This window comes from Balaenoptera ricei, chromosome 3 (genome assembly GCF_028023285.1).
Source record: "Balaenoptera ricei isolate mBalRic1 chromosome 3, mBalRic1.hap2, whole genome shotgun sequence".
Taxonomy (NCBI): Eukaryota; Metazoa; Chordata; class Mammalia; order Artiodactyla; family Balaenopteridae; genus Balaenoptera; species Balaenoptera ricei.
In genome coordinates, this window is record NC_082641.1 from 139437603 (window position 1) to 139725960 (window position 288358).

Sequence of the window (288358 nt, forward strand, 5' to 3'; positions counted from 1 at the left end):
GATTTCTCTATCGAATCTGAATGAGATCCTTGCCAGGTAGAGTAGTCTTGGTTGTAGGTTCTTCCCTTTCATCACTTTAAATATATTGTGCCACTCCCTTGTAGCTTGTAGAGTTTCTGCTGAGAAATCAGCTGTTAACCTTATGGGAGTTCCCTTGTGTGTTATTTGTCATTTTTCCCTTGTTGCTTTCAATAATTTTTCTGTCTTTAATTTTTGTCAGTTTGACTACTATGTGTCTCAGCCTGTTTCTCCTTGGGTTTATCCTGCCTAGGACTCTATACGCTTCCTGGACTTGGGTGGCCATTTCCTTTCCCATGTTAGGGAAGTTTTCAACCATAATCTCTTCAAATATTTTCTCGGGTCCTTTCTCTCTCTCTTCTCCTTCTGGGACCCCTATAATGTGAATGTTGTTGCATTTAATGTTCTCCCAGAGGTCTCTTAGGCTGTCTTCATTTCTTTTCATTCTTTTTTCTTTATTCTGTTCTGTGGCAGTGAATTACACCATTCTGTCTTCCAGGGCACTTACTCGTTCTTCTGCCTCAGTTATTCTGCTATTGATTCCTTCTAGTGTATTTTTCATTTCAGGTATTGTATTGTTCATCTCTGTTTGTTTGTTCTTTGAGTCTTCTAAGTGTTTGTTCTTTAATTCTTCTAGGTCTTTGTTAAATATTTCTTGCATCTTCTCGATCTTTTACTCCATTCTTTTTCCAAGTTCCTGGATCATCTTCACTATCATTATTCTGAATTCTTTTTCTGGAAGGTTGCCTATCTCCACTTCATTTAGTTGTTTTTCTGGGGTTTTATCTTGTTCCTTCATCTGGTACAAAGTCCTCTGCCTTTTCATTTTGTCTGTCTTTCTGTGAATGTGGTTTTCCTTCCACAGGCTGCAGAATTGTAGTTGTTTTTGCTTCTGCTCTCTGCCCTCTGGTGATGAGGCTATCTAAGAGGCTTGTGCAAGCTTCCTGATGGAAGGGACTGGTGGTGGGTAGAGCTAGGTGTTGCTCTGTTGGGCAGAGCTCAGTAAAACTTTAATCTGTTTGTCTGCTGATGGTTGGGGCTGGGTTCCCTCCCTGTTGGTTGTTTGGCCTGAGGCGACCCAGCACTGGAGCCTACCTGGCTCTTTGGTGGGGCTAATGGCGGACTCTGGGAGGGCTCATGCCAAGGAGTACTTCCCAAAACTTCTGCTGCCAGTGTCCTTGTCCTTGCGGTGAGCCACAGCCATCCCCTGCCTCTGCAGGAGCCCCTCCAACACTAGCAGGTAGGTCTGGTTCAGTCTCCTGTGGGGTCACTGCCTCTTCCCCTGGGTCCCGATGCACACACCACTTTGTGCACGCCCTCCAAGAGTGGAGTCTTTGTTTCCCCCAGTCCTGTCGAAGTCCTGCAGTCGAATCCTGCTAGCCTTCAAAGTCTGATTCTCTAGGAATTCCTCCTCCTGTTGCCGGACCCTCTGGTTGGGAAGCCTGACGTGGCACTCAGAACCTTCAATCCTGTGGGTAGACTTCTGTGGTATAAGTGTTCTCCAGTTTGTGAGTCACCCACACAGCAGTTTTGGGATTTGATTTTATTGTGATTGCGCCCCTCCTACAGTCTCACTGCAGCTTCTCCTTTGTCTTTGGATGCGGAGTATCCTTTTTGGTGAGTTCTAGTGTCCTCCTGTCGATAATTGTTCAGCAGTTTGTTGTGATTCCGGTGCTCTCGCAAGAGGGAGTGAGCACACATCCTTCTACTCTGCTATCTTAAACCAATCTTTTAAGCAGAGTGATTTTTTAAAATTTCTCTGCCTCCAAAAATATTTCCTCTAATGATCTTCCAAGGCTCCTGAAATCCTTGCCCACTTCTCTTCAAGGTCAAGTGCCAACAGGCAACGGTCCACAAAGTTGTCCCATCTAGGTCTTCAAAAGAACCTAGGCCTGTCCCTGTTGATGAACATTTGAATCAAGATTTTCCTTCTGGACTCCCTTTGCCTTCGTCTTATAAAATAAATCCTCTGGGTCACATGATCTTCAAAGTCCCCTCCTTCTGGGACCTTCTCTGTCACTCTGATCTACGTGGATATCCAAGGAGTTTGGCCACCTCTTCCTTGTGCACTTATAGAAGTCCCAGTAACAGGATAAGGACAAGGAGCACTGACGCCTGAAAAAATAAGCATGGCTGAGAGCCCAGGGGCTGGCACAGCTCCAATCGTAATGGCATTAAGCTAATAACACTCATCACCCCTCCCTGCTCCCTCTCTCACCCTCCCTCTCTCCTCCCTCTGCCTGGCCAGGATGACAAACCACAGTGAGAGAAGTCCTGGGCATGGCTGTTCTGTGGTATCTCCGCTGGTTCTGCCTATGATTCCATTTAAAGTAACCAGTTGTGCTGGTTCCAAATTGGAAGGGGAGAAGTAAAACTGTCACTATTTGCAGATGACATGATACTATGTATAGAACACCCTAAAATCTCCACCAAAAAACTATTAGAACTAATAAACTGTCTGAAAGAGAAATTAAAAAGTAACCCCTTTACAATTGCATCAAAAAGAATAAAATACCTAGAAAGACCCATACTCTGAAAACTATAAAACATTGATGAAGGAAATTGCAAATGACGTAAAGAAATGAAAAGATATCCCATGCTCTTGGATTGGAAGAATTAGTATTGTTAAAATGGCCATATTACCTAAAGCAATCTACAGATTTAATGCAATCCCTATCAAAATACCCATCACATTTTTTACAGAACTAGAACTAATAACCCTAACATTTATATAGAACCACAAAAGACCTTGAATTGCCAAAGAAATCTTGAGAAAAAAGAACAAAGTTGGAGGTATCACGCTCCCTGACTTCAGACTATACTGCAAAGCTACAGCAATCAAAACATCATGGAACTGATACAAAAACAGACACATAGATCAATAGAACAAAATAGAGATCCCAGAAGTAAACCCATGCAGTTATGGTCATTTAATCTACAACAAGGGAGGCAAGAATATACAATGGAGAAAATACAGTCTATTCAATAAGTGGTGCTGGGAAAACTGGACAGCTACATGTAAAAGAATGAAATTAGAACATTTTCTCACACCATATACAAAAAAAAAAGCAAAAATAAAACAAAACAAAAAACCTCTCAGTATGGGTAAAAGATCTAAATGTAAGTCCTGAAATCATAAAACTCCTAGAAGAGAACATAGGCAGAACACTCTTTGACATAAATCATAACAATATTTTTTTGGATTAGTCTCCTAAGGCAAAAGAAAGAAAAGCAAAAATAAACAAATGGGATCTAATTAAACTTAAAAGCTTTTTTACAGTGAAGGAAACCATTGACAAAACAAAAAGAAAACCTATTGAATGGGAGAAAATGCTTGCAAATTATATGACCAGTAAAGGGTTAATACCCAAAAAACATATATATATAAATAGCTCACACAACTCAATATCAAAAAATCAAACAACCCAATTTTTTAAAATGGGCAGAAGACCTTAATAGACATTTTTCCAAAGAAGACATACAGACGGCCAACAGGCACATGAAAAAATGCTCAGCATCGTTAATTATCAGAGAAATGCAAATCAAAACCACAATGCACCTCACACCTGTCAAAATGGCTATCATCAGAAAATCTAATAACAAATGTTGGCAAGGATGTGGAAAAAAGGGGAACTCTTGTACACTGTTGGTGGGAATGTAAATTATAAATTAGTGCAGCCACTATGGAAAATGGTATGGCATTTCCCCAAAAAAACTAAAAATAGAGCTACCATATGACCCAGCAGTTCCATTCCTGGGTATATATCCAAAGAAAATGAAAACACTGATTTGAAAAGATACATGCATCTCAATGTTCATAGCAGCGTTATTTACAGTAATCAAGATATGGAAGCAACCTAAGTGTCTATCAACAGATGAATAGATAAAGAAAATGAGATATATACAGATATAGATTAGATAGATAGATAGATAGATATACACATATACAATGAAATATTACTCAGACAGAAAAAAGAATGAAATTCTGTCATTTGCAACAATTTGGATGGATCTAGAGGGTATTATGCTTAGTGAAATAAGACAAAGACAAATACTATGTTTGGTATATGTTATCACTTATATGTGAAATCTAAAAAATAAAACGAATGAATATAACAAAACAGAAACCGACTCACAGATACAGAGAACAAACTAGTGGTTCCAGTGGGGAGAGGGAGGGGAAGGGGCAAGATAGGGGTAGGGGATTAAGAGACATAAACTACTATGTATAAACTAAATAAACAACAAGGATATATTATACAGCACAGGGAAATAGTCATAATTTCATAATAACTTTAAATGGAGTATAATCTATTAAAATACTGAATCACTATGTTGTATACCTGAAATATTGTAAATCAACTATATTTTTTTAATTTTTTTTTAAAGAAAGAAACATATAATTCAAAAAGAGTCATGTACCACAATGTTCATTGCAGCACTATTTACGATAGCCAGGACATGGAAGCAATCTAAGTATCCATCGACAGATGAATGGATAAAGAAAATGTGGTACATATATACAATGGAATATTACTCAGCCATAAAAAGAAACGAAATTGAGTTGTTTGTAGTGAGGTGGATGGACCTAGAGTCTGTCATACAGAGTGAAGTAAGTCAGAAAGAGAAAAACAAATACTGTGTGCTAACACCTATATATGGAATCTAAAAAAAAAAAATGGTTCTAATGAACCTAGGGGCAGGACAGGAATAAAGATGCAGATGTAGAGAATGGACTTGAGGACACGGGGAGGGGGAAGGGTAAGCTGCGACAAGTGAGAGTGTAGCATTTACATATATACACCACCAAATGTAAAACAGATAGCTAGTGGGAAGCAGCTGCATAGCACAGGGAGATCAGCTCGGTGCTTTGTGACCACCTAGAGGGGTGGGATTGGGAAGGTGGGATGGAGACACAAGAGGGAGGGGATATGGGGATATATGTATACATATAGCTGATTACTTTGTTATACAGCAGAAACTAACACAACATTGTAAAGCAATTATATGCCAATAAAGATGTAAAAAGAAAAGAAGGAAGGAAGGAAGAAAGAAAGGAAAGAAGGAAGGAAGGAAGAAAGAAAAGGAAAGAGAAAGGAAGGAAGGAAGAAAGAAAGAAAAAAGAAAGAAGGAAGGAAAGGAAGGAAGGAAGGAAAGGAAGGAAGAAAAATGAAGGAAGGAAGGAAGAAAGAAGTTATGCTGATGTCTGTGGTCCTACCAAGTGTGTTTGGCTGCTTTTGCATCACCCATAAGAACCACTGAAGGATGGCCCCTCTCGACCCCTGTCACCACCACAACCCCACAAGTTCACTGGTTTCCTGCGAACACAGAAAGCAAGGGAAGAGAGAGAGAGAGGAGACTGACTCCTGAGATAGTCATAAGGCATAAGAACAGAAAGAATTATGCCCCCTAGATTTCTAGATTTTAGAAGCCACTGGATCACAGAACCTGATCCCCAGAAGGAGTGTGTGTGTGTGTGTGTGTGTGTGTGAGACAACTGAAACTCTGATAAGCATCTAATTCTCAATCATACTCAGCAAATTATACCTCTGACTTATGTTTGTAACCTAGAGGCTAAATCAAGAATACAGACATGAGGGGCTGTAAGCACATTAAACATATGTTTATAGATTCCAACAAGGTGATTTTTAAATATTTTATTATAATTTTGAATTACTAATTATTGATCTTTGCAAGAGGCTAGTCACTGTCTAAGGACTTTACTTGTATTATCTCATTTAATCCTTAAAACATTCTATGAAGTTATCCTGACAGTATTGACTGCTTCTTTTGCTTGGGAGTTTTCTCACTATCTGATGCTAGTATCAATGAATAGAAGCTAAGGTAGAGACTTGGGAGGGGAGTCATTCAGAGGACAGATGTGAGCTACTCACTTTAGTACAGGAAGGCAAATAGATTTTAGCTCAAGTGTCAGCTACAGTTGAACACTGGTGGTAACGAAGAGGGTTGGGTTGAGAAAGATTCTGAGATTAAACCTGAGTTTAGTGGGAAGGAGTAACATGATTGACAGGTAGTGCCTGTCATGAGTACTACAAGGAGAAGTGTCACTACATGTGATAAGTATTTGCCATCCCTACTGAAGGACTCCTACTATGCCCATACACATGCTCTTCACAACTCTAATGAGTGTCATTCATATAGATTTTGATATAAATGGAACCCCCTGGAATTGTGCAGTCCATAACCTGCACTAATGTACTCAGCAGCCCTGCTGCTATGATCCCTCATGGAAATGAGAACTGAGGTAGAAGATGATGACCTGAGCTGTAGAGATGGGTCCTTAAAGAGTAGGTGCTTTAGTGCGAAGAGCTCCAAATGGGAAGTAAAGAGCCCTTGGCCCTGCTTTTAATTTGTTGTGTGTCCTGGGGCAATCTCTGACTTTTCTGGGCATCAGTTTTATAACTTATGAAATAAGCTGTTAGACCACAGGATCTCCAAAATCCCTACCAACTGTGTATGTGGTAAACTTTGTTGTTCACCTTTGTTGGTCTCCTCCCCCTCTGTGATGTCATAGCCCAATTTGGGGGTAAGGGGAGCTGCCTTCCCCACTCTTAGCTTTTAAGCTTTATGCTAGTCATGAGCATATAACTAAGCTAAACCAAGCAAGGCATCTCATCCACCTTCTAACCCCCAGCCACAGTGACTGGTTCAGAGTTCAATCCAAACAGAGCCAATGAGACTCAAGTCCAGGGATTTGAAGTGGGCTTTATCTTTCCTATTAGATATGAATAGAAGGATGTAGCCTCAGGAAGTGTTGGCAGTAAGTTGGTTGAGCATGAAGGGAAATGCTGTCTTAAAACAGCGTTACCTTACCAAACCACAAAATCAAAAAATAGAGAAATTGTATTCTGGTTGGACTGTATGAGCCCTGTACCAAGCTTCTCCTGAAGCCAGACATTCTCTGACATGAACCAACAAATTCCTTTTGCTTAAGCAGTCATGGAACTTTTAAAGTATCCTAACTAAAAATGTATGAATTCATGAATGTAAAGAGTGAATTTTACACCCTCTAACTCTGGCCAATACTGGTCTTGGTATCACTGACAAGAGCCCAACAGCAATGGGAGGTCTTCATGATGCTCTGAGATGCTCATGTCATGATGAGCATTCCAGATTCCATTCGAGCGCTTCTCCCATACACATCATACATGCACAGTGGGCCTGGGAAAATGCAACAAGTGTATTACTATGCTTACTAAGACGTCCACTTCCAAATGAGTGCTGTCAGCCAAGCAGTCACCTAGGGAGTCAGGCGATGGCTTTTTTTTTATATCACAAATACATCCAGTCCTCTTTTCTGAAGGTCTACAGATCCAGTTTGCAAAACCCCCAGTAAGAACACCCTAGATCAAAATTACAACAATCCTTTACTGCCCACTCATTAGGTGGAAGGGGATATAACAAACACTGAGAGATGGCAACAACAACAACAGCAAAGTCCAGAACCTCAAAGCATTTATAATTTAGAAGGAAAAAATAAGGCAGGTGTCCAATCTATCCAAACATTACACTCTGACTGGCTCATAAAAATAATTTTCAAATGTTAAGTGGTTTTCTAGGCAAACCCTCAGGCTCTTCTTTCCTCCATCCCATTCTGGATCTTTATGTGCTCTGAAGTGAGTACCTATGAGGCACCTTCTTGCTAAGAACTGTCCCTCTCTCATCGGTATGGTCACCATGGATACCATCCCAGAAGAATGTGACCCCCCTTCCCTGGCCAGTGTTGATGGTCCGGGGCTAGTCACCTACCAAAGCCAATGATAGAAGCCATTGCCTAGTGACAGCCTATTGGTCCAGCTGTAAGACCCTGATCCTCAGATTTACCTGAGCCCTTTTGTGGGAGTTTTGGAGGAAGACTGATATAAAGGAGCCAGGCTTTTTGTGGCTGCCCACATGCTGAGATGTAAAAATTAGAGCTTTTTGTGGGCTTTTTTCTCATCTTGTGGATCACAGAAAGAGGGTTTCATCCTGTGGAAAGAAACAAAGGTGAAATATGGTATGTGAGGAGTTATCCAAAGGGTCTTGAACACGTGGGTCCAGTTGCTACTGAAGCCCAGATACATGCCAGGTTTTGAATTGCTTATTATACCCCACTAACACAATAAAGTCCTGTTTTTGCTTAAGTTACTTGGAGCTAGTTTTCTAGAACCAAGTGTCCTTACCAGCACATGGTCATCTGATAGGTCTCACGTCTCTGGTTCCAATTTAAGTCCACCCAGCCAGGTTTGGTCACGCTCTCATTCCTGAATTTGGACCTTCATGGTTGTGAGCATTGAGCTCCCTTTCAACTTGATGTCTTTTGTTCTCTGTTGGGGCTTCCCCACCCTCATCCCAGCCTGCAAAACTGCATCTTGATTCTCCTGTGAAGGGAGGGGAATAGGACAATCCCCAGAAACCGTGACATCTGGGGGCAGGTGTGGACCGTGCCGGAGCCGTGTCCACAGTGCTGTGGAAGCGCTGAGGAAGGAGCAAGCAGATCCAGCTGCAATAGGGCCGGGGAGGTCCACAGGGACTTAGCTAACCCTCAGAGGCTGGTAGGACTCTCATAGGTGGAAAGGGCTGGGAGTATTAGGAGGAAGGCAGCTTGAAAAGACTATTTCTAGCGGAAGGAACAAAATGGGTCAAAATGTTTGTGGGAAAATGGGTAAGTACAGCTTTAGTGGATCTCTAAGGAAAAAAGCCTTCCATCTTGATTCCTACATTCTTTAACATATTTGGCTCCAATTGACTTTGCCCTTTCAAAATAATTTTTGGGGGGAGAGGGAGACAGTTGATTACATGTCTATTATTTAAAAAAGAAAAGAATACCTTCAGAAAATATGGAAAATTATGAAATCATCTATAATCTCTCCACCTACTCAGATATAATCTCAGCTAATGTATTTGTCTATATGCTTATTACCTCTTTTTTAAAGCATTTATATATTATAAAAGTAGATTTGAGCTATTTATATAGTTTGGCATCCTGGTTGTTTTCACTTTCAATGTTTTATGAGAAGAATGTCTTTAAATATATACAACATCATGATTTTACATCGTCATTAAATGGCTGCGTGGCATTCTCTGTGTGGATGTACAGTAATGTCGTAACCAGTTCCCTTGTGGCAAACATTTAGGCTGCTTCCAATCAGGTTACAAGCGTGTGTGTGTGTGTGTGTGTGTGTGTGTGACTTTGCTTTTATATCAAAACTGTGATGACAGATCTTTATGCATTTGTTTGCTTGTTTTATTAAGGTAAATTCCAACACGTAGGATTGCTATGTTAAAGAACTTTCATATTTTCAAGTCCTTTGACATATTGTCAAATGCCCTTTAGCAATGTGCCAATTTGTATACCCACCGTCGCTGTATGAAACAATCAATTTTTCCTCACCCTTTTCAGACTTTTTAGACTCAGTTTTATTCTGTTCTATCTGCCCAGTAGGTAAAAACCAGATATCATTGTTATGCAATTTGCCTTTCTTTTATTAACATACAAGTTTGTATATGATTATTGATCATCCATGTATTTTATTTAAGATTTGTCCATTCATGTCCTTTTCACATTTTTATTTGGATGTTATTCAACTTTTTGTGATTGATCAAAAGGATTTCTTAAATATCTAATACTAGTTATCTATTATTCAAATAAGTTGAATGTGTGTTTTGAATATATCCTTTGTGGTGTGGTTTTTGTTTTGTTTTGTTTTTTTGTGGCTGCATCACGTGGTATGCAGGATGTGGGATCTTAGTTACCCGACCAGGGATCGAACCCGCACCCCCTGCAGTGGAAGCACAGAGTCTTAACCGCTGGACTGCCAGGGAAGTCCCTATCCTTTGTGTTTTAACTTCATCATGTGGGAGATTTTGCCACATAAGTTTTACATTTTCCTTTATAGTCATACTCTTTCTTTTTTTTTTAAACATCTTTATTGGAATATAATTGCTTTACAATGGTGTGTTTATACTCTTTCTTTTATGGTTTCTGATGTTAAATGCCATTGCTAAAAAGAATTCTCTAACCCTAAGAAGCTAAAACTATGCACCTATGCTTTCTTTTAGTGTTTTTATGATTTAGATGGTCACATTTAAATCTCTAACTTGTGTGGAATTTGTATTTTATGTAAGGTGAGAAGTAAGGCTCTAACTTTATTTTATTCCAAATATCCAAAATTGACACCATTTGTGAAGAACAGAAATGTCACCTTTATCACATTTTAAATTTCATGCATAGTTGGATCTTTTTTCAGATGATCTTTTCTATTCCAGTGGTCTGCCAGCCTACCCTCTGCCAGTGTCATTATCCAGCATTTTAATCTAGTAGGGAAATTCCCTCCACATAGCTCTCCTTTTTTGAAAAATATTTTGGCTATTCTTAAGCATTTATTCTTCCAGAAGTACTTTGGAGTCATTTTGTTAAGTTCCTTCCAAATCCCACTGATATTTTGGATGAAATTACCTTAAGTAACTAGATTAAACTGTGGGGCATTGACATCTTTACAATACTTCCAGAAGCACAGTACATCTTTCCATTTGTTCACGTCCTCTTTCATGCTCCTCACTAAAGTTTTGTCATTTTCTCCATTTGGGTCTTGTACATTTGTTGCTAAAGTTATTCCTGAGTATTACATATTTGTTTGCTATTGTGAGTGCGTGAAATATCTTTTGTATTATATTTTATAGAAAGTTCATGCTGGTATATAGCAAGCCATTGAGATATATATAGGTATAGATAGAGATGGAGGTAGAGGTAGAGGTAGAGACTGAGATAGATATTATTGAACCTGTCTGGTGGAGGAGGAGTCATGGAACAACTCTTGAGAAAGAAGAAGAGAGAGAAATGTCCTGACTTCTCTTGTTTCTCTCCTTCCCACCATGCCCACCACTGACCAAACCCAGCTAGAAGCCAGATGACAAGGGAGCCTGGGAACTACAGCCTGGAGTGGGGGCTTAGCCCCCAGACATATAGAACAGCACAGGGGAAGTCGTGAAAGGAATCTAGGACAGAGAGGCCACGGACCAGTGCTAGATGCCTTCATAAGACTATCGGTTGCTTCTAAAAATCTGCTCTCAAATAATGAATGTTTAACTCCACCATGATGATCACAAGATGTGCACTGGTTTGAAAACCATATTGAAAGAGGAGAAAAATTAGTTTTAATTGGATTATTGAAACAAACTTATTGCCTCCTGAAGTGACCGCTTTGAAGGGGAACACCTACATATGGAAGTATTGGTATTATTTTTAAATATGCACATTAATGTAGAAATATTCACTATGTAAAATACATGTGTTACTTCAACAAGCTCCCAAGGAGCGGAGAACAAAAATAGTTCACTCTCTGCAAGGACCCAGCAAGATCTTATTTTTCTCCCTCTGTCTCAGAGCAGCGTGCTCACCTTCCTCAGGGGGAAAAGTGAGGGGACTTATCAGCAGGTGCATCCCCTCCTGCCTCAAGCACCAGCCAAATAGGCCAAATAGAATCCCAGTAAGAACAATACTTTACAAATAAATAAAACTTGCTAAATACCAGCATGAGCTAATGGACCTGCTGTAAAATGTAATTTCAATTCTGTATCATTTAACTTTCTTAAAATCAACCAGATGTTATCTTGAGGAAAATCCCAACACTTTTCTAAAAGTTTCTTGAGGGGTTTCTTGTTCATCTCCGCTGTCCTCAGCACCTAGTAGATGCTAAAAGAATGAAGTAAAGTGAAGTGAAGTTGAACCTACTTAAGTACAAATGATTGACAGCTAACTCTCAGAGCCCTCCCACACTTTAACGTCCCTCCCTGGTGATGGTTCCCTATTCCATGTCTTATCCCCTTGCTTAGTCAATAGCACTGTTGATGGCAGAGTCTGTGTTTTTCCATGTTTGTGTTCCCCACGTGATCTAACCCAGCCTGGCACAAAGCTCAACAAATGTTCATGTCATCCATGAAGGAGCAGATGGAATAGGGCCTCAGTGTCCCCATCTATATAAAATGGGAGCCTTGACATCTGCCTTTTTAACAGTCTGTGTGATGGAGCAATTCTCTTGGTGTTCTTGCTTTGGGGATGTAAGAAGTGGGTTTTCGTTCCTTCTGTGCCACCCACTTGTGTCTGTTCTCCTCCTGATGAGTCATCTGGGAGCCAGACACCATCACTCTCAGACAGAACGTGTAAGGTACTTGCTCAGGAGCAGCGGGGCCATAAATCTGTGCCGCGTCCCTGTGGTTACCTAGGGAACACTGGGGCCCAGCCAGGGAGGGGGCACTGCAGACAGAGAGGACTCTGGCCAGTGCCCCAGCCTCCAGGTGACAGCCCAGCAAGCACTTCCCACTCTCTAGTTTGGAACCAGTGTCCTGGCCCCTGTAGAAGGCAAGGGTGGCCCCCAGTCAAGAGGCTCTGAAATACACCGTGATCCTCCTACCAGACACTCAGAGAGACAGAAGGGATCAGTTAGCAAAATGACTGTGACAGGAACCAGAGCAGCTAGAATCTGGTCCTGCACTTCATTCCTTCACCATTTACACAAGCAATCATAAGCAGATCCCCCTTCCACTCTCTGTGGATGTGAAAAGTAAATGAAACAATATATTAAACTGCTTGGCTTAAGTCCTGATCCCACCAAACAATTAACAGAGGCAGTTGTAAATTTAATTATTATTATCGGTACTGATAGCAGTAGTAGTAGATTATTCTCACGATAATCTCCCAAGTATTATCCCACTTTAGAGATGAGGAAACTGGGTCAGAGAGGTAAAGTGACTTGCTCAAAGTCCTTTAAGAATCGAATACACTGGTAACAGCCAGCTAGCTACTCTAATGCACAAAGATTATTCTAGTAAGTACTATGGGAGAGTGTGGGAAGGACAGACAGTATCACTCAGCTCCATTCAGCTCCAGACCCAGACAGGTAGGCCCTCCCTGGAATACTCCCAGACCTTGCTCCAAACCTTATGTAGTCTCATCCTCAAATCCCATGAAGAAAGAGTCCCTGGGCCCTCACTGGCTCTGATTGGGTCGGATTGTCCACCCCTAGAGCCACAGGGGAGGGTCAGCCTGGGTCTGAGCAGTGGGGAGCTCAGCAGACAGCTGTGGGTGCAGAGGGATGTAGAATGGAGGCTAGGGGCCCAAGCACAGCATGGTGTGTGTGTGTGTGTGTGTGTGTGTGTGTGTGTGTGTGTGTGAAGTCTGAAAAACATTTGCCAAAAATGTTTATAGAGATGCTGTCTCTGGATAGTGGAATAAAAAGTTGATTTCCCTTTTGTTTTGTTTTTTTTTTACATATAGAGAATACTTTTTTTTAAAGTTTTATTGGAGTATAGTTGATTTATAATGTTTCCCTTTTGTTTTCTATACCTTTCCATAGCTTTACCATAAGCACATACTTTGATAATTTTTTAAAAGCTATTTTCATTTGCTTAGTGGTTGAATAATGCAAATAATATACAGTTATGTTAAGTATATTTATTTTTTATTTTTAAGAGTTTGGGGCTGGATATTTGAGGGCTCAGTCCTGGTTCTGGCTCTGAGTGACCACAATCATGTCACTTGTCTGGCCTCAGTTCCAGCATCTGTGAGATGAGGGAAGAGCCATACAACCTCTGTAGTCCCTTCCAGCTCTGATTCTCTCTCTTCTGTGTACACACATCAAGTAAAAAGGTGTGGATCAGCCGGGTCCTAGGAGACCTGCTTGAATGTGAAGAGAACACAGTTGACCCTGAAAAACATGGCTTTGAACTGTGTGGGTCCACTTACATGCAGATTTTTTTCAATAAATCTGTACTATGTACAGAACTACACAACTTCCAGTTGGAACCACAGATACAGAGGGCCAGGGCTGACTGTAAACCCTCCCCTCTCAACCCCTAAACCCCTCCTTTGCCCCCTCTCCCCACTCCCATTGTTTAAGGGTCAACTGTAATTCCTTTTTTTTTAACTGAAGTATAGTTGATTTACAATGTTGTGTTAGTTTCAGGTATACAGCAAAGTGATTCAGTTATACATATATATGTATGTATATGTATATATATATATATTCTTTTTCTGTAATTGTTGCTTTTTTTTTTTTTTAAAGTGACTCAGCCCTTGCAGTGTTGTTTTGGGAGGTCACCACTCTTTTTTTTTTTTTTGTTTAATTTTTGGCTGCGTTGGGTCTTCGTTGCTGCGCGCAGGTTTTCTCTAGTTGCTGCGCGAGCGGGGGCTACTCTTCTTTGCGGTGTGCGGGCTTCTCATTGCGGTGGCTTCTCTTGTTGCCGAGCATGGGCTCTAGGAGCGCGGACTTCAGTAGTTGTGGCACGTGGGCTCAGTAGTTGTGGCTCACGGGCTCTAGAGCGCAAGCTCAGTAGTTGTGGCACACGGGCTTAGTTGCTCCACGGCATATGGGATCTTCCCGGGCCGGGGCTCGAACCTGTGTCACCTGCATTGGCAGGCAGATTCTTAACCACTGCGCCACCAGGGAAGCCCCTGTAATTGTTTCTTAATAGGAATCAGTTCTGAATAAAAATGGGTACATTTATGGAGTTGAAAAAGTTTCTTCACAAGTTGAATGTGTTCCCAGAGCTGCTAAGAGAACACCCCTCCTAAGTGGAGGCCAGCTAACCTACTCCAGCCCTGAAAAATCTCCCCTCCCTAAGAGGGAAGAAGAATTAACATTACTGACTGGGCCTACTATGTGTCAGGCCTAATACAAAGTGTATTATACACACAGTCTAATTTAAACTCATAATGTGGTTACCATCGTTTGTTTGACAAACAACTAGATACTAGACTCCTGCACTGTTATTGAATGCTTGTCTTCCCATAAAGATCCTTGAGAAGAAGAAATGCTCTTTATTCGTCTTTGTATGTCCCTCAGACCCTAACACAGGGCTCAATAAATATTTGCTGATCATTAGAAACCTCCTCCTATCATCACTGCTTCTTGGGCTCCATAGAGGATGATTCCTAATATCAAAGTTTTGACCACCTCCTTGGTTAAGAGAATGATGATCAAATTAAAAGGGAGGAGAAGGAGCAACAGATTAGGTCATTATCCACTGTTGGCCAGAAGCCGTCACTTTACAGAGTTGTCCTGGTATGCACAGGGCCTTCAGGACATAGGATGTTGGACAGGTAGACTTTGACCAGGAACAGGTTAGAAAGGTCAGGATTAGGGGTGACTGGAAGCAATATGAGAGCACTGGGAGCTTTATTTTTATTGAAATACAGTTGCTGTACAATATTACATTAGTTTCAAGTATGCTACATAATGATTTGACATTTGCATACATTATGAAATGATCACTGCAATAAGGCTAGTAACCATCTGTCCGCATACAGAGTTATTACAATATTATTGACCATATTCCTTATGCTGTATATTACATCCCTGTGACTTGTTTATTTTATAACTGGAGATTTGTACCTCTTAATCCCCTTTGCCTATTTTGTCCACCCCATCACCCCTCCCCACTCTGTTTGTTCTCTGTACCTATGAGTCTGTTTTCCTTTTGCTTTGTTTGTTTTTTAGATTCCACATATAAATGAGATCACACGGTATATTTCTCTATCTGACATTTCACTTAGCATAATACTCTCTAGATCCATCCATGTTGTCACAAATGACAAGATTTCATTTTTTTTTATAGTTGAGCAATATTCCTGTGTGGGTGGGTGGGTGGGTGAGTGGTGTGCTGTGTGTGTGTGTATACATACATCACATCTTTATCCATTCATCTACTTATGGGCACTTAGTTGCTTCCATATCTTGGCTATTGTAAATAATGCTGCAATGAACATTGGAGCGCATGTATCTTTTCTAATTAGTATTTTTGTTTCCATCGGGAAAACACCCAGAAGTGCAATTGCTGGATTATATGGCAGTTCTATTTTTAATTTTTGAGGAAGCCCCATACTGTTTTCTGTGATCGCTGCACCAATTTACATTTCCACCAACAGTGCAAAAGGGTTCCCTTTTCTCCACATCCTTGCCAACACTTGCTATTTGTTGTCTTTTTGATGGGAAACAAAAGCAAAAATAAACACATGGGACTATATCAAACTAAAAAGCTTTTGCACATCAAAGAAAACTATCAGTGAAACAAAAAGGCAGCCTACTGAATGGGAAAAGACATTTGCAAACAATCTATCCAGTAAGAGGTTAATATACAAAATATACAAAGAACTAATACAACTCAATATCAAAAAGACAAACAACCCAATTTAAAAATGGGCAGAGGGAGAGACCTTCAACATGGCAGAGGAGTAAGACGTGGAGATCACCATCCTCCCCACAAATACATCAGAAATACATCTGCATGTGGAACAATTCCTACAGAACACCTACTGAACACTGGCAGAAGACCTCAGACTTCCCAAAAGACATATATATTTTTTCCTTTTTCTCTTCTTGTGAGTGTTTATGTGTATGCTTCTTTGTGTGATTTTGTCTGCATAGCTTTGCTTTTACCATTTGTCCTAGGGTTCTGTCTGTCCTTTTTTTTGTTTGTTTGTTTGTTCTTAGTATAGTTTTTACAGCTTATTATCATTGGTGGATTTGTTTTTTGGTTTGGTTGCTCTCTTCTTTCTTCCCTTCTTTCTTTAATTTTTAATTTTTTTATCTTATTTTTAATAATTTATTTTACTTTTTATTTTAATAATTTTATTCTTTCTTCCTTCCTCCCTTTCTTTCTTTCTTTCTTTCTCCTCCCTTTTCATCTGAGCTGTGTGGCTGACAGGGTCTTGGTGCTCTGGGCGGGTGTTAGGCATGTGCCTCTGAGGTGGGAGAGCCGAGTTCAGGACACTGGTCCACCAGACACCTCCCGGCTCCACACAATATCAAACAGCGAAAGCTCTCCCAGAGATCTCCATCTCAACACTAAGACCCAGCTCCACTCCACAACCAGCTAGCTACAGTGCTGGACACCCTATGCCAAACAACTAGCAGGACAGGAACACAACCCCACCCATTAGCAGAGAGGCTGCCTAAAATCATAATGAGGTCACAGACACCCCAAAACACACCACTGGATGTGGCCCTGCCCACCAGAAAGACAAGATCCAGACTCATCCACCAGAACACAGGCACCAGTCCCCTCCACCAGGAAGCCTACACAACCCACTGAACCAACCTTAGCCATTGGGGGCAGACACCAAAAACAATGGGAACTATAAACCTGCAGCCTGTGAAAAGGAGACCCCAAACACAGTAAGTTAAGCAAAATGAGAAGATAGAGAAACACACAGCAGATGAAGGAGTAAGGCAAAAACCCACCAGACCAAACAAATGAAGAGGAAATAGTCAGTCTACCTGAAAAAGAATTCAGAGTAATGATAGTAAAGATGATCCACAATCTTGGAAATAGAATGGAGAAATACAAGAAATGTTTAACAAGGACCTAGAAGAACTAAAGAGCAAACAAACAATGAACAATGAACAACACAATAAATGAAATTTAAAATTCTCTAGAAGGAATCAATAGCAGAATAACTGAAGCAGAAGAACGGATAAGTGACCTGGAAGATAATATAGTGGAAATAACTACCACAGAGCAGAATAAAGAAAAAAGAATGAAAAGAATTGAGGACAGTCTCAGACACATCTGGGACAACGTTAAACGCACCAACATTCAAATTATAAGGGTCCCAGAAGAAGAAGAGAAAAAGAAAGGGACTGAGAAAATATTTGAAGAGAATATAGTTGAAAACTTCCCTAATATGGGAAAGAAAATAGTCAATCAAGTCCAGGAAGCACAAAGAGTCCCATAGAGGATGAATCCAAGGAGAAACATGGCAAGACACATATTAAGCAAACTATCAAAAATTAAATACAAAGAAAAAATATTAAAAGCAGCAAGGAGAAACAACAAATAACATACAAGGGGATCCCCATAAGGTTAACAGCTGATCTTTCAGCAGAAACTCTGCAAGCCAGAAGAGAGTGGCAGAACATATTTAAAGTGATGAAAGGGAAAAACCTACAACCAAGATTACTCTACCCAGCAAGGATCTCATTCAGATTCGACAGAGAAATTAAAACCTTTTCAGATAAGCAAAAGCTAAGACAATTCAGCACCACCAAACCAGCTTTACAAAAAATGATAAAAGGAACTTCTCTAGGCAGGAAACACAAGAGAAGGAAAAGGCCTACAATAACAAACCCAAAACAATTAAGAAAATGGTAATAGGAACATACAGATCGATAACTACCTTAAAGGTACATGGATTAAATGCTCCAACCAAAAGACGTAGACTGGCGGAATGGATAAAAAAAACAAGACCCGTATATAGGCTGTCTACAAGAGACCCACTTCAGACCTAGGGACATATAGAGACTGAAAGTGAGGGGATGGAAAAAGATATTCCATGCAAATGGAAATCAGAAGAAAGCTGGAGTAGCAATTCTCATATCAGACAAAATAGATTTTAAAATAAAGACTGTTACAAGAGACAAAGAAGGACACTACATAATGATCAAGGGATCAATACAAGAAGAAGATATAACAATTGTAAATATTTATGCACCCAACATAGGAACACCTCAATACATAAGGCACATGCTAACAGCCATAAAAGGGGAAATCGACAGTAACACAATCATAGTAGGGGACTTTAACACCCCATTTTCACCAATGGACACATCAACCAAAATGCAAATAAATAAGGAAACACAAGCTTTAAATGACACATTAAACAAAATGGACTTAATTGATATTTATAGGACATTCCATCCAAAAACAACAGAATACACTTTCTTCTCAAGTGCTCATGGAACATTCTCCAGGAGACATCATATCTTGGGTCACAAATCAAGCCTTGGTAAATTTAAGAAAATGGAAATCGTATCAAATAACTTTTCCTCCCATAACGCTATGAGACTAGATATCAATTACAGGAAAAAACCTGTAAAAAATACAAACACATGGAGGCTAAACAGTACACTACAAATAACCAACAGATCACTGAGGAAATCAAAAAATACTTAGAAACAAATGAAAATGAAAACACGACAACCCAAAACCTATGTGATGCAGCAAAAGCAGTTCTAAGATGGAAGTTTATAGCTATACAAGCCTACCTCAAGAAACAAGAAACGTCTCAAATAAACAACCGAACCTTATACCTAAAGCAATTAGAGAAAGAAGAACAAAAAACCCCAAAGTTAGCAGAAGGAAAGAAATCATAAAGATCAGATCAGAAATAAATGAAAAAGAAATGAAGGAAACAATAGCAAAGATCAATAAAACTAAAAGCTGATTCTTTGAGAAGATAAACAAAATTGATAAACCTTTAGCCAGACTCATCAAGAAAAAGAGGGAGAGGACTCAAATCAATAAAATTAGAAATGAAAAAGGAGAAGTAACAACTGACACTGCAGAAATACAAAGGATCGTGAGAGATTACAACAAGCAACTATATTCCAATAAAATGGACAACCTGGAAGAAATGGACAAATTCTGAGAAAAGCACAACCTTCCAAGATGGAACCAGGAGGAAACAAAATATAAACAGACCAATCACAAACACTGAAATTGAGACTGGGATTAAAAATCTTCCAACAAACAAAAGCCCAGGACCAGATGACTTCACAGGCAAATTCTATCAAACATTTAGAGAGGAGCTAACACCTATCCTTCTCAAACTCTTCCAAAATATAGCAGAGGGAGGAACACTCCCAAACTCATTCTACGAGGCCACCATCACCCTGATACCAAAATCAGACAAATGTCACACAAAAAAGAAAACTACAGGCCAATATCACTAATGAACATAGATGCAAAAATCCTCAACAAAATACTAGCAAACAGAATCCAACAACACATTAAAAGGATCATACACCATGATCACGTGGGGTTCATGCCACGAATGCAAGGATTCTTCAATATACACATATCAATCAGTGTGATAAACCGTATTAACAAATTGAAGGAGAAAAACCATATGATCATCTTAATCGATGCAGAAAAAGCTTTCGACAAAATTCAACACCCATTCATGATAAAAACCCTCCAGAAAGTAGGCATAGAGGGAACTTACCTCAATATAATAAAGACCATATATGACAAATCCACAGCCAACATCGTTCTCAGTGGTGGAAAAAGGAAACCATTTCCACTAAGATCAGGAACAAGACAAGGTTGCCCACTCTCACCACTATTATTCAGCATAGTTTTGGAAGTTTTATCCACAGCAATCGGAGAAGAAAAAGAAATAAAAGGAATCCAAATTGGAAAAGAAGAAGTAAACCATCACTGTTTGCCGATAACATGATACTATACATAGAGAATCCTAAAGATGCCACTAGAAAACTACTAGAGCTAATCAATGAATTTGGTAAAGTAGCAGGATACAAAATTAATGCACAGAAATATCTTGCATTCCTATACACTAATGATGAAAAATCTGAAAGAGAAATTAAGGAAACACTCCCATTTACCATCTCAACAAAAAAGGAAAAAATACCTAGGAATAAACCTACCTAAGGAAACAAAAGACCTGTACTCAGAAAACTATAAGACACTGATGAAAGAAATCAAAAATGACACAAAAAGAGAGATATACTATGTTCTTGGATTGGAAGAATCAACATTGTGGAAATGACTATACCACCCAAAGCAATCTACAGATTCAATGCAATCCCTATCAAACTACCAATGGCAATTTTCACAGAACTAGAACAAAAAATTTCACAATCTATATGGAAACACAAAAGCCCCCAAATAGCCAAAGCAATCTTGAGAAAGAAAAACGGAGCTGGAGGAATCAGGCTCCCTGACTTCTGACTCTACTACAAAGCTACAGTAATCAAGACAGTTTGGTACTGGCACAATACAGAAATATAGATCAATGGAACAGGATAGAAAGCCCAGAGATAAACCCACGCACATATGGTCACGTTATTTTTGATAAAGGAGACAAAAATATACGATGGAGAAGAGACAGCCTCTTCAGTAAGTGGTGATGGTAAAACTGGGCAGCTATATGTAAAAGAATGAAATTAGAACACTCCCTAAGACCATACACAAAAATAAACTCAAAATGGATTAAAGACCTAAATGTAAGGCCAGACGGTATAAAACTCTTAGAGGAAAACATAGGCAGAACACTCTATGACATAAATCACAGCAAGATTCTTTTTGACCCACCTCCTAGAGAAATGGAAATAAAAACAAAAATAAACAAATGGGACCCAATGAAACTTAAAAAGCTTTTGCACAGGGGCTTCCCTGGTGGCGCAGTGGTTGAGAATCTGCCTGCCAATGCAGGGGACACGGGTTCGAGCCCTGGTCTGGGAAGATCCCACATGCGGCGTAGCAACTAGGCCCGGGAGCCACAACTACTGAGCCTGCGCGTCTGGAACCTTTGCTCCGCAACAAGAGAGGCCACTATAGTGAGAAGCCCGCGCACCGCGATGAAGAGTGGCCCCCGCTTGCCACAACTAGAGAAAGCCCTCACACAGAAACAAAGACGCAACACAGCCAAAAGTAAATTAATTAATTAATTAATAAAACTACAATGAGGTATCACCTCACACCTGTCAGAATGGCCATCATCAAAAAATCTACAAACGATAAATGCTGGAGAGGGTGTGGAGAAAAGGGAACCCTCTTGCACTGTTGGTGGGAATGTAAATTGATACAGCCACTATGGAGAACAGTATGGAGGTTCCTAAAAAAACTAAAAATAGAACTACCGTATGACCCAGCAATCCCACTACTGGGCATATACCCTGAGAAAACCATAATTCAAAAGGAGTCATGTACCACAATGTTCATTGCAGCTCTATTTACAGTAGCCAGGACATGGAAGCAACCTAAGTGTCCAGCCACAGATGAATGGATAAAGAAAATGTGGTACGTATATACAATGGAATATTACTCAGCCATAAAAAGAAACGAAATTGAGTTATTTGTAGTGAGGTGGATGGACCTAGAGTCTGTCATACAGAGTGAAGTAAGTCAGAAAGAGAAAAACAAATACAGTATGCTAACACATATATATGGAATCTAAGAAAAAAAAAAAAAGGCCATGAAGAACCTACTGGCAAGACGGGAATAAAGACACAGACCTACTAGAGAATGGACTTGAGGATATGGGGAGGGGGAGGGGTGAGATGTGAAAGGGTGAGAGAGTGTCATGGACATATATACACTACCAAATGTAAAATAGATAGCTAGTGGGAAGCAGCCGCAGAGCACAGGGAGATCAGCTCGGTGCTTTGTGACCACCTAGAGGGATGGGATAGGGAGGGTCGGAGGGAGACGCGAGAGGGAGGAGATACGGGGATATACGTTTATGTATAGCTGATTCACTGTGTTATACAGCAGAAACTAACACACCATTATACAGCAATTATACTCCAAAAAAGATGTTAAAAAAATAAAATAAAATAAATAAAATAAAAATAGGCAGAGGACCTGAATAGATATTTTTCCAAAGAAGATCTACAAATGGCCAACAGACACATGAAAAGATGCTCAGCATCACTCATCATCAGGGAAATGAAAATCAGAACCACAGTAAGATACCACCTCACACCTGTCAGAGAGCATTGGGATCTTAGGCAAGGGTTAGAATTGAAAGTAAGGGAGGGTTGCATAGAGGAGAATGGATTTCCAACACAGAATTCACTGGAAAGATAGAAAGATTAAAGAAATAAACAGACAGATGATGAAAGAAAGCAAACCTCCTTCTACACAATTTTGCCTGCAAGAAGCTCTGGTTTTAGGGATGGGATTAGATGTTGGGATCAAAAAGGTGGGTCAAAAAGAAGAACCAAAAAAAAAAAGTCTAAACAGAGAAAGCCCATCGAAGGACAAAAGTTTCACAAATTTTTCTTTATTTTGACGTTCAGTTAAGGCTGAAATCAACCTGTCCTTTTCATTCACTCATTCATTCTATTGCTCATCTAATAAATATTTATTGAGCACATACAATCCATCAGACCGTGTGCTAGCTCCTCGGATGAGCAAAAAGAAACACTGTGCCTGCTCTCATTGAGTATGAAGTCTAGGAAGAGAGGCATATATTGATCCAATAATCATGTGGAGGAGTGAGTAAACAGAAACCAGGGGGAATGCCATGAAGGAGAGGGATGTGGTTTTCTGAGAGCAGAGAAGAAAGGAACCTCACCTAGACTGGGGTGAGGAGGGGCAAAACAGTCTCCCTGAGGAATTGACCCCTGACTTGAGATGTGAAGAACCATAGGCCCCTGGCAAGGAATAAGCCACAGCAAATGGAGGTCAAAGTCACTTTTAATGGGTCCAGCCGAGGTAAGACTAGCAATACTGGTAATCAGAAAATCTAAGTTTAAGACGTAGACCCTCCAAGAACCCTCTCTGTGAGACATTTAACTAAGTCATTTGTACTTTCTGGGCCTCCATTTGATGATCTGTAAAATGGGGATGATAGACTAAAGTGATGTTTCTCAAAATATGATCTGCTGGTCTTCTGCAGTAGAATCAGTTGGGTTGCTTGTGAAAAATATTAATTCCTGGACCTCACTTCAGACCTACTGGATCAAAATATCTGGGGCTAGGACCCAAGAATCTCCATTTTTAAGGCTCACTCTAGGTGACTGTTATGCTCAGTAAAGTTTGAGCATCACAGGCTGTGTAGGCAAACTTTTGCCCGCTAAATGGCTCCCTATTTCTTTCTAAATTTCTAGGTTCCCAAAGGAGCAGCACCAAGAAGCGGTGAGGTGGGCAGTCCTCCAGACTGAGCAAAGAAACATTCTAAAGTTTTCAGGTGACAACAAAGGTCTGAGCTGTTATACCTGGAGCTGGTCCAACTGTTTTAGGGACAGCTTGGCTTGAGAGAAAATAGCTCCAGGCTGAATTTTTTTTTTCCCTTCACTTTCCACTCCACCCCTGGGATTTACTTGAAAATATATAATATATATTCAATGAAGTCTGTTCCCTGCCCTTTTCCCTCCTTTTCTTCTTTCCCTCCTCATGGATCTGGTTCTCTGCAGTATTGGGGGCCAGTGGAGGTTCACATGGGTCCCCCTTCCTTCCGTGCCTTTCTAGGGCACAAATGGTCAGCCTCTGATATGATGGTTTATAGTCTGTGAGCCTCTTTGTCTTGCTACACAGGGAAAATTCCTGTTGACACTAATTGTACCAGGGACCAAGAATTACAGGCTGAGATCCGGCTGCCTTGCCTGCTGGACCAAGCCATTTCCCTTTCCCTCTGCACAGCAAACTCACAGGGCCTACTGCCCAAGGCTACCAGTAGCCATACTGGCTTGGTCTCCAACCTCACTTTGAGTTCTCCGTGTGAAGAAATATTTCCAGCAAGTCCTGGGGTCTCTAGGTGTGCTAGAGCCAATCTCACAGGTTGCTTCTCAAAGGCCAGGTATGTTATTTCTGCCTACCTGATAGAATTCTTGTATTAAAATGAGGTAGTGCATGTAAAGCACATAACACCAGCCTAGCACACAGTAAGCTCTCAACAAATGTTAGTTAGTGTTCTTTATATTTTTGTTATTTTTCTAGCCACTGTTTGTTCAGTGGTATTTATAAGGAAAAAAAAAAAAGAAAGAAAGAAATCAGTTATATCAACTGGCAAGTAAAGGGTTGAAAGTATCATTGAGAGATCAACTAGGAAGATCTGTACCTGAATACTCCAGTTACTGAGAAATATGTTGTATGTTAAGACTATGCAAAACATCAACAATAACTAATACTTACTGAGAGCTTTCTAGGTGCCAGGCAAAGTTTCATTTAATCCTCATAATAACTTGATGGAGAAAATACTAAATCCCCATTTTACAAATAAACAGACAGAAGCTTAAATAAATGAAGTAAAGTCACAAACTCACAAAGCTAGGAAGTAGCAGCAACTAGAATTTGATCTGATGCTTAATAAGCTATTTCCTTAGGTCTAACTGATACCTCTCATGCTGTATTTGGAGGCTATATCTGCTCTCTCTCTCTGAGATAGACAACAGTTGATTGCCATCATGCGGTCAATAACCTTTGCAGTCCTTAAAGGCAATTGTTAGATCAGGTCTCTTCCCCTTCTTCTTGGAAGAATTAAGGCTCAAGCCTGATACAAGCCCTTGATCTCATTTGAGGTTCCCAGGGAGGGGTTAGGAGGAGAGATGCAATCCTCAGATCCAGCCCAGAGACAGGCCCGTGTTTGCATTGTGCGATTAGTACACAGACCAAATCAACTTCTGCCTTTCTGACCCATGTCTCTGGCCTGCTGAGGTGCCCAGAAATTTCTGTCATTTTATCAGTGAGGTCAGCCTGCAGCCAAACTTGGGTTATCTGAGAGGTGAAAAGTATCAACTTTGAGTCAAACCACTTCTGTTCTAATCCCATCTCTGAATAATCTTGAGCAAGTTAATTAATCACTCTTATCCTGTTTCCTCACCTGTAAATTGGAGCCAATAGTGTCTTCCACAAAAGTGCTGTTTGGAGGGTTAAATGAGATGATGCCTGTGAATTAGCTTGACACATGCTTGCTGCATAACTGCACTCATAGTTAATTAACATAGGTGATTCGGAAGAGGGCAAGGCTTACATCTAAATGGATAGCACTCCAAAGGATTGGGGAGATACTTGGAAGCCCTTCCAAGAATTTGTAATTCACACCATGCGTCTAACTGCGATTATCCCAGGTGCTCCTATCTAGAAGTTTCCACAAAATCTTCCACATACCTTACCCCCAAGCACTTACCAGGGCAGTCCCACAGAGGTAGAAAACAAAGGCTCCTCCTCCTTCTCCCTTCATCTTTTCACAACTCCCAAGGCAACTTTCCAAATTCGTCAGTCTGGCGTCCAGTAAACAGTAGAGAAACGCTGGGCATTTCCTGTCCCAGCATCCCTCAGAACACAATAGAGATGGGCAAAGAAAACTGCCTCTTTCTCACACTCCTCCCTCCTTTGCCATGCCCCGGGGCCTGAAGTGATGTCACACACATTTCCCAAGCATGCCCACCCCCATCCCAGGGTCCTACCCTGTCACGCCTGCCAGAGAAGGCAGACATCACTCTATGACATCATTCCTTGCCTTGCTCCCCAGGGGCCCAGTCTGTCCTCTCCAAAGCTGGACTCTAACACTTTGTCCAGATACAATTTTTAGATGCCCCCAAGGAAAAAGGTTCCCACCACTTCCTTTAGACCTTTCTGAACTTGGTGGCCACCACAAGTAATTAGTTCAAAGAACCCAAAAGAGGAAGAGGAAGATTGGAGAAACATGAGACCTATGTCATGTATTTATGTGTTTCCTTATTTAACTCACATCACTGTTCAGTGTCAGGCACAATTCTCTCTGCATCCTCAGACGCACATTCCCGTTATTCATCTTAGACCTTGAACTCTGGGAGGACAAGAAAGGCCAGCATCCATTTACTTCATTCAGTGCAAGTTCTGCTCCATGATGAATGGTAAAACACTAGATTAGTTCTGTTGCCCAAGAGTGGAAGAGGTTACACCAAGATAGAGTTAGCAGGAGAGAGGCTCAGCAAACAAAAATAAGAAGTAACAGGGTGGAGATCAATTGATCAAGGGGCCCTGCCAAGAACTTGGCACTGAAGAAGCCCTTATAAGGAATTCAGAAAACGTGTGGAGTAAAGCAAAATTTCCACAGCTTTCAGTAGATTCTTAATAAGGTCTAGGACCCAAAAAGTTAAAGAACCACTGGGAAGGGATATCACTTTTTCTTATGAAATTTGGAGGGGAAGGGAATAAGATTAATACATATAAAATTACAGAAAACATCAGTATAATAATAGTGCTACTTTTGGCTGAGTGTTGTTTATGAGCCAGGTCCCAGCCTAAGCATTATAGACTACAGTTCCTTTAATTCTTGCAACCGCCTATGTTGTTGTACATTATCTCAAGAAATAGAAAGCATTATGTCCAGGTCTCAGATGAAAAAATGGAGGCTGAAAGAGTTACGTAGCTTGCCCAAGGTCACACATCTGGTCAGCCAAAGCTAGGATTCAAACTCAGACTCCATGCCAGGCTGCAGAAATTGATACCAGCAGTGGCAAAAAAAAAAAGAGCCATGGGAGCAGAGTCAAATCTCCAGGCTATGGACCCTGGTTCTGCCTTAGGTAAATCCCTTCCCCTTTCTGGGCCTTTGTGTCCCTACATGTAAAATAAGAGAGTTAGACTAGATAAACATTTGATGCAACAATGTTTATAGAACATGCAACAAACATATTCTGTAAAGGTTCAGAGAACAAATATTTTAGGCTTTACAAGACTGTCTCTGTTGCAGCTCCACAACTCTGCCGTGGTACCATGAAAGTACCTGAAGACAATACCCAAGCGAATGGGCGTGGCTGTGTTCCAATAAAACTTTAATTACAAAACAGGCACAAGGCTGGATTTGTTCCATGGGATTATAGTTTGCTGACCCTGGACCAGATGATCTGCAGGGTCCTTCTGAGTCTGATATTTCAGAAGTCCGGGTCCTGATTGTAGCAGTGGAGCCCAGAGGGGCCAGTGCCTTGAAAAGTCAGCTGTACGGAGCCTATTGCCATAACTTTTGTTTTGTTATGTTTTGCTTTAACCTTTGACAGTTTCAACAAGTGTGTTTAGAAAGTAAATCCTGGCATTGGCAATACAAAGGCAGCTTGGAAGAGCTTTAGCCCCAGCAAAATCTCCATCAGCAACATGAACAACTACCTCTGTCTTTTGAAGAGCATGGTACAAACACAGCTGCGTGCCCACCTTCAAACCATATTGCAACCCAAAGACCATTTCTTGAGAAATTTGGGGCCCACGACAGATTTCTGGACAAAGTGATGGGCAAAGCCCATGGATGGTAAAGGGATAGCCAGAGTCTTTCAAGAAAACGGCATACGCTCCCCTTTGCCCTCAACTCTGCAGCACTGCATGTTGGTGTTGGTGACCTGTTTACCTTGTCCCACAGGAGAAGCTGCTAGGGCATAAGGAAGCAGGGACCCATTCTTGGTTCCAGACTCAGTAGGCTTTTCACACTCCACGCTTTGGTGCCCTCACACCCCAGCCCCCAATTCAGGGCTCCCAGGCTCTCCCCGAACATGTGATGTGATGTCAGCCCCTGGATGACTTGGCAGTTAATCTTCACAAGTCTACTGCACGTGGTTGCTCCAAGCTCTCTCTCACTTACCGAGACCTGCAGTGCATCTAGAATTTCGGGGCTGGGGGAATCCTTGCTCACCAAAGACTGACAAATTATAATTACCAGAGAGAAAAGCAAGTTTGCCCAGAGGGACCTGAAATCCCTCCCTCCTGGGAGCTTCTGACCTGCTGCCTTTAGAGGAAATGCCTCTAGTGCAGCCAGTGTCCTCCGCTCAGAGGAAAGGGTACTTCTCCTCTCTCCCATCTGGGCTGCGGCAGGGGCAAAAATCCTCCTTCAGGTCCCAGGAGACCCTAGTGTACCTCATGAAGCAGACGCCTCATACCTCCAATTCTTTTTCCATTTTTAGTCTCATTTGCTGGGTACTCTGTGTTCCGGCTGTGCCACCTGCCAGCCCTGTGGCCTTGGGCAACCACTCTGAGACTCAGTTTGCTCATCTATACAATGTCAGTAGTGATAGCATCCGCCTCATAATATTATTAACAGTATTAAGTCAGAAAATGTACATAAGGCATTTGGGGCACAATGCTTGCATTGTGGTAAGCACTTAATAACTCACATTATTAAGTGCTGATATTTTCACTATTACTCTGTGCTAGGCACTTTATACACATTATCACATGTAATCGTCACCTCAGCCCTCTGAGGTAGGCACTGTTATGGTCTTCATTTCACAGATGAGGAAACCATAGCTCAGAGTGGTTAAGTGACTTGCCCAAGGACACACAGCTAATAAATTAGTGGAGGTGGGACATAAACCCAGGTCTGTTTGATGCCAGTGTTCAGACTCTTAGTCACTTTACTATCCTGCCCAAGTTCACATTAGCAGCTATTAAATAAGGGAAGCAGGATTAGACTCCAAATTGGCTCTCAAATCTTCAGCAGACTGAGTGCTGGCCTGGGAGGCAAGAAAGCCTGACCCAAGGAGCTCCTCTGCAGAACCTTCTCACCCAGACAGCTCTGCCGTGCCGTCCCTTCCCTGACCTCTGCCTCGCTCGGGAACCTGATCACATTCTGTCTTCTACTGTGATTTCCTTCTACTGTAATTTCAGGGCTAACATTGAACCTTCTGCTGCCTTTTTTTTTTTTTTTTTAATCTCAGTCTGGTGCAGAGAGAAGGATGCAAGCTTTGGAGCCAGACAATAATGCTTTGAATACCAGTGCTGCTTACTCATTGAATGGGCTTGGCCATGTCAAAGAACCTCTCTGAACCTCAGTTTCCTCATATGTAAAATGGGGATAATTCCTACCTTGCATTGTTGTAAAGGTTTAAGTAAGTGCACATAGAGTACCTAAAACAGTGCCTGCCACATAGTAGGTACTCTCTGAAGGGCACTTTACCATCATCATCATCTCCCATGGCACCTAGCTCAGTGCTAGGTTATTGTTTGCTTGATTTAATTCACCTTTGATTCGCCCGCAGTACCTAGCATGGTCCCTTACACAGAGTAGATGCTCCTGTATGCCACTGGTTGAATTGAAAACTGGAGAGAGCTAGAGAGGGAATACCATGCAAAACTGCATGATCACAGATGACAGGTCTCCTCCCACAGGTCCTCTAAACAGATCTCTGAATCTCCCACAGCCTTGGTCTCCCCACAGGTCAAACTCAGTGGCAGCTTCTCCTAGAGGGCTCACAGAAATGGGAGTTTGCAACATCAGAGGTTTCTAATGTAATCAGATGGATAATGAAAAGGTTCTTCTTCCCTGAGCCTCGAGTGAGTCAGAGCTCTGTGCTTGGCTTTGCCCCAGGGAGTACCAAGAAAATGAAATATCATCTGTATCCTCATGACACCTAAACAAATGGTCATTTCTCTGGGTCAAATATCAGCCAGAGGGGTTAAAAGGCATCTCCAGTGAAGGGACGAAAGGAGCATCAGGGAAAGGACCATGAGCAAGGTGCTTGGTGGGGTCCTGGTACGTGGCTCCTGTTAAGGCTGATACCTGTTTGCCTTATGATGGGATGTTTGTTTTGCTTTCGTGAAAGATGCTGCTAAATGACAACATGTCTGAAATCTACAAGCATTTTGAACCCCTCGATCTGGCTCAATAATCCCTTCCACATCCTGACACCTGAATCAAGACATAAGTTCTCATTTAGGTAACAAACTGTCCTCTTTTGTAACAAATATAAACCACATCTGTATCTCAGACTTGCTCTTTTTTTTCCTGGCCTTTTGCCACTATAGAAAAATGTCAGATAGGCTAAGTTTTCACACTGCAGCTGGTTACTGTGATTATGTAGACACAGCCTCTGTAAATTCAATGGTGTGTTGCTGGCTGTTCAAGAGCTGGTGAAATTAATGCCCCGGGAAGTGGGAAATGGGCCACCACAATCAAAATGTGGACTCAAAACTTGCTCTTCATTCTGCCCCACTCTTTCCCTCCTACATCCCTGTCTTTGTACTAATCACCACCTTTCTGCCAACCTGCTGGCATTCTGTTCCTCCTCCCACTCCCCCTTGGGAGTAAACCAGTTCAAGAGAAGCACCATCATCCTAGACTTAAAGATACATGAGGATGGTGGGAGCTGAGTGTATGAAACCCCACTCCCACCACCGCTGTGGACAGTGCATCGGAGAAGGGGCAGCGTGGTTGCCTTCAGAGGCCTCTTCATCCAGCAAAGGAAGCTGACCACCTGGAACTAGAAGACCTCGAAAGATCATCTGGCCCAGGCCCTATCTCCAGACAGATCAGTACATGAGCCACCCACGACCAAGGACAATCTCTCCTCTTCATAAGGACCCCTGGCAGAGGCCTGCCCAAGTCGTCCCTGTCTCACACTCTGCTGTATATGTCATGAGTAGCCGCTGTGTGTGGCTTCTGTCCGGGGCAGAGGAAGGTGCACCGCTCGGTGGGGCAGGGAAATGGAGTTTGAGAACCAGCTCTGCACCTGACTAGCTGTGGGAGTTTACCAACTTTCTCTGCCTCCTAGACCACCTCCAAAATGGGAAGATGGGCAAGCAAGAGTTCTGCTAGCTCTTGAAGAGCTAAATCAGTGAATCTCTTATTTTAAAATCTTCATGTACAACTTAAGCCAGTTTAATTGAAATAGAAAAAGTCTGTTTTCAGGGCTATCTCTATCACAGATTCCTTAATCTCAGGGAACTCCTTGAAATTGTGTATTTTGTGCATTTGAGGGTCTGTAAATTTTGATGGGAGAGATTAAATCCCTAGATAGGTGTATGATATCCTACCACCTCCAAATATATATATATATATATATATAGTTAGGGACCTACCTTTAGGATGGAGAACTTAAATGTAAATCACCCTGAATGGCTTCCTGGTTCCCCACCCCTGAATACCAGGCTACAGTGATTATCAAGGGCGGGAAGTAGGAAGCCCTAGTTGCAGGATTCTGGATGAGACTAAAAGAAGGCATCAGGCTTTACTTTCTTTTTTTTTTTTTTTTTTTTTTTTGCTGTGTAGCATCTGGGATCTTAGTTCCCGGACCAGGGATTGAACCCGCGCCCCCTGCATAGGGAGCACAGAGTCTTAACCCCTGGATTGCCAGGGAAGTCCCCAGGCTTTACTTTTCAGTCTCCAGCTGTCGCTACCCATTGCTCTGCCGCATGTCTACTAGCCATACAACCTGAGGAATATACTAACTCCCTCTGAACCATGGTTTTCTCAACTGTCAATGGAGAATGGTATGCTTCTGTTAAAGGTTGTTGTGAAGAATAAAAGAAAATGAGTAAATGCTTGGCTATCAGTGGAAACTCAATAAATGTGAGTTTCCTCCCAGCACTAGTAGCTCAGGTCCCAAAACTGACCACTTGGAAGACAGCTCCATCTATAACAATCAATCCACCCCTACCTCAAATGTAAATTGGCACAGTCACTATGGAAAACAGTAAGGAGGTTCCCCAAAAAATTAAAAATAGAACTACCATATGATCTAGCAATCCCACTTCTGGGTATATATCCAAAGCAAATGAAAATAGGGTTTCATTTGCACTCCCATGTTCTCTGCAGCATTATTCACAAGAGCCAAGACATGGAAACAACTTAAATGTCCATCAGCTGATGGATGGATAAAGAAGATGTGGCATATATATATACACACACACACACACACACACACACACACACATATACTTATACACACACACACAATGGAGTATTATTCAGCCAAGACAAAGAAAGAAATCCCACCATTTGCAGCAACATAGATAAGACTTGAGGGCATTATGCTAAGTGAAATAAGTCAGACAGAGAAAGACAAATACTCCATGATATCACCTATATGTGAATCTAAAAGAAAAAAAAAAAAAAGCCTCATAGAAACAGAGTTAGTTAAGTGGTGGTTACCAGGGGTTGGGTGGGGAGGGGCTGGAGTGGGGAAATGTTGGTCAAATGGTGAAAACTTCCAGTTATAAGATGAATAAGTTCTGGGGATCTAATGTGCAGCATGGTGTTCGTAGTTAATAAAACTATATCATATACTTGAAAGTTGCCAAGAGAGTAGATCTTAAATGTTTTCACCACAAAAAAAGAAATGGTAATTACGTGACATGTTGGCAGTATTAGCTAACACTATGATGCTAATCATTTTGCAATATGTAAGTGTCTCAAATCAACTTACATAATGTTATATGTCAATTATATCTCAATAAAGCTGGGGGTGAGAATTCACCCCCTTCTTTGCTTCTGGGGGGAAAGTGTGACATAACAGCTAAGTCCTCAACTTTGGATAGACCCACAGTTGGGTTCAACTCTCAAATTCTCTCCTTGATGGCCATGTGGATTTACGCAGAGTTAAATTTCACTGCACCTTGGTGTCCCATCCACTAAATGAAAATGATTATGAGAATAGTCCTTCTTTGCTAGGGTCGTGAGAAGATGCGACAAGTACTTAGCACGCTGTCTGGGACTGGGACATATGGATAAATGTTAACTAACATAAGGCTCTCCCTCGGCATCCTTGGCCATACCCTCTTTCCTAAGTACCATTCACCCACCTTGGGGAGTGTGTCCCTATAGCTGAATGTCCAACATGGATACCAGGCGGAAAGGGGAAAAAAATTCAACAAATAATCTGGATTCCCCAAGTCCGCTCCCCATTTGCCTGGAGGTCTCTTACCCCATTCCCACCCCCAGATAGCCCACAGTTTGTTCCTCATTTCTTTCAGGTCTTGGCTCAAATATCACTTCAGGAAAATCCCGAGCACCCCTATAAAATTCCACATGCGCCCCACAGCGTTCCATTTCCCCAATCTTGCTTTATTTTCTCTGCTACACTTGTCAGCATAGGGTGCACCTCAGAATTTGCCTACTTATTTGTTTGTCTCCTCCCACTAGAATGGAAGTTCCCCAAGGACAGGGGTCTTTGTCTGCTTGCTTCAGTTACTCTACCCACAGAGCCTAGAACAGAACCCAGGGCCGACGGGGTTCCCAGTTAACAATCTGTTGAATGAATGAGTGAGTGAGTGAATGAATGAATCACAAGAAGCTTCCGAGTTTTCTTATGAGACCAGAGAGGTTTCACAGGGAGGGAAGGATGGGAGTTGGTCTCAGTCTGACTCAAGTCCCTCCCATTTGACTAACTTTGGAATTCTTCCTCTTTTAGGTGCCATGCAAGTTGCAGAGCCCCCTATATCTGAGTGCTGACTCCAGACCCCCCTCACTAAAGGCAAGCACCCCCAGCCCACTTTTTAAACTGCGGAGTGAATAGGGGGGAAAAGAATCCCAGTGGGCTACCTGGGGGTGGGGGACAGGGGGATCCCCACGCTCAGGTCGCTCTATCCCCACCCCCGCCCCCGCTCCCCCCACCTTTTCCCCTCCCCCTACTGGCCTGCCCTGGGGGAGACGGGGGCGCGGCCCGCCTCCGGGCTGAGCAGGGTGGCGGCGTCGGGGCTGCGGGCGCCTTCGCTGGACCCGCATTGCCCCCTAGTGCCGCGCGGAGTCAGGGCGCCGGGCTCCCCCGCCTGATGTCACCGCCGTGCAGTCAGCCCAGAGGCGGCTCATTGAAAGCAGACCCTCCTCGGCGCTAGCTGGGCGGAGGCGCCGCTGTCCGCAGACCCGCCGCGGGCCGGGCAGAGCCGGGCGCCCCCTGCCCCGCTGCCCGCTCCTCCCCGCCGCTCCCCGCGAGCCCGGCCCGGCGCGCCTGACGTGGACCGTTAAACTTGGAGCTGCCGCGTCGTCCCCTCTCTCCTCCTCCTCCCTCTGACAGGCGAGCGAGCGGCTCGGTGCAGGCAGGAGACGTGCTGCCGGGCTGGGCTGCCCGGGGGAGATGACTTCTCGCCAGGAGGGCGCCTCTGGGAAGAAGACCACGGGGGAAGCAAAGTTTCAGGGCAGCTGAGGTGCCTTCGCCAGCCCTTCCCAGCCCTGTCACCCCTCTGGCTATGGAGGGCGGACTCTAAAATGAATCCCGATCTGGACACCGGCCACAACACATCAGCACCTGCCCACTGGGGAGAGTTGAAAAATGCCAACTTCACTGGCCCCAACCAGACCTCGAGCAACTCCACACTGCCCCAGCTGGACATCACCAGGGCCATCTCCGTGGGCCTGGTGCTGGGCGCCTTCATCCTCTTTGCCATCGTGGGCAACATCCTAGTCATCTTGTCTGTGGCCTGCAACCGTCACCTGAGGACGCCCACCAACTACTTCATCGTCAACCTGGCCATTGCCGACCTGCTGCTAAGCTTCACCGTGCTGCCCTTCTCCGCGGCCCTGGAGGTGCTCGGCTATTGGGTGCTGGGCCGTATCTTCTGTGACATCTGGGCCGCCGTGGATGTCCTGTGCTGCACAGCCTCCATTTTGAGCCTGTGCGCCATCTCCATCGACCGCTACATCGGGGTGCGCTACTCTCTGCAGTACCCCTCGCTGGTCACCAGGAGGAAGGCCATCTTGGCGCTCCTCAGCGTCTGGGTCTTGTCCACGGTCATCTCCATTGGGCCTCTTCTTGGGTGGAAGGAACCGGCGCCCAATGATGACAAGGAATGTGGGGTCACTGAAGAACCCTTCTATGCCCTCTTCTCCTCCCTGGGCTCCTTCTACATCCCTCTGGCGGTCATCCTGGTCATGTACTGCCGGGTCTACATCGTTGCCAAGAGGACCACCAAGAACCTGGAGGCTGGAGTCATGAAGGAGATGTCCAACTCCAAGGAGCTGACCTTGAGGATCCACTCCAAGAACTTTCACGAGGACACCCTCAGCAGTACCAAGGCCAAGGGCCACAACCCCAGGAGTTCCATAGCTGTCAAACTTTTTAAGTTCTCCCGGGAAAAGAAAGCAGCCAAGACCTTGGGCATTGTAGTCGGTATGTTCATCTTGTGTTGGCTACCCTTCTTCATCGCTCTACCACTTGGTAAGTTGGGGACTGGCGGAGGGGAACGGGGCATTTTCAGATCTTGGGTTTACTGATGAGCTTACTATAAAGTTTTTTGTGGGTTTTAGTTTTTTATGCAGTCTGTGTGTGTTTGGAGGTTGGAGAATATTGTTTGTTCTGCAAAGGCTTTGCAGATGGGGTAGGTGGCTAAGAACCAACTCAGGTGTTAGTGGAACACGCTAAGGTACGAGTCACTTGAAACAGAACCTCGGGAGGCAAATCTGCTATGTGCAATGACTCATTCAGCAGCCTTGGTTTAATAATTAAAAAGGACACTGGACTTGAACATCACACCAGCGTTATTTCAGTAGTAATCATGTGCCCACTAAGGCGGCGTCACTAATGCAGCATACAAAATAGTTTGTAGTTACCGCGGACACGGCATTTGGGAAGCAAGGAAGCAGCTCGTACACAGAAAGGCAGTTTTCATTCAGCATTTCCAGGGCTCCTGCAGAGATCCACGCTCCTCAAGAGCTTTGCAGAGTCTGCCTTCTCCCTCTCCTCCTTTCACCACTTGCTATCACCTCCACGCACTCCATTACGAGTTAATAAGAGCATTTTACAGCCTCACAGCCCCAACCATCCTTTATCTAAAGCTTGAGATTTGAAAGAGAAGGAAGATGGCCAGAGGGTCACACATTCTCAGTTTTCACCCCAAAATATCCCTAACTCTGGTGATTTATGGAATGTCCAGAATTAAATTATAGTTGCCCCCCACCTTCAGCTACCAGACACCAAGTCCTGCTAGTATGAAACTGAGCACATTCTCTCCTATGAAAACGTGCCCATCTTATTTTGTTTGGGAGTCCTACTAAGTGAGTTGTTCAAAAGGCTACCTGACTTCCTCTAAGGATGAAGCCAAGGTCTGGGTAGGAGGTAAACCTAGAGGAGGGTACTGTGACATGCTGTCCACACGGCTCAGGAAACACTTGTCCCTTCTCTGAGGCAGTGATCTGCTTTGATTTCTTTTTCTATCCCTGGGGGACACTCCAGAAAATGAATGGAGGGAGGTAATTATGACAGAGTCATGTGCTGTGATATCAGAAGAGACAACGGCTGCTACTTGCTATGGACCACTAATGCCTACAGTCACACCAGGGGCTCACTTGGAACCGAACATAAATCCCCGAAGTAACAAAAATCCTAAAGACACACTGCTTCCAAGAGAAAGAGCCAAATGGAAAGAGGGTAAACTGATGTCGGGAGTTTCCATTTAAAAATGATAAAGAAAAACTGTTTAACCTACTCTCCATATTGTCATTTCTAAGGCTAGCTTTCGAGCTAATGCCTTTCAGAATATTTTCAGCATGTTAAGTGGAGAGGTTTTGAAGCTCTACCCCAAGTAGTGATCACATCCCGCTGCCCAGCTTTCTTTTTTTTTTTTTTTCTTTTTTAATTAATTAATTTATTTTTCGTTGTGCTGGGTTTTCGTTTCTGTGCGAGGGCTTTCTCTAGTTGCGGCGAGCGGGGGCCACTCTTCATCGCGGTGCGCGGGCCTCTCACCGTCGCAGCCTCTCCCGTTGCGGAGCACAGGCTCCAGACGCGCAGGCTCAGCAGCCGTGGCTCACGGGCCCAGCCGCTCCGCGGCATGTGGGATCCTCCCAGGCCAGGGCTCGAACCCGCGTCCCCTGCATTGGCAGGCAGACTCTCAACCACTGCGCCACCAGGGAAGCCCCCAGCTTTCTTTTCTTTCCCAAGGTCTCAGGGTCCTTTTGCAGGCTTGTCCAGTTAAAGTGGAAGACAGTTCACACTGCACTGGACCATACAAATATCGTGGTTGCACGTGGAGTGATTTGGCCAATAATTAGCCATGTGACCTTGGGCAAATGACTTCTCTGTGAGCCTCAGTTTCTTCATCTGCAAAATAGGGCTAATTGCTATTTGCTCCATGGGGTTTGCACTAGTGCATGGAAAGGACTTAATACAGTGTCTGGTACACAGCAAATACTCAATGTAAGCTAGCTCTTAGTACTACAAACCAAACCCCAATAACCCTGCAGCTAAAACTGTGTTTTCTTCTCCATTCAGTTGCCAATACCTGTTATTAAAGGCTCAGAAGGGAACTAGATCTTTTTCCTTTCTTCCTTCTTCCCCCGATCCTCAGCCGGCAGAGGCTGTGACCAGAGCATCCTCAGGAAAGACAAAGCCCCTGCAGGATGCAGGAGTGGATCAAAGGTGCAGGCTTTCACTTTAGGTGGCAGGGGAAACAAGTGAAGAGGCTGCCAGCATGGTGAAATGGAAAGAGTACTGCTCTGAGGGTCAGGAGCAATAGAGTTATGTATGTGAGCTTTGCCATAAATTAGCTCTGTGAACTTAGGTGTGTTGCTTTACCAGCTGGGCTTCAGGTCTCACTTCCAGCGAACAAGAGGGTTGGACTAGATCAAGGCCTCTCAAACTTCAATAAGGATCAGAATCATTTGTGGAACTAGATAAAAATTCAGCTTCTAAGACCTAACGCATAGAGAATCCGAGTCAGTAAATCAGAGGAATCCCAGGAATCACGTTTAACCAGCCCACCGGGTGATTCTGAAGAGGAGATCCGCAGACCAGGCTTTGAGAAGCACCAGCCAGGGGATCTCTCAGCTCCTTTCAGGCTCCAGCCTCCTGGTCACCAAGGTTTATAAACGCTGCGAAGGTTAGCACTTCACCACCCACGCGGTGGTGCAGGACGATGTGGCTTCCCTCTGGGTCCTGCTCTTCACACACACCCTCAGTTTCTTCTCACTTATACTATTTCTGTTTCCCCCCTCTTTCTGTCCATGCCTTTCTGAGACCTTATCTTCCTAACATCTCAGGTCCTTGGCTTCCATGCCACAGAAAGTGAGATGTTCTTGCCACCCTGATGCTATCAGAGCTTGTTTCTCTTCTTGACTTGAAGACTTCTGACCATCTGTTATCTCCCGGAGCTCTCCCCGTGTGCTGTCCCTGAGCTGAGTCCATCCACATGCTTCTCCCCTGGAAACCCAACCCTTGGCGGGTAAGGAGTGTGGACCCCAGGCCTTGAATATGGGATGGACTTCGAAAGTTACTCAAGAGTTTCAAACAGAGAAGGTGCTTAATTAACATGTTCTTAGTAATTTATCAATAGAAAGAGCATCTGAGCAAAATGGAGATGTGGGCTTCTACTTCGTCTGAGTTCAAATAACACCCAAATAAAAGTAGCATGATGTAGAACAATAACTCCTTTGGAATCTGCTGCAGGTTCCAAATTCTAAATTTTCCATGAAAGGCTTTTCACTCAGAAGGGGAGAAAGCAGATCTGGGGGAAGACAGTGGTTGGCAAACAGAGAAGCCCAGGTAGGAGTAAACTTCCAGTTGGCGATAGACTTCCAGGTGCCTGGATGGCGAGATTTCTATCGCTGTGTTTGTCTTCTCCGTGGAAGAGAAGGGTTGGGATTCCTCCTGGGAAGGAAGGAAAATAGCCTTGCCCCCTACAGGGTCCTGGTCAGGGGCCCCATTTGTTTTCCTTCCTCCCTTGTTTTTATTGTTGGGAGCGAGGTTGGGCTGCCTACAGAGACAGGCCTGCCATCTCCTGTGGAGCCCTCCCCACCTGTAACACCCTCCCTATCTCCTCCCCACCCTTTTTCCCTGTGGCCTCAGACCAAGTTGGGCCAGGGACCAGCTCTCACTTACTCAGGAGCAGGGATGGATCCACCAAACAAGGACCTCTTTATTCAGCCCCTGGAATCAGGCCATGGAGGGACAGGAAATAATTGGAATATAATATAGTAGCATTTCTACTTGATGGGCGATGTGCAAGGTGTCCAAGGAATCTTCAGCTGCCTGACATTACAGTGAAGGCCAACTCCCACCCGCCTGGTCAGGGTTCAAGAAGTGGCTGGGCTATTGAGGGATGTGCGTTGCACTGGGGTGCATGGGGGTGTGTGGTAGATGGGGGTGCGGGTGGGTAGCAGGAAGCGCTGGGCAGCCAACTGGTAGCTGGGCTTGGTGTGTTATTTCGAAAACCCTGGAACCTTGCCTCGCTCCAAATCCTTCTTCCGTCTTTTAAAATGCTGAAAGGCACCAGGAAGCCATTATTGAACTAACTGCTTTCCCCTCCACATAAATGAAGGTCAGTTTCAAAGAAACAGTTGTAATCTCTGTAGTACTGGAACCAAATCGGAATCCCTCTCTCCATTGATTTGTTTCTCCAGTCCTCTCATTCAGATTAGGGCTGATGAATTTCCAGCTCCCACAAGAGCATAAGGGAGGGTGGGGGTCTCAGAGATGACTCAGGACAGAGCCACCCCCGAAGACACACACGCTAATCCTCCAGTTCTGAGGTTTCAGAACACAGGGATTTGAGTTGCTCACAGGGAAATCAATTGGTTTGAGTGAGGGAAAATTTTACACACAGGGAATCCTTCCTAGAAGAGGGAAATCTTACTGCAGGAAAATACATTCAGTCATTTATAAAATCATTAATGAAGACTTCCTAAAGCACCTACTATGTGCTAGGCATTGTACTAATCGCTGGGTTGTTGAACCAAAGCAAACATGGCCCCTGCCTGCAGGAGGCTCACAGCCTAGTGAGATCCTATTATCATGGAGCACATACTATGTACCAGACATTCTGCTAGGCCCTCTACAGACATTATCTCACTAATCCTCACAGCTACCCTGACAGGGGAAAGTAATTGCTCCCTCTCGACAGTTAAATATACTGAAGCTAAGAGAGGTTAGACTTCTTGCCCAAGGTCACACAGCAAGTAAATGGTAGAGACAAGAATTGAATCCGTGTCTGTCAGAACAGGCACTTACCTGGTCCAGTGCACAAAGATGTCTGACCTTTTTGCTTTCTGGTCCCAACCTGCTCTCATAGCAAATGTTCTCCAGGAACCCCAGAGCCACCTTGTCAAAAGCTGATTATTCTACTTCTGTTACAAAACCCTGTCTTTCTTCCATTCCCCACTCACCCCTGAAAAAAGTTCACTCATGAACTATCAGGGAAGGTCATCCACATTCTAGCTCAGGGCTCGGCTTTCTCTATATCTCCCGCACTGTGTATGATATGGGTCTCTCAACATTGGGCATTTAGTCACCCCAACCAGGAAGAAAAAGTGGGATCTTGCCCTTCATACAGGGACTTGTTTGCACATCTTTAATCATTCATTCATTCATTCATTCACTGAATAAGTATGTATTTATTGGAAGCCTACTAGGTCCAGGCGTCATGCTGGAGATTGTGGAGCAAAGCAGCTGTGTTTCACGTTCTAATAGAATTTAGTTCTAGTGAGGAACACAGGTAATTTGAAAAATATACACATGCAAATAAACATAAATGCAAATCGTGAAAAAAGATTTGAAGAAAAGGGGTATGCTGCTATTAGAAGTATACAACAGGGATAGGTATATCACAGGGGTCCCTGAGTGGCATTTAGGCAGAACCCTGAACAGTTTGGAGGAGTTAATTCAGTTAAAGGGGCATGTAGAAGAAGAGAGCTCCAGGCAGAAGGAATGGCACACCTGAGAGTCCTGAGGGAGGAGCTCGTAGGGAACTACCAGAGCCTGGAGAACAGAGGGGAGGCAGGTGCAAGTCGAGGCTGGAGGTGCAGGCACAGGTTGGGCCATGCAGGGGCTTTTGTGCCACATTAAGGATTTTAGATTTTATGATAAATTGCCGTGGCCAGTACCGAAGGGTTTGAAGCCGACAAGAGATACAATCTGATTATGTGTTTAAAAGATGACTCAGGCAGCTATATGGAGCACAGAACAGAGATGGGGCAGTTAGGAGGATGTAATCCCAGTGAGTGCTGGTGGTAATTTAGACCACGCTGGTAGCAGTGGAGGTGGAGAGAAGTAGACAGATTCAAGGACTTGGGGATGGGTTGGTTATGATACAGGAGAATAAGAGATGTATCTGGAATAGCCCTGAGGTTACTGGGTGAAACACAACCAAGAGGATTCCTCCCAGGATCTCCTCAGACCCCATTCATCAGGGGTCACAAGATACCATGCTAGGAATGATACGCCAGACACTCTTATGAGGTGAGTGGACAAAATGTCCCAACCCAAAACCCAGGAGCCGTGACCATCAGCAAACCCAGATGCTCATTAGAAACATCTGGCAGGGGACTGCTTTCAAAAGCACAGATTCTTGAGCTCCACCACAGACCTTTGTATCAGAGTCTTTCATGATTGGGCCATGAATCTCAATTTTTAACCAGTTCTCACAGGCAATTATGCCACCAGCATAGCAGTAGTCCTCCCCATGCCTGGGAACCTGGAATGAACACCCCTTGGAGAACCAAAGTTTGGTTAAACTTCCCCCAGTGCAGCCAGAAACATCCCCAGTCCTGCCCAGTCCCTCGGGCCAGTCCATACAGAGGAAGGCAGAAGAATTGTTAGGAGGGAAGGTGAACTCTTCAAACTAGAGCCTCCCTGGAGAAGGGAAGGAGAATGAGCACTGTGGAAGCAGGTCTTCAATGTAGCAGGTAACTGCTCAGCACTAAATGTTCTGTATAGCTTGTAATTCTCACAGCCCCTCTGCAGAGCAAGGATCATCACCCTGTGTCTAGAGTTCAGAGAGGTTCGGTAAATTGCCCAAGGTCACGCAGCTAGTAAATGATAGAATCTATTAGACTCCATATTTGGCACTCAATAAACATACGTTATATTATTCTTGTTGTTACTACAGTGCTTCCAGACATTTGTCTGAGGTCTGGTGCCCATGGGTGATAAAATTTTTACTGGCTCATGACAAAATGAAAGAAGAGTTAGGAAAGTTCTGTGTTTTTCCAAATGTACTCAGTATAAATGACTGTTCTTTTATTCTAAAGACTATGTCCTGTCTATTTTGGGAAACTGAAATAACATTTCTTTAATGGAATGATGGTAATAAGTGATGGTGATAGTCATTTTGTGTGTGTGTGTGTGTGTGTGTGTGTGTGTGTGTGCAGTATTCTACTTGGCAAAGTGAAAAGTTGGTAACCCTATGTCTGTCCCCACCAAAAATTTTTCTTGAAATTTTACTGTGAGTCTCCTAAAGTCTTAGAATCATGGGAGGCACCATGATAGTTAGGCATGATAAATATTTGTGGGCGAAAGCAGGAAGAAAGGGGGAGGGTGATTTATCCTCTCAGTGATGGATAAACAAATTAGCCTCAGCTTTGCCATAAGAGTCAAAGGCGTAGGGCGAGGGGCAGGGGGGCAGTGAGGGGGAAGGATGATGTGTGTGGAGTCATGCTTGTCAGGTATGATAGGATGGGGGCCATTTGTGGAAGCACCCAGTCCTTCTGGGGTGAAACAGACCACAGAAATGCCAGTGGGTGTGTGTGTAGCTGCAGTGCCATCACAGATGGGCCTATTAAGATCTCTAATGCAGGAGATGCCTTTACCTGAGTATGTGTGGCTCATAAAAATAACTGATGGCCACCAGACCACAATGGGAAATTGCTTTCTCCCACATCTGCAGGATGTTTCCGCAGTCACTGTGCTCCCTAACCACATCTGATAATAGTAATACTAATAACTCCATTTATTAGGTCTTGCCGTATGCCTGGCTTACACCAGGCTAAGGGTGCTTTCTATGCATGCTCTCATTCACTCCTTCCCAGAGGCTTACCAAATGGACACTATTGTTGTCTCCATTTTACAGATGAGGAAACTGAAGTTCAGAGAGATTGGGTGATTTGCCTCAGGCCACCCAGCTGATTAGTGACAGAACCTGGATTCACATCTAGGCAATCAGATAAAGCTAAAGGGTTCATTACTGGGGGTATACTAGGTGTGGGGTTCTGAGCCCTGATTTATGGAAGCCCAAAGAGGCCCTAGGGAAAGCAGAGTCTATTCTGAGAAGATGGAAAGGAAGGGCAAGTGGCTGCCTGTTATTCAGCAACCAAAAGGCACCATATCCTGGTGAGAACATAAAGAATATAAAAATAATTGGGTCTTTCCCCTAGCAAGCTAAGTCAAAATTTCTCTTTCTTTTATTACGGGTGCTTTAGATTTTTTTCAGCTTCACAACATATTACGGGTAGTGCCATATACCTTTAAGGCTTTTATCAAATTTGGGCTTTGGGGTTAAACACATAAAATTTACAACAGTTTTTCACAGCCTAATTTCTGGCTGCATACATTTCAGAACTTGATTCACCTCTCCACCACATATGTGTGATCTCAGCACCATAGGACTCTCTCCTACCTTGGATCAGCCTCTGGTCCTACCTCTTGATGTCACAAAGGCTGGCATCGTGGACAAGAGAGTATTTCTAGAAGCTGTTTTTCCACTTTGCAGTAACCCTGACTAGTGATAACCTAGCTATACAGAAAGAAAATGCACATATATGTATATAAGAATATACATATGTGCACACCATATATGTATATTCAAGAGAACCCAAATGAAATGTATCTTAGCTAGTTGCCAAAAATGCCCACAGCCCCTATACTAACACCCACATGAAGGGAAATATGACAGAGGGAAGTTGGAGTGGAATTAGATAGTGGTCCTAACCAGTTGCAAGTAATAGATCTTACTCATGAAAACTTTGCAAAATAGCGCTACCCAGAGGAGACACGCTGGGGTCCCTCCCAGGGCTTTGGAGGGTCCCATGAAGAGAGGAGCCCTGAGGTTAAGGAAGTGCCCATGGTCCACCCCTAACACTGCAGGGGTGGCTCTCTCTAGCAGCCTCGTGACTGATGGACTTATGTGTGAACTTCTTGTAAGCAGTGACCGCGTCTTTCCTCTTTGCCTAACACGGGTGCTGGGAGCGCGCCTTAACTCAAATTGTTTGCTGTTTCCCCAAATACACCTTACATTTTCCTTACCCTGTGTGTTTTTCATACTGTTCCCTCTGGCAGGAATGCTCTTCCCGTACCCTCTGAACGTCCAAATCCTGTCCACCTGTAGACCCCCAGTTTTGTGGACAGCTCTCTTAGGAAGTCTTTCCTGGTCCCCACCCCTTTCCCTGGCGGTGATGGCTGCCTTTACACCTTGTGTATGGTGCTTGTCACATTTGTTCACGGGAATCAGGACTGATTGGCACATCTTTAGCAGTGTTACCGGGCTGCAAACCTCTGGAGGAAATGGTCCAGGTTTCACTCATCTTCCTGTCCTCCATGCCCAGAAACATGTACCTACTAGACTCCCAATAAAAATAGCAATTGCAGCTATGATTCACACAGTATGTGCCAGACTTCATCTACCATTTGAACCTCCCAATAGCCCATTAGATAGGTACTAATGTTCTGCTCACCTTATAAATGAGGAAACAGGCCTAGAGGTTAGGTGACTTGTCCCATTCCTTGAAAATACCACAAGCACGTTGAAAGTGTCTTGACTGCTCTTGTGAAACCAAAAGGCCAATATGGGTCTGGTTATGGGGCCAGTGAAGAAGGATTAGATAGATGAAGACCGGAGTGGACCCAAGTTATGAGCTTGAAAATTGGACAGCATCTTCATTCTTCATAAAAGGTTGCCATTCCACCGCCTCTGGGGGAGACCTGTCTATTGCCAGTCAGTCCCCATTTTCCCTCACCTTCTCAGCCCTTGTCACCTGCCTCTCACCTCTGGGAGGGATATGGTCAGAGTTGGTCCCCACAGAAGTAGGAGAGGAGGACACAATTCTGGTGACTTTATAGCAGGGCCTGATTAAGACCTTCAGAAAGGCCCAAGGTATTGAGAAGTGAATGCTGCCGCCACCTCCAAATGTAATTCTAAATTCTTGCTCTCTCTCTCTCACATACACACACACACACACACACACACACACACACACACACACGACATACACACACACACGGCCCTAAAATGAATGGAAGGAAGGCCAGCATTCTAATTTATCCCATGAAGTCTACCTTTGATTTCTTTAATATCAAAGTGTTTCCCCAAAAAAGTGAAGGTGCCCAACTTTGCTAATGCACCAAAGATACACTGGGTCTGTTTGTAGGTGATATAGCATTGCTCTATAATGGGGTGACCAGACATCCCACTTTGCCTGAGCCAGTCTCCACTTATGTCTGTTACCAAGGGCACTATGATGATTATTGTAACCCTCTCATATTCTCAAAATGTCTCAATTTGAATGGTAAAAGTACCTCGATATTTTAACTCCCGGAGTAAGAGTGTTTACAGTGGAACGTCCAGTGGTGCCTTGGTTTCACTGAGAAGCCTGAGATGGGGGAGGAGAGAGTCTGGCACCCATGGCCTCAGCAGTACAGAGAAAGATTAATAATGAGAGAATGAAGTGAACATTAATTGAAGGAGGAAAGACACAACTTCACGTATGTGTTTTTTGTGGGAAAAGGGAATTAATGTAAAGGTTGGTTGGAAAGTTTTAAGTCTTCATTCAGTTAATTTACCCTACTTGCACAAGTGAGTCACTGAGCTGGGATCTGAATCCATGGCTGGCTGACCCTAAATACTTAAATGAGTGAGTCAATGAAGGAGTGGATCCATTTCAGCACAAGGCAGATGGTATGACCTGAATGATGAGTGTCTCCAGAATGAAGAGGAGACGGAAAGAAAGGTGAACCAAAATAATATTGGGGGGAGGAGAAGAAAAGCGAGCTATGTCTTAGGGACTTGTCAGGCTGGAATGATGGCAGGGGAGGGGCATCTTCACCCATTCATCATCCCCCTCCTGACATGACAGAGCGTAGGTCAGCCCAGTGTACCATCCTCACTGGCAGGCTTGTGTTCTTAGATTGTGTCAACAGCACACTCGTGACCACACCCAGGGGCAGCACACGTGAGTCCCCTTTGAGCACTCAAGTGCCCCTCTCTGGTGTGAGCACACAAAGTCCGCTGTAAAAGTCGCACCAATGAACAGTTCATGCCGAAATGTTCAGAAATAGAATGTCCTAGCACATGCAAGTGGACCATTTCTTTCAGAGCCCCATTTAACTTTTTCCAGGGGTATCTGCCCACAGTGTCTTGCTCCCCTGAAGCTGGGATGCATTTGGGGCTTGGCTTCGCACGCTTTTTAAAATTCTTTAAGATAGAGTTTCCTGCCAAGCTAGCATGCATCGCTTCTAGGCTGAGCTCAGCACCCTGGCCATGGCCCAGAAGGAGGTTAAAATAGGACCAAGGGCAAGCCGGGCTCACTGTCATTCACAGGCATGGGCCCCAGGGCTCACGCCACCAGTACAGGGCCGGGCAGAGATCCAGAGAGGCAGCTGGTGGGGGAGGAGGGGGTGCTACCAACTGGAACAAACAAAAAAAATTACATCTCTGATTTATATATTCAGGCCATCAATCACCCCCTGGCATCAAGAGAAAGTGGTACCTGCTTCCAGGTATACCCTCGTAGTGTCATTTGTGACTCCTTGTCCCCAGCTCCACAGACTTTATCTTAAGCAAGAGTTCTTGGGCTTTTCTGTTGCACGGGCCCCTTTGGCAATCTGGTGAAGCCCCTTCTTACAATAGATACATAAAATAAGATACACAGGATATCAAAGAAAATCAGTTATGTTGAAATAGCTATTATAATGTTGAAAAAACAAATTTATTGTAGAGTAAAACAATGTTCTTCATTATTAACATATTAAACAAGCTCTAGCAGCAAGTCAAATAAATAACTACTATAATTTGAAGTAGTGGCAAGTGGAAATATTTCAAGATACCTGCAACAAACGTAATAAAATATCGTAAATCTGATTTCTGTGGGCGACAAATCCTGCTAATTCTACTGTGGCTTGTTGCCTGCATTCCTGTGGAAGAAAATGCTAACTTTCAGCCAAAGGTTAATTCTTTAAAAAAAAATTAAAAAAAAAAAAATAATTTTTCCCATCCAAGTTCAGGGACTCCCTAACCCCAGAATAAGAACCCTATCTTATGACATTATAAAGATGTACTTCAGGACATGAGGTTTTCTATACTTTTTTCTTTCAAATTAGTCTTAGGACCACAGGGAACTTGGACTATGCCATTGTGCTTTGTAACTGTCTTGCATGATTACTTGTAGCAATTTTTAAATCTACTTTCTTTAAAAATAGTGCATAGGCTTTTATTTAAATCAAGAAGAATAAAAAAAAAAAAGAAAAATCATTCTACCCACACCAGACCCCAGGTCCACCTCTATCCAGCACTCTCAGTCTTTTTTCCCAGGAGCAAACACTGTTACCAGATTGTGTATAGTTCCAGAAATATTCTATTTATCTGTAAGCATCCATATACATATGTATGTAGGTGTAAATATTTGAGTGTGTATGTGTGTGGAATGTATGTTTACATCCTGTTTATTTTTACAAATGGTATCATTTTATAAACACTATAGTGGAGGTTATGTTTTACACTCAACAGCATATCTTGGGCATAGTTCTCTGTCAGAATGTATAGTTACTGCTTTCCTTTTCATGGCTGTATAGTAATCCATCTATGGAATATCCTATTTTATTTAACAATTTCCCAGCTCATTGACATTAGGTTATTTTTGGTTTTTCCATACTAAAAACAGTGCTGCAGTGAGTACTCTTGTTTATGTGTCTGTGCCCACATATTCAGGATAAATTCCTAGAAACAGAATCACTGGAGCAAGAAATATTTGATATTTTAGGTTTAACCTGATTATGTTCAATTTTACTAAATAAGGAATTTTAAATATATTAAAATGTAAAGTTGTTAAAATAAATAGGTTAGATCTATCATGTAGGAGGGTTGTCATGATATTTATGTGAAAAAGACAAGTCATAGGGTTTTATGGAATCTTATTTTTAAAAGCTATAGTCACCTCCAGGGGTAGAGAGAAGTGAGGAGGAGTAGATTATTAACTTTTTTATACACCTCTGTATTTCATATTTCACATTATTTCACGTGTGTGTGTGTGTATGTATACACAAATTATATCACCTAGTGCTTTTATCACTAAGTATCAAGTGTGGACTTCTTGCCATTTCAATAAAACTGAATCATTTCAGTTTTTAATTTGTATTTCACATCTTTTAAATGATGTATTGCAATCCATAATAGAAGGTACCATAATATATTATATATAACCAATCTACTTATGACAATAGTGGTCATATTTATGTAAATAGATAAGACACACACAAGGTATCACATTCACAAGGCCCAAGTGTAGAATGAAAAGAATGTCCCTCTCAGTTCCTTGGTCCCCACCTATCGAATTCCCCTCCCTGGAGGCAACTATTAATACCAGTTTCTTGCACATCCTTTCAGAGATATTCTATGCATATAAAAATATATTTATATGTTCTTTTTAATAGAAATAACACGCTATTCTGCACTTTGCTTTTTTCACTGAACAGTGCATCTTGGAAATTTTCCACTTCATTATAAATAGAGCAACCTCATTCTTTTTGATACTGTATAGTATTCCTTTTTCTTCAAAAAAGACTTCTATAGAAGGACATTTAGATTGTTTCAAATCTTTTATTATTACAAACAACACTGTAGTGAATATTCCTGTACATACTTCAGTATTTCCCACATTATACGATTAAAATCCTGAAAGTGGACTATTCTGAGTAAATTTTTTTTAAATTTTTATAAATACTGCCAAATCATCCTGCATAGAGAGTGTACCAATTTTCATTTCCTTAAGTGACATTTGAGAGTGACCACTCATTCCCTAACAGTTTGTTATCAATCTTTTTGATCTTTGCCAACTTGATACGTGAAATATCTGTGAATGAGGTTAAGCATCTTTTTGTATGTTTGATAATCCATCCCCTCTTGATGTACAATTGTTTTGAGTTTTTAGCTGTGACAAATTTTCTTATACATGCATTTTTTTCTTTAATATCTTTTGTACACTTGCCCTTTAGGATTGCCTTAGGATAAAATCCACTTTGAATGGTTAGGATCAAAAGGTAGACTCATGTGAAAGGCCTCAGACCAAATTATCAAATTACCCTCTGGGAAGGATGTAGCAATTTACACTCCCACTAAGCGTGTTTCAGCATAGCTGAAGAAACTACTTTTTATGCTGATAGTTCCTCACTGCCGGGGGAAGTTTCAGACATCTGCGTGACAAGTCAGCTTCCCCTCAGAGGTGATAAGATGGCTTGAAAGCTTCAAATCCTTCCAACTAATTCGGTGTCAGCCTTCCAGACTTCAGGGCTAGCAAGCTGCCCTCTTGGAATGCAACACCCCATCCATCAGGGGAGCCAGAGCAAGCAGCAGCCTTGGAATGTGTGTATGTTACCCAGGATCTGAGAACAAAAAGCAGTCACCCACAGTGTGTAAACGGATTTGATCTTTCACATGGCTGCCAGGGCCACCACGATCCACGTCAGTGGTTCGAGGCTCTGGGGCTGATGTACTGATTAAAAACCATAACAAAATAAGATACTCACCCCCACCCCAGGAAAACAATCAACTTTCAGGCACTCAAGGATGAGTTAATAAGGAAGGATTCCTTTGGGCATCCAAGCTTGCCGCACCCGACCATGGGGGCCTGTGCTGATCCAGGGAACTCAGTGGACAGTCTATATTTAGACAAGGGCATGGCAAATGCACCACATTTTAGTTGCAAAATTCAAATTGGCTCGGAAGATGCCAGCCTCACGAATGGAAAATTTAATCGAGCACTGCTTAAGAAGCAAGGAGATGGCGTGTTGAGCAGATTCTTCTGGGGAAGGAGGCTTTTTTGAGAGGCAGGCAATGAGCCCTGGTCAGTCAGGGTGGTAATTTAATCCCGACCTTGAACTGCTAGTCAAGATGGAGAGGCAGAGTTATTTTCAGACTGTACTAAATCTAGAGGTGTTGGAACCAGCATCCAGGACAGGGCAGGGAAGAGATGAACTCTGACCCACTGCCACCAAGTTGGGAGATCAAGAAGATCCTAAGCCAGGAACTGACACCAGCCAGGGAGTCTCAGAACCTCAGGAAAGCCTTTCCTGCCGCCTGTCTCTGTCACTGCCATCCCACCCCCCCTCATCCAGTAAAGAGGGCTGGTACCTTCCCTTTTCCTTTCCTTTCCTTTCCTTTCCTTTCCTTTCCTTTCCTTTCCTTTCCTTTCCTTCCTTCCAACATCCTTGTTAGCCCTTCACAGGTTCTGTTTGGCTGGCAGCTTGGAGTACTAGAAAGAACAGGGACATTGAAATCAGGCAAATCCAGGTCTGAAGTGCTAGCTCTGCAGCTCATCTCGCTAAGCCTCAGTTAACACATCTGTAAAACGAGACTGAAATCATCTGCTCATAGGATTGGAGTGAGGAATAAATAGGAAAATGGATGAAAAGGACTCAGCTGGGTGCCAGACATGAGTAAATAATTCAAAATCCTCAGCTATTAATGTATGTGAAGCCTCTAATATAATATCACCTTTGGAGGATACATTTAATAAGGATCTGTTGATAAATAGGGATTATGAGTAATTCTATAAATGGGCTATGTCTTTGGGGGAAATAAAAATGGGACCAGTTCCTTCTCATTAAAAGGTTGGGGGATTAAAAATAATTTGAGACACCCATGACTTGTCCACCCAGATTTAACCAATGTTAACATGTTGCTGAGTTTGCTACCTATCTTCTTTCTCCTCTTAAATAAAATGTTGCACATACACCTAAAAGGCCCCACTCCTCATCCCATTCATCTCTCTCCTTCTCAGAGGCAATCACCAGGATGCATATGATTAAGCAGACGCTCTTCTCTACATCTTCCTAGATGTGTCCTCTTAGAAAGGAGGAGGGGAGTGGTCCAAAATGAGGCCTTGGATTATGTCAGTCCTGAGTTCCAGTTCTGCACCTGCTCCTTTACTAGCTGGTGGTCTTTGGCAAATTGCTCAACCTCTCTTTTCCTCCTCTCCCTCATTCTTCTCTAAAATGGGACAAATAACACCTACTTCACTGGGTTTTGTGAGAATGAAATAAAATTATTCATGTAAAGCAGTGGTTCACAATCAAGGATGATTTTGCCCCGCAGGGGACATTTGACATTGTCAGGAGACATTTTTGGTTGTCACAACTGGGGTGTGCCACTGGCATCTAGTGGGAGAGGCCAAGGATACAGCCGAACATCCTACAATGCACAGGAAAGCCCCCCACAGCAAAGAATAATCAGTCCCAAGATCTCAATAGTGCCAAAGTAGAGAAAGCCTAATATAAAGCACACTATCACAAGGGCTTAAAAATACTTATTCAATAAACAATAATGATTTTTTTATTTGTTAAGATATTATGTTAGACCCTTCCATGTGCATTATCTCACTAGTATTCCATGAGTTGCCCCTTCTTGGGAAAAAGAATGATGGAAAGCAAACACTGTTGCTTCTGCTTGTCTGAGACTATCTGTCCTGCTTGTTAAAGTGGTAAGCTTATTGAAAATATAAAATTTCAGGCTAATAGGTTAATTGGAAGTTGTTACTCAGGGCCTAACCCCTCCTTGTCTCTGTAAACCACAAATATCCCTTCAACTTAAGCAGGCCCAAGGACTGGCATGGCAAAAAATTAAGGCATCATAATTAAGCCTTTTTGACCCCTGTTCACAAGGACTGGATCCCAAAACCTCAAGAAACTACAGAAGCGGGGTAGAATATGGGGAAGAGGAGAGAGGCCAGAGCTCTGCTTCTCTGATTCACCCCAGGCTCGGATGGACTCCAAATGTTCTGCCCAGGGATTAGAGCCACTGTTACGCACAGAGAGTACCCACTATGAAAGGCCTTTGCACTGAATCTCTAACTGTGGTCCCCAGCCCAGCAGTATCCACATCACCCAGGAACTTGGTAGAGATGACACCCCAGACCTACTGAGTCAGAAACTGGGGGTGCAGCCAGGCAATCTGGGTTCTCAAATTCTCCAGGTGATTCAGATGCACACTCAAGATTAAGAAGCAATAACGTAATAAGATCAGATCTCACTTTCCCTGTGGGTCCATTTCCTGTTGCCCACGGCCCTCCCTGCTGTAACCACACAGCTCACCAATACCTATTCCGAAGTGGAGGAGCCACTCCTTACTGGCATTTCCCCTGGGCTGGAAGCTTCACACATATTCTTTAACTTTCGCAAAAATATAAGGAAGATACCATTATTCCTTTTTCCAGATGAGAAAATCCCAGCTGAGAAACCTTAAACAGCTTGCCCAGGGTCATACCTACAGAAAAGGGCTGGAATCAGGATCTGAATCTAGGTCAGCCTGCCACCAAATCCTGTCCTCTTAATGATGACATTGCACTGCCCATGGATGATGAAGAGAGACAGAACATGAATAGATCAAACCTGCTGGGGCCAAATTGTAAGCCTTGCCAAGTTAGTCTTTAGTGCCCCTCAATCCTCTGTCCTGGGGTTCGCCTGCCCATAGGTGATCCCCTGGGATGCTTAACCCCCAGTGACCTGATACTGCCCCCTAGAAGCCAAGGCTGCCCACATTTCAGTGCTCTTCTAGCCTTTGTCTGATGTCCTGGGACTTCAAATCCCCACTCTTCCTCTTACTAGCTGTGTGACTTTGAAGCTGACTCAACCTCTCTGTGCTCCTGTTTCTCATCTGTAAATCAGTTATAATAACACATTCATATCAAGATTGTTAAAAGGATTAAATGGGATAATAAATATGAAAATATCTAGCCCAGTGCCTCATGCATAGTAAAAACTAACTCTTCTTTTGGTTTTTTTTTCCCCCATGCTTTACACACTAACAAATATCAAAACTACTCAGTCCAGGGTTGATTCTACTGCAGTCTCATTTATTGGCCAATTAGCTAATATGAGGAGCTAATCTTCACTAAGGTATTAATTCATAATAATGGTTTTCTGTGTTTGCCTCCAACATACCATTTGCACTTCAACCAGGGGCCCTAAGTCCTTGAAATTGTACAGCTTGGGAGGGATTAATGATGGAAGTATTAAGGAATATGGAAGGCCAGTGGGAAGCCTCTCCCCATCCTTCATATTGTTCCAATTCAACTCTAATAGACAGGGAATCCCAGAGAAATGGGAAATGGGATAAGAAAGGGAAGTATGCCTTCAAGGTTGCAACTGGCTTTGAAGAGAAAAATGAGCTCCTGGCATCTGAATATCAGGATAGGTGGGAACAATGCAAAAAAGGAAGTGAAATCAAACACTAATGAGCCATTTGCCAACATTTAACACAATTGCTTGGTGTCTGCATAGTTGAATGTAATAAAGCTTCATTAAAAAGTAGTTATAACAACTAATAAGACTCTAATTAAATTACCTTTCACTGGGCAAGCTGCTTGTGAAGTCCTAATTAGGTTATTTGCTGCCATTGGCCTAGCCTGGGAACAAAAGAAGATTCTCTTATGTCTTCAGGGATGCCTAGAAAGCCAGATCTCTAGACTCATGCAAGAAATGCTAAGAGGCTCTAAATCTGGGGGCAGCTGGTCTGAGACTATCTTAGCTCTCCAAAAACCATGATGTGTGGCCAGAGTGAAATCCCTTAATAGGTCCCACTGCTCTTAGGAGCCAGACAGTTTAAAAGATGCAAAAGATATTTAAAGATGGAAATTCTAAGAATTTCATTTTACAGAAGAGGGCCTGAGAAGTGATTTATTCAAGGTCTTCCAGCGAGGAGCAATGTGCTCTTCCCCCAACCTCCTCCCACTATGGTCTGGAAAAGACACAGAACTTGGGCTGCTAGCATGGATTTTCATTTGGGAAGAGAGAGAGAAACAAAAGCACTGGATTCTCAGAGGCTCCTATCTTTGAAGCCGTGTGTGTGTGTGTGTGTGTCTGTGTGTCTGTGTGTCTGTGTCTGTGTCTGTGTGTGTGTGTCTGTGTGTTGAGAGTGGTTCAGTCCCAGGTAAACTGAAGACCTACTTACAGTGTGGGTTGAGCTCTCTCCAACACTGTCTTTGCATTGGTGCCACAATGTCTTCCTAAAACACAGATCCGGTCACGCCAGCATCCTGCTGAACTACCCAGCGGGTAACTTCTGAGTCCCTGAGTGTGGCAGAAAAGTCTCCTCACAATTGGGTGCCATCCTCCCTCATCACTCAAGACTGAGCTTTGTGCTCAACAAACAGGAATCCCAGCTCCGCCCTCACTAGCTAGGCAGCCTTGAGCAAATTATTTCATCTCTCTCAGCTTCCACTTTCTGCCTATAAAATGGGGATGACATTTTACTTATCAGGGGAATAGGAGAATTAAATGACAATAAAGCAGATAAGCTACCGTGACCTGTACTATTACCTCTCCAGCCACACAGGAGCACTCTCCCTTCCCTGAACACACCTGGCTCCCTCATGTCTGAAACCTTTGCACATGCTCTTCCCTCTGCCTGCAACGCCCCTCACCCTCTTCTCTGCGTCATGAATTCTTCCAATTCAGATGTCCAGCTCAAATGTCATTTCACCTTTGCAGTCTTCCACAGCTCCCCATGCAGTGGCTACTCCTGTCCTGTGCTTTCCCTGGCCTCGCTTCACCCCTATCAGAACCTTGTCACACTGGGCTGAATGGGTTTTTGATGTCCTTCTCCCCCAGGAGTCTGGGTCTCACCCAGCACAGGCCTGGCACACAGTGAGAACACAGTAAGTGAATAAAATCTTATCACAGGTACTATGAGACGGGACTGTGAACAAGGAACAAGATTGGTTCCACTGTCACTTTTGCTCCTGTCCCCAAAGCTGAAATATAAATAAATTCCGTGTATGTGCACAAACACACACACACACCCCTCAAGATATTAGCAGTAACTACCTGTAGTTGTTTTTGTTTTCTTCTCATGCTTCTCTATGCTGAATATGTATTGCTCTTGTAATAAGAAACTAAACACTTCTTGAAATCGAGTGAGCTGAAAGCATAAAGGAGATACACAAAGGGCTGATTTTCCAAACACATCTCTGAAAAAGTTGGGAATTTCCTGAATTTCTGTGTGGTGCGGTTCTGATTTAAGGCCTTGTGGTCTCTGAATTTCTTCTGTGTGATGTCTGTGACAGGAGCTAGTTTGGAGCTGTGAGGTGCAGACCAGAAAGCAAGTCACTTTCTCAGTATCTTTAAGGTGACCTTTTGGGGAACCATGAGATTTTACAGACAGGAAAGAGTAAGTACTCTGCTGTCCAATATAGTAGCCATGGGCCACAGAAGACAAATCCAACTTATTATTCATTAAAATAAAATAAAATTAAAGATTCAGTTCCTAAGTCACAGGAGTCACATTTCAAGTGTTCAGTAGCCATATGTGGCTGGTGGCTACCATACTGGACAGCACATCATTGCAGAAGGTTCTGCCAGACAGCACTAAATTATTGTGTTTCTCAGCTTGCTCCAAACATGGTTGGTGATGCCTCAAGAGAATAAACACATCAGTTTGCCCTATGAATATGTTATTTCTTGCTTAAATATACATAGATATAGATATAGATATTCGTGGCAGTGTAAAATGATGCAGTGACTTTGGAAAACAGTTTGGCAGGTCCTCAAAAAGTTAAACATAGAGTAGCCTTAGGACCCAGCAATCCCACTTCTGGTATCTACCCAAAAGAATTGAAAACATATGCTCACACAAAAATCTGTGTGTGAACGTTCACGGCAGCGTTATTCATAATAGACAAAAATTGGAAATAACTCAAATGTCCATCAGCTGAAAAATGGATAAACAAATTTGATATATACGTACAATAGAGTATTATTTAGACAAAAAAAAGAATGAAGTACTGATATATGCTACATGGATGGACCTTGAAAAGCATATGCTAAGGGAAAGAAACCAAACAGGTCACATATTTTGTGATTCCATTATACGAAATGTCCAGAGTAGGCAAATCCACAGAGAGAGAAAGTAAATTAGTGTTTGCCAGAGGCTGAGGAGAGGGGGAGATGGGAGTCACTGCCAATGGGTACTGCCAATGGGTACTAGGTATTTTTTGAGGGTGATGAAAATGTTCTGGAATTAGCTGGTGGTGATAGTTGTACAACTCTGTGCATACACTAGAAACCACTAATTGTACACTTTAAAAGGATGAATTTTATGGTGTGTGATAAGTCTCAGTGAAGCTGTAATTTAAAAAAAAAATACTCTTCTAATTGGGAAACAACCTAAATGTCCATTTATATAGGCAAGTGAGGAAAAACCCCTGACACATCCATACAGTGAACTTCAATGCAGCAGTTAGAAAGAATGAATTAGATGTAGGTCAAAAAGATCTTCAAGACAAATTGTTGCAGGGGGAAACAAGTTTCAGAGAGTTGCGTATAGTATAAAATGTAACATTAAAAAAAATCCCAAATATTCTATTTCCTATGAGTGTATGTATGAAAATACAGGCATCTTGTTGCATTTCTCTTCATTGCACTTCACAGATACTGTGTTTTCTACAAACTGAAGGTTTGTGGCCACCCTATGGCAAGTGTATGGGCACCATGTTTCCAACAGCACTTGCTCGCTTCGTGTCTTCTTGTCACATTTTGGTAATTCTCACAATATTTCAAACTTTTTCATTATTATTATATCCGTGATGATGATCTGTGATCAATGATCTTTGATGTTACTCTAGTAATTCAGTGGCGGCAGGGGGGAGGACACAAACCGTGCCTGTGTAATTAAGACTTAATCAATAAATATTGTATGTGTTCTGACTGCTCCACCCACCGGCCATTCCCCCGTCTCTTTCCTTCTCCTCGGGCCTCCCTATTCCCTGAGACACAAGAATATTGAAATTAGGACAATTAATAGCCCTACAGTAGCCTCTTAAGTGTTCAAGAGAAAGGAAGAGTCACACATCTCTCACTTTAAATCAAAATCTAGAAATGATTAAGCTTAGTGAAGAAGGCATGTGGAAACCCAAGATAGGCCAAAAGCTAGGCGTCTTATACCAAACAGTTAGCCAAGTTGTGACTGTAAAGGAAAAGTTCTTGAAGAAAATTAAAAGTGCTACTCCAGTTAACACAAGAAAGATAAGAAAGTGAAACAGTCTTACTGCTGATGTGGAGAAAGTTTTAGTGTTCTGGTAGAAGATCAAACCAGCCACAACACTGCCTTAAACCAAAGCCTAATCCAGAGCAAGGCCCTCTCTTCAATTCCATGAAGGCTGAGAGAGGTGAGGAAGCTGCCCAAGAAAAGTTTGAAGCTAGCAGAGGTTGGTTCATGAGGTTTAAGGAAAGAAGCCGTCTCCACAACATAAAAGTACACAGTGAAGCAGCAAGTACTGATGTAGAAGCTGCAGCAAATTATCCAGAAGATCTAGCTAAGATCATTAATGAAGGTGGCTATACTAAACAACAAATTTTCAATGTAGATAAAGCAATCTTATGTTGGAAGAAGATTTCACCTAGGACTTTCATAGCTAGAGAGTCAATGCCTGGCTTCAAAGTTTTGAAGGACAGACTGACTCTCTTGATAGGGGCTAACGCAGCTGGTGACTTAAAGTTGAAATCAATGTTCATTTCTCATTCCACAAATCCTAGGGCCCTTAAGAATTATGCTAAAATCTACTCTGCCTGTGCTCTATAAATGGAACAACAAAGCCTGGATAACAGCACATCTGTTTACAGCATGGTTTACTGAATATTTTAAGCCCACTGTTGAGACCTACTGCTGAGGAAAAAGATTCCTTTCAAAATATTACTGCTCATCAACAATGCAGCTGGTCACCCAAGAGTTCTGATGGAGATGTACAATGAGATTAATGTTGTTTTCATGCCTGCTAACACGACATCCGTTCTGCAGCCCATGGATCAAGGAGGAATTTCTATTTCAACTCTTACTATTTAAGAAATACATTTCATAAGGCTATAACCAGCATAGATAGTAATTCCTCTGATGGATCTGGACACAATCAATTGAAAACTTTATGGAAAGGATTCACCATTCTAGATGCCACTGAGAACATTAATGATTCATGGGAATAGGTCAAAATATCAACATTAACAGAAGTTTGGTACAGTGTGGTATTGGCGCAAAAACAGACATATGAATCAATGGAACAGAATAGAGAGCTCAGAGATAAACCCACACACCTATAGCCAATTAATCTTTGACAAAGGAGGCAAGATTATACAATGGAGAAAAGACAGTCTTTTCAGCAGGTGGTGTTGGGAAAGCTGGACAGCCACATGTAAATCAATGAAGTTAGAACACACCCTCTCACCATACACAAAAATAAACTCAAAATGGCTTAAAGACTTAAATATAAGGCATGACACCATAAAACTCCTAGAAGAGAACATAGGCAAAACATTCTCTGATATAAATCATACCAATGTTTTCTTAGGTCACTCTCCCAAGGCAATAGAAATAAAACCGAAAATAAACGAATGGGATCTAATCAAACATAAGCTTTTGCACAGCAGAGGAAACCATAAGCAAATGAAAGAAAGGACAACCTACAGACTGGGAGAAAATATTTGCAAATGATGTGACCAACAGGGCTTAATTTCCAAAATATACAAACAGCTCATACAACTCGACAACAAAAAAACAAACAACCCAATCCAAAAATGGGCAGAAGACCTAAATAGACGTTTCTCCAAAGACATATAGATGGTCAATAGGCACATGAAAAGATGCTCAACATTGCTAATTATTAGAGAAATGCAAATCAAAACTACAGTGAGGTATCACCTCACACCAGTCAGAATGGCCATCATCGAAAAATCTACAAACAATAAATGCTGGAGGGCTTCCCTGGTGGCGCAGTGGTTGAGAATCTGACTGCTAATGCAGGGGACACGGGTTCGAGCCCTGGTCTGGGAAGATCCCACATGCCACGGAGCAACTGGGCCCGTGAGCCACAACTACTGAGCCTGCTCGTCTGGAGCCTGTGCCCCGCAACGGGAGGGGCCGCGATAGTGAAAGGCCCGCGCACCGCGATGAAGAGCGGCCTCCGCACCGCGATGAAGAGTGGCCCCCACTTGCCGCAACTAGAGAAAGCCCTCACACGAAAACTAAGAGACCCAACACAGCCATAAATAAATAAATAAATAAATAAATAAAGTATTAAAAAAAATAAATAAATAAATGCTGGAGAGGGTGTGGAGAGAAGGGAACCCTCTTGCACTGTTGGTGAGAATGTAAATTGGTGCCACCACTATGGAAAAGAGTATGGAGATTCCTTTAGAAACTAAAGATAGAGCTGCTATATGATCCAGCAATGCCACTCCTGGGCATATATCCAGACAAAACTATAATTCGAAAAGATATATGTACCCCAATGTTCACAACAGCACTATTTGTAATAGCCAAGACATGGAAGCAACCTAAATGTCCATCGACAGATGAATGGATAAAGAAGATGTGGTACATATACATAATGGAATACTATTCAGCCATTAAAAAGAGAATGAAATAATGCCATTTGCAGCAACATGCATGGACCTAGAGATGATCATAGTAAGTGAAATAAGTCAGAAAGAGAAAGACAAATACCATATGGTATCACTTATATGTGGAATCTAAAGTATGACACAGAGTTATTTGTAGAGACGTGGATGGGCCTAGAGTCTGTCATACAGAGTGAAGTAAGTCAGAAAGAGAAAAACAAATACTGTATGCTAACACATATATATGGAATTTTTAAAAAATGGTTATGTAGAACCTTGGGGCAGGACAGGAATAAAGACACAGACGTAGAGAATGGACTTGAGGACACGGAGAGGGGGAAGGGTAAGCTGGGGCGAAGTGAGAGAGTGGCATGAACTTTTATATACTACCAAATGTAAAATAGCTAGTGGGAAGCAGCCACATAGCACAAGGAGATCAGCTCGGTGCTTTGTGACCACCTAGAGGGGTGGGATAGGGAGGGTGGGAGACAGACGCAAGACGGAGGAGATATGGGGATATATGTATATGTATAGCTGATTCACTTTGTTATAAAGCAGAAACTAACACATCATTGTAAAGCAATTATACTCCAATAAAGATGTAAATAAATAAATAAATAAATAAAATATGGCACAAATGAACTTATCTATGAAAGAGAAACAGACTCACAGACATAGATGGTTACCAAAGGGGAAAGGGGGTGAGGGAGGGATAAATTAGGCGTTTGGGATTAGCAGATACAAACTACTATATATAAAATAAACAACAAGGCCCTACTGTATCACACAGGGAACCGTATTCAATATCCTGTTATAAATCATAATGGAAAAGAATATGAAAATATGTATATGTATAACCAAATCACTTTGCTGTACATCAGAAACTAACGCAACATTGTAAATCAACTATACTTCAATTTGAAAATTTTTTTAAAAACCCAGAAGTTTGGAAGAAGTTGATTCCAGCCCTCATGGATGACTTTGAGGGGTTCAAGACTTCAGTGGAGGGAGTCACTGCAGATGTGGTGGAAATGGCAAGAGAATTAGAAGTGGAGCCTGAAGAAGTAACTGAATTGCTGCAATCTCATGATAAAACTTTAATGGATGAGGAGTTGCTTATGGAAGAGCAAAGAGAGTGGTTTCTTGAGATGGGATCTGCTCCTGGTGAAGATGCTGTGAAGATGGTTGAAATGACACCAAAGGATTTAGAATATTATGTAAACTTAGTTCATAAAGCAGCAGCAGGGTTTGAGAGGACTGACTTCAGTTTTTAAAGAAGTTCTACTGTGGGTAAAATGCTATCAAACAGCATTGCAGGCTACAGAAAATCCTTCATGAAAGGAAGAGTCCATCGATGTGGCACACTTCACTGTTGTCTTATTTTAAGAAATCGCCTCAGCCACCCCAGCCTTAGCAACCACCACCCAGATCAGTCAGCAGCCATGGACATCGAGGCAAGACCCTCCCCCAGGAAAAAGATTATGACTCACTGAAGGCTCAGATGATGGTTAGCATTTTTTAGCAATGAAGTATTTTTAATTAAGGTACTGTATGTACATTGTTTTTTTAGACATAACGCTATTGCACACTTAATAGAGTACATAATGTAAGCATAACTTTTATATGCACTGGGAAACCAAAAACTTCGGGTGATTCGCTTTACTGCATGTGATACTCGCTTTATCACTGTGGTCTAGAACCAAACCTGCAATATCTCCGAATGCCTGTACGAAGAAAAAAAACCAAAACTGTAAGGTTATTCACCAAAAAGATAACAGTAGCTACCTGTGAAGGAAGGGCCTGGAATTAGGGGCAGTGTTCAAAAGATAGGTTCTGAATTTTTATGAAGAAAAAGTATTCATTTATGTGTGTAATTAACAATTGTTAAAGCTCTCTTTATTAAAAATAAAAGCATAAATTAGATCATCCCTGTGGGAATAAAGAAAAATATAACAAAGAGCATGCTTCAAAGAAATAAGCTACCTAAGTATAATCAGATACTTTGTTAATTGACCTCTTATATTCTCCCAGGAATACAAACTTACTCTTAAACTTTGCCTATCCCTGAACCCTCTAGAGCTGAAAATACTCCCGTGGGGCTACTTCCTCTGGTTTCCCTGCTGGGAGAGCCCCAGACCTGAAGGGCCTGAGCTCCAACCTGATTAAATTTGTTAGTTGGATGATTTCCTCTCTGTGTCACCTGTCATCACCTCTCACTAACCAGCTCTATCTAGGTAAAACCTTGAAATTCTTTTATACTTCCTGTAGCCTATGCCTCTGCCTATGGTTAAGACATTGCATGTGACCTATTTAGCAGATTTTTTTTTTCAGGGTTTGTAGAGAAGAAGAGATTTGCTTTTCATTTGATTTTTCCCAAATTTTTTCAATCTTCTCTTCACCAGATCACAAGAAAAAAGATAAAATGAAAAAGAGCGCAAAGGAATACTTTCTCATTTTGTAGCTAAAATTCTGTGATGGTTTTCTTCCAATCAGTATATTATTACTAGGTGACTGACTTACGACCATGATTGGCTCTCATTCTCATTCATTCTCTCTCTCTTTCCCTGACTCTCACTCCCCAGTTTTATTTTTCTGGGTTTTCTGTTCCTTTCAAATCAGTAGCTGTATATCATTCAATGAGGGTCTTTACCCAAGATTTGCCCATTTATTTACATCACCGTCTTATAGAGACCACTTTTACCTTTGGGAACTTCTTAAAACAGATAGGTCCTATTCCCTCTGAACCTTTCTTTTTTTTTTTTTTTCCACACACACACACTGTATTTTATTTTTACAAGAGATAAATAGACTGACACCAAGCATTGTACATGGATGACCACAACAAAAGCAACAATGATTGCAATTACCAAACATGAAACACACTCATACTATGTCATAATATTGACATTCAGTCCAGTAATCCTCCACTGTAACAGCTCCTTTACTTTGCAGTGAAAATTGATTTGTATATTCTTTGCCTCTGAGTCCTTGTGGGATTTTTTTTTTAATTCAAACAGAAAATCACAAAAATTATACTCATCCTCATCAGTTCACTCAGTCCCATGTAATTAATTTTTTTTTCATCTTGATCTTTTGTTAGCACTTTTATAAGTTCATCAGTTTTTCATTAGAGTTCTGAAAATGCTTATTCATTCAGTTCAGCAGTACAGTCAGTTACCAGAAACCTGTACTTGTCAGAGTCTTTTCCATGAATTTCTTGAAGATGAAACCCTTTTATAGGAACATATTTGCAAAAGCATCAGAGTACACCCAGAACTGTCTGTAAATGACAAAAGACTTAAAAATGACCACAGTTAAAGATATGATGAAAGTTCATAACCCTCTGAACCTTTCAAGCAGGCTTTTTTTTTTTTTTTTAACAAAACACTTCTAAAGATACCAATGTACTCGGGATGCCCCAGGAACAAATGATCCCATTTTTTACAGCGGAGAGCCTTGGCAATCTGCTTTCTCACCAGCCAACATCTCCTGGCCTGAGTGTCCTGCTCCTGTGTTTCCATTTCTTATATGTCTGACCCTGGCGCAGTGTCCCACAGGCTGCTCATTCTTCTAGATAGAAATTTCATCTGCCCTGTCTTTTGAAGAACGATCGGTAGCACAAGATCTCTGTTAATCAGTCAGTAATTGATTAACATGCAGAGAATGGCTAACAGCCAAAGAAACATCAGAATGATGTTGGGAAATCTGGTCTCTTGACATGCCACGTTACAATTTTGTCAAAGTGTCCCTAACAAAAGATGATTGCTTGCTCATGATAAATGAATCAGAGGCTTCTAGTAGGTGTAAGATTAACAAGGCCCTGCAATTAGCACCCAGCGAGGACAGCCACCGTTTGTACAATGTGCTGGGTGCTGTGCTAAGTTCCTCACGTACATTATCTCCTGCAATCTCCACAACAGCCCTAGAGATGAGAGACTTATTATTAACCCTATTTTACAGACATAGGCTTTGAAGTTCAGAGGTTGAGAGGCTTACAAAGATCCCATAGATCACATGTTAAGTACCTACTACATGTCATGGTCTCTTCTAGGCACTACGGCTCCAAGAGTGAATGAGACAGGCAAAGCCTCCACTTTCATGAAGCTGACATTCTTGGGGGGAGGGTATGGATACAAATATTCGATATGTAAGTGAAAATAATATATAATTGTATGTACTAAAGAGGTGGTGTACTAGAGGGGACAAGAAAGTGGCAGCCAGAGTGCTGGAGTGAAGAGAAAGAGGAGAGAGATGACAAAGGATGTCAGGTAGAAAGATAGCATGGACATTTTGTATGGCCTGCTGGGTCATGATAGTTTACAGTTTTCTCTGAGTGCAGTAGAAAGTCATTGGAAGGTTTTACAGGAAATAATATAATCTGATTTATGTTTTTTAAAGACCTCTGTGGGTAAGTGGAGAATGGATTGTAGAGGCTCAAGAGTGGGGGCAGGGAGGGCGCTTGGGAGGCTATAGAAGTGGTCCAGGAGAGAGGTGATGGAGGTTTGGGATTGTGCTCTGTCCTTACTTATAAAAAGCGAAACCGTCCAGGAAAAAACATGATCTAGGCTTTACAGAGAACCCAACCTTCCTTACTAAGCTGACGTGAGATATCTTCAGGCCTTGTCCCATCTCATGCTGAATGTGTGCGAATTATGTGCCACTTGTTTTTCTTTAAACTTTTTATTGAAGTGTGACATACATACAGAAAAGTGCACCAATCATAAGGGCAGAGCCCTCTCAGTTTTCACAAAGTGAACACATCCCTGTAAGCAGCACCCAAAACAAGAAAGAAAAGATTATCCACACCCTGAAGCTCCCCTCATACCCCCTTCCTGTCAATCTCTGGCATTCCAAGTATGTTTTTCCAGAATGACATTCTGTAAATCACTTTTCTCCATCTTGCTTAACCCATGACCCCTTTTTCCAAACTGAAAGTTGCATGCCCTCTGCAATCAGAGATTCTCTTATACAACCAGCCAAGAGATTTGAGCTTTGTATTCTGTGATGGGTAGTATGAGAACAACAAGTATTTTCATATAAAAAAAAATCTAATATAATGTTGAATGTGCTTTTTTCAAACTTGATATAAATTCCCACTCCCAGATTCTGTTAGGTCCCCCTCTTAAAAATCACGTATGCAAATTCTGGAAAGACTGCAAGTTGCTGTTGTCCAGAAGAACAGTCTGGAAATCTAACAGCACAGACAGTAGGACTGGGATACACGAGTCTGTAATAGAACAAAGCCATGATTTCCGGGCTTTGTTCAGGAGACAAGACACTGGCAGAGAACTAATATTTACTGAGCACTTATTATGTCTCTGGCACTGAGCTAAGGTGTTTCAGTATGTGATCTTATTTAACCTTCACAACCCTTTGAGGATACCATTCTCTTCATTGTATAACTAAGAAAACCAAGGCTAGGAAAGGTGAGATAATTGGCCCAAGTTCTCAGGGCTCATAGTGACCAGACTTGGAAACAGCTCTATCTGTCTTCTTATCCCAAGCTCATTTCACTCAACCAAAGCAACCTCTCTCATGTTTTTCTTCCTCTGATCAGTACTTAAGAAATTGAAAATGTTGGTCTCAACATTTGGTTCCTGCAATAAGCCGCATTTCTTCTAGTGGTTTCCCATTTACATTTTTTTTTTAATGCATGGACTTTCAAATTAATGGTAAAGCTATTCATAAATGAAATGGGGAACCTGGCTATAACTTTGCTTCCTTCCAGAAAGCAAAGGCTCTTTAAGCCTGATGAAGTTTAATGCTTGCTGTAAATGCAGGGAAAAAATAAACAAGCACCATTTAAATCACCCAACCCAGAGCCTGGCCACGTGAGGGACACGGGAGCCACACTGTGTCACCACATTATCCATTATTGAGAAGGGAGCCAACAATTAACAAAGCAATCTAGATTAACCACATTAACATCTCTGGCAGAGTAGTTCACGATCTCTGGCTTTCTGGAAGCTCTTCCCAGCTCAAGCTGTCCCTGGGTTCTTTGGCTTTGCGTCATGAAGGGAATTGATTTGATTAATTACATTGCTGCTGCCTAATTAGTAAGCATGGCCACACTTGCCCATCGGTTTTGCAGAGATGAAACTTGGGATCCTGACTGCAGACCAATTTTCGTAGCTGAAAGTCGCTGTGCCTTTCATCCTCGATCCATACCAAGTTCCCCAGAGTTGATCATAGCAGGACTTCAGTCCAGAGCCAGGGGCAGGTTTTCAAAGTCCAGACAGCTGGGTCTCTGGGGCCCTCCTGCATTTCAACACAGATTATTTTGTGAAAGCTTCTCAGGTTAAGGACCCCTGCCTTTCTGCACATGCCAGGTCTCACCTTACACAAAGCACATCCACCCTCACCCTTTTATTTGGGTTTCCCGGTTTCTCAAGAAGAAAGACGTACAGCTCTCATTTTAGACACGAAGAAAGGAACCTTTGCAGAAATGATTACTCAAGGCCACAAAGCATTTCTCAACTAAGATTAGTCATCCTTTTTTTTTTTAATTTAATTAATTTTTTTATACAGCAGGTTCTTATTAGTCATCCATTTTATACACATCAGTGTATACATGTCAATCCCAATCGCCCAATTAATCCCACCACCACTCCCACCCACCGCCGCTTTCCCCCCTTAGTGTCCATACGTTTGTTCTCTACATCTGTGTCTCAATTTCTGCCCTGCGAACCGGTTCATCTGTACCATTTTTCTAGGTTCCACATATATGCGTTAATATACGATATTTGGTTTTCTCTTTCTGACTTACTTCACTCTGTATGACAGTCTCTAGATCCATCCACGTCTCTACAAATGACCCAGTTTCGTTCCTTTTTATGGCTGAGTAATATTCCATTGTATATATGTGCCACATCTTCTTGATCCATTCGTCTGTCGATGGGCATTTAGGTTGCGTCCATGTCCTAGCTATTGTAAATAGTGCTGCAATGAACATTGGGATGCATGTGTCTTTTTGAATTATGGTTTTCTCTGGGTATATGCCCAGTAGTGGGATTGCTGGGTCATATGGTAATTCTATTTTTAGTTTTTTAAGGAACCTCCATACTGTTCTCCATAGTGGCTGTATCAATTTACCTTCCCACCAACAGTGCAAGAGGGTTCCCTTTTCTCCACACCCTCTCCAGCATTTGTTGTTTGTAGATTTTCTGATGATGCCCATTCTAACTGGTGTGAGGTGATACCTCATGGTAGTTTTGATTTGCATTTCTCTAATAATTAGTGATGTTGAGCAGCTTTTCATGTGCTTCTTAGCCATCTGTGTGTCTTCTTTGGAGAAATGTCTATTTAGGTCTTCTGCCCATTTTTGGATTGGGTTGTTTGTTTCTTTAATATTGAGCTACATGAGCTGTTTATATATTTTGGAGATTAATCCTTTGTCCCTTGATTCGTTTGCAAATATTTTCTCCCATTTTGAGGGTTGTCTTTTCATCTTGTTTATGGTTTCCTCTGCTGTGCAAAAGCTTTTAAGTTTCATTAGGTCCCATTTGTTTATTTTTGTTTTTATTTCCATTACTCTAGGAGGTGGATCAAGAAAGACCTTGCTGTGATTTATGTCAAAGAGTGTTCTGCCTATGTTTTCCTCTAAGAGTTTTATAGTGTCCAGTCTTACATTTAGGTCTCGAATCCATTTTGAGTTTATTTTTGTGTATGGTGTTAGGGAGTGTTCTAATTTCATTCTTTTACATGTAGCTGTCCAGTTTTCCCAGCACCACTTATTAAAGAGACTGTCTTTTCTCCATTGTATATCCTTGCCTCCTTTGTCATAGATTAGTTGACCATAGGTGCATGGGTTTATCTCTGGGCTTTCTATCTTGTTGCATTGATCTATGTTTTTGTTTTTGTGCCAGTACCATATTGTCTTGATTACTGTAGCTTTGTAGTATAGTCTGAAGTCAGGGAGTCTGATTCCTCCAACTCCGTTTTTTTCCCTCAAGACTGCTTTGGCTCTTCGGGGTCTTTTGTGTCTCCCTACAAATTTTAAGATTTTTTTGTTCTAGTTCCATAAAAAATGCCATTGGTAATTTGATAGGGATTGCACTGAATCTGTAGATTGCTTTGGGTAGTATAGTCATTTTCACAATGTTGATTCTTCCAATCCAAGAACATGGTATATCTCTCCATCTGTTTGTACCATCTCTAATTTCTTTCATCAGTGTCTTATAGTTTTCTGCATACAGGTCTTTTGTCTCCCTAGGTAGGTTTATTCCTAGGTATTTTACTCTTTTTGTTGCAATGGTAAATGGGAGTGTTTCCTTAATTTCTCTTTCAGATTTTTCATCATTAGTGTATAGGAACGCGAGAGATTTCTGTGCCTTAATTTTGTATCCTGCAAGTTTACCAAATTCATTGATTAACTCTAGTAGTTTTCTGGTGGCATGTTTAGGATTCTCTATGTATAGTATCATGTCATCTGCAAACAGTGACAGTTTTACTTCTTCTTTTCCAATTTGTATTCCTTTTATTTCTTTTTCTTCTCTGATTGCCGTGGCTAGGACTTCCAAAACTATGTTGAATAATAGTGGTGAGAGTGGACATCCTTGTCTTGTTCCTGATCTTAGAGGAAATGCTTTCAGTTTTTCACCCTTGAGAATGATGTTTGCTGTGGGTTTGTCATATATGGCCTTTATTATGTTGAGGTAGGTTCTCTCTATGCCCACTTTCTGGAGAGTTTTTATCAAAAATGGGTGTTGAATTTTTTCAAAAGCTTTTTCTGCATCTATTGAGATGATCATATGGTTTTTATTCTTCAATTTGTTAATATGGTGTATCACATTGATTGATTTGCGTATATTGAAGAATCCTTGCATCCCTAGGATAAATCCAACTTGTTCATGGTGTATGATCCTTTTAATGTGTTGTTGGATTCTGTTTGCTAGTATTTTGTTGAGGAGTTTTGCATCTATATTCATCAGTGACATTGGTCTGTAATTTTCTTTTTTTGTAGTATCTTTGTCTGGTTTTGGTATCAGGGTGATGGTGGCCTCATAGAATGAGTTTTGGAGCGTTCCTTCCTCTGCAATTTTTTGGAAGAGTTTGAGAAGGATGTGTGTTAGCTCTTCTCTAAATGTTTGATAGAATTCACCTGTGAAGCCATCTGGTCTTGGACTTTTGTATGTTGGAAGATTTTTAATCACAATTTCCATTTCATTGCTTGTGATTGGTCTGTTCATATTTTCTATTTCTTCTTGGTTCAGTCTTGGGAAGTTATACCTCTCTGAGAATTTGTCTATTCCTTCCAGGTTGTCCATTTTATTGTCATAGAGTTGCTTGTAGTAGTCTCTTAGGATGCTTTGTATTTCTGCGGTGTCTGTTGTAACTTCTCCTTTTTCATTTCTAATTTTATTGATTTGAGTCCTCTCCCTCTTTTTCTTGATGAGTCTGGCTAATGGTTTATCAATTTTGTTTATCTTCTCAAAGAACCAGCTTTTAGTTTTATTGATCTTTGCTATTGTTTTCTTTGTTTCTATTTCATTTATTTCTGCTCTGATCTTTACAATTTCTTTCCTCCTACTAACTTTGGGTTTTGTTTGTTCTTCTTTCTCTAGTTCCTTTAGGTCTAAGGTTAGGTTGTTTATTTGAGATTTTTCTTGTTTCTTGAGGTAGGCTTGTATAGCTATAAACTTGCCTCTGAGAACTTCTTTTGCTGCATTCAATAGGTTTTGGATCGTCGTGTTTTCATTGTCATTTGTCTCTAGGTATTTTTTGATTTCCTCTTTGATTTCTTCAGTGATCTCTTGGTTATTTAGGAACATATTGTTTAGCCTCCATGTGTTTGTCTTTTTTACGTTTTTTTCCCTGTATTTGATTTCTAATCTCATAGCGTTGTGGTCAGAAAAGATGCTTGATATGACTTCAATTTCCTTAAATTTACTGAGGCTTGATTTGTGACCCAAGATGTGATCTGTCCTGGAAAATGTTCCATGCGCACTTGAGAAGAAAGTGTAATCTGCTGTTTTTGGATGGAATGTACTATAAATATCAATTAAATCTATCTGTTCTATTGTGTCATTTAAAACTTGTGTTTCCTTATTAATTTTCTATTTGGATGATCTATCCATTGGTGTAAGTGAGGTGTTAAATTCCCCCTCTATTATTGTGTTACTGTCGATTTCTTCTTTTATAGCTGTTAGCAGTTGCCTTATGTATTGAGGTGCTCCTATGTTGGGTGCATATATATTTATAATTGTTATATCTTCTTCTTGGATTGACCCCTTGATCATTATGTAGTGTCCTTCCTTGTCTCTTGTAACATTCTTTATTTTAAAGTCTATTTTATCTGATATGAGTATTGCTACTCCGGCTTTCTTTTGATTTCCATTTGCATGGAATATCTTTTTCCATCCCCTCACTTTCAGTCTGTATGTGTCCCTAGGTCTGAAGTGGGTCTCTTGTAGACAGCATATATATGGGTCTTGTTTTTGTATCCACTCAGCAAGCCTGTGTCTTTTGGCTGGAGCATTTAATCCATTCATGTTTAAGGTAATTATCGATATGTATGTTCCTATTACCATTTCCTTAATTTTGGGGGGTTTGTTTTTGTAGGTCCTTTTCTTCTCTTGTGTTTCCCACTTACAGAAGTTCCTTTAGCCTTTGTTGTAGAGCTGGTTTGGTGGTGCTGAATTCTCTTAGCTTTTGCTTGTCTGTAAAGCTTTTGATTTCTCCATCGAATCTGAATGAGATCCGTGACGGGTAGAGTAATCTTGGTTGTAGGTTCTGCCCTTTCATTACTTTAAGTATATCATGCCACTCCCTTTTGGCTTGTAGAGTTTCTGCTGAGAAATCAGCTGTTAACCTTATGGGAGTTCCCTTGTATGTTATTTGTCGTTTCTCCCTTGCTGCTTTCAGTAATTTTTCTTTGTCTTTAATTTTTGCCAATTTCATTACTATGTGTCTTGGCGTGTTTCTCTTTGGGTTTATCCTGTATGGGAGTCTCTGCACTTCCTGGACCTGGGTGGCTATTTCCTTTCCCATGTTAGGGAAGTTTTCGGTTATAATCTCTTCAGATATTTTCTCTGGTCCTTTCTCTCTCTCTTCTCCTTCTGGGACCCCTATAATGCGAATGTTGTTCTGTTTAATGTTGTCCCAGTGGTCTCTTAGGCTGTCTTCACTTCTTTTCATTCTTTTTTCTTTATTCTGTTCCGCAGCAGTGAATTCCACCATTCTGTCTTCCAGGTCACTTATCCGTTCTTCTGCCTCAGTTATTCTGCTATTGATTCCTTCTAGTGTATTTTTCATTTCAATTATTGTATTGTTCTTCTCTGTTTGTTCTTTAATTCTTCTAGGTCTTTGTTAAACATTTCTTGCATCTTCTCGATTTTTGCCTCCATTCTTTTTCTGAGGTCCTGGATCATCTTCACTATCATTCTGAATTCTTTTTCTGGAAGGTTGCCTATCTCCACACCATTTAGTTGTTTTTCTAGGGTTTTATCTTGTTCCTTCATCTGGTACATAGCCTTCTGCCTTTTCATCTTGTATATCTTTCTGTGAATGTGGTTTTTGTTCCATAGGCTGCAGGATTGTAGTTCTTCTTGCTTCTGCTGTCTGCCCTCTGGTGGATGAGGCTATCTAAGAGGCTTGTGGAAGTTTCCCAATGGGAGGGACTGGTGGTGGGTAGAGCTGGCTGTTGCTCTGGTGGGCAGAGCTCAGTAAAACTTTAATCTGCTTGCCTGCTGGTGGTTGGGGCTGGGTCCCCTCCCTGTTGGTTGTTTGGCCTGAGGCGACCCAGCACTGCAGCCTACCCGGGCTCTTTGGTGGGGCTAACGGCGGACTCTGGGAGGGCTCACGCCAAGGAATACTTCCCAGAACTTCTGCTGCCAGTGTCCTTGTCCTCACGGTGAGACAGAGCCATCCCCCGCCTCTTAGGAGACCCCCCAACACTAGCAGGTAGGTCTGGTTCAGTCTCTATGGGGTCACTGCTCCTTCCCCTGGGTCCCGATGCACACACTACTTTGTGTGTGCCCTCCAAGAGTGGAGTCTTTGTTTCCCCCAGTCCTGTCGAAGTCCTGCAATCGAATCCTGCTAGACTTCAAAGTCTGATTCTCTAGGAATTCCTCCTCCCGTTGCCGGACCCCCAGGTTCAGAAGCCTGACATGTGGCTCAGAACCTTCACTCCAGTGGGTGGACTTCTGTGGTGTAAGTGTTCTCTAGTTGGTGGGTCACCCACCAGCAGTTACGGGATTTGACTTTTTTGTGATTGAACCCCTCCTACCATGTCATTGTGGCTTCTCCTTTGTCTTTGGATGTGGGATATCTTTTTTGGTGAGTTCCAGTGTCTTCCTGTCGATGACTGTTCAGCAGTTACTTGTGATTCCAGTGTTCTCGCAAGAGGGAGTGAGAGCACATCCTTCTACTCCGCCATCTTGAACCATTCTCCAGTCATCCTTTTTTTTATTCAAGTAACTTTTACTGGGTTTGTTTTGTCTTATTGCAAGAAGTTATATATGCTCATTATAGAAAAGTTTAGAAGATACAGAAAAACAAAAAGAAGGTATTAAAAAGCCGTCCTTCACACATAACTACTGAAATATTTGATGCATATTTATTCAGCCATTTTTCTATGGGATGATATCATACATACTATTTTGTAACCTACTCTTTGTCTTTTGATATATTATTAACACTTTTCGAATCATATTCACTAATTTAATCTTTAATGGTTGAGATATATGGATCATTAAACCAATCAGTTATGTTGGATATTTGGGATTGTTTCAAAATTTTAGTTATGATAAATAATGTGGCAATAAAATCCTTGTATCTAAATCATAATAACTAACATTTATTGAGTATTTATTACTCAGGCACTGCACTGTTTTACATGTATTATCTTTTTTATTTATTTTTTTTAATTGAAATATAGTGGATTTACAGTGTTGCACCACTCTCTGCTGTACAGCAAAGCGACTCAGTTATATATATATATACATTCTTTATTTTATAATCTTTTCCATTATGGTGTGTCCCAGGAGACTGGATATAGTTCCCTGTGCTATACAGTAGGACCTTGTTGTTTATCCATTCTATACGTAATAGTTTGCATTTACCAACCCCAAACTCCCAGTCCATCCCTCTCTCCCTTCCCCTCCCCCTTGGCAACCACAAGTCTGATCTATATGTCTGTGAGTCTGTTTCTGTTTTGTAGATAGGCTCATTTGTGCCATGTTTTAGATTCCATATGTAAGTGATATCATATGGTATTTGTCTTTCTCTTTCTGACTTACTTCACTTAGTGTGATAATCTCTAGTTGCATCCATGTTGCTGCAAATGGCATTATTTCATTCTTTTTTATGGCTGAGTAGTATTCCATTGTATATATATATGCCACATCTTCTTTATCCATTTATCGGTCAATGGACATTTTGGTTGTTTCCATGTTTTGGCTATTGTGAATAGTGCTGTTATGAACATAGGGGTGCATGTATCTTTTTGAATTAGAGTTTTGTCCAGGTATATACCCAGGAGTGGGTATATGCCTATGGTAATTTTATTTTTGGTTTTCTGAGGAACCTCCATACTGTTTTACATAGTGGCTGGACCAACTTACATTCCCACCAACAGTGTAGGAGGGTTCCCTTTTCTCCACACCCTCTCCAGCATTTGTTACTTGTAGACTTTTTAATGATGGCCATTCTGACCGGTGTGAGGTGGTACCTCATTTGTATTATCTAATTTAACCCTCCCAGGAGTCCTATGAATAAGTAATATTACCTCCATTTTACAGGTGAGGAAACTGAGGCCTAGAGAGGTTGAGTAATTTGCCCACAGTGACATAGATAATGACTGCAGAGGCAGCACCCTTAATCACTAAGATAAATTCTTAGAATTATAATTTCAGGATAACTAAATACATAAAATTGTAAGGTCTCTGAGTCATATCACCCAGTTGCCCTCCAGAAAGCATGTCCCAATCAATATTCCCACCGTCAGGATATGAATGCCCACTCACTTGCATCATTGCCAACACAGGACACTATTAATTTGTATTGTCATTAGAGAAATGAAGCTCAGACTTCTGATAGCTTATTCATGCTCTTTAGAGCATGCGTGCAACCCAGTTCCCAACTGAAACATTGATTTTCTTTAAACCAATTGTTGTTATCCTTTTTTTGGTACATGGACCCCTTTGAGAATCTGATGGAAGCTATGAAGCAGCTACACAGAAAATGCACACGTGCACATCAAATAACCCCATATTTCTCAGGAGTTCACAGACACCATTAAGAACTCCTATGCTTGCTAGAGGATCGATATATCAACAATACTGAAACTCAAACTAAAAACAGGGCTAATGAACCCAGTCAAATGCTGGTTTGACCAGACTGTTCTTTTTTAACAATCCTGCAGTGTAAGGAACCAGATCAGAAGAGGCTGGAATAAAATGCCCAGGCACTATAATGGTCCATTTGCCCTGTGGAGTGGAGGTACCCCGGGCAAAACTCTCTCCTGAGGTCGTGCTGTCCTCCACCAAACCAGTAAGACCTCCGAGCAGATGGACAGGCCGTCACTGGCCTGCCCCCATTGGTGCGCTTCAGCAGCCTCCAAAGAACAAGGCTCCTTCTGCCAAATGCTCTTCTTCACACACTAGTGTCTTTCACGATCTCCCCTCGCACCCTGCTCCGTTATGGTCTGGAAAGCCTCATCCCAGATCAGTCAAGCCTCCGCCAACCCTACCCACCCCTCTCCTATCACAAGCATCGGATGAAGACAAGACGTGGGGGGAGCATGAGGGCCAGAACCTTGCCCATCCATCTGCTGTGATGCTGCTTTGCCAGGAAGATTTTTCTGGGAACTTTCCTTGGCCTGAGCATGTGCTTTTGGGGCCGTGTTTAGTAATGATCCTTTGAGGCTCAGTGGCATTTTCAGAATTGGGAGTGGAACAAGTGGTCCCAGCCTGCAAGGAAGGAGGTGGACAGAGGAATTAGCACTCTGGAGTGAATTGCCCTTTTGGGTGACCCAGTGGAGAATTCAGCTCCATCTGGATAGACAGGCTAGGGCTGCCAGACCACCATGAGACACACACAGAGGATGCAGGCAGCTTCTCAGCCTGGAACCTGAGCTGCCCTGTCCTTGCTGCCCATCCATGGCCACCTTGGGGTCTCATTTTGCACAAGACCACCATATCCTTGTCAGAAATATGAGGAGGAGTGGTGATGGGAAAGGGGGCTGTTCTGCCCTTTTACTGTCTGGCTTAACTCTATCTTTTGATCTCTATTTATTAATTTTTCTCCATCCTATGCCCTGTCCTCTCGCTTATGTTCTTGGCATTGCCCATCTACAGATGATGGAAGGATTTGTGAGTTAAACATCCATTCTCCTCCCACCTTCTTGGGTCCCTGGGACTTACATTCACAAGGCCAGGAGATGGCAGACAATGACTTTTCAATTCTAAATAATTACAGTTCCTCCTGGATTTGGCTGGGAACATGAGTCATCTGAAAACTAGTATATTCACACCCAAACATGGCTCTTCTGTTTCCCCCTGCACCCTGTACTGCCTTGTGGAATCTGCTCAATTTTTTTACATGTCCTTTTAGTCTTTGGAGTTTTGATGGCCTTCCTCACCAGGTCCAAATAGCAGAAGATGGGAGAGCAGAAACTCTACTACTTAATATCTCTGTGACTCTGAGCAAATTACTCCTCTTCTAAGCCTCAATTTCAACATCTGTAAAATGGGGACAGTAACTGTGCCTCCCACGTTGAAATGTTTTGAGTACAGAGTTAGATAATATATGTTAGGAGTTTGATACAGCGCTTGCCTCCTATAAGCTCCCAATAGACGGTAACTGCTGTTCTTATTGTTGTTGTTATTAAATTCAGATCACCACCATCTTCTGTATTTTCTTGGGCACCATCATAAGGTTGAGTCCATTTCTAACTATCACGAGAGTCAGCACGACTTCTCCACCTTCCTTGTGATCAGGACACTGCACAGGAAGTCAGGCCTCCTCTCTCAGGCTCTAAACAGCCTGAGGTCACCAGCTCTCTGAGACACATTGCCCCACTGCCGTTGCACCCTCTTGCACAAAGGGCATGCAATTCCCTGCCTTTCCAGCTCCTGTCTCCTCAAAATGTGCAAAGATGAAATCGTTTTTGCAGGAAAGTTCTCTGAAAGTAGCAAAGTCAAGTAACTCCTCCTTCCCAAACTATCACCCACACTTATCTCTCCATCCCAACATGTAACCAGCACCTCCTGGTTTTCTTCTAGGTGCCTTCACACAGAACGTTCCAGGGATATAACAAGTCTCCAGTCTGTGGGAATCAGCACTGAGGTGCAGAAAGATCAGTTGCTCCAGGGTCAGACCTGGAACTGAATCCTATCTCCACCACTATGTAATCTTGAGCAATTTGTTTAATTGCACTAAGGCACAGTTTTTTTCATCCATAAAATGGGCATAATAATTGTATTCACCTCACCGGCTTATAGGTACTGAATAAAATAATTGTTGAAATCTCCTTGCTTCCCCAGTCAACCTTAATCTCCTGGATTAAATTCTCAACCAGTTCCAGGTACCTAAGGGATGTTCGATAAAGACTCTCTGTAAAGTGGAACAAAGCTTGGGACCTCCCGCTGCAAGCAATAATCTAAAAACCTGCATCAAACTGAGAATATATTTCATGTATATTTACAAGAAAGAGGTGAAGAAATTGTATTTTCTGAAAATCTAGTAATTTGAGGAAAGGAACTGTCTTTAGGAAAAATCTTAAATAGAGCTGAAGGTAGAAAGTGAAACCCATTTCCCCCGATCACAACGTACATCCCCCTCTTCCTTGCTGCCCTCAACAAGGCTGATGCCAAAGCTACCAGAAGAGAAAACAGAAATTATTGCCTAAAAAAGCAATAAGAATTTGGAACTCTTGGAGCAATCTGCGAGGGGAGGAGCTGAGGTGAGAGAGGGCAAGGAGGGGGCCAGGGAGCCCAGCACTGAGTAGTACGTTAAACGCTTGGTGCGGGTAATTTTCATCTTGTGGAATCACTGCTTCCAGGTGGTATAAGCAGAGCAGGCGTCAAGGGAAATGGAGCCCAAGAAGCAGAGTGGCGGGAATGAAGTTATTCCCCCTGCCCCACTCCAGGAATCCAGAGACTTTGAGGGAGGGCTTTGGACATCCCAGGGTTATGGAAAAGGGACACTCACGATCATCTCGCCTAGCTTTCAAGGGGTGGAAAGGCCCCCAGCTGATGTCTGGGCTACACATATAAACAGCATAGGCAGTAAATACTGAATTACATCTTGTCCCTTCATGGAAACTCTCAGAAAACATTCTCCCATGGCTGCAGCAAGCCCAGCCAGCTCTCTGTCCTACAGGCCATCTCTGAGTTGAGCAATAAATTGTCCCTCGGGCACTTGCATCTGCAAATTTCCTAGCAATGAGGAGCCTTCGAGCTATGAGAAAGGGCAGAAATTTCAGGGTCATTTTATGGAATGTCTGTGGACCTGGACTGAGAAGCAGGAGAAGGCCCTGCTTTGCTAAAATCTGGACAGTGGCACGTATGCAGTAGCAAAGACTAATCATTTCATCATACAATATTCATGACACCAGCGATGTGCCTGGCCCTCGGGATACAGAAAGGCAGGCGAGGGCTCTGGTGAGAAGACAAGACGCCCTAGAGACAGCGGGTTGGCATCATTCACTCTAAGGGCTGCGGGTGACAGGGCAGCCATGACGCCCAGGTGTGGCCCCCAGAGGAGGAGTGCATCCCAGACCAGGCCTGACAAGTGGAGAGGAGATGCAGAGCTGTCCGGGGGTCCCAACCTGAACCTGGCAAGCCAGTGGATATAGGAAAAAGTTTGGATTACCACCAGCCAAAGGACAGATCAGAGGGATGAGTCAGAAAGAGGAAGGCAGGGGAGTCAGTGGACAGCTGCTGAGACAAGGGATGAAAGGCATTGCACGGTGCCTAATGGCTAAGTGGTCCAGTCTCAGCGTTTTACCACCTGATTCCCCAAAGCCAGTAATTGTCCCTGTTTTCTCTCTGGAGCCTTTCATCCGAAGGTGCCGAGCCTCTCAGCCAAGCAGCAGGTTCATCTGCTCACTCTAAGGGCAGCATCCAGTATTGCACAGCCTTTTTGTTATAGGCTCAAAGACACTCTGGCCACAGGTATATCTGTAACTTTTCCCCTAGTCTCTGTTCCACCTCTGCAATGGAGTGAACACAGCTGACAATCCAAGAAGCAGGGAGCCCCGGTAGCTAATGCAGCCCCCCCGTTTCATACATGAGGAAACGAGGCCCAGAACTGTGATGACCCTGAATAAAGGTCAGCCAGCTTCTAGCCCTAGGCTGGGTCTTTGCCCCTATATTCTCAACCACTCTCTCTATCTCTTTCTCTCTGTCTCTCATTTTCCCCCCGCCTCTCTCCCTGTTTCCCTCTAATTACAAAAGCAATGATTGTTCATTGCAAAAAGAATTTTAAATAAAAAGTGAAAATCTTCCCATAAAGCCATCCTCCAGAGATAACCATTATGAACAGTTTTTTTTCACATTCACCCAGATTTTTTTCTATGAACGCACACATGCGCACACACACACAAAATGTTTTTCATAAAAATCAGATATTAGACATTCTCTCCTGAAATTTGATTTTTCCTACTTAACTCTGGCATGGGCCTCATTCCATGTAGACCTAGCTTGCCATTTTAATAGACGTGTGGTTTTTCAATGCGTGAATGCTACATGGTTTAGTTCATAATCCCCTATTGCTGGAATTTAGGTTATTTCCCATTTGGGGGGAACATTACTGCAGTTTCCTGTACTTTTATCTTTGCTCCCTTTTAAGAGTACTTCTGTAGGATAAATTCCTGGATTGAGTACTTACATCAAAAGCTAAAGTTATGCTCATTCCAATTGTATCAGATAACACCAGTTTTCCACCCAAAATCTGTACCCACACACAGAATGGGTGCAAATGTCTGTTTTCTCATACCTTTGCCGAACTAATAGACCTGAAATATTTTGCTGCTTTTTAATTTCATTATTTGCTTTGTAAAGGATTCCATGAGGTTTTCATTAATTCACTGGCTGTCCATTGTAATTATTCTTGTTATTTCCTTATCCATATGATTTGCTTTGTTTTCTATTGAGTTGCTTTGTCTTCTTGATTTGAAAGAGAGTTTTGTGTATTAGAAATATTCCTTTTACTGTCCTTTAAATTACAAATGTTTCTCTCAATTCTGATAACTTTGTTTTCAAAGTTTATGACCTTATAGAAGTGTCTAGGCAAACTCAACAATACTTTTCTTTACAGATCCTGAACTTCTGTCATGCTTACAAAGGTCTTTCCTATTTCAAAATCATAAAAAATATTCACTTCCATCTTCTTATATCTTAATAATCTTTTAATATTTAAAATCTTAGATCCATCTGGGTTTATTTTAATGTAAGAAAGTAGAGATCCAGCTTTATTTGTTTCTAAATAGCTAGAGACTGTTGTCCTAACACCACTTATAGAATAATCTGTTTTTTCCCCACAAGCATTGCAATGGCATATAAAATTCTCATGGATATTTGGTTCTGTTTATAAACTGTATAATTTCGTTGATCTATCTGCATTTTCTTGCACCTCCTGCCCTGGTATTTTTTAATTACTCTTATGGTATGATATGATTTTATGGTAGGTTTTACTCTCTGTATGGGTAAGTTTCCCCGTCTTCCCCACACCACTCCCACCATTCCTCTTTATTTATTTTAATTGACCTGGCTATTTTTTCATGGTTTTTCTTCTATAATCTATATTCTTCCATATATTTAGTTTGGGATCATTTAGGTTCCCCTCTCTACCACCCCCCCCCAAAAAAACCTGGTGGTATTTTAATGAGATTATCTTGAATTTACAGATGCATTTGGGGAGAACTGAAGTTTTCTTGGATAGAGACTTTCTATACTAAAGCAAGCTATGTCTCTCCATTTGTACATGTCTTCTTTGTATGCCCCTTCATAAAGTGGTATCACTTCCTTCACATAGGTTCCCCCCAACACTCAGTTTTAAAAGGGTTCTATGTGGAAATTGCTATTGAGGTCAAAGCATGGAACACACTCAGTTTGGCATCAAAGATAAACCCTTAAGTGCTGCAGAAACTCCTCCATCCCATCTGCTCCCAACTCTGGGCCTAAGCCAAGAGGTCGCTTCCCTCTTTGAAGTTGGAATGGGTCCATCAAGTAACCAGCAGGCAATTGATGGCACGGACCCCATGCCCAGTCCTGTGCTAGAAGTATAGAGCACAGACTCCATCTTCACAGAGCTTTGATGCTGCCTAAAGAGACAAGTGGCACATCTCTCAAGAATGACATTCCATATGAATCCATGTGGTATGGCCTTTGTTTTGATGGGAAATATAGGAGAAGAAGCCTGGAGCAGTCAGGAAAGATTTCAGGAAGAAGATGAAAACTGAACTGGGCATTGGCCTGTGGTTACTATTTAAATAAAGAAGAGGAAGGAAGCACATTATAAGCAAGAGAATCACTCCACAACAATTTACCTAGCGCCTACCATGAACCAGATACTGGGCTATGCACATGAAGAGCAGGTTATGTGCTCAACAAATAGTTTTACACATTCACTATAACCCAAGCTCTGTGTTTGGTGCTAGAGAAACAGGACAAGTAAGATTGACCCTGGCCTTGAGGAGCTTGTAAACAAGGGAGACAGACTCTTAAATAAGTTCAACAGCTGTTGTGATAGAATTCTGTGGAGGGAATAGCAGAAGACTCTTAATCTGGTGACTGTGCACCTCCTGGGTACCCATGGATGGGATTCAGTGAGTCTGTGAGCCCCTGAAATTATATGATGCTAAATTATTTGCATAACCAGCATTTTCAGGTTAAGAACCGTCGAGGTAGAGTGCCACAAAATTCTTGGCTTCTGTGTTTCAATGACCATATAAAATATATAGAAAGACACCATTACAAATAAGAAGTAAATAATTCTAGCCTTCCCCCAACCAGAACTATTCTAAGAGTTTAGAGGCTGTATCATCTGTTGTGGAAACTGCCCAGCTTTGAGACCAGGCAGATTTGGGTTTGAATACCAGCTCTACCGTTTAATAGCTGTGTAACATTGGGTGAGTTCCATACACTTGAAGACTTTATTTCCTCATCTGTAAATTGAAAATTGAGAATTACAGAACCCAGTCCTCCCTCATGCCTTACTGTGGGAGTGAAATTAGCTAAGGTATGTCGGTTACCTGGATCTGAGCAGGTCTTCACAGCCTGCTCATTCCTTCCTTCTGCTTTCACGCTTCACGGGAAGCTCTGCATCATGGGCTATGGTTATGACAAGGAGGAATTTGAGCCAGGCGAGAGGAGGAGGAGAAAGGAGTGGGCATCTCAGACCAGTGGACAGAGTAGATACAGGGAAATGAGCCAGAAAACTCAACTCGTGTTGTGAAGAATCAGTACGTTGCAGCCAAGTTGAGCGGGTCTTAAATTCCAGCCTAAGCAGTTTGAACTTTATCCTATAAACTGTAGGAACCGCTGGAGGGTTTGGGACAAGGAAGTCAATCCCATAGTGAGGTGGTTCTCAACCCAGCCTTTGCCCATCATGAATCCCAAGATACCCAGGAAAACAATTTTTAAAATAAAATTATAATGTGGAGGGCAATGCTTCTCACCTCAGGATCTTGTTAAAAAGCAGACAGATTCTGATTCCCTGGATCACTGAGATTCTGCATTTCTAACAGGCACTGCGGTGATTTTGATGCTGTTTACCCATGAACCTCACTTTGAGTAGCCAGAGGCTAACATATTTTTGGTTTTGTCATTTTTATTACTAATATTATTCTTGTAACACACGTTGGCTGAGTGCCTGTCCTATATCAGGCACTGTGCTAGGCCCTGAGTAGAAAGAGAAGAATCAGACATGAGCTCTCTTTTCTAGAAGCTCACAGTCTAACCTGAGGAGATGTGGCATAGCCCTAAGCAACTGTAATTCAATATAGAAAGTAATAAATGCCGTATTTTAGCCTCAGATAAAATACTGTGACAATTTGGTGAAGAGAAAGATTGTTCCCAGTTGAGGGAGAAATTGCCTGGTGTTTAAGGAAATGAATAGTAGCTTCTTTTTCTTATTATTAAACAATGAGTAAGAACCAGTGAGTAGACTTCAGAGTTAGATTTTAATCCTAACTCTACCACTTACTAGACATGTGACTTCATTAATCTCTTAAACCTCAGTTTCCTCATCCATAAAATGAGATATATTAATAGCAAGGCTTCTGGAAGGATTGTATGAGAGAATGTTTATAAACATAGTACCTAATAACTGGTTCCTGGTTCATTATAAATGGTAGCTCTGGTGATTATTATTGTTTTCAGTATTTGCTGTAAATCTTAACATGTGTCTCTTTGGCCCCAAGGATATTGTATTTGTTGGACAATTTTGTGATCACATTCCAGGGTTAAGCAGCAAATGAAAATGGAAAAACCTCGAAGGGAATTTCCAAATCCAAGGAAACTTCCTTCACAAAGCCAGTGCTGAAAGAATTAGCAACTAGTATTTTCAATTTTTGAATATTTATTGGGCCAGACTGTTTCCACTGGGGAGACTTGGCTTGGCTAAAGGTGTAGCCAAGTGCTCCTAATAACAGGCACAGTGAAAGGGAGCTCCACTCTATTTACAAGCTGATCAAAATGGTTTCACCACCCACTGGCTCCCTTGAGATGTCTGCTTGTGTGATGCTGACTGTGAAATAAGTCAAATCAAATTTATAATCCTACAGACACAGAATGTCAGAGCTCAGAGGGATGTTAAAAAGCACCCAGCCCTGGGGGGACCAGATAAATGATGCTTTACATCCCTCTATGCCTTGCTGCAGTCTCCAAGCCCACCCACTGGTCATTCCTTCAACCAGTATTTAATGAAGGAATATTAAAGGGCCCTATAGTAAGAGGATAAGGCACATCAGGGAACCTACAAGCACATCAGGAACTAACAGAGGAGGCTGCTGAGCTTAACAACAAAAAATCTCATTTCCAACCTTCCTCTCTCTCTCTCTCTCTCTCTCTCTCTCTCTCTTACCTGTGGAGGACCTTGCGCAAGTGCTGCCTTCTAGCTGCAGCTCCATTTCTTCATCTGTAAAGTAGGGATAATCCCACTTTGCTCATAGAACTGTCAGGGGGATTAAATGAAATAGAACATAAGATAGTTGACTGACATATAACTAGGACCCCATAAACACAGTATCTTTTGATTCATTTTTCATTTTTTAAAATAATATTCATTGGATTTTTCCCAATTACAAAAGTAATTCGTGTTTATGGAGAAAATGTTGGAAAACACCAGAAAGCCCAGAGAGGGAAAATTCATGCATAATTTCACCACCCAAAGATAAACATGGTTGATGTCTCCTTTCATGTATATTTTTCCAGTCCTTTATACACACCAACATGTGTATTTTGTTTCCCCATGAACTGTATTGGAAGTGATTGACAGCTTCTGTTAGGATTCTGTTCCTGGATTCATATTCAAACTCTATCCCCCACTAGCTCTGTGACCTGGAGCAACTTGCCTTCCATTCCCCCATGTGTAATAGTTGTGGCCTGCCGCGGGCGCGGCAGGTTGGACCCAGTCACCAGGAACGCTATAGACTGCAGTGCGGAATGGCGCCCCCTAGAGCCGTGCCAGGCGCAGTCATGCTGGGCTGCCTTGGGAACAGAGAGGTTTTGGTTGAAGGAGTAATGGGCGTAAAGATGTTTAGGCATTTGGCCAGTGGCTGACACAGGACATGAGCTTGTTAAATAGTAGCTACTACTCCACAAACAAACCCTGTGGTTTTGAAGAGTGGAGGGAGGTTCACTGTTCAGATTTGTTAAATAGCACCTTAAGGATGACCCATTGGGACCATGGTCCAGCCAAGAAGTCCCTCTCCTTGTGCTGATCCTGCTCTGCTTTAGCTTTTTTTCAAAAATTTATTTATTTTATTTATTTGTTTTTGGCTGCGTTGGGTCTTCATTGCTGTGCGCGGGCTTTCTCTAGTTGCGGTGAGCGGGGGCTACTCTTCATTGCGATGCGCGGGCTTCTCATTGCGGTGGCTTCTCGTTGCAGAGCACGGGCTTCAGTAGTTGTGGCTCGTGGGCTCTAGGGCTCAGGCTCAGTAGTTGTGGCACACGGGCTCAGTTGCTCCGCGGCTTGTGGGATCTTCCGGGACCAGGGCTGGAACCCGTGTCCCCTGCATTGGCAGGCGGATTCTTCACCACTGCACCACCAGGGAAGTCCCCGCTTTAGCTTTTGATCCTTGCACTTCACCATGCCTCTAAGTCACCCTCAGGCATGCAAAGCCCAAGTGATGTGAGTGGGCTCACTGCACCATCTGCTTGCTGCTTCATCCCTTTGCTCTCAAGTTCTGCCTCCTGCTTGCCCCATCCAGATGTGCAGCTTTCAACCCTTCCAAGCCCTTTCAGAGGTGTTGTCTCATTTGACCTGTTTAAAAAACCTCAGTAAGAGGCTAGCAAGAGGCAACCGAGTGGAGCCATGTGGCCTCCCACAAGTGGTTTCCCAGGGCTGCACCCATAATGCTACTCAAAATGACTACAGATCTGCGTGATGTGCAAGATAGCTTGAAGTGACAGCTAGAGATGGCACAAAAAACTCTGAGTCACGTATTCAATCAGTCAGTCGGTGAACAAATATTTATTTAGCGCTACTATGTGCCAGGGGCTGGGTTCTCCAATGAGAAAATATTCCCTGTTCACTTCTCTTTCCAATTCTTCAGGTCCTCAAAGAGGAATGAATTCCTCTCAGTTTAGGGCCAGCAAGTCTTCAACACCCCTCAACCCCGGCTAATCTCCCTTTCTGAAAAAGGGAGCAGGCTCAGACCCACATCCAGAGGTAGTAATATTGTTTAGTTTTCATCTTATTTTTCTCTACCACTGCATTCTGTTTATAGCAAATGATGCAGGTTTTTAAATGGTGATAGAAAGCTTCCTTTTTTTAAAAAAATTTAGCTTAGATACCAAAAGTGAGTCGATTTAAAGAAAAGCATTAAGTAACGGGTGGTCCGGGTGGTAGAATGACTGATGCTTAGGAAGCCCTAAACTTGAGATGGGTGAGGCTTAACCCTTTCAGGTTTGCTGACCCAAGCCCATGATGACAGCTGTGGATTCTCCCCCAGAAAAATGCATGAACATCACATACAATTTCATCAAGTTCCAGAACTACCTGGAGTCCCATTCCTGGGCCTGTATTGGAAAGAGCAGCAGGGTAAGAGTCCCGAGGCCTGGTCTGCACGGGAGATCTAATCCTCTTCGCCACCTTCATCTTCTGGCAGTAGTACTGGCAGTAATAGCAGTGTTGGCAATAGTAACAGTAGTTGTGTTTGAAGCAGTCAAACTGTACTTTGAGTACAGCTTTGAGTGCTTTCAACATGCCAGGCACTTACCAAGCCTAAGCTCAACTCATCCATGCAGAAAAGAATTATCACCATCCCCACTTTCTGGGAAACAGAGCTCAAGTAGTTTCCCCAAGTTCACTCATCTGGGAAGTCAGGGTCAGCACTTGAACCCAGCTGTACCTGCCTGTGATGTCTGAAGAGGTCCTTAACCACTGAACTCCATTGTCTTGATAAATCTCTGTTGGATCAATTGAAGGACATTTGAACAGGTTCTGGCCGTCATTCTGCCATTCACCAGCTGAGTGACCTTGAGCAAGTTACTCACCCTGCCTGACCTTCTGTTAAGGAAGAAGGTTTCGGAGTCCTGCCAAGCCATGATGCTAAGACGCAGGGCAAGGAGCGTGGGACCGTTTCATGAGCAGGAGAAGTGGAGCCAAGCTCAGGGACATGCACTGCGAGTTAGTGGCCCTGGCAAAGAGCAGGCATAGCCCTGACTTCCAGCAGAGAGAGCAGGCTTCCAGGAGCCCACATTTCCCATTGATATTTGCTCCCTCTCCTGGCAGCTTCATTGGCCCCCAAAGGTCTGTTTGGGTGCCCAGAGAAAAAGATCCCTGTCACCAATCCGCTTTCATGCCCCAAGGGCCTCAGCACCTTCCCTAATTAACGAGGGCTTCTTGGCTCCCCCCAGGGCAGGCTGGCGTAGTAAACAGGGCCACTAATCCAGGTGGCTCCTGTGCTACTGGCAGGTGAGGGAGGAGGGAAGGGTCCGACATATGTGTGGAATCCAAGGCAGCTGGCAGTCCCGTTCCTGACCCGCATTGCCCCTCTGTGGTGGGTCTGGAGATGGGCAGGGCTTCTAGCTCTGGCCTCGTGGAGACTCTGAATGTTAAGGCTGGACAGGACTCAGATCAAACCACTCAACTAAAGGAGGGAAACCATGTCAAATTATTATGTAGTGCACCTGAAACTAACATAATGTTGTCCGTCAACTCTAGTTCAGTAAAATAAATAAATACATTTTTTTAAAGGAGGGAAACTGAGGCCCGGAAAGGGAAAGCAACTTACCCAAAATGATACATCAAGTTATCAAACAGAGGTTTCCTATAATTAGATTTCCAGCCCAATGAGTGGTTTACAGGAATAATTATTATTTGGTTAATAAGCATTAATGCAGAGTTGATTTAGGTGGCAGGAACCTGGTACCCAACAAGCTTGTAAGAACTTTACATGTTTTACCATGTTTAATCCTCACAACAACCCAGGGAAGGTGGTATTCTTATTAGCTCCATTTTACTGCTGAGGAAACTGAAGCTTAGGTTTAGTATGAAACTTGCCCAAGGTCATGTGTCTGGTGAGAGAACCAGGATTCTATCCCAGGAATCGGAATCTAATGAGAAAAGGGCAGTCCTTGTCAGAAGTCACTGAGGGCTTGCTCAGGGTGCGAGAGTCATGCTGCGGTCTGCAGGAGGACAAAGCAAAGTAGAATGCAAATGAAACAAGAGGGTAGGTGAGGTCATTATTCAGCTTCCAAACACATGAGGATTAAAAACTGACCACACCCAGAGTTGTGGAGGTGTAGAGAAAATATCACATTCATACACAGTCGATGGGAGGAGGGTAAATTGGTACGACCGTTTCAGAAGGCAATTTGGCTAGCTGTCAGGACTTAAATGTGGAATTGACCCAGTGATTGCTCGTGAAGGAAGTTAGCCTGCAGAAACACTCAAAGGTGCAAAAAGCGAAATGCATGAGGCTTGTCATTACTGCAGTTTGTAATAGCCAAAAATTGGAAATCACCTACTTGACTATCATCAAGAAAGAGTTTAGTGAACTACTGTATATCCAGAGGGCAGGATGTAATGCTCTGACATGGGGAAATATCTTTTATATATTCTAAGTGAAGATAGAAATTTGGGGAAAGGTATGTGTATGACCCCATTAAAAAAAATCCGTCTGAAAGGATAAAAACAAAACTGTTGGGCTTCCCTGGTGGTGCAGTGGTTGAGAATCTGCCTGCTAATGCAGGGGACACGGGTTCGAGCCCTGGTCTGGGAGGATCCCACATGTCGCAGAGCAACTGGGCCCGTGAGCCACAACTGCTGAGCCTGTGCGTCTGGAGCCTGTGCTCCGCAACAAGAGAGGCTGCGAAAGTGAGAGGCCAGCGCACCGCGATGAAGAGTGGCCCCCGCTTGCTGCAACTAGAGAAAGCCCTCACACAGAAAGGAAGACCTAACACAGCCATAAATAAATAAATAAATAAATTTGGAAAAAAAAAAAAAAAAGAATATATAGGCAACTAGATGTTCATATACCAAAAATAAATTAAAAAAAAAACAAAAAAAAAAAACAAAACTGTTAACTCTGGTCCTGTCTTCTTGAATGAAGAAAGAATTTTCACTCTATATTATATAGATTTTTTTGTAATGTGCAATTTTTTAATTTAGCAGGTGTCACTTTTGTAAGTGAGGGGTTTTTTAGTTGAAGTATAGTTGATTTACAATATTGTGTTAGTTTCAGGTGTACAACAAAGTGATTCGGATAATATATATATATATATATATATATATATATATATATATATATTCTTTTTTTCAATTCTATTCCATTATAGTTTATTACAAGATATTGAATATACTTCCCTGTGCTATGTAGTAAATCCTTATTGTTTATATATTTTATATATGGTGGTAAGCATCTGTTAATCCCCTACTCCCAATTTATCCCTCCCCCACTTCCCCTTTGGTAACCGTTTGTTTTCTATGTCTGTGAGTCTGTTTTTGTTTTGTAAATAAGTTCATTTGCGTCACATTTTAGATTCCACATATAAGTGATACCACATGGTATTTGTCTTTCTCTTTCTAACTTACTTCACTTAGTATGATAATCTCTAGGTCCATCCATGTTGCTGCAAATGGCGTTATTTCATTCTTTTTTATGGCTGAGTAATATTCCAGTGTGTGTGTGTGTGTGTGTGTGTGTGTGTGTGTATACACACACACATCACATTTTCTTTATCCATTCATCTGTTGATGGACACTTAGTTGCTTCCATGTCTTGGCTATTATAAATAGTGCCACTATGAACATTGGAGTACATGTATCTTTTTGAATTATAGTTTTCATATTTTCTGGATATATGCCCAGGAGTGGGATTGCTGGATCATAAGGTAACTCTATTTTTAGTTTTTTAAGGGTCAGTGAGGTTTTTTTTTTTAATAGACTTTATTTTTTAGAGCAGTTTTAGGTTCACATTCAAATTGACAGGAAGGTACTGTGATGAACCCATATTGACATATAATCACCCAAAGTCCACAGTTTACATAAGGGATCACTCTTGGTATTGTACATTTTATGGGTTTTGACAAAGGTATAATGACATATATCCACCAATACAGCATCATACCGAGTAGTTTCACTCCCCTAAACATTCTCTGTGCTCCCCCTTTTCATTCTCCATTGTGTCACTTTTGTAATAAAAATATACAAATCTGGAAAGGAAAAGAAAAGAAATAAAGATATGGTTTCTGCCCAGAAGGAATTTACTGCCCAGTGGTAAACAAGGACTCAGCCAGCCCTGGAATGGCTTAATTAACAGACAAACAATAAAATAACAGAATAAGATCTGATTGTATATGTTCTGTGGGGTACAGAATGAAGAATTCAGTCTGAGTCGGGTAGGGTTAATCAGAGCAGAGTTCCTGGAAGAGGGCAATGAATGGGCCAGGATATAAAGTATATTTGGAAAATGGCCACCATTTATGAATTTTCAAGGTGCCAGACCCTGTGTCAAGTATGTTTACATGGATATTTTCATGTATTCAGAATAACCCTATGAAGCAGATGTTAGCCCCAATTTATGGATAAGAAAATTTAGCCTGAGAGAGCCAATTAACTTTTCAAAAGTCAAACAGCCAATACACCAAAAAAGGGATGCAAAACCAGGCCTCTGTGACCCCAAACTCTGAGCTCAAGTCACCAGGCCACATTGCCTAAAGTGGCTGAAGGCAAAGAATGACCTTCTTCTCAGAGGAACAAGTAACTCAGGGAGCCCAAACTCAAATTGTGGCTGTAAATAAATGCCATGAGAAAAGTCAGCATCACCCCCTTCCCTTTGGCTGAGCACATCTTAGCCCCATGGTCCTTGGAGAGTGCTTTGTAAGAAAATAAAGACAAAGATCCAGCCTGTCTTTATCCCTGACAAGGTGCTTCCGTTGTGATGGAGGTGAAGAAGGACCTAGAAAGAAATGCCACGTGGCACAGGGGTACAGAATGATATGCCCCTATCTTAAAGCCATGTGTGTTCTGTGGCAATGAACTGTGAATGCATCAGCCTTCCCACAAGCCTGTGGACTGCCACAGGGCAGAGACCACACCCCTGTTTGTCTGTATCCCCACAGGTTGTCCTCATGCCTGGCACTTAGCAGAGCTCCGTATTTGTGGAATGAATGAATGAACAAATGAATGAATGAATGTATAAAAATGTAAAAAGCTACCACTCTTACATGCTGGTGTCCTGATCCATAAAATAGGACCAACTATAGTCCCTTCATCTAGGGATTACTGTGATCATTAAATGGGCAAATGGTGTAAAGGATTTAGTGTAAGATGTGTACAAGAGCACACACAATGTGATTGACGGTTCTGATATTAGCTATTAGCACTACTGTTATTTGTGTATCCTTTAAAAGCTGGTCCCTCAGGATACACCCCCTTTACGCCATTTATTGACCATTTTACTAACATCTTCAACAGGATTGGCAAGCAGAGTTACAAGTTTGTCTTCAGCAAGTATGCTTTCCTGCTCTGGATCCTCCCCACCTTTGCCACAGCTGTCTGTGCCTCCCCAGCCTCTATCCCAGGCCTTAACATGTCCTCATGGGTGGTGTGCCTACCTGTGTACATGCTCACCAGCATTTACCGTCCAGGGTAATTCACAAGGTTTCCAGGTGTTACCTCCCTCTCTCCACTTCCCCAAATTTATTCTCCAGTTTCCCATTTTTGTCAAGACCAGTTTAACTATGCCCTTTAGACTCAGTGACAGAAACAAGACCATCCCCCTGGGCAGAAACAACTCACCCCATCATGGGTACTAGGTGTTCACACGTCATATTTGCATTTCCACTGGGGCCTTCTGTCCAGTGTCTTATTCCAAAGGAGAATCTGGGACAGTGGGACAAAAACCTCATGGTGCAAGCCTTGTCACAAATCAGACCACAAGGTGGCGCCCTCATTGGCCCCCACCTAGAGCTAACCCACAGTTGAGAAGAGTCAGCGTACTTATATATATAGTTACCACTTACCCGGAGTATGGATAACCTGCTTTCCAAGTTAACCCCTCTCTGGTTTAACTCCGCACCAGGAACTCTGGCCATCTCCCCCCAGCCACCACCCCTGCATTGCCAAGCAGAGAAGTCGGAGGCTCCCTGTAACAACAAGCCGAAGCTCAAATAATCAAGAAGGGCAAGTGCTACAGGGGGGAAACTCAAGTGCAATCCAAAATAGGGATTCTTGTGGCATCTATGCCACAACTGTGGGATCTTCAGCCACTTTCTGGGTCTCGGTGTCTCCATCTGCCAAGCGAGGAGGTTGGACTTCGTGATTTGCTAAGATTTCTCCCATTCAGATGCTCTTCCTTCAACAAATGGATTCAAAGGTGATCCCAAAGACCAGGCCCTCAGGAAGCTCACAGTGTAACAGAGGAGATAAGACAGGAATACAAAAGTCACTGTACTGCAGGTGGAGTGGCTGGCTTAGGGACGTGGTTTGAAGTTACGAAACGTTCTGTAAAGTATATTTGCATTTTTTGAAGCATTTACATACGTATATACAACAGGAAAAAAATCTGAAAGTTTATGTACCAAAATGTGATGTCTCTGCATTATGGGTATGTGTGCTTTTAAAATATTTTTTCTTTTCTTTTTGCTTTTTAATAGTTTCTCATTTTCCCACAAAGGATATGATTAATAGCATTAAAAACAAAAAAAAAAACACGTTTCATATTCAAACAGAACTGAGTTTAAATCCCAGCTATATTACAAACATGCTGCGTGGCCTGGGGCAAGTCATTCAACCTCTCCAAGTCTCAACTGCCTTGCATTTAAAATGGAATTGTTTTTAACTTAATATTGCCATTAAATGCTTTGGGACCTCAAATTCACAGGGATGAGTTAATCATGTTTCCCAATTCATAGCACCTCATTGTCATCGATCTAAGCCAGGCCTCTCTCTTACTTTATTGATTTATTTCCTTTTATTCCCATCCCTTATTCCCCTTTCCCTCTGCCTCACCCTTAGGCACCCATTTTGTATTTGATATGTATAATATTTTTTAACTTGAAAGTGTTTTTGAAAATGTGTGTGGTTGTTTGTACCTTATAACAAAAGATACTATGTTATAAATCTCATTGTTTCTACTTTTTTCACAAAGAACAATGTATTTAAGATCTTTCCATATTGCTTTTTGGACATGTCATCCAGGACTTCTAAGTGCTGCATAATTGCTGTGCTATGCATGTACTCCACTCTACCTTTCCATAACTCCCAGTGAGGGGCACCCAGGTGTTTTCCAACTCTCTGTCACCATAAACACCACCCTGAGCATAGTCCTACATGGCCCCCGATGGACCTGTGTGAAAATTCTTTGAGAGCTCTGCCCTGGAGCAGAATTGCTGGGTCAGGAGGTATCTGTATACTTAATGGGATCAGAAGGTCTTCACAGCCTGTGCCCCCACCAGCAGGAGACTTCCCATGTCTCCACACCCTTGTCTGCACTTGGCACTATCGAGTTTTCTAATTTTTGCCAACCTAACAGATATTCTATTACTCTGTGGTTTTCACTTTATTTGACTGCCTAATATTTTGAGCATCTTGGTATATGCTCATTAGCCCTCGGGTTTCCTATTTTGTAAATTGCCTGTTCCTTTTCTTTGCCCACTATCTACTAGGAATGCTGTCCTTTTCTTGTTGACTTTCAGGAGTCCTTATATATTCCAAATATCAATCCCTTGACTGTCTTAGACATTGTAAATAATCTTCTCCCATTCTTGCCCCATAGTTTATCTTTTTGAAGTGTTAAGTCGTTTTTCTTCACCTCTCCATCAATAAGATCATCCTTTACCTTGTCTTCTTTTACCTTATAAAGGTTTACCTTTCACCTTTAGGTCTTTAATACATCTCATATTTGCCATGGAAATACTTCATGGCATTTTGTGAAGGATAAAATAATACAGGTAAAGCGCCAATACAGTGCCTCAGACCCAAGAGCTGTACAATTGTGGGTGATTATTATTATCATTTGAGTAGAAAGTGGTAAGCACTGCCCTAGGAAATCTAGAGATACGGGAGTTTGAATGCCGTTTAGCTAGATCAGAAAAGATTTTATGGGCGAAGGTTAAGTGATGGAGATTGGCCTAAAAAAAGAATGTAGGAGTCATTTATTTTGAGATGTAAAGGGCAGTATTCCAGGTAGAGGAACTGGCCTGGGCAAAGGCCGGGAGGCAGGAATGCCACAGGTTGACAATGTTTGGGCCGATCACATCGAAGAGAGGGGTCTGACTACTCACCAACTGCTGTCTGTCTTTCTGCCCGTGCCCACCCCACCCCTTCCCCATGCAGGCTCCCTGTTCTCCACCCTGAAGCCCCCCGACGCCGTGTTCAAGGTGGTGTTCTGGCTGGGCTACTTCAACAGCTGCCTCAACCCCATCATCTACCCGTGCTCCAGCAAGGAGTTCAAGCGCGCCTTCGTGCGCATCCTCGGGTGCCAGTGCCGCGGCCGCCGCCGCCGCCGCCGTCGCCGCCGCTTGGGCGGCTGCGCCTACACCTACCGGCCGTGGACGCGCGGCGGCTCGCTGGAGCGGTCGCAGTCGCGCAAGGACTCGCTGGATGACAGCGGCAGCTGCCTGAGCGGCAGCCAGCGGACCCTGCCCTCGGCCTCGCCGAGCCCCGGCTACCTGGGCCGCGGCGCGCCGCCGCCCGTCGAGCTGTGCGCCTTCCCGGAGTGGAAGGCGCCCGGCGCCCTGCTGAGCCTGCCCGCGCCCGAGCCCCCGGGCCGCCGCGGCCGCCACGACTCGGGCCCGCTCTTCACCTTCAAGCTGCTGGCCGAGCCCGAGAGCCCCGGGACCGACGGAGACGCCAGCCACGGGGGCCACGAGGCCGCAGCCGACGTGGCCAACGGGCAGCCCGGCTTCAAAAGCAACATGCCCCTGGCGCCTGGGCAGTTTTAGGGCCCCGCGCACCGCTTCCTTTCCCTGGGGAGCCAATCATCGTGGGGGGCGGGCGGAGGGGGGGAGGGGAGTGTCGGCGCCCGGTAGACACGGGCCCCACGGGGAAGCGGGGGGAGGGGGGCGGGGAGAGGGGCAGCTGCTTTTCTGGCAGGGGCATGGGTGCCAGGTACAGCGCGGAGAGCTGGGCCGAGCATGCTGAGAGCCTGGGGGACCCGACGCCAGCCGGGATTTCCGTCTCTCTCTCTGTGTATATATCTAAACGAGTCCTCTGTACATGTATTTAACCGTGGGTGCACGTGCGTGTGTCTGTGCGGTGTACGTGTGGTCTGCGTGTGTGCGTGTGTGGGGCCGCCTGCGCGGGGGCAGAGCGAGTGGGTGCCCAGGAGGCAGCCAGGGCGTTGTTTGTCTCGTGACTTCGTACCTCGCAAGCCCCTCCTGTACTTCACTGAACGGTGGCACTTTGGCGGGGTTGGAAGCAAAGTCGGACATTAAAGGTCATTTCTCCTGTGCGGCTTTGAGTAGTTTGTGAACGGGGTGGCAGGCAGATCTTGAGTTGCCTTTTCGTTCACATTCAGGTGTGCCCCTGTCTCTCCCGCCGGCCCTGTGGGCAATGGTTGTGCCGTGCCCCCTTGACCCCGTTTCTGCCTTTGCCATTCCTGCCCTTCAGGGCTAAACAAATCTGACCCTGTGGCCGAAAGTGACGCCTTGGACTTGTCCCATAAATCCTGCTTGCCCGCTTTTGACCGTTACCAGTATCTAAATCCTCCTGCTGTGGGCAACACTGGGCAATGTCTGGCCTGGCCCTGATCCCCAGGACCCCGATCCTAGCTGGAGCTACCAGGCCAGCACCCTAGGTGGGCCTGTCACCTGTGAGGGGACTGGTCCCTTACCTCCTCCAGTATCTTTTGACCAAACACTGCATTATTTGCCTGTGCCCATGGAACCTGAAAAAGAGAGCCAGACTGCAGAATTTTCTGGACAAGATAAGGATACATGTGTCAATGCAACACATATGGGCACAAGAACCCTCCTAAGCTCGGCTAACTGGCGAGCCTGCCTGGGAAAGAAGCACCGAGGAAAGTCACGCAGAGAGGAGGAGCATACCTTGAAGAAGGTAACTTCCGTTCTAGTCTCAGCGCTGCTACCGATTTACTCTATGACCTTGAGAAAGTCACATCTCCTCTGGATCTTGGTTTCCCATCTATGTAATGACAAGATTGATTCTAAGGTCTTTTGTGCCTCTAAAAGCCACTGGTTTGCTAAAAGAATAAAGGATAGGGAACAAAACAGGGAGCGTTTTTCTTCCCTGAAATTAAAAAAAAGAAGCTTAAGAGGAAAACCCCCACCCCAGTCCCTTTCTCTTCCTGCTTTGCGTTTTCTAAGTTGAGATTCATTAATTTTTCAAATGGTAAGAGCTTCTTCCAGTAATATTAGCACATCAATCATTTATTCTATAGGCGATTGAAATAGAAAATCCCTTAATGGAGGAGGAGCAGTCATTCATTTAGCTGAAAAGTGTAGGGGTATCAGGCATGGCTGGATCCAGGGGCTTAAAAAGTATTGTTAGCTTGCTCACTGGCTCTTATCATTCATCTAGTTCCCATCTTTTAGCTCTGCTTATCTTTATATGTTACACTTGTTTCCTTTCTGCAAATAGCTTTCTCACACCATTCTTACAACTTGAGCCCCCTCCCCAAGGAGAAATAAGATTTCCCAACATATCTGCCAAAAAAAGAAAAATAAAGAAAAAATCCAGAGAAGCTAGGTGTTCTGTATCACAGACCCCTTTGAGACTGTAATGAAAGCTATAGATATACCTTCCAGGAAAAAAAATGCACATACAAAAAAGTTACATTTTCATACAATTTCAAGTGACTCACCTCTGTTTAAGAGCCTATGAACTAAGCATGATACCCCAGATTCACTAGTTATTTGAAAAAAATGGATGTTCAGAATTATCTAGGCCAATCCCCTCATCTTTACAGATGGAGAGACTGAGGTAAATAACTTGCCAAGTCACACTAACCTAGGACTAAGACCTGGATCTGCTATATCCCTGTGCAGTACATTTTCTCCTCCCTTGTGCTGCCATCTTGGAGTTGAGTATATCCTCCAACAGAGAGTAGGTTTCTTCTTGCTGCTATAGAGAAAAGGGAGTCCTAGGGAAGGAAGAGCCTGCACCCAATTCCCAGAGAAGAAGGAACAGTTTGGGGTGGTCCTCTGGAAACATTTGCTTAGCAACACAAGTCTTTCAAACAAGTCTGACACAGAATCCTGATACAAGTGCGGTCTGCAGTGAAGTGAGGAAAGGAGGACAGAGCCTCGCCCCCTTGGCCTCCTCCTCCACGTCTTCAGCCCCTTCCCCTTGCCTGCCCCAAGCACCTGAGGGCTCCACAGCATGAAGTTTGAAAATCACTGGTGAATGGGACTTGGAGTCAGTAGGACCTGGGTTCAAGTCTTGGCTCTGGGTGACCTTGGGCAATTTACCTGCCTCTTCTCATCTGTTTCTCCATCTATCAAATGGACATGATCTTCACAGCCTAGCAGGAAGCACAAAGGATTCGATGAGATCACTGTGGTATAAATACTGAACTGTGAATCACTGGGCAAATGCAAGTTATAATTTGGACTTCAGATATCTGAAGCCACAGTCACCAAAGGTATTTCCTGAGCTGCTCGGTTACAATGACCTCACACATTACTGGTTCTTGGAGACCACCCAGGCAGCACAAAGAAGCAGTGGCAGCCTCCTATCTCTTTCCAGAAGGAAGATTGGCCAAGCAGTGGCTCACATCCCTGGAGAGTGCTAGGTTCCATATCTGCCCCCAGCCAGGGCCTGCATTATGCTGACCTCTCCAGGCTGCCTCACTGTGGTCTACCCCAAGGAAGGCCACGAGTTCATCAGGAGCCCTTGGGGTGAACAGGTCCTCTCTGCTCTGACCTCACAGCTGGCCACAAAGCAGCCTCCTTTATCATCTCTAACTACCCAAATACTGCTGGGTCGTTTGTCACCCCTGAGGCATGCAGAGGGATACATCCTTACACCAACCGAAGTAAAGAAGGAAGTGGCTTGGCAAGGGTAGTAGTTAATCCTGCAGCTCTGGGCTCAAATCCCACTCCTGCCATGGGTTCTAAATCTCAGTTTCCTTAACTGTAAAATAGGGATAATAATAGTACTTACTTCATAGGGGCATTAGGAGGATCAAATGAGATCATGAGGGTAAAAAATGACACCATGCCAGTCACTTGGAGAACATCCAATAAGTGGTAGCTATTTGCAGAGGTATTAGTTATTTAATTCATTACTTTGATATATGACGTTTAGAATATCTGAGTAAAAAGACGAAGAAAACAAATTCGGTGCTATTCATCAGATATCAGGGTTTTAGGACTCAGGGTCCACCTTGAAGAAGAAAGACACAAGTTTATGACAGAGTAAAAGAATTTTATGTCTTACAGCATGAAAAAAACATGTTACTCAAGGTGATGATCAGCCCAAACTAAACGGAAAAGTGAAATTTAATAAAATAATGTTATAGAACATTCTAGAGTGACAAAGCCAGAATAGGTGTGTGAGAGAAGTCTGGATGTCTTAGGGATAGTGCAGCCCGTGACGAAGGAGTGGGAGGAGGGGACATAGGGCTGCTCTGAGCATGTACCCGGGTTCAAGGCCCACTCCACTGTCTGAACCAGCTACTTAGGCCTAAGGCCGATTGCCCTATGTGGAAATAGGGGATGTGGTTAGCACTGGCCTCACAAGGTTGGGATGAGACAAAATATGAAAGAGCTTGGCCCAGACTAGGCATTGTTTTTATTACCTGTGGGCCACCTTACATATTCTCCTTTCCTGCAGTTCTCGACTTTCTTAAACCAGAAGCTCCTTTAAGAATCTGGTGAAAACCAAAGAAAAGTAAGCATAACAGCCCAAATGTCACCTACAATTCATGCCCCCCAAATCTCCCAACAGACACATGGAACCCATAAACTCTTCAACAGATTTTACTCCCTTGATATACAGAAGTAGCCAAATCCAGAGAGAAATATACACACGAGATACGCTAGCCCTCGGGGAGCCCAGCCTAGATGAGAGGTAGGCAGGTCACCAGGGAGTTTGAGCGTGTGACAGGAACTGGGCGTCTACCACCATCCTCACTTGGTGAGACCCCAAGTGTCAGGCTCCGTCTTCCATTTGGGGCACGGAGGTGATGGATAAGTGCCCTGGGATCTTAGGAGCGGGCTGCATGGGACCTAAGCAAAGTACTGAGCGTCACTCCTCCAGATGAAGAACAGGCCTCCTCCTGCCTGCTGTCACCAAGAGGTCCTCACCAGATGCCAAAAAGTAGGAGAGCAGCCACTCCTCAGCTCAGATTAGGGGTTGACTTCCACCCAGCCCTGGAAACAGACATGGCGGCCTCTAGCTACCCCACTCCTCTCAGCAGATTCCTTCAGTACGCTCTTCACCTTACCCCACCAGTGCATGGAATCTTTATTTAGTCTGGATAAGGGTGAGAGTCAGGATACAAAGGCATGGCTGGGTCAACTTAGAAGAAATTGCATCCTTCCACGGTCTTCCCACACTACACCTGGACCTGCCTTCTGAAACGTAAGAACCAAGAATTGGCCATGTTTTTCTTTGGCTTCCCCTGGAAAACCTTTCCCTTAGTCAATGAGTGGCTTGCTCCTGGCTGGCTTGGCTACAGTCAGAGCCTCGGTGTATGAGTTAGTTCGCTGAAGTGCAGGTATTGGGAGGTGGGGAGGGGACAGATGTTCAATCTGCTCCCGTTCCTGCTCTAACCTCCCAGCCCTCTCCTTCCCCACTCTGCTCCAGCCACGCTGGCCTCTGCTGTTCCTCAAACTGGGGAGCCTGGCTCCCCGCTCAGGGCCGTTGCACTTGCTGGCCCCTCTACCTAGATCCCCTTCTCTCCACACGGCTTCCTCCCTCACCTCCTTCGCATCTTTGCTCAAGGGTCACCTCTCAGGGGTCATCTGATTCCTCTGAGTGTCCTATTTAAAACTGACCTCCTCACTGCCCACATCATCTAGCCCCTCCTATAGCCCTTTCCCACTTTTATTTTCTCCACAGCACTTATTGCTGCCTAGCATGTTTTATATTTTATCTGTTTTTATGTTTTTTTGTCTGTCTCCCCAGGCACACTAGAAATACAAGTTCCATGAGGGTGGGGTTTTTTTTCTGTTTTGTTCACCGTTGTATCCTCAGCATCTAAAGTAGTGCTTGCCACATGGTTAAGTGTTCGAATATTTTTGAATGCACGAGTGTATGTTACCTCACCATGAGTGTGGGAGTGCTATCACAGTAGGAGAACAGAGTGCTAGGGGAGCTCATGGCAGGGGCTCCTACCTCTAACTTGATGATGGGAGCTGGGGCAGGGGGCAGTTCTGGTCAGGGAAGGCTTCCTGTAGGAAGTGGCATCTGAAGAATGTCAGCTGGGCCCTGCCTACCCAACACCCCCTGTGGTTCCATTGTTAGTGCTTTCATACACTGGCTTGGTGGAGATGGGAGTCTAAAGGCCAGGTATCTGGTCATAGCCCAGCCCCTAAGTCTCCACCCTCTTTAGGCTTCTGTCTACCATCTGACAATCAGAAGCATTGAGCCAAAGACAACCCCTAAGCTCTGCCGATCTATGATGCCACTTTTGTTCTCTCCTCAATGCACAATCCTCAGAGACAAGTTATTTTTGGAGACAACGTCATTGTGATTAGTAAGATAAACAGCATTGGCCCTTGCTGATGGCCTCATTCAGAAAAGCAGCATCTATGTAAGAAGCTTCCAGAACTGCTCGGGAGCAGAGGAAAGTGCTAAAACCTGGTGACTGCCCTCACATATAGTGCCAGCTGCTTCTGCTGAAAGCATGTTTGTGTCTCTGCCAAACACCACCTGAAATCCGGCAACCACTTACACCTGTATGTCACGCCTCCATTTGTTCTTTCATTTAGTCTACAAATGATTGTTGAGCTGGGAGCCAAAGAAACAAAGGCAAGTAAAACGCAGCCTTTGCACTCATGGAAGTTTCAGTCTGGAAGAGGAGATTGGACATTCCCTCCAAACATGAATTCTGAAGGGACACAGACATCATCAGTGCCATTGGAGGCGTGTAAGTAAAGGGCTTTGGGAATTCAAGGGAGAAAGGATGCAGGTTGAAGCCCTAACCTTCGATGTGATGGTGTTAGGAGGTGGGGCCTTTGGGAGGTAATTAGTTTAGCTGAGGTCACGAGGGTAAGGCCTCTATGATTGGATCGGTGCCCTTATAAGAAGAGGGAGAGAGAGCAGCGCTTCCTCTCTGCACCATGGGAGGACCCAGTGAGAAGGCAGCCACTTGCAAGTCAGGAACAGGGTCCTCACCAAGGACAGGGTCTGCCGGCACCTTGATCTTGGACTTCTAGCCCCCAGAACTGTGAGAAAGAAGTGTCTGCCACCCAGTCTGTGGAGTTGGTTTGGCAGCCCGAGCTGACGAATACAGGAGGCTCTAAGAGGTCAGAGATGAGAACCTGGACGAGGACGAGTCTAAAAGAGGTGAGAGATGTGAGAGGTGACAGGGTGGGTGTGTAAAGGTCTGGCCCAAGCAGTTGCACGTCCAAAGTGATGCCAGAGCACAGTTTTCCTACGACAGGCTGAGCAGGTACGGGAATCCCCACCTGACAGACCAGGAAGCTGAACCGCTAAAAGTTCCTTTCCCAGGTCACTTGGCTGATGAAGGGGAGAGTCAGAACAAGACTCCACACTGCCTGGCCCCAACCTAGAATTTGTTCTCTCCTACTGGATCTGTCTGTGTGATAGATGTGTTTCAAGCCTAGATTCCAATCAAAACATAGCTTGGAAAGTGGCGGTACTCCCTGGTCATTAGGGCTGAGTTCAAACCCTGGCTCTGCTATTCAGCAGCTGTGTGGTCCCAGTGAAGTGATTTAACCTCCCTGAGCCTCAGTTCCCACACTAGTAAGACTGCCATGATAGAGTCTTCTTCACATAGTTGCTATAATAAATGAGGAATAAGTGAGCCAATGCTTGGAACTGAGAAGGCTTGGGCATATAGGAAATGCTCAACTAGTAATAGTGATTAGGTCAGTATCCTCGCTGTGAGGAAACAGGGAAAACCTAGGGTCTCAGCACTGGCCAACAGGAAAGTTAAAAGCTTTTGTCTGAACCAGGGTTAACAGGTGTTAGAGGGTTCTCTTCTAAAGCTACATTATGTCCACACTCCCAACTCTTCTGAGAGAAGTCCTATCTGGGGAGAGCTGACAATAAAAGAAAACCAGGAGAAAATGAATAGTACATTCAGATCATCCGAGTAGGGGCAGATGCTACCAGGGCCTTGTGAGCAAATCTCGGTGGCAGAACTAGATTCAGGAGCTGGACTCACTCAGGAGTCTTCTAGTCTAGGGGCTCTCACACTCTTTGAATGCAACCCACAGGATGGAACACTGCACATTGCAACTCAGTACATGTAGATATAGATATACAGATATCAAGGTTTCTCGGTCTCCTCACTGTTGAAATTTTGAGTTGGATAATTTATCGCCAGGGAGTGGGGAGGGGGCTGTCTTGAGAATTGTAGGATATGTAGCAACATCCCTGGCCTCTACCCACTCGATATCAGTAGCATTTCCTGCCCCCTTCAGTTGTGACAATTAAAATTGTCTCCAGACATCTCCAAATGTCTCCTGGGAGACAAAATTGCCCACAGTTGAAAACCACTAATGCGTACAGATATAAGGAACAAAAGTTTCATAAAATTTATCCTTACTTACAAAATGTACTCTGATATTTCTCATTTTGTATCATTAGATGTCACTTTTTAAAAAGTGCCAGTTGTGGTTCACTAACTTAATTTCACAGTGCAAGAACCGTAGTTTGAGGAACACTGTTCCAGGCGAGGCTTTCTGCTTATCCCAGGCCTTCAGAAACTCAGTTGTAACTGTTTTCCAATGTCACCTGTCCTTCCCAGAGGGGAACCCTTATTGAGAATTGGGAAGATGTTTGGGTTGGGAAAGTTACATATCATCTTAGGATCTCTGTCCCCCCCTCTGTAAAATGGAGATCAAATGCCTACCTCAAAGGCTTGGGTGGACAGTAATGAGATAATCCCTAGAATAAGCACTATCTCTGAGCAATCGCTATGTGCCGGGCACTGTGCTACGGGGTTTACACACACATTTTCTCATTTAATTCTCATAGCATTTCTATGAACAAGGGACTACGTTTACCATTACTTTATAGATGAGGAAACTGAAGCTTGGAGAAGCTAAGGATGCAGACTTTGGAAGATGTGGTGGTTTTAAAATATTTCTGCAGGTTCATCTTATTAAGAGGTGAAGTCTAATTATTCACTCCTTGAATAGAATGCAGCAGAAGTGACCCCGTGGGACTTCCAAAGTCATGTAACATAATTCAATCCCCATGTCTTTCTCTCTTGGGATGCTTGCCCTTGGAACCCACCTGTCATTTTATGAGGAAGCCCAGGCCACATGAAGAGACCACAGTAGATGTTCCTGCCAGCTGAGGTCCCAGCCAACAGCCAGCCTCAACCACCAGACATGTAAGTGACCCTTGAGTGAGAACCACCCAGCTGAGCTCAATTAACACCCAGCATCATGATAGATAATAATGAAGGACTGTTGCTGTTTTGCACCACCAATTTTGCTTTACGGCAACAGATAACCCGTAAATAAGGGAAGACCTAAGATTTCTACTTAGACAGTATGACCCTGGAACCCACACTTATAACCATTACCCCTAGGGCCAGGAAGGGTTTGTACTTTGTGGTTTGATTTTTTCCCCCAGCTTTATAGAGGTATAATTGACAAAAAAGTTAAAATTGTATATATTTAATGTGTACAACATGATGTGTTTTTTTAAATTTTTATTTATTTATTTATTTATTTATATTTGGCTGTGTTGGGTCTTCGTTTCTGTGCGAGGGCTTTCTCTAGTTGTGGCAAGCGGGTGCCACTCTTCATCGCGGTGCGCGGGCCTCTCACTATCGCGGCCTCTCTTGTTGCGGAGCACAGGCTCCAGTCGCGCAGGCTCAGTAGTTGTGGCTCACGGGCCCTGTTGCTCCGCCGCATGTGGGATCCTCCCAGACCAGGGCTTGAACCCGTGTCCCCTGCATTGGCAGGCAGATTCTCAACCACTGCGCCACCAGGGAAGCCCAACATGATGTTTTGATATAAGTATACACTGTGACATGCTTACCACAATCAAGCTAATTAACATATCTATCGCCGCACATGTTACCTTTTTGTGTGTGTGGCAAGAACACTCTCTTAGCAAATTTCAAGTATACAATACAGTATTATTAACTATAGTCACCATGGTGTACATCAGATCTCCAGAACTTATTCATCCTGCATAACTGAAACTTTGTATCCTTTGACCAACATCTCCCCATTTCCCACACCTCCCAGCCCCTGGCAACTACCATTCTACTCTTTGTTTTTGTAAGTTCAATGTTTTTACATTCCATATGTAAGTGAGATCATACAGTATTTGTCTTCTGTGTCTGGCTTATGTCACTTAGCATAATGTTCTCCAGGTTCATCCATATGGTTGCAAACGGACTTCCTTCTCTTTCAAGGCTGAATAATAGTCCTGGGTGTGTGTATAAATTTTTTTCTCATTGTTCTGGAAGCCAGAAGTCAGATCAAGATGTCAGCAGGGTTGATTTCTTCTGCGGCCTCTCCGCTTGGCTTGTAGATGGCTGTCTTCTCCCTGTGTCCTCACACAGTCTTTCCTCTGTACCTGTCTGTGTCCAAATGTCCTCTTCTTCTGAGGACACCAGTCATATTGGATTAGGGTCCACTCTAATGACCTCATTTTATATTGCTGACCTCTTTAATGACCCTCTCTCCACATACAGTCACATTCTGAAGTAGTGGGGGTTAGGACTTCAATATATGAACTTGGTGGAGGGGGGCGGGCAGCGGCGGGGAGTACACAATTCAGTCCTTAACAGGTACCCCAAGAACCCTGGGACTAAAGCCAAAATGTTAGAACACATCAGTGAGGTAGACATTATTATTGTCTCATTTTTAGGCTTAGAGTAGTTTAAGTAACTAGTCCAAGATTAGGTGGCTTCCAGGTGGCAAAGCCAGAATTTGAATCGAGCAGCCCCTCTGACTTTGCTCTACACACCCCTTACCTGGAACAACCTTTTTTGTATGTTGAAGGAAGCACCTCTCACCTTCCTGCTTCTCCAAGCTCCCTACTCCTTCCCTCTGACTCTGCCCTGTCTCTAGTCTTGAGCTTTTAGAAAACAAAAGCCGGGAAACCTTGCAAGCTTCTCCTGCTTCTGCCATCCATGCCTCACTGGAAGGAGTGAAGCACAAAGCCTACTGTCTGCTTGAATGAAGGGAAAGGGCAGAAAGGCATGGGGCAGAAACATGAATGAAAGTCACAAATATCACCCAGTCACTCACGACCCAAATGTCCAATCAATCCCCATCCAAAGGGTAAATCCAGCCACTTAGATGCTCCGCATGTGTGATACACGTCAGGATGAAGCTCGCTGACTCCACACCTGGCTGAGGAATCCAGTCCACACAGCTAATCTAGCTCAAGACCATCCCTTATGAGCTTCCGCAAAGCAGGGATTGATGAGGAAGCACCTGCTGCAGCATCAGGGTTGAAGCAGCCTCCTTCCATCCCTCCCTAGCTGACCCCAGGACAAGCCAGCAGGTTTCACAGGAAGGGGCTCCCAGGGCAGAGGCTGGTGGCTGTCCTGACACAGCAGAGTCAGCGGGGCTTCCCCTTCCCAACCGGAACACTCTGCTGCCCCAGAGAGCCCGAGAGGCTGGCCAGCCCCTGGCTGTGGTGCACCCAAGGAAACACCTGGGCAGGATTCTCCCCCTTACTACCGCTCTCCCTCTGCCGACCTACAGTGCCTGCCCTCCAGCTGCCAACCTACTTCTTTATTTCCCTTGACAGAACCCCCCTTCGTGTTTACAATCCATGTCTGCACTTGCTCTCCCCCGTTTCCTCTCCCATCCTTTGTAAACAGGCTTTCGTCCCCACCACTCCCTGGGAACCATGCTTGTCATGAAGGGCCTCGATGCTGCCAAAGCCAAGCTTTTTCTCAGTCCTCATCTTCCCGCACCTCTCAGCAGCATTTAGCACAACTGATCAGGCTCCTTTGTACTTTTAAGCACTTCTTTTGCACAGTTTCCAAGCTCGCTGACCACTCCTCAGCAGAGAGCCTTCTCATCTTCCCATCCTCTCGGTGTTAAAGGTCCCCACTGCTCTGTCCTTGGATCTTCCTCTTCCCTCCCTGGTGACTTCATCCACTCCCGAGGCGTTAAAGTCTATCCACACCGTGATGACTCCCAAATCATGTCACCAGCCCAGGCCTTTCATAGGCAGCTCAAACTTAACATGCTCCCAACTGACCTCTTGGTTCCTCCTGAATCCCAGTAACTGTATCACCATTCACCTGATTACACAAACCAAATATCCCAGAGTCTCTTTGACTTCCCTGTGGATCTCAAACCCCACATCAACCATCAAAATGTTTGATGGCCTCTTTTGCAAAATGTGTCTGGAATCCATCCACTTCTCACCACCGCCACCATCACCTTCTCCAGCAGTTGCCTCCCAACTCAACTCCCTGCTTCCCCCTTAGAAAACTGTCCATCTGTACCACCCTCCCCAGCTGCAAGAATGGTCCGTTTGAAAAGTAAATGAGACCATGCCCCTGCTCAAACACTCCAATGAGTTCCGACTACAAGAAATCCACACTGCATGCAATGCTCCACTCCCCCATTTCTTCTCCCACCTCCTCTGCTATACTCTCCCCTCCCTCTGCTCTCGACACACACTGGCCCCCTTGATGAACACACCAGGGATACGCCTTTCTTAGGGTCTCTGCTCTTGCTGTTCCCTCTGCCTGTGCTACTCCAGATATTTACAGTTTTCACCCCTTTGGGACTCAGTTCAGATGTCACCACCTCAGAGAGGCCTTTGCTGATCACTGGTTCTAAAATAGACCACCCATCACTGTAGCTCCTTACCTGGCTTTCCTTATTTTATAGCACTTATCAAGAGCTGACCTGTTTGTTTACTTATTTATTTATGGGCTGTCTCCTCCATTAGAAGGTGAACTCTACCTGGGCAAGAGCTTGATCCCTTGTATTTACTTCTGGATCCCCAGATCAGAGAATAGCAACTGGCACATAGCAGGCACTCAGTAAATAGTTGTTGAATGGATGAATGATGTTTTGGTATCTGGTCCCTGGCCAGCCCTCAGGGAGTGTTGTGCCAGTGCTGCCTTTTCCCAGCTGTGAGACTGATTATGAGCATCTCTTTCCAACTTTGCTTAAAATCTGCAGTGATGGGAATATTTATACCACAGAAATCGGTAAACATGACAAATCAGGGCTTTGATATTTTTTTTGTGGAAAGCAGTTTACCAGTACACCACTTTTAATCTCTGAAGAAGCTCTTTCCTCAAAGAACTTTGGGACACTGGGAGCCCAAGCAGCGCTACCTCTGGGCCCTGGTGACAAAATCTGGTCCTGAGTTAGAAACGGAAGCATTCTGTTTGGAACAAAGCTTGGTTTGGGTGCTGTGAGACCTAAAGGGGAGACACCTCCATCTGGCCTTGAGGGTTTGCAGCTTTGAGCGGGTGGGGACTTAACCCCACAGGAGAGAGTGAGCTCTGGAGGCACCAGGAGAAGGAGCCGCACTGGTTACACTTGTGGCTACTCTTTGATGCAACTTGCGGGAAGCAGTTATTATGGAGGTGGGGGGAGAAAAGGAACTCACAGGGGCTCCAGAAATATTGGGGGAGACTCTCTCAGAGGGCCTGAGGTTTGATAGATGGGGGTTAACTAGGCAGAAATACTGATTATACTTATTCGTATGACCAAATTTGCACCCTCGAAGGGTGGGACTAGAGCTAACCCAGTTTGGAAGGACGTGGGCACTCAGAGGCTGGTTCTTGTATCTGAGCTGCCAGCTTTTGGTACACAGAGCTGGGGCTGTGGTTCTCAGACTCAGAGAGTAGAAGAACTACTCAGGGGCTTATTAGAAATACAGACTCGGTGCTACCACCTCTGGCCTCCTCCATCTGATTTAGTAAAGCTCCGTAAACTGCATTTTTAGCAAATGATCCAGGTGGTCTGTAGACATGTTAAGAAGCACTGTACTTCAACATGCACCCCGTCAGGAAAAGGATCAGATTTTACTCCCCTCCAGATCCCCTGCAGGGTATACTGTCTTCGGGGACCCACTTGGGTAAACACTGAGTTGGAAGAGCCATTCCTCTCTCCCCTAGTCACTGACTTTTGTCTGCCACCTGCCTTAAGCCCAGGTGGCTTCAGAGAAAGGGAACCTCTCATCTGACCCTTCTGCCCCAGATTGTTGACCTCCCCACCCCTGCCTCCAGCGAGGAAGAAGCCAGGCCTGGGGGTAAAAGGGCGATGCTGTAACAAGCTCGGGGACACGGTTTCCAGAAACCAAACAGCATCTGTTTTCATGCCTTTTCAATCACACCAGGAAGTTTCAATTTCCTCCTCTTGCAGGCTCATAAACATTTGGCGTTCGGTTTCTGTGTTTTCTGCAACTGCCGGAAGCTACCTTCGCCATTCCGGGCGGGGGCGCAGTGCACGCCCAGGTGCGCGGGGCTCTCCTGCGGGCGCCCGGGGCCGGCGCCGCCGCCGCGTCTCCATCTACGCGCAGCAGAAATGAAGCCTCCCGGGGCCTCTCCTTGCCGCCCACAGCCGGGCTTCCTTCCTCTGTACGTGCAGAGACGGGGAAACAGTTCTTTAGACACCGCAGTGACCGAGACCGCTCCACGGCCCCTTCCCCTGAGCTGGTGCTGGGAGTGGGGCAAGCTCGGCAGTGAGGCGGACCCGGGCGCCACCTGCCGTCCAACGCTCCTAAGCGACGGGGGTGTGAAAGCACCAAGTTGCTTTGCAATTCACTGGCCTCCCCAGGATTCAAGTCAAAGAGACGGAAGTGCACCAAACACCAAGGGAGTGGACTTACTGAACTTCTTCCCTGTACCCGACAGGTAGGTGTACATCTGAGTCCCTTTCTGGAGAGCTTTGGGACTAGTGAGGAAGATCAGATTCAGACTGCATTTTTCTCCCTGGGCTATATACAGAGACGTGCCAGGGACTTCACAAAACTATGGGATAAATGTGGGGCATCTCCTGGAGCGCCAGTTTTATGGGGTGAGACAAGAATTAAAACACTTTTAATATAAAACTAGAATTTTAAGATAAACAAGGGACTTGAAAGAAACTTTCCTCTCCCTATAGCCACTTGCAGTTGACCTCCCCAGACATTCTGGGTTCTGTATTCACTCTCTCCTGCTGTTAGGGATTTTTTAGTGGGAAATCTGAGAAGCTCTAGATAAAGAAACAGGAGCTGTTGAAGAAGCAGTGGAAAGTGCGGTTAGGTAAGCCTTGAGTGCATGGAGGCCTCCAGGCAGAAGGTGAGGCAGGGGCGTCCAGGAAGACTGCTGAGGAGGGGGAGCTGCAGCCCACCTGGAAGGATTTGGAAAGGCAAAGTGGAGGGGAAGTGAGCGGAGAGGAAGGGAGGGCATTCCTAGAGGGAGAGACAACAGAAACACAACCTAGCTGGTCCCCACTGTGTCAGTGGAAAGAGTGGGCGCTGTGGCTGGCGTTCTGGAGGCCTCTGAAAGCACAGCAGGAAATAGTTTTTAAATTGAAAATCTGGTGAGAGTGTGAAGACAAAGGCAACCTCATGCAGTGCTAAGGGGTGATCTTAGTGCAGACATTTTGGAGGACAGTTTGGCAATATCTGAAACATTTCAAGTAAACATTCCTTCAGCAGAGCACTTGTAGGCCTCTGACCCACGGGGAGACTCTTACAAGCCCACAGGGATGTACAAGGATGTTTACTGCAGCTTTGTCTGTAGAAGGGAAAAATGGAAATGATGTAACTGCCCATCCAGAGAAAAACGCTTAGATAGATTATGCACAGCCCCGCTGTGAAATGCAATGTGGTGGTTAGAAAGAATGAGGTCCCTGGCTGTATACTGACATAGAAAATCTCTAAAATGAGGTGAACACTATGGAAAAGGCAGATTACATGACCATACATATAGTTTCATTCCATTTACGTACATTTTAAAGCTATATGTTTGAATGTATGGTTCTCAGCAGGAAATGGGAATGAGAGCATGTACTAGGGAAAAAAAGAGGAGCAGAGAAGGTCTTCTCTTTTTATTTCATATATTCCCTACCTTGGCTTTTTTGTATACAGAAAAAAAAATATATATTCCTAAAGTACTCTAGGGTTTTTATTTTTTTTAATTGTGGTCAAATACACATAACCAAATTTACCATCTTACCCATTTTTTTTTTAAAGGTAGGTTTTTAATTTATTTATTTATTTTTGGCTGTGTTGGGTCTTCATTTCTGTGCGAGGGCTTTCTCTAGTTGCGGCGAGTGGGGGTCACTCTTCATCGCGGTGCGCGGGCCTCTCACTATTGCGGCCTCTCTTGTTGCAGAGCACAGGCTCCAGACGCGCAGGCTCAGTAGTTGTGGCTCACGGGCCCAGTTGCTCCGCGGCATGTGGGATCTTCCCAGACCAGGGCTCGAACCCGTGTCCCCTGCATTAGCAGGCAGACTCTCAACCACTGCACCACCAGGGAAGCCCCATCTTACCCATTTTTAAGTGTACAGTTCAATGATGTTAAATATATTTACATTTCACACTGTTGTGCACCAATCTCCAGAACTTTTTCATCTTGCAAAACTGAAACTCGTTCAACAACAGTTCATCCACCCTCCAGCTCCCTGCCCCTGCCCCTGGCAACCACCATTCTACTTTCTGTTTCCGTGAGTTTGACTAGTCTAGATAACTCATGTACAGTATTTGTCTTTTTGTGATTGGCTCATGTCACCTACCATAATGTTCATCCATTTTGTAGCATATGTCAGAGTTTCCTTTTTTAAGGCTGAATAATACTCCTTTGTATGTATATACCACAATTTGTTTATCCATTCATTCATTGATGAACATGTGGGTTGCTTCCATCTTTTGGCTTTTGTGAATAATGCTGCTATGGACATGGGTGTATAAATACCTCTTCAAGACTCAGCTCTCAATTCTTTTACATATATATATCCATAAATGGAATTGCTGAATCATCTGGAAATTCTAATTTTTTGACGAACTGCCATACTGTTTTCCATAGCGACTGCACCATTTTACATTCCCACTAACAGTGCCCAAGGGTTCCAATTTCTCCACATCTTCACCAACAGTTGTTATTTTCTGTTTTTTTGTGGTTTTTTTTTTTAAATAGTAACCATCTCAATGGGTATGAGGTGATATCTCATTGTGGTTTTGATTTGCATTTTCCTAATGGTTAGTGACGCTGAGGATCTTTTCACATGCTTGTTATCCATTTGTATATCTTCTTTGGAGAAATGTCTATTCAAGTCCTTTGCCCATTTTTTTAAAAAATTAATTAATTAATTAATTATTTTTGGCTGTGTTGGGTCTTCGTTTCTCTGTGAGGGCTTTCTCTAGTTGCGGCGAGTGGGGGCCACTCTTCTTCGCGGTGCGCGGGCCTCTCACTATCGTGGCCTCTCCTGTTGTGGAGCACAGGCTCCAGACGCGCAGGCTCAGTAGTTGTGGCTCACGGGCCCAGCTGCTCCGTGGCATGTGGGATCCTCCCAGACCAGGGCTCGAACCCGTGTCCCCTGCATTAGCAGGCAGACTCTCAACCACTGCGCCACCAGGGAAGCCCCCTTTGCCCATTTTTAAATTAAATTATTTTTTATTGTTGAGTTTCAAGTAAGTTTTTTTTTTTAATAATTTTATTTTTTAATTTATTTACTTATTTTTGGCTGCGTTGGGTCTTTGTTGCTGCACGCGGGCTTTCTCTCTAGTTGCGGTAAGCGAGGGCTACTCTTCGTTGCGGTGCACGGGCTTCTCATGGCAGTGGCTTCTCTTGTTGCGGAGCATGGGCTCTAGGAGTGTGGGCTTCAGTAGTTGCAGCACATGGACTCAGTAGTTGTGTCTTGCAGGCTCTAGAGCACAGGCTCGGTAGTTGTGGCACACAGGCTTAGTTGCTCCACGGCATGTGGGATCTTCCCAGACCAGGGCTCGAGCCCGTGTCCCCCGCACTGGCAGGCGGATTCTTAACCACTGTGCCACCAGGCAAGCCCCTCAAGTAAGTTTTTAAGTCAGTTTTATTGGGGTATAATTTATATAAAATAAAACTCACTCTTGGGGGAGATAAACTAGGAGTTTGGGATTAACATATATATATACACACTACTATGTATAAAATAGATAACAAGGACCTACTGTGTAGCACAGGGAACTATATTCAATGCCTTGTAATAACCTATAATGGAACAGAGTCTGGAAAGGAATATATATATACATATATATGTGTATATATGTGTGTGTGTGTGTGTATATATATATATATATATATATATATATATATATATATATATCTGAGTCACTTTGCTGTACACCTGAAGCCAACACAACATTGTAAATTAACTATACTTCAATTTTTTGTAAACGGTTTAAAAAAAATTTTTTAACCCTTTTTTTAAGAGTATGGTCTGATAAATTTTGACAAATGTATGCATTTGTGTAACCAATATGAAAATCAAGATGTAGAAGATTTTCAACACTCCCCAAATTTCTCTCATGCGCCTATGCAGTCAATCTCTTCCCACTTTCAGTCCTAGAAACCACTGATCTTCCCTACAGTTTTCCCCAGTGTCATAGATGAAATCCTCCCCGGAGGAACTAAATATGGGAAACCTGAGTCTTATTCCCCTCATCAGACCCCGTGTCTCTCTTTTTTTTTTTTGAATTTTATTTATTTATTTTTTATACAGCAGGTTCTTATTAGTTATCTATTTTATACATGTTAGTGTATATATGTCAATCCCAATCTCCCAATTCATCACACCACCACCACCACCCTACCCCGCTTTCCCGCCTTGGTGTCCAGACCCCGTGTCTTTCACAGTGGGATCTTGTGAGCTGCTTGGAGGTCTTTTTAGAGTCTGAAACACAAAACTTTTTCATATGTATATAACCTTCTGTATCTGGCTTTGTCCACTTAGCATTATGCTTTTCATTCATGTTTTGCATGTATCAGTAATTCATTTCTTTTTTATTGATGAGTGGCATTCCATTGTATGGATATACCACAATTTGTTTACTAATTCCCCAGTTTATGGACATTGGGTTGTTTCCAGTTTGGGGGTATTATTAATAAAACTACTGTAAACATTTGCCTACAGGTCTTTGTGTGTGAATGTATGTCTGTTTTCCTTTCTTTTGGGTAGATACCTAGGAGTGAGATTGCTGAGTTGTATGGTAACTTTATCAAAACTGCCAAACTGTTTTCCAAAATTGCTGTACCATTTGCATTCCTGCCAAGAATGTGTGAGATTTCTAGAAGCTCCACATCCTCACCAACATGTGGTATTGTTAGTCCTTTCAAATTTAGTCATTCTAGTAGGTGTATAGTTTCCCTTGTGGCTTTAATTTGCACTTCCCTAATGACTAATGATATTGAACATCTTTTTTGTGTTATTTGCCCTCCGTACATCTTCTTTAGTCATGTGTCCAAATCTTTTGCTCATTCTTATTGTTTTTTTAAATCTTCTTATTCATTTTTAAGAGTTCTTTATATATCTTAGGCCCAATTCTTTTAATATATGTGTGCTTTGCAAATATTTTCTCCCAGTTTGTCTTGTCTTTTCATTTCCTTAACAGTGTTCATGCTTTTTATTGTCCTGTAAGTAAATTTTGAATTTAAGAATCAAGCAAACCCAGCAGACAACGCCGCATGCTTGATGAGGCTTTTGGGGAGGAAAAGTTGGTCTTTGAGCAAAGGAATGCAGAGAAAGGAAAAATTTGTCCTTCTTTATTGGGAGGACTGAATGGAAAAGAGAAAAGACAGTTGCTCCAGGTTCAAGCAACGTCCAAAGTTTTGTTGGCTGACTCTGCTCTGCCAGCAGACTGAAGGTGGAGCTCCCAGACAGGATCAAATAATGACATGAATAAATGTGTAACTGCAGACAGGGGTAAGTGTTAAAAAGGCAAGATGCACAGTGCTCTGACAGCTGAGGACCAGCCCCCTGGCCTGGTGGGGAGTGGCTTTCCTGAGGGAATGAAGCCTGAGCTAAGATTTGAAAGGGTGGGAAGGGAGCATTCCAGGCAGAGGGAACAGTCCATGCTCTGGCAAGAAGATGCTTTCTGAAAGGCCAGGGTGGATGGTGCTGATTGAAAGGCAGACAGGGACCAGACCATGCAGAGTCTGGAGGACTTTGGGTGGTTTTTTTTGTCTTCATCCTAAGAGATTGGGATCAAAAAAGTGGGTGATGTGATCAGATGTGCATTTTGGAAAGATTAATTTGGCTGCTGAGTGGAGAATTAATTAGAGAAGAAACGGAGAGTTTGTGCTCCATCAAAGTTAGTTAGTTAGTCCATCTCTCTAAAATGGCCATAGTTAAAACAACAACAAAAAGCCCAGAAAGTAACGTGTGATGACAATGATATGGAGAAATTGGAACCTTTGTACATTGCTGGTGGGAATGTAAAATGGTACAGCCCCTATGGAAAACAGATTGGCAGTTACTCAGTAACTTAAACATAAAATGACCATTTGACCTGACAATTCCACTCCTAGGTATATACCCAAAAGAATTGAAAACAGGGACTCAAACAAAAACTTGTACGTGAATGTTCATAGCAGCACTATTCACAATAGCCAAAAGGTGGAAGTAACCCAAATGTATATCAGCTGATGAATGGATAAACAAAATGTGGTATATCCATACAATGGAATATTATTCAGCCATAAAAAGGAATGAAAAGTACTAATACATGCTGCAACATGGGTGAACCTTAAAAACATCATGCTAAGTGAAAGAAGCCAGATACAAAAGGCCAGATGTTGTATGATTCCATTTATATAAAATATCTAGAGTCAGCAAATCCATAGAGACAGAAATCAGATTAGTGGTTGCCAGGGCTAGGAGAGGGGGAAATGGGGAATGACTGATAATGGGTACAGGGAGGCCTTTGGGGTGATGAAAGTGTTCTGGAACTAGATAGCAGTGATGGTTGCACAAAATTGTGAATATACTAAATGTCACTAATAGTAAATTTCATGTTATGTGTATTTTACTATAATAAAAAATTTTAGTTTGTCCTCATATCCCCTCATCTATGCAAGAAGGAAGTTGATTTCATTACATGCTTCTGGTCCTAACTCTTTAAGATGCCGTAACTGCTCAGCTAGTGTACTTTGCACTCTGACCACCCACAGGATGACTTAAGTAAAACACTGAATAGGCAATAATATTAGACCATAACATGAGGAAGTACTCTTTTCAGTGTCTTTTAGTCCTTCCGATTACGTCAAATTGAAAGCCTGACTTTGATACTAGTAAAGCCCTAACACCCCTCTAACCCTTTCTCTCAACCTCTCTCTCTCTCTTCCTCCCTCCCTCTCGTTTAAGTACAGAGAAAGCACACCTCAGGTGCAGCGCTTTAGGCAGGCAGCCTCAGAGCTCAATTTTAATCACATTGTTTTGTTTTCATTGTATTTACTTTTGCTGAAAACTTCTCTTTAGAGCAAGTGGCACTAGTATTTCAACTGTGCAGATGACATAAAATTTTTCTTTTAAAATAGATTTTATTAAGTGGGGAAATTATTTTTAAATATATATTTTAAAATAATAGAGGACCACAGAAACAGCAAAAATCATGGTGTGGCTATGCTAGTGACTGAAGTCTGGGAAACAGCACACTGTTCAGTTACTGCAGCTACTTCTCAGGATCTAGAGGCCATCAAACCTCTGGAAATTATGGGCTGTGGACAAAGTTCTGGCTAAGACTCAGCTAGTACCAGCCCTCACCCACCCCCCACCCTGTCACTGTGTCACTGTGATGGAGCAAGGGGAGTGAGCCAGGGAGGCCTGCAGCTTGGAAATTAAAGCTGAGGAGACAGGAACTGGCGTTTCATCCAAGGTCCTTGAAGCTGACCTTGAGGGTAACTGGGAACTCAGCTGTGACTCCCTCACAGAAGTCCTCAGCAGGGGAAGGGATGGATGAATGGTGAAAAGAATCAATCAACCTGATCAGACTCACTGCTTCTCAAACCCCACCTCATCCTCCCAAAGTGAGAGGATCTGTTAGAAACAGGTCTTCGTGACTTGTGCTCACCCTGCCGGTCCTAGTTACCCTCCCAAGAGGATGCTACTGGCAGAGTCCGTTCCCGTGAGAAGAGGTCATAATAGCTCTCCACGCAGCCTCCACAGGCACTCAGACTTCTTCTCATCATTCATCCTATTCAAGGAGCCCCTCAGAGCAGTGATTACTAAGAAGCCCCCGGATAAGTACTGTTTCTAAATCTAAGATCTAAAGGGCTGTTCATTTTAAGGTATAGTAAAAGCAGCTCTCTGTGCTGTAGTTCTTAGAAAAATCTTCCTAGATAAAACATTTTGAGGAATTTCCAATGTCCTTCAGACTGATGCCTTGAGAGCCCCAGGACTTTAGCGTAGACAGCTGGATTAAATAGCAAACCAGCTGTGTAGCTTCCTGAGGGGACGGAGGATCTATAAGAAATGCTAAAACATCACTGGGATAAATTAGTGGAAAAGTTAATTGGTCTCATTCTTGCTCTAAAAGGCAGTTCTCAATGGGGAGATTTTTTTTTAAATCCACTCTTTCCTAACATAGACCTAACTCTGTACAGTGCACGTGTGTGGTCAAAGTCAACAAAACATTGGTAATCATGGCAAAGAATTTGTTTCTTAAAGCTCTAGTTCTGCCTGTGCCTGGGAACATTCTCATACAAATGTTTCTTCTCCCTTTAAAAAGAGTTTAAAAAAAAAAAAGGTATTCAATTGGTGATTATGTTTTGGCTCAAAATGTGTCACAAATCAAGATATTACTTTGTACAACTCCCCAGCAGAACCCAGACAAAAGAAAACCCTCCTTAACTGAACTCAGCTCCTAGAGTAGAATAGTCCTGTTTACAAACTTGGAAGAGATGGGTAGTAGGAAGCTAAGGGACAAGACTGGAAGGTCAGGCATGGGAGGGGTCCTTGTCGAACCCCGGGACTGTTTGTATGTATCCATCAGCACATGGCCTCACAAGCAGCCCTGTCCTGGGACTCTCCCAGACACAGGAGGGGGAGACCCAAGTTCTAGGCACTGATCCAGAAGGAGTGTTAAACTTTCGGTAAGAGACCTCCACCTAGAAAATAGGTCTCAATCTGTGGGTGTCTTCTGCCCTGAAGTCAGGCGAAAGAGGAGTGGAAGGTAGACCGTTGATGTTGATTCCTGCTGTTCCTTTTTGCCCACACCAGAAAATAATTTGTTTTCTTCCTAAGTGCCTGGTGGTAAAGAGTAATTAATTCATTTGAACCATGCAGGTGGGGTAGAACTAATGTATGCTGAAAATAATTGAAGTTAGCTTCACAAAATCAGTGGGCACCTCACCAGAGGTGAAATTTTGAAACTAAATAATGGACCTGTTTATGAGGACTGGATAACTTGTTAAATAATCTTAATTTTGTACCCTTTAACCTACCTCCCCAAAAGTTGTTGGATTCAGAAAAATCACAAAAGAGAGTTAACAAGAGAATAAGTACATGGAACAATAAGAGATGCTCCCCTGGATTTTTTTCTTAGAACATTAATTTTGCTTTGCCAGCAGAAATAGGCCCTACTGGGTGGTTAATCTATTTCTATGTGTTGTTTTTTTTTTTTTTTTGGCCGTGCCGCGTGGCTCGCGGGATCTTAGTTCCCTGACCAGGGATTGAACTCATGCCCCCTGCAGTGGTAGTGCAGAGTCCTAACCATTGGACTGCCAGGGAATTCCCTATGCATTTGTTTTTTTTTTTAATTTTATTTATTTATTTATTTTTGGCTGCGCTGGGTCTTCATTGCTATGCGAGGGCTTTTCTCTAGTTGCGGCAAGTGGGGGCTACTCTTCGTTGCAGTGCATGGGCTTCTCATTGCGGTGGCTTCTCTTGTTGCAGAGCACAGGCCCTAGGCGAATGGGCTTCAGTAGTTGTGGCACACGGGCTCAGCAGCTGTGGTTCACGGGCTCTAGAGCTCAGGCTCGGTAGTTGTGGTGCACGGGCTTAGTTGCTCCATGGCATGTGGGATCTTCCCGGACCAGGGCTTGAACCCGTGTCCCCTGCATTGGCAGGCGGATTCTTAACCACTGCGCCACCAAGGAAGCCCTATGCATTTGTATTTGTAGAAAATCTGTTCATCCTCATCCTCACTAAACAAAATCTGAAGGGCAAAGTTGACAGTATACTTTTGGAGAGAATGTTGGCAAACATGTATAGTACTCCTGGGAATGGAAGTGAAGAAAACCTCTTAAGGAGGAAGACGCTTCAGCCACCCCTGAGCTAAGGAATTGCAAATGCCGACTGCCTCCTTAGTAAGAGGGGGAAGGAAGAAATAGAGAGGTTAAGCACAATGAAATATTTTGATAAATTGTCCTGCCCATATACTTATATAATGAAGTCAGAGTATTAGTCACCCCAGGCGGCCATAACAACATACCACACACAGTCTGGCTGGCTTAAATAACAGAAACTTATTTTCTCACAGTTCCAGAGGCTGGAAGTCTAAGCTGAAGGTGTTGGCAATGTAGGTTTCTCCAACGCGCCTCTCCTTGGCTTACAGATGACTGCCTTCTCACCATGTCCTGACATGGCCTTTTCTCTGGCCTACGCATCCCTGGTGTCTCTCCCTCTGCTTATAAGGTCATCAGTCTTATTGGAGTAGGACCCTACCCTTATGATCTCATTTAACCTTTATTACCTCCTTATAGGCTCTATCTCCAAATATAGTCACATTGGGAGTTAGGGTTTTAACATATGAATTAGGGGGAAAACACAATTCAGTCCATTACAGTGTATGAAAATTTTCTGGAAGGATACGCAGCAAACTGTTGTTAATATCACTTCTGGGGAGTGGTGCTGGGATTCCAATTTAGTTCTACTTCTTCTACCGGCATTTTTTTCCTCCTACCTGAATTTTTTTAGTGATATTATTTTAACAGATTATGATAAGAGGATATTCATTGGAAGGGGTGCCAAATTTTAGCCTACCCAGTACACTTACAGAGGCCCAGGCAGCCCTGAGTGTAGAGAGCCATGTGCCTCGCTTCTAGGCCCCATGGCTCAGGAAGCCTACTTTGGAAGGCATTAGCATCCCAAGTGGTCCCCAATCCATCAGTGCTGGGGAAAGGGATATCCAAGGAAGGAAAGGACCAGGTGGGGAAATAGCGCCGTCCTGTTGACAAGACCATAGGCCAAGAGTACCACCCGTAGGGCCCCAGCTCTGATGGTAAAGGTCCAGCAGAGTGGCCACAGGAGCGGGGTTGAAGGGGTGTTTGGAGCAGGGTGGAAGGGGTATTCACAGCCCCCTACAACCTCTTCACTCACTTCTCATCCCACATTCTTCCTGTGAAGTCAGCATTGCTGGCAGAAATAACATCTCAAGGGCTTATGCAAGAAATCTGAGGAATAAATGAGAAGTTGCTTTCATCCCCTGAATTTATATAAACCTCCTAATTGCTTCCATGTCTGTGGTTGTTAGCCACTAATTATTAGGTGTTCTGCCTCTGTCAGCATTTTCATAAACTGTTCCTTTCTGTGAGACATGATAAGCGTTTAATCAAGGCTGAATTAGAGGCATGTGTACCAGAGGGAGGGGAGAGGGGTGCTGGGGGTAGGTGGGGGGTAGATAGGAATTGTGAGTGTGGTCTTGAAGCTGTGAGCCAATACGGAAGAAAGAGCACTGAATTGCAAGGCACTGAAACAGTAATAGTAACAACAGCTGCCTTTAACTGTGCACTTGAAATTGGGCCAGGCACTGCGTTAAGTTCTCTGTATCCTCTGATGCTCACCAGAAAACCTTGGTGTTGCGCTTACAGACTGAGAAGCTCAGAGACAGTCAGCCACCCAACGAGCAAGAGCTGTGTGTCAGTGAGTGAGTTGGCTGCACATCACAGAACACAAGTAGCAGTGGCTTGAACAAGTCAGGAGATTATTTTTTCTGTCGTGTGAGGAGTCTGGGGGTAGGTGACCCAGGGTTAATGCGGCCGCTCCAAACCATGAGGAGAGCCCCGTGTCCCTTCTCGCATTTGCCTGTACTGTCCTTCTAATGTGGACACAATGTCTCTCTTCCAGGCAGGAAAAGGAAAGGGACACGGGCAAAAGGCACATACAGCTGACTCTGTCCCCCTTTTATTTAAGGAGATTTCCAGAAAGTCCCATCTCTTTGTGCTTCCACTGCATCACGTGGCCATGTTTTTTGCAAGATGGCTATTGTGTGCCTGATATTGTGCCAGCATTTATATATATTATTGTATTTACTCTTCATAATAGCCCTGTAAGGAAGGCCTTTTCAACCCCTGGGTTCTAGTTTTATCCCTGCTATTACATAGCTGAGCAATCCTAAATAATCACTTTCTCTCTCTGGCCCCCAGTTTTCTCATCTGCTTTATGAAGGACCAGACTAGAGAAGGAGTTCTTAACTTAAGGTCTACAGACCCTTGTCAGGACCATGGATAAAATTCAGGGAGAAGGGTTGTGGATTTGGATGGGGAAAACTATTTCATTCCTATTTTCCCTAACCTCTAGTTGAAATTTAGCATTTCCTTCTATTATGACTGTAGGCAACGGACCACAGTAATATTAGCAGAATCTGTGACTTTTTCACCAAAAGAAATCACAGATATTTTAGAGCATATTATAGTTGCATATTATAGTTGTTTCAGATATGTTATCATTTATGTTCATCACTACCTCAAAATTATGGTAGTTATTACACCTGCCATATTTAATGTTAATAAAGAGACATATATTTATATAGATCTACCTTACAATTTTTTTCTCATATTTTAGTAACTATATTTCAAAATAATTTATTTTCTTCATAATCCTGTGTATTTTGCTTTATGCCTTTAAAAACATTTTCTAAGAAGGGGTCCATAGCCTTCAGTAGACTACCAAGGAGTCCATGGAACAAATGAGACAAAGCTTCTGATATATGAGATCTCTTTGCCCCTCTGGCTGTAAATGAAACTATGCCACTAGCTATCATGGTCATCCTGAACAAGACCCTTCAGCTCTCCATTTCCTCAGTTTTCTCTTCTGTAAAATGAGAATAATACTTGCCTTATCTAATTAAGAACTGCTAGGAGAACCAGAGAAATCTGCATGTGAGCACACACAGATGCAGAGCTTATGCCTTTTCAATTATGCAGAGTCAGCTTCTGAAGTACCAAGTAAATGATAAGGGTTATTAAATTATCCAACCTTAGACCTATTTCCCAGAGATGCTGATGTTTTTCTATCACTTCTAGATAAGTGTCCTGAGACAGCCATATATTTTCCTAGTGCCAGAGTGGGATTGAACTAGTATAAAATTCAATAATAAAGGGGGAAATTGCACCTTAAATGCACTTGGATGGAACTACTTATGAACACAAGGAGATAAAATGAGATTTCTCCAATGGGTCATATAACTCCAGTTATCTTAGGCTCTGAAAAACTTAAGCCAATGTACCATGGTTAAAAGAAAAAAATCATAGATCAGCCAGTCATTTCCTCTGTAATCTCTAAATACAGGGATAATTGGACAAATGACAGGAAACTTGAGAAAGTTGGTTTGTTTCGTAATCTGTGCCTTTAAAATATCTGTGAATATTTATCAAATATTTATTCATCCAAGAAATCTGCTGAGGTGACCATAATTAATGTTTTAAATAGCAAAGTAAATATCTACAAAGATCTTAACTTGCTAAATGATATTTTAGAAATGACCTCAAATTATGTTTGGGGTGTTACTTAGTGCTTTCGCAGTCTTAAACTCAAAGACACAGGATACTGGGAGGTAGTCAGCTTGGCCAAGGAAGATGGTTCCTAAACAAGCTGGTATTTTGATTGGTTTCCCCAAGGATTTATGGAAATACTTTGGGATGTTTTTGTTGCGGAGGATGTCTGGTTTGCACAATGGAAGCTGCCCTTTTTTTCTGGCTTCGAGAAAATGTCAGTCTGATTCTGGTGTCTGAGCCACATAGAGAAGAACCCAGCTAAAAGTTAGGATTAGGGGAAATTTTTATGCTACTAAAAAAGAAAAAGAAAAGCCTATTTTATATATATATAAATAAAAACAGAGAATAAACCCTGGTTTTCTTATGATCCTAGTGAGAGATCATTCATTCATTCACTCATTCATTTGTTTACAAGTGTTCCTTGACTGCTTACATTTTGCAAGGCACTGTGCCAAGCACAACTGATGTGGCCTTTGCCCTCCTGACACTTAAGACTAATGTTGATAACATTAAAAATTTTAAGAGACAGGCTCTGTTCTAGTATTTTACTTATGTTAATTCATTTATGCTTCCCAATCACCCTAGAAGGAAAATACTGTTACCCCATGTTACATTGTAGATAAGGAATGGGGAGTTTATTAAAGTTAAGGAGCTTGTCCAAGTTTACAGGACTAGTCGGGGGCTGAGCTGGGATTCAGTCTCAGCCAGTCTGATGCCACAATCCATGCTCTAAAACAGGGGTTGGCAAACTACAGTCACTGGTCAAGTCCAGCCCAATGTCTGCTTTTGTAAATAAAGTTTTATTGGAACACACATGTTCTCATTCATTTACATGGTGTCTTTGGCAGCTTTCAGGTGATAATAGCAGTCTAGCAGTTGCAGCAGAGACCACATGGCCCACAGACCCTAAAATATTTACTACCTGTCCTTTTACAGGAAAAGTTTGCCAACTCTTGCTGTAAAACTGCTATGCTTTCTCTGTAGCAGAAAAGACAAGAAGTAAGTAAAATAATTGAAAATAATTTTTTAACGTGCCATGATTCATGAAATGGAGCCCTGTGAAAGAGAATCACTGGAGTGGTGGGGTGTGGTTAGAGGCATGCTCTTTAAAATGTGAGCCCCCAGAGAGGGGACCTCCAAGCTGCGATCTGAAACCTGGGACAGAGCTTCTTGCTGTGGAATTTGTTAAGTTATTTAGCTCCCCCAATATCCACTGCCTCTGCTTTGACCTGAACAAAGGATGACAAAGAAACCAGTCTCCTTTCTGGAGTGAAAAGATTTCCTCCTCCTTTAAATGGGAGCCTGGGAGGATTCAGTGAGGGGAATGACAGATAAAAATGTTCAGCACAGTGCTTGACAACCAGCTGGCACTCAGCAAACGATCCCTTCTTCCTTCTGACTCCCGTCCTTGACACCTGCTGGACCAAAATTGGCCTGCTGCCTGAACTTGCAAAGGTTTATACATCCTGAACACATTGCTTTATGCTTTAAAATGGGCATTGACATTTAATATAGTAAAGTGAGGGTTGGAAGTATGTGTCCTAACTCAGAATAAATTGTTTGGTCCAGCGGATGAGTCCCTGGGGAAAAAAATGTCCTAGCTCAGTCATTCCATTTGTGGTTGGGGCACGAATTCCCTTTCTTGATCCAAATGACCAAGGTTGAGGGCAGAGGGGGGTTGGGCAGTAGGGCAAGTGGGTGCAGGATACTTGCCTTGGCAGTCTTCTGCATGACTCCCTCCAAGACTGTCAGTCTCCATTTTATATGGTATCTTCATCCTTCCATTACCAGCATTAAAGGCCTCATCTTTAACCAGGCTCTGAGCCATTAGCTTGACAATGAAAAACTGCTGAGTTTTCCTGCCAAGTATATATCCATTTTTTTTTTATAGATATAAATCACCTTCAAAGCCACTTCTCCTTTAACAGTTAAGGTTACTATATCTGCCCACCCCTTTTGTTCTTTAGAAAAACACAGACTTTGTGGATAGACCCAGCTTTATGTCCTTGTTCTGTTCGACTAGCTGTGTGACCTTGGGGAAAACTTTTAACCTCTCTGAGTCTCAGTCTTATCATTTGTAATAATAATACTTATCAGTGTCATCCATTTATACAATATTTGAGTGTCTGTTTTGCACCAGGCATTGTGCTGGGCTGTGTGGATTTCACAGCAAAGAAGACAGACAAGAACTCAATCCTTGTGGCTCTTACAGTCTAGTAGAAGGAGTTATTATAACCAAGTAAATAAATACTCAAGATTGTTACAGATGTGATAAATGGTATGAAGGAGACGGGGTGATGTAACAGAGTGAGCTACTTAAGTGATATTTAGGCAAGACCTGCAGAATGAGAATGAGCAAACCATGGGAAGAGCTGTTAATGGCATCAGGCAGAGGGAATGTGGAACAGGAAGGTCTTGAGATGGGAAAATACTGTGTTTTAGGAAGGAAGAGAGTAGTCAGCATCCAAGAGGGACAGTGGTACAAGGTGAGGTCAGAGAGGTAGGTAGAGACCAGCTTACATGGGCCTTATGGGTCAGGACAAGGAATTTTAGATTTTATTCTAATCAGACTGAGAAGCCAGTGAAAAGGGTTACGACTTGAACAGGACTCGTGTGTTTAAAAGATCAGTCTGGTTACTACTGCATGGTGATGGGATCATAGGAAGAAAGGGTGAAAGTAGGGAGGCCAGGGTTGTTGTTAAGGATTACCTACAATTACAAATGTAAAATAATGCACACACCCCCTGACACACCTAAGTTCTCTATGAATGTTAGTTAGCTGTTTTTCTGGAAAATCTAAGCCTCTCTTATCTGATGCTGTAGACATTAGCTTCATGTGGCTGTTGACCATTTGAAATGTGACTAGTGCAACCATATTAATGGTTTTATTTCATATTAATTAAATTTAAATTAAAAAACTAGTATTTGACTCAGTCATTTGGGAAGTATTTTTGAAAACTTTGGATATATGAATCTATTTTTTTAACTGTAAATTTTATGAAATCTGAGTACAGGTTCAAGTTTGTTTTTTTTTAATTAATTAATTAATTTATTTTGGCTGCTGTGGGTCTTTGTTGCCGTGCGCGGGCTTTCTCTAGTTGCGTGAGAGGGGCCTACTCTTTGTTGCTGTGCGTGGGCTTTTCTCTAGTTGCGGTGAGCGGGGGCTATTCTTCGTTGCGGTGCGCGGGTTTCTCATTGCCGTGGCTTCTCCAGTTGTGGAGCAGGGCTCTAGGCGCGCAGGCTTCAGTAGTTGTGGCACGTGGGCTCAGTAGTTGTGGCTTGCAGGCTTAGTTGCTGTGTAGCACGTGGGATCTTCCCGGACCAGGGCTTGAACCCCTGTCCCCTGCATTGGCAGGAAGATTCTTAACCACTGCGCCACCAGGGAAGCGCCCTGCTAGAACTCTAAAAACTGCATACATTACCAAGTTCAAGCTTGTACTGCTCACCACACGACAGGCCAATAAATCGAGAGACGAGGTGTTGGGGCAAGGAATAGTGACTTTATTCAGAAAGCCAGCAGACCGAGAAGATGGTGGACTAGTGTCCCAGAGAACCATCTTACCTGAGTTAGAATTCAGGCTTCTTTCGTACTAAAAGGGGAGGGGGTGTGGCTAGTTGTTGCAAACTTCTTGATGCCAGAAATCCTTTATTCTTGCAGCTGTCCACATAGATGTGGTCACAATGTTCCTATAAACCTCCAACAAGCCAAATGTTATTCTCTGTTCTGCAACTTTTTAATGGGAAAGTGTTATACCTTTAAAGGTCAGAGCCTTGAGAACAGCTGTCTGGTCTATTGCAGGCTATAGGCAACATTCTTTTACAAAGGTACAGAGCCAGCATGACTAAGCACAGGCGACAGAGCACAAGGGTTAGAGCTAAAGGAATAGATCTAACATGGGGTCAGGTTTGTTCTTCTCTGTTACACATACATGTCTCACATCTATCACTATTGGACATGCTGATCACAGGGAAACAGAAATCTAGAAATTTAAATGCACAGGATGTTAACTCTTGATTATGTCTCCTATCAAGAAATCTCAATTTGAAAATTAGAACTGGGAAAAAATAAAAAGCCATAGCATCCCTTGGAAACACTATAAGAATACAGGATCTACATGTTAATTATATATTTTTATATACATCCCTGACTATTCCTGGATATTGGACCCTGCTTTAGCAAATTCAAGCACCCCAACTCTGGGAGAAGGAGCCCAGAACTTAGAGGATACCGGAGTGTAAAGCTTTGTCCCCAAAGCTGGGCTCAGTAGCCTTGTGGTATTAATATATTCACATTGAGCACAAAAAGGACTGAAGCAGTCTAGCATAGACTTAAATCTCTAGCTCCAGGGAGCATAGATGCACAGAGCCTCCTAAAGTTTTAGTACAGTGTGTACATAATAAGTCACTGGGAGAGGCAGAAGTGATTTCCATCTCTGCCTGCAGATTCTCCACAAAGCAATTAAAATAATTTGCTTTAACTTAAAATACAGTTAAAGTTTGAGCCGGGGTCTGTACAAAGTGTTTTAGGTTCGTTATCCCATTTAAGCTTCATGAAACTTTCTGAGGTAGGTGTTAAGGTTTAGTGACTTGTCCAAGATCATATCACACAGCTGCTAAGAGGCAGAGCAGGGATTCAAACCCAGGCAGTCTGACACTAGAACTTACACTCTTAACCACCATACTGGGCAACAATCCTGTTGCCATGCCAGTGAACCAAAGGAGCACCCTTGAGTATAAGACTCCTTCTCTAGTATCTTCCATCACTTCTACCCATTGCCGAGACTTGCTTACCCCCTTCCTAGTCCCTGCTCTGCTCCCAGCCCAGAGCTAGCTGGCCCAGACTAAGTGGGCAACTCCTTATGATTGAGAGATGGGCATGTGCCACTAAGAAACCACCCAGCTGCTCCCCCCAGGGAGAAAAGCAAAGAGTAAATGATTATTTTGCTACTCTCCAGATTTATTGCTGTACCCACCACAGGGTCTAGTATGCTGCCTAGCATTCATTCATTCATTATTCATTCATTCATGTTCAGCTTCCATTCTTTCAACAAACTTAGGTGCTCAGTCCCTTGTCTGGGGGGGGTGTGAATGAAAACTTCACACATATTATCACTATTAATAATATTATTGGTTATTATTAGTAACACAAGTAATAATTAAATTACTATTACTATTAGTAATTGGTCATAATAGTGGTAATACTATAACACCTTCGTTAATAATAATGATTACAATAACAGCAAATATTTATTGGGCACTTGCCACGCTAAGTGCTATTAATATTAAAGTATTTTTTTCTATCTTAAGCCCTTCACTTTCTGTGTTTAATTCTTACAACAGTGGTATAAGGAAGTTCCAGAAGTCTCAAAATCTTCTTACGCAACCCACCAGAGCACTGAGTTACTCAGTGTTTTGTCCATAAATTCCTGAAAGAGGATCATTCACCCATGTGATAACAGGATGTTCACTGACCCCTTACAACTGTAAACAAGACAGACATGGTCTTTGCGCTGGGAAAATAACAGAACTGCCCTCTAGATGAAAAATATTTCTTTTCCTTTTACAGAGGGGTTGTAAGCACAAAGAGACAAAATCTCCATGGTTCTCAATTGATTGGTGGGCTTGCACCTCTAAAAATGTTTCTTGCTTTGTGCTCTCTACCTCAGCAACCGACTGCTTATCATTCCCCAGAATGCTTCTAATATTTTCAAGATGTCCTTCAGCCTCTCCAGTTTTGGTCCTCTTAATGAATTATTCCTCTTTCAACAGACTAACTTAAATATCTTATTAGTGAAGATCTACCAAGCTGGTCCAACTGGACATTTGTTCTTCTTGATATTAAAAGAAAAGAATGGATTGCTTCTTCCTTTAGGCTCAGTAGTGCCTTTATCCCCCCCTTCCCCTCCCCCACTAGCCTGTGAGTTCCTTGGGATGGAGGAGGGCAGGCACTGTTTCTTATTAGGTTTCCGGTACACAGCTATTGTCACAAGCCCTGTCACATATCATTATTGTCTCTCACATTAATTAAATATTATGTGCCAAGTCCTGTGGGTCCTTGTCTTCTAGATTACATCATTTCTTTCTGCCAAAAAACTAAAGAGGGAGGAACCATTGTTACCAATCCCAATTTTTACGTATGAGGTAAATTTATATATTAAGCTTAGAAGCATTAAGTAATTTGTCCCAATGTCACACAGCTAGTCAAGTGGCAGAGCCAGAATTAGAATTCAAATAATCAAATAATCCATCTAAAGCATTTTTCACAGCATGTAGCAGCACCTAATAAGCACATAATCAATCAAGGTTAGCTACTAGAATTATTGTCCAAAGTTGGACAGCTAGTAAAGAAGCTGACATTGTAATGCATTTATTTAACTTATTTATTTACTTATTTAGTTTGCTCTAAAATTTATAGCCTTTCTATCACACCAGAATTTATTAACAGGACTTCTTAAAGATCATAAGACCTAACCACGTACCTTTTTATAGTTCTTGCTGTATTTAAAAAATTAAGAAATATTAAAAGGTTTCCAAAATTCTGATATATTTTTAATGTTTACTTTCAGTATATTAAAGCTTTTGAGTTACACAAAAATATAACTGTATGCATAACCTCATTTAGACATAAACTGAAGAAATAAATTTGATATCCTTCTGGAAAAAGTCCCTCCCGGCTATCTCCGCAATAGATTCTGTGAATTATAGAAAACTAACTAATACCCTGCTGTTCTTGCTGGTAACGTGTCTGGCTACCTTAAGGGATATCTCAATTCTGTATTCCTAGTGGGCAATGCTTGGGGTCTAATAAACATTCAGTAAACATTTCTTGAATGAATGTATAGGCCAACAGTTCACTTCTGGTTCCAGGACCGCTTAATACTCTCGAATATTATTGAGGACCACGAAAAGCTTTTGTTTATGTGAGTTATACCTATCAATGTTTACTAGTAGAAATGAAAACATTCTAATGCTAATTTGTCAATTAAGATAACAATACACCCATTATATGCAACATAAATAATCTTTTTATAGATACTGTGTTTTCCAAAACAAAAAAATATATATAGTGAGAAGAGTGGCATTGTTTTACATTTTTGCAAACCTCTGGCTTAATAGAAGACATCTGGAGTCTCATCACTCCTTCTGCGTTTAGTTCATTGCACTATCACAGGACACATAACCTTTGGAAAAATCCATTGTACGTTCATGAGAGGGGTATGGAAAAGGCAGGTAACAACTTAGTATCATTGTCAACACTGTTTTGATCTAGCGGTAGACCCCTTGAAAGACACCCTTTAAGAAACATAAGAGGGAAAACTTTATTTCTGGACAAGGTTCATGCTTCAGGATTCTACTATACACAGCATAGCTGACATGAAAGATGTCATATCGGAGGCGTAAAAGTAACACCATAGAAACAGCCTTTCTCTTTTCCGCTTTTTCCTGCAGTGCGTAGTAGCGCGGACTCTTGCCGTAACCCAAGACGGCAACCGTCGCTCATATTTAAGCCCGTACAATGACGTCACACAGCGACAGCAAACGCCCTGTCATCCTGAGATTTTACTACATTTCCCGGGATGCTTTGCCAACAGCGACGCTATTTGTCAGCGCCGACGGAAGAGCTTCTGACTGAGCGGAAGTAGAGGATCTCAGAGGCGAAGAAGGTGAGGACGAGTGGAGCTGTGAAGCTGTGAGTAGCCCCACGGGTCTGTTTTCTTGGCGGTGAGGGACACAGCTACGGGACGAACCTTTGGGAAGGGTGGGGTGGCCCTCAATTCTGAGGCCTCAAACCCCTGTGTTCTTCCACTAGACCTGGGAGCGGGGAGAAACAAAACGTTGCTGTGGAGGCAAAGTCTCCGTAATAAAATCGTACTGTTTTAAGTTTTCTTGGGACGAGCTGGAGCGAATTCGGGTTCTTGTCGCAATACAAGGGTCGTTGGCGTGATTTTACTGCGACCAGAGGGGCGGCGGTGCTAACGATCTGACTCAGCTTCTACAACACTGGTTCTCAATTGGCTGCACGTGAGAATCACCTGGGATGCCTTTTTAAAGATACAGATGCCCTGGTCCACGCCAGAGCAACAAATCAGAATCTGTGGAGTAGAAGATCTGGGCAGCAGAACTTGCTAAAGCGTCCCAGGTGTTAACGTTTTGCAGCCAGGGTTGAGAACCACGCTTTTCGTGGCTGATTCTGACTCCCTCGGGAATGCTGATTAGGGCCACCTGAGCCAGGGCCTCCCACTATAACCTGCGTTGGCTCTACCAAACGCCTGTGGGGGAAGTTGGTGATTATTCTTTCGGCACGGATTGTATTTTTAGCTCCACCAGAAACTTATTTTTGAGCTTCGTGTGGTGGTGCTGGAAAGACAGGCCGTAGTTCCTTATTTACGACCTGGCTATTCGTTCTGAATAAAAATTAGAGACACTTCATTTTTCTTGGCATTATTTTCGCTTCTGCCTATTTTTTGCTACCCCGACAAACTGGGAGCAGTGGAAAGTGGAAGAGTCACATTAAAATCGGTGTCTCTTGTTGCTTATAAGAAGTTCTGAAAAGGGTATCAGTTAAAATTACATTTGGCATTATTTATGGGCGTATGATAACCTTTATATATGAATATATAAATGAATGAATTCCAGTGAAAGGAAGTTAGGGTGTGATTTGGGCCTTGATGCAGAAGTTTGTTTAGGTGTGATAGGTAGGATTTGATAGATAGATACCATTACCTAACGTATTTTCTCTTTCCCAGAGTTTCAGCTTCACCTCCCTCACTGATTCAGCATGGGGGAGAAGTCAGAAAACTGTAGAGTGCCAGAGGATCTGTTCAGTGGTTTGAAAGTTACAGAGCTCCAGGAAGCAGAGCGTGTTAACCCTCCAGTGTCTAATGCCAAAGATCACCATCCCCAGAGCAAGCTGCTCAGGGATGTTGAGACCCATCCCCAGGAGGACCAAGGAGAAGAGGAGTGCTTTCATGATGCAAGTGCCTCATTTGAGAAGGAGGAGCCAGGAGTGGACAAGGTTGAGAACAAACCTGATCATGATGTGAATTCCTCTGAACTAGATGACGAATACCTAATGGAACTGGAAAAAAACATGCCAGATGAAGAGAAAAAGGTAACTATTTTGTTTATTGTGCATGATCTGCCATGTTAACTGCTTTTTTTTTTCTTTTTTTAAATTTATTTTTATTTATTTATTGGCTGTGTTGGGTCTTCGTTTCTGTGCGAGGGTTTTCTCCAGTTGTGGCAAGTGGGGGCCACTCTTCATCGTGGTGCGCGGGCCTCTCACTACCGCGGCCTCTCTTGTTGCGGAGCACAGGCTCCAGACGCGCAGGCTCAGTAGTTGTGGCTCACGGGCCCAGTTGCTCCGCGGCATGTGGGATCTTCCCAGAGCAGGGCTCGAACCCGTGTCCCCTGCATTGGCAGGCAGATTCTCAACCACTGCGCCACCAGGGAAGCCCATGTTAACTGCTTTTTAAAGTGAATAAATGTGACTGATGCGCTATCATAGACTGCTTCATTTGTGGTAAAGAGTGACTTGCCCATCTGTATGTTTATTGTTTTAGTAGTGATGGATCTGAGATAAATCAGTGGCATGATGGGGCAGTACTGAGTGTGTCTGCTTAGCAAAGAAATTTCCTTTTTTTCCTGTGAACTTTGAGCTCTTATGTTCATCTTGTGTAATTGTTTCTAACATATATATATATATGCCTTTTAGCTTTTTTTTTAATGATCTATGGTTGGCTGCTGAAGTTCCTCTAATGGCTATTTTTTTTGGTCAGACTTTAGAATTATGGTATGCTGCTTGTTTATGTTAATCCATTGTTAGCAAAAAGACTGCCTGAATTTCCTGGGGGTGGTGATTTGGTTACAGAGAGCAGTGACTGGGACCTGTGTCATTTACATTTCATTCTTGAGGAACAGAATTGTGTGTGATGGTAGCTGTCATTTGTTAAGCACCAGTAACATGCCAGCCACTGAGCTTAAAATGTTACTTGTGTTTTCATTTAATCTTCACAACATGCCTATGACATATACTGATAACATCTCCATAAGAGAACAGCTTAGAGTAGTACAGTAACTTGCCTGAAATCACGTATCTAATAAATAGCAGAACTGATTCTCAAACCCAGATCTCCTTGATTCCAAAGCCAAAATATGTAGAATTTAATAACAAAAACAGCTGTCTTCCTACAAAGCAGATGTCCTAATAAAATGCACACTTTCCTGCTACTTTGCCCTGGGCTAGTAACTGAGCAAGCCTTCACTTTGGGAAAGAGAGGCTTAGTGTCCTCCATATATCCTTCCTTCTGATCCCATAAGCAAGGTCACCTGAAGAGTTACTGTAATATCTGAGTTTGCAAAGAACGTGAATGAGATTTGTGGCTTATGCCTCTGAAGAGCTCACTCACTGAACAGGTTATGATGGATTGGTGCTGGACTGAGATGGTAAATGTGCAGTGTAAGAAAGGGAGTGGGGAGGTAGTGGGAGGTGAGGAAAAGCATCTTGTCTGTGTCCTTCCTTAGGCACTTTTCATGATCAAATCTGTTGGTTTTAAAATGCATGTGTTAGCTTTTGTGTTAGTGTGTGCTACCAGAAGAGAAGGATAAAGGGCAAAAATGAGCCAAGTCATGAACGACCTCACCAGAAATGGCTCGGAAAATTAAATCAAGTACCGTACAGTAACATCAGGGCAATGATTTTCCAGAAAGTGAGTGTTTGGTTCAGCTTTCACATCACTGGCACAGGCTTTTTAGAAACATTGATTAGATGTCTATGTTAAAATGTTAGCAATGCTTTTCTAACACTTTATTTTGCCCTGATATAGTGGATTGCCATCGGTTTGACAATTCAGTGGTTTGCCTCAAAATGTTACATACTCTGCTCTCCATTCCCATTATAAAAATTAAGGTATAATTTACATGTTGTGAAATTGTTTAAGCTCTGATGTGTACAGCTCAGTGAGGTTTTTTTTGGGGGGGGGGTGGGCGGGGGCTGCGTTGGGTCTTTTGTTACTGCGTGCAGGCTTTCTGTAGTTGCGGTGAGTGGGAGCTACTCTTTATTGCAGTGCACAGGCTTCTCATTGTGGTGGCTTCTCTTGTTGCGGAGCACGGGTTCTAGGCGCGCAGGCTCAGTAGTTGTGGTGCACGGACTTAGTTGCTCTGTGGCATGTGGGATCTTCCCGGACCAGGGCTCGAACCCATGTCCTCTGCATTGGCAGGCGGATTCTTAACCACTATGCCACCAGGGAAGTCCTGCTCAGTGAGTTTTGATAACTGTGTACACCTGGGTAACTCACCCCAATTGTAGTATTAGCTATTTTTATGCTGCTTTAATAAATATCTTTGTGAAATTAATATGAGGAAACCAGCAAAACAGATGAAGAAATGTCTCTTTGCTGCACGTAAGGTTTGGTTTTATGGGTCATTGGGAAAAGGATATGTTTAAGCTTGATTCTTTTAAAGTAGACAGAGTTCAGATAATTCAACAACAAAAATAAACACAAATGGCCACAAAATGTGCAGACTTTCAGCCTCACTAATAATTTTTAAATGCAAATTGAAACATGATGTCTCATCTCTCAGATCAGAACATTGATCTGATGTTGACAAGAAGAGGAGGTAGGAATTCATGTACTAATATTGGGAGTTTGGATTGCTACATCACTTCTATGGGGTACAGATATCAAATTTTTATATGAACATTTCTCTAGATCAGGGCTACCGGTGGAACCTTTTGCAGTGATGGGAATGTTCTGTATCTACACTGTCCAGTATGGTAGCCACTGGCCATTGGCTACCACATTTTAACAGTCATCTGGCTGTTGAGTAGTTGAAATGTGGCTAGTACAGCTGATAAAATGAATTTTAAAATTTTTTATTTGTTAATTTAAGTGGTCACACGTGGCTAGTGAGTACCATATTAGACAGTACAGCTTTAAACCTGATTCTCTTCTAGTCACTTATTTTAAGGAAGTTATTAAAAATATGTATAGATGTATATATAAAGATACATTGCAGGATCATTCATAATTTTAGAAATTTTAGAAAACTAGAACTAATGTTGAACAGAGGGTATTACTTTAAACATTTTTGGCATTTTTATGTGGTAGTGTACAATGTAGTCATTAAAGAGATAAATATTAGTATTGGCATGGAGTAATGCCTGAATGTTAAATGTATTAAGCAGGTGTGATAATATGATTTGTAATAAGTATGTATTTGGTGTTTGTCCAGTTCCTGGCACAGAGTTCCTAAAACCTTTGGGATTTCCTAGATGGAAAGAGATAAAGGTTCATTTTGTTACTCATAACAAGCCTCTTTCAACCACACCTGAGTTAATGTTAATGCATGACTTTTGGAAAGCCCCTAAGGATGAGGTCTAGTTGTCAAGAGTTTGGAGCTCTCAGCCTCGCCCCACTCCACCCCCGCCTCTGGGGTAGAGAGAGGGGCTGAAGGTTGAGTTAATCCCTGATGACCAGTGATTAATCAATCATGCTTACTTAATGAAGCCTGCATAAAAACCCGAAAGGATTGGGTTCAGAGAGCTTCGTAGTTGGTGAACACGTATAGGTGGTGGGAGGGTGCACATCCGTAGGGCATGGAGGCTCAGTGCCCCTTCCCACATACCTTGCCTTATGCATCTCTTCCATCTGACTGTTCCTGAGTTATGTCCTTTATAGTAAAGTGGTAATCTAATAAGTAAACTGCTTTCCTGAGTTCTGTGAGCCCTTCTAGCAAATTAATTGAACGTGAGGAGGTGGTCGTGGAAGCTGCCAATTTATAGCCCATGGGTCAGAAGCAGAGGTGACCGCAACAACATGGATGGACTTGGAGGGCATTATGCTAAGTGAAAGAAGTCAGACAAAGACAAATACTGTATGATATCACTTATATGTGGCATCTAAAAAATAAAACAAACTAGTGAATATAACAAAAAAGAAGCAGACTCACAGATACAGGAAACAAATTAGTGGTTACCATTGGGGAGGGGAAGGAGGGAGGAGCAAGACAGGAGTAGTGGATTCAGAGGTACAAACTATTATGTACAAAATAAATAAGCTACGGGGATATATTGTGCAATACAGGGAATATAGCCAAAATTTGATAATAATTATAAATGGTGTATAATCTTTAAAAATTGTGGATCACTATGTTGTACACCTTTTATGTAACTTATATAATATTGTACATCAACTATACTTCAGGAGAAAAAGAAAAAATATATAAACAGACCAAAAAAAGCAGAAATGACAACCTGGACTTGCAGTTGGTATCTGAAGTGAGGATGGAGCCAGTCTTGTGGAACTCAGCGCTTAACCTCTGGGGTCTGACCCTATCTCTAGGTAGATTGTGTCAGAATTGAGTGAAAGTGTAGGACATTGGCTGGAGTCCACTGCAGAGCTGGAGTTGCTTGGTGTGGGAGAAACTCCTACACATTTGGTCACAGAAGTGTTCAGAGTGTTGAGAGTAGAGGAGACACCCAGGTGTTTTCTCTTTATAGCCGGTTATGGAACAGTCAGTGATTATTCCTTTTAAGTTAAAAACCTGTGTGAAAATATGTTTATACATGGAAGTTTGGAAGGATATACACCAAATTATAAAAAGTGAGTAGCTCTAAAGGGTGTGATTATTGGGAAATTTTCATTTATATTTAATATAATTTTGTAATGTTTGCTTTTTTTTATGGTTAGCAGTATTACATTTATGATCAACAACAATAATAGTTATTCCAATTTGAGAATATAAATAAATAAAAATTTGATTCTTTACAACCAGGGTGGACTTTCTACTAAAAAAAGAAGCACATAAAGCTGACCTTTGAGGATTTGGGAAAGTATGCTATCATAGGGTATATGTATTACTAAATGTATCAAGTATTAATAGCTAAAGTCTGTTATTCAAGCTGACTTGACTTGCCCTGTGGCTGAGAAGATGATCCAGGCTCAAGAGGGTGCCAGTTCTCAGCAGATCAAGAGTAACAGAGGAGGAAGGCAGTTAAGATTCAGTTGAAACTGGAAAAATCTCTTAAGGAAAGCACTGTGTATGTGTGTGTTTGTTTCAGCAGCAATCTTAACTATTTGTGAAACCTTAAATGTAGATATGACTACCCAGAGGAATGGGATTTTAGCTTACATTTGAGATGTACTAGATCTGCAAAGCAAATAAGTGATTCTTAAAGGCTTGGCTGAGGAAGACGTATCTGGTAGCAGATGAGAATTATTGCTATAATAATATTCTGATACAAAGATGCTTATAGTTTGGGGACCTATAGAATATACTGCATTGTGGTGGCATTGATGTAAGAGAATCATCTTTTGTGGGCTGCTTGTCAAAATGGGGTTCTTACGCCTCACGTATAAATTCTCTGGTCGTTCTTGTGCACACACTAAAGTTTGAGGACCACTGTCATGGGGCCTTGCACATAGTCTTCCTTCATTAAATAGCTGAATAATGTTTTATCTCTCCCATGAGGGCCAGTAATTGGTCTTACAAATTACAGAGATTTTATCATTCATTTACTCAAGAAATGTTTGCATTTCTTCCACATGCCAGGCATTGTTTGAGGCACTTAGGAATACAGTGGTGAATAAGACACTCATCTCTCATATGTATATTCTAGTTGGTATGGGTGGGGTGGGGGGAATGATAAGCTGAAGTGAAGAAGGCATGGGAGTTGGAAGCATGGGCAGGACTACTTAAAATTGGTTGGTCAGGAAAGGCCTCTCTGGGGAGGTGCCATTTCAGAAAAGACTTGGAGGGGAAAAGGAGTCAAATGTGTATCTGAGAGGAAAATATTCCATAGAAGGGGAGCAGTTAGTATAAAGGCCCTAAGGTAGCTACAGGTTTGGTGTATTCTTGGCATGCAAGGAGTGGAAGGGCCATTAGCGGGAGCATAATGATTAAGGAAGAGAATGCGGGGGATGAAGTAAGAGAGGGTCTGATGATGGAACACTTTGTGAGCCATGGTATTTGAACTTTTTTCCAAGTGCAGTAGGAAACAGATGGGTAGTTAAGCCAGCGGAAAGATGAAAGTTATTTCCATCTCATTAAGAATATTCTGGTGGTTGTGCAGAGAACGCAGGGTGTGGGGGCAGAGTGGAGCACGGGGACCAGCTAGGGCCTAACATGGCGGGCTGGGCAAAGATGATGGTAGCTTGAACTGTGGATCGAGTGAAGATACGTGAATGATTTCAGGCTACATTTTGGAAGTGGAGTTGACGAGACATACTGGATTCAGTTGGGAGGGCTGGAGTGAGAAATAAGCATGATTCCTTGGCTTTGGCTACTGGGCAGCTGGTGATGCCCTTTACAAATAGGGAGATGATGGAGGGACTTGGAGTTCGTCAGGGCTCTGGTGATTTAATTCTTGCTTGCAAATGAAAAAGTTTTTTTATTTGTAAGCCCAAATGCAGATTTCGTCCTTTTAATGGATTTGCTCCCTGGTGCCAGTTGTCGGCACATAGTGTTCATTTACAAATACATAGATCCAGTTAAGTAATGGATACAAAAGTCTGTTGCTTGGTGAACATGGGCTCAGAACATATGGTTTCTGGGATTTTAAAACGTTTTCCTTAGGTTCTGAAACTGTGAAGGATTGTTTTTTCCTTTAAGACTGTTTAGTCTTTAAACAGGAGCCATTATTGAAGTATTGGTTTAGTGCCAAAATTCTATATCAGTCTTTCCCCCGTCGCTCTCATTTTTCTTAAATCCCACATTACTTAATCCTTTTGATTTCCATGTTTCTCCTGCCTCATTGCAATATTTTCATAATCTTATCAGTGTTGTTGTAACAGTGGACATGTTTGCAGGGAACAATTCTCTTGGTTGCTTCCAGAAAGTTTTCAGTAACTTTTCTATAGTGGCCTGCATATTCTGTTAACCTCATGAGAAAACCCTTTCTGATCTGTTGTTTCTCTTTTATTTCGTTTCTAATGGGCATCCTTTTGAACTAAGGTTGCCATATTTACCAATTTCTTAGAGTTTACCAGTATTGAGTTTAATGAATGCTATTGGCAAGTGATTAAATAAAATCCTAGAATTTAAGGACTGGAAGGGACCTTAGATTTTTTTTTTAATTTTATTTATTTTTTTATACAGCAGGTTCTTATTAGTTATCTGTTTTATACATATTAGTGTATACATGTCAATCCCAATTTCCCAATTCATCCCACCACCACCACCACCACCACCACTCCAGCTTTCCCCCCTTGGTGTCCATACGTTTGTTCTCTACATCTGTGTCTCTATTTCTACCTTGCAAACAGGTTCGTCTGTACCATTTTTCTAGATTCCACTTATATGCGTTAATATACAATATTTGTTTTTCTCTGACTTCACTCTGTATGACAGTCTCTAAGGAAGAGACTTTAGATTTCTGATTCTGAGTTTAAACCAGGGGAAGTAAGGGTTGTTTTAGCCTAAAACATTTGGAAGTTATCTGCTGATGGAAAAGTTAAAGTGGCATTCAGTGTTTCCGGTGTTTATTAAGGAAGATCTCTTTGTGTATATCAGTGGTTCTCAAACTTAATTGTGTCTAAGAATCACAGGAAACTTACTAAACATGCAAAGCCCTCAGAAGTGTTTGATACCACAGACTTGTGAGGTGGCAGCCGGGAATCTACTTTGTTAATAAGCATCCTCAGGTTTTTGTTTTTGTTTTTTTAATTGAAGTATAGTTGATTTACATATTGTGTTAGTTTAAGGTACACAGCAAAATGATTCAGTTATATTTTTTGATTATATTCCATTATAGGTTATTACAAGATATTGAATATAATTCCCTGTGCTATACAGTAAATCCTTGTTGCTTATCTCCCAGATCATTTTGGTTCATGTAGAACTGTGGCCACACTTTGGGAGACAGAGGGCTAGATGGACACAGATGACTAAGCTTCCAAAACAAGAAGTATTGATTAACCTGTATAGTGACTCCATCCAACATCAGAAGAGCTTAATAGGATATTTTCTTTTACCCTGATCTGTGCTCAAGGTCTAAAAAACTTAAAGAAAGAGTTGGGCAGAAATTAAGCTGTACCAAAATAAGAAAATTTACTTCTGTTAAATTGAGTTTTGGGAGATGGGATTTTCTGAGTTAAGAAACACGGAAGTATTTCTAAGATCAGTCATCTTTCCTCAGAAGGGTAAGACTTAATGAGAGTCAGGTTCTAACTCCAACTGAAATCTAGAGATTCTCCCTCCAGACTCCTAGTGGACTAGTAAAAATGACTTGTGGAAAGAGCAAGTGTGTCTATATGTGTAAAGCAAGTGATGTCTGATTTCAAAGAAAACAAAACTGAAGCTTTTGTTCCCTTTTTAATGATAAAGAATTCCCTTCAGAATAATTTGTAGGACTGGTGTCCCTAGCCCTTTCAGTTTGAGGTTTCCTTATCCCACCTAAATAGGACTGAAGCAGAAAGTTTTGTTGCATATGCTTCCACTTTCCAGCCTTTTAGCAAGTGTGTAGCTTTTTTAAATCATCCTTTTTACCCAGGTGTGATTGATCTCTGCTTACTGTGCTTGGCTTGAAAAGTTTGTGCCAAGTTTTGTTTTGTAGCAGTTACTTTACAAAGCTGCAGGGGGAAGCAGATAGCTGCTGATAGAGTTACAGTATGGAAATTAACTTGCTGACGTGAACCTCTTGTTTTTCTCCCTGTTGTCTATTAAACACATGCTCACTGTAGAATTATTTAATTAACACATTATTGACCGGAGACATATTAATACGTTTTTGTTACCTGAACTTTATTGACCAGAGATGTATCAATATGTTTTTAGAGAATGATACAATTAATTAACATCACTGTGCTAAGTTGTTAGAGCTTAAATTGATCAAGGGTTCATTACACAATTTATGATTGCCGTTATCATTCACATTTTGCTCCATTAGGTTTTTGTTCCAACCTTGTGTATATTATAAACGCAAGTTTATTACCATAAGATTTTCAAAAATGACGCATCGTGAAGTTTTGAATGAAGAATTTTTCAGTGAATTTTATGCAGATACTTTCTCTAATTGTCCGAGCGACATATATACTAGTGTCTCAGAATATGATAGTTCTTCAGAGTATAGTTCTGATTCAGATGATGTGAGTATTAGACCAATAAAAAGACAAAAAACCTTAGTGATTGAGTCTAACACAGAAAGTGAAAATGAAACTTACGGTGCTGGAGAATGCTCCTTTGCTTCTACAGAAGAGTGGGTTTTAGATAACATTTCACGAAAATTAGAAGACTTTACAGGTGTGTCAGGTGTAACTGTTGAATATAATCACCCACAAAGTGTTAGTGAAATAACAATTTTTGGTAATGACTTTTTCGAGTTGGTCGCTTCTCAAACAAACTTGAATCACCAACAGAATGAAAAATCATATAAAAAGTATGATGAGGCTTTAAAATGGACTGATGTGACCAATAGTGACATGAAGAAGTTTCTTGAAATAATCATTTTGATGGGACAAATAAGAAAATCACACTGGAAAGAATATAGATCGACTGATCCCTTACATAAAACACCCGTCTTTCCAAAGATTATGACGAGAAGAAGGTTCGAAGAAATAATGATGTTTCTTCACTTTAACGATAACTCGGAATCCCCACTTCCTGCAGACAGAATTTCAAAAGTTAAACCTCTTTTGGATTATTTTCTACCAAAGTTTCAGTCGATCTATATACCCAAACAAGAGCTATCACTTGATGAGGCAATGAAAGTGGAGAGGATGACGCATATTCAAAACCTATAATCCCAGAAAACTTACAAAATATGGAATTCTGGTCAGCATGGTTAGGGAAAGTGAAACTGGATATATATGCAACCTTGGGATTTACAACAGCGTGTCCACATCTGAAATATTGTTGAAAAATAAAACCAGAGTTTGTGGGGCTATAAGAGAGAATCGTGGTCTACCAAACCAATTAAAGGAGAAATCTAAAAACCTACAGGGGGAGAAATGACATTCTTATGGAAGGGAGAAGTGATTCTTCTATGGAAAGACAAGAGGCTAGTCTGCATGGTGACAACTATTCCTGACGCCTCCATGGCATCTACAGGAAAGGAAGACAGGAGGACTGGCCATCAGATAACTAAGCCCACTTGTATATCAGAGTATAATAAATATATGAAAGGAGTTGGTCAGTCTGATCAATATCTGGCAAACTTCAGTATCTTCCAGAAAACTCGAAAATGGTATAAGAAAGTGGGTTTCTATTTGAGTAATTGCGGTTTATTCAGTGCGTTTAAGATTTATTGTAGCTTTAATGCACAGAATAAAATGACTTACAAGCAATTTTTGTTAGCAGTAGCTGGGGAATGGGTAACTGACCACGCTGGTGAATGCAGTGGTAGTCCCACACCTAGTCCTTGTGGCATTTCTAAAAGAGCCCCCCGCAAAGATCCACCTTGTCGACTATCAGGTAAAATAAAAGAACATATTCTAGAGGAAATAATACCCACAGGACTAAAAAAAAAAATGCTGCCAGAAAGTGTAGAGTCTGCTCTTCCAGGGGAAAGTGCAGTGAAACCCGGTATATTTGTAATAGATGTTCTGTTCCCCTGCACGGAGGTGCCTGATGTACTGCCTATCACACGCTAACAAAATATTAGAATGCTTTAGTAAGACATGTACAAAGTTTCAAATAAAGTGCAAAAAAAGTTGTTGATATTTACTCAAATGCGGCTGTTTCAGTGTTCACTTACATAACAAATTGCTGGCCACAGGCGTTAGTTTCTGCAAAAATCCCCCGGTCAGTAAAGTATTAAGAGAAGATTTTTTTAATGTAAAAAATTTTTTGCAGGTGCAAATTTTTATCATTTAATAATGAAATAATGATAGAAGGGATATACACTTTTAAGTTCCAAGTCAAGTGTGTTTATGTTGTGTTCACTGACCTAAAGTATAGGGAATATCCCTAGCCAGCCACTTCATTGAGAGAGTCTCTGGTGGAGGGGGGTTGTTTTATGATTGATAAGGGAATGGGTGAACACCTTCTGACATTTTTGCCAGGTTACGCCAGTATTTAAAGTTATATCAGTTGGAGTTCTCTAGGATTTTGAGTCACAGAAAGCCATTCCAGCAACTGAGCTTAAAAAGGAATTCACCTGTTTTTTTCTAGTACTTATATGGGTTCACTTTTTACATTTAGGCCTGCAATCCACTTGGAGTTTATTCTTGTGTATGGTGTGACATAGCAATCTAATTTTATCTTTTTCCAAATGACTACCAACTTCTCCCAGCACTGTTTTTAAAAGTCCATGTTTGCCTCAGTGATCTAGTTAAATATTAGTATCAACTAAGAAGACCAAGTTTGTATCCTTTCCGAAATGCTTACCTTCTTCCTGTTTGTCAGATAATCATTTAAAACCTAACTTAGTTTATAGTGGCATTATTTGTCAAAACAGAGAACCTCACTTAGACTCAGACTGGGACACCAGAGATTTGTGTGGTAATAAAATTTCAAAATAACTGGAGAATTGATTAGTATAGAAGTAAGAAGCATGCTGTTGAGATGGTTTTCTGCGATATATTTCAATTTTTTCATCTTTAAGAAAGTAGTGTTCCCCATGTCATGTGAATTTCTTTTTTTATTCCTTTAAAAATAAATTATTAGTTTTGGCTCACAAAATATAGGGAAGACTAACACAAGGGCTATGCCTGTGACCCCTTGGGCTGTACTTCCCTTCCATAAACACCTTTTAGAACCCAAGACTCATGCTGCCCAAGCATTCTCTCACATCCTAACAGCTGCAGAGTATAGTATCCGACCACGTGGGAAGCTTACGCAGACTCCCTGTAAGGGATGTGGGGGTCCCTTCCAATTAGGTCTTCCAGCTCACTTTTGCCAGTATTAGGACAGCACTGGTTGTTCCAGCGGCCCATGTCCTAAAACTCTCATGAATGAATAGGTCACAGGCAAATTACGCCTGCACAGCCCTTATAACTTTTTAAAAGTTTTTAAAAAGGCTTTTCTTAAACAGCAGTGGCTAAGGCCCCTTTGCTATATCCAGTCTTCTAAGCCCCAGGCTGCCTGTGGCACCTGGATGGCAGCCCCTGGGGGTCCCCCACATCCTAGGGTGGTGATGGAGGAAGGGCAGGCCAGGCCAAGCATGAAGAATAAACAGTCAATTTTATTGGGCTCAGACTAGGAATCCATGGGTCTTGAGGACCTCTGTGAATTTGTCAGTTTTCTTCTCTAGGTTCTTTTCAGCCTGCTTCCGTAGCCTCGTGAGCTGCTGCTTTTTCCGGTAATGTATCTTGGCCTTGTCCTTTCTCTTCTCCCCCAGGGCGGCTGTTACTGCCTGGTACTTCCAGCCAACCTCATGAGCCAGGCGCCCTAGGTAGGCAGACTTCCGCGTAGGCTTCAGACGCACAACCTTGAGGGCGGCAGGAACCACCATCCGCTGTTTCTTGTCATAGGGTGGCGGGATCCCCTCAAACACCTTGAGGCGGTCCCGAGCGGCCTGGCCTCGCTTGGTCCTGTGGGGCAGCATGCCTTGCACTGTCCGCCCGAAGATGCGGCTGGGGGCTCGGAAGTGGTAGGGGCCGCGGGAGGGGTTGGTGTTCATGCGCTTGCGGAGGAAGACCAGGTACTTCCACTTGTTTCTGTAGAAATTGCCAGAAATGTTGATGCCCTCCCAGCGCACAACCACCACCTTTTGACCCAGAAGCACCTACTCGGCCACGATGGTCGCCAGGCGGCCCAGGAGATGGCCTCGGCCATCGAGCAGCAGGACCTGCCCCTCCGCCATCTTCAGCAGCCGCCTGGGAAAGCATGTGAATTTCTTTTACCCGATGATGCAAGAAAATACTTTCCTGGAAAACAGAATAAAATAAAAGATCCCGAGCATCTCTGTATTTGTAAGGGCAAAGAATAAGTTTTAAACACTTGCAGATTGAATTCATCCATCTGCAAGGAATCCATTTTGCTAACTCAGTGGAAAATGGCCTTGGATTAACTATAGAAGAAAAACCCAAGACCTGTGGTGCAAGTCCCTGATTCAGTGAGGTAGAGGTTTATTTTTAACATAAACCTCTACCTCAGAATGACTAAACATCAGATCTCTGGGACTTGATGACATGTTCTAGAGCAGTGTCATCTTCTTTTTAAGTGCCCTAATTCTTGGTAGCAAAGGAATTTAAAGTCACTTTTTCTTTAGGACAGTGAAACATATAAGCTCTGTGCTTATTACCTTTTTGCAGCAGTTCCTGTGCCTTGCTCAGTTACTTCTTCCTGCGAACAATTACTTTATTTCCATACCTGTGGAAGACAATACAGTCTTGTGGTTAAAAGCATAAAAGGTTAGACAGATCTGTCCTAGCTCCATCATTTAACTTGATGTAAAGTGGGATAATAATAGTACCTGTCTCACAAAGTTGTTGTAAGGATTAAATGACTAGCACATAGAAGCACTCAAAGTGTTAGTTGTAGCTAAGTCAGAATTCAACGTGAGTGTAGACGGCAAAATGCTTAGGGGTCTGGAACCTCTAAGATCTCTTAAGAGTCATTTTTGGACACATTACCCCCAATGTGGCAAGCATAAATGAATATTACAAATTCTTAGAATTATGCTAACCTCAGTCAATAATCCATAAATTATCCTTCAAGTTAAGTTATGAAGAACAAATTGAGTATTTGCCTGGGGATATGAGCTTGGGGTGAGAGAGAGGGTATTACAGATTTGTAAGGGGCACATGGGAAGTTTCTGGGGTTCTGGCAATTTGTCCTCTTTGTGTATTTTGTAACTGCCGTTAAGTGCACATACATTTATAGCTGTTATATTTTCTTGAGTTATTGACTCCTTTATCATCATGAAATGTTCCTTTTTTGTCTCTAGCAATATTTCTTTTTTTAAAAACTATTTTGTCTCATACTTCTATAGGCACTGCTGTAGACTGAATGTTTTAATCCTCCCAAAATTTACATCTTAAAAACTAACTCCCAATGTGATGGTATTAAGAGATGGAGCCTTTGGGAAATTATTAGGTCATGAGGGTAGAGCACTCATAAATGGGATTAGTGCCCTAATAAGAGATCAAAGAGGGCTCCCTTGACCATTCTGCCATGTGAGGCTATGGTGAGAATACCCCTATGATCCAGGAAGCAGGCCTTCACCAGACAGTGAATTTGCCAGTCCCTTGATCTTAGACTTCCAGCCTCCAGAATGTTTGTTGGTTAAAAGCCACCAGTCTTTGGTACTTTTGTTGATAGCAGCCCAAGCTGACTAAGACAGCCACTCTCTCTTTTATGGTTACTGTTTGCATGATATATTTTTTACATCCTTTTATTTTCACTCTATTTGTGTCTTTGAATCTAAAGTGTGTCTTATAGATAGCATATGGTTGGATCTTCTTGATTCCAGTCTGACAATCTCTGCTGTTTGGATAGAGTGTTTAGTCCATTCACATTGTGCTATTGACATGGTTATATTTATATCAGCCATTTTGTCTTCTGCATGTCTCATGTCTTTTTTATTCCTGTTTCTTTCACTGCCTTCTTCTGTGTTAATTTTTTTAGTGTATCATTTTAATACTTCTGATTTTTTAACCATCTGTTTCTTAGCCAAAGTTTCCTAGTGGTTGCTCTATGGTTTACATTATGCATCTTATTACAGTCTACTTTAATACTACGTAATTCCAGTAAAAAATAGAAACTTTGCTTCAGTATAGCTCCATTTCCTCCCCGCTCCTTTGTGCTACCATCATCATATATTATATCAATATATTTTGTAAACCCAACCATATAGTGTTATAATTACTATCTTATAAATTTTTCTGCCTTTTAAAGAAATTAAAAGAAGAAAGAAAATAACGTATATATAGAGCCTTTGATGTATTTACCATTTCTAATGATCTTCATTTCTTCATGAAAATTTACCATCTCCTTTCAGTCCAAAGGACTTCTTTAGTATGTCTTGTAAGGCAGGTATGGTAGCAGCAAATTCTCTCTGTCTTTATCTGTGAATGTCTTTATTTTGCTTTCGTTTTGAGGTATGGTCTTGCTAAATATCTAATTGTTGATTGACAGTCTTTTTTCTTTTACCATTTTGAATGTGTCGTTACACTGCCTCTGGCCTTCATTGTTTTTGGTAAGAAATCAGGTATTAATAGTTTTGCTGTTCCCCTATACCTGATAAGTTGTTTTTAATTTCATTGTGTTCAGATTTTCTCTTTGTCTTTGAATAATTTGACTCTGGTGTCTCTAGATACGGATCTACATATTTGGGGTTCACCGAGCTTCTTGGATCTTTAGATTAACATTTTTCACCACGGTTTTGAGATTTTCAGTCATTTTTTTTTTCAAATATCTGTTCTGTCTCTCTTCTTATGGGACTCTATCACATATATTATGAAGGGTCTGTTCATTTTTTTCCATCTTTTTTTCTGCCTTTAGTTCTTCACATTGGATGTCTGTTGCTCTAACTTCAAGTTTACTTATTTCTCATGCCAATTCAAATCTGTTGAGCCCATCTCTGAATTTTTTATTTCAGTTATTGAACTTTTCATCTTTGTTTTCTTGTTTTGTTTTTTTAAAAAAATTTCTGTCCCTTTTTCATGATTCTCTTTTTTAATCATTGTCATCATGCTCATTTAAGTCTTTAAACACATTCCTTTTAATTTTTTCAACAAATTGTTTATAGCTGCTTTTTGTTTTAACATCAGCATCTTAATTTTTTAAAATTTTTATGGAGTTTAGTTGATTTGCAATGTTGTGTTAGTTTCAGGTGTACAGCAAAGTGAATCAGTTTTATATATATATATATATATCTCCATGCTTTTTCAGATTCTTTTCCCATATAGGTCACCACAGAATATTGAGTAAACTATGCTATAGAGTCAGTCCTTATTAGTTACCTATTTTATATATAGTAGTGTGTATATGTTAATCCCAAACTCCTAATTTATCCCTTCCCACCCCCTTTTTCCCTTTGGTAACCATAAGTTTGTTTTCTATGTCTATGAGTCTGTTTCTGTTTTGTAAATAAGTTCATTTGTATCATTTTTTATTAGATTTCACATATAAGTGATATCATATGATATTTATCTTTCTCCTTCTGACTTACTTCACTTAGTATGGCTATCTCTATGTCTTCTTTGGGGAAATGTCTATTTATATATTTCACCCATTTTTTGATTGGGGTTTTTTTGATAGTGAGCTGCATAAGTTGTTTGTATATTTTGGAGATTAATCCCTTGTCAGTCACATTGATTGCAAATATTTTCTCCCATTCTGTGGGTTGTCTTTTCATTTTGTTTATGGTTTCCTTTGCTGTGCAAAAGCTTTTAAGTTTCATTAGGTCCCATTTGTTTATTTTTGTTTTTATTTTCATTCCTGTAGGAGGTGGATCAAAAAAGCTCTTGTGATTTGTGTCAAAGAGTGTTCTGCCTGTGTTTTCCTCCAAGAGTTTTATAGTGTCTGGCCTTACATTTAGGTCTTTAATCCATTTTGAGTTTGTTTGTTTGTTTGTTTGTTTGTTTGTTTGTTTATGGCTGTGTTGGGTCTTCGTTTCTGTGTGAGGGCTTCCTCCAGTTGCGGTGAGCGGGGGCCACTCTTCATTGTGGTGCACGGGCCTCTCACTGTCGCAGCCTCTCTTGTTGTGGAGCACAGGCTCCAGACGCGCAGGCTCGGTAGTGTGGCTCACGGGCCCAGTTGCTCTGCGGCATGTGGGATCTTCCCAGACCAGGGCTCGAACCCGTGTCCCCTGCATTGGCAGGCAGATTCTCAACCACTGTGCCACCAGGGAACCCCTTGAGTTTATTTTTGTGTATGGTGTTAGGGAGTGTTCTAATTTCATTCTTTTACGTGTAGCTGTCCAGTTTTCCCAGCACCACTTACTGAAGAGACTGTCTTTTCTCTATTGTGTATTCTTACCTCCTTTGTCATAGATTAGGTGACCATAGGTGCATGGGTTTATCTCTGGGCTTTCTTTCCTGTTCTATTGATATATATTTCTGTTTTTGTGCTGGTGCCATACTGTTTTGATGACTGTAGCTTTGTAGTATAGTCGGTGGTGTCAGTTGTAACATCTCATTTTTCATTTCTAATTTTTTTATATATATTTAAGGTAATTATTGATATGTACATTCCTATTGCCATTTTCTTAATTGTTTTTGATTTTTGCAGGTCTTTTTGTTTTTGTAGGTCTCTTGTGATTTGATGACTATCTTTGGTATTGTGTTTGGGTTGCTTTTTCTTTTTTGTGTGTGTATCGTAGTTTTTTGGTTTGCAGTTCCCATGAGGTTTTGATATAGCAGTCTATATACATAAAAGGTTGTTTTAAGTTGCTGGGCTCTTATTTTCAAATGCAGTTCCCATTTTGTGCATTTGTACTCTCATCTTCTCGTGGTTGCTGGTTTTGATAGCCTATTTGTGTGTGGATGATTTCCTGCTGTTACTACATGTTTACGTTTACCAGTGAGCTTTCCCATTTGTGATTTTCTTGTTTCTAGTTATGGCCCTTTTTTTGTTGTTTTTTTTTCCCCCAACCTAGAGAAGTTTTTTTAGCATTTGTTGTAAAGCCAGTTTGGTGGTGCTAAATTCTCTTAGCTTCTGCTTGTCTGTAAAGATTTTGATATCTCTGTGAAATCTGAATGAGAGCCTTGCTGGGTATTCTTTTTTTTATTATTATTATTTTTAAATTTTTATTTATTTATTTATTTTTGGCTGCATCAGGTCTTAGCTGTGGCACACAGGATCTTTCGTTGTGGCTCACGGGCTTCTCTCTAGTTGTGCGTGGGCTCTGTAGTTGCGGCACATGGGCTCTCTAGTGGTGGCGCGCCGGCATGTGGGCTCTTAGTTCCCTGACCGGGGATCGAACCAGCGTCCCCTGCATTGCAAGACAAATTCTTAACCACTGCACCACCAGGGAAGTCCCTGGGTATTCTTTTTTTTTTTTTTTTAATCAATTTTATACACATCAGTGTATACATGTCAATCCCAATCGCCCAATCATCACACCACCATCCCCACCCGCCCACGGCTTTCCCCCCTTGGTGTCTATACATTTGTTCTCTACATCTGTATCTCAACTTCTGCCCTGCAAACTGGTTCATCTGTACGATTTTTCTAGGTTCCACATACATGCATTAATATACGATATTTGATTTTCTCTTTCTGACTTACTTCACTCTGTATGACAGTCTCTAGATCCATCCATGTCTCTACAAATGACCCAATTTCGTTCCTTTTATGGCTGAGTAATATTCCAGTGTATACAATGAGGTGATACCGCATTGTAGTTTCGATTTGCATTTCTCTAATAATTAGTCATGTTGAGCAGCTTTTCATGTGCTTCTTGGCCATCTGTATGTCTTCTTTGGAGAAAGGTCTTCTGCCCATTTTTGGATTGGGTTGTTTGTTTTTTTTAATATTGAGCTGCATGAGCTGTTTGTATATTTTGGAGATTAATCCTTTGTCCATTGATTCGTTTGCAAATATTTTCTCCCATTTTGAGGGTTGTCTTTTCGTCTTGTTTATGCTTTCCTTTGCTGTGCAAAAGCTTTTAAGTTTCATTAGGTCCCATTTGTTTATTTTTGATTTTATTTCCATTACTCTAGGGAGTGGATCAAAAAAGATCTTGCTGTGATTTATGTCAAAGAGTGTTCTTCCTATGTTTTCCTCTAAGAGTTTTATAGTGTCTGGTCTTATATTTTGGTCTCTAATCCATTTTGAGTTTATTTTTGTGTATGGTGTTAGGGAGTATTCTAATTTCATTCTTTTACACGTAGCTGTCCAGTTTTCCCAGCACCACTTATTGAAGAGACTGTTTTTTCTCCATTGTATATCCTTGCCTCCTTTGTCATAGATTAGTTGACCATAGGTGCGTGGGTTTATCTCTGGGCTTTCTGTCTTGTTCCATTGATCTATGTTTCTTTTTCTGTGCCAGTACCATACTGTCTTCATTACTGTAGCTTTGTAGTATAGTCTGAAGTCAGGGAGTCTGATTCCTCCAGCTCCGTTTTTTTCCCTCAAGACTGCTTTGCCTATTCGGGGTCTTTTGTGTCTCCATACAAATTTTAAGATTTTTTGTTCTAGTTCTGTAAAAAAATTCTATTGGTAATTTGATAGGGATTGCATTGAATCTGTAGATTGCTTTGGGTAGTATAGTCATTTTCACAATATTGATTCTTCCAATCCAAGAACATGACACATCTCTCCATCTGTTGGTATCATCTTTAATTTCTTTCATCAGTGTCTTATAGTTTTCTGCATACAAGTCTTTTGTCTCCCTAGGTAGGTTTATTCCTAGGTATTTTATTCTTTTTGTTGCAGTGGTAAATGGGAGTGTTTCCTTAATTTCTCTTTCAGATTTTTCATCATTAGTGTATAGGAATGCAAGAGATTTCTGTGCATTAATTTTGTATCCTGCAACTTTACCAAATTCACTGATTAGCTCTAGTAGTTTTCTGGTGGCATGTTTAGGATTCTCTATGTATAGTATCATGTCATCTGCAAACAGTGACAGTTTTACTTCTTCTTTTCCAATTTGGATTCCTTTTATTTCTTTTTCTTCTCTGATTGCCGTGGCTAGGACTTCCAAAACTACGTTGAATAATAGTAGTGAGAGTGGACATCCTTGTCTTGTTCCTGATCTTAGCGGAAATGCTTTCAGTTTTTCACCATTGAGAGTGATGTTTGCTGTGGGTTTGTCGTATATGGCTTTTATTATGTTGAGGTAGGTTCCCTCTATGCCCACTTTCTGGAGAGTTTTTATCAGAAATGGGTGTTGAATTTTGTCAAAAGCCTTTTCTGCATCTATTGAAATGATCATATGTTTTTTATTCTTCAAATTTTTAATATGGTGTATCACATTGATTTGCATATATTGAAGAATCCTTGCATCCCTGGGGTAAATCCCACTTGATCATGGTGTATGATCCTTTTAACGTGTTGTTGGATTCTGTTTACTAGTATTTTGTTGAGGATTTTTGCATGTATATTCATCAGTGATATTGGTCTGTAATTTTCTTTTTTTGTAGTATCTTTGTCTGGTTTTGGTATCAGGGTGATGGTGGCCTCATAGAATGAGTTTTGGAGTGTTCCTTCCTCGGCAATTTTTTGGAAGAGTTTGAGAAGGATGGATGTTAGCTCTTCTCTAAATGTTTGATAGAATTCACCTGTGAAGCCATCTGGTCCTGGACTTTTGTTTGTTGGAAGATTTTTAATCACAGTTTCCATTTCATTACTTGTGATTGGTCTGTTCATATTTTCTGTTTCTTCCTGGTTCAGTCTTGGAAGTTTCTACCTTTCTACGAATTTGTCCATTTCTTCCAGATTGTCCATTTTATTGGCATAGAGTTGCTTGTAGTAGTCTCTTAGGATGCTTTGTATTTCTGCGGTGTCTGTTGTAACGTCTCCTTTTTCATCTGATTTTATTGATTTGAGTCCTCTCCCTCTTTTTCTTGATGAGTCTGGCTAATGGCTTATCAATTTTGTTTATCTTCTCAAAGAACCAGCTTTTAGTTTTATTGATCTTTGCTGTTGTTTTCTTTGTTTCTATTTCATTTATTTCCACTCTGATCTTTATGATTTCTTTCCTTCTGCTAACTTTGGGTTTTGTTTATTCTTCCTTCTCTAGATCCTTTAGGTGTAAGGTTAGGTTGTTTATTTGAGATTTTTCTTGTTTCTTGAGGTAGGCTTGTATAGCTATAAACTTCCCTCTTAGAACTGCTTTTGCTGCATCCCATATGTTTGGATCGTCATGTTTTCATTGCCATTTGTCTGTAGGTATTTTTTCGTTTCCTCTTCGGTTTCTTCAGTGATCTCTTGGTTATTTAGTAACGTATTGTTTAGCCTCCATGTGTTTGTGTTTTTTACGTTTTTCTCCCTGTAATTCATTTCTAATCTCAAAGCGTTGTGGTCAGAAAAGATGCTTGATATGATTTCAATTTTCTTAAATTTACTGAGGCTTGATTTGTGACCCAAGATGTGATCTATCCTGGAGAATGTTCCGTGCGCACTTGAGAAAGAAGTGTACTCTGCTGTTTTTGGATGGAATGTCCTATAAATGTCAATTAAATCTGTCTGGTCTATTGTGTCATTTAAAGCTTGTGTTTCTTTATTTATTTTCATTTTGGATGATCTGTCCATTGGTGTAAGTGAGGTGTTAAAGTCCCCCACTAATATTGTGTTAGTGTTGATTTCCTCTTTAACAGCTGTTAGCAGTTGCTTTATGTATTGAGGTGCTCCTATGTTGGGTGCATATATATTTATAATTGTTATATCTTCTTCTTGGATTGATCCCTTGATCATTATATAGTGTCCTTCCTTGTCTCTTGTAACATTCTTTATTTTAAAGTCTATTTTATCTGATATGAGTATTGCTCCTCCAGCTTTCTTTTGATTTCCATTTGCATGGAATATCTTTTTCCATCCCCTCACTTTCAGTCTGTATGTGTCCCTAGGTGTGAAGTGGGTCTCTTGTAGACAGCATATATATGGGTATCGTTTTTGATCCATTCAGCAAGCATGTGTCTTTTGGGTGGAGCATTTAATCCATTCACATTTAAGGTAATTATCGATATGTATGTTCCTATTACCATATCCTTAATTTTGGGGGGTTTTGTTTTTGTAGGTCCTTTTCTTCTCTTGTGTTTCCCACTTAGAGAAGTTCCTTTAGCATTTGTTGTAGAGCTGGTTTGGTGGTGCTGAATTCTCTTAGCTTTTGCTTGTCTCTAAAGCTTCTGATTTCTCCATCGAATCTGAATGAGATCCTTGCCGGATAGAGTAATCTTGTTTGTAGGTTCTTCCCTTTCATCACTTTAAGTATATTATGCCACTCCCTTCTGGCTTGTGGAGTTTCTGCTGAGAAATCAGCTGTTAACCTTATGGGAGTTCCCTTGTATGTTATTTGTCATTTTTCCCTTGCTGCTTTCAGTAATTTTTCTTTGTCTTTAATATTTGCCAATTTGATAACTGTGTGTCTAGGTGTGTTTCTCCTTGGGTTTATCCTGTATGGAACTCTCTGTGCTTCCTGGACTTGGGTGGCCATTTCCTTTCCCATATTCGGGAAGTTTTTGACTATAATCTCTTCAAATATTTTCTCAGGTCCTTTCTCTCTCTCTTCTTCTGGTCCTTCTCCCCTATAATGCGAATGTTGTTGCATTTAATGTTGTCCCAGAGGTCTCTTAGGCTGTCTTCATTTCTTTTCATTCTTTTTTTCTTTATTCTGTTCCGCAGCATTGAATTCCACCATTCTGTCTTCCAGGTCACTTATCCGTTCTTCTGCCTCAGTTATTCTGCTATTGATTCCTTCTAGTGTAGTTTTCATTTCAGTTATTGTATTGTTCATCTCTGTTTGTTTGCTGTTTGGTTCTTCTAGATCCTTATTAAACATTTCTTGTAGATTCTTGGTCTGTGCCTCCATTTTTTTCCCGAGATTTTGGATCATCTTTACTATCATTACTCTGATTTCCTTTTCAGATAGATTGCCTATCTCCTCTTCATTTAGTTGTTCTTTTGGGTTTTTATCTTGTTCCTTTGCCTGAAACATATTCCTCTGTCATGTCATTTTGTCTGACTTTCTGTGTTTGTGGTCTCCTTTCCACAGGGTGCAGGATAGTAGTTCCTCTTGCTTCTGGTGACTGCGCCCTGGTGGGTGAAGCTGGATCTTGTCCTTCTGTTGGGCAGGGCCGTGTGAAGGGGTGTGTTTTGAGGTGGCTGTGAGCAGCCTGTCTGCTGATGGGTGGGACTGTGTTCCTATCCTGCTGGTTGTTTGGCCTGAGGCATCCCAGCACTGGAACCTGCAGGCTATTGGGTGGGGCCGCCAATCAATATCCCCTGCTTTGTGCTGGGTCCCAGCGCATGTGAGACCTTGTGTGCACCCTCCAAGAGCTCCTGGCCCTGTGGAGCTCCTGCGCTCAAGCCCCGCTGGCGCTCAATGCCAAATGCCCTGGGGTTCTTCCTCCCGATGCCAGACCCTCAGACGTCTTGGAGGGCTATTTTTATGTGGGAGCATCCCTGTGTAGCCTGTGTGGGTTTAATATTTTTTGGTGCAAGGGCTTTTTTTCGTATGAATGTCTGCCGCCTCTTTCCTCAGTGTATGCTGGCTGTTATCCTCTAGATAGGAGGTGTGACTGATGTTGTGGTGACCAGAGCCTGCACTGGATATTGAGCAGGGCCTCCCCTTTGCTCTGTGGTTGTCACTGCCCTGTCAGGGGCAGGGTCTGCTACCCAGTTGTTGGAGTAGAAGCCCCCAGATCCATTTCTGAGGTGTGTTTCTGATCTGTGGTGCAAGATAGGCAGGATTGGAGCACTCCCACTGAGAGAGAAGCCACTGAGTATTCCTCCTCTGGAGCTGTTCACCTGTGAGTGTGCTCTGCTGCGTCACCCTTCACCAGTTGTGTGCACTCACAAATTAAACTGTTGTTGGCACTGCTCTCGGCCCCGCCTTAACTGTGGGTATGCTGGCAATTGGCTCTGGTGTCTCTGCGGCATTGTTTTCACCAGGGCACCCGCAGAGATCCACTGAAGTTAGGTCATAGGACTGCAGTAATCATGCACCTGGACCCGCTATGGGAGCTGTGGAAGCAGCTCAGACTCTGGCTTGGCCCAACCCCTTGTGTGTATGTGCCCACAAAGCCCACGGCTGCTAAAGCTAGACGTGTTTTGGCTGCAGGAGCCCTCGTCTGTTTGGATGTTCTGCAGGCGCTGAATTTACAAAGCTGGCAGCGGGGGTGTAAATCCGTGGTTCACACAGACGTGAGGAGAGATTTCAGCTGTTCTTTCATAGTTGCAGGGCCTCTGGGGCTCAGCTGTGTTTTCAGCCCCACCTCTGCGTGTGGGCTACCCACCCACCTGCGTCTGCTCCTGAGGCTGCCCCCAGGGCACATGGGCCTGCGCAGGCGGGAGGGGGCCAAGGTGGCAACCAGGGCACGCAAGTCCACCCAAGCGGGAGCCCCTCCTAGTGCCTGTGGAGGCAGGGGCTGGTGCATGGGGAGAGGCTGCAGTGGCAGCCGCACCCTTCACGCACCACTCAGCCATGGAGCTGCATTTCTGTGGCGGCCCAGGTTTCTTCCACGAACATTCCTGGTTGAGGAGCTCCTGACTCCCATCCCTTCAGGCTGTCTCTTCGCAGCCAACAGCAGTCCTCTACCTGGGTCTGCTCTCCAGACCCCACGATCCAGCCCCCAGCCCCCATCTGCACCAGCAGACACACGTCTCAGGCTGGGGAGCTCAGGGCTGTGGCATGCACCGTCTGTGTAGGTCTCACTCTGTCCTGCCTGCCACAGACCGGTTGCTGGGCTCTACCTCCAAGCCCCCAAAGCTCCCCTTCTGTCCCAGCTGATCTCCCCACTGGTGAGGGGGCTTCCCCAGATGATCTGTATATACTCATGTTTCTGTTGACTGTTTTTTTCCCCCGATTGTGGGTCAAACTTTCTTGTCTCTTTGCATATCTTACAATTTTTTTTGTTGAATCTGGGCATTTTAAGTAATATTGTAGTAACTCTAAAGTCTGACCTTCCCCCACCCCACCCCCCAATTATTTTTGTTGTTGCTGTTTTGCCTGTCTGCTTATTTGTTTAGTAATTTACCTGGACTTAGCTGTGTGATTCATTTCCTCTGGGATGTGTGGCCACTGATGGCTCTGCACAGTTGGTTTTTGGTTTTGTTCCTGTTTTTATTTTTAAGTCTGGCCTTCTTGAGGTTGCTTCTGTTTCCACACAGTTTAGTGGCCATGCAGTACTGGTCAGGGGTTATGTTCAAACACATCAAATCGATACGGCTTCCACCTGCTGTCATTGGATCTGTGTGTGGATTTAGAAGTGTGTTCCAAGTTCAGATAGTTTTCAGGTCTGCCCCATTGGACCCTCTTGCATTTCCTCAGCACACGTGCACAGGCTTCTAATAGAACAAGGATGCATGAATAGTTTCAGCCCTCTCCATCCTTCTCAAGTGTGCACATCAACTCCAGTCAGCCAGGATATTTGAAGAGCTTGTCAAGTGCCTCTATGACTGTCTCTTTGTATCTTCCTGTTACATTTGTCTGACCCATGGGTCCCTTGTTTGCCAAACTGGGACTGCTACCACAGATTAGTAGAACCCCTGGCCTTCCCTGTTTGCTTGCCACTCAGATTGCAACACTACTGGGCATGGATTATTTCACCTTCTTTGAATCAAGTCAGTCCTCCAGCAGTGAAACTGCTGGTTATTCACAACCTACCTTGTGGTGTTAGAATTACCACATTGAATGATGGGAGGAAAAAGGGGAGCAGTCTCTAGCAAGTATGCCACAGATTTTCATGGTTATTTCCTAAATGAGTTTTTCCTAAAATAAGTGTTATTCGCTTTGTTGTTAATCCTGTAATCAATTTCCAGGACACTGAAATGGTTGTTTTTTATCTTTGTGTCCAGTTTTGTAGTTGCTTTTGGATTAGAGGGTTTGGAAACCTCCTCATTTAGACACATCAGAAGTCCCACCTAGGGACTTCCCTGGTGGCACAGTGATTAAGAATCTGCCTGCCAATGCAGGGGACACGGGTTCGACCTCTGGTCCGGGAAGATCCCACATGACACAAATCAACTAAGCCCATGCACCACAACTACTGAGCCCATGCTCCACAACTACTGAAGCCCGGGCGCCTAGAGCCCGTGCACCACAACCAAGAGTAGCCCCCGCTTGCCACAACTAGAGAAAGCCGCACACAGCAACGAAGACCCAACACAAGCAAAAAATTTTTTAAATTAAAAAAAAAAAAGCGTGTCTTTAAAAAAAAAAAAAAAAGTCCCACATAGTATTGAGTTTTGAACTGTTTAAATATTTTACACATTCAAATGTTAAAATTAAATCAGAAAGAATAAGGAAAATTAAGCCTAAAATGGATTACAAACAGAAACAAATTAATGTAACTATATCAAATTGATTACATGTTAACATAACTATATCAAATTGATTACATAGAGAAGATAATTCCAATAACTTTGGACATAATGTTCTGGCTGTATACCCTTAGTAGAATATATCCTGAAGTCGGAAAGAACTGCAATGAAATCTTGAACTTTACGTGGTAGGTTATAGGTAGTTATAGTCATATAGTAATTTTGAACCTTTTTGTTTATTGTAGGATAGAGCAAATGAGTAAATATATTGCTGTTACTGGGAACTAGAGTTTTCACTGTGGGAGTTGGTGTGGTATTCACTTACTTGAATACATACATAGAAGATTTCACTTGTATGTATTCTCTGACTCTTGGGATTTTTGTTTTGTTTAAGATGTATTTTCATGGGTATCTTCATTGAGAGGGCCTAAAAGCAGTGACTCCCTAGTAACACCTAGATCTTGGTTTCTAAATGCCATTCCCCACTAAAAGAATCCAGGACTCCTTGGAGGAATGGCTGATTCCAGGTATGGGGAAGGCAGAGTACAAAGTATTGCACCTGGAATATAATGTACACCTGCAGCAAAGTTCACCCTTAGGGGGATAGATCCAAGCAAAGGTTTACGCAGATCCTAGAAGTGGCCTAAGAAAACTTAGGTAAGAAATCTGGAGCATGGTCTAAAGGGGCCCCACAGGAGGAAGGGTGCGGTCAGAAGAGGACCTTGACGGGCCCCTCTTGCCCTGGTCTAAAGAATGTACAGTGTTCTTCAACCCATGAAACCATCTGAGCATTTTATAACATTCCAGACTTTATGCAGTGCTTTTTTTAATTCTCTTATATATTTTTTTTTTTTTGGGCTGCACTGGGTTCTCGTTGCTGCGTGCCAGCTTTCTCTCGTTGCGGTGAGCAGGGGCTACTCTTTGTTGTGGTACGCGGGCTTCTCATTGCAATGGCTTCTCTTGTTGAGGAGCACGGGTTCTAGGTGCACAGACTTCCATAGTTGTGGCTCGTGGGCTCTAGCACAGGCTCAGTAGTTGTGGCGCACGGGCTTAGTTGCTCTGCGGCATGTGGGATATTCCCGGACCAGGCTCGAACCCGTGTCCCCTGCATTGGCAGGCAGATTCTTAACCACTCCGCCACCAGGGAAGTCCTCTTATAATTTTAAAAAACAACCTGTGAGGTAGAACTGAGTTGCCCAAATAGAGGCATTATGTACAGTCTACATTCAAAGGAAGATCATGTGGGGAAGGAAGTGAAAGGTAGTCCTGGGGAGGAGATATGGTTTGTGCTAGACTTTGAAAACAGGAAAATTTGGTTTGGGCAGCTGGAAGGGAAATCTAGAAGAAAAACAATGGCATTCCAAGGTGGGTAGGTAAGCAAAAGAATGGAGTGAAGAATAAGAGATCCAGCTGTCTAGAAGAGAGGACTTGTGTAGTAATGGGAGATTAGGTTGAGTAGGTTGGAATAGAAGTTTGTTGCAAAGAATAAAAGATTTCTGAATCTTCATTTTTTTTTTTTTAACCTGTAAAATAGGTAAATACCTCCATGCCCATCTCTCAGAATTGTCTTGGGAAGCAGATGAGCTGAGCTAACGTATGTGACAGCAGATGTTAAGCAATGAAATGCTATACTGGTATAAGTTATAGTGAACTTTGAGTGCCAGGCTGAAAAGTTTGCAGTTGTGGTAATAACTGTTGAAATAAACTCCATTCATCAAGGGCATTGTCTTTTTGAGGTTTTCCTTGGCAGTTCTGTGATGATTTACAGTGCAAGGTAATGTCACTATTTCTCCCTGAGTTTTTAGTGATGGGGAGGACTACTGAGTTAGAGCCCTGTAAGAACTGTCCCCATTCTTATGGAAATACAATTCTAGAACAGATGTTTGCCTGTGAGGTCTCTGCAATGTGTTAAAAGGTATTGTGGAGGCATGTGAGAGAGCTCCTAACCACGTTAGACAAGAACCTGGAAGATTTGCACCCAGTAATGCAGCAGGATACCAGCACTACCAGTTCACTCATGTGTGAATACTGCCGGCACTTAGCATGCTAAGTAAGACTTACACACGATGAAATCTGTCCTTGGATTCCATAACATTACACAGTGTGCGTGCCATCCTTTGGAAAAAAGAGTATGTTCAGGCAGCAGAATAAATCCTAGTCTTTGTACTGGGATCACGTTAGTCTCCTGGCACAGCTGGGAGATAGCACAGCTTACTCTTCAAAGTGCTATTTTTAGCTGTTGCCAGGGAGATATTCAGCATGATATTGATACTTGAATTAATCCTCAATTTACACAATCTGTGGAAGCAGCAGCTCTTTTTCCAGGGTTTACTGCTTAACGGGTCACTGAGTTGTGATTTATCAGACCAAAAAATAAAATTCCTTCCTTAGAATAATTGGCCTCTGAAATACGTTCTGGAGCTCACCTCTTGGCCAGTTCAACTTTGAGGCCTAGTTATAAAGACACCGTGAGCTTTTCTCAGGCTGCCTGCTCAGGCTGGCCCTTATCAATAATTCCTTCTGGGTGCACCTTGGCTCTAGGCTTTTCTCATTGAAATGTTAATGTTCTAAATTTACCAAATAATGATTAAACTCTTAAACACACACACACACACACACACACACACACACACACACACACACACACACACGCACGCGTGCTTCACAAGAGCCTGATCTGGCAGTCTGAAAGACTCATCTGTGTTCATGGAACATTCCTGATAAGTTGGCACTGGAGAGCAGATATAGACCAGAAAGTAGCTTGAAATTAGAGTTAAAATAGATTGAAATTGTTAATGTATGGACATTAAACTCTAATAACTTGATGAGTTGCCCTTTTCTAAAGAATTTTTTTGATATAACTGTTTTTTTAAAATATATTCCAGACCTTTAAGACCTGTGATGCATTTATTCATGTGATCCTATAATTTTTTATTTTAACTTATTAACATGCTACCTTGCATTAATATATTTTCTAATGTGAAAACAACTTTTCATTTCATTGTTAGAACGTTATTAGCCAGTGATACATGGATGTGTGTGTGGTTTTGAGTGAATTTAAAATTGATCAAATGAATTCCCTAATATTTATAAGGTTTTGATTTTACCCTAATTGAAATTGTTTTTAGAATTTAGAATTTAGAATTTAGAATTGTTTTAGAATTTAAAAAAATTTTTTTAGTTTTTCTTAAACCCCTTCACCCATTCTCCCAAACCCACCCCACCCCACCCCACCCCACTCCACCCCCCTGCCCCAACCTATGAGCCTGGTGTTTTTTGTTTTGTTTTGTTGTTTTGTTTAGATTCCACATATAAGAGAAATCAGATGGTGTTTGTTTTTCTCTGACTGATTTATTTCATTTAGCATAATGCCCTCTAGGTTCATCCATGTTGTCGCAAATGGGAAGAGTTCATTCTCTTTTATGGCTAAATAATATTCCGTTGTATGTATATATATGTGTGTGTGTGTGTATGCAACACCACAGTTTCTTTTTTTTTTTTTTTTAAAGAGCTCCTGAGTTATTTATTTATTTATTTATTTATTTGGCTGTGTTGGGTCTTCGTTTCTATGCAAGGGCTTTCTCTAGTTGTGGCAAGCAGGGGCCACTCTTCATCGCGGTGCACGGGCCTTTCACTGTCGCAGCCTCTCTTGTTGCGGGGCACAGGCTCCAGACGCGCAGGCTCAGTAGTTGTGGCTCACGGGCCTAGCTGCTCCACGGCATGTGGGATCTTCCCAGACCAGGGCTCGAACCCGTGTTCCCTGCATTGGCAGGCAGATTCTCCACCACTGCGCCACCAGGGAAGCCCCACACCACAGTTTCTTTACCATTCACCCATTGACGGCCACTTAGATCGTTTCCATATCTTGGTTATTGTAAACAACACTGCAGTGAACATGGGGGTGCAGATATCTTTTTGAGTTAGTATTTTCATTTTCTTAAAATAAATACCCAGAAGTGGAATTGCTGGATCATATGGTAGTTCTATTTTTAAGTTTTTAAGGAACGTCCATACTGTTTTCCATAGTGGCTGTACCGATTTACATTCCCACCAACGGTGCACAAGGGATTTCTTTTCTCCACATTCTTGCCAACGCTTGTTATTTCTTGTCTTTTTGATAATAGCCATTCTAACAGGTGTGAAGTGATACCTCATTGTAGTTTTGATTTGCATTTCCTTGCTGATTAATGATTTTGAACATCTTTTCATGTACCTGTTTGCCATGTATGTCTTCTTTGGAAAAATGTCCATTCAGATCTTCTTTTTAATAAGATTGAGGTTTTTTGCTGTTAAGTTGTATGAGTTCTTTATGTATTTTAGATATTAATGCCTTATCAGGTATATGATTTGTAAATTTTTTCTTCCATTCATTTTGTTGATGGTTTCCTTTGCTGTCCAGAAGCTGTTTAGTTTGATGTAGTCCCACTTGTTTATTTTTGCTTTTGTTGCCTTTGCTTTTGGTGTCAGATTCAGAAAATCATTACCAAGACCTATGTCAAGGAGCTTACCGCCTTAGTTTTCTTCTAAGAGTATTATGGTTTCAGGTCTTACGTTCAAGTCTTTAATCCATTTTGAATTAATTTTTGAGTGTAGTATAACATAGTGGTTCATTTTCATTCTTTTGCATGTGGTTGTCCAGTTTTCCCAGCACCACTTATCGAAGAGACTGTCCTTTCCTCATTGTATATTCTTGGCTCCTTTATCGTAAATTAATTGACCGTGTGTGTGGGTTTATTTCTGGGCTCTCTGTTCTGTTTCATTGATCAGTGTGTCTGTTTTTATGCCAATACCATACCGTTTTAATTACTATAGTTTTGTAATATAGGTTGAAATCAGGGAGCATGATGCCTCCAGCTTTGTTTTTCTTTCTCAAGATTGCTTTATCTATTTGGGGTTGAAATAACTTTTAACTGGATTTGTTATGGGGTTTTCTTGGCCTCCAGCATCAAATCCCCTTTCTCATGTGGAGGAAATTCCCCTGTGCTGTAATCATGTTGAGTGCCAGTCAATCCCCCGATTCCCTCACTCTGTTTTCTGACAGCCAAGGCATGTGACCTATGCTTGGCTCATTGGATGCTTCTGACCAAAACTTTAAATCTGGATCAGGACAAAGAAAGGGGAATGGTTAGGATTTATTGGCTGCTATTACAGTCCTATTTTGGCCAGATTCTTCCACTAAAAGACACTTAATGTTTTCTTGCTTTTTGACTTAACAGAGCTGCCTTGAGTCCTGCCTGTTTTCTAAGTCTATATTTTAGGTCTCCCTTTGATTGTGTGAGCCCCACAGTAGCTTTCCAGTAAATATTCCCTTAATTTTTTTTTTTTTTGCCTAAGATAGTCCTTTTGCTAGCATCCAAAAATCCTGACCAGTACAACAGAGGATATTATAATTCAAGCACCTCCTTCCTGGGTAGTACTAGGTAAATGTGGCCACATTTTTGTGTTTTGATTGCCATCACCACTACCCATTTTATTTTTTCCTGTATTCCCTTAGAGTAGTCCTTCTTCAGATATGTTATATCTTAAAATGAATTATTATTGTGTCTGCTGAACATTAATAGATGTCATAAAAACTAAATTCAGTTTATACCTACCTTTTAGTTTCTTTATTGAGATTCATCAAGTGTTCTGTTTCATCCAGAGTATAGTAATAAGGTATTTGGAAAGCACCCTGGTCTCAACAGCTCATTTACAAATCTCCAGAGACATAACATTTTTAGTTTAGTTCCTAATCTTAAGAGTACCAATTGTTTAGGCTCCCAGTTTGTACTGTGGATGAAAAACCCTGCTAACTTTATTTCCTCCCTTTGAAGTTTTTATTTAGTCAGAAGCTTCAAGAAAGAAGGAAGAGATTTTTGGAGATTCTCTCTTTTTTAAAAATGCTGTCAAAAGGTGGCAGGCAGACCCTGCTGCCAGTTCTGCTTCTGCCAACCATATTGCTAAGATGTTCAGGGCTGAAAGCACATAGGGACTCGGCACGTGTCATCTTTGCTCTACAGAATAATATTCACTCTGCCTTTGAGTTCAAAGAGTGCTTGGCCATCTGTGTTAATTTCTGAGTTGTTAGAAGAAGCTAAGAAAAGAGAGGTTTCTCTGGGTTTCTTCAAATTTCCCTGTGTTAGCCTGCTAACTGCATACTGCCTGACCCTGCAAATAAGACTTGTCCTCCATAATGCGCTCTGCTGGCTACTGTATGTCACCTTTATGACACAAACTGCAATCGTAGCTAAATAAGTATTACATTATTTATTTTACAGAAAAATAATAGCTCATATTTATTGAGCCCTATTTGCCAGTCGGTGTTTTGGGAGTTTTACATAAATTATCACATTAATCCATAAGTCTATTAAAGCCTTAAGTTTTAGATGAAGAAACTAGGCTCAGAACGATCTGGAACTTGTCCAGGATCTTCTACAATTAATAAGTAGCAGATCTAGAATTTGAATTTGTAATGGTAAGCGTACCAGTGGGTGTACTTAGTTTCATTTTTAGTAAATAGAAATTACTGTTCCATGCAAAAGCTAGAAACATAGAAAACCTGGGTTTTATCTTTTAAACATCAAGAATTCACTTGATGATTAGCCAGATGGTCATGTGTTTTTTTCTGTATGTTTGAGATTTAGATAAAACTGACCCAGTTCTCAAAAGTCAAGCTGCTGCCTATTGAATAGCGTAATGTGAAATGAAAGCTGACCTTTTTGTTCATTTATCATAATATTGTGAGAATTTATGTCATTCTCTGATCTCTTTCAGAGAAGGAGAGAAGAGAGCTCTAGACTAAAGGAGGAGGGAAATGAGCAGTTTAAGAAAGGAGGTAAGATACCTATTTCAACACTGATGCTGGGCGTCTTGACTCCTCATGCTTTTGTAGATTCTGTGAAGAAACACCAAAGAACATTTGGAAACAACTAGCAGACCTAAACTGCTAATAATACCCTGTTGCCTCCCAACACCTTGGAATTTTGTTTTTTTACCAGGTCCAAATTATTCTCCAGTGAAAGTGACCAGTTACCATGTGTCTCTAGGCACAGGCATAGTTTTTCTTTTCTGTAATCTACTGTCTATAAACCCAGAGATTAGGAGGAAAAACTCTTGAGTTTTTGCTTTGGGAAACTCTAAACTGGAATGTTAAAAGGCTATTTGCTGCATTGCTGTCAAAACAGGGTCCCCGTTACTCACCTGTGACAGTGCTGTGAATACTGGCCCAGTGCATCCGGTGTGGCCGAGGGAAGGATTTTGCTTGTACTTTGGTTGCTCTTTCATGTGCCTTCTTCTGTGGATGCCTTAAGTAGAGAGATGTTCCTTCTGCATTTCCTATATTTGCTTAGGAATAAGTGGGGTTCGTTCTTATAATTTGGGGGAACTATTTGATCTTATAATCAAATTCTATCACATCTCAGAGTGTGCATGCTTTAGAAATCTAGGAGTAGTAACATCTTCCCCTAGTTATTTTTAGGTTAAAAAAAATTTGTTTTCTTATATCCTGGTTTAGCAATCATCACTTCTTTTTTTCTAAGAAAACTAAAGGTTCTCTGAAAACGTATCTCCTTGTATTTTAGTATTAAATATTTCAAATCTGAGAAAGGAGTGAGTAGGCAATTTTTCTTTTAGTACCCTGACCATAATTCTTTGTGTGGCAATGGATATATAAATTTATCACCATTTTTTCTTTTAAGGTGTTTAGTCAACTGCTGAATTTTACATTGTTGCTTTTGGCTCTATAAAATGTTTCTCCAAACATTTCATGGAAGCAGTTTTAGCGGGGTTGACTCCGTGAAAGCACAATGTCTTTAATGAAAATATATACATAGGATTTTTTTCTTCACCCCGGGCCATTAATCCCAGATTTCAGTCTCTTTCATCTGTCCAGTTCCCTAATCCCCTTTCAAAACTCTTTACTAAATTGATAAGCCAAATGAAAGGTGAACATATAGAGCATTCTGTTGGAGACCTTTGTCCCGTGAATGGAAAGCTATGCATTCTGAGATCTTTTGGAATACGGTGATATCAGGTATAAAATCATAATGACCTCTCATGTTTTACCTTATCCTCAGATTATATAGAAGCTGAAAGTACTTACAGTCGAGCCCTTCAGATGTGTCCATCCTCCTTCCAGAAAGACAGATCTATTCTGTTTTCAAATAGAGCTGCTGCAAGGATGAAACAGGTATGTATCTTTGACCTTTTTCTTTTTAAGAAGCACATGAACTTAACAGTGTTTTTGTAGTATAGCTTCTCTCCAGAAACAAGCGTAGGGGCTCTAAAGTTGCTGCCTCTCTTTTCCTACCCATATATTTCCCTGATTTAAAGGGCACGGGGAAGATAGAAAAAATATTTTGAAAAACTTCAGTCAGATTACTGTTCACATTCCTCATTAAGGTGGCTGAGTGGACACTTTCATGGAAGGAAGCCTGGCAAAGTTTCCGCCAAACTAGGGCAAGTTAATGAAGCAAAGAGCCTAGTGCATCTCCTAGAATAGCTACAGCTGCTTATTTTAGGCCTCTGGAACTCTAGATAAAGACCCAAAGTGATAGGAAACAGTGCTTAAAACTGGACTTCAAGATGCTTATCCCTGAGATTCTGATTTTCTGTTGAAAGTGTGGACATAGGGAGAAACGTCCAAGAGTTGGGCTGAGAGGTACACTTAAATGCAAAGTAGGTGTCAGGGAAAGTTCAAAGGTATTTTGTATTTCCAAAGGATTGAGAACCTGGTGTAACGGTGAATTTAGAATAGATGAGAGTATAAATATATTTGTTTGGTATTGTGCTGGATACCAAAAGTTAGATTTGTGATTTGTCTGATATTCCTATTTAGTCAACATAGTAAATCTTGCCAGATTAAAATGATGAGAGCTTGAAAAAAACAATACCACTTGTTTAACTGTGACTATATTCAAAGCACAAAGGGTAGGTTTTTTAACACACCTTTAAGCAACTACGAAGCAGACCCAAGACTGGGTGAAGTGGTTTTCTGTTCGTTTAGATCAGGTATCTACATCACTTTCTTTTTTGATGTTGACTGGAATTCTCTAGTGCTTCTACCAAAGTCACTTTGGATGGCCAGGGTTTTTAAAGGGGGGTGGGGGTGTACTTGAATATTCGGACATGCAAAAAGTTTTATTTTAACCCAGACTCGTATGTTTTATTATTGGATTCAGTGTCCAAGGTGAAGTTTTTTAGAGTGATTCCTGTGGCATGAGAGAAGGAATAATTCTGGAGTATACAAACAGACATTTTGTATTAAGGGAAATAAAACAACTGTTTTAAGTTTACTTAAAACAACAGTCATTAATATATTCCACCATCGATCAGAATTCACACCTAACAGTTTTTACACTTAGCTGGAAAATTCTGATCTTTCACTTTTGCCTCTTGGAGACATCTAGCCACATTCTTAGACTGGAAATTGTCATTGTAAAGTGAGATCAAGGATACCTTCAGTGTCAGAGAAAACGCACCATACCCATTTGGCTCCTGGGTTTTGGGGTTCTTTGTTCCCACAGTTGCCAAGTTACTGGCATTGCTAGTGTTGGGCTAGTATGATCGACTGGTTCTTGAATTAGGAAAATGTATGGCCTTGCTAGTGTTCTGTCTGTCACAGCTGAGGAGAACTCGAAAGAGAGTTGCTCTGTGACTCTTTCCTGAACAAAGGATAGGTTTGTTAGTGGGGTTTTTGTTTGTTTTGTTCTTTTAACTTGCATTCCTAATATTTTTAAAAGATCCTAAAATTATAGACTTGGAGACTTTCAGAATTAATGTGCTGAAGTGATTTAAGGAGCATGTTCTGAGTTTAAGGAAGTGATGGGTTAACTGCTTTAAGAAGAATTTCTGAAAGGCAAGTTTGCAGGCTCAGCATCCCTGACTGGGTGTGCCTGGGCAAGCTTTATGTTTCATGTCGGGAGAGGGAAAAGGCAAACTGGAGTTAGGACAGAGTTTCAGCTCTAGGCCTGACTACACAAGAGCAGACAAAGCCCTAAAAAAATAGGCTCTAAAAGTAGTTACTTGGGGGCACAAAGAATACCACCACAGCAGTTGTACACATAAGTTATAAAGATTTGGGACTTCCCCAGTGGTGCAGTGGTTAAGAATTCGCCTGCCAATGCAGGGGACACGGGTTCGAGCCCTGGTCAGGGAAGATCCCACAGGCCGCAGAGCAACTAAGCCCGTGCACCACAACTACTGAGCCTGCGCTCTAGAGCCCGTGAGCCACAACTACTGAGCCTGCGTTCCACAACTGCTGAAGTCCGTGTGCATAGAGCCTGTGCTCCACAACAAGAGAAGCCACCGCAATGAGAAGCCCGCGTACTGCAACAAAGAGTAGCCCCCGCTCACTGCAACTAGAGAAAGCCTGTGCGCAGCAACGAAGACCCAACGCAGCCATAAATTAATTAATTAATTAATTAATTATTTTTAAAAGTTATAAAGATTTACTCCTATTTCAGTTTAAAATATGAAGCTGAATCTTAGATTTATAGAAATCTAATAAGTTGGGGAAATACTGACTTACAGATTTCTTTACTACAGGACTTCTTGTTAGAGTTTTTAATATGTGAATTGCTATGATGAACACTGGAAGAGATAATATAGTTAGTGTTTCCCAAATGACTCTGGAACCTTTTTTGCTTATTGTGGGTAAAATACACATGCTACAAAATTGACCACTTTAACCATATTAAAGTATAGAATTCAGTGCCATTCACAGTGGCACTGAATACATTCACAGTGTTAGGCAGCCATCACCACTGTCTGGTTCCAAAATTTTTTTTATGGCCCTAAAAGGAAACCCATTAAGCAGTCACTCCCCATCCTGGAACTGTTTCTGATTGAATCCTGAAACTCAATTTGGTAGACATTGCTCTAAAATATTCTGCAAAATATTTGGCATTTGCTACAGTAGCCATTATGGAAGTATTGAACGTTTATTTGAACTAACATTTCTCTAACATTGTAGAACATTTCTAATTTGGGGAAAATAGACATTTAGAGCTTAGAAAAGTTAAATAGCAGATTAGTGTCAGAGCTGAAACTAGAATCTAGTTCTTTTGATATCCTGTGTTCTTTCCACTGTGCCATGCTTCTCAATTCAGCAAGTTAAATTAGTTAGATATCTTATTTAGTGAATTGTTTTGTATTTTTGTTTCATCAGTGGATAAATTAAGGTTCATAACTGAGACTACACGACAAGCCATACAGTAGTCTGTAGATGGACCATCTGTATACATTTTCAAGATACCACTTTGGGTGCGATATATAACAGCTAGCCAAAGAGGAGGGTTATTAATTCAGTTATTCATATATCAGTCATTTGCCCTGTTAATTGATCACAAAATTTTCTCACTGTCAACATTCTAATGTAAAGTGTCTTGCAAATATAACAAGTCAATTGCAACAATCTTTAAAGATACTTTAGGAAGAAGCTACTTGAAAAATTTGTCACCAGGAGGCTTTCAAGTTAGAGCTGTGAGCATAGTTTGAATTTTAGCTTGGAAGTAACATGCATGTTTTGGTGTTATTTCCTCGAAAAGCATTCTGCATCTCCATAAGCAATTATTAATGATCAGCATATGTCATTGAGCCTTTGGGCTATTGAGACAGAATTAGGGTGACATATTAATGATCTGTTTCCTTTTAGGACAAGAAAGAGATGGCCATCGGTGACTGCAGCAAAGGTACAGCTTTTTGGTCTTGTTGCATGTTAACATACAAAAGCATTACCTCAGCTAGACAAGCAAATAAGGAGGCTCTCAGTCAGGTGTGTACTTGTACACATGTACTCTTCTTCTGAGGCAGTTAAAGAAGAAGCTCTCGGCCTTTCTTAGAGGTACTGCACAGTAGTTGTCTTAGTGTAAGCATGCTTTTGAATGGATAGTTCAGTCAGTTTATCCTGTATTGGTAAATATATGGAGAATAATTCCAAGCTACCTTGGCCACGGAAACAGAGTTTATTCCCTGTGTGTCCAAATTACTCTCCTTTGAAACTGAAGTTGAAGATCTCAGTTAGCTGCTATTGGGGTACCTGAATCTGTGTGTTTGGAAGGGCAGTTGCTGTTAGGGAATTGGTACTCTCTTCAGATGTAGTACTTAATCCAGACCTCCTTGCCATCATTTTAATTATCCTTTCAGGTTCCACACAATGAATCAAGCCTCTGCTATCTGAGTTCCGTCATGGTCTTTTCGTTCTACCAACTGATAGAGACAGCCCCAGACATAGATCACCATTGTTTTTTCCACAAATTTACTGATAGGCCAGACGGTTGTCTTGTCTTGGCGTGGAGAACACACAATCATTTTCCTTGCATCTTGCTACTCTCATGAGTCTTTCTAGCTAATTACTACTCTTGTGGGTTGTTGTTGTTTTTTTTTCCATTTTCCTCCTTTGGATAACATTTTCTCTGAGAGAATCATAGAGTTAGAAAGAACCTTATATATTATCTAATCCCACTCTCAGACCAAGCATGAATTCCCTCTTCTGTTTTGTTTTTTAGGTTTTTTTAACATGAATTAGTCACCCTCTCTACTGGATTTCTTTTCTTTATACTTGGTATTTCTATAGAGTATCTGAATGAAACTGTTACTACATTAGAATCTAGCAAACTTCTTCTGATCTATTTATCTTGGGCTGCAGCTAATTCTGAATGTACTGTTTTGTTTGGAAGAAGGTGTTTGACCTTAATCTGTGTGAGATGTGTGGGTTTGAAGAGTTTAAATTAGGAACAAGCTTCTGATTTTCAGTTCTTTTCTCTGTAACCAAATGGTGAGAAAATGCCTTGTAAGCCTGATTAGCAGGGTATACACTAGGAAAGAGAATTCATTTCTAGCTGTAACCCTCAGTGTAGGAGCCAAGAAAATGAAAGGAAGGGGGAGGAAAGTGTTTCCAACCAAAGTGTTTTCCAGATTTGTTTTTGGATTTGGTTAAATCAGTATTCATGTGCTTATACTTAGTTGTTATGGGCTGCATATGGGTTGTTGAACCCATAGGCCAAATACATTGACACTAGTATGGTTTATTTGTATTAAGGACCCTTCTCCTCCCACCAACCCCCCAAACACATGCCCACTCAATGCATAAACCCTGGCAAAGGACTTAGCTTATTTCTGAGGTCATATTTGGAGCTCATTACTACCAGTTATATGGAAGAGTATTTAATGCTAGTCACCTTTGGTCTTTTAGCCTTGGCATAAACAAAGTTTAATTTAATTCTGTTTATATGGATTGAGAAAGAAAATCACAAGTTAGAGTGAAAAGTTGACATTTGAGGTTTTTGTAAAGTGATCATGGGGAATTCCCTGGCTGTCCAGTGGTTAGGACTCAGTGCTTTCACTGCCGGGGCCCGGGTTCAATCTCTGGTCGAGGAACTGAGATCCTGTAAGCTTTGAGGCGTGGCCAAAAAAAAAAAGTAATCATGGGAAGAGTTCTTTCTCTTCAATACATACTTGCATTGTTAGAAGCTATCCACTAGTTGAGAAGGGGGCAGTATCTGAGTTAAAATGTAAATTAGGGGGTTCAGTTTTTTAAAAGATGTAGTAGAGGTCATTGGAGTTTTTTTTTTTTTTTTCCTGTGAGTATAATGTAGTTGGGAATATTTTAAGAGAATATGATGTGCTGGACTAAGGGGAGGTTGACAGCGTGTAAAGTTGAAATGTTGAGGTTTGGGTTCTTTCAGAAAACCTCCTGAACCAATATCCCCCTCCAACCCCTGTCCCATTTCTCTGGTCTGCTTCATTGAAAGATTGTCTGTACCTACTGTGTCTCCTTTGTCTTCTCCCATTCTCTCCTCACGCATCCTTTGGACTTCTGTTTCATTCATGCCCCTGAAACCCTTCTTGTAAAGGTCACCAACAACTTCCTCTTGTTCAGTAGTTGCTTCTCTATCCTCATCTTACTTGACCTCCCAAAAGCATTTAACACAGTGTGTCATTCCTCATTTTCTTCTGTTGCATTGGCTATTCCTTTTTAGTCTCTTTTGCTGGCTTCTCTGTCAGCCTCATCATGTCGGAAGTCCCTAGTTCTTCATCTGTAGGGCCCTCTTCTTTTTTTTCCCTCTATATTTTCTCCCTATGTGATCTCATCTAGTTCTGCAACTTTAAATAACCCATCTCTATGCTATAGTTTATATTTTTGGCTCTGCCCTGTAGTCTGGAGCCCTGTATCCCATTGCAAAGTTGACACCTCCTCTGGGATGTCTAGTAGGCATTGCAGATTTAACGTGCCCAGAACAGACTCTGGTGCCTCCGCAGTCCCCATGCATGCATGCATGAATACAACTTGAGGTTAGTTTTTTTCATTCTAATGAATGGCATTATTATCCATTATTTACTTGCTGAAATGAAAACCTTTGGAGTCATCCCGGATTACTCTTTCATTCATTCCACATGGCTTAATTGATTAGCAAATCCTTTGGGCTCTGATTCAAAGACGTTTCCTTAATCTGGCCTCTCCTTTCCGTCTCCACGGTTAGCAGCTTAGTCAGCATCCTCGCTCATCTGGACCATTGCAGTGACGTCCCAGCTGTCTCTGCTTCCCCTCGTCCCCTCCACACTGTAGCCAAAGTGATCCTTTAAAACTGTAAATCAGATTATGTCTTAATCTTCTTAATCTGCTTGAAACCATTCCAGTGGCTTCGTATCACACTTAAGAAAAAGTCCAAGCTCCCTTCCCTGGCCAGCAAGGCCTCCATGACCTGCTTGTTGCGCATCTTCAACCTCATCTCTGCCGCAGCCCTTACCTAGTCACCAGCAAACACGTCACAGTTATTCTTGCTTTAGAGCCTTTACTCTTGTTAGTCCTTTTTCCTGTGTGCTCTTCCTCGGCTTTTCAAATGGCTGGCCTCCCTCAAATAATCCTTTTTGCATATTTGACCACTCGCTAAAGTTACTTATTCCCCTCTTCACTTGAATTTACATCACCTTGTTTTACTTTTCTCTACAGCACAAAACTATCTGAAATTATTTGTATGCCATCTTCTCTTGCCTCCTAGAATAGCTTAAAGCTTCATGAGAACGTGGACGTAGTCTGTTCTGTTTGCCACTAGTATACTCCAGAGATACACTGCACTAGGTGCATATATTAGGTACTAAATAAATAGTTACTGAAAGCGTGAGTGAATTTAAAAACAAGTATATCACTTGAAAAGAAAAAAAGTTCTAGAGCCATGATATTGCTTTCTTTTTTTTTTTTTTAAATTATTTATTTATTTATTTATTTATTTTTGGCTGTGTTGGGTCTTCGTTTCTGTGCAAGGGCTTTCTCCCGTTGCGGCGAGTGGGGGCCACTCTTCATCGCGGTGCGCGGGCCTCTCACTGTCACGGTCTCTTGTTGCGGAGCACAGGCTCCAGATGCGCAGGCTCAGTAGTTGTGGCTCACGGGCTTAGTTGCTCCACGGCATGTGGGATCTTCCCAGACCAGGGCTCGAACCCGTGTCCCCTGCATTGGCAGGCAGATTCTTAACCACTGCGCCACCAGGGAAGCCCCATGATATTGCTTTCTAACAGAGAAAGAAACAACTCAAAAAAGAATACAAGACTGTAGTATACTTGAACCAAAACGCGGGCACTGGATTATTGGAAAGGTTGTTGTTGGAAAAAGGAGAGGATATTATGTGCCAGTGATCTAAGGGTGTTAGAGCGGGTGTTTGAAGGAACAGTGAGGATTTAGCTAAAAATGTAACCTCAGGAGTCAAGGCACGACCTCAGTAGCTGAGGCCTAGAAAAGAGAGAATGATAGCAGAGTCTGCCACCAAAGTTCTCCCTCAATTTTTTAATGTGTGACTTCAAATTCCCTCTTACTTTTTCACTGTGCCTTGAGCTCTGTGTTTTGGCCTGTTCTGAAGTGGGTGAAGGACAAGTAGGTGGAAAGCAGAACTTGGGTATGGACCAGGGTTTGGTAAACTACAGTCACAAGCCAAATCCAGCCTGCATGCCACCTGCTTTTTTACAGCCTACAAGCTAAGAATGGTTTTTACATTAAATGGTTGGAAATAAAATTAAAAGAGAAGTAATATTTCAAGACACATAGAAATTATGTGAACTTCAAATTTCAGTATACATAAATAAAGGCTTATTGTGATACACCTAACCTTATTTGCTTATGCATCGTCTATGCTTGCTTTCATGCTACAATAGCAGAGTTCAGTAGTTGTAACAGACGGTCTGTCCCACAAAGTCTAAAATCTTTATTATCTGCCCTTTACAGAAGAAGTTTGCCAACTGTAGGTATGTCCTTTGACAAATAACTTTTCCTTATGGACCCATGGAGAATAATAAAGAAACTTGATATAGCTGAGGATGTATAGGCCCTTTTTCCTCATGGTGACAATTATTTCTTCTCTTTTTATAGCAATTCAGTTAAACCCCAGCTATATCAGGGCAATATTGAGGAGAGCGGAGTTGTACGAGAAGACTGACAAGCTGGATGAAGCCCTGGAAGACTATAAATCCATACTAGAAAAAGACCCATCAGTACATCAAGCAAGAGAAGCTTGTATGGTAAACCTAATTTTTTTACAAAAATATTTTCTATTCCTTGTGTTGCTACTCGGTGAATGTTAAATAATCCTTAGAGACACAACTATATGCCATTTCTAAGCTTTTGAGAAGCTTATCAGAATATATGGGAGATAGAACTTTGAAGTGGTGGCCACACACCCACTGTACCGTGCACTATGTAATCTTCATTCTAAAAGTGTTATCTGTGTAAACCTTTAACATCTAGGGTTGACAAGAACTTTATTTCATTGTTGGACTAGGGAAATCTTGTCTACTTGTAGGTGCCTGGTTTAGTTGAAAGTGAGTCTTAATATTATAGGTAACAAATTTCTGGTTTTGTTTTCATCCTTTTCCTTACTCAGTCACCAAGTTTCTATTCATTGTCATATGGCCAGCACATTTCCAATTGAATATATCTTAAACTAACTTTCTTATCTCTCTTAAAATGACTCTAGTTCTTGTCCTTGGCACTAAAAATCCTTTTGCTTCTAAATGACATAATATTTTTTATGTCAGTTGTAAGTTAGCTAAATGTTACTGGTTTTCCTCCCTTTAAAAATAACTGCAGATTTGTGCTTTTACCTTTAGCACCACTCTTTGATTATCTCTAACGCACAGAGCAAGATACACTCTGAAGGATATACTGCAGTATTGGATGTGTATATCTTATTGCCCCAAAATAATGCGTGTTCAAGTAAGTTCGACAAACACTGGCTTTAACTAAACAGGTTTCTTCGCTGCCAGACTTTTCAGAGGGCCATTACGATGGAGATGTCCGTTCTGAACCCAGTACGCAGCAGAGGTGGCAGGAGCCGGGGAGCTACAGGAGTCTTTTATTTAAGCCACAGTTCTCGGTTTTGTTTTTTGAATTGAGGGCACTTGCCAGCATTTACAAATGGAAAGATTTTACTAGATAAAAATCTAAGTCGGGCTCCTCTTGAAATTGAAAGATGCGGACAGGCTGGCTCCTCCTTGAGCTCCCACACGCTGGCGTTCAGCTGGAGCTCTCGATTCCACGCTGAGCATGCCCGTCCTATTGCCTTACACCCGGTCCATTACTTATTTACATTTCCTCTCTGGCCCCTGAGGGCATCTGAGCCCCTGCTATACGGGTTCCCATCTAGTTCATGGGACTGTTATTCCACCAAGCTGACCTGAGAAATGTTGACTCATCTCCCTGCACTAATATTCTAGGTGGTTTGGGTTTTGTTTTGCTTTGTTTTTATACCCACTTGAGGTGAATTCCTTCAGTAACAACAGATCTTTTGAATAATGGGAGAAGGGCTCGTTGGGGTAATTAAAATACATAAGCAATTTGAAAGCAGTTTTAATCCTTTATCTGACTTTTAACGTATCTCTGAATGGTGTTAGAATTAACTTAAATGTGACATGAGGAAAGGGAATAGAGTTCTTAAAATCTTGGCTAAATTCTTGGTAGCCTTTATCCTTGTGAAATTAGTTTTAAGAGTTCCGTGAAAGGGAGCCCTTTTTTAAAGCTAGCTGTCATATGCATAAAGAATTTATTTTATCTTGAATTATTACAACTGAGTTAATACTGGACTCCCAGAGTACTTGGGGGCAATTACAGAGCTAAAAGTGACCATAGAAGACTCTAATCTAGATCAGCTGGAGGTGATTTGGTTCCAGGGGACATTTGGCAGTGTAGGGAGGCACTTTGTCATGACTGGGAGGGTACTGTTGGCATCTGGTGAGTGGGGGCCGGGGATGCTCTAAACAGTCTGCGATGCACAGGACAGCCCTACAGCAGTTACCCAGTCCAGAATAGCAGTAGTGCCAAGGCTGAGATGATCTGATGCTTTCTCAACAAATTAGATTATATAAAGAAAGGACTTCAAGTTAAAAAATACAAATGAGCAAAAAAATTAATAATATAAATATCACCTATAATCCCACCACCTAAATATACCCCTGTAAACATCTGGTTTGTATCCTTTCAGACATTTTCTCTGTGTGTGTGTGTGTGTGTGTGTGTGTGTGTGTGTTTCACCAAGTTTTTATTGAGGTCCTCCTTGGGCCACTGTGCTAAGAACTGGGAATATAGCATTGAACCAAACCAAACTCCTGTCTCTGTAGCTCCCCCGCAGACAGACATTTGTTTTTCTCTATGTTTAATAGGCTCATGTATATGTACTTAACCTGGTCTCACTTTCACATGAGGTTTTTAATGTTTCTCAAATTCAAAATAAATCCAAAAGATTTTCACAACCCACGTTTTGGTGCTTTTTCCCTCAGAGGTTACCTAAGCAAATTGAGGAACGTAATGAAAGACTAAAGGAAGATATGTTAGGTAAGTCTGCTTTCCTTACCTTCTCTTGACCATAAATAGCTAGGAAGCTGGGGATGGGGCCATCAATACTTTTATTCATTAGAGGAGAATACAGCAGTTAGAAATAGCTTTGGGGCCCTTCGTTTGTTGTGGGCACCAGTACCGTGGGGCTAGTGAGTTCTTAGCCATTTTTAACTCTAGAAGGAGCAGTTTGGTTTAGAGTGGATAGCAGCTTTTCAAAAACTAAACTTCCATTTTGTGTGTGTTGTTTGGGTTTTTTTTTGGAAAATTTTCCTGCCTTCAAGAATGCAAACATAATTAACTCCCAACCTGGGCTGCCACCAACCTCTGTTTCAGATCATGAATTTCATAAAAACAGTTGAATTTCTTCATTTGAGTAAACAACTTCAGGTTTTTTGGTTTTTGTGTTTTTTATTTATCTATCTGTCTATCTATCTATTTATTTATAGACCCAATGGCTGCATTGGGTCTTCGGTGCTGTGTGTGGGCTTTCCCTAGTTGTGGCGAGCGGGGGCTACTCTTCGTTGTGGTGCACAGGCTTCTCGTTGCAGTGGCCTCTCTTGTTGTGGAGCACAGGCTCTAGGCACGCGGGCTTCAGTAGTTGTGGAGCATGGGCTCAGTAGTTGTGGTGCATGGGCTTAGTTGCTCCGTGGCATGTGGGATCTTCCCGGACCAGGGCTCGAACCCATGTCCCCTGCATTGGCAGGCGGATTCTTAACCACTGCCCCACCAGGGAAGTCCCAACTTCAGGTTTTAAATTAAGTTCATTAGGATGCAATCAGTACAAGCCAATACCATGTCAAAACCAAGGGGATTTTTCTTTTGAAAATGGCCTTCAGAGTCCCTTTAGTGTTTGAGAACACATGAGAGGGCAAGAATTAGTAGGAATAGGAAGGGGGAAAAGACTGTGGGTTGGGGGGTCGGGGAAATGGTTTCATTTGACCCATGTTTTAGTTACTTCTTATATTTACCAAAGCATGTTTATAGTTGGAATTAGAGAGTTCCTCTCATGAACAGTCTGCTTGACTAAGGGGAGTAAAGGCTCCTGGACAGAGACCTGCCCAGCATAGTCTGCTTATAACCTGTCTGATAGTTCTCTGTTCAGGACCTCCTATATATTTTTCCTTATGAATATTTTCTAAATCTATATTGTGAATTGCAGTCACATGGGACTAAAGGAAAATCATTTAAAATAAATTGAGCCTGGCCATTTATGGCCTTTAGGCATCAGTATCCAGAGAATGAGACAAATTTCCCCAAAGATCACTCTGAGAGCAAAGTTGATTGAGAAGAAGCCACTAACCTAGTCGATCCAAAGCCCTCCGGCCCCTGCTGGATAGACTCAGACTCCAAGGGGAGATGCTTCAGACTTGGGGAGATTTCTGGAGCCTTCCTCAGTTTTTCCAAAATTGGCTCTTTTCCTAATTTACATGTTTAATTAAATTTGACACCATGTTTGAGCAGAAAAGTTATTTTGGAGGTACTTTTTCTTCAAAGAAGAGGGAAAAGAACATTTTCTTACCTATTCACAATGATGCTTTATTTTAGCAAAAAAAAAAAAGGAAAGAAAGAACGAGTTTGCATTTAGCTGAGCTGGATTTCATGCTGAAAGAGATGACTTGGTGAATGAGCATAGTGGATTTGGAAAAGACACTTAGGCACTGGTCTCTGGGTCCATTTGTTTTGAACCAATATGGAAAAATAAAGGGAATAGGTATAAATTGAATCTTACTGCCATTGTCAGTTCCAGATGGAATCAAAACTTCCATCTGTCCTTGCCACTCTAAATTCTAATGAGCTGATGTTTCCTGTCTTGTGGCTTTGGCTTTTACTTATGTTGTTCCCTTCGTAAACAACTTAAGTTGCTTGGTAAATAACATGTCAGTTTGTTGTTACACATCAGTAGTCTGAATGGCTGGACTCTTTTATATTCTTTTTTTTCATTATTACTTTTGTCTGTGTTGGGTCTTCCTTGCTGCACGCAGGTTTCCTCTAGTTGCAATGAGCAGGGGCTGCTCTTCATTGCAGTGTGTGGGCTTCTCATTGCGATGGCTTCTCTTGTGGAACATGGGCTCTAGGCGCACGGGCTCAGTAGTTGTGGCTCACGGGCTCTGGAGCGCAGGCTCAGTAGTTCTGATGCACGGGCTTAGTTTCTCCACGGCATGTGGGATCTTCCCGGACCAGGGCTTGAACCCATGTCCCCTGCATTGGCAGGCAGATTCTTAACCACTGCGCCACCAGGGAAGCCCCTTCCTTTATATTCTTAATGAATATAAGGATCATGAATAAAATATTGGTGCTGGGTGTCACCTCCCGTAGGAGAGCCTTAAAGGGAGAAATCACTCTCAGCCCCACAAGAGCTTTCTGATGTTCTTCCTTCCTTGTTACAGATGAACCAGCTTTGATTCATGTGCTTTGAGATTTTTGGAGGCTGGTCCCTCTAGAAGCACAGAGTAACGTCACTTGCTTAGAAGTTCTGAGCAAGCTTTTTGCAGTGGACTGCATGATTTTTAGTGCTAGTTTCTCTGGGAATGATGGCTTCTGCTGGAAGATTGGCAGTTAAAGATTTTTAAAACTGCTTAACACCATTTGTCACTGTCATTTACTAAGTTATGTGATTATTTAACAAAATGAGATTGTCTTCAAGTTTGTTTGATAATGTTGACTTGCTTTTCTTTTTCTCTCTGTAACTTGACTTCCTTTTTGTTAGAAAGAAGAGCTATGTACCCCCCTTCTTGGGAAAAAAAATTCTAATTGGAATTATGAATGGGTAGAACATACTTGCTCCTCTCTTCTTAGTCTGTCATTTATAAATGTCATCCTTAGAGCAGGAGTGGAGACCCAGGGTGGCAATCACTCATAGTGCCACAGTCCTTGCCAGAGAGGGGACAATCATGCTGACTTTGGATTTGAGGAAAGGGGTCAGTAACTGGAGTGCTTCCTTTTGTCCTTTTTCTGGGAAGATAGCCTGGCGGCTGTTACAGCCAGGAAATGACTTAAGGGTTTAGTCAGTGGTGTGGTGAGGCGGGAAAGGTGTCCTGGACAGAGCACCCCAAGAGGCTCAGAGCATTTAGCTTCTGTTCCAACCATTCCGGGAGATCTGCTCTTCCTACCTCAGTCGAGAGGCTGTCCTGACCTGGAAAACCTAGAACTGTGACATAAAACTCTTTGATTCCCCCGAAGGATCAAGAGACGTGGGTGAGGCACTGCCCCAGAAACCCTACCTTCCTTTCACTGGCACCCAGCTGCTCGGCACACACGGGCCTTGTTCCGCATCCAGCCCAGGTTTTCCACTTGTACCATGCCCTCCTTCCACCTTCTTGGAACATGTTGCTGGTCTCCTGATTCCTGAGGTTACTCAGGTGTTCACTCCTGGCCATTAGCATCCTAATGAGTGTGTAGTTGTGAACTGAATTAAGAATACCACCTTGTATGTTCCATGTTCAAAAGCTAGATTTGGAGCCAGAAGTAACTTGTTCATTGTCATTGTGAGGATGCAACAGATCTTTTTTGGCTACTCCTGCGCATTGTGTGCTTCTCTGCAAATGATAGAGGGTCCTAGAATCAGCTCCCTTGACAAATATCACAAGAGAGCCTCGAAATTGTTACTGTCCCTTAAAACTGCTGAAACCATACATGTGGGTATGGAAATCCAGGCTCTTTTTTTCACATTTCTCTTCCTGCTGCCCTGCCCAGTACTCATTACAGACTGTACACTTGCCATGCCATGTGCTCTGGCCACTGGAGCATCTCTCAGCCAGTTCATGTTGCTGTCACCCCCTCAGTAGGGAATGTCACTTTTGGGGTTTCGATGCCCTGCTTTTTGCTTCATTACCTAGTTGCTGCTCCTGTAGCTTCTCCTCTTTGGTAGTTCTTGGTAAGGCTTCTTTCCACTTCCACTTTCACCCAAGAGCTAACTAATATATAAGCATTTGAATTGAGTGTGAATTTTATTTTCTCTATTTTGTGCTCTCTTAATTTGCCTTTTGCTCAGAGGAAAGCAAGAGTCACAGCTTCATGGCTTAGTTTTCTGCCTCATAAGAGGAAATGCAGTGTCAGGATTCACTTGGATGCAATTTGGTTCTCCTAATAGGAGAAAGTCCTAAAGGATCTACTCCACTGGGCCCAACCTCAGTGATCTTAAGGAGGTGAAAACAAATGGCCTTCCAGGCTCTCCTGATGGTAAACTGACTACTGCACAGTCGGTATCTCCGAAGAGAAATTATGTGTAATGAGTCAGTTGGGTTTTTATAATACAGTGTTGCTTGGAGACACAGAAATTAATACTTATCAGAACTGGATCCAGTGCCAAGCCTTGCTCTCTAGTCATAAATGTTCTTGTCTGAGCACAGGCAGTGTTGGACTCTTCTCTTTGCCATGGGATCTCTTACAGATGAGATCCTAACAGTTAGGGACATGTGGACACATTCAGGCTGAGTCATGGTGTCAGATTTGCTACAAGTGGAAATAAAGGAACCTAATACTGCCCAGATAAGGGGAGGGGTGGGATTTGGCAGCCAGTGGAAAGTGTGGCAGATAGGCTAGTTTGGCAGATGATCCTGTCTTGGGTTCAGCGAAGCTGCCCTTGTCTCTGAGCGCCCAACCTGACTGTGAACAGCAGCAGGGAGATACGTGCGTGTGTGATTGTGTGCAGAGCCAGGAAGGAGCATGATCTCTGCTGAAGGTGTGTCTCTACCACCATCATAAACAGTAAAAGGTGAATCTTGTAGACACGAAAACTTGTTGGTTGTACCTTAATGTTGTGCTCTATTTCCTTATGTTCCCTTTGGCCCTATGCTAATTTCAGAGCTTTTTTTAATTGAAGTGTAGTTGATTTACAATATTGTGTTAGTTTCAGGTGCACAGCATAGCGATTCAGTACTTTTGCAGATTATACACCATTTGAGGCTATTACAAGATAATGGGTATAATTCCCGGTATATCCTTGTTGCTTATCTACTTTATATATATAGTTTGTGTCTGTTATTTCCATACCCCTAATTTCAGAGCTTCTTCACCCGACAGTGTAGACATCAGATGTTTGTTCAGTGAATTAAACGGCCTCTTTCCCGTTATGTCTCACCAACTTTCTGTCAGAACCACCTCCAGGCTCTCCTCTTGTGGCTTATTCTTCACTTTGCCCCGTAGCATTATTAACCCTGAAAGCTGTTCTCAAACCATCAGTGGCCTTCGCCGCGCCCTCCCACCTCCCTTTCAGCCCTTTGGACGCACTGGCCCCCCTGCCTGCCTGTCTCCGTACGTCTGGTCCTACCATTTTTGCCTGCACTGCCCACTCCCTCCGTCTCAAGTGGTTGCAGTCCTGCCTGTCCTTTGATGGTGATTGAAACGCAGGCTTGCACACGCAAAGCTCTGCCAGATCTCCCTCCTCCCTGCCCAAGCTGGAGGGCATCTTCTTCTTATTGACTCTCATAGCATTTTATATCTCAGCTACATGTGAACTGGCTTCTGTGTGTGTCGTATCTTCCAGCTTATTTTGGTGTAAAGACAGTGTCCTGTATCTTTGCATCCCCGCCACACATATGTACTTAGTACATGTTGGTTGAATTAATTCAAGTCAGGTTAACCTCAGGTCTTCTCTAATGTGAAGACTATTTAATCATGTGTCTTTTTTACGTGTCTGCTACCTTCCAGGGACTTCATGTACGTTGTCTGTTTAGCAAGCAGACTTCCCATCTCCTGTTCTACTGTTCTGGCGATAACAGTCAAGCTGTTGTGGAATGTTACAAAGGCAGAGATACGAGAATAAAAGGAAAAAAGAATGATGCCATATGTGTTAGGTTGGGTCCTAGGAGAAACAGAAGGCAAGATTTGATTAGAAACACAAGAGAGGGCTTCCCTGGTGGTGCAGTGGTTAAGAATCCTCCTGCCAGTGCAGGGGACACAGGTTCGAGCCCTGGTCCGGGAAGATCCCACATGCCGCAGAGCAACGAAGCCCGTGTGCCACAACTACTGCGCTTGCGCTCCTAGAGCCCGTGCTCTGTAACAGAGACAAGCCACTGCAATGAGAAGCCTGTGCACTGCAACAAAGAGTGGCCCCCGCTCGCCTCAACTAAAGAAAGCCCACGCACAGCAACGAAGACCAAGCGCAGCCAAAAATAAATAAAATAAATTTAAAAAAAAGAAAGACAAGAGATTTATTGGAGGAAACACCTGCAAGGGAAAGTGAGGCAGAGGGGCAGGAGCTGGATGTGAGTGGGAGCCCCGTCACATCCCCGAGAGGAGGGAGGAGTTGGGTCGGAGAAGTCCTGCACTGCAGGGTGGTGCCGGGGACGTTTCAGCAAAGCCATTGGGGAGCCAGAGTAACTGTCACAGGGGTCCCGGCTCTGTCCCTGTCCCACTCGGTCACTGACTGTGAACAGCCGTGGGACCCTCGACCTCTGCATGGAGGGAACTGTGCTCCCTGCATCTGGAGAAGCACGTGTTCATGGGTGCCACTCCGTGGCTCCTTGTGGCAGCAGGTCCTCCAGCCAGTTAGGCAAAGTCCGGGCCTACACAAGGCCCCCTGCCCCCTCTCCATCTGCAGTTTGAATGCTTGTGCCCTTGCTTTGCCGCCATCTCCAGGGTGCAGTGGCCTCCTCACCACCTTCAGTAACTGCTCCCCGTCCTTCAGAGCCTCGTCTCTCCTGAAACGCCTTCCTCACACCCCTGAACGGGCCTGAGAGCTCCTCTGGGCTCACCTCAGTCTTGTGTCTGGCTGCCCACTAGGCTGTGAGCATCTCAGAAGCCAAGAATAACTTGTATTCTTTAGATCCCAGCGCCTCCTGTAGTAGATACCAAGTAATATGTACATTTGCGCTTCAAATTGTTGTTCTGGCAGTCGAGGTGGACTTGCAGTGATCCCTCCAACCCAGGTGGTGGCCCCTGGCTTGGTCGACAGTCCACAGTGGCCCTGGGACAGGCTCTTCCTGGGGACTGTGACGTGAGTGGCCCTTGAGGCTCCTTCTTACTTTACTCACTCCGTGTCAGAAGAGCCAAGAATCGTGCCAGCAGTGACATTTTACTGGGCTTCTTTAAATGTTTGCTTCCTCCCTGTCCTCTCTCCTCTCTCTTCAGCCCCAAGACAGACAGACTGCCCAAGTTCTGGCTAACTCACGCTCTCTGGGGTGGGGGTGGGGGGCCCTCTGTTTTCTTGGCTTGTTGCGATCCCCTATTCACGCTTCCATCTACCTGCAGCAGTGCTCTGGGCCTCTCTGTGCTGCCACCTGTGCGCAGGGGCAAGGCCTGTGCCAGTGATGCTCCTTAATCAGCAGCACTGAGCGTATGTGTTCCAGGTTGAAGTTTGGGAAGCCTGCCTGGAGAGTGGTCAGTCTGGGTTTTGGGAACTTACCGTGAATATGGTGAGCTCCTGGGGGGCTAAATCTTAGACTGAGTCCAAAGTTTCCAAGAGTTGCTAGAAAAGGCCTTGACATTTAAAGGCCATGCATCTTTAAGTTCTCTACCTGGGGTTTATTTCAAGGTGGGAGCCCTCAGAGGGACAAAGCTGCTAACAAGGGCAAGGTGGGAAGGAACCTGTACCTCTGATGATATGGGGTTTCTTTCCCTTTTACCCTCATCCTCATCTCCATTGGAAGCAGACCTGCAAGAAAAATTAGAACAGTTTAGAAATGGTTGAAATACGTATTCACCCATCCTCGCCAAGATTTTCCAAAACACTCCTAGCTTCAGATATTCCATCCTGTTGCCCACATATCCATGTAAATCTCTCAGATGTCCTGGAAACTCCAACTTCTGTATAAACTCCATGGCCGTCTTGTATGGAGAATCAGCATAAAAATCCATGGTTATACTGTGTGTCTTCATTTCATCTTTATGACATGAACTCACCTGGTGATTAACAAGGAAAGCCTGAAACTTGGGGAGGGAGACTGGGCTATCGAGGTGATGGTGCTGTGCAAGAGAACAAGATCTCCCGTTTCCCGAGAAATGATGAGTTCGGTATGGAAGCTAAGACTTGGAAAAGCAGGAGGCTCTTGAGTTTGAACCCAGGTTCAGTAGAAACCCACAGAGTGGAATTAGATTCAGCAAGTCGCTCTGCTGTTTCATGGAGAACAGACTTGGGGGGCCTTGGCCCTCCCTGCCAGGCTTGGCCTTCAGGCCCCAGGAAGAGCAGCCCATTGCTCATCCCAGAGCCTGTCCCCTGGGGGCTCTGGCCAGTCTGGACAGGAGGCTTTGCTGTCGCAGCCGGGCTCCCTCGTGCTCCTCTATGCAAGCCATGGCTCAGGGTGGACGGCGGTGAGGTAATTGCTCTGCTGTACATTGGGGGCTGAGGGTTTCATAATTTTAAAAGCAGGAGTTTCTTTTTAACTGCAGATTCTCTTTTTATTTTGTAATCAGATAGTGAGGCAGTTGGGGTTTTCCTGCTTCTGCTGACTCCCTGTATTTACTGGACTTTTTGCTTTTACATTGCAGGTAAACTAAAAGATCTTGGAAACTTGGTTCTTCGGCCTTTTGGACTCTCCACAGAGAATTTCCAGATCAAACAGGATTCCTCTACTGGCTCCTACTCCATCAATTTTGTTCAAAATCCAAATAATAACAGATAACAAAGATAACAATGGCTTTTAAAGCTGGCTTGGAAATTGTATGCTGCTTGTGTTAGCAAGGGGAAAGGCCCCGCCAATGTTTAACGTTTAACAGCATCTTATCTCAAAGACAGGCTATCTACTAGAGGCCAGTGCTCCCTTCTCCCCCTTGTTTTATGATCAGGGTGAAACGCAGTTCCTGATGTAATGAGCCTAATTTGATTTCCATTTTAAGGTGGTGTCTGTGCAGCTGTTGCCTTGGTTCTGGCTGTTCTTTGTTTTGTCCGGGAGAAAGCCTGCTTGTCAAGGCTCACCTCCCCGAGCTCCACAAAAACAAGCCCAGCTGGAGTCTCCTGGGCCGAGCAAACCTGCCGGTCGGAGACTGCCCAACCACGATCGAGGGGGTTCCCACCTGCTGTCCCCTCGCCCCGGTCACACACACCGCCCAGGCTGCCCCGCGTGGGCTCCAACATCTCCTAATTTCCTCTGTGGTAATAAACGCTTTGTGTGACAGTCTGAGCTGGGTTGTGAATTTTGTCCCCATAACAACAGCTAAAGCGGTATTGGTTTTGAGCAGTGTTACTGGATTCCACAAATCTGCCCAGTCTTAGTTGCCACCTTGAAGATGATCTTGAAGAGCTGACCATCCTACCATGTATTAGGATTCAGAAACTCCACCTTACAAGCTGTCCCGGGCCTCTCCAGGTTTGTGCAGATAATTATGAAATCAGTGTTTTTGACCAAGTATCAATCTTAGTAATTTCAACTTAAAATAGCTTCATTCAGGAATGGTGGTATGTGAATCCCAGAACAAAACCATATTCTTTTAGACTCCATGAACCCAGAAGTTTCAAAGGTAGATTTTTTTTTTTTTTTTCTAGTCATCAGTGCTGGTGAAAAGCTTTTAATTGTTATGGTTTGAGTGTCAAGGGCAGTGACATGCAGGTTTCATCTTAGAAATGAAGTACACGTATAATTCTGTAAGTGACATGCAGTAGGCATGCTCCCATTGTTAAGAATTGTGCTGTTCTTTTGCTCTGTTCCTCAAAGCCCCTCAGCGTGCACTGGTAGGCAGTGGAATCATATGCTGTATCCACACTTTGTGATTTGCTAAGCCTTTCTCCCGGGTTGAAATGGAATTCCTCATACACTTTATAAGGGGAAAGGGAGAAGGAGAATGTGGTTTTTAATTTTGCTTTGCTGTCTTTATGATAAATCTGGCATCTGATGTTTCCCGAAAGGTGTGTGTGAGAAATCGTACAAGTTGTACAGAAAGCTTAGCTGAAAGCCGTGGGGCCCACCCGGCGGTGATGAGTGCATCCTGTGCTGTACACTGCTGCCCCAGCAGGAGCAGCCCTTCTCAGACCTCTGGATCTCAGGACCCCTCCACACTCAAAACAATTTAAAGAGCGCTTTGGTTTATGTGGATTACATCTCTTCGTATTTACCGTATTCGAAATTAAAACAGAAATTTCTTAAATATTAATTCCTTTAAAAATAACAAAATACGTTTTATGTTAATACAAGTATTTTAGAAAAAATCTAAAAATCACATTTTAGTAAGAGGAGAGACATCGTTTTACATTTTTGCAAATCTCTTTAACGTGTGGCTTGATAGAATATAGAAGGATTCTCACATCTGCTTACGTACTCATTTTGTCACGATATCACGTCATGTAGCCTGGAAAATTCTGCATACCTGTGTACTTGTGACAGAATGATGCAAATAACCTCTTATGAAAGGGTCTCAGGAACCCCTGGGGAGCCTTGGACCACCTTGAAAACCACTTTGTCAGATTATGACTTTTGAGCTCAGTTGCTGAGGCTAAGCAAAGGTCAGGGCTGAGATTCCTGAAGGCTATCTGAGTCTCGAAGGAATAGGAAATAAACCTGTTTGCCTAGAAACAGCCTTTCTTAAGACAGTACCATTGCTGCAGCGGGTAGAGGTTTTGCTTCTTAGGCATCCTTCCTCCTCCTCCCCCCTTCCTTGCTGAAATCTTAAAGGAGGCCAAACAAGGCCAATATTAAGTGCTTCTAGTGATTGGGCCAAGTAATATACCTGGAAAGGAAAGGAAGGAAACCTACGTAGGTGTGAGTTTGCTTAAGCCAAGGAGTTTATCTATCACTGTTACTTTTCTGCTTCCAAAATCTAGAAGAAAAGATAGATTCAAACCTTTTGAAAATGTTTGTTCAAACCTACAGAAAAATCCTGAAAGGGTTGAAAAGTAGGAAGAGTGTACGTACAAGGGAGGAAGGTGGCCTGTTGCTAAGATGTATGATTTAAAATTCTGTGATGCCTTCCTCCCCTCACAAAAAAAAAAAAGGTATACCAGAATTTACTTTTAAGGTAATCACACTGTGACATCGTATATATATACTTATGCCAGTGACATTGCAATGGATCAAAATAATTTTGGATCTCCTTCTAGAATTTCCTTGAAGGCTCAAACACATGTTTAAAAATACTATGATCTATTCCCTATCTGCCTCCATGAATAGACCAAGAGCTTCCGGAAGGTAAGGGCCATATTTATATTCTTAATAGCACCAGCAGCTACTGCTTTACTAGAAATTTAGTAAATTGGTATTAAAGGATGTTCCACGAGAAGTGGTCTCAAAGTGAACAACCATTCTATCCAAACGTCTCTAGATTCTGTGGCCTTTATTTAGTATCTGTTTTTTTGACACTTAAAAAGACATTCGTAAAGAGTCCCTTTAAGCTGGTCGAGCGCATCTTGTGCAGCCACGTAGAATGTCCTCAGATGGTGATCATTCAACCTGGCCTGTAAACATATGCCTCCAGTTTTTTTGTTTGTTTTTGTTTTTTTTTTTAATTTTTGGCTGCGTTGGGTCTTTGTTGCTGCACGGGCTTTCTCTAGTTGCGGCGAGCGGGTGCTACTCTTCACTGTGGTGGCTTGTTGCGGAGCACGGGCTCTAGAGCGCAGGCTCAGTAGATGTGGCGCACGGGCTTAGTTGCTCCGCGGCATGTGGGATCTTCCCGGACCAGGGCTTGAACCCGTGTCCCCTGCATTGGCAGGCGGATTCTTAACCACTGCGCCACCAGGGAAGCCCTGCCTCCTGGTTTTTAAATTTTCATTTTTGCATCTTGTATATTTACAAGGATTTGTCTTGAGACTTTCAGAAATCCCCAACTTTTCCTCTAGTTTCAGGCTCCCTTCCTGCTCCCAGGTCATCTTGTGTTCTCCGTATATGTTTCCACACCGTCTCCCAGTTCTCACATGAGCAGCTTTTCCGTTCCTGGGAGCCTCTGCAGAAGGCTTGCCCAGGAAATGGCACTGTCACTACAACAAATTCACACTTGAATGCTAGTTTTTCTGTGCAGGGTATACTGTGGATTAGTTCATTTTCCACACATCATGGAAGTATGGTTGAATCCCAGTCTTAAAATCCCACCTCTTTTTCTACGAACTCTTACTTTCCACACGCGTCTTCCTTCCATCACAAGCACTGCAGCTGGTTTCTCGTTCCCCTGCCCTTTAGCTCCTTGTCCCCACCCCCAGCCCCCCCCACCCCCCACCCCCCACCCAAACGCCCTCTCTTATTGAGTTGTTGTGCTTATAGGCCTAGAGAATGTTAACACCATGCCGAGATGTGGAGGCTGGGAGTGGCCAAGCCTGCTAGCTAATGACCTGAACATTGCAGCCCGGGGCCTCGTGTGAGCTTCAGTAAACTGACAAGACTTCACACACTGGACCTCCAGAGTTACTCAGGTACAGTCAAAGGCGTGAATGTTTGTTGAGTCCTACAACACTTTGTGTAGTTGAAGGTAGGGAACTGCTTTAGGAAATGTTGCCGAGCCTGGTGATTATTTTTGGTGCTCCTCAGGTCTCTGTGGTGGTTTCCAAGCGTATCGCTGAGTTACATCTCACACAGCTCTCAGGCTAGAATCCAGACTGCTTTAGGAAGACCAGGCACAGGGACTTTATGGAGGCGTGTTCCGGTCTGATTGGACTGCCGTGGAATGGGGAGCCGGCAGCGGCTGTTAAATGTGAACCTGATTGGAAGGCGTATTTGGAAGGTTGTCTGTTCCCAAGAGCTAAGCAGACCTCCAAATTGTCTTTTACAACTGGTTTAGCAAAACTTGGAATGTCAAAAGGGAAGGCTGTGTGTGATAGGAGACCAAGGAGGATGGGAACAGCCGTGCAAGTTAATGGCTGCTTTAATCTTCTTGAGAAAGGTCTTTAAAGGGAAGGGCCCAGTAACCCTCCAAACCAGAGTGCACATCTGAGACAGGACAGGAGAAATGAGCAGCTTAATTAAGCGCCTGCCCTTTCCCTCTCGGCTCTCAGTGCGTTCCCGCTGTGTGAAGGGAAAGCCTGCGGCTGCCCGAGCTCAGTCTCCTTGGTGCGACTGAGCCTGCAGCCCAGCGGTCGCCACCAGCCCACTGTTCTGTCGGTGTTGCTCTCTGATCACTTCCGCTTTTGACCCTGCCTTTCACCTCCCTGCCTTTCACCTCCCTGCCTCGTCCCTCCACTATTCCTTAAGACGCTGTACTCTTCCTCTTCTACTTTTGTGGGTGTATACTGTGTACTCGATACACACCCCACACCCTAGTAAAATCTCCTGGAAGCAATTTCAGTGAGATGTTTTATGACCCTTTTCAGCCTGCCCCCTCTGCACTTCAGTAGTAACAAGCTTAGTCCTTCCATCACCTTTAAAAAAGGAAGTGTGTGGACATTCCACCACATACTTCCAGAAGTGGCTGGAAATTCTGTTCTTTCAGGGAGGTGCACAGCTACGCAGAGAAGGGAGGTTTCCAGTCACTTTCTGTTGTCTGGAGAGCAGTCTTGAGCCCACACTAGACCAAGTCCATTAATACTACTGAAAATGAGAAATGGACTACTTGCTACCAGCCAGTCCAAGAGGTGGGGCTAAAATAAACCATAGAGCATCAGAGTGACTGCTTAAGACCCTTCAAAGGGCAATCAAAGAAACTAATGATAAAATTAGTTTATGAAAACTAGTGAGGATGTCCTCATGTTTCAAAGTATCAAAAATTTCAATCTTCCTGGCTAAGAGTTGGTAATTGTTGAAGGGAGGGATGGGTATATGGGGTTTGTTGTAGTCTACCTTTACAAATGTTTGAAATATTCTATGATAAGAATATTCCATTTTCTTCTAATTTCTCAACCCTCTGAGGGCTACAAGCTAGGAATAAGCTCCATCACACAGAATTCAGCCGGACTAGAAATATGACTCCCTACACCGTTTCCTTTCATTCAAGGGGAAACTTTGTAAGCTCACATTTTCCCCTTAGCTAAAGCATGGCAGAGCCTGCTGCCCCGCTGCCAAGGAAGCCCACAGCTAATAATCTGGCCATGATTCAGTCCCAGCTGCTAGTTCCGGCTTGCTGAAAAATACAGCCTACCCAGATGGCAACTCCTATCAGGCACTGGGACTCCTCAGCCATCAGGCATCATGACAGATGTGAAGGGAGTCAACCCAGAGGCTCCTTAGGAAGGAAGCCCTTAGTTCCAAAGGTGAGGAGCTAGATCTGCAGATAGTGGAACCTCATTGTTCTTGGTGTGGTGCTTTGCCAGGCTGATGTCTCTATCAGACACCCCACCCGACTCACACCAGGCAGCTGCCTTGTGCCGCCAAGCACACAGGTGCCCTCCAACTCTCCAAACTCAGCAAGTCGGAAATCCACAAACGTGTAAGTCATCAAGCAAACTGAAGACAGAAGGAGGCCAGGGATGGGGAAGCAAGGGATTGAAGTGAGGTGGGAAGTGTTTATTGATAAATTTCAAAGGATATAGGCCTTGGTGGACGCTATGGTACTTGTTCTCAAGTACACTGGACTGTTTTGTAGGGACGGTTTGACTGCCCCAAAAGAGAATACGCTGTCTGCAACTTTGCCTCAGGAAGTTAACTGGGAGAAAAGGTCTGATAATTTCCTAGAGCTATGTGACACTGACTGGATTCTGCCACTGGCTGGTTGGCATCAGACCAGGAGTTACAGCTTCAGCTTGTGCTTTTCCAGCCGCTCCCTTTCTACAGGCGTTAAAGCAAGGTGCGTTTAAACATGTGAATCACCCCCATCACCGTCTTCTGTAAAGTTGCTGTGTGTCTCACTGAAGCCCCTGGCTGTGCCTTCCTAGGGCAGCGACACATCAGGCTCCCCTTCACCTCAGGGCACTTCCCATTTCGGAATTCACTCACCTCCTTTAGATCACAGGTTTGACCGGTCTGCTCAGTGTCCAAAGGAGTCAGGCACTGAGCGCAGAGTTCAGAAACATAAGATAACAGAATATTTCACTCAGGGAAGAAGGTTCCCTGATGTTGCCCATGTTTTTGGCCTTGGCTGGGTAGGAACTGAAGAGCTAGTTGAGTGAGACACTTATTTTCCATACCCCATTTTGGCCAGTGTGGCCACTGAGTGATTCTTCTGTTGGGAAGGTAACTGATAGAACTAAGATTAGAGTCCATGTCTCTACCTTAGACTAAATAAAGCAGGTTATTCAAATAAAAGTGTCATCTTAGTATCACCCACTCTCTTTCCCTCCTTTATGTTAGAAGGTTGCTTCTACAAATGGGCTTCAGGAGGGAATGAAGAAAGGGCTAACCCTAGAAGTATTAACTCTCCAGGTCAGTGACCTAGCATTCGGTTTGGCCAGCTCTTTCTTCCTCGGGCACAGGATGCCTTAGTTGTATTCTCTTTCATCCCAGGGTCATCGCCTTCTTGATATCAAAGCAAAGGAGTCAGGCCATGAAATTTCTTTGTGAGTAAGCAAAGATTCTGCAGGATGCTCATCACTAGAGGAAAGTATGCTTAAAAAAACACATAGTATGCTCTATTCAGAGCTCTGAGGGAAGACTCATTACTTGAAAGAGTATCAGGTATGAAAGCAAGAAAACGGCTAACTAACTTTTACGTGCAGTGACACACCCAGTGTGTGCAGGGAGACACTGGTACAGCCTTACATGATTTGAGGGCCTGGATCTAAATTATTATGCTGTTATCTGAAGACAGCACCCAAAGTTGCATCTGTGGCTTTTGTTACTCATTCCCTCTATCTTGTAGGAGTTGTATCTATAAATATACTGACATGTATACAAGATGATTAGGAATGGTATTGCAGGGGGTCTCTTCTAAGGCCTTCCCAGATAATACGCACATGACATGTTTACCTTCCCTGGTTCTCTCGTTCCATTTTCATTTGTGGGAAACTTGAGGGAAAAAAAAGATATTAACGGAGCCAGATTCCAGTGGCCTCCTTCTTACACTCGTTTAGATAAACTGAAATGGGAGAGTGTTTGTGATAAAAGACTCTATGATACTCTGGAATAACAGGCAGCCTTCTAAAGGACTGCTTTACTCAAATGGGGAAAGAAAAAAAAAACCAAAAACGTACGCTGACTGAAGTTTCTGGGTTAGCCCTAAAAAATCTCAACTGTCTGGTAGGTATCAAGAGGCTAATTTTTCCTGACAACTGAGTGTTTCTGGTCAAACACTTGACCTAACGTTGGATGTACTGGGCTTTTAAAGAAGCAACCATTTATCCATAAGGGCAAGACTAATTAAAATTAGGACAAGCCCAGCAGTAAATGTTTAATTACATCCAACTCTGAATGATAGGTTATTCGTTTCCATCAGAAAAGAAAACAGTAATGTTGGTGCACAGGTTCATAATTAAACTATTCTCCTTTCCTCTATACTTGGTCATAAAGACATCCCATTGAATCTCCCAGTGATTAAAACTACAGGTTGTTCTCCTAAGGAAGCAGTGCTAGTTAAAACAGCTCCCTAAAGGACAAGTGGCTGAATTTCAACAGTTTAAAGAATAACCTTTAAAACCTAACTCCTAAAAAGTAAATGAATAGTTTTTAAGTAACTAAATTTTTTAAAAAATCAAGACTTTATTGGATAAATGTTACACAACATTCTTTAACATTTAGGTCTCAGCATAGTTTAGATGAGAAACAATTTTTGTCATTCAAGTCCACAAAATGAAATAGGCTTGTGAAGATTTGAAACACAGACAAAGGAAGCATGAAGCAAAGCTTAAATATTAAGCAACTAAAGCAGTGAAAGTGAAATAGCAACATGGTATGTCTAGATTTTAAATACCACCAAGTTTCATTTTTAAAAAAGTGAAAATCTGGTTTATAACAAACACCGCTGAGAATTGTCTTAAAAAATATTTAGATACTTACTTAAAACCTGATCTCTCCCAGTTCTTTTGCCTTTATATTACTTCTTGGTCATTTCCATCACTCTGCAATTAGAATTTTTGATTACACAAAATCTGCTATGACCTGGGAGTTACCTGGTTCTTGAAGTGAGCCTGAAAGGTACTGCTGGGTTACATACCTGAAAGAACAAGAGGGACCCGAGCCTAAGCTCTGGGGCCAGAGAGCAGGGCGCCACTGAAGTGTGCATCATCTTTAGAACTCCCTGCTGCTACAGTTCCTGAGCTGACTTTTTCAGACTTGATCAAATGTATAATGACTTCATGATCAATAATTTTCCATAAAGACAATTTTAGAATGCAATCTAGACTTTTAGTTACTTACGGTGTAATTAGGATTTGCATTAACTTGCTAGAAGCAAGACTGCCTACCTTTTCTTGAGTTGTAAAACAAATCCTAGTCAGGTATAGTAAATATTCTAAAACTCACCCAGAACTTTTTGTTAATCTTGAGTGTGGGGTTAATAAGTAATTCCAAACCTATACTGTAAGATTATGCAAAGCTTAAGCCAAATGCTCAAGTTATGTTGCTTCAAATGAATTTTCTATTTTTTTCCTTTTTTTGTATTAAGTAATCAATATGGATTATCTTCCTGGCTTAAAAAATAAATCAGTATTGCCACTAAAAAACTTCAGGTTTATTATTAAAAGTACGGCACCATCAAATATAAAATGCCTTAAAAATGTAGTACTAACAAACAGGTCCATCTGGTTTTCTCATTAATGTTTTCTCCATTCATTAAAAAAGAAAAATTAAGGTTTTTCATAATATGTATTTTTCATAGACAAGAAAAACATTACAGTCTCCATTAATAAGAATTCATACTTTATGCATGAAAAGTTCACCATCTTTATGCGTCTGTTCCTGCTGCTTGTTCCCCAGGGTCAAGTCCCATCTGACACCTGTGAGGATCTCTTGCACTTAGAAAGAGAGGCTCTCTGTGGAGAGAGGTCAACATCAAAATTCAGGTATTATCACCTTTTCTGAACTAGTTCAGAAATCTGTAAGGATAGGGAGAATAGTAAAAGCCTTTCCAGCTCAGCAGAATTAAGAACTGGCTCTTAGAGTAGTACATTTTCACTCCAAGATCAACACTAGCCTAATCCACTTTGAGTCAGAATTTGAAAGATAAGAATGTAGTTATGAAAATGTGCACAAAATATTAAATACTGGTGGCAAATAAATACATCTTAATATGTTCTAACAAGCAAATGTATATTTAAGATAATATAGCCCTGCTTTACTAAAGATCCAAATTTTCTTAGTGGGTTGGGGACACTTTGCCATCCTTTTAGTAGGATGTGTTTGTTTATTAGATAATCTTTTCTGTGGTTTCCACTGGCATCCTGAAGGAAACATTGGCCTCGGCATTTGTGACTATTGCTGTTTGTTTCATTAGAAGAGCCATTTTAGAAATACCTTTGTTCATATCTGAGCTGATTAACATAAACCTTGGAGAAAGCACAAAGTTTTAATATGAAAAATAATTCAGCATTTCTGTCATCATCTCATGCCTTTCAGGCGTGTCCAAACTGTACTGAGAAGAACTTCATGTTCAAAAGAAGGTACTGTCAGTGATTCTTCACACATAAAATTCAAGAGAGTTCTTTGCGTATTTCACATCACTTTTCTCATCTCATGCATAATTTATTGCAATAGTTTTGTAATAAAATATTCCCCTAATACCTTTTCTTCGGTTTAATATAGCACAATTTGCAAGTGCCCCTTTATAGACTGTTGGTTTTAACCACTGCCTGCATATTTACTTCTTAGTGCAGCTTTAAAAATCTGAGTCTCCAATTTCATTCAGTCCTGATGCTCTGGTGTTCTCTGTCATTGTGGTACAGGTCCATGAAACCAGCAGCCTGCTAATGTCTTTGTGCTGAAATATAGTAAAGAAAAGGAAGAAAATGTAGTTAAGCACAAGTAATTATATGAGAAAAATGATGTCCTTGTTTAAATTAAGCCCTATATAGACTGTGGGATCACACCTGATTTTTTACTTTAAATCAGTTAAACCTGACCAGTGTAGATTTTTTGAGAAAACAACTTACTGCCACTGTAAACCAGCAGAAGCATTCATGTTCTTTCTGAAGTATATCTGGCCAAATTCCAACATAAATAAAATGGTTTTCACCTTCACGTAGTCAATCTGCACTTGAGTGTGTTTTTTTAAGTACTTATTTATGAATATTTGCATAATAAAGGGAATTTTAGCTTTGTTCTTTATGCTGCCATTTCACAAGTAACAATATGAAAGTTTGCAAGTCAGCTTCGCTGCTGTGGACTATGAAACACCAGCAGCCTTCCTCTAGCACAGGCTTAAGAAGCAAATGTATATACAAAACCAGACTATGGAAAAATCAGCTGCAGATGACACTGTCTACATATGTGCAAGAGCACAACAGAGGGGGGTGGAGGGTGCCTCCCCAGAGGCAGACACACACAGCACGTCAGAAGGCATCAAGAGCACCATTTTGCTACTAGAAGAGAACTTAGGTACACTGGTTCCATTGACCAGTGTCCCTTGTTACAACAACAGCAAACCAAGTTATCAGCAGAGGCACTCTGCACCATACCTCCAACAAAAGGCCGGACTCTGAGCAGAACCTTTATAAAGGGCAAGGCTTATAGAAATTACTGCTAAGTAGCATGACCAGAATGCCCAACATTACCGACCTCCCTTTGATATCAAGAAGTAGTAGAATCCTATTGAAACGCTCTACAATCCCTGGTTATGCCTCTCAAACCTGGGAGCCTAAGTACCAATAAGAGTTTGAATTCCAAAAGAGGTGATCCATGGAAAGAATAATGATTACTTTTGGTCAAATGTATTTTTAAACCAAAAAGATATGGTATCTTCAGTGGAATAATAACAGACAAAACAAAATTGCAAAAAGGAAAAAAGAAAAACCACCCCCATCCTTCCCAATATTTGACTATGAAACACTTCAAAGTAGATGTATTTCTCATTCTTTGATGATAGAACTCTTGATCTTATGTTAACTTCCCAGTGCTGCCATATTTCATTCACTTATTGGATCAAGGCCTATAAAATAAATTTCACAGGGCATTCTATCACATTTCTTCTCAAGCAATGAAAAATTGCTTCTAGCCATAAATACTGCACACATCAAAACAACAGCAGTCCCTGCTTACTAAAGCAACAAAATCATTAACATGGTTTTAAAATTTGACATTGAGCTAAGAAAAGTTTTTATTTTCTAAAAATAAGATATTAAACTAATATGATCATAATACTAATAAATTTAGACTCATATGGAAATTTGCAAGTAAATATCACCATTTTATAAACTGAAAGAGAAGAAAAGGTAAACAGCCAGTTCCATGTACAACTCCATTTCCTTCTGCTTATGACTCTCAATATTTGGCTTCAACCTTAGTGAGGCCTATTCCAGTTGGCAGGAAAGCCAAGGATTGAAGCAGATCTTACTGCTACTCCTATGGGAGGTGCAGAAAATTGAAAATGCTGTTCCCTCAAGGGGTCACCAGGTAGCTACAACTCCTATACAGCTAAGAGTCCAAAATACCGCAGCCTTAATCTCTGATCCAAAATGTGCCATTCTGACCCAGTTTGCAAATTATAGCTCGTAGACAATGATACAGCCCAATTACAGCTCTTCACTAGCTTCAAACATCAGAGTTAAATAGCCTTAATTCAAGAAAGCAAAAGAAAGATCCTAAGTTCAAAAGCAGCACAACAAAAATCCCTAAACCCTTCCTGCCATATAAGAGCCCCAAATAAGGATTTTGAGCATCATCTAAGGAGGTTTTAATAAATGTACTTAAAGAAATAGATTACAACTACACCTCAGCATTATCTTTTGCCACCCTCTAAGTTTTGACTTGCCTTATGTAAATGACAGTGGTTTTGAGGTTGATTTAATTAAGAATATACATACGTTCATATACGGATATATATATATATATTCTTATATATTAAGTAATGACTGAGAAGTTAAAGTAATGAATATAAAAGTGACAAAGACTGAGATAGTAAAAGATAAATCCACTAGCTGACTTTCCATGGAGACTCAGTTGCTACTTAACATAATTCTGCAATCTGACACCCAACTTCTACCACCCTACGAGAAATTCCTCTGCACTTATGGAAGCTCTCAGGAGGCCGGCTCTACCTTTTTTTTAAAATACAGCAGGTAATATTGACTGAAAGCTATTTTCACTCATGAAAACTATCACCAACATGAGGTACACCCAGCTACCAAGGTCAGTGAAAACAAAGGAAAAAGAACTAGTGCATTCTTTTACATCTAGCCTAATCTACTTTGGGAATGGTAAGAGATGACATGATGCCCTCTTCACTTTGTGGCAGGGCTTAACACAGACAGACCTGCCCGTTTCACTGTTAACTTCAATGCTCCCAGTCTGAATCCACAGTGGTCTGTCAGACACTGTAAGGGAGCAGCAGGACTCGTCACTGTCTGATGTAATAGCTGCCATTTGTTGAGACCTATGGTAGAAAAAACCAAGTTAACAAAAATAGAGCATTTGAGTTCTTTTTCATCCATTTTACCAAAAAAAAATTTAAAAATAAGACCAAAATTCAGGTGAATTTTTATAACGAATTTATTCTAGATAACTTGCTGGCTTCACACAATGTGAAGCTCTGGTACTAAAGGAAAAGACTTGAGGTGTGTACACACCAGTCTTGTCCAGGAGAGGGCACTCTCCAGCCCAAGACAGTTGAGCTGCAAAATGCCTTAAGGCTCATGAAGACGTTGCCCTCCAATGCTAACTCACAATTTAATGCTCCTGACAAAAAATTTTTACTAGCCTAACACTAGCCTAGTGATGGAGTAGTCCTGACCTTCTCAGTATTCAATAAGGGCCAAAGTTGTCATCCCTATCTGTATCATATCATTAATGAGCTCAGAGACACCGTTTTGAAGAATCACCAAAACTGCCTGAATCCCTTTCTCCTTAATGCCAATGGCACCTGTGCATACTATTCAGCACCTGAACTTAGTGAGGTAACACCTGCTTGAAATAAGTTTGACAAGGTAAGCTTTCTCTTAGGCTTTCAGAACAGAGACTTCAAATGAAGGATTACTATTTTAAGCCTTATTTTTTATTAACCTATTTGCTTGTTTCCTTGCTTTCCCTACTTTAAGTACAGTATAAATAAGAAAAAACTCATCTATCATATCAGTGTAGGCAATGCTGGGATCACTGATTCAGACAATGTCCAGTCCCTGTAATATTTTTTTAATGCTGAATCAGAAGCAGTAGCATATAATCAAAACCTTAAAAAAAACCGGCTTTTCTGACACTGAAAAGGAGAAACTATACACCTGATCTATAAAGAAACATGATTACTTCTGAATTTTAACTCAGAGGAGAACAATTTTCTTAAATGTGGTTTAATAATGAGGTTATTTACCCTTTTGTTGATGGGAAAACTTAAATATACTATTAGCTACAACCCAACAGCAGTCACACAAGAAAAACAGAAATATGAACGCACAAAGAATTTATCTTTTGAACCTCTCCCTCCGTGGGTAAAACTTAGGTTTCAACAATCATTCTGAAGAATCTCCTTTTCAATTCTAGGCAAGAGGAGAGTCAAATCAAAGAATGATCTTATTCCTGTGCATTTTACCCCTCCAGCGCCCAGAAATGCCGTGTAAAATAGTAACATGCAAGACCCCAGTCCACAGAGCCTGGCCCGTGAGTCTTTTGTGCTAATGTTTAAGATGAGTATCCCCTCAGTGCTTTTTAGGGTCTCAAGGTTTTTCTTTAGAAACTGACCACACTTGCAGGACCCATGAGGAAGTGCCAGGAAGCCCCAGCAGCGGGGCAGTAAATGGACGGAGACCCTCATGAAAGGCGGTGACTTCACTGGGAATTACTTGTTTGGTCCTAAGGGAAAGCTCACATTCAACAATGGCAACTACTCCTGGGGGGCAGCAGAGATATAAAGGGGCAAATCAGAACACGGTAAGAACTTTCAGTCTCCTTTGTAGAGTGCACGAAAGAAGGAAGTAGAGGTCACACTCTTAGGGCAAAGCCCAGAATTAAAAACTGAAGAATTAAGATTACTGTCTTCCTGAACACTCAATATAAATTTTCTCTTAATACAGTGTAGCATGATGCAACATGAACAACCAGGAAAAGAATACATAGTGCCTCATTTTACAACAGACATTCTGGTTTTCCGGCCCTAATGCTATTTTTCTAACCAGTTATTTCGTTAGGGTTTTAGACAAACTGCACATAGTTCTTCCCAGCATACCAGGACAAACACCAAGATGTGCCACTCCCAGCCGGATTCCCTACTAAAAACTAAACGGTGAGGGGAAATCATAGGTTTGTAATCAACAGCATCTCAAACATGAGCCGTGGGTAGAAATGACTACCCTCTGGAAAATATGGCCATGCCGCACACAGATCAAGGCCTTGGAATGTGAGGTATTTCCCTCTTAGAAATGGGAAACCATCTACTTAATCATACCAGTGGCAATAAAAGAGGATGTTCAAATTAATGTCCACTTTTTCACCATTTGGCAAGATATTAAAATAATAAAACATCAGGGTTCCAGGAAAACACAGTATCTGTACAAAAAAGCTAATTTACACTACTTAAGAGCTGACAAGTACAGCTTTGTGGTTCTAATGCCTTTGGAAAGTCCTCCTAAGAGGACCTCTACCCCACTGAGCCCCACCAGCTCAGATACTTTTCATGCCTTTGAAAGGATCTGGGGTGTGCTGGGCTTCTGAGATGGTTACTGATCATTAGTACGTAAGTGTCGGAATCATAATTACTTTTCCTCATTCAAGAGTTGAAATGTTAGTGGACTTCTCCCCTCACCATATTCCCCATGACCTCCAACCCAGTTGCCCTCCACAAATGCCTGTTGGGACTAGTCAGACCATGCCTACTTCTAGATATCTGTGGATGATCATACTCTGATTATTGGAATTTTCAGATAAGAATAACGTCGCTGTAACACTTTTTAAATTTATACTGCATGTATGTTGAAGAAAGATACTATCAAAAGCTACCAGAATGAAATTTCTATGCCACATACAGAAAGTGCTAGTTGTGGTAATGACAGCAAGTATTTACGTAAGTCTTGTGCCAGGCACTTTATTGCTTTAAACATTTAAATTCTCACAATTACCTTTTGAAGAGGTACTATTTCTCTCCCCCATCTCACAGATCATGACACTGAGGTAACCTGCCTAGGCTCACACAGCTTGTAAGTGGCAGATCCAAGTCAGGCTTTGCCTAGGAAATCTGGCTCAAGAGCCTGTACTTTCAACCATGTGCCTGAAAAGTGAAAAAAAAAATGATCCTTCGCTCAATAAAAAGACTGATACCGAGCACTATTGGTGCAAAAATGTTAACGGACGCTCCAACTCACCTGCATCACTGGCAAGTTACATTCTCATAAGCTTCTATTTCTATCATTTACACTGAACAGGATGATCCTCTCACAGTTGTATTTAAAAAAGTCTCCCCAGGCAAGCCAAAAAAAAACCTATTATACTTTACCTGGGGGGAAAAATGTATTCCTTCCAGGACTTTTCAGTAGCTTTTAAGTGAATCTTTGTGCTGCAGAGAACTAAGTGAGGGATACTGAGGGTTACAAAATTATCTTAAATATTTAAAAAACAAAAAACAAGCTCTTGCTACAACTTGATATGTGTTATAATTACAAGTTTTTTAGTTTACATGAAAAGGAAAAAGTGTGATTATAACATAGCCATAACACTTTGGCTATGGGTTATCTGGTATTCCTTCTAGATACCCACACTGGATAGAAAAAATTATAAGGAGGTTTCTGGCACTAAGACTTCTAAGGCAACAAAAGGTTAACGGTCCCATTCTTATGATACAAGGAAAATTCCATATTTAAATAATGGCTGTGTTTTCAGCCTATTTTTAACGAGATCTTACAAATATCAGGAATTTAAAGAAGAAATATTTCATGCACTTTTAAACCAACTTTTAAGACAAGTAATTTTAGAACTGGCCAGTTTTCAACATCAAAGTTTTATGAAATTGTTTTACAAACCAAAGTGTCTAACAGAAGAAGGCCCACAGGTTAGACCATATACCACAGCCATGTAATTTATTCAGTTAAAAATGAGAATTTGACCAGAAATTCACTATTATGATAAATCCTGGTAACTTTTGAGTCTATTTTCTTCATTTCCTTTACATATCCCCACAACCAATCTTTAATTTATGCTAGCATAACATAGGAATCTATAAGAAAAAATTCAAGATTGGCAATTAGTTTTTTCAGAGATTAATTAGATACAGTAAATTTGACTCTATCCAAGATGGACTTTAAGGCATGATATAAAATTCAGTATTTCCTACCAATGTGTAGTATACAAGATGATCTTAGAATTTTAATAGAATTATCTACATGTCAAGGCATATTTGTTTTCCATTGGTAGTACTGACATAAAAAGTGGAAAAACGGTACACATATGAAAATATGGTAAAGAGTGTGATGGTATGTAAATAGTTAAAGTTTTGGAAACTAATTTAATTAACTCCATTACTAAAATCATTTAAATGGTTTCCATATACGCAAAATTGGTTTTGTCATTAGGAGGTGATGGTTTTAACCTAAAACCTACTCTTAAAGAGTATTTAATAGGTAAATGCAGTCATACTAATTGACCTAAAAATTTTACCAAGAGGTAGTTATAGTTCTTAAAAATGGGGGCACCGTTAGCCCCGTGCAGCACTGCAGGTTGATTAGGAAGGAACGCTGGAAGCCAGGCTGCCAGAACAATACCATCCAAACTTAAAAGATTTGTATCAAAAAACAAGTTACAGATGGATGGTAGTGGTGACTACACAACATGGATGTACTTAGTGCCACAGAACTGTACTTGAAAAAATGGTAAAAATGGTAAACTGTATGTTAGGTATATTTAATAATATTTTAAATACCAAAAAAAAACAAAACCCAGCAAATTACAATGCTCTATTAATATGAAGGAAAAAATGATTTCCACCTAAAGTCCCAAAGAAAGTAAACCAGAAAAAAACGCTGTTTGAGTCTATAAAGGTTAAGTCTCTTACTTGAGTAAAGAATAAACAAAAAAGAGTTGAGCTTTTCTCCTCTGATCTCAGAATCAACTGTCCACGGTAAAAACACCAAGATATCCTGGAAAACTAAAAATATACAGATCACCTATATGACTTTAATTACTGAAGCTTTCATTTTTTTATTTCTATTCACTCTTTGTTAAATGGAGTACAGTAAATGTACACAAACTGTAAATACTGAATATTAAGAGCCTAGTAACTAAGTCAGAACCAGGTAAAGGTAATTAAGGCAGCTTAGCTGTTTTATTTCTCCTGGCTATTGGCACAGCACCAGCCTTCTGTTCTATTTCTGAATTCCCTCTATCAGGCATTTTAATTGTTTTAATAGCAACCATGTTAATACAATTCCAAAGCAAACACTAAATTTGTCCCAACTTAGAAACAGGGTCTTCAGAATTCTCTCTGGCAAATTCCCTATTGGAGGCCATCACCGGATACAGATCAAAACATTGTCCTGAATTTAAACATTATCAGCTTTTCTAGACATTTGCCAATCTCTTCTCTGCTATGAATACTACCAAATGTGAACCAGTGCAGCACAAGCTATAGAAAAATTCACAACTTAAAAGGAAAAATCTAATTTTAGATCCAAATTATAGGTTTCTTAAGGTATTTCCAATTCTCAATTCAGTTATTTTATATTAAAGAATGTGTATGTATATAAAAGAATGTAAATGTGTATCTTCAACATAACCAATAGTAAGTACAACCTGCTCAAACAGGGGTGCAACACTATTTTTAAATTAGAAATTCAGACCCGCTAATGAAGATATTCATTTAGCTGATTTTAGTAAGTTCCATGTCCTTTGCCTACAGTCCATCTTCATATCTATATTCCTGTCTGTTGTCTTTTCTACTTAGTAGCAATCTAAAATTATTATTTATAGATTTTCCCCATGAAAACCAAGTAGGGACACACCATCTAGTCCTGTAAATAGGCTTCAGACTAGTGAATTCTACTTTCTTGGTCTCACTGATATCTCAGGTCTCTGGTTCCACATCTATAAAGAGTCCCTTCCAAACTTACAGACCAGACCTTTTCTGGTCTATAAATTCTAGAAAACTGAATGAGAAAAACACTCTGATGCTTTACATTTCCAAAGATTTCTAGAAATAAAGACATCTTTAGCTTTCACAGCTTTTACGTCCCGTCGTTTCTCCCCCTTGCTAATCCTATTCTAACCACTTTTCTTAGACCACTAGAGATCTGGCCTAAGCCTAGTTTTCTCTCTGCAAGGGGGAAAACAAATACCCATTTGGTTGTCTCCATATAAAGAGTTCAGTGTCTCCTTTTTTGTTGTTGTTAAAGAGAAATGTAAGAGAAAAATGGCTACAATTACCCAATTCAACTCTATCTCCATCTACAGTGGATACTGGACAAATATATCTTAGCTGCTTAAGAAATTTCTGTTTGAAAACACTGTTTAGTATGCAGCTATTGGTTCAGTGTTTAGAACACACAGTACATCTTAAAGATTACAGAAATTCTTTCAAGCTTGTTTCCCTATTGAAACTTCTGATGAAATATGCCAGACTGCTGGTTTAAAACAGAGGGATTATTTGGCATAATAATAAGAGATCATGCACATTTGTGATTATGCTTCAACCTTTTCTTCAAAGGTATGGACTATATCAAACTAAGTGTTACTTTTATACTCAACAATCATGATTTTATCTTTTTCTTTCTTCTTTTTCTCCATGGCTTCTGAAACAAATCAAATTTAGTTTATCCCACAAGAGCACATTTGCCCAAGCACTTAACTACATCAGCAGTATCCACTGTCAAAACCATTTCTATGTTAGGATAAAACTCACCTGGATCATTACCCAAAGCCTTAGAATTACATAACTTAGGTGGCTCTTTGCTTTGCCTGGTTTAAATCTTCCTGAACCTTAGATTTCAAACTTTCAAAAATATCTGAATGAACAAATTCACTAATCTGAAACAGATACCCTGAAAATCTTTTAAGATACTTCCTTAAAACCCCTCAATCACACTATAAACTTCTTTCAACCTGTTATAATCAAAGAATTTTTAAAATACTATAATTATTTCTGTTTGCAGGAAAGAATATGTTCTATTCAAGTGAAACATTTTTTTTAATTGTGTGTTTATTATAATCAAAAAGCATTGACTGAGTTCCCCAGAAGAAATTCCACTTGCTTTTGCAGAAATCGGTACGTTACCTTAAGGAAGCTGACCGAAGACTACTGATTTTCAATCTCCATTAATCTTTTCATAATTAAGTCCATAGTAACTAAGATATTTCAAACTGCATTACTTAGAAATCCACAAAAAGTTGCTCTCTTTAAAAGTTCCAAGTTTCCAAAAGTGTCAAACTGACATTGTATCACATTTAAAAGCTAAGTTGGACGCCTAAAATATGAAAGCAACTTTAAAAATCTTGGGACAGACTTGCCTCCACAGGCAATCAATCAGATTTTTCACTAACAATACAAAGCTAAAAATGGAAAATAAGAAATCAAATCTTAGGGACAGATGGACCATGTAGAAAAATAGTGAGCTAAGTTACAAGCCCCAAAAACAATGATACCTGAGGCAGAAGATCAAGCAGAAAAGACATTGATTTTAATTACACAAATGTAAAAAAAGAAAAAGAAGCATGTGATGAAATACTAAAGCTAAAAATGAAATAATTAAAATCCATACACTTATGAGAAATTGGCTGGAGGAGGGTCTCAAGTCTAGAAGCATATCAGACCTCTATACTACAAAACCTCATTTTAAGAATATATTGATTAGTCACTTATTTGAATTTTATCATGCTTAGATTATATATTCCCTGATAGGGCAAATAGGAAAATAAGTGATTTTTTTCATCTCCTCTATACACTATTACAAAGAATAATTTTCTACCATCTTGAAATTTTTCAAAGCTTTTTGAGAAACACACACAAATAATTTGGATTTAGTCGATTTTATTTACAGCTTGTTTTTTTTACATTTCAGAGCATTACACAATTACATTTTCTCATTTTCTGACCTGCAAACAGATACCTTAAATGGAAATATTTTTTAAAAATTATCAAACTAGGTACATCCAAAATGCAACAATTACATATATGACAATTAATTCACAAAGTGTAATTTACCAGGACGTATCCTAAGAATTTAGGAAGAGCCAGTCAGGAGAAATCTGACCAAATTTAGCAATCAACTGTTTACATATCCAAAGACAAACCTATCTAACCTCCCAAACCAGAAGTCTGAAAGTTTTTGTTAAGTCCCCACTGGACAAGAGAGCGAGCGATGATTCAGACCTAGCCAGCCTTGACAGTCTTAATCCCAAATACTGGGCTATTTCCCCAGTGTGCAATTCAACAGCAAGCATCTCAGTTTGTCAAACATCTAAGTATCAAACTCCTGTGCCATTACGCACATAGAAAGGCTAAGTGTTCATTAATTAAAAAACAAGTAGTCATTACATATCCTCACTATTCCCCCTAGCTCACCAGCCCTTACTATGATCCCAGATATGCAACCTGTGTCACATAGTGACAGGCTATATTTGATACATGTATGTATCTATGCATACACACACACATATATTTACATGTGTGTATATACATATACACATACACACAGTACTAGGTACAAATGGCAATTAACAGTCCCTGCAAAAATTCATTTTCAGTTGAGGCTATGGCTCCTATGCCTTGGGGTGGTTTTAGACTTCAAAACTGAAAAATACTAAAATCTCACTTCCTTAAGACAAAATTTGATTGCTTGTTCAGTTTAAGCTTCTCAGTCTAAAAATGGCCGTAAGGTTAAGTATAAAAAAGCAGCCAACTGAATGCAAGTTCTCTCTCCAATTTGGCCAAGCTACCTCGTAGAAGTTATCCCTAACTAGACTAGAAAATCTGTGGCGCCTTCCAAAGGTTCTTGCCTACCTTACTGTCCATGTTCACGTTTCAAACTGTGTCAACAGAGCCCGCACTTCAGGGGTCAGCTGTTTGGCAGCCTTAGCTGCCTCTGTGATAGCCTTGCGATACAGGCCCTTTCTCTTCTTATTAAAGCGTGACTGGAAGTTTTCTAAAAAGGGGGAGAGTTGCGAAAGAGCCAGGAAAGATGTTGTTGGAGACCCGAACCATGAAATACGGGCCTCCTGTCGGACTAAAAGGCCGTTATCTTTCCGGCTCACAGTTATAGTAAGAATACGGGCTGGCCACCAGGGGAAGCCATATATCTTGGCCCAAACAATGTCCCCTACACATATGGTCCTGCCATCTGGTGTGACGCACTTAGAGACGTTTTTGGAAAAGACTTTCATTTTCAAGGAATTACTGAGCTTTTTCTCTTCCTTTGAAGAGGAGGAAGTAGAGGATGTGGAAGGTGCATGCATACAGCCTGGAGGAAAATCAAAGCTTTCAGAAGAACTACACTCAGAGTTGGAGGATTTCAAATCATCTGTGCTATCAATGCTACACACTGAAGCACTGGAAGAGTCAGATTTCTTTTGATTTAAGGTCATGTAAACAGAGACATTGCTTCTGCTGCCCTTTTTGCCCAGCGTCTGTGGTTCATCCTGCTCACCAGGCACAAGCACTTCAGTTGTGTCCTGAACCTCACTGCTGGCCTCTTCAGGGCCTTTGGAGGGACTCTGATTTTCTGAAGGGGCCTCACCTGCTGAGCGGGTAGAGGTGCAGCGGGACTGGGGCTTTGGTGCCATCTTGCCGCTCCGCATTTTCTCCAGTCCTGTCTTCAGAGAAGAGTCATTTTCTTCATTCCTGTACCTCTGTGGTTTTAAACGAACCCGGGGTGGAAGGGAACCTGAGCTAGGATTCTGGTATCGACGTGTGAAATGGACTTTTGAATGTGCATTTTTGGACGTAGAGGTTTCACTTTGCTTCTTCTGTGCCTTTTCTTTGGCAATTTTCAGCACTTCCCGAGCTTTTGCATGATCCATGTTCTTATTCTGGAGCACTTTTTTAGTACTTAACTGAGCTTTTGATGTATTTGCCTGAGCAGAAACTTTGACTACTCTGCCTCTGCTGTGAGCAATATTTGAAACCTTAACCACAGCATTTCTTTTCTGGCTTTCATTTTGGTTTTTCCCATCCACCTTATGGTCAGTTTTCAGTTTTTTGTTCACAGTAGTTACACTTTCATTTCTCCGTTTTTTATCTTCATATTTAGAAGAGTCACTTGCACTACTACCTTTTCTAATTTCTTTTTTTTCAGCAACAACACTGTTTTTACACTTGTCACACAAGACTTGCCTGGGTCGTAGTTTAATAGCATTCATTATTGAAGTAGGTTCTTCCCTGTACATTTTTCGTTTGGGTCGCTTAATTTTCCGAGGAGGTGGCTGAGGTATTGATTGGTTATATGTGTCCCTGATAAACAAAGGGGGAGGATAAGGTGCTCCTTCATGGAAGAGAGGTGGTGGTTTGGAAGTCCACAGGCTTTCAGCCAAGCTCAGCTCAGGAGGCGGGACAGGAGAAGGGTCTTCGGGAACAGCACCATTCACTTCACGCTTGACATCTGTCCCTTCTTGGAATGTATTGTTTTGGAGCTGCATGGCTTCAGGTTTATCCTTATATTCCCTTTTGGGAAATACTGTCACAGGGATCCCATGGGGCCCAAACCTTTGAAAGAAATGAAAGGAAAAAAGAAGCCATTAAGTTAGTGTCTATAATTCAGTTTCTTGAAACACCACCTAATGTTTATTTATATGACCTTTCCTGAAAACTATTTCGCTTTAAAAAACAAAACCAAAAACCTACAGACAACCTCCCTGGGTCCCAAAGCCCTCCATTTTTGGGGGGCTTACATTTTAGGTCTACACTCAAAAAGAAATACTCAATAGTTGCTCTAAGCAATGCCATAATAGCTGATGTTATTTAAAATAGATCTTTCCAGTCTTCAATCAGTAAGGATGTTCTATCAGGTAGCTTAATAATTAATATCATTTGATATAACGTTCACTCAACTATAGACAACATGTCTAGTAAATGCAACTATAAATTTGTAACATACATATCTTCCTCTGGTTATAATGGCTTTCAAAAGCTTCACAAAACAAATTCAGCCCTAACTACCCCAAAATATTGAATCAGTAAAAATCCCATCTCAACTTTATTGTTTAAACACTATAAAGATTCAAAGGCATTTGCTTCTCTACTGTTCTACCCTAACTCTTATGGCCTTCATCCAACCCGGCCACCCTCCCAAGAAAAAAACCACAAAAATACTAGAAATTCAGATACTCAAATAACCTCAAAAGCAGACAGGTATAGAGCTATAGCTTTCTAGCTTTTTAAAATCACATCATACATTAAGAAATATTTTCACAGTACAATCCAATAAAATGTTTATGCATGTATACATGCATGCACATAAATACACTTAAGCAAAAGTTTCATTAAATACTTGACCTTATATTATGTGATACATAATTATATTTTTTTCTGCTCTGGTCTATTTTCATTTGTTTTGATGCTAGTCAGATGCATTAAATGGATTTCAAAACTCCCTTACAGGTCCAGACCCAGTTTGCAAAGCACTGGTATAGAACACAAATCTCTACAATTATCAGTTTCTAATAAAACAGGGGTCAAATAACCTTGTTTCTCATTTAGACTTAGAAATAACTGTGGTTTAATCTGCCTGGGCTAAACATCAAGAACCCTTAAATCTAAACTTGCTATACTCAGATTCCTGCATATAAAAATAAAATCACACTACCAAATGATTTCATCATGTACATGCTAATTTTAGGCACTCATTGAGTCAAACAGTACTGAACACAATACAATTCTAACACCAATCCTCTAAAGCAGAGGTGCTTAGAACCTAAGGACTGGCTTCAAGTAGTCAGGTAGAACCCCTGACATTATTCGATACAAATGTTTTGTATAGTTCTGTTTTTCTGGAGAATGAGTCTTCGTTCTCAGATTCTCTAAAATGTCTTTATGTCCCCAAAAAGGTACAGAATTCTTTGTTGGAAAGAAATCTTGAGATTAAGTTTCTAGGGCTGCAGATACACCTAAACTTGGGCAGGGATATAGGAAGAGCCAACACCAGGACATCTGGTTCCAACGCCTAAATGGTTTTCTTCCTGAAGTCTTGTTAGCTTGGCTACCACAAACCAACAACTTTTAGCAAATACAAACCACAAAGGAAGAGGAAAGCCTTTTTTACCTAGAGTGGGACAAATTTGGGTCTGGGCTAATCCACAAAGGAAGGACACATTCCCCACTATATCAAACTCTGCAAAAAGTAGCTTTCAACTCAACTATACTTCAATTATAAATAAATAAATAAATAGCTTTCTATTCTAGCATAGTATTTCGTACCCAAGTGTTGCTTCCTGACTACTTAACTGCAAGGCACTTTGAGCATCTGGCCTTAGCTTATATGGAGGTGCTCAACAACCACTTTTTCAAGGTGACAGGAAGACAGAGGTTATTTTTGTGTTTTAATCTAGAGCTGCATAAAACAATATAACTTAGGAGGTGAGACCACTATTTGTATTAACAATAAAATTTTCTAACTTGTATAAGAAGCCATCATTTTGCCCCATTATACTTTCACTTGTTTCCATAACTGAGAGAACAAATTTCCTTCCTTTTATTAGGAATAACTAAACCTCGAGCATCTTAAAAGTTTTTTACCAACTTTGTATCCTCAAGCAGTACTAAACCTCTCTAAATTCAGTTTTTGCATATGTAAAAGGGAGTAACACTATTTCCTACCTTAGAGAATTCAGGGGAGGATTAATAGGTCAACAAATGTTAGCCATTTATCTTGGCTGAACTTCATTTAATTTACTTCATTTAAGTAATATGATCTTACTTTCAACTAATAATTTACCAGAGTTTGGGATCCTTTCTATATCTCTAATTCATTATTTCAATGTGAGGATGATCCAGCCAATTACTTTAAAGCTGTTTATATCACATAAGCTGTGAAATCTGATATGTCTACCTTCATGGAGTTTAATAAGAACATTAATTTCACTTCTGGGTTTTTCTTCTTCCTTGCCTTTCCTTCTTAAGCATATAAAATACAAGCATTAAATGTTTTTAATAACATAGGGAGGCACTTAATTGTGTAATGATGAATGGAAACTGCAGGCACCAAAAGAAAAAGGGGAAAAAAAAAAGACTGGTAATGGTGGGTAGTGGATTGGCAAAAGCAGAAAAAAATTTTTTTAATTTTTTTTAACATCTTTATTGGAGTATAATTGCTTTACAATGTTGTGTTAGTTTCTGCTGTATAACAAAGTGAATCAGCTATATGTATATATATATATCCCCATATCTCCTCCCTCTTGTGTCTCCCTCCCACCCTCCCTATCCCACTGCTCTAGGTGGACGAGCTGATCTCCCTGTGCTACGTGGCTGCTTCCCACTAGCTATCTATTTTACATTTGGTAGTGTGTATATGTCGATGTCACTATCACTTCGCCCCAGCTTCCCCCTCCTCGCCATGTCCTCAAGCCCATTCTCTATGTCTACGTCTTTATTCCTGCCCTGCCACTAGGTTCATCAGTACCATTTTTTTTTAAGATTCTATATATATGTGTTAGCATACGGTATTTGTTTTTCTCTTTCTGACTTACTTCACTCTGTATGACAGACTCTAGGTAGAAAAATATTTTTAACTAATAATAAAACTTCCTCAAAGACCAGGAGGATAAATTATTGTAAGAGGAAAAGGGGAATCAGTGTCCTACTCCATCTTAGTAATCATTCTGTTACCCTTCCACGGACAACATTTAATACCATGGCCATGTTTTCAAACTGAGTGTGGAGAGGTTGGTTGTGGAATCAAATTTCATGGGTCACAGCTATGATTTAAATTAAAAAACAGTGTAAATATATGTAACTGCAATGAATCTGTTTCATGTATATATGTATATACAGGGGTCTACAGATAAAATATATTTGTAACTATGCTCAAAAGTTTGAAAGCCACTGACTTATGAAACTATTACCTTAATAAGAATATAAAGTAGGGCTTCCCTGGTGGCACAGTGGTTAAGAATCCGCCTGCCAATGCAGGGGACACGGGTTCCAGCCCTGGTCCGGGAAGATCCCACATGCTGCGGAGCAACTAAGCCCGTGAGCCACAACTACTGACCCATGCGCCACAACTACTGAAGCCCGCACACCTAGAGCCCCTGCTCCGCAACAGGAGAAGCCACCGCAATGAGAAGCCCGCGCACCACAACGAAGAGTAGCCCCCACTCGCTGCAACTAGAGAAAGCCCGCCCACAGCAATGAAGACCCAACGCAGACAAAAATAAATAAATAAAATAAATAAATTAAAAAATATATATATAAAGTAGCAACAAAATTATGTCTCCTAAAACCCCTAAAATCTAATTTCTCAAATACAGTCAGGGAAATCTGCAACACAACAACACTCGGTGGTGTTTGAAAATGGAGATTCTTAAGCCCTGCCCCAAGACTGGATGGTAAGACTCTCCTAGGGTGGAACCCAGGATCTAAATTTTTAGCAAGCATGTCTGCTTTAGCTTTTTCTAAGGTGAAGATATTTATGCCCCATATGAATGCTCACCAAAGAGTGACCTCAGCAGAGGAAGATTTTAATGATCAGTGGAGATGTGGAAAGCTGACTAGTGTCCCTTGCTTGAGCTTTTCCTAAAAGAACTTTTTACAAATACTCCATGAGTTGAGTAATAAGACTCAAACTATCTCTGCTCCTTCCCCTCCCCTTATTTGTGCAGCATGAGGGTATTTATTAATGTATTAGTGACTCATTCTAACCCTTACCCATTTACAATTTTTTGTACCCAAAAATTCTAAAGGAAAATTACTCAGGTATTATGGCTTAATTTAAAATAGCTTTTGGGGAAAACTAGGTAAAGTATACAAGAGACCTCTCTGCACTATCTTTGCAAATTCCTGTGAATCTATAAAAAGTTTTAAAACTAGCTATCATCTTAATAATTTAGGAGTAATGAATGTCAAAATTCTGAGGAGGGAGAATACTGAGGCTTACTAGTTATTTTGTGTCAAAGCAAGAGAAAATCACTGTGAAAAAGAATCTTCAGCTAACGTAAATGCGAAACAAATGCTCAGAAAAAAAGTTCAGGCGGGTTAGTTGAGACAGGCCCCAGTGTTCTTTCTGGACCAAACCTCCCTCCAATAAATATATCAAGGAAAGACAAAAAGAAAGCTTTCCCTCTCTTAATTCTTTTCTCTTAAAGATACTACAGTAGGAAAAAATTACATGCAACTAACTCATTTAAAAAAATATCTAGATGTATTTCATTTCAAGCAGATGTTTTCAGAAACTACCTCACTCCTTAAATTAGCAACAGGTTCAATCATAAAGGAGGGAAAACTGTGAAATAAGTTTATCCTGGTTCATGTTGCATCTCTGCAAGATTGGTTATTATGGCAGAGTTTAATCTCAGGACGAATGAAATTAGTTCAATAGTCGGCTACATGGAATAGAAAATTTTACAAAATTAAATGTATATCTATGCCTCAAAAAATTAAAAATACAAGCCAGCACATCCACTTCTGGGTATATAGCCAAAATAATTGAGAAAAAAGGATCTCAAAGAGATATCTGCACACCCATGTACATAGTAGCATTCACCGTAGCCAAAAGGTAGAAACAGCCCAAATGCCTCTTAACAGACAAATGGATAAACAAAGTGTGGCACATACATAAAATGCAACATTACTCAGTCTTCAAATAGAAATCCTGTCACATGCTACAACATGTAGGAACCTTGAAAACATTATGCTAATTGAAACAAGTCCATCACAAAAAGATAGTGTATGATTCCACTTACATAAGATATCTGAAGTAGTCAAATTTATAGAACGAAAAAGTAGAATGGTTGCCGGGGACTTGGGGGAGGGAAAAATCAGGAGTTGTTTAAGGGGTATAGAGTTTTAGTTTTGCAAGATAAAAAGTTCTGGAGATCTGCTTCACAACAATGCTAACGTACTTAACACTGCTGAACTATATACACTTAAAAATGATTAAAATGGTATATTTTATGTGTTTTTTACCACAATTAAAAATGTTTTTAATTGTCTATCTACCTAATGAAGAGTGGCAAGTTTGACGAGAAGCAGTATATTTCCGTGGTAGTAAAGGAATTATTAGTCCAGGGGAAATAGTAATTACACAGGACAACACCCTGACCTGAGGAAGGACTCAAGTGAACATTCACCAATGAGGGCACATGAAGATCACATGCCCACAGATGTGGTGCCCGAGCACACAACATTGCATGTATAACCTGAGCCTCTCCTAAGCAAGTATCAGACAACCCTAAATTGAGAAAGAGTCCCCATTACATATATTCTATATTATATTGCAACTAAATGCAATACATGATCTTTTACTGGACGAAAAAAGTTTTAAAGGACATTTTTGAGAAAAGTGACAGAGTAATGAAATATGGGCTACAAAACAGATAAAAGTTCTCTTATCAATGTTTCCTGAATTTGAAAACTATATTGTGGTTATGTACGAGAATATCTTTGATCCTGGGAAATAAATACTCAAGTATTAAGGGGTGAAGGAGAATGATGTATGCAACCTACTCTCAAATAGTTCAAGGGAAAAACATGTTTATATAAAGAATGATAAAGCAAATGTGATAAAATGTTAAAAATCAGTGCATCTAGATAAAGAGTTTGAGTTCTCTGCTTTGAAATTATTTCAAAATAAAGTTTAAAAATTATTTTTAAAAGTATAATCTTAGATTCAGTTTACATCTCAGTTCCATCAAAACTTTCAAGGAGGGACTTCTCTGGCAGTCCAGTGGTTAAGACTCCAGGCGTCTATTGCAGGGAGCACGGGTTTGATCCCTGGTTGGGGAACTAAGATCCCACATGCTGTGGCATGGCCAAGAAAAAAAAAAAAATTTCAAGCAAAGAAAGTATATAAAAAAGATTTGTTCTACTTAAGCATAAATGCCAGCAAACTCACCTGAAGTACCATTAAGCACAAAATCTATTCAAATACAAGTATGCTAATTAGTCACACAGTATAAAACTAGGTCCCAACCCTAGGACCTAACTGTAGTAGGTGAGACCACAGTCACTGCCAAAAGAGGCTACAGACTAGAGGGAAAGAAAGCACCGAGGATTAGTGATTAGGCAATGAGCTTTGCAGGAAACTGACTACACCTGGAAGCGTCCAAACAGGTTAAGTGAAGAGCAAAACAGCAGAGGCAGAGACTGGTTGCCCATTTTTGAATGTTGGTAGCCAACTTAAGTTAGTTTTAAAAAGTGAAACACTGAGCAGGTGCAGAAAAGCCAACAGGTGAAAAGACGCAGCGTAGGAATTACCAGTCAGCAAACAGCCCCCTCCATAGGAGACAGGTAAGGATTCAGAGGCTTAAACAAGCAACAAAATACAGATAACCATCTGGTGGAAAAAGAGGGCATGTTGGTGAGTGTATAAGGGAGGGTTAGGTAAGAGTGTGATGGATGAAGAATACTCGTCTCAAAAATAAATAAATAAATAAAAAATGGTTCCGAAGAACCTAGGGGCAGGACAGGAATAGAGATGCATATGTAGAGAATGAACTTGAGGACACGGGGAGGGTTAAGGGTAAGCTGGGATGAAGTGAGAGAGTGGCATGGACATATACACACTACCAAATGTAAAATAGATAGCTAGTGGAAAGCAGCCGCATAGCACAGGGAGATCAGCTCGGTGCTTTGTGTCCACCTAGAGGGGTGGGATAGGGAGGGTGGGAGGGAGACGCAAGAGGGAGGAGATATGGGGATATACGTATATGTATAGCTGATTCACTTTGTTATAAAGCAGAAACTAACACACCATTGTAAAGCAATTATACTCCAATAAAGATGTTAAAAAAAAAAAAATACTAGTCTCTTAAAAAGACAAGACCAGTGAAGGCTTCTGATTAAATATATAGTGATGGGACCAAAAGTGTACATCACTTCGTTAAAAAGTTTAGCTGTACTAGTCTGTTCCCACCATTTAATAAGTACAAAGAACACAAAAACATCTTCCTTTCCCTAACTTTGAAGTATGTCATTCTCAAATGTGAGCCCTTCTCAATTATGGTTTTTTAAAAAAATATTTATTTGGATGCATCGGGTCTTAGTTGTGGCTCGTGGGCTCTTTCGTTGCGGCGCGAGGGCTTCTACTTGTGGCGTGCAGGCTCCAGAGCACAGGGCTCAGTAGCTGGTGACCGGCGGGCTCTAGAGCGCAGGCTTAGTTCGTGCGGGCTTAGCTGCCCTGCGGCTTGTGGGATCTTAGTTCCCCGACCAGGGATCGAACCCTAGTCCCCTGCAATGGAAGTTGGATTCTTAGCCCCTGGACCACCAGGGAAGTCCCTCAATTATGTTTTAGAAGCATGTAAGAAGCAGAGAGACTGTAAGGACTAAATTTCCCTGATGAGACTATAACTTTCTCTTCATGACAAAGCCCATAATTTCCTCATAAGCCATCTGCCCCAAGGGGTATTGGGAAGAAAAGATTGAGACACAACCCCTACCATCCATCACAAAACTCCTAGTTATCTCATTCCCTCGTAAAATATAAATGTCATCCTTCCTTATTAAAAGGGGAAAGTTATACTTCACCAGTATTACCTGAAGCTTCCACAGACTTTTTCAAGGTATTTTGAAGATGCAGATTATATTGTAGGCCACAATACATTTAGGTTGAGTGGCTATTCAAGCAAACCCATTTAAGTGACTATAATAGCTGCTGTCATCTTAGTGCTGCCACTTAGTAGCTACTTCATAAAAGTATTATTAGTTAACAACTATATAGCATTTACTATGTGCCAGGCACTATTCTAAATATGTACTTATTTGCATCAGTTGATGTAATCATCACAATTTATAGCTGATGAAACTAAAGCACAGAGTGTAATGGCCTTCCCAAGATCACACAGCTAGTGAGCAGTAGAGACAAGACATGAATCCAGGCAGTCGGCCCAAAGTCAGGTTCTTAACCACTACTACTACTATTACTGCTTCCCCTCACTTCAAGTTACTTAACCCCTCTCCCTCCACCTCCATGCCCCCACTAAGGAAGTGGAGGAGCTAACAGGTACGCATACTCTTTTCTGAACCCCATGGAGGTGAACAGGCTTCAGAATTCAGAATTTTCCCAGTTTTCAAAAGATAATAAGCACCTATCATCAAGCGTATTACTATTTCAGCAGTAAAATGAAATGAAAGAACATTCACGCTAAATGGGATAAATACATACAATATGCTCACATAATTTCAGTCAGGTTAGGGTCTGCCACCAAAAAATTAACAGAAGGTTCAGTTTTCAGAGCTTTTTGGATATTGGATTTGCAGTTAAGTAACTTGACAGAATTGTCAAGATTAACTGCAAGATTAATTAAGAGTATACATAATTGCTTACCATACAGCCTAGTACACAGTAAGTAGACTTGATACATGGTAACTATTATTAGAGTAAAATTAAAACATACTCAATTCTGTTAACTAAGTGAATGGATAGTGTTTTTAATTAAAAGCCCCAAGTATTACAAGGGCAATCTGCAGGGACTGTGGGTACCCAAATGGGTGAGGAGGGAGGGAGGATGACTTTATCAACGTACAAAGAAAACATCCACCAATTATGAACAAGAATGCCAGGAAGTATCTTTTAAAATTAACTGAGGGCGGGCTGCATAAAAGTCTTAAAAGAACATCTCTGTAACCGTAAGAATTTACTCAATCTTTTAAAAAGTCTATGCAATCCCCTTTTATAAATATAGCTTTGCTTTTGGAGGGAGGGAAAAAAGAAGTTAAACCCGAATAATTCAGATTTTAAGCTCCCACTCATGTACCTTCAAACAATCCTCTAAAAACAACTTACCTGGATATTTTGGAAATAAAGATGGAAACAACTATAGAGAAAACACTGACGCTTCAGCCTTTTTAAAAGCAAAAATAGTCACAACATCTGTGTGGTACTCAAATTATTTAACTCCCTAACAGTAAATTCTTCTTTTAAAAAACCATCCAAGAAAATGATAATGACCACAAAGTGGCAAAATACTTCTAAGAGCAGACAGATCTTGACTTCACTTTTGTACAGCATCACTTAGAGAATGATACTTGACATTCTCCCAAGAAAATGAACACTGATATAAAAGAATCTTTTTAATTATTAACATAAATACTCATCACCGCTTTCAAACACTTGAAAAGAATTCCCTTGGTCCTGGCCCTAAGACACCAACAAGCAGTTTTAAGTTCTCTATGTTTCCATTATGATTTCTATGTACTTTTGATATTTCTTTTGTATTATGTCCAACAGAGTCTACCACACAGAGGTCTAAGTTATTTCTCAACAGATGGACTTTTTCTAAAAGGCAAATTATTCAATTTATTTCACTATTTCTATTTTACCAAAAACAGGTTGTCCAACAACTTACTATATGTTAGTCTTTAAATTCTTTTCCAATTCAGTCATCCAGCACTTAATGCTGATCTCGTGCTCAACAAGATTCAAATCTGACATTTTGTGATTCCTCCCATGACGAAGTGGACTCCACTGTTGCCAGGGCCAGGCCCACCAAGGCAAAACATTTAAGACCTAGGACCATATATGAAGAAGAAACCCCATTTTCAAAAATGCCTGAAGAATTCACTAAATTGAACTGAAGAGCAATTCTTATCTTAAAACCAAGCGGCTATTCCTGGTTGAGTGAGGAACAGAGCGCTCTGCCCTTCCTACCTACCAGGGTAACTCCCCACCCAAGTCATAAGCTACATGGTAATGGCAAAATATAGAAATGTATTAGAATTAGAACAGGGTTGTTTTCAAACCTTAGAGAATTGCATATCATTCAGAAAAGCATCTTCAATTTTTCAGTGCTTTCCTATTCAAACACAAAATGTAACTCTCACAAACTGCTGTGACTCCCAGCTGTTCATCTTATTCCATAAGCAAAAAGGCATCTTCGATACACCTGCTAATATCTACCACTTATAGTTTTAGGCAATTTAATCTCTCTGAGCCTTCCTGTCTTTATCTGTGAAATGGGTATTAACAGAATTTACTTCATTCGATTTTCTGGAGTAAAATGAAACAATGTACACAAAGTGCACAGTGCCTAAAACAGGAGTGGGAAATACATAGTAGCTATTATTAATTACAAAGTAAAACTTGGCAACCTTCCTAGATGGTGGGAATAGGCAGAAAAGTGAAGTCAAATACTATAGAAGGTATGTGTTTTCAAAAGCTAAAAAACCATTATTCTGTTTTAAGGCCACTTGGTACAAAGGGAGAGAGACAAAAATTATGGACTACTTAAATTTCTAGTGGGCAGCCAGATTTAAGAAACAATTTGCAAGTCTAATTACCAGTTCTACAAAAAGTATCTGGATCTGCCACCCAAGTGGCCCATACCCATATGTATTGCTTACTTTATAATTACATTCCAATCAAATTACCCAATAACTTTAAAAACAGGTTTAACACATTTACCTTCACACCATTTTGGCGAAACTATCCCCTAGAAGTCAGTTATCTCCAAATATGTTCTAAGAATCATCTGCATCGGAATCACCTTGTTAAAAACAAACTGGTGGAGTGGAGCTCAGAAATCTTAAGCACATTTGTTTTGAGAACAACTGCCCAAAAGATGTTTAGCCAAAACATTCTATATTAAATCCACCCAGAGTATAACTTAACCTCCACTTTCCTGCAAGATCTGCCACTAAAGCAACCTCTGTTCTGCTGGTGTGCCTGAATTAATTAGGGAATTAAGGTAGAACAGGACGAATAAATATCAAGAAATAAGGATGCACTTCAGAGGCACAAATAACTACTAAGACTATCTTTCATTTTTAATCCATGTGAAATTAACTCAGCCATAACAGAGAAGATGAACACATAATACACAAATTCTTTAATGGCCCCCCACAGAAAAACTGATCTTAGTAAGATTAAACCTAGTTTCATCAGGAGCTTTGCTTTAAAACAGTACACTGTGAAGTATGGTCTTATTTACACATAAAAGGCTGAAAATTAACCTCATTAGAGACCCAACTCCAATAAAACATACCTGGCATAATTTGTGTGTAACACATCTAGTTACCTAGTTCATGAAATTTATTTAATACTGTGATGTTACACAGATTCTTTACATTCAAACTAGACTTTTAATGTCCAACAACTAATCATTTCCAAAAAAAATAAATCACTGCAGTCCAACAAGTGATGAACAGCTCACTCTCAGTACTGTATATACTAGTACAGCAGTAGGTGTCCTAAAGCTGCCTGGGTCAGCAAGTGATTAGCACTTGTCTCAACGCAATTTCACTGTGGAAACCTTTTATCAACACCTTCCGGTATAAGCAGAATAATCATCAAAAAATATTAAAAGTGTTTTAAATAGGTACAACTCAACACAATCATTCAAGCATACTACTTGAGGACCTAAATTCTCAACCTGGACGCTTAGTAGAAGCTACTCATACCACTACTCACTGCTTCACCAGAATGGCTGTATATTTTTCCCACCAAAAGTAGGGCTATTGCACCATACGTTTCATGATCTCTGTAAAGAAAAAAAATCATTGTCTTGGTTTATATTTCCTTAAAAAACAAGTAAATCTACAACTTGTCTTAAGAACTTAGTGAAATCTGAAGATTTCTCAAGAAATCACCTCAATTCTTTTTAATGCAACCCGCATACACACACAGAAAAGGCAGTATTTGTAAAAGATCAATTCTGAAATACAACCAGCTACAACCTTTAATAAGCATGTACCACAAAATTAAAATGCACAAGGGTTTTTAAGCATAAGCATTTACTTCATGATCCCTTAATTCGTATCAGGTACCAAAAAAATGGAATCAGAAAGGTTTTTCAGGATTTCAAAGCAGCTTTATAACTTTAAAGATGTAGAGAACAGTAACAAACAGTTTAAATGGTCCCTCTTGTAGGAAGAAACCACAGGTCCCACTAAATATGTCCCTTCAAGAATAGATTGAGAAGACTGAGAAACTACCGTCTTAGAGGACTGGGCTGAAGGCTGGTTAAATTTTTCTAGGTTTGGAATTACTAAAGTTGGAGGTGTGTTTAAGGGATAGGCCTAGAAGTTTGCAGGCAGGCAAGAGATATCGTATCATTCCTACGGACCCAAAACAAGGCCCTCAGGGGACCTACAGTTGTCCCTTCTGTTTGCTCTTGAGGAAAAAGGCCTATTTTTAAAACGTTATGGAAATGCATCCAAGGGGATGCAATCGGAAAAAAAATCCAGAACGTGGAAAATTCTACCAAAAAAAGTCTATGGATTAACAAATCAACTGCAAGGAAATAAAAGTAATGGCAGGAGAACTACAGATGAAAAACTTAGGAAACTTCTCAACCAATTGCAATGTATAAACTTTACTTGAATTCTAATTTGAACAAAACTTAGATGTTGAATTTGAGACACTGCACATGATGATGTAAAGGAATTGTTGCCATTAAGTTCGGTGTGACAACAGTAGTACAATTAAATTTTTAAAGCTCTTATCTTTTTACAGATCTCTACTGAAATACGGTAAAATTATATGTTTAGGATTTGCTTTAAAATAATCCATTGGAGGTGGGCATAGGATGAAACACATTTGGCTAACAGCTGATAAATGTCGAAGCAAGGGACATTCATTTACCATAATACATAATACATGGATGTTCATTTACCATAATAAGAAAATTAAACAAATATTATGGTACAACCACTGATTATTCTGTCTAAAATAAGACAGTTTAGCAACCTGAAGGAATGCTTATTATATAATGCTAAATGAAGAAACAAATGTACCTATGTCAAAATTTCAAAAGCGTAAGGTTAAGGAAGAAAAGAGAATAGGAAGACCAAGACTGAATTTGTGAGTTAGGTGATGTCTACTTTATCTGCTAGTATTAGACTACTGTCATTAGACATTGCTAATGAATTCAGGAGTAGGCAGGTAATTTAAACTACCTAAGAGGGCTGCGTATAAAACAACAGTGGAGAGGCCTAGAATAAAATAGAGAATGCATGCCTCAACTTAAAGGCATTCAAATAAATATTCCACTACATAAAATCCGTTTTAACCAGATATTCAAATATCCTCATTTTTAGGGTGACCAAGTCATTTACTTGCCAAAGCAAGCTACTTTGAATAAAGAAAGGAGGAGGTAACAATCAAACCAGGATGGTACAGGAAAACCAGACCACCTGGTCACCCTATTCACTTTATCTATATAAACTGAGGCATTAAGTTTGTTTGCTTATTTGTGTTTAAAGTGAACTGCCTAAACTCAAAATGAATTAGCCTCATACACACTAGAGACTGAAGCCCAGCGAGGCACAGAGATATGCTCAAAGTCATGGTGTTAATTGAAGAGGCAGGTGCTAGAAGTCAGCACCCAAGTACCCTGACACTGTCCAGATCAATCTACTATTTAGTACCATTTTCTTCTCTTTAGGTTTTGGTTTTTTTAAAATTACATGTGTCCTGCTCCTTTTTTTCCACAAAAAGAGTCTCTTCAAAAATGTGTTCTTCAATCAAATAATTCTAAAAATAAGGCAAAAAAATAATATAATAACAGGAAGGTGAAGAATGTCCAACAAATGCTTACAAAAGCAGACTCTTGATCAATCCACATGTATATGAAATCCTGTACTCTAAGATCAAACACTTTTTCTACATGCTGGACAACCCTAAGACATTTCTGTACCGTGCATGATGTCAGAATAAAAAAATTAATAAAAGCAATAACTGGACCCTTGGAAGACCGGAGAAAAGCACACATACATTGATGCACCTAGTAGCCTCCCAAATGTTACTTCTTTCCTGATTATCTCACTGAAGAGGCAAGAACCGAGACCTCAGAGCCTACTACATTCCCAGCAGAAAGCTAAGGAAATGGGGAGACTCCAGAGCAGCGTCTATGGCTATGAGCTGACTAAAGAATCTGTTTGGCTCCAACACCCATACACAACCTCTGTATTATCCCATATAGCTATTAACATCAAGATAAGCACTATATTTCAGAAATATGCAATTCTTTACTTACTGCTTAACAGGAAACCTGCCAGCCCAACTACCTTCCTAATATGAAATTAGAAAAAGCATAGGCTTTAGAATCAGATCAACCTACATTTGAGCCCTTACTTTGCCATTTACAAGCTAGCCAAATTGAAGGAACTTCAATTTCCTCCTATATAAATGAAAAATACCACCAGAGTTATGAAGATTAAAGCATGTGGTACAAAGCCTGGTACTTAACAGGCACTCAATAGGAAGCTCTTGCTTTAATTTTTATTTTGTATTGGAGTATAGTTGATTTACAATATTGTGTTAGTTTCAGGTGTACAGCAAAGTGATTTAGTTATACATATACATATGTCTATTCTTTTTCATATTCTTTTCCCATATAAGAGGAAGCTCTTGTTATTTCTACCTAATGGTTTCATTCAATGGCTAATTCAAATAGGATACAAACTATTTTTATTTTTTATTTATTTATTTATTTTTTGGCTGTGCCGCCTTGCGGGGTCTTAGTTCCCCAACCAGGGATGGAACCTGGGTCCGGGCAGTGAGAGTACTGAGTGCTAACCACTGGACGGCCAGGGAATTCCTGATACAAACTATTTTTAAAGCAACTGATGACTACAGTCACGGTCTTGGTAAAGTCTGTAAAGAGTTATCTCCTGGATCATCGGTTAACCCCAAAACTGTGCATAAAGTATGCAATCAACGTAGCACAGATTACAAAATATATTGGCAGATCTATTTTTCCAAATTATATGAAATTATGAAAAAAGATACTCAACTAGTCAATCACTGGTCCAACAATAATTCCCTGAAGTGCTAAATTTTAAAAACACTGCTGTATTTCCTCACCACTTCCACAATGTGTGTGACTCCCACATAAGCTTCTAGAAGGCACAGACTGTGTCTCATACATATAATATTCAGAATAGCTGGGCGGGTGCCTTATACAGATGTGCTCAATAAGTATTTGTTGAATGAAAAGTTGATATGGTTCCCTTAATGGCGTTTTAAAAAATACTTTAATGACAGGATCCTTTCACTTCAAAACATTAAATTGTAAAAGGTTCATAATACGAATAGCACCCCCAACAAAAGAAGCTGCTGTTTATAAGCACTGTAGGTAAAACAGACCAAAACTCAAAAAACGAGTGGCTTTCCCCATGAAAGAAAATGTTAAAAAACAAAACACCAAGACAACGAGCACCTCAAAACAGGAAAGCACTGTCCATTCCATTCCCAGAAACCACTTACCTTTTTGCACCTTCCTTTTGCAGATTTGAAATCCAGATTCTCACACAATCACTGGCCTTCGCTTCTGTTTGATTCAATAGCATACACACTACTGAACGAACATACACATTCTCTCTCTTGCTATTATTAAATACATCAGTAGAAAGCACACTGGTCTTATTCTGCTTTCTAATACTGAAAACAAAAGTGCAAAAGTCCTAACCCAAAATTCTTTAAAAATAAAAAAACTAATTAAAAAATTTTTTTGAGATTTAACAATGTTTGAAGTAACTGTAAAGGCTCGCATCTTTTCCCATACTTCAATTATGTATTTTAATTGGCTTTCTTCCCCAAATGAGAAGATTCTTGTGTCTTGATGGGAGGGCAAGCAGTTACAAGTAAAACATACTAAAATAAGCCATTTCTAAACAGGTGAGATACCATCAGTGTGTGCTGTTGCAGGAAACAGAATGGAAAGCCGTGAATGGGAGTCTCTGCACTTCATATCTGCAAAAGAAGAGAATAAAAAGGTTAACTCTAGACTTTGAACAGAGTATCTTCATCTGTTTAAAGCAATGCCCATAAACAATTTAAATTAAAAAATGAAAATATGCTAAAACGAGGTTTGTAGGTGAACTCAACCATTTAAACTGTATCTACGGTTTTAGAAGTTAGTATCTTAACACTTTTATACCACACCATCTTGATATTAAAGGTTTAAAAAAAAATCCCATCTCTTCTTTAGACTTTTCTTAAAAGTTATCATTAGCCAATTAGCCAAATGTGCTAGGGGGAATTAGTTCTAACCGTAAGAATAACAGTCGAAGAGCTCAGTTTTAATAAATGTTCTTCCCTTTATAAGGAGTGGCAGTTAACCTTTTGGGAACCCCAATGCACACACCTCTCTCTCCGACCTCATTAAAGTTAAAGGTTAATTTGAGAACAGAGCAATCTCCCCTACCCAGCACCGCGTTCTCTGCGAAAATCCTTCTGCGTTTTGCACTGACCCACCCGCCGCAGTGTGGGTGAGCCAGGGCCGGGTCACGGAAGGAGGCCGGGGCTGGGTGGGGAGAGACCCGCGAACCCGTCAAGCAGCCGCGTCCCCCCACCCGGCGGCACACCTGCCTCGCAGGCGCCCACCTGGGGCAGGGACCGCCCTCTGACAGCCCCGCGCGCCTGCCCCACTCGGAGCGCGCGCCACACGCCGCGCGGGACCCGAGGGCGGCGCAGGCGGCGGGGCACCGGAGAGGCGGGAGCCCGGCGTGAAGGGGCCGCCCAGGCTCGCTCCCTCCCGGGGACCGAGCGGGCCGGGGCGTGCTGGGGGCGGGCGCGGTACCTTTTGGACAAATCCATGAGGACCCCGGAGAAAAGCTTCTCCCCGAGGCGGAACGACACGACGAGCGCGTCCTCAATGATGTGGTCCAGCGTGACCCGCACCTCCGAGCCGGGGATCAGTTGCGACACCGCGGAGTCCCCGCCCGCCGGCGGCACGAGCGCCGGGGCTGAGGGCTGGGGCAGCGGCGGTTCCTGACGCTCCTCGGGAGCCGCGGGCTCCTCGGGCGGCGATGCAGGGGAAGGTGAAAGGCCAGGCCCTTCCTGTGGCGCGGCTGCCGCCGGCTCCACCACCCGGGCGGGCAGCTTCTCCTCAGGCTGCAGCTCCGGCCCCACCGCCTCCGGGCTGCGGGCTAGCTCCCCCGGCGGCGGCGGCGGCGGCGGCGGCGGCGGGAACGGCGGCTCGTCGGCCTGAGAAGAGGACTGCTGCCCGTCGGCTTCGCCGTCCGGCACAGATGCTTCAGTGGCCGTGACCGGGAGGGAGTCAGTGCCGGCCTCGCTGCCGGGAATGGGCTCCATCTCCGGCTCGGCCTCGCCGGCGCCCCCCTCCCCGGGGGACGCTGCAGTCGCTGCCGCCTCTGCAGCCACGGCCGCCATTTTCTTCCTGGCTTCTCCCTCCTCCAACTCAGGCTACAGCGGCGGCGGCGGCAGCGCTGCTTGGTTCCCTGGGCCTTCCCCTCCCTTCACCGAACAGTTTTGTCCCGCCCTTACCCCGATACTTGTTATTGGCACCGCGCCATTGGTTCTGTCCTACAGCCCCCCCGCCCTTGCAATACTCCATTGGCCAGGTGGGGACGTCTATCATCCAGTCAGTCCATTTTCGCCCCCCCATACAGAGTAGGAACTTCTCATTGGCCAGACTAGTTGTCAAATGTCGAATCTTAGAGGAGGAGTGGGGGGCGGGCTCAAAGGGGGCGGGGGGAAGTCAAAAGCTGAGCCTTATACTTATTGCCTCTTTCTATTGGATGGAAGAGAAAATATAGTCTTATGGTTGGCCTATGCTCCTGCCCATTATCAGCCAGGGTTTCAGAGGTGGGATAAAGGAGGGAATCACGTGCCGTGCCTGTTCTTTCAAAGGCTACGGAGGGGAGGAGTAACGAGGTAATGAGGGAGGGGAACCGCTTCCCAAGAATCTCTGCGCAGAGGTCCTTAGAATAAATGTTATTTCTAGGCGCGGACCTGCTTGCAGCCGCGTGTGGGCACGACAGGCTTCTTTGGGAAGAACAACTAAAGTTTGAAGCTAATTCTACAAACAGTATTTGAGCTCCTACTATGCTAGGCACTGTGCTAGGTGCTGGGGATAGAATGATGTGCAAGACGTTCTCCATAACCTCATGGCAGCCACTTCAGCTCCCACACAAGGGGTGTTTCCTTGAGTTCTCTCCACTTTCTAGGAACAATGCACCTACTTATTTCAAAGTAGTAAGATGCTAATGAAAACAGGAAGGATACCATGCACACTGGATTAAGCTGATGAATGTTCCAGAGAGCAGTACAGAGGCATTGCTGAACTTCCACGTGAACGCCAATTTTCAACCCAAATTCACTGGAAAGTGGTCGCACCTGGTTACTTGCTTCAGCCTTTATCTTTCCTTGCCGCTCGTATGCCACAGGTGAAAAAGCCTCTCCAGCGTTCTAATGCCCCTACTTCTCTATTCCCACTTTAAGTTTCTTGATTTGTTTTGTCTGGAAGAATCTACTGAACCTATTTCTTTCAAAAGGCTGAGTGAGCCTTTTCTCCAGAAGAGATTGTAAGCACTGAGAATGCCTGCAGGAGCGAGGAGAGAAAAGTTGCCAACATGAGGGGGAGTAAAAAATGAAATTCTAAAGACTAATTACAGCCAGCATTTATTGGGCACCCCCTATGTGCCAGGCACTAGTACAGACATTTAGTATAACACCTCATTTAATCCTTACAATACTCCTATAAGGCAGGTACTTTTATTATACCCGTCTTATAAATAAAGAAGCTGAGGCACAAAAAGGGTGCTCAAGGTCACTCAGCTAGTAAGTTGCATAGTCAGAATTCCAGTTTTTTTTTTGGGGGGGGTGGAGATAAATTGGGAGATTGGGATTAACAGATACACACTAGTATATATAAAATAGATAAACAGCAAGGACCTACTGTATAGCACAGGGAACTACACTCAATATCTTGTAATAACCTATAATGGAAAAGAATCTGAAAAAGAATATCTATATCTCTCTATATATATCTGAATCACTTTGCTATACACCTATAACTAACACATTATAAATCAACTATACTTCAATTAAAAAAATAAAATAGCAAAAAGAAAAAAATTCCAGTTTTACATTGAAAGGACTGAAAATGGGAAAAAGTAAATATCACCATATGCTCTATTTCAAGCCCTGGGGCTCTTGGGAAAGGCAAGTAGGAAATCCCAGTCAGGGCAGGATCAGCATCTCCAAAGTAACAGAAGGAAATAAATTTACTGAGTGTCCACTCTGTACCAGAGATTTTCCCATAAGCTCTCATTTAAAATCCTGTGAGTTAAGTCTTCTCCCTCTTTTACAGGTGAGGATACTGATCCTTAGCCAGGTTAAAGGTCTTCTTAGCAGTCACACAGATAGCTAGCAGCAGATCCTATAGAACCCAGGTCTTTCCAAGTGCATGATTGTTTAACTCATTCACTGAGCAAATAATTTATCACCTGCAGGCTAGATGCCTCCAGAAAACAGGCATGGATCCTATCTTACAGAGTTTTCGCCATGATCAATTTTCTATATTTCAACATAATCAATTAATTAAACAAAACATATAGTCCTATGAAACTTGTAGACCCACATTGAGTTCCCACATTGTATAATACCCCACATGGAAAAAAATACAGTTCAGGTCCTACGACCTGATTACCTCTTGCAGTAATTCATTGCAAGACGCTGCAGTAAATCATTTAAATTAAGGATTTATAGCAGATGGTGGCATATCAAGTCACCCTTCTAAATCACCATTTTCAGCCTGCAACTCAAGATCCTCTACTGGCTCCCTATGTTCACATCAAGTGTATCCTCTTCTGCTTGTCATTCAAGGCCCTCTCTGTTCCTACTTTATCTTTCAAGGTCTGTTCTCTACTACTCTTCAAGCTTTCTAATACTGGGAAGATCTTTCATCGATTTATTCCACAGATAAATATTCAAGGCCTACTATATGTCAGTTACTGGGCTAGGCAGTCAGAAGGCATGCAGAAAGAACATGAAAGCCTCCTCGGAGTTATTTTTCTAGTTAGGGAGCTAGAAAATAAGCAGTGAATAAATAACATGATTCACAGATTATGAGCAATGCCATAAAAGAAATAAACAGGGTGAGGTGATAGGGAATAGCTGGGGGAGGGGCAGAGAGTGTCTCGTTTAGATAAGGTGGTCAGAAAAGACCTCTCTGAAGACAAGACATTTTAATTAAAATGCAAAGGATAAGAAGGAGCCAGCTATTGACATTGCTGAATGAACACTTCTGTCAAAAGGAGCAGCAATTGTTAAAGTCCTGTGGCAAAAGAGGGCTTGGCTTACTCCAGAAACAGGAAGAGACCAATGTGGTTGAAGAGTAATAAGCAAGAAGATAAGTAGCTGAGATAAGGTTGGAAAGGAAGACAGGAGTCAAATCATATTTTATGTACTGCAAATACAAAATCGAGATTCTGCCCTCGGGGGGTTCCAAATATACTGGGACCCCAGCTTTTACATCTGCTGTTGTATCCTAGTCTCCCCTGCCTTCTGTCTCCTCCTGGCATAGGATCAGCATAGAAGAGGCCTTTGGTATTTGTGGAATGGATAGCCACATGGTATTTGGTGCTGAATGGATAGAGGTTTTCATGAATGGTTGGAAGGTTGGATGATGTCTTAGTCCATTCATACTGCTAGAACAAAATGCCACAGACTGAGTGGCTTATAAACAACAGAAATTAATTTCTTACAGCTCTGGAGCCTGGAAGTACAAGATCAGGGTGCCAGCACAGTCAGGTGAGGGCCCTCTTCCTGGCTGCAGAATTCTTGTTGTATGCTCACTGGCAGAAGGAGGCAAGGGTGCTCTCTTGGACCTCTTTTATAAGTGCATTAGTCTCTTTCATAAAGGCCCTGTCCTCATGACCTAATCACCTCCCAAAAGCCCCACCTCCTAATAACCACCTGGATGGTTAAGATTTCAGCAAATGAATTTTGGAGGGACACAAACATTCAGACCGTAACAGATGAATAGTTGGTTGATTGGACAAATCGTTGAATAGATGGATGGATGGGTGGATGGAGGGGTGGATAGATGAATGGCAGGGATAAGGAATCCAGCTGACTACCCAAGTGCATCCTCACTGTCACAAGCCGACTTTGATCTCTGAGCTCTGTGGGTACTACAGTTTGGTGGCTAAAAACTCAGAGAGTGGAACAAATGAACCTGTATGTAACTCCTCAGTTGGCCTCTGACTAGCGTATGATCTGGGCATAATCTTAGGCAAGTTGCTTAACTTCATTTATAAAATGTCTTAATAATAACTACCTTCCGGTACTTCCCTGGTGGCACAGTGGTTAAGAGTCCGCCTGCCAATGCAGGGAACACAGGTTCGAGCCCTGGTCCGGGAAGATCCCACATGCCACGGAGCAACTAAGCCTGTGTGCAACAATTACTGAGCCTGCACTCTACAGCCCGTGAGCCACAACTACTGAGCCCTTGTGCCACAACTACTGAAGCCTGCACGCCTAGAGCCTGTGCCCCGCAACAAGAGAAGCTACCGCAATGAGAAGCCCGCGCACCACAACGAAGAGTAGCCCCCGCTCACTGCAACTAGAGAAAGCCCGTGCGCAGCAACAAGGACCCAACGCAGACAAAAATAAATAAATAAATTTTAAAATAATAATAATAATAACAACTACCTTCCTATAGGGCTTGTTTTTTAAATTATGTAACATATATGAAGTGTTTAACATAGAACCAAAATCATAGTGAGCATAGCTCAATAATTGTTAGCACCTAGATCTAGAAATGTAGAATTAGGACTTCCCTGGTGGTCCAGTGGTTAAGACTCGGTGCTTCCACTGTGGGGCACGGGTTCAATCCCTGGTCTGGAAACTAAGATCCCACATGCTGCACAGCATGGCCAAAAAAAAAAAGAAATGCAGAATTATCATTGCATCTGGGGCTGATCATACTCCAGGGGCTCTGACTCCCAATAACCAAACTTGTGAGAGACTAAGTAAAAACCCAGACACTGGGGTGACATGAAGAGGGATAAATGGCTACTTTATGGCTTACTAGTTTTTGTTTTTGTTTTCTGGGCCTGGCCTCTCAGGAAATCAAATTACCGACAGACAAAGCATGGGTAGTGGAGACTCAGGACAAAAGGAACTAACTGACAGCACGTGGCTGAGAAGCCACAGTGCCGAATAAATTGCTCCTCCTGTTCTAGGCCTATTTTTGTCCAAGTAACCAATATTTCTCTTCTAAAATCAGATCGCCCACTTCCAGACCAAGATTGTGATGGGTAACTACTGACAGACATGTCAATCACTGGCTCTCTCTCCATGTGTCTCAGCAGTTCTCAATGTATTGAGGAATCTCTCTGAGAATCTGCTAAAAAGCTCTGTTTTACATACTGTGTGATCACATTTACATAAAATACAAAAACAAGCAAAACAAATTTATGCTGTTAGAAGTCAAGATAGAGGTTATTCTTGGCAGGGGGAGGGGGGCAGTAGGGGGAGGGGGGCAGTAGAGGTAGTGACTAAAAGAGAATATGAGTGGAGTTTTCTGGGATTCTGATAATTTTCTGTTTTTCATCTACTCACTAGTTATACAGGAAGGTTCAGCTTATAAAAATTCATCAAGCTGTGCACATATGTGCTTTTCTGTGTACAGATTTGTATTAGTTATCTTTTACTGCTAAGTGTCTTAAACAACATATATTTATTTTATAGTGTCTGGGGGCAGAAATCCAGGCATGTCTTAGCTGGGTCCTCTATTTAGGGTCTCTCTCCAGGCTATAATCAAGATGCCAGCAGGGGCTGCAGTCTCTTCTGAAAGTTTGACTAGGGAAGGGCCCGCTTCTAAGCTCATTCATATGATCTTGGCAGGATGCAGTTCCTCAGTGGCTGTGCTCAGCTTGCCAAGTGGCCCTCTCCACAGAACAGTCTATGATTTAGAGCTCGCTTCATCAGAGCAAGCATATGAGAAGAGCCGGAGAGAAATGATGCAAGGAAGAGAGAAGTCACAGTCTTTTATAGCCTAATCTCAGAAGAGGCCTCCTGTCACTTGTGCTGTATTCCGATCAGAAGCAAGTCACTAGATCCAGCCCAAACACAAGGGGAGAAGATCATACAGGGGCATGAATACCAAGGGGCAGGGATCATTGGGAGCTGAGGGTCACATCATTTAAAGATTTTAAAACATGAAAAGGAAAAGTAATCCAGATGTTTCCCCAAACCTCCCTGCACCCCCACACACTCATCCACAGACGCTGCTAAAGCCTCTTGTTCGATGTGGATGCTTTCCACCCCACACTACCTGCTCCCTCGTAACAGATCCTCATTTCAAACTGGCAGGTGGAAGAAGCCATCATATTAAAAAAGTAAATCCCAGTATTGAGGACAATCCCTATAAGGAGAGCCATCATTGACCCAACCATTATTGAGCACCTACTATGTGTCAGGCTGAGACAGCAGCCAGATGAGCCTGGTGGGGATCAAGTACATCAAAGGTGGGCACTGTCCTGAGACATCTTCCTCCATGGTCTTGGGTGTCCTTTCACATGCTCCCCTCCCCTCTCCGTATATTTTCAACAGCTTCCATGTCAACATAGTTCCTTAAAAATGGACCCCAAGGGAGGGAGTAGTTCTAGGCTGATCATCTCAGTTTGTCTGGGACTGAAGGGTTTCCTGGGACACAGGATGTTCAGTGTTAAAAGTGGGACAGTCCTAGGCAAACCCTAATGGTTGGTCAGGGTTCATGCTTCGTGTCCTGCAGAAATGAACACTGATCTTTGCAACAACCCAGCAAGAAAGGGAGCCTGAGAGGTTAAAGAAAGCTTCCAAAGCTAAAGACTGGGCCCCTCAGTCGCCAAAGAATATGCTCTCGGCAACTTTGATCTTTTGGCTGTTTCTTGTGTTTCCTTAGCCATCCCCTGGGACAGGATCCTTGGGTAAATAGCATATCAGTGTGCATTTTTGTGTCTAGCCTTCTAGTTCCAAGCCCACAGGTTAAATCTAACCTTAAAAATAAAAGTAGAAAATATGAAAAAACAAAACCTGACCTTAGATTCTAAACACCCCTGATTGTACCCACCCCATCAAAAAATTCTAAGAACTTGTATTTACTTGACATTCCTCTAGGCCGGGTTCTGCCATCATTTCAAATGTGATAGCTATTATTAGATTTTTAGACCCTTGTAAAGTAAGGACTTTATTTTATAGTTTCCTTAGCACAGTGCTGGGCCAAGTAATATCTAATATTTATCAAGTGCTTACTTCACACCAGGCCTTAAATCAATTAAGCCTTTTATATCCCTATGAGGTACATTGCATAATTATCACCATTACAGATATAGGAAACTGAGGCACAGAGAGGTTAAGTAAGTTGCCCAAGGTCACACAGCTAGCAAGTATAGGTACCAAAGAGTAATATCTATTTGCTCATTGATTATAAAGAGTTCCCTGTGTTTTTTTCTGGAAAGACTAGCATTTGTTCTGACAGACTTAAGTGAAGCTTTCTGAAAAATGGGTGGAAACCTCAGCTAAAGAGGTACATGTGATATGCCATCCATTCTTGAAAAACCATGAACCCATGATCATTTTGATAGAATTGCTTCTGTGTCATCACAGTTTCTCTCTGTATTGGTTTCCTCATCTCTACGTCAAATGATAATAATCATCTCTACCTCAAAAAAACTGGACCAGGTCTAAGAAGCAGCAACTATTCTTATTATCCCTCCCAAAGGTCTGGAGGCCTGGGCGGGAGCATGGAGGTCATTTGGTTCGTCCAGTGTAAATTCTGAGCCAGAAGCTGCAGGCCAGGCCCTGGTCTTAGCATTTAGTTCATGGCTATTCACTTCCATGCAGCTAATTCAGTGTTTACCCCCAGTAATTTCTCTCACTACACAGTTGCTACATATGCAAATAAAAAATGAACTGCATATTCAGTTCTAAGTAGCTTTGGTTCATTTTTATACCAAATTCCTACTCTCTGTTTTATTTGTATTTGTTTGTTTTTAAAACAGCAGAGATTTTTTAGGAAGGAATGTATGTACAGCTATACATAGAAAAAAACCCTTGTGATGTCTGTCTTGTGCATCATTTGCACCTCTCCTACAGAGCACAGTGCCTGGAGTACAGTAGGCCTTCAAAAATATTTGTACAATTCATAAACAAATGACTAAATGAATGGTTATTTCTAGGGAGTAGGCTCACTGTGGGTTTTTTTCTTTTTGCCCATCTACATGTCCCAGTTATCCTGATTTTCTCATTTTTGTACAATGAACATGTATTTCTTACGGAAAATGTTTAAAATCTTACTTCAGCAAATAAATACATACATAAGTGAAGAAAACGGAGCCTGGGTAGCCTTGTAATAGGAAGATTCCAAACATGGGCTGCCTGGACAGGATGTGCATGACTCCGTTGCCTGGGATCTGACGGGCAGAAGGAACAGGAGTCCCCATGCTAGAACCCAGGGGCTCCACCAGCCTGCCCTTTCCGTTTTCCTTTGGCCCACAAGACATCGTTTTTTTTGCTCTCGTGTGTTTACTGGGTGAAAGCGAGAAGCAAGTCCCAAAAGTGTTTTTCAAGGATTGTAAATGATTCATAGGGAGCTCACAGACCTTGGCTGTCTTCTCGTTGCTGCGTTGGAGGTGGTGCCGCTCCCACGCCCTCCCCCCCACCCCGCCCCAAACAGTCCCTGAACCCTCAGAGGCGACCCTCTTCTGTAAGTGTTGGCCCCCGTATCCAAATCCGAATTCCTTCCAGACTCAGCCCACTCCACCCAGGTCTGTGGATGCTGACGAAGAAGGGAACAGACAAGCCAATTTAGATGTCCTCCTCTCTTTGTTCCCTTGACCTTGAGGCACTTAACTCAGCAGAGCTAGCTAGCAGTGGGGAGAGCCCAGCAGAGTCCGGGAACGAAAGACTAGAGACCTTGGAGGGCTCTTGGAGCCCTCGCTCCTTCTCTCTGCTTTGGTCACCATAGTGACTTCTCTCTGAAGCCTCAACCCTATGGTTTCTGCTGGATATTCATTCATAATAAGGCCACCTCTGCGTTTTCCGCCCACTTCGGAACAGGCACCAAGTGCATTCGCAGTAACGTGGCTGACGCACTGGGCCTTTAATCTACGGGGGGGGGGGGGGGGGGGGAGCAGGGCGTGGCGGGGGGGGGGGAGAAGAGTAGGGGGGTGGCGCATGGCGGGGAGGCGGTCCTCTGCCATGCAGAGGGAAGGTTCAGAACTGGGGAGGGGTTCAGACCCCTTGTGGTTCTGTCCCCTCGGTTTACAGAGGAGAAAGGACTTGCCCAAGGTTTCTCAGCCCTTCGAGAGACAGCTCCGACTGGAATATGACAGCCCTGACTCCTGGCCAACTGCTCACTGCACTCCATCATCAGGGGTGCGCGTAGGGCCCATGTTCTCACCCCAGATTTTCTAACTTCTTGGCCTTTTGTGCCAAGCACTGGGCATACTTTCTGGGACTGTTACTGAATGTTATCGAATTTATGGTAATCAGATCGTGATGAGCCCCTAGTGAAAGGCTAGAACTAGAGTTCCTGTAGAGAGACAAAACACTTCCATTTCCAGTACAGATTTGCAAGTAAATTAGCTCATTTAATCCCTAAAATTACCCTGCAAAGTGACTGTTATTATTCCCTTTTAAATTGAGAAACCTGCGGCTTCAGAGAGTGTTTGAATGGGTAAACTTGGAGTCAGAGGTGAATTTGAATGCTAACTCTCCAATTTACTAATGATAAAGGATGGCACAATAGCTCATTAGTACAGGCAATGACTTCAGATTCACTGAGATCAAGTCCTGCCATTTCCCTGCTTTGTGACTTTGGGCAGGTTACTTAACTTCTCTGAGCCTCTATTTCTCCATCTGTAAAAACATGATAATAGAACCTACTTCATAAGTCATTGTGAGGATTAAATAAAGTAATGCATGTAAATCACTTAGCACTGTGCCTGAGGGTTAATAAGTGGTTTCTGTTATTCTAAAATTAGAAAGTACTCTTTCCTGATAGAACTTCTGGTCACACACAAAAAGAGAAAATCTACACCCCTCTTCCAGGTTCACCCAGAGCCCAAAGCCTTTCCTTTGTGTCAGCCAAGGAACAGAGCACTTGAAAAAATGACATTCCAAAGAGAGGAAGGTGAATTAGAAAGATGCTTTTCATAGCTTGATTTCACATTTTTAAAAGATTCAGACAAGGGAAGAGTGGAAATCTGTATCTCTCTATAGCCTTGCTGCTAATACCTCCAGAATTATGCTGCCCAACACGGTGGCCGCCAGCCTCGTGTGGTTACTGGAAACATGAAATGTACCAGGTCCAAACTGAGATGTGATGTAAATATAAAACACACACTGCATCTTAAAGACTTGGTAGGAGAAAAATATTATAAAATATCCCATTGGAAACAACAAGGTCCTATTGTATAGCACAGAGAACTATACTCAACATCCTATGATAAACCATAATGGAAAAGAATATATAAAAAAAGAATGTATATATATATGTATAACTGAATCACTTTGCTGTACAGCAGTAATTAACACAACACTGTAAATCAACTATACTTCAATAAAAATAAACAATTAAATTTAAAAGATAAATATCTCATTGATAATTTTTATACTGATTTCCCATTGGAATGATTTTTTTTTGGCTGCACCATGTGGCATATGGGATCTTAGTTCCCCGACCAGGGATCGAACCCATGCCCCCTGAAGTGGAAGCACAGAGTCTTAACCACTGGACTACCAGGGAAGTCCCTGGAATGATATTTTAAATAAAATACATTGGGACTTCCCTGGTGGCGCAGTGGTTAAGAATCTGCCTGCTAATTCAGGAGACACGGGTTCGAGCCCTGGTCCGGGAAGATCCCACATGCCACAGAGCAAGTAAGCCCCTATGCCACAACTACTGAGCCTGTGCTCTAGAGCCCGCGAGCCACAACTGCTGAGCCCGCGTGCCATGACTACGGAAGCCTGCGCGCCTAGAGCCTGTGCTCCGGGACAAGAGAAGCCACCGCAGTGAGAAGCCCGCACACCACAACGAAGAGTAGCCCCGGCTCGCCACAACTAGAGAAAGCCCGCGCGCAGCAACAAAGACCCAACGCAGCCAAAAATAAATAAATAAATTTTAAAATAATAATAATAACTACCTTCCTCTAGGGCTTGTTTTTTAAATTATGTAACATATATGAAGTGCTTAAAATAGAACCAAAATCACAGTGAGCATAGCTCAGTGATTGTTAGCACCTAGATCTAGAAATGCAGAATTAGGACTTCCCTGATGGTCCAGTGGTTAAGACCCAGTGCTTCCACTGTGGGGCATGGAGCAGCAATGAAAACCCAATGCAGCCAAAAATAAATAAATAAATAAAATTTAAAAATAAAGTAAAATACATTATTAGAGTTAATCTTACCCATTTCTTTTTTTTTTTAAAGATTTTTTGATGTGGACCATTTTTAAAGTCTTTATTGAATTAGTTACAATATTGCTTCTGTTTTATGTTTTGGTTTTTTTGGCCTCGAGGCATGTGGGATCTTAGCTCCAAGACCAGGGATTGAACCCGCACCCCCTGCACTGGAAGGTGAAGTCTTAACCACTGGACCGCCAGGAAAGTCCCCTACCCATTTCTTTCGACGTTTTTAATATAGCTACCATAAAATTTTCAGTTATATATGTGGCTCACATTGTATTTCTCTAAGGCTGAGCTAGTATAGAAAACTCTAATTCCAGCTCAGCCGACCTACATAGGACACCGCCTCACATTTCTCTTGTTTAATTATCACAACAACATTATCTAGAAAGTATCGTTATCTACATTTTACTGGTGGAGGACAAGCTTAGGGATGCCAACCCTTCATTTTGCCAGGTAAGGTCACCAAATCACTATTATTATGTACTATCAGCATTTCATAAAGAAAAGACTTCTTTAGTAAGAATAAAATTGAAAATTTCAACTATGTAAAACAGTACACTGACACCCAAAACTGTCTCCCATAAAAAAAAAAAAAGCAGCGGCATTCTTTAAGAGCTTATTATTTTGCAGGCACTGGGATGATATATGCTTTATCTTATTCAGTTCTGTAAAATCTATGAGGTCAGTACTATTATCACCTTTAACAGATGAGGAGACTGAGGCACTGAGAGCCATCTGGCTTATAAACTGGGGCTGTAGGATTGTAAGAAGATAGGTTACAGTGTCCCTGGAGAAAGAGAACCGGGAATGGCTTTCTTGACGTAAGAGAAGCCATTTTGGCCTAAGCCATTTTGTAATCTAAGCCTGGCCACAATGCTTGCCCTTGAACAGGTCTCAGTAATCAACGATCTTCAAGAACAAAGGAATGCAGGAGCAGAGAAAAGGCAGTCAAACAACAGTGCAGTGATAAAGCAAAGTCCTAGTTCCTCCTCAAGGGATATACATAACAATATATCTTTGAGTTCTTCATGAACTAAGGCCTCCACCCAGGTGGGGAATGGAATGATGCTGTTGACCCTCCTGACTTCAGTCAACTAAAGCTTAGACTCTGTGACCTTGGCCCCAATTCTACAGTGAATCCTCCTTTGCTCAAGCCCCTTCATGAATATGCATGTACACTTAGCTTAAAAATTCCCCAGTTTTGCTGTTGGGGAGACACTGCTTTGGGAAAGATCCCCAGTGATCTCCTTACTTCCTGCAAGTAATAATAAATCCTTCCTTCTCCCCATCTTTGGCTTGGTGTGTCTTTGGTTCAGCACCCACCAAGAGGCAAACCCATTTTTCAGGTAATAGGATTTGAACTGTCAAATGACAAAAATAATACAATTTCGTAATGAGTATCATGTCCTTTACTTAAGGGAAAACAACCCATGGATTGGGGGAGTACAGTGCCTCACCAGCAGTGGAGCACTCCTTCTGAGGGATTCTGGGCAAAAGCGAGTTTTACAGAGCATTAGATGAGGCAATGCAGAAACAGGGCATGATTGGCTAGGAGGTCAGGGATTCCTTATAAGGCCAGCAGGTCCTGTTTTCTAGGATAAGGTGAACTAGCTTTAGCTGAGTTGGAGGACTGTTATTGGTGTAGTTAGGTTTCCTAGACAGTGAGGTGTTTTCAGTCCATGTGGGCTGACTTAGGTTTAGATTTGTAACTTGGGCCAGACCACTGGGCAGCCTCCATTTTGTGGGTACCGATATAGGAATGTCCTTTATCAATTCCCCACTTTTGATCAATACTCTCAGTTGTACTAGAGTATTGATCAAAATTTAAGGTGTTAACTCAGCTCTGAGCTACTGCTTTTTGTGAATGCTGGGGTCAGGTTGGATCTCTGACTGGAATTCATGCCATTTTTGGCGTTCTAGGCAAAGGGAGATCATTCGTCTGGTCCCCAGCGGCTGCATGCATGCATTTATAGCCTTTGAGAGGACATAGCACACAAGGGAGACTATTAGAATGATTATAAGCAGGATGGTACCCAACATTTGGAGGGCACTCTGACTCTTGAGGCCAAGGTGCCATGACCCAAACCAACTCAGATCAGAAAGATCAAAGAAAGACCCTGTTGAAGGAGTCACCTTCTTAAACCAAATGGCTTGCTCAGTGATATGTAGCTGAGTCTCAACTTCCTCAGACTATTAATCCAAGTGCAGAAAGTGGTGCTGGGCACAGCACAGATACCTCCTTGCTCATCTAAAAGATAATCAAGGGCTATCCTATTAACAACAATTTTGGCCAGAGAGTCCAGGGATTTTTGTTGGACAGCTATTGCTTTAGCAGCAGATTCTATGATGGCTTCGGGAGTTAAGGAAAGATTCCTGATCATAGCCTCCTTTGCACTTACTTCAAGCCAGAGGAGGAGGGATCTGCTAAAGGAAGGGAATTCTGAATCATGAATGCCTCCTGGTAATTCCTGTTTGGTACGATAATGCAAATTGAGGGGAGTTACAAATATTCAAATGGTACATTTGTGGGTGGAGTTATTCCCCCCGAAACTTGGATGGTTTTACCAGGATTATAAATTTGACAGGTTAAGCACCGATTAAAAACTATAGCTGCAGCCTTATGGTATAATTTGGACCTTTTTTTTTTTTCCCAGTAAATTAGTTCTTTATTCTAATCATAAAGGTCTGAATTTTATTTACCTGTTGCGTTATTAAAAGAAAACTTTTTAACAGTCAAAAAATAAATATCATAAGTTTAATTTTAATGTTACAGGCACTTTCAAGTTCATCATTCCATTTACAGTATTATATCAACGCTACATTTTAAAACTTTAGAGGGACTTCCCTGGTGATCCAGTGGTTAAGACTCTGTGCTCCTTAATGCAGGGGGTCTGGGTTCGATCCCTGGTCTGGGAACTAGATCCTACCTGCTGCAACTAAAAGATCCTGCACGCTGCAACTAAGACCAAGTGCAGCCAAATAAATAAATAAATAAATATTTAAAAAAAATTTAGAAAAGTTTTCCTTGTAGAAAAAGAAATAGGTAAATTCTTTTAAAAAAAACGTATTCTTTCTCTTAAAAGAAGTGAAGTAGACATGCCAAGTGATTAAAGTCCTTAAGGGATGAAGTAAAATAAAAAAGCAAGTTCAGGGGGATTCCCTGGTGGCGCAGTGGTTGAGAGTCCGCCTGCTTAATGCAGGGGACGCGGGTTCGAGCCCTGGTCTGGGAGGATCCCACATGCCGCGGAGCGGCTGGGCCCGTGAGCCACAACTACTGAGCCTGCGCCTCTGGAGCCTGTGCTCCGCAACGAGAGGCCGCGACGGTGAGAGGCCCGCGCACCGCGATGAAGAGTGGCCCCCGCTCTCCGCAACTGGAGAAAGCCCTCGCACAGAAACGAAGACCGAACACAGCCAAAAATAAATAAATAAATAAATTTAAAAAAAAAAAAAGCAAGTTCAGGCACTCAGAACTATTTAAAGTTTAAAAGTCTGCTGCTGTTTGGTACTTTCCTCACTCCTTCCCCCAAATGAAAGAAACGTGCTGATACCTGGTAAAAGCTTTTTTCTGTTCCCATGGTGTGTCATGGAACATAAGGTATGGAGAAGTGGTACCCTGAGAGATTATGGGAGAACCAAGTGGCCATCCTGACTCTCCCAGAGTTTGGAGGTCTTACTTATATAAGACCCTTTGATTTCCAGTATCGGTGTTCCCCAGGAGGCGAAGAAGTGTGTTGTAAAATGATGACCTATGATGTTAGAGGTTGAGTTAGAATATTAATGGACCTTTGAACCATGCAGTAAATTTCATCCCTCTCTGTGGACGCAGTGGCTTTGGCATGAAAATCTGCCCATGCCTTTCTCTGGTATTCGGGCTCAGTTCTTTTAGTGTGAGCCTTAATCTTAATGAGAGCGAGTTTAGAAGGGAGGAGAATGGCAGAGAGAAGTACTTCTACTAATACCCTCTTCTGAATAGGAGTGCCGCTTGAAGTTGGAAAACCTCTTTGTTTCCATAACATTCCATAGCCATGTTCCACGCCAAAGGCACAGCAGCTATCAGTGTAAATGTTAACTGATTTTTCTTGAGCGATTACGCATGCTCTTCTGGTCAAGGCAAATAATTCTGCCTGTTGTGCTGAATTACCTTGCGGGAAAGGTCTGTGTTCAATGAACTCATATTGAGTAGGGACTGCATCACCAGCCTGATATTTTCCCTGTTTATTTTCGGTATAAGACCCATCCACACAGAGAATTAAATCTAGGTTATGTAGGCCTATGTCCTTTAGATCTGGACGTGGGGTAACTAATTGGAAAGTGACGGTCTCACAGACATATTCTTCTTCCACATCTGATAAGGGAAGTAAGGCAGGAGGATTAAGAACGTTGCACCAAAAATAAAAAATAAATAAAAATAAAAATTAAAAAAAGGGAATTCTCTTTGGGAGACTGGGATTGACATATATACACTAATATGTATAGAATAGATAACTAATAAGAACCTGCTGTATAAAAAAATAAATAAAATAAAATTCAAAAAAGAAAAAAAAGGGAATTCCCTAGTGGTCCAGTGGTTAGGACTCCGTGCTTCCACTGCAGGGGGAACACGTTTGATCCCTGGTCGGGGAACTAAGATCCCTCATGCCTCACGGTAAGGCCAAAAAATTAAAAAAAAATTTTTTTTAATTAATTAAAAAAAAAAAAGAACGTCGCAGAGTTTAAGATGTATATTAGATGGACATAAAAGCAGGAGTCCAGGACTTCCCTGGTGGTGCAGTGGTTAAGAATCCGCCTGCCAATGCAGGGGACACGGGGTCGAGCCCTGGTCCGGGAAGATCCCACATGCCGCGGAGCAACTAAGCCCATGTGCCACAACTACTGAGCCTGCGCTCTAGAGCCCGCGAGCCACAACTACTGAGCCTGCGCACCTAGAGCCCGTGCTCCGCAACTAGAGAAGCCACCACAATGAGAAGCCCGCGCACCTAGAGCCCGTGCTCCGCAACAAGAGAAGCCACCACAATGAGAAGCCCACGCACCACAATGAAGAGTAGCCCCCGCTCACTGCAACTAGAGAAAGCCCGCACATAGCAACGAAGACCCAACACAGCCAAAAATAAATACATACATACATACATACATACATAAATATTACAAACTAAGCAGTTTAAAATATTAAAAAAAAAAAAAAAAAAGTAGGAGTCCAGGGACTTCCCTGGCGGTCCAGTGGTTAAGACTTCACCTTCCAGTGGAGGGGGTGCGGGTTTGATCCCTGGTCGGGGAGCTAATGTAAGTGAGCAGGACCCTATGGGGCCTTCCCAGGACAGTGCTTCCCCACATCCTCTGCTTCAGCCCTGTTCTGAAGTACCTAGGTAATAGTATTTGATGCACATTTCCTGAGTTGCTTTGCAGATGTGAACCACTCCCCCCCCCCACCAAATGGAAGAACTACTTGATGACCATGAGCACGTAGGTCCAGGCCTCCTGGAGCCTAAGGACTGATAATGTTAACCCCTGTGACACCACCCTGCTGCCTCACCACCAGCCAATCAGAGAACTGAGTACAAGCTGCTCACATACCCTGCGACCCCCCCCTCTCCTGGCCTTTAAAAATGCTTTGCCAAAACCGTTCGGGGAGCTCGAGGCTTTTCAGGGCATGAGCCACCTGGTCTCCTTGCATAGCCTTGCAATAAACCTTTCTCTGCTCCAAACTCCAACGTTTCAGTTTATTTGGCCTCACTGTGAGTCGGGCACACAAACTCGAGAACTTGGCATAACACTGAGATCCCACATGCCTGGCAGTCAAAACAACCAAAACATAAAACAGAAGCAATATTGTAACAAATTCAATAAAGACCTCAAAAAAAAAAAAAAAAGGAGTCCATAAGTAGTGGGTCTACTTGAGGAAAGATGCTGATCTTAGAACAACAGCAGAAGATATTGGAAGATAAATACATTTCCTAAGGTCAGATCTGTTGAGGCTTCTATTAACTGAGTTGCAGCTGTGACTGCCTTAAGCTGATTTGGGTCAACTCTGGTTACTGAGTTTGGCGGCCTGCGGTAATATTCGGCAGGTCTCATTCTTCCACTGCAGTCTTGAGTTAACATTCCTAAAGCCTGATTATTCCTTTCTTGGACAACTACAGTCAAAGATTTGTCATAGTTGGGTAGACCCAGTGCCGGAGGATTTTGGAGGGCTGTCTTAAGGTCAGTAGGTGCTTGTTTGTGTTTGTCTTCCCACGATGGGGGTTATGGTGTGGTGGTTTTGGTGAGTTCATAAAGCAGGGAAGCTCCTGAGAAAAAATTAGGAACCCAAAGCCTGCAATATCCTGCCAGGCCTAAAACCTCTCTAAGTTGTTTTTTTGTAGTAGGTTTTGGACAGTTTTGTATTCATTGTATGTACTTTAGAGAAAAGTGAAATCCCCTAGTGTTTTTTTTTTTTTGTAATTTATTCATTTATTTATTTATTTTTGGCTGCCTTGGGTCTTCGTTGCTGTGCTGTGCACGGGCTTTCTGTAGTTGCAGCGAGCAGGGGCTACTCTTCGTCGTGGTGCACAGGCTTCTCATTGCGGTGGCTTCTCTTGGGTGCTAGAGTGCAGGCTTCAGTAATTGTGGCACATGGGCTCAGTAGTTGTGGCTCGTGGGCTCTAGAGCACAGGCTCAGTAGTTGTGGCGCATGGGCTTAGTTGCTCCACAGCATGTGGGATCTTCCCGGACTAGGGCTTAGAACCCGTGTCCCCCGCATTGGCAGGCAGATTCTTAACCACTGCGCCACCAGGGAAGAACCTCCCCTAGTGCTGTAAATCATGTCCTAAATAGCAAATAACCTGATCGCAAAACTCAAGTTTTTCCTTTGAGGACTTGCGACCTTTGCTTGCAAACTGTTGGAGTAAATGCATTGAGTCTAATTTAGAGGCTTCCTGTGTGGAAGAACACAGCAACAGATCATCCACATATTGTAAAAGTGAGGGAATGTAGGGTGCTCAGATCTTGCTAGAGGGCTTGGGAAAATATGTGGAAGTTCCAGTAAGTCCCTGAGGCATTATGGTCCAAGTATATTGCCGATTGTTCCAGGAAAGGCAAAAAAATGTTGGTGATTTGGGTCCAAAGGGATGCTAAAGAAAGATGAGCTGAAGTCTACCACTGTGAAACTCTTAGCAGTTTGTGGGACCTGTGATAATAACGTCTTTGTATTGGGTACCACTGGAAGATGAGGAATCACAATTTTATTTATCGCCCTTAGGTCTTGGAAAAATCGCCATCCTTGCCCACTTAGCTTTTTAATTGGGAGGATGGGAGTGTTATAAGGGCTGGTGTGAGGGACGAGTAACCGTTGTAAAATTAAAGATTCAACAATGGGGATGAGTCCTTGTGTAGCTCTGATATTAGTGGATATTGAATCAATTTAGGCAAAGGTTTGGTAGAGTGTATTTTTATGGGTTCAGCACTCTTGATTTTTCCAGTGTCTGATGATAAACTTGCCCACAGATTCTGGGGAACTTCAGATAACTCATAGGGTGAAACATCTTCAGTACTATCTATGGCAAATTGTAGAGCACATAATAATTGCGATTCGGGTTGGTCAGGGAATTCAAGGGTTATTTCTCCATCGGGCATGACCTTTATGTGCCCTTGTAACTTTTTTTCTTTTTTTTGGCCGCTCAGCTTGCGGAATCTTAGTTCCCCAATCAGGGACTGAACCTGGGGCTACAGCAGTGAAAGCTCCAAGTCCTAACCACTGGACCGCCAAGGAACTCTCCTTGTCCTTGTAATTTAGATCAAAGATCTTAGCCCATTAAACTCGAAAGAGGTTAAGTCACAAAGTAGAAAGGTATGATTGCTGGAGATTGGTCCTAGGGTCATCTGGACAAGTTTTGATAGGTATTCTCATTGTACCTTATTTGAAAACCCCACTATTTTATATTGTTTTTCACTCTGAGGGATAGGTTGTTTTTATTTTTTTTAATTAATTTTTGGCTGCGTTGGGTCTTCGTTGCTGTGCGCGTGCTTTCTCTAGTTGCGGCGAGCGGGGGCTACGCTTCATTGCGGTGCTCTGGCTTCTCATTGTGGCGGCTTCTCTTGGTGCGGAGCATGGGCTCTAGGCACATGGGCTTCAGTAGTTGTGGCTCGTGGGCTCTAGAGCGCAGGCTCAGTAGTTGTGGCGCATGGGCTTAGCTGCTCCGTGGCATGTGGGATCTTCCCGGACCAGGGCTCGAACCTGTGTCCCCTGCATTGGCAGGCGGATTCTTAACCACTGCGCACCAGGGAAGCCAGGGATAGGTTGTTTTTAAAAGATGGGGGCTGACTTAGGTTTAGATTTGTGACTTGGGCTGGGCCACTGGGGCAGCCTCCGTTTTGTGGGTCCTGATATATGAATTTCCTTTATGAGAACCCACATCTGGTCAACCAAAGCCTGTTCTCTATCAGTTTTACCTCCCCATAATTGTCCTAGGAAGTGATTGCAGTTTGCATTAGGTTGTAAATTTGATGAGTTTTTGTTGTTGTTGTTTTTTGTTTTTTTTTTTTTTAGAATTCCCTTATAGATTTATATAACCTTTCCCTCCCCACCCCAGTCTGTACTTGAATTTGGGGAAAGGTAATTACAGTTGAAGTGACACATGTACTTAAAAGGAAATCAACACCTCTGCCTTCAGCCTGCATGAATATGAAAGAGGGATTTCTATCTAACTAGCCCTTCTCATTTTCCCTTCTGATGAGGAAGCTCTGGAGAAGTCCGGGCTGTAGTTGGGCTGCCTGCCTCTTTCTCACACACGGCTTCATCTGCATCCTTCCAGGCAGTGCCTGAGGCCCTGGAGACCACTCCACTTCAGCCCTCTTTCCACCTGACAGGGGATTTAGAACCGAGCTTCCCATGCCTGATCAACAGTTGATTTCTAACTTGTCCACCTCCTGGCTTTCAGCTCTCAGAGCTCAGCCCTCAGGGAGATCACACTTGACTTTGAAAGCTGAGGGGAAACCTGCTCGGCATTAACCTCCAAATTCAAATCCTGAAGTTGCAGATTTGCAGGGTGGATGATTAGGGAGGCTGGCATTTTAAAGCCACAAATATAAGGGTAGGCACTTATGTCTTTTAGTCATATTGGGCTTGTGATTATAATGACTATTACTTGGTAGATGCTTTGCAAACATGGAATCATCATGGAATCATAGCAACTCTTATTCATCATACAAATGAGGAAGCTGAGGCTAAGGGAAGTGAAGTGATTTGCCCATGTCACACAGCTGGTGATGGCTGAGCCAAGACCCCAAACCTGGTCTATCAGACTCCAAAGCTTAGAACTCTGAACTAGTTTGCTTGCCCAAGGTCATGTCATGGCTAGTAAGTGATGGAGCCAAAATTCCAATTAAAACAAAAATGAGAGACCATGCCTTCCCCAGCAAACTTGCAGAGATGAAAGAAATGATGATGTCAAATGTGAGTGAAGGTGAGTGAGATGAGCTTTCCTTCAGGCACTCAAGCCTCTGCAATTTGATGTTTCCCTTTTGAATAGCAATTTAATAATATATACAAAGTCCTTAATTTTCTTTTTTTTAAAAAAATTTATTTATTTATTTATTTTTGGCTGTGTTGGGTCTTCGTTGCTGCACGCGAGCTTTCTCTAGTTGTGGCGAGTGGGGACTACTCTTTGTTGCGGTGCGCAGGCTTCTCACTGCGGTGGCTTCTCTTGTTGCGGAGCACAGGCTCTAGAGCGCAGGCTCAGTAGTTGCGGCACACAGGCTTAGTTGCTCCATGGCATGTGGGATCTTCCCAGACTAGGGATTGAACCCATGTCCCCTGCATTGGCAGGTGGATTCTTAACCACTGCGCCACCAGGGAAGTCCAATGCAGCTTTAAAAAAAAAAATCTTTATTTATTCATTTGGCTGCACTGGGTCTTAGTTGCAGCTTGCAGGGTCTTTTAGTTGCAGTATGCAGGGGTCTTTTAGTTGCAGCATGTGGGGTCTTTTAGTTGCGGGAGGCGGGGTCTAGTTCCCTGACCAGGGGTCGAACCCTGGCCCCCTGCATTGGGAGTGCGGAGTCTTAGCCACTGGACCACCGGGAAGTCCCTCACTATGTACTTTATTAAAGGGGAGGGAAAAGGAACAACCTAAATTTCACCAACAAGGTTTGGTAATTTAATTATAATATGGCCACTCAATGGTATATTATGCAACTTTAAAAGTTGTATTCATAAAGATTTGCATTAACATGAAAAGTGCTTATGACATAAGTCTAAAAGGATAGAAAGTATTACAATAATGTTTAAATGCATAAAAATTCCTGGGAATAAATACTCTAAAATATTAATATTTTACATTTGAATATTTAATATTTGAATGTTAGAAATAGAAGCCATTGTAATTTTTCTTCTTTCTATTTTTCTGCATGATTAAAATTTTCCATAAGGAATAAACCTGACCAAGGAGGTGAACGACTTATATGCTGAGAGCTATAAAACATGAATAAAGGAAATTAAAGATGAATCAAAGAAATGGAAAGATATCCCATGCTCTTGGATTGGAAGAATTAATATTTTTTAAATGGCCACACTACCCAAAGCAATATACAGGTTTAACACAATCCCTATCAAATTACCCATGACATTTTTCACAGAACTAGAACAAATAATCCTAAAATTTATATGGAACCATAAAAGACCCAGGATTGCCAAAGTAATCCTGAGGAAGAAGAACAAAGCAGGAGATATAACCCTCCCAGACTTCAGACAATACTACAAAGCTATAGTAATCAAAACAGTGTTGTATTGGCACAAAAACAGACATATGGACCAATGGAACAGAATAGAGAGCCCAGAAATAAACCCACACACCTACGGTCAATTAATCTTTGATAAAGGAGGCAAGAATATAAAATGGGAAAAAGACAGTCTCTTCAGCAAGTGTTGCTGGGAAATTTGGACAGCTGCATGTAAATCAATAAAGAACACACCCTCACTCCATGCACACACACAAAAAAACTCAAAATGGCTTAATGACTTAAATATAAGACAAAACACCATAAAAATCCTAGAAGAGAACATAGGCAAAACATTCTCTGACATAAACTGTACCAGTGTTTTCTTAGGTCAGTCTCCCAAGGCAATAGAAATAAAAACAAAAATAAACAAATGGTACCTAATCAACCTTACAAGATTTTGCACAGCAAAGGCAACCATAAAAAAAAACTAAAAGACAACCTACAGAATGGGAGAAAATATTTGCAAATTACGTGACCGACAAGGGCTTAATTTCCAAAATATACAAACAGCTCATACAACTCAACAACAACAACAAAACAATCCAATTGAAAATGGGCAAAAGACCTAAACAGACATTTCTCCAAAGAAGAAATACAGATGGCCAATAGGCATATGAAAAGATGCTCAACATTGCTAATTTTTAGAGAAATGCAAATCAAAACTACAAAGAGGTACCATCTCACACCAGTCAGAAAGGTCATCATTAAAAAGTCTACAAATAACAAATGCTGGAGAGGGTTTGGAGAAGATGGAACCCTCCTACACTGTTGGTGGGAATGGAAATTGGTGCAGCCACTGTGGAAAACAGTATGGAGGTTCCTCAGAAAACTAAAAATAATTGGGATCCAGCAATCCCACTCCTGGGCATATATCCAGACAAAACTCTAATCCAGAAAGATACATGCACCCCTATCTTTATAGCAGCAGTATTCACAATAGCCAAGACATGGAAACAACATAAATGTCCATCGACAGATGAATGGGTAAAGAAGATGTGGTACATATATACAATAGAATACTACTCAGCCATAAAAAAGAACAAAATAACGCCATTTGCAGCAACATGGCTGCAACCAGAGATAATCATACTAAATGAAGTAAGTCAGAAAGAGAAAGACAAATACCATATGATATCACTTATATGTGGAATCTAAAGTATGACACAAATGAACCTATATACAAAGCAGAAACAGCCTCACAGACATAGAGAACAGACTTGTGGTTGCCAAGGCGGAGGGAGAGTGGGGGACTGGGAGTTTGGGGTTAGTAGATGCGAACTATTACATACAGAATGGATGGACAACAAGGTCCTACTGTATAGCACAGGGAACTATATTCAATGTCCTGGGATAAACCATAATGGAAAAGAATATAAAAAAAGAATATATATATGTATATAAACTGAGTCACTTTGTTCTACAGCAGAAATTAACACAACATTGTGAATCAACTAAACTTCAATTAAAAAAATTTTTTCCATAAGGATATTTTTCCCTTAATGCATAAACATTGGCCACTATAAAGAGTATCCAAAAGTATGTGCTCTGGTCTTTGAAAGCTATTCCAAGAGAAGGAAAATCATAATGAATAATATCAACGTCTTTGGACTAAGTGTAAAGCAGCTCAAAGTGACTAATTTGAAGGAAGCATGATAAGTTATTCAGACTCTGCACCTCCCCCTTTCCTTTCTACCCCTTTACTGGTTTTTTTTCTTTTTTTAAAAATTTATTTAATTTATTTTATTTTTGGCTGCGTTGGGTCTTCGCTGCTGCACGCGGGCTTTCTCTCGTTGCGGCAAGCAGGGGCTATTCTTCGTTGCGGTGCACGGGTTTCTCATTGCGGTGGCTTCTCTTGTTGTGGAGCACGGGCTCTAGGCATGTGGGCTTCAGTAGTTGTGGCACGTGGGCTCAGTAGTTGTGGCACACGGGCTTAGTTGCTCCGTGGCATGTGGGATCTTCCCGGACCAGGGCTCGAATTTGCGTCCCCTGCATTGGCAGGCGGATTCTTAAGCACTGAGCCACCAGGGAAGCCCTGTTTTGCTTTCTTTTCATCACTGATCACTATAGGAAATGATTGTTGTCCCTTCTGTACCCCTCCCCCACTGTCCCCACCCCTGCACCTAGGTAAGTCTCTAGCTGTCAGTAGGCCTCAACGAAGATTTGTAGAAGGAATGAATTCACTCTTGCCCTGACGTTCCCCTAAGGCCAGAGTGCTGTTATGTTCACTCAGGTCAGGAGTTCAAAGAAGAGAAATTGAGAAGGGAAGGACAAGAACGTAATATAAAAATATCTCTGATCCATCTGGCGGCTGGTATACGAACCACTGACAGCCTGCAATGGATCAGGATTCCCATGCCCATTGCCAACCTTAAAAAGAATAATTCATTGTTGGCCAAAAATGTTAAAAAAAAAAAAAACTCTCATATTTGGAATGTTTACCACATGCCAAGGACTGTGTTAATAGAAATGTTTCTGTGTATTAATATTATTTCATCTTTATGATAGCCCTATGGGTAGACATTATTATTCTCATGGAAGAAACTGAGTCTCAAAGAGGTTACAAAACTTGCCCAAGGTCACACAGATGGCAGGTGAAGGAGGCGGCATCCAAAGTGAGAGCATTATGGTTTTCATCCCTTGCTAAGCTTGAGAAAATGGAGATTACCAGACTCCACCTAAAGTCACCAACTCAGGATTTCCCAGAGTCTGGCCCTGGGATGTACTGAAAAGTCTCCACAGGTGACCTGAAACCCACCAAAAGTTGAACACTTAGGCCCAGTTTGGTCTTAATCCAAACTCACCTTTTTAACCACTCACTTGGCTTGGACCCAGTACTAATCATATTTTGTTACTTCCCCAGAAGAATCTTTGGTAGAACCACTGCTGATCTTTGTGAAGGCTTTGGTCCAAAGATCAGCTTTCAGGATGTGACTTTGTCTTTGGAGTAATGGAAACCAGCACACAAGCTCAGAGGATTCTTAACAGAAAGGGTCTCAAAAACCCAGATGATCTAGTAATACCTTTCAAGCCCAGGAACATACTTTCACTCAGCCTGGAGCCCTGTACCCTCCTCCTTGCCTCTTTAGCATATACCCCTCCATCTCTCAGGTCACAACTTCCCACAAAGCTTTTCCTATTTACTTGTGATTTTTTTTTAAATTAATTAATTAATTTATTTTTGGTTGCATTGGATCTTTGTTGCTGTGTGCGGGCTTTCTCTGGTTGCGGCGAGCGGGGGCTACTCTTCGTTGCGGTGAACGGGCTTCTCATTGCAGTGGCTTCTCTTGTTGCGGAGCACAGGCTCTAGGGGCGCAGGCTTCAGTAGTTGTGGCACACGGGCTCAGTAGTTGTGGCACGTGAGCTCTAGAGCGCAGGCTCAGTAGTTGTGGCACACGGGCTTAGTTGCTCCACGGCATGTGGGACCTTCCTGGACCAGGGCTCGAACCTGTGTCCCCTGCATTGGCGGGCAGACTCTTAACCACTGTACCACCAGGGAAGCCCATTACTTGTGATTATTTGTTGTTTCCCCCTGCACTGGACCAAAGAGAGCAAGGACTAGGCCTTGTGCTGCTTATCTCCAAACTCTAGCCCCAGGCCTAGCATGTAGTAGGTGCTCAGAAAATTATAGCTAATCTTTATAGACCTCCTACTATGTGCCAGGTTCTGTGCTGAGCACTTCATATATATTAACTCACTTAATCCTTACAACGACCTAATCCCCATTTCACAGATGAACAAACTGAGGCATAGAAAGACCAAGTGGTCACTTAAGGGTCGAAAAGGCTCAAACCCACCACGCTAGTCAATTGTAAAGCCCAGATTCAAACCCAAGCAGTCGAGCTCCATAGTTGAAACTCTTGACTAATTCATATTATGGTGGTTGATTGACTGATGGTTTAATTAATGGCCTGTGGAGCAGCCACACCCACAGTTCACCTGCTGGAGACTAGAGCTAATGCCTGCCTGGGCAGGCCTGAACAGAATATCCAGGCAACGTGGCCAAGCACCAGCCATCAGAGAGATGCAAGGTACCCCTGAGATTACATCCTGGCTCCATCACTTATCCTCTTTGGACTCCAGTTCTCCCATCTGCTGTGTAGGCTAGTAATTATCACCCTCAAGAATATTATGAAGATTAGATGACCTGATATACATGAAACGATCTCCCATGATGCATCATATCGGGCAGGAGGTATACAACACAGTGTTTCCTTTCTTTAATTAATCTTTCCCTTTCTGCAATTCAGTCTAAAGACTGTTCTAATAAGGCTCTAGCTTTTTCCAATGAACATTCTCCAGAGGAGATACAAAAGCAGCTGTGGCCTTTGCTTGCGTCTGCCTGCTCCCTCACTGAACACTTCTGCTATTTCTAGCTCATCTCTCATCACGGTCTTTTTCTTTTTCCAAGGTAGCTAGGATACAGACTTGCTAGACCTGGCTCTGAATTCCCAGAGGTGGCCAAAGCAGGGCCTTGGACAAGTAGCCACATGCGGAAGCTGAAAAGGGCAGAATCAAGGGAAAAAATTTTGCCCTGAGAATGGAGGCAAGGCCAGCCAAGCCCTCTCTTCTGACAGCAGCTCAGAAGCAGAAACGGGGGGAAAAGGGGAGAGTCTTTACTCATTCTTTCCTTCCTCCCTTCCTCTCCCTCCCCCCATCCCTCCCTCCTTTTCTTCTTCTCTCCTTCCCTCCCTCCCTTCCTTCCTTTCTTTCTTTCTAGACAAAGGTCTTTTTTTTTTAAAGGACTGAATGATTTGGGACTCCAAATGACCTGAGTATTGACTAGGACCCATGGCAAGCTAGGAAGGACAGTGCCTTTTTTAAAAAACATTTTTTTAAGAAGTTTTATTTATTTATTTATTTTTGGCTGTGTTGGGTCTTCGTTGCTGCGCGTGGACTTTCTCTAGTTCCCTCGAGCAGGGGCTACTCTTCGTTGTGGTGCATGGGCTTCTCATTGCGATGGCTTCTCTTGTTGTGGAGCACGGGCTCTAGGTGTGTGGGCTTCAGTAGTTGTGGCATGTGGGCTCGGTAGTTATGGCTTGCGGGCTCTACAGCGCAGGCTCAGTAGTTGTGGCTCACGGGCTTAGTTGCTCCACGGCATGTGGGATCGTCCCGGACCAGGGCTCGAACCCATGTCCCCCGCATTGGCAGGAGGATTCTTAACCACTGCACCACCAGGGAAGCCCAAGGACAGTGTCTTTGTAGGGACAGGCTACTGTGGCATGTTTAAGCGTAAGGAAAAATTAGACTCAAAAGCACCTCCCCATGGGTCTTTTGTTGCTTGAGTAAACTTCCAGCCTGGCAGTGCAAACAACTAGCAGAACCTCTCCTGCAAGGGCGATGGACCACTTGTTCTTGAAATCACTCTCCCGAGCACCAGTGAAATAGGGGAAGGGGTACAGGAGGGAGTCCACACAAGATCTAGGTCCATATGTCCCCTTTTTAAGGTAGGCCTCCTGATTTCCTTTTTTTTTTTTTCCAGATTAAAACATTTTTCCCATAAATACATGCACATAGTGAACAGTTCAGACCACTCAGAAGAATAAAGTGAAAAGTTAGCCTTCTTTCTACCTCAGTTCTCAGGTTCTTGGGTACAACTATTATCTTCCCCCGCCCCCCAAGGTATTACATAACATCAGATCTCCTAGTCCAAGCATTTTGCTTCCTGTAAATTATTTCAGTCACCCAATATGTATGGAGCCCACTCTATATGGCAGGCACTGAGGATACCACGATAAGCACAGAGTCCCAGTCTCTGGCCTCAGGAAGCCTACAGCTTAGTGAGGAAGAGCACTAATTAAGTAACTGTGGGAACTCCCTGGCAGTCCAGTGGTTAGGACTCCAAGCTTCCACTGCAGGAGAACCGGGTTTGATCCCTGGTTGGCGAACTAAGATCCTGCAAGCCAGATGGCATGGCCAAAAAATAAAATAAAATAAAATAAAATAAACCAGTAACCGTACATGCATAATTGGGAAAAGTGCCATAAAGGAGAAGTACAGGCATAGAACATGCCTGGCCAGGAAATTACATTTAAGCTGATGTCTGAAGAATTTTAGGAGTTAAAAACAAGAGGGAAAAGGTCTTTCTGCCAGAGGGAACAGCATGTGCAAAGGCCCTGCAAAGGGAAGGCATCTACAGGAGGGACTGGGACAAGGCAGTGGGGCTGTACAGAGTGAGAGGGAGGTGCGAGGTGAGGTTTAAGCGCAGGCAGGGCCGGCTCACACAGCCATCTGGCAACTCTGGCAACCAGCCCAAAGCTTTTTAGAGTTGTGACTGTAACAAGGCCGTGTGCCAAGCACTTTGGAGAAATCAAAGACCTTTCAGAAATTACTGGAAAAAATATGGACAAATGAAGCAAAGGCTAACAGCATGGAATTCGAGCCTGGGTGGAAGAACAGTCCTTGTTTGGATTTGGAGGCAGGAAAGAAGCCTTCACCAGGCTGGGAATGGAGGAAACACCCAAAAGAATTGAAAGTAGGATCTTGAGGAGATATTTGTACACCCATGTTCACAGCAGCATTATTCACAATAGCCAAAAGGTGGAAGCAACCCAAATGTCCATCGATGGATGGATGGATAAACAAAATGTGGTCCATATAGACAATGGAATATTATTTAGCCTTAAGAAGGTGGGACATTCTGACACATGCTACAATATGGATAAACCTTAAGGACACTATGCTAAGTGAAATAAGCCAGTCACAAAAAGACAAATACTGTATGATTCCACTTATGAGATACCTAGAGTAGTCAAATTCAGAAAGATAGAAAGTACTACAGTGGTTGCAAGGGGCTGGGGACTTGTCATTTTATCATCTATATGGTTTCCTATGTCCACACTGCAGGCAAGATACAGAATAGCTCCATCACCACAAGGATCCCTTGTGTTGCCCTTTTGTAACCACACCCACCTCCCCGCTTCATCCCCAACCCATGCAACTCATCCATCTTCCATTTGTAAAATTTTGTTATTTCAAAAAAGTTATGTATGGGACTTCCCTGGCATTCCAGTGGTTAAGACTCCGCACTTCCAAGGCAGGAGACATGGGTTCGATCCCTGGTCGGGGAACTAAGAACCCATATGCCGTGTGGAGCAGCCAAAAAAAAGTTATGTAAATAGAATCATACTGTATGCAGTCCTTTGGAATTGACTTTTTTACCCTAAATTACATGGAGGCTCATCCAGATTGTAGTATGGGTGAGTAGTTTATTCCTTTATGTTATTAAGTGGTAAGTATTCCATGATATGTACTCACTTCAGTTTGTGTGACCAGTCACCGTTGAAATATATCTGGGTTGATTCCAGTGTTTGACTATTACAAATAATGTTGCTATGAGCATTTGTATACTGGCTTTTTGTGTAAATGTAAGTTTTTATTTCTCTGGGGAAAATGCCTAGGAGTGCTATTGTTGGGCTGTATGCTAGTTGCATAATTAGTTTTTAAAGAAACTGCTAAACAGTTTTCCACAGCTGTACACTGACACTCTCACCAGTAATATGTGACTGGTTCATATTTATTTATTTATTTATTGGCTGTGTTGGGTCTTCGTTTCTGTGCGAGGGCTTTCTCCAGTTGCGGCGAGCGGGGGCCACTCTTCATCGCGGTGCGCGGGCCTTGTGACTGGTTCATATTCTCTGCATCCTCACCAGCATCTGGTGTTGTCACTAGTTTTTTTTGTTTTTTGTTTTGATAAATTTATTTATTATTTTATTTATTTATTTTGGCTGCGTTGGGTCTTCATTGCTGCGCACGGGCTTTCTCTAGTTGCAGTGAGTGGGGGCCACTTCGTTGAGGAGAGCGGGCCTCTCATTGTGGTGGCTTCTCTCGTTGTAGAGCACGGGCTCCAGTCATGCAGGCTTCAGTAGCTGTGGCATGTGGGCTCAGTAGCTGTGGTGTGGCTCGCGGGCTCCAGAGTGCAGGCTCAGTAGTCGTGGCGCATAAGCTTAGTTGCTCCGTGGCATGTGGGATCTTCCGGGACCAGGGCTTCAACCCGTGTCCCCTGCATTGGCAGGCGGATTCCCAACCACTGCTCCACCAGGGAAGCCTGTCACTAGTTTTTATTTTAGCCACTCTGATAGATGTGTAGTGATATCTTGTTGTAGTTTTAATTTGTATTTCCTAATAGCTAATGATGTTGAACATGAAAATGTGCTTATTTGTCATCTACTCTTTTTGATGAGCTTTTTCTTCATGTTTTTTACCCATATTCTCATTAGATTGCTTTTTTGTTTTATTACTGAGTTTGAGGGTTCTTGATATATTCTAGACACTAGTCCTTTGTCAAGTATGTGGTTTGCAAATATTTTCTTCCATTGGGTAGCTTATTTGTTCATTGTCTTCATGTGGGCTTTCACAGATCGAAAATTTTATATTTTGACAAGGTCCAATTAATCAGTTTTTCCTTTTATGAATCATACTTTTTGTGTTGTCTAATAACTCTTTACCTAGTTCTAGATACTGATTTTTCACTCTTTTTTTTTTCTAAAAGTTTTGTAGTTTTAAAGTCTATGATCCATTTTGATTTAACTTTTGTATAAAGTGCGAGGTTTATACTGAGGTTCATTTTTTTTTTTTTTTTTTTTTTTGCCTATGGACATCTAATTGGTTTTGCTTGATTTTTTTAAAGACAAACTTACCCAGCATCATGATCAGACTATTAGATTTAGCCATCAACAGCACAGATGCAAAAACAAACAAACAAAACAAACAAACCCAAACCTACATTAAAACCCTTTGTTAGGGCTTCCCTGGTGGCGCAGTGGTTGAGAGTCTGCCTGCCAATGCAGGGGACACGGGTTCGAGCCCTGGTCTGGGAAGATCCCACATGCCGCGGAGCAACTGGGCCCGTGAGCCCCAACTACTGAGCCTGCGCGTCTGGAGCCTGTGCTCCGCAACAAGAGAGGCCACGATAGTGAGAGGCCCGCGCACCGCGATGAAGAGGGGCCCCCGCTTGCCGCAACTAGAGAAAGCCCTCGCACAGAAACGAAGACCCAACACAGCCATAAATAAATTAATTAATTAATTAAAAAAAAAAAAAAACCCTTTGTTAAAACTCCTAGAAGAGATCACAGGCAAAACATTCTCTGACATAAATCCTACCAATGTTGGGACTTCGCTGTTAGTTGAGTGGGTAAGAATCTGCCTTCCAACGCAGGGGACGCGGGTTCAATCTCTGGTCGGGGAACAAAGATCCCACATGCTGCAGGGCAACTAAGCCCACCCGGAGCAACTACTGAGCCGGCGTGCTCTGGAGCCTGGGGGACCACAACTAGAGAGAAGCCCGCTCGCTGCAACGAAGATCCTGCGTGCCGCAACTAAGACCCCACGCAGCTAAATAAATAAATAAATAAATATTGTTTTTTAAAAGTCTATAAATAACAAATGCTGGAGAGGGTGTGGAGAAAATGGAACCCTCCTACACTGCTGGTGGGAATGGAAGTTGGTGCAGCCATTATGGAGAACAGTATGAATTTTCCTCAGAAAACTAAAAATAATTGGGATCCAGCAATCCCACTCCTGGGCATATATCCAGACAAAACTCTAATTCAGAAAGATACATGCACCCCTATGTTCATAGCAGCACTATTCACAATAGCCAAGACATGGAAACAACATAAATGTCATTGACAGAAGAATGGATAAAGAAGATGTGGTATATATATACAATGGAATACATAAAAAAGAACAAAATAATGCTATTTGCAGCAACATGGATGCAAATAGAGAGTATCATACTAAGTGAAGTAAGTCAGAAAGAGAAAGACAAATACCATATGATATCACTTATATGCGAAATCTAAACTATGACACAAATGAATCTATTTATGAAACATAAACAGTCTCACAGACATAGAGAACAGACTTATGGTTGCCAAGGGGGAGGGGGCTGGAGGAGGGACGGAGTGGGAGTTTGGGGTTAGTAGATGCAAACTATTACATATAGAATGGATGGACAACAAGGTCCTACTATATAGCACAGGGAATATTCAATATCCTATGATAAACCACAATGGAAAAGAATATAAAAAAAGAATGTATATAAACATATACCAAAATCACTGCTGTACAGCAGAAATTAACACAAAATTGTAAATCAACTATACTGCAATTTAAAAAAAAACAGGGCTTCCTTGATGGCGCAGAGGTTAAGAATCCACCTGCCAATGCAGGGGATACGGGTTCCGGCCCTGGTCCGGGAAGATCTCACATGCCAAAATAAATAAATTAATTAAAATAATTTATTTTAATTATTAGCCAAAAATATAAATAAATAAATTTTAAAAAATAACCTCTTGGGTGATGTTCTTCAGTGTCTTCTTTAATGCTGCCAACAAAACCTTTTTCACTGCTAAGCGGGCATCTGGTCATTGAGAATGTTCTCTGGACACAGTCCTCTTTGGTTCCATCACTATGCCCTGTGCCTCCATCCACGGCCGCATCTTCTTTCTCCACAGTGGTGTAGGGGACAAACCTAAAGCCCTGGAGCGCTTGGTGTTTGGACCTCTCCCACCTGCAGTCCGCAAGCGAGCGTTCCCCACAGCTCAAGATGGCTCCTTAGTTTCTGTTGTTGCAAAGCTCACGCCTCTAATGAAGAGCCTAACAGCTGTTGGCCCTCTTTGGGAGCCGCTGACTAAATAGGATGGCAGTGGGAGGAGACTGTAGTGATGCTTACTCAGCAGTGACCACCAGGAGAAAGTGCGTTTGCTTGATTTTTTTTTTTTTTAATAAATTTATGTATTTATTTTTGGCTGCCTTGGGTCTTCGTTGCTGTGTGCGGGCTTCTCATTGCGGTGGCTTCTCTTGTTGTGGAGCACGGGCTCTAGGCGTGCCGACTTCAGTAGTTGTGGCTCGTGGGCTCTAGAGCGCAGGCTCGGGCTTAGTTGCTCCGCGGCATGTGGGATCTTCCCGGACTAGGGCTCGAACCTGTGTTCCCTGCATTGGCAGGAGGATTCTTAACCACTGTGCCACCAGGGAAGTCCCTTCTTGATTTTTAATCATCACCTCTCTCCTTGTTACTCATTCCCAACACACAGAGATAGCCCCCACCCCTGACTCCTTTAGGACATGTGGGGTTAGGTTTTGTTTTGGTCTAAAATAAGTTGACATTACCTCTTTTACAGATATTCACAGGATCTCCCTAGGGTACTAGAAACCCTTCTAGGTGTCCCCAAAACAAGTTTGGGCACCATTGCACCAGAAGCTTTTGGGGGTTTGATGTATTGTTGCTTTTCTGATTTATTCATTGATTTCACATGACAATCATGCTAGTAGTTACCATGTGTGATGTCCAGCCATATGCCAATTGCTTTGCACTGTTTATCTCTTTTTATCTTCACAATATGCTTGCAAGGTATGTATTCTCATGCCTATTTTATGGATAAGAAATTGAGGATGGGAGAAGTTGAGTAACTCACTGATAGGAGAACTGGAATTTAAACCCAATCTTTCTGATTTTAAAACCTGTGTTGAAAGTGAAAACATAACCCGCAGAATGGGAGAAAATTTTTGCAAATCATATGTCTGATAAGGGAGCTTCATCTAGAACATATAAAGAATTCTTATATCTCAATAATAAAAAGCCCAATTTAAAAATGGGCAAAGACACTGAGTAGACATTACTCCAAAGATATACAAACGAGCAGTAAGCACATGAAAAGCTGCGTAATCTCATTAGCCATCAGGTGAGGTAAATTAAAATTAAGAGATACCAATCACACCCATTAGGATGGCTATAATTTTAAAAAGATGAAGAACAGCAGGGTTTGGTCAGGATGTGGAGAGATTGGGACCCTCATATACTCTTGATGGGAACGTAAAAAACGTGCAGCTGCTTTGAAGCGATGCATCTGGATGTTCCTCAAAAGGTTAAAACAGAGTTACCACGTGACCCAGCAATTACAATCCTAGATAGTCAAGCGAAATGGAAGCATATGCTCACACAAATACTTGTATGTGAAAGTTCATAGCAGCATTATTAATAATAGCCAAAAAGCAAAAACAACTCAAATGCCCATCAACTGATGAATGAATAAAGTGTGGAATATCCATACAACAGAAAACTATTTGGCAATAGAAAGAAATGAAGTACTGATACATGCTATAACCTGGATGAACCTTGAGAACATTATGCTAACTGTAAGAAGCCAGTCCCAGAAGGACCACATATCATTTGATTTCATTTATATGAAATATCCAGAATAGGCAAATCCATAGAGACAGAAAGTAGATTAGTGGTTGCCTAGGGCTGAGGGGAGTCAAAGGGAAATGGGTAGTGACTACTGAAAGAGGCTTCTTTTTGAGATGATGAAAATATTCTAAAATTGATTTTGGTGATGGTTGCACAGCTCTGTGAATATACTAAAAAGCACTAAACCGTACACTTTAAATGAATGAGCCGTATTTGATTTATATCTCAATAAAGCTGTTAAAAAAATAAGGCCTGGGTTATCACATGGCTTGTCAGGGACTCAGTTTCTCATTCAGTCAGTCATTCAACAAACATTTGTTAAATACCTACCGTGTGTCAGGCACCATTCTGGGCACTGAGGATACAGTGGTTTACAAACCAGACAAGGGCCCTGCATTTACAAGGCTTATATTCTAATGTAGGGAGACAGAATATAGACAAAGAAATTTTAGAGCGATCAGGACTTCACTGGTGGTCCAGTGGTTAAGACTCTGCACTCCCAGTGCTGGGGGCACGGGTTTGATCCCTGATCCGGGAACTAAGATCGCGCATGGTGCATGGTGCTGCCAAAAAAAAAAAAAGTAAAAAAAAAGAAATTTTAGAGAGATCATTTCAGATATCAATGCATGCTGTACAGAAATGAAATGGGTGGTGATCATTTTGTAATGTATAGAAATACTGAATCACTAGGTTGTGTACCTGGAACTAACATGGTATTGTAGGTCAATTATATTTCAATAAATAAATTAACTAGCTAGTTAACTGATTAATTAGAAAGAAACTAAATGGGGGTTTTAAGATAGGAAGTGACTGGTTGAAAGGGAAGTGAGCTACTTTAAATAGGGTTGCTAAGAAAGGCTTCTTTGAGGAGGTGGCCTTTAACTGAATTATTCCTTCCTCCCTTCCTTCCTTCCTTCCTTCCTTCCTTCCTTCCTTCCTTCCGCAAACATCCCCTGAGCTCCTGCAGGCCCTGTGATAGGAACTCATTCCATGGCCAAATCTCAGCTTCCACCAATGCCTTTTCTGATTGACTAATCTGTTTCTTTGTTCAACTTGGTGCCCATCTGATTTGTGAAATGTTTACATAGCATCTTTCCCTTTCTCTGTCTGGTGGGAGAGAGGGAGATAGCAAAAATTGCTTCCCCTTGGGACAGTGAAATAGAAATCATTCAGCAATTGCAGAGAAAACCAGAAAATAAAGCAAACATTTTCTCAAAATCAGTGCCATGGACTAAACACATTGGTTTTGTTGAAGTCCCTGGGAATTTCCCCAGCTCTTACATAAACCTGGTTGACAAATGAGAGAGTCCTAGAGGGTGAAACTGCCAGTTGGTCAGGCTGCGGCCTCTGCTCAACAATTCCAAGCCCTGAGGTCCAGACTCTGGCACAGAACAGTTCTTTGAGTTTCTATGTGAGCTCATGGCTTTCCCTGTCAGGACCCTAATCCCAGTCCAGTGATACAGGCAGCGCTGGGTGGCTCTGAGACCCCTGACCCCCGAGGGCTCACCACCCATTTGAATGCCACCGGAAGTGTTATTTCTGACCCTAAGTACAGCGAGCTGCCCCTTCACCAGGATCTGCGGCAGAAGGCACAAAAAGCAGACTGACCCGTGGAGACAGTGGGAAGAACTGGTGGCCCAAATTCTGGTCCTGGCTCTGCCGCCGACTAAACCTGTACCTTACTTAAGTCTTATCACTTTTTTGGGCCCTTGTTTCTCCTTTTGTAAACTGAGAGGGTTGGACCAGCTCTGGGATGAATAAGACCAGATCTGGATTATGCTACACATACCCCTGCCATGCAGATGTCACTAATGGATCACACTACTCTTGAGATTCAGCTTCAGAATCCTTCTCAACACAGTGTTCTAATCAGCTACCATACCACCAGTGGATCAGAGTTAGTACATAGCTTAGCACCCACTAGCCATGTGCCCGAACTGGGTTGTTTCTAATATCCTGATGAATCTGAGCCTCTGAGTTTGCAATCACAACAGAGGTTGGGCCTGGGAGTGGTAGGAAAGGAACATGGGCATTAGGATCAGAAAGTCCTGGGTTTGAATCTCAATGGTGCCATTTACTAGTTTTGCAATCTTAGGTGAGTTAGTTCTCTTTGAACCTCAGTTTAGCCTTCTCTGAAAAACAGGATCAGTGTCCCTAACACACACAGGGTTGTACAAATTAAATTAGATAATGCTTGTAATATACCTTTTGCTTGCACACGGAACACAGACACATCCAGCAAATGTGTACACCAAGAGATTTGTCTTCTACCCTGCTATGCTCCCCTCTCCATCCCACACAGCAGAGAAGCCCTGACAAGGCGCTCCTGACTTGTGCTGCCTGAAGTCCCCTCCTCCCAGGGCTGTCTCTTCTGTCAATGTCAGATAGTTCTCTGCCCTTCCAACACTCCCTGGGGCCTGCCAGCACGTCAGGGAGCTCAAAGCAGCCTCACAGTCTTCTGGCCAAGGCAGAAGCTGGAAAGAACCGTCAGAGATTAGTGAACTATGGGCTTTCCCTCTGGTTTTCACACTTGGCTTCTGCTTAACAATAGCAGCACCAGATGCTGGATGCAGGTGGGAATATAGTTTCCTAGAAGCAGGGCTGTAGCTGGGCTATTGTTTTATTGTCATTTAGTATAGGTACCTGGGGCCATTGTGGGAAAACTTGGTTTATAATTTCTCTAGGCCCTAGATGGCAAGTTCATGGCCCAAGTACCACCAATCTCTTTACCTTAGCCCACCTCTCATCACTGTGCTAAGAGCTGGGTTCTCTGGGAAGTAGACTGTGAGACAGAAATTTACACGTGAAGAATTTACTAAAGATGCTTTCAGAATCAACAGCTGTGGGGAGGGGAGGAAGTAGGATGGAGCACTGGAGAAGTTGAATTATGATGTACATGCAACAAAGGCCCCAGTGCATTCTACCAGGAGCTCAGGCAACCTGGGCAGCGTTGCCTCCTATTGTTGACCCACATTGATCGGTGGGGCGGCGCTCTTCAGCCAAGGGCAAGTCCTGGAGAGGGGTCCCAACAACACTCCCCGCAGATGGGCGAATAAATGACTCAGTCCTGGAGCCACACACTTGTCTCAGGATCCATCACATGTGCTCATGCAGACATCGCATTTCATTTCACTTATTTATTTACTTGGCTGCGTCAGGTCTTAGTTGCGGCACGTGGGATCTTCGTTGCGGCATGCGTGATCTTTCGTTGCGGCGCGCAGCCTTCTCTCTAGCTGTGGCGCAGGCTCCAGCGTGCTCGGGCTCAGTAGATGCTGCACATGGGCTTAGTTGCCCTGCGGCATGTGGGATCCCAGTTCCCCGACCAGGGATGGAACCTGCGTCCCCTGCACTGGAAGGCAGATTCTTAACCACTGGACCACCAGGGAAATCCCAGACATTGCATTTCTTCTCCAAGGCAATATGGGGCTTCAGAATTCTCCTCCAGACTGTGCTCCAGGCAGCCGTCAGCAATCCATGAGGGCTGGCGTGCTAGAGGAAACATATGTGTCATCCCTACCATAATTTTTTTTTTTTTGCTGCACCGTGAGGCATGCAGGATCTTAGTTCTCCGACCAGGGATGGAAACCATGCACCCTGCAGTGGAAGTGCCGAGTCTCAGCCACTGGACCGCCAGGGAAGTCCCCTAATCTTAACCCTTCATTTTATAGAGTCAGAAACTGAGGCTCAGAGAAAGAAAGCCACTTGCTCAAGGCCACACAGATGAGTTAAAATCAGAGGCAGGACTACAGTCCAAGCCCCTTGACTCTGAAATTGATGCTCTAGACCTGTTCAGATTTAGGTTTAAATAAATCGAAGTTAAATAAGAGTTTAGTTCCTCATTTGCACTTGCCACATTTCAAGTACTCAATAGCCACATGTGGCTGGTGGCTAGTGTATTTGATGACCGCACGTTATTAGAACAGTTCCATCGTGGAGAAAAGTTCTACTGGGCAGCACTGCTCTGGACCCAGTACCCAAGCTGCCCCTTTGTCCTCAACTTCAAAAGTTAGAGGACATCCCCCAAACACCTTTGTTTCCATTAGCAACCCTTCTGTCAGTGGTTGGTGATGGTGAGTTATGATAAGGGATATGTAAATGTGGATGTTAACAGAAATATCTACCTAAGTGCAAGCCCTCCTGGGGCTACCAGGGACCCAGAGATGGATTGTTTTCTGCAAAAGGAAGTCATTATTTGTCAGGAGAGATGTATAGTTCATACTTCATTTACTTATTCATTCACCCAACAAATGTTTATCAGGTTCAGTCTAGAGCCAGGCACTACGCTGGGTGCTGGGGGTACCAAGATGAATTAGACTCGGATCTTGTCCTGGAGATGTTCACGGTCTAGTGGGGGAAACACAAGGTACATCTTCATGGAAGTATCCTGGAGGGACACCTGTGGAATGTGTATGAGTTTGCCAGGTGGGTAAACGCTTCTGCAACCACAAAGGACGGAGAAGTAAGCAGCTATAGAGCGACTGTCCCCCAGGGGACCTTTGGCAATGTCTGGAGATATCTTTGGTTGTCACAACTGGGGAAACGGATGCTGCTGGCATCCCAGTGGGTAGAGACCAGGGATGCTGCTCGGCATCCTACAAAGCACAGGACAGCCCCCGCGACAAAGAACGATCCCCCTGCAAATGTCACTAGCGTCAGGGTGGAGAAACCCTGGTCGGGGTCTGCACTAGACATCTGCAGGTGCCAGTCTTCAGTCCCTATGTCACAGAGAAGGGAAGGTGAGCAGCAGCATGCGGGAACTGAGAAGCTGCTTTAGAAGGAGGCAGGAAGCCACTGAAGAATCTTAACAGATTCAGTGGCGGGATTAGATTTGTACTTTAGAAAGGCCCCTGCTGGGGCCCAGGGTAGCCCACCCCAAAAAGGTGCCTCAATGGCATATTGATTATTTTGAATTAAAGTTTCTTAAGAAATGGCCAATGCAAGAGCGACACTCTGGCCCTCCTTTCTGTCTTCCTGAAAGCAGGAAATCTCTCTCTCCTGTGAAAGGTGCTCTCCTTGCATCTGGAGATAGAAGGACACACGTATCGCCAAAGATAAGGAACTTGGGCCGAGAATCCTATATAAACAAACCTTGTTAACGTCTTTAATTTACTACTTCAAGCCCAAACTCTGTTTAGATTCCTCATTAATGGAGCACCCAAAGCCTAAGTTTCTTTGTCCTGTCAATTCCTCACAAATGTATTGTTTCTTTGTCTAAAAAGTATAAAAGCTGCCTGCTTTGGCCACTTCATTTCTACGGAACCTCCCCATACACGAATAAAATGTGTTTCTTTTTCTCCTGTTAATCTGTATTGTGCCAATTTTATTATTAGTCCAGCCATAGAACTCAACAAGGTTTCTCACCTAATTACTTGGTGAGAAACGGACTGGAGGGCATGGAAGCTGGGACACCTCTGGGGAGCCTGTTGATGGCGGTGGCCATGGAGACACAGAAAAGAAGGTGGAGGGGCTTCCCTGGTGGCGCAGTGGTGGAGAATCTGCCTGCCAATGCAGGGGACACAGGTTCGAGCCCTGGTCTGGGAAGATCCCACATGCCGCGGAGCAACTAGGCCCGTGAGCCACAACTACTGAGCCTGCGCGTCTGGAGCCTGTGCCCCGCAACAAGAGAGGCCGCGATAGTGAAAGGCCCGCGCACCGCGATGAAGAGTGGCCCCCGCTTGCCGCAACCAGAGAAAGCCCTCGCACAGAAACGAAGACCCAACACAGCCAAAAATAAATAAATAAATAAATAAAAAGAAGGTGGACCGTGGAGCTTGGTGATGGGCTGTGGTAGAACAGGAGAAGACCTAGCACTTGTTACAACTGTGCTTGAATAACATTTTGTGTAATTGAAACTGAGCAGGACGCTGCAGGGCCTTCCTGGGTACAAAAGGCCCTCTGTGCCCTGTTCTTGTTTGTAGAAAAAAGACTTTAGTCTCCTAGATCTTCCCTGAGTTCCAAAGAGCAGATTCAAGCTTTTACTAATTAGGGAAGCGGAAGGGAGGGAATGCAGAAACAAAGGAAAAGCAGTCAAGAAACAATAGTTCAGCATAAGAGTCCTAGTTCACCCTCAAGGGTTATACATAACAATCTGACACATATCTTTGAGTTGTTCTGATGGAACTTAAGATCGGCCCACTCAAGTGGAGGAAGGTGACTTCATGCTGAGCATAAGCACACAGACCCCAGACTGGATGGAACCAGGAGGTAGGTGATTAAGACTTCCAAAACACCACCCTGTTACCTCACCACCAACCAAGCAGGAGAAAATCATGCCCTCTGCCACCCTCACCCCAAATGTTACCTTTAAAAACTCTTCTCTGAAAGCCATCGAAGAATTCAGGCCTTTTGAGCACAAGCCACCGTACTCCTTGCTTGGCACACTGCAAATATATGCAGTACTTTCCTATACCACAACCTGGTGTCAGTACATTGGCTTTGCTGCATAGCAGGCGAGTGGACCCAAATTCAGTTCAGTAACATAATTAACTGCTTAATGTCTTCCTTCTCCCCCCTAGACTGAAGCTCCAAGAAGGCAGGGATGGCATATCTTTTAATTCACTTCCCAGACTTGGGCAAATTAATCCTTTTGAGCTTTGGTTTTCTCATCTGTAAAATGCAGATGATACTGGTAACCCTCCTTCTTAACTAAGTATTAGGATTAAATGAACAATCCAGCAATTCCACTTCTGGGTTGTAAAGAAGAAATGTTGCCTGCCATTCCAGTTTTACAAGAGTCAAGCCATTGGCCACTGCAGGCACCCACCTGAGGGGAATTCAGGATGGAGAAAAAAACAGGAAACATTCTGTGCTTTGGATATACTGGCTCCTAGATAGTTAAAGTGCACATCTAAGGAAAAAGTTCAAATTACCCCATACATAGAAAAGCACTAAAATCATTAACTTGAGATGTCTGTTCTTTGTTCTTTGTGATTAGCAGTAATTTTTTCATGCTTGACTACATATTTTCCTGGCAAAAGTTCACATATATTCTGGCTCCTCTCTTACCTTTTCAGAGCAGTTCCTCATAGCTATCTGAGAGGCTGTATTCCAGGCTAGAGTCCTCAGTAAGGTCCCCAAATAAAACTTAACTCATGGGCTTCCCTGGTGGTGCAGTGGTTGAGAATCCGCCTGCCAATGCAGGGGACACGGGTTCAAGCCCTGGTCCGGGAAGATCCCACATGCTGCGGAGCAACTAAGCCTGTACACCACAACTACTGAGCCTGCGCTCTAGAGTCCACGAGCCACAACTACTGAGCCCACGTGCCACAACTACTGAAGCTCGCGCGACTAGAGCCTGTGCCCCGCAACAAGAAAAGCCACTGAAATGAGAAGCCTGTGCACCGAAATGAACAGTAGCCCCTGCTCACTGCAACTAGAGAAAGCCCGCACGCAGCAACGAAGACCCAACGCCGCCAAAAATAAATTAATTTAAAAAACTTTTAAAAACTTAACTCACAACTTTTACATTATGCATTTTTCTTTCAGTCGATAGGGTATATACCCAAAAGAACCGAAAGCAGGAACCTAAACAGGTATTTGTACACCCACGTTCATAGTAGCACTATTCACAATAGCAAAAAGGTAGAAGCAACCCAAATGTCCATCAATGGATGAATGGATAAACAAAATGTGGTCCATACACACAATAGAATATTATTCATACATGCCTAAATGAAATTTTCATACATGCTACAATATGAACCTTGAAGATGTCATGCTAAGTGAAATAAGCGAAACATAAAAGGACAAATATTTTGTGATTCTACTTTTATGAGATGTTTAGAATAGGCAAATTCATAGAGACAGAAAGTAGAACAGTGGTTACCATGCACAACAATGTGAGAGTACTTAATGCCACTGAATTGCATGCTTAAAAATGGTTAAGATGGTCAATTTTGTTACATATATTTTACCACCACCACGACAAAAAGATTAAATGAGATCATTTTATAAGGCCTCTTAGCATAGGGACAAATATTCATTATTATCACTTTTTTCCTAGACGTGTTCTAATAAAGAGAGGAACCAAGAGCTAGGGGAGCGGAAGCAAGCAAGCTGGCTACCTGTGTGTGGTCTGCCTCAGGGACCGTTCACAGCTGAGATGATACTGGCGTGAGACTTTGCTACAGAGTTGGAGGGGGAGGCTCTGAGAGGCCAAAGCTGCAGCTCCTATGAGCCTGAAACCACCACGACTATCAGGCTCTAGAAGGGGGCTCCGCACGGAGGAGCTGGGGGCGGGGGGCGGGGGGGGGGGGGAGGGGGGCGGTGGTCTGCCTGGGTGAGCCCTTCCCCATAACAGCCTGAGGGCCCATACTTTGTCTTCCTCAGGCAGGAATTTCTGGGCCTGGGGACATCTGCATTTGGTATCTTGATTGCTGACCTGTCCCAGCAGCTGCTAAACCATGATATGCTTTCTCTGAAACCCAATGGGCAGAGAGAAAACAAGTTAGCCTGGCCTTCCCGGCTTTTGTGTCATAATTGGTATTCTATTCCTTGTGTAGAGAGAAAATAGCCAGAGCACCTGCCCTGAGAGGCGTCAGCTGCCGCCAGACCTCCCCGGGGCATTCTTTATATGTATACCATTTTAGGGGAAAGACTTTCAGGAGCCTTAGTCTAACCCACTCATTTCACAGCGAAGCCAGCACAACGCCAAGGAAGTCGACAGACTTGGAGAGCAAGGGCTATGGTTCAAATCCCAGCTGGCCACTTTCAAACTCTGCAACTTCTGCAACTTCGGGCAAGTTCTTTAACTTCTGGAAGCCTCATTCCTCCTCAGTAAAATAAAGATAATAATACCTGTCTCTTGGAGATCTTCTGAGGAATGAAGGTCAAGGAGAAGTTTAAACTCGCGGCAGCTGGCTGGAGGGAAGCTTGGTCCTCCGAGAACGCTCTCTGTACCAGCCACATCTTTTCACGCTCCATCTCTTGCCTGGTGTCATTGTCTCCCTGACATCTATCCTCACCTGAAATTGTTCATGTGTATACTCATTGGTTTTATTCTTTCCCCTTCCTCCACCAGAAAGTAACTCTGACCCACTCTGGCTCAGCAGCTAGGGCTGGATCTAGCACATTAATGGCATTTAGTAAACGTTTGTGGAATAAATGACCCTCAAGAGTTACTCTGGGGTTAGATCAAGCCTCGTTTCTTCAAATTGCCATACAACACATGGGCACTTTAGGTAAATTATTTCAGTAACTGTTGAGAAGTCATCAGCCTAAGAGAGATACATTTAGCTGTGTGGACCAGAAGTAGTTCATATCTCCAAGGCCTAGACAAGGAGAGGAAATAAAATGAAGGCCTCTGGTACCAGTCCCTCCTTTGCTGGAACCCAGTGTCCAGGTAACGTGGGAGAAGCACTGGGGTTCTGAGGGTAGAGGTGGGAAGAAGATGGATGTGAGGAGGGTAAGGCTGAGTGGGGGGAATCAGATAACCCAGAGTGGGGATTGGCTTTTCTAGGATTCTGACTCTTGGCTGTGCAGTACGTTGCAGAGTTGGGTACTTAGAAATCACTGTATTGAACCAGGACATCATAGTAGTGAAATACATAGGCTCTGGGTCCAAACCTAGGTTCATCCCTTACCTCCTGTGTGATCTTGTCACCGCAGAACCAGTCCCACACTGGTCCTATTCTGGTTCTAACAAGACATTGAGCTGTTTTTCAGAGACGACAGAACAAAACCGCAAGTCATGCAGCCAAAGCCTGTGCAGAGGAGAAAATTTTGACCTCAAACAAATTCGTCCCCTTCCCCCATCCCCCCACCCCCTCAAGAAGCCAAAGGACCTGGGACATGACCAGAACTTGAATGACGGAACCGAGAAGGGAAGGATCCATTGTCCAGGAAGATCTGGTGCTGAAGCCCCTTTCCGACAACTTTTACCCTAAATGCCCAAGTTTCAGAGCCCTCCAATCAGAACCTGCCTGGCCAGAGCTTCAACATACCAACCCTCCTCCCCTAATTCATAAAAGTTTGACAGAACCCCAGATGGGGAGACAGATTTCAGCTGTGCCTCCTGTCCCCTTGCCGGCCAACCTCGCAATAAAGTTCTTTCTTTTCTCAAATGCCGGTGCCATAGTATCGGCTTCTATGCACGTAGGGCAGTAAGCCCTTTGCTCAGTAACAATCTGGAGTCAGGTTTGTTTCCTCTCTGGGTTTCAGCGTCCTCATCTGTGAAATGGGATGATAATAATACAAGGTACTTTAAAAAGTTATCCCCTGGTTAAATGAGATCAGTCACCCAACAGTCAGCGCGCTGCGCTACTGAATACATTTCTAGTCCCAAGATGGGGTCACTGCCACCTGGGGTGCCAAGTCAGCAAACCAAAACTTAGATAACGTTCACGTCCCAGCAAACGCTGCACCTGACCAGAAACACAGTATACCAAGGCAGCCCATCCCCAAAAGCCAAGCTAACTCTGGGCTCTATACTTATTTCCTTGTTCCTTATTCATTTGCTAATTTCCTCTTCCTTGTTCCTTATTCTTCATCCTATAAAAGCTTCCTGCCTTCTGTCCCATTTCGCAATTCTTTGGAACCATGGGAACCGAGACTGCCTGCTTCATGAAGTGTTAAATAAAGTGTTTGCATCACCTGAACTGTCCTCTTTTTTTTTTTTTTTTTTTTTAATATTGATTTATTTATTTGGCTGCACTGAGTCTTTGGTGCAGCATGCGGGATCTTCATTGCCACGTGCGGGATCTTTAGTTGCGGCATTCAAACTCTTAGTCGCGGCATGCGAGGTCTAGTTCCTTGACCAGGGATCGAACCCGGGCCCCCCCTGCACTGGGAGCGCAGAGTCTTAGCCACTGAACGACCAGGGAACTCCCTGAATTGTCTTCTTTACTCATTTTTAACAGCACTCAGCACAGAGGAGCAGCAGAATCATTCTTAGCTATATTTTCATTCAGATGAAATGTTGAGATCTCGTGTAGAGACATGACTCCAGTTGGTGGCAGAGCTTAGAACTCACTGCTCTCGGTTCATGCTCTGTCCTCTATCTGTGGGGGCTGCCATCTCTTGTCCCCAGGGCCTTGGGTCTAAGAGGGGAGCCTGAATATGTAAAAAATAAATCTCAGGAAACTACAAGGATGACAAATGAGGCTTAGTATGTGTAGTCAAGTAGGCCCATGCCTTGTGATATTAGGATCTTCAGAAAGAATCCCCTATCCAGAATGATGGTAACGAATACAGTTTATTGAGTGCTTTCTCATATGTACCAGACATAGTCTGAGTGCCTAACATGATTATGTTATTTATTCTCCAGAGCAACACTAGGAAGTAGGAGCTGTCATGACTCCCATTTTATAGATGTGGAAATTAAGACTATAAGAAGTTTAACTGGTTCAAGGCCATATTAAGAAAGTTCTAGGGAATTCCCTGGAGGTCCAGTAGTTAGGATTCCGTGCTTTCACTGCCGAGGGCCCTGGTTCAATCCCTGGTCAGGGAACTAAGATTCCACAAGCCGCACGGTATGACCAAAAAAAAAATAAAGATAAATAAAAATTTTTAAAAATTAAAAATAAGAAAGTTCTAAGTGGAACTATGTGGCATTCCCTCCTCGCCCCACCACAGGTTGACATTCCAGCATTAAAGAGTCCTGCCTAAGGATCACAGCATCTATTTTTTTTACCGCCAGGGATCATAGCATCTTATACGCTATACTTGGTATAGTATATAAGACTATACTAAGCCCTGGCAGTTATGTACATATTCAAAATGTATGAATCTGTTCACAGTAGAATCTCAGAGGTGACAGGAGTATTAGCAATAATAACAGCTAATACTATGTCAACTATTGTTGTAAGTTCATGTAAACTTTAAAAGCAAGACTACAAAGTAGGAACCATTATTATTCTTGTCTAACAGAGGCATAGAGAGGTTAAGAACATGGCCACTGGAACGGCGTGGCTTATGGTCAATAAGTGGAGCAGGGAGCTGAACCCAAGCAAGCCACAGGCAATCTTGTGTCTGCACTTTGCCCTGTTCTGCCTCTTGGTAAATGACCTGTCTAGTTGCTTGATAACCTGTTGGTAGGTTGTTTGTAGGCTCAGGTGACCCTTTGTGAATCTGAAAAAAAAAAAGCCATAAATACTCTCTTCAGACACATAACTCTCTGTGATTTTAGGGGCTTCCCAAAGCCTCTGTCTGATATGTATCAGAAAACCTCCAAAAAGTAACCTCATTTCAATCCAGACCCTCTACCTCTAATCTCCCCATAACACCCTCCATCATTGTCCTTTAGCCTGGCTCTACCATTTCCAAGAGTGGGAATGTCCTACCTCCCAGGCAGCTCATTCTTCAATCAGCAAGATTCAATAGAAACTTCTCCCCTCTGGTGAGAAGATGTTGCCTCCCAGAGCCTGCTGCACAGAGCCTGGAGCCTTGGAGAGCAAGTCAGCTTCCAGCTCCCAGACAGCTCTTCAGATGACAGCTCTGGGTCCATCCCATCCCAGCCCTGCTTCCTGGAAAGCTTCTGATAGGCAGGGAGCCCAGGCCTCTCATCTAGTTGCTTGTCCCCCTCTTGAAGCAAGAGAAGTAGAGATGAGGGTAATGCTGCTTCACAAAGGATGTCCTTGTCCCTGGTGAGAGCAGGTATGGATGGAAGGAGCCTAAAGAGGCCTCCTGATCCAAGAAGTGCAGGTGCGGATACCCTTCTGCTGGCTTGCTGTGCACCCTTGGTCAGAGGCTGGACTGCATGTTTCTGGGCCCAGGTTAGTCTTTGTGCAAAACTAGGGTGGGGGGGTGATTAGATTGAGGTTGCAAACCCAAAAGCTCATTGAGGTCAAGCTAATGATAGAAATATCTAGGAATATTCATTTGCTCTACAAAGAAGAAGGTTCTCTTCTGAACCTTCTTCAAAGAAGAAGGCCACTCTCTTTTTCTATTTCTGATGGAGCCCTGGAGGCAAACTATCTAAAGTAATAAAGACAAAACTGCCAGCGGTGAAGAAAATGGCAACGAGCACTTGGTCTCAGTGGAGGGGACCAAAGGGGACTGTCGCCCACTTCCTGTCTGCAGGGGCGGCTGTGGGATGCCGACTCTTTGTCTATAGGAGTGTCTGACACTCAGCATCACCAATGTGGACACACAGACCTGCTGATAGCAAATCTTACCTACTTTTTTTTTTTTTTTTAAATAAATTTAATTATTTATTTATTTTTTGGGCTGTGTTGGGTCTTCGTTGCTGCGCACGGGCTTTCTCTAGTTGCGGCGAGCGGGGGCTACTCTTCGTTGTGGTGCACGCGCTTCTCATTGTGGTGGCTTCTCTGGTTGCAGAGCAGGGCTCTAGGTGCTCAGGCTTCAGTAGTTGTGGCTCATGGGCTCAGTAGTTGTGGCTCACGGGCTCTAGAGCTCAGGCTCAGTAGTTGTGGCTCACGGGCTTAGTTGCTCCATGGCATGTGGGATCTTCCTGGACCAGGGCTCGAACCCGTGTCCCCTGCATTGGCAGGCGGATTCTTAACCACTGCGCCCCCAGGGAAGTCCCTTACCCACTTTCTAAAGAAGCCAGACACATGAATTTTTCTGTGAAACTCCCAATTTTTAGAACGTTGGCTCAAATTTTTCTTAAACAGTGGGAGGGCCAGATACATGTTCTGAACTGTGATCCACCGGTTTGCAATCTCTGGAGCCGGTGTTTTGTTTTTTGTTTTTTTTTTTAATGTTGAGTTTCTTTAGGAGTTTTTGTTTAAATTCCTCTACTTTTTTTTTTTTTAATTTATTTATTTATTATTTATGGGTGTGTTGGGTCTTCGTTTCTGTGCGAGGGCTTTCTCTAGTTGCGGCAAGCGGGGGCCACTCCTCATCGCGGTGCGCGGGCCTCTCATTATCGCGGCCTCTCTTGTTGCGGAGCACATGGAGCCGGTGTTTTTAAAGCTCCCTTTCTGCTGGAACATTCTGTGCAGGGAGAAGTGAAGAGAGCAGGAGGACAGGAAAGAAGGAAAGATGGCAGGAGCCGCAGGGGAATCTCTCTGAGACCTGGTTTGGCCTCTGCTGAGCCTCTGAACCTCTGCTAGTTCAGCAGAGGGGAGCGGGAGGGGGAGGAGGAGAAGGAGAGGAAGGCCTGGCCTTTCTAGGCTGGGAGGCTGTGTTCAGTAAACCACCGTTTCCTATTGTTTTCAGCTCTCACTTGGGAGAAGCATAATGGCCCCAGGCCTCAGGAGTGTCTGAGCAGGTCTGAACAGGAGGCTCAGGTCTGTGGCTGGAGAGGCGGTGCCCTGGCTCCCAGGGCTGATGGAGAGGGGGAGGGGAGCGGGCACTCAGCATCCTAGGCCAGAGGCGGGCCCTGGGCCTCAGCCTCAGGCTGGACTGCTGCCTGCTCCCTGGCTTGCTTCTAGCTCCCAAGGAGCCCCGGATATCTTTCCAACTGGGCCTCTGTGTCAAGAAGGGAGTTTACAGCCCATGGTTAGCATGGCTGACCGCCAGCCTGGCAGATGGCCAGAGCCCAGAGCACACTGGGAAGAAGCATAAACAAGGCCCCTGGTGGGCAGCTGTGACCCAGAATCTTCCAGGAGAACAGAAGTAAGCAGGGAGGAGGAACACCAGGGGGACCCTTCCTCTGACCTCTCAGGCTCCCTGGGCTCCGGCATCAGCCAGGGACGGGATGCTGCTCCCTGAGGCACCCGGCAAGCAGCCGTCACGAAAGGGCTGCAGGTTCACTTTTAAGGGGCCTTTCAACCTTCTGAGGCTGTGAGTCCATGACTACGCTTCAGCTTTTCTCACACTCTAGGTGTCTCTCTGTATAGAGGACATCTGTGCCTTCCCCTCGCCTGGAATCCACTTCGCCCCTTTTGTCAGAGGCACCCTAGTCATCCTTCCGGAAACCATCTCTCCTCCACTCTCAGTCCATGTGGATCAGGTGAGGCTAACCTGGCCTCTCTACCTGCCTGGCTCCAGGACGGGCATATGTGCCAGGCCAGGCCTGGCTGATCAGCCGACTTCTACCTCTGCTGGGTCCCATGAGACCACCCTAAGGAATCTGGCTGGAACTCCTGGGAAAAGAGACATTGTCAGCAATCAGCTTCCTGCACATCTGGAGGTGCTGGAGACCATCTGGCCATGACACCGGAGGAGCTTCCTTGAGGACGACGCCATCACAGAAGGAGACCCCATGGAAAGAGAGGGAGAGAAAGAGACGGAGAGAGAGGGGACCAGATAGATGGATGCATTGATGTGTATAAGAGAGAGATACAGACCTGAGACTTGATGAAACGGTTAAAGCCCCTGGATCCAGCTTTAACTGATGAAGTATTGGATCCCTGGACTTTTCAGTGAACCAGTCAAGAATATGCCACTGTGGCATAAAAATTACTTTGAGCAGAAGGCATTTGAGTTCCTGATATTTTTTATCTGCTTAAAAGCATAGCTTCTCAAAAGAACTCAATTGTGCTAAATCCCTCCCTGGGGAGCAACAAGGGAAGATTGACTAGAGACTAGAATTACCCACCTAAACAGACACTGTCATAAAGTGATCATATCTCCCATCTAGTCTCCTAAGGGCCCATTTCTCTTTCCTCATAGTAATTTGTTTTCCTGTAACTGCCCTTCTCCCTCCTCCCCTTCCCCTATTAAGATGGTATATAGGGACTTCCCTGGTGGTCCAGTGGGTAGGACTCCACACTCCCAATGCAGGGGCTCTGGGTTCGATCCCTGGTTGGGGAACTAGATCCCACATGCATGTCGCGACTAGAGTCCACACGCTGCACTAAGAGTCCGCATGCCACAACTAAGAATCTGCATGCTGCAACTAAGACCCAGTGCAGCCAAAATAAATTAAAAAAAAAAAAAAAAAAAAAAAGATGGTATATAAACCCCAGATTCTTTTTTTTTTTTGGTCGCACTGGGTCTTTGTTGCTGCTCACGGGCTTTCTCTAGTTATGGCAAGCGGGGGCTACTCTTCGTTGCGGTGCGTGGGCTTCTCATTGTGGTGGCTTCTCTTGTTGCGGAGCACAGGCTCTAGGTGCGTGGGCTTCAGTAGATGCGGCGTGCGGGCTCAGTAGTTGTGATGCACGGACTTAGTTGCTCCGTAGCATGTGGGATCTTCCCAGACCAAGGCTCAAACCCGTGTCCCTGCACTGGCAGGTGGATTCTTAACCACTGTGCCACCAGGCAAGTCCCTAAACCCCAAATTCTAACCACCTCCTTGAGTCACATTTTTCTGTAAACTTCTGTATATTATGTGATTAAACCTATCTTTTTTTCTTACTAATCTGTCTGTTGTTGGTTTAATCCACAGGCCCCCATTTACATAACCTAAGAGGGCAGAAGAAAAGTTTTTCCTCTCTTACATCAGTTATATAAGCAAAAAAAAAAAAAAAAATCTACCTCTGACATCAGCTTCCAGGACTCCAACATTCCACACGAGATTATATAATTATATTATGTAATTATACAGTAAATCTGTGATTTACTCTATAATTTGCTTAAGGAGTAAATTCTACTTTACCCACTTTTTTTTTAGGACATAGAGAAGCCAGCAATAACCCAGGCCTCTGAAATCCTGCCCTGGTTGACTGAAACTAGAGGAATTTGCCCAAGAAGCCTCAAGGATCCTGGCTGCATTCCTGCCCTGCCTCCACGCCCAGCATACACCCTAGACAGCCCTGGTCAGTGCCGAGACCTGCAAAAGAGAATGTCACAGGTCCCAGTGGTGCCCTTTATTCACTCATTTGCTAATTGAACACATATTTACGGAGCACCAACTGTGTTCAGAAATGATGTTCTTATCCTCAGAGATCTTAGAATTTGGTGAGGAAGACAGACCAGTAAGAAGAATTTCATCAGAATGTGATGACTGCTATGCTAGAAATAAACACAGAGAAGGGACCTCTAGACTGCAGAGAGTGGCAGGCATGTCATAGAAACTTCCTGAAGGAAGTGACCCTTGAGATGAGTTCCACAGGATGAGAAGGAGTCAGCCGGATAGGGGATAGAGGAAATGCTTTCCAGGCAGGCAGAAGGAGCAGCATGAGATACAAACTCCAGGGGATGGGAGAGGCTGCGGCCTGTCAGTGGGAGTGACTGGGGTAGAGACGGAGTGGGGGGAGGTGCAGAGGATTCCCATCAGGGAGCAGGGCCTGTTTGACAAGCTGGCTTTGATGAGGACTGCTTCCTGCGCGCATACGATCGCACAGATGGCTCAGACCCGAACCTGAGGCCAGGGCAAAGCCTGACTCATGCCGCAGAGGAAAAAACAAACTGGAGGAGCCCCAGCCAGGGCCCCAGGTCAAGGGTGTGCAACAGAGCCCTGCCCACAGAGACAGCCTGGACCTCCCTATTGGAAATGAGTGAAGGCAGGGCCCAGAGCCTCACCTTCCATCTCCTCTCCCACTCCCGATTCCTCCCTTTCCCACGCGTGTCCTTGAGCTCTGCAGGGTCTGTAAGGATGGGAGAGATCATGGGTAAAAGTAGGTACTTTTGAAGTCAGGCAATCCTGGGCCCCAGTCCTAGCTGTGTCATGAAGCGTGGCCTTCTTCCTCAACCTCTCTGTGTCTGTCTCCTTGTCTGCAAAAGTACAGATTCAATAAAGGAATGCCTATCTGGTGGCACAGTCATGCATTCATTCATTTACTCTTTCTTTTTCTGTTGTCTCTTAGCATCCCCTTCTTCGGGGATCCACACCACTCTATGTGTTTTGTTAAGATTTTCAGGGGACTTCCCTGGTTGTCCAGTGGCTAAGACTCCGCACTTCCAATGCAGGGGGCGCGGGTTCGATCCCTGGTCGGGCAACTAGATCCCACATGCCGCAACTAAGAGTTCGCATGCCGCAACTAAAGATTCCACATGCCGCAACGATAAATAAGTAAATAAATAAACATTAAAAAAAAAAAGACTGTTGGTCACAGAGCCTTGGCCTCTTCCAGGCCACAGGGATGGGGCGCGGACTATGTCCAGCCAGTCATGCTATCCCCTTCTTGGCAACAGTGACTGGTCCCTAGAGTGGACCTGAGATTCAAGCAGGCCAACCAGAGTCTGGAGTTCTCTTCCCCGGTGTTACTGAGCTGGAAGAATATGAGTTTGGAGAGAGAGTGCATCTACCTGTGGGTGACGTCACTTCTTACAAGGAAATAGAGCCAAGATAACAATGATGACGATAATGATGATGATGACGATGATGATGACATCACCATGCTTTGCTTGAAGCCAAATCTGTTCCTGAACTTCCCAGTCTGAAGAACATATTCATTCACATTTTCCTTAAGCCAATCTAGTTTGGTTTCCTTTATATGCAGCTCCAAGACTCTTAAAGCCAGTTGGCATGTGAAACCCTGACCACAATATCTGTCCCCATAGGAAGAGCTCAGTGAACTGTCACTACAATGAAGTGGGTGAAAATATCTTAAGCTCCTTCACCATCACCCCCTTCACTCCCAGAACACAGTCTCAGCCCTTACCTTCTGGCCTGGGGAACAGGCTACTAGCTGTGTTGGCTTCCCATCTGCAAGAATGGCCTGGGGGTGAGGGATATGGTGACAGGCAGGCCAAACACCCAGTGCCCACCAGTTAGCATGGGAGCTGCAGCAGCCCCGCCGAGGTCCCCAGCTGCCCACTGAATGTGATTTGGATCGACTGCCTGGTACAGTGGCCATCAGCTGGAGTCCCACTGGCCTGGTCTGCATCCCGTCACTACAGAAGTGTGTCTCAGTCACTTTATCTTTCTGGGCTTCTGTTTTCTTTTCTATAAAACTGGCACAATAAAAGCCCCTGTCGCTCAGAGAAGTTGTGAGGACTAAATGAGAAAAAATTAATAACAAGCCTAGTATTGACAGTATGCTCGATATATTCCAGGCATTGTTCTAACCACTTTACAAACTATTAGTCCAATTGACCTCTACAGTAAGCCAAGGGGATAGGTACTATTATTATTCCCACTTTACAGATGAAGAAACTGAGGCTCAGAGAGGTTAATAACATGCCCAGGGTCTCAAAACTAGGAAGGGGTAGAGCTGGGATTTGAATCCAGGTATTCTGACCTGAGTCCACATCAGTAGGGGTCCAGGCAGGATCAAAACCCATGCCAGAGGGTTGAAGAGAAGGAATTTAATAGGGGCAACTAGTTAGAGAGGGGCTAAAAGAGATGAAAACCAAGGAAAGATGGGGCAACCTAGAGGTTAACAACTGTAGGAAATCACTGTTTCCCCAGGGCTGATGGGACAAAGGGAGGAGTCAGTGTCACTGCAGCCCAAGGAGAGCCTTGGCTGCCTGCTAGGAGCTAGGGCATTGGAGGAAGGGGCCATCCTCTGGAGTCACTGCCAGAGGCTGCAGGAGTGGCGGTGCCAGGGGTAGGGGATGGGGTGGATGCATCCCAACTTCTCCCCACCCCCTGCTCTCTAATCTGCTGGCACCTCCCATTGGCCAAACTGAAAAGGAAGCCAGTGGGCAGGGGAGCCTGGGAAACATAGTCCAGCCCCCTAGATGTGAGCCCAGCGGAGGAACGGCAGGGTATGGGTCTGAGAGCAAACAGTAAATGACCTGCATACCCACCATGCCATACAGCCTTTTCATCAGAATGCAGGGCACATAAGGGCAAGTGCACCCATAAATGGGAATTGTGAGGACAAGAATTTAGGTCTCTGACTCCTGGTTCAATGTTGTGTCTGGTACAGGAGCAGAACCCAACAGTTACCGGCATCCTGTGACACTGAAAAGCAGAGGAAGGGGCAAATGGGGCTCCTGATGGTGCCTCCTGTTCTTGGCCTTTGCGCATCTGGAAGCTTCCACAGACGGCCCTACGCAGCAGAGTGCAGATCCGCAACAAGAAGCAAGCACTGTTTTTCTCTTTAAAGGGTATGAGAGCAACCTGAATATCCCCAGCAACTGCTTTGGGATCTGAGAGAAACAGATGCAGCTGCTGCTGAAAAACAGGAGGCAAATACGTGGGGTGAGGTGCCCTTCAGCTCCCCAAGCCCTCCTTTTGCAAAGGCTGTCATCTCTGTCCCTGTGGAGTTCCCTCATTCCCCTCACCCCTGTAGGCCCCATATAACCTCGGTGAGTAGCTGGGAAGCAGCTGCCACCTGCTGCCCTGGAAGCCGGCAGGATCCCACAGGTGACAGCATGAGCAAGGGCAGAAGGTCCAAGCCAGAGCACAAGAGATGTGGAGTTGAGCAGGTCCTGCCAGGATGGAGTAGAGATGGTCATGGGAACCCTTCCCTTTGACCAGAATTCTGCCTCTAGGGATTTATCACAGAGATAATCTTACACAAGTGCATAAAGACTTCTGGACAAGGCTATTCACTGCAGTGTGGGTTATGATTCGCAGAAGACTAGGAAAAAAAAGCCAATCGGAGGTGATATGATTAAGCAAATAATGGTGTACTTCAACAATGGAACGCTCTGTGCACCTACAAGGAATGAAACATCTACATATGCTGAAACAGGCTGATCTTCCAGACAGGCTGTTAAGTAAAAAGGGCAAGGGTCAGAACAGTGTGTCTAATATGCTGGGGCGGAGCCAGGGGTCGGGGAAGAAATGTTCTTATGTGTATTTATGCAAGCACCTCTTGCTATCCAAATCTATTTGGTTTCTGAATTCAGATAGCAGGGGTTCAAAGCAAGGGATGCTACATCATTGGAATATTTGACTCCTGTCTTTCATTTCCGATAGCAAATAGCAAGAGTTCATTAGTAAACAGTTCATCCAAGAGGCTATCTGAACCTATTTTGTTCCTGAGTTGGAATAGTGTTTGGATAACCACAGTAGACAGTAGGGATATCTGTCTATGTAAAGCTCTCACCCTGTGTACGTATGTATTTTCTCTCTGGGAAGATACACAGGGAATTGGTTAGCAGTGGTTGCTGCTAGGGAGGGTAATTCAGCCCTGGGAGAATGGGGTAGAAGTGAGACTTATGTTTCAGTTCACACATATGTTGTGGTGGTTTTAATACATGGCCCCGCAATTCTTTAAGAGGTGGGATCTATGTCCTGTCCTGTTCCATCTGAGGGGCTTTGCTTCTGCTTAGACCAGTGAAGAATGGTGGAAGTGATACTACATGACTTTGAAGGTTAGGTCATACAAGGTCATGCAGCTAGATCTGGGACACTGTCACTCAGACCCCGGCCACCATGATGGGACAATTCTAAGGCACGTGGAGAGGCCCTGTGCAGGCACTGTGGTCCACAGTGCCACCTGGGCTCCAGCTCCAGCTAACATCATATGCAGCCATGTGAGTGAGCCATCTTGAAGTTCAGCCCCCATCAAGCACTCAAATGACTGCACCCTCAGCTGCCATGTGACCACATCAATGCCAGAGACCCCAAGTGAGAACCACCCATATGAACCAAGTCAGCAACAGAACTGCAAGAGACAATAATACATTGTTGTTTCAAGCCACTGAGTTTTGGCGTAGTTCTTTGTATGTGAATATTAACTGGACCATATATATCATCACACATATTACCTATTCAAAATTAAGAATATCAGGCTTCCCTGGTGGTGCAGTGGTTAAGAATCCGCCTGCCAATGCAGGGGACACGGGTTCGATCCCTGGTCCTGGAAGATCCCACATGCCACGGAGCAACTAAGCCCGTGTGCCACAACTACTGAGCCTGTGCTCTAGAGCCCGCCAGCCACAACTACTGAGCCCACATGCCACAACTACCGAAGCCCATGCACCTAGAGCCCATGCTCCGCAACAAGAGAAGCCACTGCAACGAGAAGCCTGCGCACCGCAACGAAGAGTAGCCCCCACTCGCCGCAACTAGAGAAAGCCCGCGCACAGCAACGGAGACCCAACGCAGCCAAAAATAATAAATAAATTAAATAAATAAATTTAAAAAAAATTAAGAATATCTTCCTTGTAAACATACAGGGGTGGTGCTAAATGTTAAATGTACAGTATCTCATTTATTCCTCACAAGTTCACTGTAGTTATCTCCATTTCACAGATGAGAAAACTGAAGCTCTGAGGGGTTCTCTGGTTACCTGCCTAAGATCACACCTCACAAAAAGCAGCCCTAGGATGAGAAACCAGGAGGCCTCTCAGTCCCAGGGTAACTGTCCCTCCCGGGACCCTGCTCTCACTCCTACCCACTGCAGGCCTCACCTTCTCCAGTGAGGGGTTGGGAAGAGGTGAGGGGTGGAAACTCACAGCCCACAGGGGCCTGGTCAGTAACACAGAGGGGTGAAGTGGGCGTGGCAGGCTCAGCTCTGGTAAAACCAGCTCAGAGTTGCCAGATCGTTGGATTTTTTGAATAGAATCCAGAAATCAGATTTTTACGTGCAGTTTATTTCTGCTTTAATGTTGGCACCTAGTTATACGTGTGTGTGTATCGTTATTTTTGTTTTTTTCATTGTGTAGACTGACAGGCAAAACAAAAACAAAAGCCTGCGGATTTGCCTCTCTCGACTAGAAGATCTCCAAGGAGTCTTTGGCACAGACATTCTGACTTTCTGCAGAGCCTCTCCGGGGAGGCAGCACAATTCCAATCCCAGGAGGCTCAGATCTGAGAAAGGAGAGGGGTGGTGCAGACGGAGACGCCCCAGCCTCTCCAGCCGTGGGGAGGGGAGGCAGGGGGTGCCGGGAAGCGAGGCCACAGGGACCCACAGCAGTGCTGGAGGGCAGCTGAGCCTGTGGCCAAGCAGCCGCCATCAGCTGCCCGCCTTCCCTGAGCTGTCGGTCTGCTCCCCGGGGCCGCGGAAGGCAGCCAGGGCACCGGGGGAGACTGAATTTCCATTGCAATGGGAAAGCACCTCTGCCCGCCCACACCAGCCATTTTCTCCACCTTTTCTGCTCACCCCACTGCTTTTCCAACAGGAACCCTGCCCCCACCTCTTCCCCATCGACCCTTCTTAGCGGAGGGGGGGATCGATCCCGACCTCAGCTGTCTCCCTGGGCCTCTCCCTCCCCACTCCCCACTCCCCAGTGTCTTCGATTCCCTCCTGAGCTTGCGGCCCATTCCATTTTCAACTGACTTGTCTTCCTCTGAGATCCAGCCTGGCAGAGCGCCGCGAAGTGATTGATGAGCTAGGGAGCTCTGGCTGGCAGGCGGGTGGGCAGCCAGCCCGAGACGCGGCTCTCACAAGACAGCCCGGCCGCCCAGGGAGAGCCCCCAGCTACCGGGGTGCTCCCTGAGGTCCCCCCGCCGCCACCCAGGTTGACATGGCAGCCGCTCTGGACAAAGCAGATCACCACAAGGGCCACTGGTTACAGTACCTGGCACACAGCAGTCCCTGAGGCAATGAGAGCGGTCTATTCTCCACTCCAAAAACAGACCCAAGAAGATGAAGACAGTGAGCGTCTTAAAGCTGGGAATGTTCTCATTGAGCCATGCCTCTCAGTCCAGGTGTTTATAATTTGTACACTCATTCATTCATGCAGCCTGAGCCTTTGCTATGAGGATCAGCACTTCATTCTAATTGCTAGTGTGGTCTTGGGGCACAGGGTGCTTTGAATCCAGGCTCCATCGCCTCCTAGCTCCACAAACTTGGGCTCGTCACTTCACCTCTCTAAGCTGCAGCTTCTCTCTCAGGGTTGCTGCCGTGAGATTGTTAGATAATACAGAAAAAGTGCTTAGGACAGACCCTGGCATATAAAGGAGATCAAGACATGTTTTCAATTGGGGCTTCCCTGGTGGTGCAATGCTTAAGAATCTGCCTGCCAATGCAGGGGACATGGGTCCGAGCCCTGGTCGGGGAAGATCCCACATGCCTCAGAGCCACTAAGCCCGTGCACAACTACTGAGCCTGCGCTCTAGAGCCCACCAGCCACAACTACTGAGCCCATGTGCCACAACAACTGAAGCCTGTGCGCCTAGAGCCCGTGCTCCACAACAAGAGAAGCCACCACAATGAGAAGCCCACGCACCGCAACAAAGAGTAGCCCCCGATCTCCGCAACTAGAGAAAGCCCGCCTGCAGCAATGAAGACCCAATGCAGCCAAAAATAAATAAATAAATAAATAAAAACAACAAAAAAGAAATGTTTTCAATAAACAGCAAATAAATGAGGGCCTACCACGTGCCAGGTTCTGGGGCTCCAGCTCTGAGCAAGGCAGATAAGATCCCTGCTCTCATGCAGTTCACCTTGGAGAGAGTCTGGAAGACCAACAATAAACAAATAACTGAAGGGACAAACAGGAAATAGCAGGTAGAGCTAACAGGGCATAGGATGGAGAATGGCAAGGAACAATGGTGATGGGGGGGATGGCCTGAAGGCCCCTCCATGGAGGTGACACTGGAGTTGAGTTGGGACGAGGAGGACAGGTGAAAATCTGGGGAGACAGCATTTTAGGCAGAGGGAACAGCACATGTAAAGCTCCTGAGGCAGGAGCAAAGCTTGGAATATGTAAGAATCAGAAAAAGGAGAGAGGGGCCCACATGGCCAGAAGAGCAAAAAAGAGAATGTAGGAGATGAGCTTGGAGACCTAGAAAAGGCCAGAGCAGCAAGGACGTGTAGGTCAGGATGATGGTTTTATTTTAAGCACAGTGAAGTGACTATGCTTTTGTTTCTGTTTTGCTTTTCAGTCTTCACAATTTAAAAAAAGAAAATGGCACAACTAAATAGCCCGCATGCCGCAACGAAGATTCCGCGTGCCGCAACTAAGACCCGGCACAGCCAAAATAAGTAAAAATAAACAAATAAATAAATATTAAAAAATAATAATAAAATAAAAATTAAACAAACAAACAAACAAAAAGAATTAGTTGCCAACATTTTAAGCAGGGGAGTGGTGTGATGAGGGAATAGAAGAGGGAGCAGCTGAGAGGTTCTCATGGTGACTTGGACCAGGGAGGTGGCCACGGCAGGTGCAGGATGGTCTGAGAGGTAGCAGGGACAGGTCTTTTCCTAGATTCCCAGGAGGAGAGAAACTGGACAAGGTGTCCATGATGATTCCTGGGGTTTTCATTTGAGCTGCTGGATGAATGGTGGTGCTGTTTACTGAGATGGGGCAGCTCCATAAAGCGTATTTTGTTTTATGCCATCAGTCAAGAACAGCAGGCACAGCACTTAACCAGAGGTGGTCTCTGTCCTTAGGAACTCGTGGTCTGGACGGGGAATCAAAGAAATGAGCAAGCGATGACAATTTAGCATGACAGGTACTATGACAGGGAAGGAGAGGAGGAGCACCCACCCAGACATGGGGGAGGGGCCCAGCTCCCCGAGTAAGGACCTCTGGGCCGGTGTGCTCCAGCCCTGCCCTCCAGCCTCCCTCTGCCCTCCTCCCTCACTATACTCCAGCCACACTGATCTTTCTACTCTTCTAAAAAGCCACTTTTGGGACTTCCCTGGTGGCGCAGTGGTTAAGAATCCACCTGCCAATGCAGGGGACACGGGTTCGAGTCCTGGTCTGGGAAGATCCTACATGCTGTGGAGCAACTAAGCCCGTGCGCCACAACTACTGAGCAGCCTGGCCTGGAGCGTGTGCTCTGCAACAAGAGAAGCCACCGCAATGAGAAGCCCGCGCACCGCAATGAAGAGTAGCCCCTGCTCACCGCAACTAGAGAAAGCCCGCACGCAGCAATGAAGACCCAACACAGCTAAAAATAAAAATAAAAATATATAAAGTAAAAAAAAAAAAAAAAAAAGCCTTTTTCTTTCCTGCCTCTGAGCTGTGCACATGTGGTTGCATCTTCTCGGAGTGCCCACTTCTATCTCGGCCTGTTTCTATCCCCCTCTATGTTCATCTCAACTTAATTTTTTTTCCTGCTGAAATTGTTGAATTGACCATCTCCTCCTATAAGAATCTGTAAGGGGATAGGAACAGATTTGTGTCTTATTCACTCCTGGATCCCAAATCCTCAGCGCAGCCCTGCACACAATAAGTACTCTATAAGTACGGGGGGACTTTCTTGGCGGTCCAATGGTTAAGACTCCACACTTCCAATGCAGGGGGCACAGGTTAGTTCCCTGGGGAACTAAGATCCTGCATGCCACATGGCGTGGCCAAAAAAGAAAGCACTCTATAAGTATGGGTTGAATGAATGAGTGAACAGATGAATGGAGGTAAGGCCTGAAAAATGAATTGAGTTTGACAGGCAAAGAGCAGGGGAGGTAAGACTAGTCCAGGCAGAGGGGATGGCTTGTGGAAAGGCCAGGAGGCAAGACAACACAGTATAATCAGAAAACCAAAAGGACTGACAGATCTGCAGCTACCTGTATTTTCTCCATGCCCTCGGCCTGGCCAGCACACAGGGCGTCCTCAGTAAGCATGGAGGCCTCCCTGCTCTCTCCCGTGTGGTGAACAGAGAAACTGCAGCAGGATGGCCAGAGCCCAGGAGCTCCCGGGGTAGGGACTGTGCCTCACTCTGTGCCAGGCCCAGACCAGCACATCGTAGGTTCTGGATGTTGACTGATGCTGGGAGGACATTCACACCTCAGCTACAAAAGTGATGGGACTTGATAATTCCAGAATGTTAGCTCCAACAAAGTCTTTAGAGCCCAACTTGCCCCTTGCTACCAATGAGGAAACTGAGGCCCAGAAAAGGGAATGGATTTGTGCAAGCTCACACAGCAAGTCAGCGAGATGGGAGCCCAGATGTCCTGGCTGCTGGTGCAGAGCCTCTCCCACCCTGTCCCCACTTCTACCTGTCCCCCTCCTTCCCTCTCCAGCCTTCTGCCTTTCCAGATGTTAGAAACCAGCAGATTGGAGCCAACAGAAAATCCCTGAGTGCCTTTTACCAGGGTGAAGGCATTGTGTTACAGGGAGGGCAGATGGGGCGACCCATTAGCAAGCAAACACTGAGTTCCTGTGGGTTCCATTAGTGCTTCTAATTATCCCATTAGCACCCACTGGAAACGGGAAGCACAGAGACCCCCAGAGGGGATGAGTAATGGAGTAAGCCAGCTTTGATAAGGCCAAGGGAGCAGAGTTGGAGAGACAGAGAAGGGGTCTTTCCTCTTTCCTTAGAAGGAGACTTTCCTTGGAGAGGGTGCCAGGTACTGTCAGGGATGAAGAAGACCAGGCAGGACTCAGAAGCATGGCATTTCAGAGCTGGAGGGAGCCAGCTGAGCTGACCCTTTGTACAGATATGAAAACTGAACAACAGAGAGGAAGAATGTGTCTCTGAGTCACTCATGGAGAACCCAGGATGCCTGGCCCTCACACTACATTACAGGACTCAAGCGTGCTACAGGAATTATGGCTAAAAATACAACCAACCATTATTGGAGCACCAAGGTAACTGCTTTACATATTTATCTTATTCTCACAGCAATCCTGGGAGGCAGGTACTATTACCTCAAAACTGAGGCTCAGAGTGATTGAGTAACTGCCCCTAATCACACAGTTAATACGTGGAAGAGCCAATATTCAGACCCAGGCAGACTGATCACCAAATTCTCATCTTCATCATCATGCCATCTTGCGGAGCAGCAGAAAGAGACAGAACCACCATTTGATACATTGTCTGCAGAGCCCTTCACTCCGTCATGCTTTTTATTTTAAGCACTTGAAGATGATACTATTGTCCTATTTTACAAGTGGAAAACCCAAGGCACAGTGAGGCCAAGGAGCCCACCTAATGTCACACACACAGATACTGTCAGAATCAGGGTGCAAACCCGTCGATCTCACTTCATCGCCAAGGCTCTGGGCCACTCCACTGCATGAGTGTGAGGACAATTACTCTAGGACAACCGTGTAAATGTGCCTACCTCTCTGCTTGGCCTCCAGGCTGATCCTTCTACTTACTCGGGGAACCACTGAATGAAACCGCCTGCCCTGGCCAGGCACCATAGTAAGCACTTGTATGAATTATCTTAAACAGGCGGTCCTGGGAAGGAATGCGGAACTAACGAGCCACCACCAACCGGAAGAATTTGGGAAAGGTCAAAAGGAGAGAGGAGACTCCAGTCCATATGCCCTACCAACCTCCCAGAATCCTTCTCGCTGGAATCCATCTTGGCTGAGTGATGCGTGCACCACCAGGAAGAACCCCGAGTCAGAGTGACTGGCCAGAGACAAGCCGGAAACTAACCCCATCACCATAAAACCTGAGACTGCGAGCCACACGGCAGAGCAGTTCTCCTGGGTTTCCTTACCCTGTTGCTCTCCACCCGGGCCCCCTTCCCAATAAAGCGTCTTGCTTTGTCAGCACGTGTAGCTCCTCGGACAATTCATTTCCAAGTGTTAGGCCCACTCTCAGGCCCTGGAAGGGGTCCCCCTTCCTGCAACATACTTGTTCATCTATTCACTCACTCAGACAACAAATGTAATATTGCGTGCCTGCTGTGTCTGCCAGGCCCTTGCTTACGAGACCAGTGGGATTCCAGCACTTGTGCAGCTACCATTCTACTTGGGGGGCAGGAAAGACAGATAGCAATTCCAACAGGGTAGGGATGAGCATTGGGTGTCATGGCATCACCTAGTCCTAGGGGACAGAGAAGGCCGAGCTGAGTCGTGTAGGCCAATTAAGCATTGTCCATGCAGAGAGGAGCTAGAAGCAGCCCACACAGAGGCCCAGAGGTATAAGAGAGCCCCAATTCCAGTAAAAGCTGGGTGCGAGCTTTTACTGGAGGAGCCAGGTGGAACTGGAGAATCAAGAAGTGGCTGGAGTGTGGACTTCACCCCCAAGACAATGGGGAACCACTGTAGGATATTACATGTATCATGAAGATTTGCATTTAGAAAGCCTGACTCTGGAAGAAGGATGTGATGGGCTGGGGGTAGATGCCTGGAGGTGGGTTTGGTGATGGAGTTTCCAAAGATAAGGAGGACTAGGGTGATTGATTTGATCCAGGAGTGAGAGGCAGGGAAGTGGCCTGTTACTGACTAGGATGACAGGAGAATCAGGGTGGGGGTTGGGAGGATGAGAGACAAGTTCCTTAGACCTGCTGAGTATGAGATGCCTAAGGGCGTCCAAAAGACTCTGTCTAGAGCATGCCTGGACTTACTGGCCTGGATTTCAGGCCTACTGGTCTTAAGATTTTGCAGAGAACTGACTCCAGACCATCTTACCCTGTGCCTCAATTTCCTCATCTGGGGACTTCCCTGGTGGTCCAGTGGGGAAGACTCCTGCTCCCAATGCAGGGGGTCTGGGTTCAATCCCTGGTCAGGGAACTAGATCCCACATGCATGCCGCAACTAAGAGTCCACAAGCCGCAACTAAGAAGTCCGCATGCTGCAACTAAGAAGTCTGCGTGCCGCAATGAAAGATCCCATGTGCCGTAACTAAGACTCGGCACAGCCAAAATAAATAAATTAATTAATTTTTAAAAATTAAAAAAAATTTTCCTCATCAGTACAATGGGTAATAACATGATCTCATAGAGTTGTGAAGATTAAAAGGATACAAAATATATAATTAATGTATAAAGCATTTGACACAGTCCCTGGTACATGGGGATGCTTCATAAAGGTTAGTTGAATACATATATGAATGGATGATTCTTTGGGCTGTGGCTGCTAGAAGTTATTTGGGAAGAAAGAGTTGATTTAAAAATTCATGGACCTTATTCATACACCATGATCAGGTGGGATTTATCCCAGGGACGCAAGGATTTTTCAATATCTGCAAACCAATTAGTGTGATACACCACATCAACAAATTGAAGAATAAAAACCATATGATCGGGCTTCCCTGGTGGCGCAGTGGTTGAGAATCTGCCTGCCAATGCAGGGGACACAGGTTCAAGCCCTGGTCTGGGAAGATCCCACATGCCACGGAGCAACTAAGCCCGTGTGCCACAATTACTGAGCCTGCACATCTGGAGCCTGTGCTCCGCAACAAGAGAGGCCACGATAGTGAGAGGCCCGCGCATCGCGATGAAGAGTGGCCCCCGCTCGCCGCAACTAGAGAAAGCCCTCACACAGAAACAAAGACCCAACACAGCCAATAAATAAATAAATAAGTAAATAAAGTGAAATTCTTTAAAAAAAAACCAAAAAAAAAAAAACCATATGATCATCTCAATAGATGCAGAAAAGGCTTTGACAAAATTCAATACTCATTTATGATAAAAACTCTCTAGAAAGTGGGCATAGAGGGAACCTACCTCAACATAATAAAGGCCATATATGACAAACCCACAGCTAACATCATTCTCAATGGTGAAAAGCTGAAAGCATTTCCTTTAAGATCAGGAACAAGACAAGGATGTTCACTCTCACCACCTTTATTCAACATAGTTTTGGAAGTCCTAGCCATGGCAATCAGAGAAGAAAAAGAAATAAAAGGAATCCAAACTGGAAAAGAAGAAGTAAAACTGTCACTGTTTGCAGATGACATGATACTATATATAGAAGATCCTAAAGATGCTACCATTAAACTACTAGAATTCATCAATGAATCTGGTAAAGTTGCAGGATACAAAGTTAATGCACAGAAATCTCTTGCATTACTATACACTAACAATGAAAGATCAGAAAGAGAAGTTAAGGAAACAGTCCCATTCACCACTGCAACAAAAAGAATAAAATACCTAGGAATGAACCTACCTAAGGAGGCAAAAGACCTGTACTCAGAAAACTATAAGACGCTGATGAAAGAAATCAAAGATGGCACAAACAGATGGAGAGATATACCATGTTCTTGAATTGGAAGAATCAATACTGTGAAAATGACTATATTACCCAAGGCAATCTAAAGATTCAATACAATCCCCATCAAATTACCAATGGCATTTTTCACAGAACTAAAACAAAAAAATTTTAAAATTTGTATGGAAACACAAAAGACCCCAAATAGCCAAAGCAATCCTGAGAAAGAAAAATGGTGCTGGAGGAGCAGGCTTCCTGACTTCAGACTACACTACAAAACTACAGTCATCAAAACAGTATGGTGTTGGCACAAAAACAGAAATATAGATCAATGGAACAGGATAGAAAGCCCAGAAATAAACCCATGCACCTATGGCCAATTAATCTATGACAAAGGAGGCAAGAATATACAGTGGAGAAACGACAGTCTCTTCAACAAGTGGTGCTAGGAAAACTGGACAGCTGCATGTAAAAGAATGAAGTTAGAACATTCTCTAACACCATACACAAAAATAAACTCAAAATGGATTAAGGATCTAAATGTAAGACCAGATACTATAAAACTCATAGAGGAAAACATAGGCAGAACACTCTTTGACATATCTTTATGGATCCACCTCCTAGAGTAATGAAAATAACAAAAATAAACAAATGGGACCTAATGAAACTTAAAAGCTTTTGCACAGCAAAGGAAACCATAAACAAAATGAAAAGACAACCACAGATTGGGAGAAAATATTTGCAAATGATGTGACTGACAAGGGATTAGTCTCCAAAATTTATAAACAGCTCATGCGGCTTAATATCATTAAAACCAATCATCAAACAACCCAACCCAAAAATGGGCAGAAGACCTAAATAGACATTTCTCCAAAAAAGACATACATGTGGCCAAGAGGCACATGAAAAGATGTTCAACATCGCTAATTATTAGAGAAATGCAAATCAAAACTACAATGAGATACCACCTCACTCCAGTCAAAATGGCTATCATCAAAAAATCCACAAACGGGACTTCCCTGGTGGCACAATGGTTAAGAATCTGCCTGCCAATGCAGGGGACATGGGTTCAAGCCCTGGTCCGGGAAGATCCCACATGCTGTGGAGCAACTAAGCCCGTGTGCCACAACTACTGAGCCTCTGCTCTAGAGCCCACAAGCCACAACTACTGAAGCCCGCACACCTAGAGATTGTGCTCCACAACAAGAGAAGCCACCACAATGAGAAGCCTGTGCACCGCAACGAAGAGTAGCCCCCACTCGCCGCAACTAGAGAAAAGAAAGCCCGTGCACAGCAACAAAGACCCAATGCAGCCAAAAATATATAAATAAATTTATAAAAAAAAAAAATCCACAAACAATAAATGCTGGAGAGAGTGTGGAGAGGAGGGAACCCTCTTACACTGTTGGTGGGAATGTAAATTGGTA

At 42.6% G+C, this 288358-nt stretch overlaps 3 protein-coding genes and 1 pseudogene across 11 annotated transcripts in view; 2 read left to right on the forward strand and 2 right to left on the reverse strand.

The window, feature by feature from the left end:
- The first annotated feature begins 34063 nt into the window (after nt 1-34063).
- On the forward strand, nt 34064-93116 carry ADRA1B (adrenoceptor alpha 1B). The gene is made up of 2 exons (XM_059919591.1): nt 34064-35378; nt 92466-93116. Exons 1-2 carry the CDS (start codon nt 34430-34432, stop codon nt 93071-93073), a joined length of 1557 nt encoding a protein of 518 aa, XP_059775574.1. The 5' UTR covers nt 34064-34429; the 3' UTR covers nt 93074-93116.
- A 13893-nt stretch (nt 93117-107009) lies between these two features.
- TTC1 (tetratricopeptide repeat domain 1) lies at nt 107010-182574 on the forward strand. Of its 2 annotated transcripts, none has more exons than XM_059917612.1 (9): nt 107010-107094; nt 127363-127577; nt 128661-129025; nt 161476-161536; nt 162777-162889; nt 166355-166391; nt 171059-171207; nt 173461-173515; nt 181946-182574. In XM_059917612.1, exons 3-9 carry the CDS (start codon nt 128693-128695, stop codon nt 182077-182079), a joined length of 882 nt encoding a protein of 293 aa, XP_059773595.1. In that variant the 5' UTR covers nt 107010-107094; nt 127363-127577; nt 128661-128692; the 3' UTR covers nt 182080-182574. The 2 variants fall into 2 exon arrangements, with proteins under 2 accessions (XP_059773595.1, XP_059773594.1); XM_059917611.1 differs by having other exon boundaries at nt 107011-107094; nt 127363-127603.
- Nucleotides 141044-141655, reverse strand: LOC132363893 (large ribosomal subunit protein uL13-like; annotated as a pseudogene).
- Nucleotides 182575-189962: 7388 nt separating the features above from the next.
- PWWP2A (PWWP domain containing 2A) overlaps nt 189963-288358 on the reverse strand; it is a 104556-nt gene continuing 6160 nt past the window's right edge. Inside the window, exons 1-4 of one of the 8 annotated variants that reach the window (XM_059917616.1) lie at nt 221962-222605; nt 204033-204997; nt 194645-194764; nt 189963-192154 (exon numbers count right to left, since the gene is read on the reverse strand). In XM_059917616.1, the coding sequence (XP_059773599.1) occupies nt 192141-192154; nt 194645-194764; nt 204033-204997; nt 221962-222554 (1692 nt within the window). In that variant the 5' untranslated portion in view covers nt 222555-222605 and the 3' untranslated portion in view covers nt 189963-192140. Of the gene's footprint in view, nt 192155-194644; nt 194765-195755; nt 195861-202505; nt 204998-214788; nt 214991-221961; nt 222608-288358 lie in introns of those variants that run through there. The other 7 variants (XM_059917621.1, XM_059917620.1, XM_059917615.1 and 4 more) reach the window with 7 other exon arrangements.

Coding starts and splice junctions, on each gene's coding strand:
- ADRA1B (XM_059919591.1), top strand. CDS start 34,430: ATGAATCCCGATCTGGACACCGGCCACAACACATCAGCACCTGCCCAC. Junction 35,379..92,465: donor CTTCATCGCTCTACCACTTG/GTAAGTTGGGGA, acceptor TTCCCCATGCAG/GCTCCCTGTTCTCCACCCTG.
- TTC1 (XM_059917612.1), top strand. CDS start 128,693: ATGGGGGAGAAGTCAGAAAACTGTAGAGTGCCAGAGGATCTGTTCAGT. Junction 161,537..162,776: donor TGAGCAGTTTAAGAAAGGAG/GTAAGATACCTA, acceptor CCTTATCCTCAG/ATTATATAGAAGCTGAAAGT. Junction 171,208..173,460: donor AAGCAAGAGAAGCTTGTATG/GTAAACCTAATT, acceptor TTTTTCCCTCAG/AGGTTACCTAAGCAAATTGA.